The sequence below is a fragment of the Motacilla alba genome, chromosome Z (assembly GCF_015832195.1).
Source record: "Motacilla alba alba isolate MOTALB_02 chromosome Z, Motacilla_alba_V1.0_pri, whole genome shotgun sequence".
NCBI classification, from domain to species: domain Eukaryota; kingdom Metazoa; phylum Chordata; class Aves; order Passeriformes; family Motacillidae; genus Motacilla; species Motacilla alba.
The window spans coordinates 8,547,147-8,831,441 of record NC_052046.1 but is presented as its reverse complement, the minus strand read 5'-3'; the positions used below and the strand labels follow the sequence as shown (position 1 = coordinate 8,831,441).

At 51.9% G+C, this 284,295-nt stretch overlaps 3 protein-coding genes across 15 annotated transcripts; 1 reads left to right on the top strand and 2 right to left on the bottom strand.

Annotated features, from left to right (window-relative positions):
* Positions 1-5,305: 5,305 nt before the first annotated feature.
* LOC119696186 (C-C motif chemokine 19-like) lies at positions 5,306-8,480 on the top strand. Its single transcript, XM_038125872.1, has 4 exons — positions 5,306-5,463; positions 6,543-6,666; positions 7,021-7,117; positions 7,618-8,480. Exons 1-4 carry the CDS (start codon positions 5,406-5,408, stop codon positions 7,636-7,638), a joined length of 300 nt encoding a protein of 99 aa, XP_037981800.1. The 5' UTR covers positions 5,306-5,405; the 3' UTR covers positions 7,639-8,480.
* A 17,344-nt stretch (positions 8,481-25,824) lies between these two features.
* On the bottom strand, positions 25,825-52,832 carry IL11RA (interleukin 11 receptor subunit alpha). 4 transcript variants are annotated; one of them, XM_038125164.1, is made up of 13 exons: positions 52,677-52,832; positions 34,804-34,903; positions 34,398-34,458; positions 34,123-34,289; positions 33,845-33,959; positions 32,971-33,003; positions 32,396-32,559; positions 32,093-32,256; positions 31,848-31,989; positions 31,325-31,420; positions 31,044-31,143; positions 30,330-30,409; positions 25,825-30,217 (listed from the first exon to the last, which is right to left on the bottom strand). In XM_038125164.1, exons 2-13 carry the CDS (start codon positions 34,901-34,903, stop codon positions 30,198-30,200), a joined length of 1,242 nt encoding a protein of 413 aa, XP_037981092.1. In that variant the 5' UTR covers positions 52,677-52,832; the 3' UTR covers positions 25,825-30,197. The 4 variants fall into 4 exon arrangements, with proteins under 4 accessions (XP_037981092.1, XP_037981091.1, XP_037981093.1 ...); XM_038125163.1 differs by lacking the exon at positions 52,677-52,832 and adding an exon at positions 44,898-46,218; XM_038125165.1 differs by lacking the exon at positions 52,677-52,832 and adding an exon at positions 43,200-43,219.
* Positions 52,833-76,455: 23,623 nt separating this feature from the next.
* Positions 76,456-277,040, bottom strand: CNTFR (ciliary neurotrophic factor receptor). 10 transcript variants are annotated; one of them, XM_038124679.1, is made up of 12 exons: positions 276,773-277,038; positions 274,457-274,629; positions 225,204-225,247; positions 223,624-223,735; positions 158,788-158,869; positions 132,501-132,731; positions 99,036-99,153; positions 98,057-98,223; positions 90,877-91,040; positions 80,250-80,430; positions 78,584-78,728; positions 76,456-77,696 (listed from the first exon to the last, which is right to left on the bottom strand). In XM_038124679.1, coding segments are annotated over exons 5-12 (1,089 nt in total). In that variant the 5' UTR covers positions 223,624-223,735; positions 225,204-225,247; positions 274,457-274,629; positions 276,773-277,038; the 3' UTR covers positions 76,456-77,695. The 10 variants fall into 10 exon arrangements, with proteins under 10 accessions (XP_037980607.1, XP_037980605.1, XP_037980606.1 ...); XM_038124677.1 differs by having other exon boundaries at positions 223,631-223,735; positions 276,773-277,037; XM_038124678.1 differs by lacking the exon at positions 225,204-225,247 and having other exon boundaries at positions 223,631-223,735; positions 276,773-277,037.
* Between the last annotated feature and the right edge of the window lie 7,255 nt (positions 277,041-284,295).

Sequence of the window (284,295 nt, the reverse complement as noted above, 5' to 3'; positions counted from 1 at the left end):
GCCCTGGTGTCTCTGTGGCTGTGGAAGAAAACACCACACAGGAGGGCTTTTTCCCTTTATATGCGAGGAAGGCAGGAGGCTAAAACAGGTTAAAAAGATATGCCCGTGGTGGTGTTCTAATTTGCCCTAAAACTTACAAAAAAAACCCAGGGTCTAGAAGCACACGAGAGCTTGTCCCTTGCTCAGGAAGGCACACGTGAGCATGGGCACAGATGCACAGATGTAAGCCCACGTGTGCCTGTGCCTGCACACACACAGGTGTTAGCACTCTCCTTCCAGATTTATTGCTGAGTGCTGCTTTCCAGGAAGACAAGGTGGCAGGGTTACTGGGAGCCTCTCGAGGCAGGTGTGAAACAGGTGGTCACAGTGCTGCTACAGTGAGATGGCACCAGGGAAACACCTCCAAGGAAATTCCCTGTGAGAAGTAATGAGCTGTGACCTGCAGCTCTCAGCAGGCACCAAAATTCCTTCTTCACAAAGGCACTGAATCCATGGACCCCAGCTGGGACAAGAGATGTGAAGATGAAGGTCTAAGGTGGAGAAGCAGCAAAGCAGCAGAAAGGAATTCACACAGCTGTACCCCTGGGCAGGGCAAGCCTGATGCTATGTGCAATTATAAGGCAGTGTTGATGGAATAAGTGCTGGGGTAGTAGGTGGGCAGGGGATTTATAAAAGCCCATCTAGACATAGAATCAGCCTGCAGGGAAGGAAGCAAAGCTGAGCATAGAGTTGGGATAGCTCAGCCGCTCTGGAACAGAAAGGCTTCAGTGGCAGCGGGGAGCAGCCGGGCGAGACAGAAACAAATACAGCCAAGAAAGTCTTGAGCCCTGGCCAAATGATTAGCTCAAGTCATTAGCTGGTGCAGACGATGCTCCAGGGCTGTGCCAGCAGTGGAATGCTCTGGGCTGTGGTGCCAGGTAGAGTTCCAGCAAGGCTCACCTGGACATAGGCACATCAGCTCCATCCCTCCATGCCAGGTCCTTGCCCAGCTGCAGGAGTGGGCAGTGCTGCAGCAGCCTCGTGGGGGCCAAGGGCAGCTTTTGGGGCTGCACGGGTGTTAGAGGGGCTTTGGGTTCCAAGCAAAGCTTCGAGGTGTTTTTTGGGGTTCTCTCCATCAACAGTGCTCTCCTGAGGTCTGCTATGGTCTTGAGAGCAGAGAGGATATGGGAAAGTGGCTGGTGGCCAACAGGGGCTCTCACCCTTCTTGACCCAAGGTATTTCCCAGTCCTGGCCATCCCCTGGCATTCATGCTGTCCTAGAGGGCATAGCCCAGAGCTTCCTTTCAACCCTTTTGTTGGCTACATGTAACTCCCGAGTGTCCTCCTTCCCCTACCTCCTATTTTGCCGTCTGAAGACCCTTGGCTTTGGCGTGTCTCATGCTGTTATTCCTCCTTCCCTTTCCCCAGAACCCAAGGTCCCTCTGCTTGTGTTCCACCCTTGTCTCCCCATTGCAGCCCTGCTCCTCGGCTGTGAAAAAGCATCTGCTGTACTCTGAGGACATCCTGTGTTGCGGCCAACGTGAGCCCTGCCCCAGCGCTGCAACAAACCAAGAACTTCACAGTCTCCCCTGCCCGTTGTCAAAGAGCCAACAGAGCAGTGAGGCAGCCCCCAAGGGTTTGTTCTGTTCCATTTTCTTGTACATCTGTCCACAAGTGCATGGGATGTGCAGCCTCACTGGGCATCCTTCTCGGCCAAGCCATGCAGGGTGTGTCAAGGAAATTGCTGACTGGCTGCTTTTCATACAGGTCTTTGAGCTGTCCCCAGCCATCCCCTCTGAAATCCCTTTTCAGGGTGGTGTTGCAGAGAGGACAGGCAGAATGATGGCAGGGAGTCAGGGCTGGGGGTATTCCACCTGGCCACTGCCATCTTGGTGCTATTTTCAGGAAGCATCTGGCTGGGAAACTGCAGCCCAAAGGTGATGCTGAGGGACACGCGTGTTGCAGGGATTCTGGGAGATGGCTGCTTACCTAGGAGTGTAGAGCAAGACACAGCTGAAGGTTATTTTGGATCTGCTGCTCATCATTCATGGTGACCTCAACATCAGTGACACTGAAGACAATGAGTATTAGAGACAGAGCAGGAATTGGAACCTTTTGAGTCCTTTTGGACCAGATCCTCAGTTTCATCTTTGCTACTTTTGGGCAAAGCTGTGACTTGCTGTTTTCCCCCCCTTATCTCCATTTAAATCAGATTGGCTGTGTTCACTCAGCTAGAGGAGATCCAGCAGGCCATCAGCCCCATAGCTGCTGTGGCCTCAGTCCTTGTGCTGCACCAGGAGTGGGAATGTTCTGGGAGCTGTGTGGATCTGCCACGAGCTGGGTGTTGCAAGCGGAATTGAAGCAGCTGCAGTGCTTTCCCAGTATTTCCCAATGAAATGAATGCAGCCAGCCCAGATCCCACCCCCAGAGACTGGCTGTGGCTGGAATTTGCTGAAATTCCCCCTTTGCCCTTTCCAGCTCCGTAGCTCAGAGGTGGAAGGCAGGCCACCACCCGACAGCCTGGGGAGTAGCTGTCCTGGCAGCTCCCGTGGCTGTCAGGTCTCCAGGAAGGCAGCAGCATGGTCAGTGCTCCCTGAGGAAAGCCCAGGGGTGAGGGTGATACCCACATGGTCCGTTTACATTTCAGTGGGTTGGATTTCCCACAGGGATCATTAGTCCCTTCCGATTTCCACTTAAATTAACAACTGCATTATCGAGGTTTCTGGAGGAGTGAGTGCTCATGGATGTTTCATGCTGTATCCTGTGGTGTCCTTAGGGCTGGAGCTCCAGTGCTCCCTAAATGCTCAGGAAGAGGCTTAAATGAGTCAGTGTGAACAATGCTCTTTCCTCATCCCCACCAAATCCCCTGCCTGTTTGTGCCTCTGGGGACCTTGGACCCTGAAGATCCCTGTCTCCCCCATCTGCACTGCCTCTTCTGGCCCCCGAGGCTCCATCCTGTGAGGGGGATGCACTTCAGAGATGACCACACTTTTCTTAGAAATCTTACTGACCCCAGTAAGAGGGGGGAAACACACCACATTCCCCTTTCACAATGCAAATGGAAAGCCCCTTTCCTCACTCTGGTGTTCTTCCTGGGGAGCAGAGGCGTGTGAAGCTGCTGTGCTTTGACCCACTGGGCTCCCTGACAACTGTCATGAGGAAGAGCAACCTCCCTTTCCTGTCCATGCTGTTGGCAGGGGCTGCAGGCAGCTCAAGGGGTGGGGGTCCCCTGCAGCCACAGGTGGCTAAGAGGTTTAGTCCCAGATGGGTATATTCCCAACTCAGCTTGCTCCTTTTGGTGTAGAGCCAGTTGGGAGGTGGCAGGAGGTGGGAGAACTTTGTGCCAGAGAAGTGGTGGCTGGGGACATCCCTGCTTGCCATGGGGTGAAGGACCCAGCAGTGCCTGGAGGGGAGTCCCACAGCACAGGAGCCCCGGCGCCCCTTGCCAGCCCTCGCTTGTGCTCCAAGATCTGTCAAACACACTGAACATGCAACGAGGTAAGGATTTGTTGCTGGGCAGTCCCCCTAGCATCCCCCACTCCCCCAGTGGGACCCACTCTTTGCAGAGGGCTCCACACGGTCAGACCAACCCCCAGCGAGGAGCTGGCCCTGGGCTGGGAGCAGTTCTGGCCACCAGCTACCAGGGGCTGTCATCCTTCCTGCTGTGACACCTCTCTGGCAGTGTCCTGAGGAGATTAAGTAGAGCCAGGTTGCAGAACCAGCCTACATCCCCAAACCTGCGGGGAGCCCGAGGCTGATGACGCTAATCCTCCACCACCTAAACTCAACTTCTGCTGGCTTGGGAGTGTCAGCTGGTGCTGACTGAAGTTAAGCTGGCACATCCTGTTTGTGCTTCTCCTCCTGCCCACCAGCCACCGCCTGATTGCTGGGGCACAGGAACAGCCAGAGGCAATGCTTTCCTGATGGAGGGGGATCACCCCACATATGAGGCTGGTGACAGTGCCAGTGCCAGTGCAGGGATGCAGCACCCTGTCTGGTGGCATGGCTGGAGTCTCCTCTTGCTTCTTAGCATGGAGTGGGGAAGGGACAGAGCCTCTCCTGCTGTTGAGAGGAGAATGAGGGACTCACTGAGGTGCCCAGGTCCCAGCTGTGTGCCTTGTGCCCAGGTGGAAGGGGGTCGGTACACTGCCCCCCACTTAGGTGCGCGGGCAGTCCAAAGCTGGAGCAAGGGTAAAAGTGCAGGCATAGAGACTCTGCTGCAGGGTTTGTTTGCCCCTGCTGCAAAATATTTTTCCTTTTGTCAGTGGGAATTTATCTAGGTACATCTGATGCCTTTACTTTTGTCCTGCCCCGGGTCCCTCAGAGAAGACTGACTCTGGCATCTCCAACTCCTGCAAGGCAGATGCTGACAGCAACGAGTCTTCCGTCGTTCTTTCCCTGGGCTGCACAACCCTGGTGATCTCTGCTTCCCACAAGGGACTGAAGCAGCCTGGTTTAAGGGACATCACTGCAGGTGGCACTGGCACTGGCACGGTGGTGAGTCACCATACCAAGGAGAAACAACCCCCGTCCCTGTGCTCCTGTGAAGACTCAAAGCGGGAGCGCTGGTCCTCGCTCTCGGCAGTGCCCACGCAATGGGTGAGATGCTGGCACCCTGTGCTGTGCACACAGCCTCTGTGGGGGATTTCTGCTCCTGCATGGAGAAAACCTGCTTACAGGAAGCTCTGTAGCTGCCTTTGGCCAAGTTGCCATTTTCTGGGACACCTGGAAATCAGGCTGTCTTTTGGCCTGTGAGATCTTGGTCCTGGAGTGGAGGGTGCTGACTGGGCTCTCCTCTCTCTGCCAGCTTTGGATGTGCCCCCACAGGCATGAGGGAGGGGAGGGGGGGGAAAAGCCAGGGCTTCAACAACCAGCCAGGGAGACTCTAGGAGGGAGACAGACATTACCTCAGTACCAACATATACCCCAAAAATGGGGTTGAGGCAAGTTCTACCCCCCATAGCATCGGAGGGTTGAGACTACGTGATATTTATTGTGAATGTCCCAGAGATGTCCCAGAGAAGAGACTGGGAAATGTGTGGGGTGAGAGCCCCCCAAGTGCTATCCCAGGGCCCTGGGGTGCTTTCACAAGGTAAAGGGACCGTGGAGCTGCCTGATCCTGAACAGCAACACCTATGGCCTGAGTGCTGGCAGAGAGGGCAAGGGAGTGTTTGCCTATGGGACCACAGAACAGCTGGCTGCAGGGAAAGCATCTGCTGGGATATTCGGGAACTGCTCAAAGATTAAAATCCAGCTTGTTGTAATTCTTTTTACAGCCTCTGAAAGAAAGTGAAAGCCATGGGCTGGAAGGATATATAAGCAGTGGGGAGCAGCAGCCGCAGGGCACAGAGAAGCTGTGCAGAGCTCACCTCTCCTGCCTGGAGCTCCATTGCCTCCAGCCCATCCTCTGCCAGACTTAGCAGCAAAATGCAGCAGCTGCAGCTTCTCTGCTTCAGTCTCCTGTTGCTGGGACATACCCTGGATGGTAAGATGGGACCTCCCAGGCTGCCTTTCCTGGGGAAATTAGAGGATTCTGCTTCTTCTGTCTTTTGCATTTCCAGCAGACTTTTAGAGGGACACATGGCTGCCGCTTCCTCACAGCCCTCCTGCGTCCTCTTCTTGTAAGCTGTCCACTGGGACTTTGTCCTGCCCAAAGTCCAGACAGGAGCCTGCAGGGCTCTGGGGCAGGGAAGGAGTGTTTGGGAAAGCGCCATGGAGCAATCCTGCCTCCCAGTGCCCTAGCCCAGCTTGTATACATTGGGCTGGGATTGTCTTGGTCCCATTCTCCCCAGCACACCACCAAGGTGACATTCCTGTCCCCCTGGTGTAGGGCAGCCTGGAGGCAAGTGGCAGGGCTGGGAGCCAGAGGGAGGGTGTCTGTTAGGGCAGGGCTGATGTTTGAGGGGCTGTTGGTGTTGGATGTGGCATTTGCAGAGGCCACAGCTGTCTGGGTGGGTGACATCAGAACCTCTACATGTGGTGGGGAGCTGGAGGGTCCAGACACCTTGTGGTGTTGCACCACACCTTGCTGCTGAGGGTGCAGACATCCGTGGGTGCTGCCAGCCTTGTCAGGTGTTAGCAGTGAACACAGGATTTGCTGGGAGGGTGACTCGGGGTCTCCTTCCCTGCAGAGAAGCACAGACAGCTATGTCCTTCAGCTGTCACAGGAATGATCCGTGTGGGGTGGGCTGGTGGTGGGGTAGCTGCCAAACCTGTGATTGCTTCAGTAAATAAAACTGAAGTCATCCCCAACCCTGGGAAATGAGTGTCTGTATTGCATCACCCTGAAGGAGGGGAAATAAGGACCCCTGTGTCCTGCCTTGCTAGCTGGGGTGCAGGAGGGTTGCCTTCTGCCTGTTTGCTCCTCCTGTCTCCTTTGCTTTCTATCAGAAGGAGGCAAAGGGCTCTTAGCCCTGGGGTGTGAGCACAATAAAGCTGGCGTCTGTGTGCCCAGGCAGGACAGTGTGTGACAGCATTCCTGCAGGCACCGTCCTGCCACAGCCCTCCGGGGAGGCTGAGAGAGGTGCAGCTGGCCTCAGCCTGCGCGGTGTGTTCTTCCTCCAGTGCACAGCAGCAACAATGTCCTCGACTGCTGCCTGAGGACGAGCGAGGCACCCATCCCGTGGTGGATCGTGCAGGATTACCGGCTCCAGCTGGTGCAGGATGGCTGTGACATCCCTGCTGCCGTGTAAGAGCCCAAGTGCTGATGGCTGACGGACGAGGCCTCGTGATGGCCAAGGGATGGACCTTGCATGGAGGATGGGGGGAAAGTAGAGCAGGATGGCAGAGGGATGTTGAGCAGGATTTGAGGGCGAAGGAATAGGGAGAGCTGCAGAAGAGATCCTGGAGATCCAGAAGCTCAGTGAGAGGGGGAGCAGCTGAGAGGGGAGAGCATGGGACAAAAGCTAGGGAAGAAAGTCATCTACAGGCAGAGATGGGGGAGGGCAGTGAGGTGGGGAGTGGGTGAGAGCTTGAGCTGCTCTTGGGCATCTGTGGAGTGCTGGTCACTAAATCTTGTTTTTTTCCCTCATGGGCCTGGCAGATTCATCACCACAAAAGGCAAGCGCCTCTGTGCCCCCCTCCATTCCCCATGGGTGATTCGTCTCCAAGAGAGGCTGGATGCCAGCCCTGCCAAGAGGGTAAGAACCATCCCTGTTCTCAGCCAGGCAAGAGATCAGCCCAGGGGGTGGGTTTATCCACTGCCAGACAGGCTTTTCCTATCGTGACTGACCTGCTGGGAAGAGCAGGGCCATGCTCTACTGAGCCATGGATAATTTGTCTTGGTCTCCATCCCTCCTGCCTCCAACTGGGACTAGTCTGCCTCCTCGGTAGTCCCTCTTCCACCCCAAATAAATGCAGTCCTGGGATTTTTGTCTACCCAGTGTCACTCTTGTCTGAGCCTGGTGTGTGCCATGGCAAATAGCACCGGGAACAAAATCCCTTCTCACTCCTGCCTCGTAAGCTTGGAGTCTGCTGCTTGTGCATCTTCATGGAGAGGGCTTATGATGAGCCTGGTGGGTGCTTTACAAGCCCTGACAGGTCCATCACTACCATGGCTTGTCCAGCAGAGGAAGGGACTCTGGGGAAGCTCACACCCCAAGGAGTACACTAGTATCAGTTGGGTTTTTCATTTCCCCAGGGCAAACCACAGGGCAAGTAGGTCCTGAAGAGGCCATGGCTGGTCCCAGCTGCTGGAGGGGACCATCTCCCAGCTGTGAATCTGATGCTAATGGAGCCAACCTGCTTCCACCTCCAACCTCAGGGCTGACCCTCCCTGAGACTCATGCCAGTGTGTGGGACTGGGCAGAGCCCTGTCTACTCTGTCCTTTTCCCTCTGCCTCCAGTGTGACCCAGCAGCCTGTGTCAGACTGAGCCAGGAGCTGCTGGACTCTACCTTTGCAGCCTGGAAGCTGTTTGATGGATTGATCTGTGAGGTGAGCTGGGGACTCTCAGACTTCCCATCAACACAGCAGTTGTGACCTCCAGCTGTAGTCTGTTTCCTTTGGTTTCCATTGTCAGCCCCAGCCTAGAGTCCTTCTGCATCCCTGGGAAGCGCTGCCAGCATAGAACAGTGTGTGGCTGGAGGGGAGTGATGGAGATGTTCCACAATGGCCGTACATTGTACTCATCCTTGCCAAGCACAACCCAGATGCCCTCAGAAAATGTGTAGCTGATGTGGCTCCTCTCTCACTCCTGAATTCCCTGCACTGTTTTCCTCCTGCCCTTCCTTGCAAGGGTAGAAATAGAGCCACTAATGGGGAGCAGGCAGAGATGTGGCTCTTAGCCCCTGTTCTCCTCAGGGACATTGCACCCTTTCTCAGACCCTCAGCCTGACACCACTAACCAGCCCTGCCCCATGCCCACGCCTGGAGGTCATGCTGCTCTCAGGTTATTTGCTGCTAGATCTGTTCATTGCAACAATTCCATGTGTATGCCTCTTCTTTACTCTCTCTCTTTTTTTTATTGTGCTGTGATTTTGTTAAATAAAAAGAAAAGCCAGCAGGTAGTTGTTGTGCCTCATGTTTGAGCCTGAAAGCCAGCGTGGAGTGTGTGGTGAGCAGGCAGCACTGCCTACTGTGCTGCAGTGGCAAGGGGGATGTGATGGGGTGTGGGGAGAAGGAAGGGGGGTTTATAGGGATGAGGGACACAGCAGCTGGGCTGCAGGTCTCTGCTGGGAGTCTCTCAGCTCCATGGAAAACAGGTGTCCTGCTCTGCACTGCCCAGCCAGGCTACGGATGTGCAGGGATGGGGTAGGAGGGAGCGTGCCAGTGTTGCACCATCCAGACCCAAACGCTTCAGTCCTGCCTGTGCAAGTGCTGGGTTGGAGCTCCCCAACTCTCAGTTTCCACAGCAGCAGAGAACATAGAAGAAGGGGAACGGGAAGTTTGTCCTTGCAGTAAAGGGAAACTGAGGCACAGTTGATTACTCTGGCAGGTCTGTACTTGCTGGCGGCTGGGGTGCAGGCGAGTGGAAGGATAAGCTTTTGGGGCAATGGAGGCTGCTGAAGACACCTTCTCCTGGGCACATCCATGGATAAGGCTCAGGTGCCAGCTCCCCAGCTCCTGCCACTCATCAACAGTAAGCTGAGAGTCTGTGGCCCTTTTCCTCCTGAGCCACAGGTCTCCTGTGCACTCTGAGTAAGGTCTTGCTGGTTTAAAGTGTCCTTTTGTCCCCTTTTGTCCAGGCCATGTGATGTCTGAACAAAGCTGTCCTGTCCAGCTGAAGCCTTTGTGTGTCCAACAGGCAGGCACCATGCCCTCCTCGCAAGCACTGCTGTGTGACTGCCTGCATCATTCAATTAGTCAGGTTTGGTGCTAGTCAGCATGCCTGGGCACAGGCTGGGAATGAAATGGCCCAGGACTATTCCTGAAGGCAAGGAGAACAGCCCTCAGGGGATGGCATGCACAGTGCTGCAGTGGCTGGGCTGCTCAAGCCAGGGAGTGCCGAGGTACCTGATGGCTTTGAGCTGACACCTCTTGAATCCAAGCTCAATCCTGTCCTTTCTTCTCCCCTGGTCATCCATCTCACTCAGCTGGTGGCTCGTTTCTCTTTCAGGTGTTCTCCCCTCTGGGGTCCTCCTCCCTGGTATGTGCACACACAATGCCTCGGGCTCAGATGTCTCTGAGTGTGACTCTCACAGAGCACCAGCTCTGTCCCAGACCATTAACTACAGTGACAGCCCCAGCAATTCAATCCTGGGCAGAAGAAGGAAGAGCAGGAAGGCTGGTATGGGAAGAGGGGCCAAGATAAACAGTGTGAGTGGGAAATGAGGATAACTGGTGCTGGCTTGGACAGAAGCCTTCCTGCTGCTCGCTCAGTGACCTGTGAGGGGGCCGTGGCTGGGGAGGGGGAAGATGCTTGGCATGGATCTGCTCTGAGGCTGAGCTGCTGCAGCTGGAGCAGGTCCCCGTGAAAGGCAGGGACTGCCAGAGGGGCTTAGCCTGGGGTGGATTAGATTCATCCTTGGCTGCAGGCTACCAGGACAAGGAGAAGAGTGTCCTGGACCAGAGAAAATGAGGGAGAAGGGGCTTACACTGATCTCTTGGATGTTGGAAGCAGGTTAATCCATTTCCACAACAGTTTCAGGGATATCTTAGCCAACTAGCCTGTAAGAGCACAGTTGCAAAGCCTGGGGTTCTCATCTCTCCTGGGAGCAGTAAATGTGTTCTCCTCAGAGCAATGCAGCTGCACACCACAGACTCCTGCTAGGTCCTTGCCTGCCATGGTTCTTGAGTAGATGGTGATCCACATCCCAGCTCTGGCTGCAGGCTGCTCTTACTCCCCCCCACCACTCTCAAGGGAGGACAAGAAGAGAAACTCTCCTGGACCAGGTAATGAGTTCCTGGCTCCTGTCCCTCCTCCAGCCCTGCAGCAGCCTCTCCATCCACGTCAGAGCCCATCTCCTCTTGGAAATCTGTCAAAAACCAGACTGGTTCAGTGCTTAGTAAACTAGGGAGTGAGTTTCTCTGATTCAAAATGTCAATGATCTCTTTAGAAGGAAGCAGCCACTTTCCTTAGGGAAAGTAGCTAGTCACTGCTGTGTCAAAAACCTTGGTTCACAGCCCAAAGCTAGTTTCAGTAAAAAAGTCCTCCTGCTTTTCTCTCCCCAGACATGTTTTCCTCGCTCTTTTCCTAACCTCACTGCATCCTCGGGGGTGGGTGCTGCAGGACCAGAATCCATTGCAGTACGATGCAGACATACCCTCAGCAGCTCAGGAGTCACATGCAGGGATCTCTTTGCCTCTGGAGCACTGGCTGAATCCCCTGTAGCCCTTTATTCAAGCCTGGGGACCTGCATTTCACACATTGTGGAGCAACAAGGTGCTATAACTGCAAAGCTTTTACAAGGAGCTGACAAAACAGCCACTCTCTTGGCAACTGTGCACAAGGCAGGAGAGAAGGGACAAGGCTGCATCTATGCAAGCAAACTGAGCAGGCATTGGGTGCTCCCTGGCTGCCAGCACTCACAGCTGGGATCATGAGAGCACTCGTGTGTCTGCCTGGCATGGTGAAAGCAGTCTTGGATGCTGCCCAGGCTGAGTTCAAGGGGCACCAGACACAGCAGGCACTATCTGCTGCAGTCTCAAGGTCTGACCTGGCACAGACATACCCAGCTGGGAGGTGGGATTGAAGGTTCCATGGCAGAAAACACCCATTTGCTTCTCTGCAAGCAGGGCACCTAGGGAAATGCTATGTTGGTCTCCCTTGGTGCCATAATACCCTTTCCAGGAAGCATATTTACTGGAACTGGCTTTGTCCCATGCCTCCAAAGAGACAGTGTACAGGGGCTTTTCCTGTCACCAGCATTCCCCACGTGCTGCACGTGCTGCTCCTGGAGTGACTGGGGAGGGTCCAACTGCATCCTCCCCACATGGACCTGCAGGCAAGGTGAGCGGCACCACGGGGGTTAAAGCTGTTCCACCTCTCCCGACCTTCACACAGCTCCTTCACCTCACTCCACGGTGCACAAGAGTCAACAGGAGGTGTGGACATGCCCTGGGCACATTTGCCAGTGCAGGGGCCACTTGTTCCCCATTCTGTTGGTTTCCACGCCATGGTGCTAAGGCAAGGGGCTGCTCTTCCTTGGCACAAGTGCCAGATCTAGCTGGCAGGGGCTCAGGGACCTGTCTGGGTTTATATAAGGAGATGGGTCATGTGGATGGCTGGGAAGGGTGGGAAGCCAGATGAGGAAAAGCCCCTTTAGTCTTGTCCCATTGTACTGTTTGCTCTTGCCTAAACAACATGTGTGGATGATGGAGAGGATCCAGAACTGGCATCTCTTATCCTCAGGCCACTGCTTGCTCCCCCCTCATTTCCAGCATGTCACCACTACTGCTGCTTGTCTGGACACTTTCTGCTGAGATTTGTCCTGTGGGAAGATGCCAGCAGTCTTAGCCAGGCTGCATGGTTCCAAAAAGGAGCTGGTGCCATTCCTGCCATGCTCCTCCTGCAGCTGAACTCTCCCTGGTGGCATTGCCCAGCCTGCCCTCCGTGGTCTGATCCCCAGGACTGGCACATGAGACCAGGGTGTTCTCCCTGCCCTGAGCTCCTGGAGTCAAACTGAGTCCAGAAGCTGTCTTATATGGAGAATCTTGTGCCTGGACAGGACTTAGCTTTGTGTTTCTAGAAGTAGCAGAAACTGCAGCTCATTGCAGTGGGGGCTGAGCCATGAGCCAGGCACAGCTCTGCCCAGGTCCCCGGGCTCCCTTTGGGAAGGGAGGGGGGACCCTTCCTCTCTGCCCTCAGATGCACCCATCTTCTCTCTATTTACTGAAGCACTAAAAACTGGACATCAGGACAAAACCAGGAGGGCAAGTGAAGAGAAGACTCAACCTGCTGAGAGAATTCTCTGGAAAGTACCCGTTACCCATCCCTCCTGAACGAGAAGTAGGCAGTGACAGGAGGCTTAGTGCCATTTCCGTGGGCCTGCCCACCTCTCCCTCCTGTTTTCCTGCTTAGCTGTGCCTCTAGGTAAGGCTTTTTTTCTGCTCTCCACGCTGTGTACCCAGCCACAGAAGGCCGGTGGAAACCTATGTTTCCTTCTTACCTCAATTGCTCTGCAACCACAGCAGAATGGCCGCGATACAGGGCAAAAAGAACTGAGACTGAGGGGAGGGGTCACCACCAGCTCAGATTGCCGGGATGGGGCTTGGAAGGGGCTAGCAAAGATCTGGTTAGTTCTGCTTGGGATGAGAGGGACAGCCACGGGGAAAGCAAAGATGAGAAGATTTTGGACATTCTCATGGATTTGTGACACTGGTGTGCAGTCTGAGACTGGCTGGGATGCATTATACCCACAAGCAACAGAAATCTTTCCTTGTCCACGGTGAAAAGGGAAAGCCAGAAGATTGCTAATAGTAAGGCACACCCAGGGGCTCTTCCTACAATCTTCCTTTAGATCTAACAAGTACAAACCTCCAATCTTGGTGTCTCACTGTCTGCTTGGCCCCGTACTGCCCAGTTTCTGCCCAGTTTCCTTGGATCCTTCTGCCCTAGGTGTGTTTTACTGGCATTGTGACTATTCTGTGCCTGTCCAGCTATGCTGTGTCAATGCAGATTTGTAAGGTGTGGTGTTTCACAAGCTTCCTGGCTTGGGAGGTTCACCTGCTGCAGCCTTCAGTTGTTTCTTGCTCCAAACATACCTCATTCTTCCCCACTTTCCCACAAGAAGCAACATTTTCTTTCTTGCAGATGTTATGGCTGGGAAAGCCCCTTCTCTGCTGAGATGTGCACTGCAAGCCCACAACTCTGTTTACATGGACACTCCTTAATCCTGTTTAAATTTTCAAGCTGTGACTTTCTGCTCTCTGTGGGAGGGACAATGCTCCAGAAATGTGAGCTGCTGAGGTGATCTTTGGTAAATAAATCAAGCGCTTTCATTGAAAATACCTGCAATATATAGTTTTGCCACCTTTTTATTTAGCTGACACAGCTTTTGGAAAGGCACCAGTGTGTGTGTTTATGGTGATGGGTGACAGCCACTGCTCTGCAAAGAACAAAAGCAGAAGTGTCCTGGATATGCTACAGCTACAGACTCAGCCTCTTCTCACAGTGCTTGGTTTCATTTCCCAGCCACTGCATTGTCCTCTGACCCTGACAAGGACAGCTACCCCAGGGAATTCCCAGTGTCAGAGCCAGCAGGGCTGCGGGTTTCACTGCCTGCCTGGGGTGAAAGAAGGGGTGATATCTGCTCTGTGGAACACGGCTGTTTCTGAAGGCTGTGTCTGCACTGTGCAATGGCTCTTTGCTGAGCCTGAGGGATTCAGATGGCTTCAGGAGGGCAGCAGGTCCTGGAGCTGCTGTCACTCAGCTCAGCACTTCTCACTTCAGGTAGGCAGGCTCTGTCCTGTTTGAACTTTGCCCCCATCCCACGACAGACACTTGGAGCAGCAGATATTTTGCAGCTTGACAGAGGATGGTATGAGGGATGCTCTCTCTACCTTGATCTGGATTCCAGCTAAACTACTCACTAGCCCTGCCGCCAGAAAATCCAACACAGGTGGTTTGTTGCAAAAAATAGCATCTCCTGGCATGCCTGTGTGCACTAGAGCTGGTGTTTGAAACTGAATTACTGCAGACTGAAGCAAAAAAATCACCACAAAGAGCTGTTTGTGAGTCAGCCTCACACCAAGAGGTGCTCAGGTCTCCAGCCCAACTTGGCAGCTGGTGCAGTGCTAATAGGAGAAGTGGGGGTTGTGTTGGGATGAGGAAAAAGGGGCACATGTCCTGCAGCTTTTGCATCCAGCTGCTGTCCCCTTCCCTTTCAGCAGGGGTGGCTGCTTGATTTATCTCTGAGATTTCTTTAGTGAGGATTTTGGACATCACTCATGAGTGGTCCTGTAGGGCATGACTTATAAAAATCAGTCTCACTGGGAGACGTGGTCCCAGATGGGACAGCTGGACTCTGGAAAGGTGTGCACCCACTTGGGAGGGTTGTGGAGGACAGTGGTGAGTTTGATCAGAGGTGTGAATGACATGGCCTCAAACAACAGGCTGAAGGAACTTGATTTAATCTTGCTTCCAGGAATGGATGACACGGTTTCCAAGTGCACAAAGGGACATAGTGAAGAGAAAGTGAAAAGAAGCACTAAGTTCAATTCTGATAAGTCAAGAAACCACAGGGGTCACACTTCGGGGGAAATTCCATTGAGCAGGAAGAGGCAGATGAAGAAATGCTTCATGTCCACTGTTGGAAACTTTCACAGTGAGACCAGAGCTTGTCAGAAAACTGGAAGCAGTGCTGGCTCTGGCTCAGCACAGAAGGGGTTAGACGACCCCAGGCAGTCCTTCCCAATCCTTTTCCCCCACCCTGTTAAACTGTCCATGTTAAACTGTCCTACCAGGTTCCTCGTGGGTGAGGTGGACTTCCTCAGCCTCATGCTATACTTCTGAGGGCTATGTGAAATCCTTCACTTCCCATGACCTTGGGAATCTCTCTAAAAGGTGGAGAGGGGAGGATGGAGTTACACTCTGAAGCCCCCATTTACTTGCTGGGTGCTTGATGTGAGGCTGCCTGTGGTCACAGGAAACCCTTGCTCCTGAATGCAAATCCAGGATCTGACCTAGAGCCCAAATGATGAAGGTGCCTTGGGAGCATGGGGAGAGCTTGCCACGCCAGAGTGAAAGAAACAGATCTTGTGTGTCTTCCATTAGAAGTGCCTTTGAAGTGGAGCAGGCTGTGCAGTGCTCACAGCAGAGTGTGAACCATCAGCAGTGAAAACCAGCATTCTTGTTGTCACCATCTGGGACACATGCTAGGGTGCTCCTGATGAGGGCCTTGGCAGGCTTGGCTCTGTTTCACCAGCATAATTTGAGTTTGGGCTTGAGGAAAAAAAAAGAAAGCAACCCAAAGAGATAACAGAAAAGAGCTCTTCAGGGCGAACGTGAAGCCAACGAGTTTAGCATCAAACGCCTTTTGAAAGCAGCTGTGCAGCCTCGCTCAGGGATAAATAAAGGCTGGTTTGAAGCTGGAGAGCTAGCTGGCAGAACACGCTGTTCCCATCTTGCCAAACACTTCCCAGACCACCTGTCCTCGCAGGGCTGGGTTGCCTGCAGAGCTCTCATGCTGCTACATGCTCCGGTGGAGTGGATGGGTGTATCCCAGCCAGCATCCTGATGCTCAGCCCAGGCTTGGAGCAAGGGCACAGCTCAGGCTCATCTCGAGGGGGAAGCCCTTGCAGGGTCCTTTATCTCTCTGGAGAGCTCAGAGAGATGGAGACCATTCCACCTCATGGTATATCCTCACCCTTGCGGCGTTCCCAGGATTTGGAGTGGGAGGCAGCTGTGAGAGTTTGGCTGGCAGGAGATGTGCGCTGCCTGGCCCCCAGGGTAGTGCCAAGCAAAGGCCATGGTTTTGGGCTGGTGCAAGGTCTGAAGCATTGGAGTCGAGGGAGCTCTAATCCAAGCAGGCCCTCAAGTGTCTGTGCTCAGTGCTCTAGCAGAATAAGGAAGGACTCAAGCAAAAAAACATCTGGAACAAGATCAGAAGCCAGACACTCTCCTAAACAAAGGACATGCATGGCCTTGGAGGAGAAAACAGACATGTAAATAGAGATGGAGGGGGCCAACAGAAGGTTGGATTTCTCTGGATCTCATTTGTCTTCCTTGTGCTGCAGCTGTCTAAAGTAAATGCTGGGGGGCTGTGGTGTGCTGGAACATGCTGGGGCCATTCATCATGGGCTATGTTGGCAGCTGGGACAAGTCCATGATGAGCAGAACTTTCCAGCTTTCCAGAGGGCTCTGCCTCACTTGCACTACTAGTTTTGAAGCTGCAGTCTTTCTTGTGCTGCAGGCAGACAAAGGTAGGGAGGGAACAACTTCTTTCAACAGGGCATTCACCCCAGTGAATGTGACCCTGAGGTGCTTTTTCACAAGGACTCTGGCTGGTCTTCAGGAGGGTCATTGCCCTGTCTGTTTCTAGAACCCCTTCAGTGTACTCTGGGAAGGAATTCCTCCTGGTCCAGATCTTGCCCCTCACTGACTGTGTCTGGTTGTACTTGCACAAAAGCCTTCTGGGTCAGTACTTTTCAGTCTGAACAGCCTCGATCTGCTCAGCATTTCTCCTTCTCTTTCAGCTCTCCTGTTCTGGACAGTGTGCGTCAATGTGGAGGGCAGATAGTTCTGCAGGGATTTGATACGGAGCTGCTACAATGGGCTTTCTTTGACAGTCAGGAGATGGAGTCTCGGCACAGCTCTGCTGTGAAGAGAAACTGCAGATCATGCCATGCTTGCCTGGGCCATCAGGGACAGCACAGGCAAAGAGCAGAACATAAGAATTCCAATGTGAGACTTTTTCTCAGCTGTTTGCAAAGGTTGCTGGAGAAGGCCACAGTTGCTTTGATTTTGAGAGCCTCCCTGCAGAGCAAAAGGGCTGTACTACTCCAGAACAGCATAATCCTTCCCAGTTTTCCTGTGGGATACCCCTGTCCAAGGATTTCCAGGCAGGGGTTTATCAGGAACAGGAAAAAGCCATCAAAGAAAGTCAAGCTAAAGTCTTCTGGGACAGAACTGCTGAGAGCGCACAGGGGTAGCTGGGGAAGTTTCTGAAGCGTGTAAGATGTACTAGGCTGGTATTCCTAAAGGGGCACAGCAGCAAGGAATGGGAAGTCCCTGGCTGACTCTTCTGTGCCTGATAAGGCAGACTGGCTCCATGCCCTGCTAAGGAAGGACTTGCTTGTGCATCCTTTCTTACTGGAAACAGAGGGGAGAGTCATCAAGAAAACAGTCAGAAGGACGGGAAAAGAAAATGTGTCCCACTACAAGCACAGCCATCGTGTTAGCCAAACTCCTAAACTGTGGGAAAGGAGCTATCAGAAACTAGGCAGCATTGAAAGCTACCGAGCCCCTGAGCTCCTCTCCCTTCTCATAAAGCTACCCCTGCAGCATTAGAAGTGCACTGATCCCCTGGAATCCTTAAAGGTCTTTAAAACCTCATTCTTCTTCAGGGAGGCTGACCCAGGACCCCCAGTCAGATTTGGTTAGAAACATCCTCTGCAGAGCCTGCTGCAGCACTGCCAGGGTCCTGAACCCAAAGGCTCCTGTTCCATGTGCGTCCCTGAAATGCTCAGGTCAAAGTTTAAAAACAACAGCAGTGCTCTTTTCACACTCTCTCGATAATCTATTGAACTCTCGGCACAGGGTGCTGGTGGGGCACAGCCAGGGGCTGGACAAGTGCACCACAGGTGGGTGCATGTGGTTCCCATACAAGCTCCACCTGGGGAAGCTCCTGCACTGGGGACTCCTGGGTGCTAGCAGGGAAGGATAACTCTGGATTTCTCTCTGTCTGCTGATTTCTCTTATGTGCCTAGTAGTGGTCTCAGCTACCACTGAGACAGAAGAGACAGGGAAGAAGAGAAGAGAGAGACAGAGAGAGAGCGCCTCTGTCCTGACCCAGCACTGCTGCTCTTGGATTGTTTCCTTCACCCTTTGCGCTGTGACATTTCACGTGATGCCTTTCACATCCTTCTGTTCTTGTAAGAGGTACATACTGCCACTCCCCTGAATGATCAAAGAGGCTCATTAAACTGTTCTCACCTTCCTTGTTGGTGTCCTCTGATAAGTCCCACAGGGTACTGGGGCAGCTGCTCTTTACAAGCAGAAAGGGGTGAGGTGCTTGCTGAGGCACCCCTCACTCTACAGAGGGCTGGGATGAGGGTACCAGCAGAGGTTCTTCCCTGTCCTTCATCCCCAAGAGATCTTTACCTACCCAGCATTTCTCACATCCTGAGGAAGTGGCTGCAGACAGAGGAGCTGTGAGTGCCGCCCAGGATGGAGCGTGCGGGTCCTTTGACCTCCTGTGCTACAGGAACAAGAGCTCTCCTGGCTCTCTGCCTTTCTCTAGCAAAGCTTAAACCAATGTCCCTGACACCCTGAAAAATTCTGGCCAGCAGAAAAATGCAGCCACGCACTGGGAAGAAGGAAGGCACCACCAGGTCTCTTCTTGTCTTTTTTCAGGCAGGCCAAGTCCAAGGCTAGCTGTCACACGGAGCCATCCCAGGCTGTGGGTGTGTGTCAGCACATCCTGGAGACCCACAGAAACTGTCAGCAGGGATAAAAAAGCTGGAGAGGACTTTGCCTGAGGGCATCGAGGGGTGGTGCAGGGCTCAGGACAATGATGCACGAGGTTGGGCTGGTTTTATGTGAACTCACAAATGGTACTGATGGGTCCTTCCAGTTCCTTGCAGTGAAGCACCCTGGACCACATCTGTGCTGACTATTGACTGAAAAATGCTGATGGGTCACTCCAACATAGTTCAAGTATTTTGTGGTTTGGTTCCTGTTTGTGGATTTCATTCAGTTTGTTTGTTGGTTGTTTTGGTTTCTTTTATTGAAAAGGAGAGTGATTTCTGTGGACAGGGGTGCTTGATGGAAGCATGACAGGACTCAGAGATGGGCACAAAGGAAGAGGATGCTCTGACAGATGCCTGCCCTTCCTGTAAATTTCTTGCAGCTACTGTTGCTGCATCCCAAACACCATTTCTGAAGGGACAAGAGGGTTTGTGGTCATGCTGAAGGAAAATGACCCTTGTCACCAGCATGGCCCAGGGTGGAGGAGCAGCCCCAGCAGACGAGATTGCTCCCTGCCTATGTCAGAGAGCTTATCAGACAGACATAGCTGCAGCTCTGAGCCCAGGAGCACCTGGGTTTCGGGAGAATGAAACTGCTGAGCTCTGCTCTTCAGTGACAACAGGCTCATCCTTTAACTTTAGCCCTGCCATGGTCTCTGTGTGTCACTCACTGTCCTCCTCCTTCCCTGTGTACAGGAGAGGCAGACAACTCTTCTATTCATTGTATACCTGGTCTGTTTGGATAACACTGTGTGGGCTTTAGGGTCTAGTGCAGGTCTGAGTCTCTGGAGAGCACCTGTAAAAGAACACCGGAACAAGAGTTCCTTGACAGAGGCACACGTGGCTGGCACATCCAGCACTTGAGTGCTGGTGCTCCTTTTGGTGTGCAGGAACTGAAGCCACAGTGCTGACTGCTGGCATGGGCCATGGGAAATGCTTCATCATTCTCTTCACCGCCCTACTGTCCCGATATCACAGGAAAACACTTACAGTCCTCCAGGCCAGGAGAGCCCTGCTTTGGTCATGCAATGCTTGTCTGTGCCAGGGGTCTGTGATGTGCTGGGATGGGTCCCCACAAGCCTTGCCCCCAATAGCTCCCCTCTCACACAAACACAGAGCAAGGAGAAGGCATCTGCCAAACTCCCACCAGCACCAGCAGCAGCTGCAGGCAGGCAGTGGGAGCTGGGTACAGGGCACAGTCACATATGCCCATGGCTTATGGTAAAAGAGCTTGCAGAGGACAGAGTGAGCATGGGAAGAAGCCAAAATCTCCATCCTGGTGGGTCTCTGCTACTCTTTTTCAAGGTTCCCATGCTGGTACATATAAGCCAGCATCAGCTCAGAGCTGACATCACATCAGAGCCCTAGGCACATTCCATCCTGCCTGGGTTTATCCATCCTGGTGCTCTCCTGGTGTACTTGGATGGTGTCACAAGGCTGTGCGTGGCCCCCAGCACCGTGTGAGGACTCTGAAAGCCACCTGGTTTGCAGCCAGGGATGGGGTAAAGCTAGCCTGCTCAGCCTGCCCCAGGTGCATGCCAGTGAATACTTCCCAGCTAATCAGGGATGTTTTCTAGAGAGCTCTGAGCTGTGCACAGCTAATGTCTCACACCAGTGTCATTTACCTCTGCAGTGAAATAAGCTGCTGATTATACAGCAGTAGATTAAAGGGCTTTCCGTATCTTTATTGGGTACAAGATACAAAAACTTAGCCTGGAAACTGTCTTCAAAGAAAAAAGAAGTGAAGGTAAATCTAAATTATAAAGGGAGGACTTGGCTCCTTTCCCCCTTTTTACAGTCTGCTCAGGTTTGCAGATTACACAGCCCTGTGTACATTTCAGTAAATACTCACAGTGCTACAATGAAGGTTCATTTCCTTGCAGAGACATTTGCAAGCTCCACACCTTGGTCTTATCCTCTATCTTTTTGCACTCCCAATGGTAATTTGTCTTTTGCTGCTGATGGATTGTGTGGCTTGGAGAGGTACTTTGTCTCCTGGCCTGAGCCATGAGTAGAGGAGCAGTGGGGAGTTGTGTTGTCTCCTTGCCGTTCTTGGCAAAGATGAGGAGCACAGGAGAGATATGAGACAACAGCAGCCCAGATCCCAGACCAAGAGGCTGGGCTTCCCTTGGTGTGACAGGAGCAAGACCCCACAGCTGGGTGGGCAGCACCCCCTTCTCACATCTCGTGAGGTTTCAGCTGCTGCCCATCCCCCTGACAACTAGTCTCCTTGTCTTTTTGGGCCTTTTCTTACTTTCTGGATCCAAGACGTGCTTTGAGGAAGGGCATCAGAATTACTGTACCAGGGAATCACAGTACCAGTCACCATGGGCTGTGCTGGAGCCTGTGCAAAGGGAACCTGTGCTTCCCTTTGCAGCTGATGTTCCAATGAAGGTGGTAGATCCTTTTTGTTTTTTATCTTTGAAGTAACTGCCTTCCTGAAGAAATGAAAGCATGACCTTTCAGGCATCAGTATACTTCCTCTGGGCTCCAGATCCCAGTTCTAACACTTTTATAGGTTTCCAGCCCTGCAGAGCAAGGAGCACTGCAGAGGTGAAGCAGGTCTTTACATTGCCTGTCAGGTATTCACCAGGGATCCTCAGGCCACAGCTTAGGAACTGCTGCTTTTAAAGGATTGTGGTGCAAAAAGGAAGAGAAAGAGGCTATTTTCTGCAGAACTGGGCCCTGGAGCAGAGCCAAGCTCTTATGCTGATGTAATAAGAATAAGCAAACAGCAAAAATCCCGCAGGAAGGGAAGGCCACTAACCCGCTGCAGGATCTGAGACACCAACAGCTTTGACTTCTTCCTCTTTCCTCCAATTGAGGCTTTGGTTTCTGCTGGGCTCCCCTCCTGCTGGGCAGCAGCAGGCTGCCTCCCAGCAATGGTGGCACACAAATTGTACTGTGCTTCCTTCCATCTGCCCTTCCAGTGGGCCCCTGAACTCAGCAGTTCTCTTTAGCCAGGCTACAGGCAGGAGCCTGACCTTCTTGACTGCCCCAGTGCTCCTGAAGACAGAGCAGTGCCACTGCAGGGCATCAGGGCAGCACAGGTGACAGCAACTGAAGCAAATGCCCCCTTGTCTGGAACACTCTGAGCATCATTTCCACAGGTTTTGGCCCAGGTCAGCTAGCCTGACCCCAAAGGCAGGCAACGCTCCCAACCATAAAGGTCTTGGCAGAGCTGATTTCTCAGTGCAAATGTAGCTGGAGCGTCCTTGCTCCTCTCTGTGAGGCCTGGGTGTTGGTTTCTGCATGATGATTCTGCTGGGCCTCTCGGTGTGCTGTGGTGGCTTATTGCCTTTGCCCTGCCACATGGGTCTGGAGGGGCTCATCCCCCAGCTCTGCACACAGCAAAAGCATTTCTCCAGCTCCTTCAGCTTCCTTGCCTGCTCATGCCTCTCATCCATCACTTGCTGGGGCATCTGAACAAGCACAAAGGGGATGTCCAGCCCCACAGTCCCCTGCAGCTTCTTTGAGTCTGCCACCAGTGCCCCATATCATGCCAAACCCCCGGGAAAGGCCACTGGCACTGGGAGAGAGGTGCAGATCCTTACCTAAAGTAGCTCAGTGCAGCTCTACCAGACTTTCTGAAGCATTGCCAGCTCCATGCTTGGAGGATTTTCTCACCAGGCAGCAGGAGCTGAGGGACGTGGATGGTGTCACCCTGCTGCAGATGGGAGAGAACATGGCCCCCAGTTTGCTTCAGCCCCTGGCTTGCTGGTTATCTTGAGACCACTCCTGACAGGGCCCAGCCTCCAGGGATGTGAGACAGGCTGGGGGGTGGGAGGGTGGCTGCAGCCCATGGCAGCCTGTCACCAATTAGAGATACCATGCAAAGGCAGGAAGCATTTGTTTGGTGGAAGCCACCCCCAGAACCCGGAGCCTACAGGGGAGGGACAGAACCACTCCCAGGACCTGGACTGGAAAGCTGGAATCAGGCACATATCAAGGCCAAGATATGACAGCCCCAGACATGGGGACTTGTCCATTCCTTGGTGTCCTCAGGTGAAGAGGTCAAACCCTCCTGGATTGGCAAATCTCAGCTTCAGGAGTGAAGCAGCCACATCTGTGCTTAACTTCTGCTCTGCTGCCTGAAGTTGAGGCTGTGAGTTTTACCAAGGGATGGGGAAGCCTCAAGCCACAGGGGTGCTGCCCCAGTGCCCACACCATCCATGTTGTCACTGCTGTCCCTGCTGTCCCCAGCCATTAGCATACACCAACACAAGGGTTGGCAGCGAGCCCAGCTGCAAAGAGCCAGAAGGGCTTTCTACCTGCTTGGCTCATCATGATCCTTCCCTGGCTTGCTGCCCTGAGCCACACGCTGCAGACTGGCTACCTACAGCTCCCTCAGTTCCTATTCCCCAGATACATTATTCCTTTCATTTTCCAGAGCTTTCTCTGTGACTATAAATAGCCTTGTGAGGGAGTTGCCAGCCCTCGTGGAAGAAGGGGCAATGATCTCTTGCTGAAGGAAGTGGCCAGGATACCTGAAGGATCCTTCTAAGCCAAGTGTAAATGATACCAAACAATGTGCCCAGGAGGAAACTGAGGCAGGGAGGGCAGAGGAAGCTGTGAGGAGCAGAGCTCCAGAGTGCTTTGTGGAGGGAATACAGCTGCTGCCATTACTTAATTAATGCTTGGTGAGGGGCTGCCACTGTTGGGGATCCATGGTCCTCCTGTCTGAGCACGGCTGAGCCACAGGCTTGCCACAAAACCAGGCCACAGGCTTGCCACAAAACCAGGCAGCATGCTGTGAATGGCCAAGAGTCCTGTTGGGGGTCTACAAGGAATGTTTTAAGTGAGATGATTTACTACTTCTCATTTGCCATCACACTGGAGATGGCTGCTGTCCCCTCCAGCCAACTAGAAGTCTGCATTCCAGAAACAAAGTCTTTTTCTGAAAAAACTGTCCTTGTCACAGAGGTGAAGGTACCCACAGGGTGGGCTGGGGGTCTGCAGGAAGATCTGCATCCAGCATCTTTACACGTGGCTGGTGTTAGGAGCTGCTGATCCTGCAGTGGCAGGGGTTTTACCCTTCCACAAAACCTCTCCTCCACACAGGACAGAGACAGCTGAGATGACACACTTTTCTCTTGACATTCCCTAATTGGCTTGATTTGTCCATATTAAACATTTACCATCCACAGTTAGCTCCTTCATTAGCTATGACACATCATGTTTAACCACACAGCAATATTGCATCAATGCCACGGCCAGCAGCAAACACTCAGGAAACTTCTGCACAAGAATAATACAGAGACCATGAAAAAATCTGGGTCTGAATTAAAACTTGAACAAGCCTGGAAGTACTTCTGAACTGGTAGAAGACCTCAGACAAAAGTGCACATCTCCATGCACAGCCTTCATCCCTGCCTCCTTTATTTACACACAGCATAATGGCTTGCCTGTGGACCTGGGCACTTGCAGAGAGGAATGAACACTCATTTGGTAAGCAAACCACAGTGCAATTAATTCCCAGAAAAGCTTCTGGGCTTCACTCTCTGGCTGTGGAAGTTCAAGGTGCTATCCAGGGTTAACCAGATGCTTCTCCCGCACACCCAGGGTGCTCAGTCCCACCAGCATAGGGCAAGGGGTGGGTCTTCCAGGACCTGGGAGAAACCAGGCAGATGGGAAAGGAAAACCATTTCAGAAATAACAGAAGAAGCAAGATGAGGAGCATGCTGGGGTCCCTGCCACCCCCAGCCCCACGCTGAAGAAGCCTCAGGCCTGTCACCCCCAGGGCTTTTCCCTGAGCGTTTTCTCAGCCTCCTCTCAGAGGGATGGACACAATTTCTCCGAGGGCTGTTTTTTGAAGGCAATGTTTGCCATCTAGTGGGAAAACAGAGTCTGTGTATCTCCCCGGCAGAAGGACGCGGCTTGTGGTTATTTTGGCAGTAGTTGGGAGCCACACGCCCCCTTGCCCATAGCTGGGCTACGGCTCCCAGCTGGGAGTTCCGGGGAGGAGGGAAATTGGAATAGGTGGTGCTGGCTCAGCTTCCTCCAGGCGGCTCGCCAGGCTCTTTGCCGCCAGCCATAGATGCCTGCCTGAGTGTAGATCCCTAGCCCAAGCCCTTGGAGAGGACCCTGGCTGAGCTGCTGCCCAGTGTAAGTGGGGAGCTGAAAGAAGTGCTCTGCAGTAGGGGAAAAAGCACCGTGTTCTGGATAAATGGTGCCTTTCAGATCAGCAAACCCCTGGGGATTGGTGCCTTCCAGATTGGCATCCTCCCAGGCATCTGTCTTCCAGGTTAGGATCCTCCTGGGGATGAGTGCCCTTCAGGCTGGCAGCTCCAGCACTCCACTGGCAATCAGCACCTTCCAAGTGAGCATCCTCTCTGGCATCAGTGCCTTCCAGGTCAGCTTATTTCTAGGGATCAGTACTTTCCAGGTTAGCTTCCCCCTGGGAATCAGTGCCTTTAAGACCTGAAGATCATCCTGGGGATCAGCCATTATCCCAGGAGGGGATCTCAGACACATCAGACACTTCTGGCACCTTAGGACCTCCAGATCCATCAGCGCAGAGGTGACTATGCTGGTGCCAGTGCCTGGAATTCATGTGGAGCTCAGCTGCTCCCACATCTGGTGGATCTCCCAGTGGAGAACAAAGGCTCGGAGTTGCTTGAATGTGATGTGACCCTGCAAAGAACACACAAGACTCCCAGAGGCACATTTAACTGGGGTCCATTGTATTCCAGATGCAGACAAAGGCACAGCAGTACAGAGCTCTGTCTGCCCAGTGCCTGCTCCATGGAGTCCTGGAAACATGGGGAGCACAGGAGTGCCCCAGCTGGTTCAGAAGTTTCTGCAGAGGTCAGGGCCATGCTGTCCATAACCTGTACTTGTTTATTCTGCCCATGCTGACAAAGCAGCTGATGTGGCAGTGAAGGAAGGGAAAGAAAAGGTGCAGCTGGTGGGAGGAGAGCAGGATAGAGAGGCTGCCCAGGGAAGCTCCCGAAGCATGTCCTGCTCTGTTTTAGTACCTGCAGCTGGAGGAGAAGATGGAGTTCCTACCATGGGGTAGGGAGGAGATCATCTCCTCTGAGCAAGTAACATGGCAGTCCTGAGGAGGTGTAGTCCTCAGAAATGTGCGCATGGGGGGCACACAGCACGTGTCCCCTAGTGACACCACACTCCAGGGCAGGAACACAAAACACTGGGAACTTTTGCTTGGACAGCAGGACTGTTTCCAGAGCTGGAAAGAAAAAAAAAAAAAAAAAAAGAAAAAAAAGAAAAAAAAAAGAAAAAAAAAAAAGAAAAAAAAAAAAAAAAAAAGAGAGCGAGAGAGAAAAAGGGAAAAAAAAAGCTACCAGGAAAATTGTGGGCTGCTGCTGTTGCTTCTTGGAGCCAGGAGCAGCCATTTCCCAGGAGCATCACAAGCAGCAGTGCTGCTTGGGCAGAGCTATGCTGCTGGCTATTACTGGCATTTCCCATCTGTGAAACACCAAAAGCTTCCTGGAGGCAGGGAAGGGGCCAGCCCCAGCAAGCAAAAAAGAAACAACCCATTTCTGGAGGGAGAAGCTGACAATGCAGCAGTAAGAGAAGGCTCAGGTCTCTCCCTTCTCCACATCTGGCCTGGCAGGTGAAAGAAGAGCAAGGAATGTTCAGGCCTGTGGCAGCTAGAAAGGGAGGCAGATGAAGAAGAGAGAGTATGGAGGGGTTGCAGGGGTCTCTAATGGGTTCAGTCTTGTATCTCTAGCAAGTTCCAAGGCAGAGGTATCCACATGGAGGTGAGATGAAAGCCATGGTCAGGTGAACTCTCAACACTACATTTTTAAAGCATTCATGTTTGGATTCACTGTGTCTGCGGGCATAGTCTCTGCTGATCCTACTCTCTCAGTGTCTGGGCAGTGTGAGATGGAAGTGGTTCCTGAGGGGGATGCAATCCCTGTGGAGATGGCTCACGTTCTCCCCAGTACTCTCAGGACCTGAACTGGTGACAGTTCAGGCTCTGTCTCCTCATGCCAGCTGTGGTGCCATTTATATGAGGACTGCGTGCATAGGTCACACCCAAGACTTGCTCCCAAACACAATCCTTGCTCTCTGCCCATGGGCCTTCCATCCCTCTTCACAAGTCAGCCTCTGCAGAGTGAGCATCTTTGATGCTTGGCATGGTAACTGAATGTCCAAATACCTATCCATACATTAATCTATAAATTCATCTGTCCCTTCTTCCCTCTGACAACTGATCCACCCATCCATATATACATCTGCATGTCTCCTTCCCTCAATCCATGCATCCTCCTTCCCTCCCTGCTGAACCACTGACTGTGTATGTACCCTTTGCTCTCTGCATCATCTCAGGACATATAGATGGATGTATGTTTCATGGCTATTCTGCTGAAGCTGCTTTTCCTTCTTTCCTTGGCTCAGGGTTTGGCACAGAAGGAAGCAGAAGCAGCCATGAGAGGTAAGTTGAGACTATTTTGCTTCACAGTCCTGTGCAATTCGCCTCCTCCCCTGCAAAATACGGGCTGATCCTGGCAGCGAGGGAGGGAGAGGAGGAGGCTAATCCTGAGGGCTAGCTCAGAAATTTGGCAGGGTTGGTGGCAGTCAAACAGCCCAGGCAGCGCTGCACAACCACCCACAACCAGTGAGTGCCCTGCTGCAAAATCTTTTGCCAAAGCTATGGATTTCCCAAACAAGCCCCTGCCTGAGACGATCTGGTCAGCCTGTGCTGGATGGAGACAGTGGATATGGATGTCTCTGTGTCTCAGTGCTGGGGACCCTCCCTGGTGTGTAGCATTGGCTGATGGGAATTTTTCAAACCAAGTATATCCCCGGCCATGTTCTCCTGCACTTTTTTCCTGCTGGGCTTGGGCTGGTCCCTGTTCCATGCCAGGAAGCTGGACCCATCCCTACCTCATGTGGATGCAGTCCATGAGCTGCTTTGGCCTGACACATTCTCAGCATCTCCAGGCCTGGCTTGTACCAGCTCCCCTGGTGATCTTGGCACTGCATCCACCCTGGGGTGGGTGGGATATGGCAGCAAAGGCAAGTTTGGATGTGCCTCTGCCTACTTGGGGCAGGGTGCGTCCAGGCAGGGCTCCAGCCTGCAGCAGGAAGCCTCCTGCTCACTCAGCAGCTGTGCGAGCCACCAGAGAGCCCAAGCCTGGAGGAAGTGCCCTGGCCCCGCAGTGGGACAGGGAGGTGCTGGCGCTGGGACTGGTCTCATGGTCCCTTCCTGTTTTTCTTCTCCACGGCTTGAAGACAAAGTTGATTTTGGCATCTGGATCCCTCTCCTTTATTCCAGATTGCTGCTCACCCCAGCCCTCCCCTTGCATCTTCTCAGTCCGCTGGAAAGCCCTGTTTGCCCACGTCCAGCACCAGTGCATCTTCCCCTTTGGCAACGGGGAGGGCAGCACCCAGCACCAAGCATCTTTATTCCCCAAAGCACAGAATTTGCCCTTCCTTTGGGTCCCCAAGGCTTGTGTGTCACATTTACAGGCTGCTGGGGCAGGGAACTGAGCCATGGGGCATCCCAGCAGGAAGCTGCAGTGCAGGCAGGCAGGACTCCCTGGTGGCATGCAGACCCCCTGCCTGCTCTTGGTATCTCCAGCTGCCAAATGGATGGCAGGTCATGACTCCTTACATCAGAGAGCAAAGGGGTCACCCTCCAGGGCCATGGGCAGCAGGATGCAGCGATGAGGACCAGACATGCCTCTCCTGCCCTCAAGCTGCCCTGGTCACCAGAACTGGGTGTCCCTACTGCCTGGCCAAGCAAGCACCAGCTAAGGAAGGGGACACAAGGCTTGGCACACAGGGACAACAGATCTATGGGTTCCCCAGACAGCAGCAACAAACTTCTATTTGGAGCATGCATGGACTTTCTGGATTTAAAAGCAGGCAGAATACAGGGGCCAGAGCTGCTGTCTCCCATTTTCTGGCTGCTGTGCTGCTACATCTCAAGCAGGCATCAGTCTCTAAACCAGAACCAGATGCTGGGAACTTACTAAATTGTTTGCCATCACTGGAGCCACAGCTATGGGATGCACATCACCTGTGTTCTACAGCATCTCTGGACAACCACTGCCTTGATCCCTTCCATAGCGGCAGAGGAGTGAGATCTGGTGGTGGTAAGAGGAAGTTTCCAATGGTGAAGGCTGCCCATGCCATGCTGGGGACTGAGAAGAGACAAGGGTGACCATGACATGACAAGGGTGACTGTGTGACACAGCAGAATGTGTGTTGGCTGGGTTGGGTGCTGGGGACCAGAGCACAGCGGATGATGGCACTGTGATATAGCTGGAACTGTCAAGCTATGGGATGCACCTGGGAGAGGTGATGTGGCTGCTGAGCCTGGAAGTCCAGGCAAGATCTGGCTCCTTACACCTCCCCAGCTTGGTGACCTGCCTTACCTGCCCTATGGAGAGCTCTGCTCTGGTCCAGGGGTAGTGCCAGGCCAGCAGCACACTGCAGATAGAGAGCTAACCCCCATCTCTCTCACTCAGCGTGTCTGTGCTCATGAGGGACAGTGAGGGGCTGCAACCCCACAAAGCCAAGCACGGAGAGCCCTCATGACCCCACAACCAGGGCACCCAGTGAGAGCAGCAGGGAGCCTGTGGGCACACAACACATTGCAAAAGGCACAGCCTGCCCCAGCTCCCTCCAGCCCTGTCCACACAAGGACCCTTTGTGGTTGTCCCGTCCAGGCTCCCTGTGCATCGTGGGTTCACAGGCAGCCCCAGGACCCAGGTGCGTCCCCACCCTGCACTGGCTCTGCTCCCCGTGCTCCACGCGTTGCCGCTGTCTGAATTTCCACCCAGCTCCATCTGGATCTCGTTGGGCTGCTGGCACTGAGCACTGGGGTCTGGAGGTGCCAACACATGGAAGCCATTAGAGGGGCCGGGTCGAGGTGCAGCAAGGGGGCCACATGCAGAGCAAAGGGGGCTGTGCAGAGGGTCCTGTCTCCGCTGTCATGCTGGTGAGGGCAGGGGAGATGTGCCACACAGCTGTCTGTCTGCATCCTCTTCTGGCACTTAGCCTCGGGTCTCTCTCAGCCCCTGCATGCACCTGGGGAGAGGGCTGAACAGTTTGGGAGGCAGCCCTGCTGCCTGTGCACCTCCTGCAAGGACCATTCCCAAGCTCACCTCGCCCTTGGCCCAGCATCATCTGCAAAGGGGTTTTGCCTGGACAGTGCCAATGATAGCATTGGCATATCCCCTTTATTGGCATCTCTGCTCCGTCCAGCCACAGCATGGGGGATTGGGGCAGAGGGAAGGGGCAGGGGGTGTTTTCTTCTGCCTGCTGGCAGCTGGTGGGGGGTGACAGGCAGGGATCAGCACTCCTTGGTCTGGCACTGATGCCCGGCACCCCCGGGAGCCTACACCCATGGTCCCCCTCAACACTAGGCAGTGAAGTGGGGCTGGCTCAGAGTCTTATCCCCATTGGTTTAGCAGCGCTCAGAGGCAGAGCTGGCCTGTCACCCTGAGCCTGAAGTGACTCCAGCTGGCTCCGGGTGGGCTCAGGCAGTCCAACGCTCCTGAGAGCAGAGCCTCTTTCCTTAGGATCCATCCTGCAACCCCAGGGTGTTGGGGGCTCCAGCAATTCCACAGCTGTGGGGTGACCCAGGAGGCGTGGGGTCCTTGGGGGCCAGCAGTGGCATCAAGTCCCACGCGTGGGCAAGCGGGTGCAGGGAGCAGGGATCGGCCAGGGCTCACTACAGGATCTGAGCTTCTGCTGAGAGAGAGGACAGGGGGTCAAGGGGGACACTGGAGACACTGACCTGCCCCATGCTCCGCGTTCCCTGCCCGACATTCCCCCCCATTCCCCACTCTGCACCCTGACTCACTTGGTAGTGCCTTCAAGTGGGTGGCAGCAACCAAAAAGCTGGGTTTGGTCTTGTCCTTGCCATGTTTCCTCACCCGGAGCCTGGGGATGAGAGCAATGGCGGCTGAAGATGCCAAGCAGCCTCCCTGGGCATCAGGATTGCCCAGATTCCCAGTGATCCTGCTGTGTTTCCATCCAGCTGTGCCCAGCTCAGCTTAACCTCTCCAGTGGGTCAGCTCCAGGGCTACAGCAGGAACTAGTCAGCAGACAGAACAGGATTGGGATGGGAACAGGGACTGACAGCAGAGCCAGAGCATGGCAGGGAGATCCCATGGTGGCGGGATGAGAGGGGACCTGGGGACAGGATTACCAGGGAGCAAAGGATGTCTGTGCTGACTCTGGAGTGTGAGACTCTCCAGCAGGAGCCTTTGGGATGACATTAGAAGGAGCATCATCTTGAGGGGATTCAGAGAAAGGTCTCTTGGGACCTTTAAGGGGATTCAGAGAAAGGTTATTAGAAAGAGCCCAGGCAGGCTGGGAAGTAATGAGTGTGTTGGGAAGAGGCACTGGTGTGGCACAGGGGCAAGGGGAGCATAAACCACCCTACAGGGCATCAAGTGTGTTTTGGCAGGGACCCCGCAGTAGGGCTGGGGGATCACAGGGCACTCCATGCTGAGGGTTCAGGATGGGATGGGGAAGCAGTCATACAGCCCCTCCTTCTCCAAAGCCAGCCTACCAGATGAGGATGGTGATGACAAGAACAGCAGCCAGGATGAAGAAGGCAAAGATCCCAAGGGACACCAGGACGGCCATCTTTTCCAAGGGGTCACTGCGATCTGGGACAGAGAGACTGTCACAACTGAGGGATGTCACAGTCCCCAGCACCTGGGGGACCCTATAGCAAGTTCCTGGACACTCCAACATCCCAGCCACACATGGGCTTGGGGCAGCAGACCCTTCCCATTGCTCTCAGCAACACACATGGCCCTCCTGCCCACCAGCCCTAGCTCTACTCACTGATGGGCTCAGGGTTGGGAGCCTGGGAGGGCTCCTCAGCCAGGCTCTCCAGTCTGGCATCTGTAGTGGTTTCTTCACTTGCTGTGGAGACCAGGTCTGGAAGGACAGAAGGGATGGAAACACTCACCAAAAGCATATGCAGCACCCCAGGGACCCACAGAGAGGAGTGTGGAAGGGTGTTTTGTGCCCCAGAGGTCCCACGAGCCCAAGGTTGCCATTGAGGTGCTAATGGTGCTTTGGAAGCCCCTCTCTGTCCCAAGTCAGTGGGGGTCAATCCCCAAATGGCATCAGCACAGCTGCAGACTGACATGGGCTGGGAGATTTGAGGAGTTTTGTCCTCCTGCAGCTCTGCCTCCCAACCCTAAGTGGCCCTGGAGTTGAGACTCACTCCAGTTGATATTTGGGGGAATGAGTGCCATGGGGAAGGGACTGAAGAGGGGAAGTTCAGAGTTCTGGAGGGACTTTGGGGAGGGATGGCACAATGTGGTAGGTTGATGGGGGCTGCAGCCTGTCCCTCTCTCACCTCTGACTGGTGTTGCCCGGGCCTCAGCACTCCACTCGCTCCAATTGCCCGCATCCAGGAAATCCTTGGCACTGACTTGGACCACGTGCTCCAGCCCGGCGAAGGCATCCGTGATAACCTCAGACAGATTCACCGTCTCCACCTGTGCCAGGCAGAGGAGAGCTGTGGGGCAGGCAGGGGCACCTCTGCCAGGCCCCATGCACACCCTGCTACTGTGCTGGCTCTGCCTTTCCTTGCACACCTACCACGGACCAGGAACGGTGGATGACGGGTCGGTACTGGAGGCGAAACCTTAGCTGGAAGTGGGGTTCCTTTGGCCAGGAGGAGGGGTACTTCCAGCTCACATGGAGTCGCCGCGGGGCCAGGGGGATGGGCTTCACCACCAAGCCCTCTGGAGGGTCTGGCTTAACTGTGTGGGAAAGGACAGGAAGCCCCTGTCACCCTGCAGTGCCGTGCACAGGGGTGCAGGGTTCCCTGCTGTCACCCACAGGTAACTGCCCAGGGATGGACAAACAGTGGGACAGACAGATGGATGGCTGGGGACTCACTGATGGCCTGCATGGTGACATCAAGAAGGCGGTAGCTGAAGCCCAGGGGGTTCACCTCGGTGATGTTCAGGCGGTAGGAGCTCCAGAACTCTGACCTGTGGACGGTGCAGGTGCCGGGGCGGGACGGATCCTGCAGGCACAGCCCCACGTGCCCATTCTTGTTCCTGCAGACAGGGAGGCAGGCTGGTGACACGTCCTACCCAGCCACCATGCAGAGTTTCCAAATGCTGCCAAGGAGGTGCCATGGAACACCCTCATGCCAAGACCCTGGTGCAGGAGGCAGCCCCTCAGGCTCAGCTGCACTCACCCTTCCAGAATCTGGCATATCCCTCTAAGCATGACAGAAGGGACCTTTATCCCAGCTCCACACTCTGCCTGGGAAGGTCCCTCCCTGAGGCAAACCCTTCTCCCTGAGGCAAACCCTTCTCCCAGACTCCAAGAGTAGCTGGGAAGTAGCTGGCTCCCAGATGGGGACCCCCAGCTTTGCTTTAGGGTCCCTGCTTAAAACAGCAGCAGAGTCTTTGGGATGGGGGCTAGTCCCTAGGGAGCAGGAGCAGGGTGGGAGACAGTCCTACCTCCGCTTTTCTTCGCCTGTCAGGGACTTCTTCCTGCCATGGAGACAGATGGAAAAGCAGATGATTAGGTTGAGGGGGCAGCACAAAGTGAACCCCACCATGACCCAGAGGAGGGACAGGAGTCCACACTGCAAAGCAGCCCCACATTCCCACGCTGACATACACATGTGACAGCATGGGGGAAAGAGCCAGAACCATGTCCAGCTCTTCTAGTGAACAGCCTGGCAACAGGAGCTGGCAATCTCAGGGAAAAGAAATGGGACACCCTTCCCTGCCTGGGATTTCATCACACAGAAGCAAAGACACTGATAGAAGCAGCTCCCCAGAGCCTGGCTTCACCCTCCCACTAAAGCCTGCCAAATCCCATGCTTGCACTCCCCCTCCCTGTGGAGCCCTGATGCTGCACTCAGCCCCCTCCGCACCAAGCCCTCGGCTCCTGCAGCTTTCAGCAGGGCTGTGCTTTATGAGCTCCATTGGACTTCAAAGCCTCCTGTTAATTTGGCTTGCAGGGATAATTAGAAGCAGCAATGCTGTCAGGGCTCCTTTCATCCCAAAGCATGCCGCAGAGTGGAGGCTTGCAGATGACCTGTTTCTCTGTTATTGCCCCTCTGGTGCTGGCAGAGCTGTCAGCAGGGAGGGAGCCTGCCTGTGCCAGCCCCCCAGTGCCACTGAGACCCCCACGGAGAGCAAGCAAATCCTTGGTGCTCTGCTCACCCAAAACAGGACCTGCTCTGGGGTGCAGCATGGTCCTTGGGGCAGGAGGTGAACCCAGGGCATGTGTGGGATAGCCAGATGGATCTGGTGGTTATCCTTGGCTGTGACCCAGAGCTCACACCACAACAAGCCTATTCCATGCCCTGAGGGGATACTTCACCTGTATGTGGTGATGTATTTGGTGGGAAGGAAGGTCTCCACACTGGAGGTCCAGGAGCAAGAGAAATTCTCATAGTCAGATGCTCGGCAGGACACAAAGGGAACTCCAGGCAGATCTGGGGTCCGGGGGAAACAGCAGTCAGCGAGGAGTCCCCCATCCCGCAACCCACCCAGCACACAGGGATGCCTGTGTTGACACCAAGCCCCCTTTTGGCAAGCCCCTGGCTGGGCTGCGGGCACCACACACCCCCTAGAAGAGCCCACAGGCATGCTACTCACGCCCCAGACGCAGGGACACAGTGTGCAGGAGGCTGCCATCCTCGCTGTGGCAGCTGTACGTTCCCACTACGGCCAGGCTGGCGCTCGGCAGCACCAGGGATCCCTGCTGGATGGCTGAGCCCTCTGGCAGCGCCGTGGCACCTGCTCGCCTCCATCGCACCGGTGAGCTGAGGAGGAGAAACCAGGCAGGCTGCGTGAGAGGACAGGGATGCCTAGGCCCACCCTGTAAACCATCCCACTGGATAGATCCCTTGATGTGCACAGAAAAGACTTACCTGGCATGGACACCAGGGCATGACAGGGTCACGTCTGTCCCCAGCTGTCCATACTGCACGCCTGGAGGGACACACATCCCCAGATGGGTGTTAGCATTCGACAGCAGCCCACGGCAGGCCTGGGGGTGCAGGTGGGGAGCCCCTGGGGCTGTATCCCACAATGGGCACTGGCTATGGGCTCTGGCTTCATGCAGGTACCACCAGAGGGTACCAGTAAGGACTTGTCCCAGTCAGGGCTGGGCGATGAGCAGAAACACAGGCTGGCCATCACTGTAGGATGTAGGGCTGTGTTTCACGTAGCCCTGGTAGGTTTGTTCCTGTCTGGGGGAAATGGGGTCCCCTCAAGGTCCTCATGCCTGGGACATGGGGAGGGGTGCTGTACAGGGGCGCTTGGTGGGGATCTCACCTTCCTCTCCCCAGTCTTCAGGGATAGCAAAGGACGCTGATGCCAGGGCTGCTGCGAGGAACATCATCACCCTGCCCAGGCCTGGGATGGAACTGTGCATCTGGAGGAGGCAGACAAGAGGAGGAGAGTGTTATTCCCTGCAATGGGGCAGCTGATACAGTCCACAGCCCACAGTATTCCTGCAGGGCCTTGGATCCTGCATCTCCCTCTCATCTCATGCCATCCTGCTGGGGACAGAACAGGGACTGAATCTCAGGACCCCAGCTGGGACATCTGGCAGTGTCTGTGCCAGAGTCACAGCTGGTTCCTGGCTGCTGAGCAGTCCCCATGCCTGGAGCAGGAATGCAGGGGGCAAACACTGACCAGGAGCTTAGGGCTGTGTGGGTTGCGGGGATTAAGGGTTCTTTGCCATTGCAATCCTGGGCTGGGAGCCTTGGCTGGCTCCCAACCCCAGGGTGGTCCAGAGACCTGTGCATGTGCAGCTGGGGTGGGAAGGGACCAAGGAGAAATTCTGGCCTGCATTTACATGGAGGTGACAGCAATCAGATTTAAACAGGCTCACACAGCCAGGGAGAGCAGGGCTGTGATAGCTCAGATTGTAGCAAGTCTCACATCACTGCCCATGCCTGCACCCACTGTGAGGCTGGTCCGGGTAAGTCTCCATTTGTGGGAGAATGGGGCTGAAACCCCTTCCTCACACTCAGTGATCACCAGTGAGAGGGGCAGGGGATGCAGAGTCAGGGATGTGCGCCCTTTCTATCCCAACCTACACCACTGTGGGCTCATTAGCCAGTGCCATCCTGGTCAACATAGCCAGTGTTGCCCTGTCCTGCCCTACCACCATCCGCCTGTCCATCACAGCCAGCAGTGCTCTATGATATCCTCCCCATCCAGCATTCTTTCTGTGCCAGCCAGCAATACCCTAAAGCATCCAGACCCACCTGCAGAGTCCTGCACCAGCAGGACATTTCAGCCAGTGTCACCCTGTCCATCCCAGCCCCATCTGTCTGTGCCAGCAAGCATCACCCCAGGGCATCTGTCCTGGCCAGCATCACACTGTCCCTACCAGGAGTGCCACACAATCTCTGTCAGTCAGAAATGAATGATTTCTCCCTAGAAGTCTCCCCTCACAACTGGACAGTCCTGTTTATTTACACCCACACTGTTGGGCTCTGCTCCCTACTGCAGGCGGGGTCTGAGGGCACATAAGGCAGTGAGCTCCCTGCCAGCCCCAAGAGCAGGCATAAATCTGTAGGCATAAATATGTGTCCCCCTGGGTTGAACAGCTGAGAGAGTGGAGGGAGGGATGCTCCAGCCCAGCAAAGGCACCCCAGAGCAGCAGCCAGTTCCCCTCCTGTGGCCGACTGCCCATGGCCACGGACCAAACCGCCTGGCGAAGGAAGCAAGAGCTACAAGGCAATCTGCTGCAGGGGGGAAGGCGTGCGGCACCCCACATCAACCCCTCTCTGAGCATGCCAAGCAGCCTCAAACACAATCCCCAAATGTAAATAATTTCATGAGACTGTCATAAGCTTTTCCTACCAAACCACCCTAGAAATGTTCCCAAGAAATATCAGTCAAAAAGTCTCTGCCAAAACTATGCTGGTAAGTAACTGGGAACATTTGGCCTGAAAGTAAAATATTTTGGTGGTGGAAAAAAAAAAAAAAAAAAAAAAAAAAAAGAAGAAGAAGACGAAAATGAGTGTATTTTTTCTTAAAAGCAGCAACCAAAAATAACTCCAAAAACCACGTGGGTTAGAGTGAAGGAATAGGAAGAAATAGTTCTGGGGGGAGGAGGAAGGGGAGTGGGTGTATGTGTGTGTGTCAGGAAGAAGGGAGAGTGTGTTAACATACAGAGAGAAAAACAGCTTTAAAATAAAATAATTTTTTATCTTGACACCCTGGTTTTTCATTCAAACACTGCAGAGGGTATCCAGCCTGTCTCCATAATGACCCTAGTGCTAAAGTCTGGTTAGGGACCACTAACCTAGACCCCCAACCCTAGTGGTCCCCAACTGCAACCCGAAACCTAACCCTAAGACTGCTCCTCCTGATGGCCAGTCCTCATCTTCCACCCTTCATCACCCTTTGTCCCAGGGTCCTCCCAGAGCTTCCCATCCTCACCCCAGCCCCCCAAGAGCTCCCCTGCCTCAGAGGGGCACCCCCTGCCAGCGCAGCGTGAGAAGGCAGCACCGAGCCCCTCCAGACACGCTGACTCAGTAAATGACCCACATGAGCACTGCCAAAAACTATCCCTGGGGACACAGAATCACTGCAGAGAGAAGGAGCAAGCCCTTTCTTGCCTGCCCAAAGCCAAAAACAAAAGGGGAAAGAGCCACAGAGCCAGAGAAGACCCAGAGCCCTCGTCTACCCCAGGTGCAGAAGCAGGGCAGGGGGCCAGGTGCTACAAGACAGCCTGGCCAGAAAGGATCCCCTTATTTTCTGCTACCAAACTCCCTGGCCAAGAGAAAAAAAACAGGCGTGTAAATGAACACAAGCGTGTGAGTGGCCAGGCCTACTTTCCTTGGTGGCTCCACACGCCCAGAGATGGGTACACAGGCAGAGAAAACATCCCTTGATGCTTGCACTAGCAGTGACACATTCTGGGGACACAGAGTCCCGGCACAGTAGTCCTGGAGCCAAGCCGGGACAGAGGGAACAATCAGAGCTTTTCTTCCTCCCTTCATGCTAATCCTGGCCAGAGAGACGCCTCCCGCCAGCCCGGGGCTGGGTGACATCGCGCTGCCACAGCCAGGGCAGAGGGACCCTGCTCAGCCTGGGGAGTGGTTTGGTCCTGGTGAGAAGGGCATCAGTGCTGGACCCTGCTCCCTCAGCACGGGATGCATTTGTCACTGGCATGGCCAGGGTGACCAGGCAGCCTCTGGCACCCGTGGGTGTGAGCCAGAAATGTAAAGTTTCACTCGTCATACCTCCCTGATCCTGCTGTTTTGCTGGGCACCATTTGAGCTCATGCAAGAGTTTTTGGGCAGTGGTGGGGAGAAATCCTGACATAAGCCCCTTCCTGCATGTAAACTGAAGTGCTGTAAGCCAAAACTTCCCTCAAAATCATGGCCATGTGCATCGGCACTAATGCCCACGTCTGGTGTGACAGTTCCCTCAGCATAGCTGATCTGTGCCATGCCCTGCCGTGGCCTGGCAAAGCCCAGCACAGATTCCTGGGGGAAGCCAACTTTCCATTGTGTTCAGGGCTTTGAAAGACATTGGGTTTTGTTTTCTTAGGTTTTTGTTGTTGGTTTTCTTTCCTCTTTTTTTTTTTTTTTTTTTTTTTTTTTTTTTTTTGCTTCATTTGAAGTTGCTCTTCAAAGCAAATGGGCTGCACACAGAGCTGGGGTGATGAGGACAGGGACAGAAGTAGATGACACTGTGCCTCAAGGCTGCAGATGGCAGTGTGAAGACTTGGGATGCTCCCCACTGAGCACAGAAAGCTGGGGTGCCTCTCAACCTCTTCCTAGGGTGGTCAAGGGCAGCATTGCTGCAGCAGAGATATGGGAAATAACCCAAGAGCACCTGGCAGCTCTGCCTACCGTGTGCCAGGCCTTGATGGGAGTCATCCACCTGCAAAAAGCAATAGGCAGAGGCCCAAAGCTCTAATGCCCCAGAGATGGCACCACTCTGAGCATCCCCTGAGCTGGGGAAGCATCCCTGGCCCTGTACTACAAACTCTTCTGTCTGCCAGTGATTGCTGTAGGAAGAATGTCCTGTGCTGAAATGCAGAGCACCACAGGAATTCCCCTCTCCTTGTTTCCCTGTGGGGATTGTGCCTCTGGAGCTGTGCCTTGCTAATCCCTCTGCACCTGACAGGCCTGCAGAAGCACCATGCCTCGCTCTGAGGAGCCGTGGCACGGTCTGAGCTCCCTGTGGCTGCTGATCTGCCCAGGGCTCTGGAATCACCCCATCCCTGCAGCACTGCCAACTTCCACCTTCACTGCATGAACGTGTGCCTGTGAGGGGAGCATCAACCCCACTGCCGGATGGTTCCCTGCAACAGCCACCCCTTCCCCCAGATGCTGCTGGCACCCTCCCTGGGTGCCCAGAGAAAGCCCAGCAGTGGGTGCTGGAGGGAAGCAAGTCCCCCACCCCTACCAGGGCCACCAGGGCCATGCACAGTCTCCAGGACTAGCAGCAGCACCTGAGGCAATACCTTGCCCACCCTGGGCACTGCGGGGGCAATGCTCTGAGCACTGTCCACCATCCCTCACCCCACTGCCTTGGGGGCCTCAAAAAGGACTGTTTTCCTCTGCACCACTTTGTGGGGTGCATGGGCCCCCATGCCTGCTGCGTGTGGGGGGGGTATCATGGATGCTGGGCTGCTCCAGAACACACACATGCATAGCTACAGCCAGTGCAATCCCAGCACACTGGAATTACCCCAGTTAAACCAGTAAAACCAGTTGGAGCCTTTCTCTGTGAGGCCAGTGCAGTCCCATAAGAACCGTGCACAGTCTGAACATAGGACTAAACCCAGTACAGCACTGATGCAGGGCTTAACTCAGGGCAATATTGGATTATACCCCACAGCACAGAAGGAGAATTAAATTCCACCCAGCCCGGGAGGACAATTAAATCCAGTGCAGTCTAAATGTGTGGTTAAACTCAGCCCAGCCCAGGAGTGGGGCTAAACCCAGCTCAGCAAAAATGTGAGGCTGGACCTAGCACAGGTCAAACATGTGGTTATGCCATGCTAATGTGGGGTTAAATTCAGCACAGCTCAGGAGTGGAGTTGACACACAGCTTAGCTCAAAGTCAGGGTTGACCTCAGCACAGCCCAGTCAGGGCATTACACAGTGCAAATGGGGGGGCTAAACCAAATGGAACCCTGGCATAAGGTTAACCCCAGCTCAGCCCAAACACAGGGATAACTCTGTCATCATCCAGGGAACCAGTTATCTCCACAGCCAGATACAATGCACATCTCCATCCAAACTAGACCAACCCCCTGGTGATACCCAGCTGACCCCAGCCCCAGTGGTGTCCAAAGCCAAGGCCAAACCCCTCCATAACCCAAGGGTCACCTCTGTCCTCTGTGGAGCCAGCAGCTGCCAGCAGTTCCTGGTGCCTGGGGCTGGGGGGCCCCTACACAACTCAGCATGCCAGCAGCACCATGGAGGTCAGGCTCTGCTCCTACCCCAGCCGGGAAACTCTCACCCCAACGCCCTGATTTCCGCTCTGCTCTGCTCCATCCTGCAGGAAGAAGTCTCTGGCTCCCGGCTGTAACTGGAGGCATCGGCAAGGGCCAAAACAGCGAGGGCTCTGTTAGCAGCCAGCAGTCCTGACACTGTGCCAGCTGGCAGCACTTGCATTCCAAGGGGGGAGAGAAGGGGCGCCCCCCTCTCCATCCCCATCCCCACACTCCTCTCTCCAAAGCCACGTGCCAGAGACATTCCTAAAAATAATCTCCCGGCTGTAAAGACACCTACCAGCGCTGTAGCTGCAGTGCTGGTGGGTTTCTTTACAGCTTGGAGATTATTTTTAGGGTGGAGGCATGGAAGTTAGTGGGAGGGGGTGCTGCATCCCCACTGTCCTTGGCACATCGTTACAGGACAGGGATGGGCACAGTGCTGGATCTGGGGACAGGGGTGGGACCTGCCAGCAGAGAGCTGGGCCACCCTGTGATTACAGCAGGGTGGGAAAGGCTTTTCCTGTCCCAGGAACATTTTGGGATTTGGGACATTTTTCTGCTCCTGGGCTCAGCCCAGGCTGGCAGAGAATTAAGAGAGCACACAGCTCCCAGAACGGCAGAGCAGCCGGGCACCAGCCTGCAGCCTGCTCCCCCAGGACCATCTGCACCTCCCAGAACAAAGTTCCCCCAGAAGCTGGCCCTGGACCTGATACAAGAGCGCATGCATCCACAAATGCAGGGGACAGACATACATGTACATACCTGTGAATACTCCAGGCACACCCAGCTCCCTCTGATGCTCCTCACGAACTCCAGCCTGGGGCTGGGAACTCTGATCAGGAGCAGGGCCCCACAGCATCCCCCATAGGCAATGCTCCCCCTTCCCTCCCCCTGCTCCAAAGCTGGCCAGAGCCCAAGAGCCATCAGGCTCAGCTCCATCCCTGAGGCACGAAGGCGCATGGGTCAGCCAAAACGCAGCAGGGCCAAAATAAACAGCTCACCTTACACAAATGCTCCCCCAGCTAGCAATTTGCTGTCGCTCCTTTTGCAAAACAAAATCCCTTTTGGGCAAGAGAAGGATTTCAGGAGTCATTAAGGACCACCTGGGCAGCCATATAAAGCCATCAGCAAGGGGTGGCCCTAATAAAGCCACCAGCAAAGGGTGTCCCATTAACCTCCTGCACACCACCAGCAGTGTCCCTGTGGGAGAGGGGCAGGGGGATGGAAATTGCAGACCCCCAACAATGTGTGATGTGGGGATAATGGTGCCAGTCTCCTTCACCTGGTGGGATAACCATGACCTGTCTTCTCCAAGCTTGGAGTCAACCCTACCTGCTTTCATAGAATCATTGAATAATTAAGGTTGGAAAAGACCTCTAAGGTCATCAAATTTGCCACGTGGAGGAGGCTCAGGGGTGGCAGCTGGTTGTGAGGGCACATGGCAGGAACAGACGCTGGGAAAACACCTCACTGGGGGCAGTATCCATGCCCCACACCACACTTCTTCCCAAGCCAATCAGATGGCAGTGCCCAAGCCAAAATGAGATGGAAACGTGGCAAAAAGTGGAAAGAAGGGGAAAACATGGGGGCTGCTGTGCAGGGCCAGGGGATGGGGGCTGAGCCTTGCCTAAGTTGAGAAGGTTGGAAAAACACCGTCCAGCTCGTTTTTCGCTAGGGGAAAAAAACCCAGCCAAGTCCTGAAAGATTAAGTGTGATTGTATCCAAGAGGGGGAAAGCAGGGCCATGCAGGGAGTGTGATGACACATCTCCTTCCCCAGTGCTGGAGAGAAGCCCCAGCCCCACTCGGGGCCAGCTCTGTTTACAGGCTCCTATTGTCTCTCTTTTTTCATTTGGATTCCCCCCCTCCAATGTTACAGCTCAGAGTAAACAAAAGCAAGCAGCCTCTCACTCCAAACATTTCAGCCATCCCAAACTTTCTCTGGAGGGGGGCTGCCCGTGGAATTTTCCTCATCCAAAAGAATTTCGAAATGTTCCCGTTGCAGCCTGCTCTGACTGGAGGCCAGGACAGCTCTAAAATTCTTCACTAAATGCTTGAGCTGCCCTGTGCACTACCACAGCTCCGGCTGTGCCCCAAAGCTCCCCCCATGCACAGAGAGATCCCCTGGCCTGGCCAGAGGGGAAGAGAGACACATTCCAGCCTGCGTAATTCCCCACAGCTCACCCCATCCACCCGAAGTGGGACAGCAGGCCTCGGTGAGGCTGGATCCTACCTTTCTATTTTTAGCTGCCACTTTGGGTCTTATTGCTCCAAGTCAGCAGCGCTGGTGCAAAGTACTTGGGTGCACTGGGGGGTGTGTGTGGCAAGGCACGCCAAGAAAACACAGTACTACCCTTGGCAGGCAGCATCTCCCTAGCACCAGGCAGAGAGGAGAGGGTGCAGCGGGTTCCAGAGCTCCTCCCAGGAGCGGTCAGTGGCACCTCGAGCACCTGGAGCGCTTTCTGCAAGGGTGATGCCTCTTCGGTGCTGCTGGGTGACCCAGGGCAGGTGGAGAAGGAAGGGATGGCATGCTGATACATCCCTGAGGATGGAGTGGGGGCACTGTGCCCCACACACCCCTGTTAGAGGCTGTGCGGAAGGCAGGAAAAAATGTACTCCAGGATCAGACAAGTGCTGGGTGTCACCTAAATGTGCTGCCTCTCCTTGGCACACATCGTGCTGCCAGGGTATGCACCCTGGTCCTACAGGAGGTGAACCAGAGACCCCCTCATAGCTCTCTTGGCTATGGCTAAGTACAGATATGAGGTGAAGCCCATGAGACCGTGGCACAAGGGTGCCAGTATTGCTCTGCCCGCTGGTAATGGGGGCACTGGAGGTCAATCCTGAAACAACTGGACGGGGAAGAGCCCAGCTAAAAAGCCCCAAAAAAGCCAGCAGTTGCAGGAAGAAGTACCAAAATCTCAGTCCAGTGTGGATTTGGATGTCAATGCAAGCCATTGGAGTGGCCTGGCATGCTGATGTCCCTTGTCTGCTGTCCAGAACAGCCCCTGAATGGGTTTCACCGGGTAGGTGGTCCTGTAGCCCGAAACACAACCCAACATGCTGGGGAACCCCCACATCCTCCCTCCCTGGGCACATGCAGATTTTGGGGACTGCAGCCCCCTGATGAACATGCTGTTCTTCACCCCAGGAGGGCAAAACATTTCTGGTACGTGCTTCATCTCCCACCCACAGCATCCCACCCTGGTGGGCGTAGAGCCCTGTACCGCTACAGCAGCACTGGCAGGGGAGAGATACCTCAGCTCCACGCCGGGCTGGAATCTTGCTGTGGGACAGGGCTCTGCCGGGTGCCCCCGCTGCCTCTGCACCATCTCCCTGCGCTGCCTCGTTGGGTTCTCCTCCTCCACGGAGGCTGCTCAGTGGTTTGGCGTGGGAGCGGTCCTACCCCCCCAACCCCAGCAGCCCCCTCCCCTATAAAGGGGCCAGGCAGTGGCTGTGCGGGGAGCAGAGCCCCCGACACAGCAGATGGGGTCTGTAAAGTGAGGCTCCCCCAGGTGTGTTTGCCTTGGCCGGGGCTCAAGGCCGTCCAATTAGAGCTATAGAAAACATATCTTACAAAAAAACGAGGGGGGAAAAATAATCCTCTCCCCTGTGCTGGGGCCCAGGGTTTGGCCAGGGTTTCTCAGCAGGCCAAGCGCAGGCGATGCAGGCTCTGCTGGCAGCAGCCCGGGGAGGGCGGGATGTTTGTGGATATTAAAATGCAGTCGTAAAGTAGAAGAAAAGGGCAGCCTTGTTTCAGAACGAGTCTCCAAGGCTTTCCCCTCTCCCGTCATGCTCGGCACCTGGCCGGCAGCACGAGCAGCTCTCCCTTCCCACAGCCCCCACAGCCACCCCCAGCTCACCCAAGGGATGAGGTGCTGTCAGTGAGACCCCATCCCTCATGGACCAAAACTCATTGTCTCCACGAGGGAGCAGATTTGGGAGGGTCCCCCTCTACAGCGACCCATATTGGGTTAACATTACAGCTGTGCTTCTGTAAAACTCACCCCTGCACATCCCTTCCTTGTCACCCCCACACCTCCCTGCTTTCCCTTGTCCACTGCCCTGCCTGCATGGAGCCAAGGCTGCCAGGCTCCAGCTGCTTGGCAGCAGCCACATGGCAGCACCACTGGTACTCCACTGGTTGGCCTCCCCCTGCCTGTCTGCTGGAAGTAAAATAAGCTGGATGGTCTCTTGGTCAAGACTTCACAGGCACCCAACACCCTGTGCCCATGCAAAATAAGGGGGACATGGCAGGGCCCTATGGGATCCCATTCCCATTCCCAGGGACCACATAAACCTCTGGAGAAGCCCTCTCCTTGGGATATCTCCCTGAATCCACCCCTGAAGCAGGACGCTGCCTCTCCACAGCATCGCCTCTCTCTCCATGCTGCCATGTCCAGCTCTGGAAAGTCACAGCAGGAGGCTGGGAAGCAGTTGCAGGCATCAGCTCAGCGAGGGTGGCTCCATCCCAGCCCACCTGCTCAGCTGGAGATGCCCAGCGCACATCTGGCTTCACCACTGCCTTCTGATCCCCTTCCCAGTTTAGTAAGGAGGGGACTTTGTGCTGCAAGCCTGGAAGGCCGCCCTCCCCCATCCATCCCCGCCCCCATCCCTCTCCCTCTGCCCGTGCAGGCTCTCCAAGCCCCCGTCCCCCTGCCTCACGGGGAACCGAGGGACATCGCATCCCCAGCCACGGCCCAAATGACTAAGGCCCCGGCAAGCGAACCGGGTGCCGCCGGGGCGAGCAGGGCCTGTCCCTTGGCCGCGCTCCCTCCCCGCAGTGGTGAAATCACGTCTGGAGAAAGCCCGGGGAGTGAGGCGCCGGGGGCCCCCCCGCTGCTTCCCAGCGAGGATGCTCGCTCCCCGCCTGCTGGCCGGCCGCCCCCGCTCTGCAAACCCCACATCCCAGCAAAGGGGTGCTCCAGGCAGGCAGCCTGCAGCAGAGCCTCATACCTCATCTCCTCCTCCTCGCTCCGGACCCCATAGCAGCATCCCAGCTGTGGAAGCGGCTGTGAGAAGTGGAAACGCAGCAGCGAGCCCCAGATGCTCGTAAAAGTGCTCCCGGGGAGTGGGCAGGAACCTTTAATCCCCCTGTAACTCCAGTAAACCCGCCAGAGGCTGGGGGGCAAGCGGGGCTGGAGGGGTTGGCGGGGGTACCCCCCTCGCTGACACACCACCCCCTCCGCGGCAGAGCAAGCTGGCTCATGGAAGGCGCTGGTGGCTCGGGCTGCCTGGAACCAGCCCTGGGCAGCAGCAGAGGGGACAGCGGGGGACGGGCCACCAGCACTCGGCCTCGACCTGTCACGCGGCACGTGCCGGCTGCCACGGGGGTGACTAATGCGGCTCTGGAAGCGCCTCCGCCGGCACGGGAGCGTGGCTCCGGGTTAGGGTTTAATTATCCGCCCTCCTCCGCAGCCCATGCTCTCCGCTCCCTGAACCGCCACAGGGACCCCGGGAATGTCGTCCATCCCCCCCTGGCCGGGGCTGCTGGCATGGAGCGAGCAGGGCTGCGGCGGGGAGCGGGCTGGGAGCACGCCGAGGCTGCAGCTGGGGGCTATAAAAAGCACGGCTGTGGTATGCAGCGAGGCACTGCGAGGGGAATAAAATAAAAATCAGGTGGTGGACGAGTCGGGTGCTTGCTTCTGCACCAGGTCTGGCGACGGTGCTGCTCTCCATCACCCCTTCCCTACTCCCTGCCCGGCTGACTCCCGGTGAGGCTGGGGCAGAGCGGAGAGCCGGGATTTGGCAAAAGATGGAAGACGCAGGGTTGGGTTGGCGGGAGCGGAGGGGGTCAAGGCTGGGGAAACAATCGCTGGCTCTCGTACATGGGCTTCTGCCCGGGATGGAAGCATTGCAGCCCCCCCTGGTCCAGCACAGAGACGCCTGATCCGGGCACTCAGTCTTCTGGCAGCTCTCACCAGAGGATTAACCGTGCGCTGATGGATGGCCTGAGCTGCCTTTGCCAGGAGGAAGCCCCCCCATCCCCCAGCACCTGGATCCTCGTGGGGACCTCATCCAGAGGAGACAGTAATGCCACAAGCTGGGTACAGAGAGGGCTACCCTCAGGCCGGCAGCAGCTCCCTGCCCAGGGACGTGCCGTGTTTGCACAAGTCTGAGCAGGGGAAGGTCAGATTAATTTTAAACCTGAATAAACAAGGAGAGAAGGCAATGCCAGAGCTCGCCCTTCTCAGTAGGGATGCCCAGCAGCAGAGCACAGCACCCGCAGCACAGCTCTGCCCTGCCCAGGGGTTCACATCCCCCTGAGAGAGCTGGAACAGACCCACAAGCAGGGGCCTCCCTTTTCCACAAGGAGCTCCCAGCTGAGTCAGTGTTGGCAGCAGGGAGAGCAGCTCCTGCTTGATTCTGCAAGATTCCTCTGGTCTCCATAGGAAAGCATCCACCCTGGGACCACCATCCCACTGGGAACAGCACCAGGGCTCGCCTGTTCCCTGGCCACAATGCACAATGTGGTCTTGGGAATGAACAAGAAGGAGAAAAGAAAATAGTAAAATTGTTTGTAGGTCAAGAGGAAAATGAAAAAAAAGAAGTTTGTGTTTTTCATGCCAAAAGGAAAATGAAAACCAAAACATTTTGTTCTAAATGATAGGCCTTGTTTAGTTTTCAGTGGTTTTACTTTTTAAAAAAGGTTTGAGTTAAATCGAGCTAAATTTGTCTTCCAAACATTACCTTGGGGCAGGGAATAAAATAAATTGGAAAAAAAAAAAAGAATAAATCAAAACATCTCATTTGGAAAATGTCAAGAGCAAAACGCGACGGCTTTTCCAGCCTGGGAGAACCGCAGCCGGGCGCTGAACCCAGCCTCAGTTCAAAACTTGTGATGGCCCCCCCCCAGAGCAACTTTTTTCCCGGAAAATAAAGCAACTACTGTGCCAATTGATGGCTGGCATGGCTTGTGCCCTGGTGCCTGGCTCCCATCAGGGATGCCCCCACTGCCCATGCTGGTCCCCAGGACCTGCTGGAGCATGGAGAAGCCCTGTTACAATCAGCAGCCATGCGCATGAGCTGAATCTGAGCTGAGCTGCTCTCCAAAACTCCTCTTTAAATGTCTTTTCTATTAGGTCAGCATTCCTGCGTCGCCCAGGGAAGGTGGTTACGGCCGGCAGCCCGGCACACAGGCTCCTCGGTGCTTGCTGCTGGCTCTCCGACAGCAAGCAGCCTGCCCACGCTATTAAATTACTGAGAAAAATGGATCGTTTCACCAAAAATTAGGTGCAGGAACCTCTCACACAGTGGCAAGGCGAGCTGGTAATTGGAAATTCATAGAGCTGGCCGCAAATGCTGCCTCTGGCTCTGCTCCACCCTCTTCTGGTTGTGGTGAGGGATGGTAGAGAGGCATTTGTGCCATCCCTGAAATGCTGCTGCTGATGGAGATGCAGCAGCCACGTCGCCAGCAGCAATGTGAGGTCCCCCAAATATCCTTGGGGGGGTTAAATGCTGCTGCACCATCCCTCTGCCCTTCAGAGGTAGGGAAAATAGGTGAAAAAAGCTCTCAGAGACCTTTCCAGGCACTGGAGGAAGAAAGTTCTCCATGCACGGCTCACCATCAAGCACCCTACTGGAGACATGTCTCATGGGGGCATAGTTTGGGGATGCAGCAGGACGTGCTGCCCCAGCACCATCCTATTCTTAGAGCAGCACCTCAGGGCTGCTTCCCTACAGACCTTGCCTTGCTCAAGTCCTTAATCTCTTCATCATCCATCCCAGGCACAGTGTAAGCACCACTGCTGCTCCATCTGAGCTTGGGCATCTCACCATCCTCCCAGACCACTCCGAGCCCAAGCCTCAGTGCCTTGAGAGCTCACAGCTCTCCGAGGCATCTCCAGGGCAAACCAGGCAACTTCAGAAGCTGCCAGAGAACCCAGTGCATATCTGCAAAAAGCTGGGAAGGAGGAATGTGGATGTGAAGCAGATCAAGAGCTGTGTCAACAAGATACTCTGAGACACCAGTCCCTCACACTGACTGCTCCCTGTGCCAGCACAGGAAATGGAGGCACTCATCTTCCTTGCTATGTACACAGTTTTTTGGATGCTGGGGTGCAAGGACTGTGGGCACAGTCCCAGCTGGAGAGGGGAAATGGAGCTAGGCACAGGATCAGGGAGGGCAGAGAAAACGGATGCCTCTCCTGGCACAGCCATGCTGCAGCCATGAAGCAGCAAAACTCAAAGCCAGGATGGGGTGGAGCAGCCTCAAGGGGGCCATGAAAGAGCCCAGCGGGAGCCTTGCAGGAGCTAAAAAAATCAAAAGCAGCCGAAGCACTGAGGAACCCCCGGGGTTGCGTGTTGGCCCTTGCAAGACAAGGATGGAGCAATAGCTCGTTGGGTCCACCAGCTCCTCCTAAGCCTTGAGGCCTCAGGCAAAACTCATGGAAAGCAAAGACTCCTGCAGACCTCCCCAGCAGCCGGGGGCTGGCCCTGGCCCTGTAAGGAAGTCTGGAGAGGCGCCAGCTGGCCTGGGCACCCTGCGTGACAGCGGCTTGTGAAAAACCACGCCGTGCCACTGGGCCGGACCGTCCCTGGAGACCTTTGCAGGGCTGTTGCAGCACAGCTGTTGTGAGCTCTGTCGCAACACTGGCACGGCAGTGAGCTGGACCACAACGAAGACCCTTCATGACAACCCTTTCTGGTTTTCCCTATATATTTTTGCAGGAATATAAGGGCTGAACTGCACCTTTCATGGCATTGCTGAATTCAAAAGGCACTGATGCCCATGTCAACCTTTATCAAAAAGGGACTGGTGATATGCCTTTGGGACTATTGGTCTGGCTAGGATGAAAGCCTTCTGTCCCAAAGGAAGGGGATGGTGAAAGCACAGGAAGGCGCAGGAAGGAAACAGCTGGACAGGCACAGCCACGCCAGCCCGAGGGCTCCAGGGATGCTGTGCCAGTCCTACTGCCTCCCACGTGCTCTTCTGTGAGGATATCCACACCCCTTAGGTGCCAGCAGGATGGCAGGCAGCGGCCCCGAGCCCTGTCCCGAGCTCCCCAAGGTGGGACGATACTTAGCTACAGCTCAGTTGAGCTGAGCACAACACTCCTCAAAGTCAATGGGTCAGAAGGCTCTCCCCAAACAGCTGCAGAGATGATGGTCCACCAAAGCTGGAAGCTTCTTCCTTCCCTTCTTCCCCTCAGTGTATCATCAGTACTGGCTTCTCAACAAGGGTTGGCATGCCTTGTTTTCACTTTGGGAGGTGAAATAAACCAGAAGATGCCCAAATGATTTTCTTTCCACCATAAGGATTTCATTAGATGGTGGAGCCCTGAACTTTCCCACCTCTCCCTATACGGCAATCTCTGCGGGTCCATAACAATTTTCATTAGGCAGTTTCTATTTTGGCTGTCTCCACACTGAGAGGAATGGACCAGAGCTGAGCAGCCTCTGGGGAGCCCCAGGCTGATTTCCAAAGTGCTTTCAGCATCCTCCATCATCACCTGCATGGGACAGCCCCATGTCCAACCATGTCAGATCTCCTGAGGTCCCTCCAGCCTCCTTGTCCTCTCCAAAAGCATCTTTAGGAAACATGTATGAGCAGGTGGGCGTGATCTTCCCCTGCTCAGACTCTTCCAAAATTCCTCAAAAGCCTTTTCAGCAATGACCAATGCCTGTTGCAGCAAGTCCAAGCTGTGCTGATCAGATGTGACCATTGTGACCTCAGTGAGCAGTCCTGGTAATACAGAGGCTAACCAGGTCTTGACAGATTTCTTGTCCCTCTTTTCCTGGATGCCCCCAGCTCAAACACCAGAGTAGGAGGAGCATTTTTTTGCCATGTCCCAGACTTGTACCACTAGAGAGAAAAAACTGTGCATTCCAGCCCAGCCATCCACCTGTACTGGAGAGCTTGGCAGATGCTTCAGGGCTGCAGGTGCTGTGACCTTTCAAAAGAGCCCAAAGCTCACCCCATCCCACTGCCATGCCAGGGTGACTCAGAGACCTGGGAAGCAGTCAAACTTGAGAGATAATTCCTAATTACACACTGATCCCTGCAAACCTGTTACTAATCTCCAGAGGAATTTTCCTTTTTCCACGGAAATGGTCCATGGAAATCTGGCTGTTGGCGAAGACTCAACCACTACTGCAAGGCATCTGTGCCCTTCCCTACTTTCATAACCTGGATGAGAGAAGAAAACCATCACTGGGAGGTGCAGAGAGATTCGCTGGTAGAAACTCAGGTCATAAGGTCATGGCATCCCTGGCCAGAGAGATTTGGTGATTTTCACACATGCGATGCTGTGGTAACCACAGGAACACTTAGAAAAACCAAAAACTCTCTAAACATCCCAGCAAGCCAACTCAGACATCCCAGGGCTAATCCCTTATGCTGGCATTGTATCAGCATCCCAAATGCTGCTGAAGATCCCGTGTGTTGCCTATAGGGAAGACCTCTCATACCATCCAAGCTCTGCCCTTGGCTATATCTTGGGCAGGGGCAGAGCCACCCTCTTTCATGCCTAAACAAGAGGAGGGGAAAAAAGCTGTGAGAGATGCTGAAATTTTCCAAAGGGAGAAAAGCAGACACACAAGCCGGCACCTGCCCCTCCCATGGGAAGCATCTCGCAAGGGGTTTTCCTCCACAGCCAAACCCGCGGGAGAAGAAGAGGCAAGAATCCTTTGGCTTGCTTCACCTAGCGAGGAAGCTATAAATATAGCAGGGTAAACATCGGAGAGGGAGAAGAGGTCTTGAACTAAAAGCACAATGTTGGCACAAACCCACAGGGGAATAAGCTCTCCAGGAACGCATTCGGCAGGAAACCAGAGGGAGGCTGAGGCCTGTGTGAGCAGGAAGAGCCTGGAGTTGCCTTTGAACAAGAGCAGAGTGGAAATAAAGGGTTTAAACCGAGTGCTCAGCTAGTTCATGGCAGGTGAGGATGCCATGTACTGTTGCCATCCGTGAGGGTTTCCTCACTCAGAATGGCCCAGGTGAGCTGCGTGAGAAGGGCAGGAGATGCAGGACACCTTCATGTGTGGGCTGCAGCTGTGGGCCACCTCTCTGCCCACCCAGCATGATAGCTTCTGATAAGCCCAGCAGCTGCAAAGGGGAACTGCTGCTGCTGCTGCTGCCACGATGAAAACGCCGGGGAGACTCACTGCGCCGTGAGTCATTCATTCATCCTTCACAAACAGGGCCTGCACTTGGCCAAGCATCCTCCTCCCCCCGCCGCTGGGACAGCTTGCTGGGACAGGGAAAAAGTGGCTTATTAGATATAATCAAGTCAAGTTTTCCTCTCCCTGTGAGGTTCCTCTTCCTGGAATAGGAAGCACAAGACCAGAGCTGCTTTTCTTCCACCTTCCTGCAGGCTCTGCCATTAGCTGCACCCTCCAGGGAGCCCTCCCCACCACCCTACTGAACCCCACATACCCTGTTCACCCACTGCTGGTGACATCCAGCCCTGAGCACAACCCTGCTGTCACCAGTTTGATCCTGTCCCCCACCTCCAGCCCCACTTTGGCTGCCAAGATAGGTTGGCAGCTCTCTGGAGAGCACATATTGCCCCCTTTGTTTCTGCTCAAAAAGTGCCACGTTGGTGGGACAGAGGGTGTATAGGTGATGAGAGGGCATTGTGGCCATATCTCTTCCCTGTCCCTACCACAGGAGGTCCTCCACCAGCTCCCTGCTCCCTGTGAAGATCCTTTCCCTGTGCCAGGCTGGATGATGCGCACCTCCTGTCCCTGCACACGCTGTAACCTCGCTGCGACCTGCCCTCCTGTGAACAGGTAGAGTGCAAACACACCACCTCCTCCTGCAAACACAGCAGCCAGACATGGGGCAGTCACATCCTGGCACACGAGGCGCTTGGGCAGCCCCAGAAGTCTCAGCTCTGGCTATGCCACCAATGCCAGCCAGCCCAACACCATTTTGTGTGCATGACAACACATCTGTGAGCTGCTGCAGCGCTGGGCTTCTTCCCATCCATGGGGACCAGGCACAAGGTACCCTCAGGCCTCATCACAGTGGGGTCACAGTTGCTGACAGTGATGTCCAAGTCTAGCTCAGTGCCGTGGATACCTCTGACAGCCTTCACCAGCCCAGAGGCAGAGCTTGGAGGGGACCTTGTGGGTGACACAGCCAGACAGTGAGGGTGGTGGTGGGCACAGCCTAGGGCTGGCCACTCACCGGGGCTGGCACGGGACAGGGAAGCTGGGATTGACACAGCATCCCGGGGCAAGGAGGGACAAGGCAGGCAGAGCCCTGCCAGTGCTCGCACATGGGAAAGCGCCTCTCTCAGCGCCTCTCCTAATTGGGAGCAGCTTTTCCCTGGACCCCCCAGGAGAAGAGGGGGCCCGGCCGGGGGACGCTTTGCCCGGCATTCCAGTCCTTCTCCAGAAAACTCCCTTCAGGGACAGTAGGGGTGTCCAAATCGGGAATGGTAGGGGGTGGTCTGTGGAGGCTGGGGAAGGGGCTCGAACATCCCAGTCCAGGAACATCAATCCCCCGAGCATCTCCGGGCAAGGCGGAGGCGCGGAGGGCGGAGAAGGGGGAGCAGCACTGGGAACTCACAAGCAGCCGGGAGGGATCTGGAGGGCAAGTGCCGGGCAGCTGCTTTGCGAGGGGACACAGACACACAGACATCCACACACACCCGCACAACTTTCTCCACCCGGGCAGCAAACAGCTCCGGGAGCTGCCTGACCGCAGCCGCGCGTCCCTCACCGCGAAGTCGGGGCGGCGGCGACTCGTTCCCCTCGCGGGCTGGGGACCGGGGCACTGTTCCCTACCTTCCTGCGTGGCGCCGCGGCTATGTGTCCATGGCGCTAGCGGAGCGGGAGCCGGGCCGGCAGCGGGAGCGGGAGCGGGGCGCCCGCACCGGGCTGGCTGGGGCCGGTAGCGCAGGCGGTGCGAAGCCGCCGGGGCTGCCGCCGCCGCTCCATTGGAGCAGGGCTCTGCCAATCTGCCGCCACCACCCCGGGACGCTTCCTGCCTGTGAGCCGCCCCCCGGGACCGGGAGGGATCCGAACCCGCCGCCCGCCGCTCGCCCGGGGTTCGCGGTCCCCCCCGGGGCTCCCCGTCCGGCCGGAGCGCTGGGATGGGGATCCCACCGTGAGCACCGATGCGCGCTGCCGTCCGGAGCGCGGGTGTCCCCCCGAAGCTGAGGAACCCCCCCGAGAGTGCACAACCCTCCCCGGTGATCTCGGGGGTCAGCATTCACCAACCGTGCCTGCCCCCATCCTTGCATCCTGGAGGAGTGGAGGCAGGCAGATCCTGACTGTGACTCAGTTTCCCTTGCCCCTGGGCTGGCCATTTCTTTGGGGTTTATTATTGTGGTGGTTTATTTGATGGGGAGCGTGCAGGGTGAAATCTGGCCGCGGGGTTTGTGTCCCTCAGTTGAAGAAAAGGCTCATTCCTCCTCGCAGCTTGTGGTGTGTGTTTGCAACCCCCTCCCACATCCACCACCCACACTGCTTTCCCTTGGAAATGGGTTTGGTTTGCTATTTTATCGGAGTGAAAATTCTTAAGAGGAAAAAGATTTGTTGGAAAAGTGCAACAGGAAACCAACTGGTGAAGACCCATTGGGAACTTTCCTCTCCTGTGGCACCGGAGGCCAGGTCTCGTTTGGAGTTTCCCTATGTGATGCTATCAAGGCTGGTGCTGCTGGAGCCTTGGGATGGACCCAGTGCTTCCCTTCCCACATTGTCTCTGACTGTGCAGAGATAATGGCCACATATTCCAGGTGTGTGCAGCACCCATGCAACACTTCCCCTGCAAAAACAGAAGGCTTTCTAGGCTGGCAGAAGTGAGCAGGGTCACAGGGTCCTTCTGCAACCCTACAGTGACAAACTGATCTTTGCTGTATCCAGACACATTCCTGAGCCCCTGAGCCCCTGAACCTAGAGTAACAAAAGACCACCTGCTGTTGACCAATCCTATCTGTTCAACACCACAAAAACACGTCCATGAGCTATCCCACCTCCTGTGTATCCATATGATAATAAACTAGTGTTTTCCTTCATATCATCTCAACCCCACCATATCAGACTTTGGGAGAGGTGGAGGTTGTGTCTGGGGAGAGCAGTTCCTGTCCTGGCTCCTGGCTGCACTGTGAGTGTTGAGCTCAGCCATGGCTGAGGCTTGGTGCCCACATCACCTGAGGAACAGCCCAATGTGGCACATCTGCTTGCGGCTGAGGCTGCTGCCTGGCCAGCCACACATGGCCAGACCCATCCCACCTGCACTACAAGAGCTGGGGATGTGCCAAGGCTGGAGATGTCCCTCCTTGAGTCAGCTCATGTGGCCTTTCAGGTGCTTTGCAGGTGGGGTCTGCTTCCACCAGCCTGCTCACATCTTCCCTCAGCTAGTGGCTCGTGTGGATTTTGGGAACCTGGGGATGTAGGAGGGGCTGCTCCTAGGCAGAGAGAGGTTTCCTCCATCCAGCTCCGAACTTTCCCCTTCCCACCTCCCGATATTGCTCTGCTCTCTGCAGCCTGCGTGAGCTGAAGGACACTGAGCATCTTCCAGGATCGGTCAGCTCCTCTGGAAGGAGCAGAGTTGGATGGGCTGCAGCACACACTTGGCCCTGGGTCCTCCCCTGGAAGCAGACCCGGAGCTTTCCTCAATGCCTCGTGGTGCTCGCAGTGCACCGGGAGCTGGGCTGCTTGGCGCCACTGCTGGCTGGGAGCCACACGCGGCTTCCTCTGCCTCTGCAGCGCTGGAGAGCTGAGCCGAGCCCAGGATCTGGGGAAACCCCCAGCTCTGCAGGGCCTGGGCCACCCTTGGGGGTGGGAATCTGAGTGCAGAACCTGATTCGGAGGGGTGGCTGTGCAGGGGGTTGGAGCTGGCACTGTCAGTGGTGTGCGGGGAGAAGGGATGTAGCAAGGATCTGGACTGTTGCTGGGCCACCAGCTCTGAGCAGAGCTAGAGAGCTGCAATGTTGGGTGAAGAAGGAGGAGGTTTGACAGTGATGTGGGGTCTGCTGGATGAGCAGGGCACTTGATGGGGCTGCATGCACCTGGGGGTCTTGGGGCAGCTCTGACATTGCAGCTCTTCCTCTGCTCCACCCTCAGGCTCAGATGAGGATCATGAGCTCCACACACCTCCCCGCTCCTCCTTCCTGCTATGGCAAAAGGACATGTTCAGGCTGTCTGCAGCATCCTGTCCTACAGCTGATCTCCCCTCTCAGCAGCCCAAAAGGACTGAATTTAGGGACCATAGGGTCTCTTTCCCTTTCCTCTTAAGCAGAGAGGAAGCTGACAGCTCTTGTCCAGGCAGATTAAGGCTTGGACATGTGAGCAGACATCTGGGGGTTGAATTACACTACCACAAACCCACACAGAACAAGCTGAACTGGACCATCAGAGCTGTGTGCTGCCTTCCTCCCTCCCTGTCCGCAGCTTTGTGTGACTTGCTGCTGCTGTGTGCTCAAGATGTCCTGAGATCTTCTGCCAGAAGGAAGCGGTCACGTCCATGAGGTGGGCTCCCATGTGCTAGGCTAGGTGAAGAGATTGAGAGGTTTGGGATCATGAGCTTGAGACCTGGAGCTGGGCCAGACTTGAAGTGAGATGTGTCATGCTGATGTGCAGGTGCCCTGTCATGATGATGTGCTGAGGGATGGGGATGCTGGTCCTCAGCCCTGCTGGCTGAGTTAGCACTGGCTGGATTCCTGCCTGTGTGATGTGAAGGGAGCAGATGCATGGATGGAAGGGGACTGTGGGGACTGGAGGTGAGTGCATCTGAAATCTGTGCTGTCCTCTCATGGTTTCTGTGCAGAGGGGACTGCCACAGGGTGTGTCTTCTCATGAGCAGGCCTGGCTGATGGTGTGAAGCCTCTCCCAGTACCCATTTCAGAGCTGCCTGTCTGAGGACACTCTACAACCCTGCAGCCTGGGCAAGGATGGGGCACACACACGCCCTGGAAGCCAACCCCAGTGACTGTCCTTGACATCCCAGAGACACAAGTGATCATTCCAGAGGTGCAGGTGCCTGCTGGATGGGGGCATCTTGGGGCAATGGGCTGTGCCCTTCAGCACCAGCCTATTTGCCTGGTGTGGAACTTGCCTCCTGCTCAGCGGCTTTGCTCTGGCTGGCTTGGCATGTGTCCAGGCTCTGGCTGACGTGCTGTGGGCATGGCCCCGTCTGAAGTGCAGGCTTGTTGTGTGTTTACCCTGGCCAGCCTGAGGTGTACAGGAAACCAGAGAGCTCTGCTCCCTGGCTGTCACTTTATTTATTATGGTCACAGCTTGGGCTGCCCACATTGTGAAATGAAGGTAGCAAAAACCCCAAGCGCTGCAGCACAGTTCCTGCCCTGCCAGCCCTGCTCTGCTCTGATTCACACTGCTATCCTGGAGCTGGGAGCAATTCTGTCCTGCAGCAAGCGGCAGGATGCTCAGTGCTGTGCAAAGATCATCCTCTTCGAGAACAGGGTGGCTTTCCCAGATGTGTCCAGCCACACTGTGCCAGGAGAAATTGCTGGTGGATGCCCAAACCAATGCCACATCACAATCATTACCGGTGCTAACACCTGGATGTCCCAGTCCGGCTACACCTTCTCTGGCTCTTCACTTCTGCTCTGCAAAACAATAGTGAGCATTGCCCTAGGTCTGCGCTGCTGCTGCTCCAGGGATTTTCATCCATCTCACCTTGAAAGGAGGTGTGGGGAACACTGCCCAGCCACCACTGCAGTGTGTGGAGCCTGGGCTCACTCTTTGGACCCCAGTTTTTTGTTGCCTGTGGCCATCAGCTTCACACAGCCTGTTCCATCCCTGCTGCCATGGCAGGTCCTCACCCTAGAGAGGACACCATGGTGGTGACTATAGCTGCTTTAAGGGTGGAGTTTAACTTTTGGAGGCTGCTGAGGACTGGGAATACCTCAATGTGGGGCTGGGGACAGATGCCTGTCTGGGGACTTGAGCCACCCCAGCTTCTCCCACCACTGTGCACTGCAAGCAGCTGGGAGGCACCACGTGAAGCACTGCATGCTGAGAGAATGGGCAAGCTCGCAGCTGAGGAGTGAAGCAGAGAAAGGTGACTTATACCTCTCATGGCTGTTTACAGGGACTGCCCTCCTGCCAGGGCCTGACTGGCAGCAGCAAGGGCTGGGCTGGCGTTTTGGGAGTGCAGTCCAAAACCACCAGTCAGCAACCTGGGAACATGAAACAAAACCTCCCAGCCTTCAGAGGGCTCCTGGTCCCCACAGGGTCACATGGCTTGCTGGATTGCATTGCTATTAAAGGGAGAAAGTGCTAGTGAGCTGATAAACAGGGGAAAGTGAGCCAGCTCCTGAAACCATGGACAACTTGGCAGTCCTTCTCCCAGAACAGACAGCTGGGTGCTGGAGCCTGCTAAACAAGGCTCAACATTTGGTCTGAAATCATCGACATAGTGTTTTGAGTCACAGAGAGTTAAATCTATGAAGGGGGAGAGACATTTGCCATTTAAGGAGGATTTTAAGAGCTTGATATTAGCTTTGTTGTGTTTAGGCATCTTAAATTTCTGTGTTTTTTACCAAAATAAAGTCGAGGCAGACATTCACTGAAAGACCATGGCAATATTTGAGTATGACTTTATGAAGGCATTAAATTTATAGGGTGAGATAGCAAGCAAAACCCAACTAACCAACCCAAAGAACATGAGAATTTATTTACAAAGCAAAACCGGGAATGCTCTGGAGGGTGGATTTCTCTCCTGGCTGCGGGCAGCATCTCCCTGGTGCCAGCCCTCAGCATCTGGATGCTGCCCATGGAGCCACCTCCTGGGCACTACACAAGGAGAACCTGCCCATGGGCAAGCTAGGCTGCTTCCCACAGCCATTAGTGACTGTGTGCAGGCTATCTTTTGGTTGTTCAGACCCAGGGGTATACCAGTCATGCTCCTGCTCCTCAGTCTCATGGCAGAATAACTCTTCTCTCCAGCAAATCCCAGCGGAGCTGAGATGCTGCTGATCCTGCTGATGCAGCTGTTCCTGGTACCTGCTGACATCTGTGAATCTGGGCAGGATGGGGTCTCTCCTCAAGAACCTGTCCCTGGAGGCTGCTCCTGGTTTGTGGCTCACATGGGATGGGAAAGGTCTTGATGTTTCCTACAAAAAGTCCCATTGCTCCTGCCCTCCACAAGCCCAGATCCACTCCTTTGGAATGGAGTGATGCTGTAGCATGGAACAGAGTTGGGAAACAGGGATAAGATGGGGAGACTGAGAGCCCGGTGGTGAAAACCCTCTGCCCTGTAGGGTCCCCGGCTCCACCACCACGTCGTGGTTTTGCTGAAGGCGGAGGCTTACCTCGGGGACGGGCCGGGGGCTGGTGTGTGCACATCCACGGCGTGCACAGCTAGGGCAGGGCGACTGCGGGGGGAGAGGGAGCAGTCCCCGGCGAGGCCCGAATGCGGGCATTCTTCCCGGCCGCGCTGCTCGGGCTGCGGCTGCCCTCTCCCGGCTGCCGAACAGGGCTGAGCTTCACTTTCTGGGCAGCATCCGCCTCCGCTGGGCTCCCGGACTGCTGCAGACCTGCGGCTCGCAAATCCTCTTTACCCGCCCCACAGGACCATCAGCACCCAACAATTCCCACCCATCCACCTGGAGCTTCCCTGGGCGTTGTGTGACCTCACTTTTACTGCTGAGAAAGTCACGCCAGGGGCGAGGACAGCATCAGGCTTCAAATGGCCAAATGCTGCTCCTTACACTTGATGACAAAGGGTGCTGGGATACCTAGTGGCAGGGATCTCATAGAATCACAGAATGGTTTGGGGTGAAAGGGACTTTAAAGATTATCTTATCGCCACACACCCCGGCCCTGGGCAAGGTCACCTTTCACTAGGCCAGGGGCTCAAAGCTCATCCAACCTGGCCTTGAAAACTTCCAAGGGCAGGAAATCCACAACTTCACTGGGCAACCTGTGCCAGTGCCTCACCACCCTCATAGTAAAAAGATTTCTTTCTAACATCTAATATAAATCTCTCTTTTGGTTTAAAATCATTCTCCCTTACCCTATTACTACTTGCCTTTGTGAAAATTCCCTCTTTTTATAAGCCAAGCTCCCTTTAGGAAATGATGGCTTGTTCTGCAAAAGGTGTATCTCCCCTCCATGCTCCAGGTCTCCTGGTTCCCTGGAGCTCAGGGGCCCAGTACTGCTCAGGGGTGCAGTGGAACCCTGAAACAGTCAGAGCTTTGGGGACATATGTTGGGAGTTTTAAATTCTGAGCAAAAAAACCTCCAAAAAACCTCTGAAAAGCCAAAGTTTTGGAAGTGAAAAATCAGGAAAAATACGGTGGAAAGGGAAACTGTGCTGTGTGGACTGTGTCAGGTGTAATTATTGTCCTAGACACAGCAGAAACATGCTGGGGGTCAGGGACAGGTAGGCAGCACAGAGGATGTCTTTCAGACAGACATTTCCTGAGAGGGGCCAAGCCACACCCCACCCTTAATCAGGATTTTGAATTTTGCTGGTATATCCTCCAAGAAGTTCCTTCAGACAACAGCTTTCCAATCTTGAAAAAGGGAAAAGTATCCACTTTGAGCATTTTGTTTCAAGCTGCTGTTGCTGCTCCATGTGGCTCCAAGCAGAGTGGGACACCTGGGAGAGAAGGAGCATAACAGCTGAGGATAACAGCATAACCTCTGCTGCTATGTGAGAAGATGAGGGTCTTGAGGCACCAGGAAAATAGAGGAGTTTAATATTTAACAGCAAGCATCCCTTGGGTAAGGATAGGTCTAAATGGAGAACAGACCACCCATCCAAGAAAGGGAGCAACAGCCACCCTGCACCAGGGGGAGATGCTGTGGGCTGGGGAGTCATGTGAGACACCAGGAAAATCTGATGTTCCCCTGTGTGTCACTGGGTTCACACCTGCTGCCCATGAGAAATGACACCTGTGGACCAGAGGGTGCCACTTGCAGTGGCAGGAGCAGCATGGCAGGGCTGCACATGGGGAGGAGGGGAGCAGCAGGGCAGATCAAGAAGTCTGTGACCAGAAAGGAGGGGTTTATGTGCTATGTCAAAAGCCACGGTCTCAAGTAAGTTCCTGAAATATAGGTCATTGCTGGATGCTGGTCTGGGCTTCTTTCTTGGAATCAGGATGAGAGGGTGATGTGGGAGAGGGGGAAGCATCTCTCCTTTGGGCATGTGTCTGTCCCTCACTGAGGGACTGCGTGAGCCGCCCCAGGCCAGAGCACCTGCTGCAGCTGCCAGGGAGTGTCAGCGAGGCGGGGGTCCCTGCAGACATCTCACAGCAGAGTGGCATTGTTAGTAAATCCGTGTCTGCTCCGGGTATCCTAGAGGCTCGGGGGCAGCTGGGCAGCGCAACCTGGGTCTGTGGGTGCATTTGCTCGATTTGGAGGATCCTTGCGGCGCTCCCAGAACAGCCGTGCGAGGGCAGCACAGACCGCCGAGAGCAGGAGCAGGAACGGGAGCAGGAGCAGCAGCAGCAGCAGCAGCAGCAGGAGCAGACCAGAGCACACCTGCTTGCCAACAATTCTCTGCACAGGTCCTCCAGGACCTTGCCCCGTGCTCCCTCTCCCCAGCAGGCCAGGTCTTGCTCAGATTGAGTGGAGCTGCTGCAATTCCTGCTGCTGGCTCAGGAAATGTTTTATCTCCTTTCTCCATAGTGGGTGAGATGCTGTCACCATCCTGGCTGGGTGCACATTGCTTCAGGTGTATGTCATCTGCCTCAGGCAATGTGAATCCTAGGGAATTCACTAGGGAAATGAGGTTGAAAATAGGAAAAGGCCTGAGAAAACAAAGTCAGCTTTTTGGAATCTGCATGGGGAGCCCTGACCACTCAGAATTTTCCCTGTGCACCAAGAGGCCACATCTCTGCACAACACTGGGGAGAGGGACAGAAAGGTTTTGCCAGTTTCATGCTGGCAAAAACCTTGTGGGTTCTGGAAGGGTTGATCTGCTCAGCCAGTGCTGCCTCAGAGCCCTGTGGAGGGAGGAGAGGATGCCCACAATGACAGAAGCCTCTCCAGTGTGACAGCAAACCAACTTTGCTCCTATAAGGAATGGGGAAAGAGGCTGGGGCTGGGGAGGGTGACAGCACAGAAGATGTGTGGGTTGTGAGCTGCAGAGGGAGCAGCAGGTTTTTGGCACCAGCAGCAGTCAGGAGGATGAGAAGGTAAAAGTTTGTTCAGGATATGGCTAATAACCTGCCAGGTATTCCTTGTTCAGACACCATTCATCAGAGACAGGAAAGCACAGGGGGTTTTCCGATGTTTCCGAGTTCCAGGTGGTGTCTGGGTGACTTTTCTCCCAGGAAAATGTCCCTGGTGGACACCAGAACTGGACTAACTGTATTTCTGGAAGGACGACTGTGTGAGGATACCTCTCAGGGCCATCCCCTGGTCGGCTCAGACTCATCAGATCCCAACAGTTTGTGATGGGACAGACTCTGCTCTCTGCATTTGCCAAAGAACACCAAACAGTGGCACTAAATTTGGGCAGGGATACCTTTATCCCTGATTCAGTTACTAGGAAACTTTTGATAAATACCTATTATTCTTACTATAACAGCAGGCAACAGCACGAGGGGGTTGTCAAGAGCCTGGATAAGTTGTGGATGCTCCATCCTTGTAAGTGTTCAAGGCCAGGTGGGACAGGGCTTTGAGTAGCCGGCTCTAGTAGAAGATGTCCCTGCCCATGGTAGTGGGATTGAAACAAGGTGATCTTTAAGGTCCCTTCCAACCCAAACCCCTCAGTTATTCCATGATCCTTGTGCCAAGTACAGAGAAGGCTGTTCCATTTTTGATGGAGCCAGCATACCAGGAGATCATCTACCCATCAGCTGCAGCTAACCTTGGTACCTGCTTGGGTTATGAAGTTGTGTAGAATTGCAGCAGCTCCTCTCTGGATTTGACCTTCTTTCCTTTATGGTTTCTGGAAATGTTCCCTCTCTTCAGAAAAAGTGCTCTTGGGAATATGAAGTCTGGGTCTGCGTGAATCTAAGAATATCTGCAAAGCAAATATCAGCCTGGCGTGTGGATGGCAAATCAGCGTCCTCCCTGCTGTGATGTGCCATGGCCATTGCACAGCAACTCCTGCCCCAGCTGTTGGGCTCAGGGACAGGGCATCTCTCAGAGCTGCCAGCTACAGAAAACATCTGGGCTTCTAGAAAACCAGGTCTGGTGCTACACATAGCCTTTGGATGGGGAAGCTGGCTCAGCTATGAGTCCATGTTTCCAATGGGGTCTGCAAAGGGCTGCTCTGGGGTCCTGTGTCTCGATCCCTTTCTCTACTCCTTGACTTTTTTCATCCCCCTACTCCACTGAAGCATGAAGTACTGCTCTATCCTGCAAACCCCTCTCCCGAGGGAGTGCAAGACAGTGGAGAAACAGACATTTGCTACTGCTCCTGTTCTTAAGCAACAGCTTTGTCCATGCTAAAAGCTCCAAGGTGATCTACATGCAAGTGGTTGATCACACCGATTACCCCATTAAAGACAGAGCCACCACTCTTGTCTCAGGAAATTCGCTGCCTGGCATAGCTGGATAATGCTGCACATTCCTAGAGTTTGCCAGACACTATTCAGAGGACCTAAATGTGTGGCAAACAGCTCCTGCTGGGCAGGTACTGTCAAAATTCTGGCTGAGTGTCTGAGATTGGGGAATCCATGGCTTCCCCTCATTTCCCCTTCCAGGTGATTTGCAGAGCATGATGACACCCAGGATAGTTTATTCTCAGCCATCTGATGCTTTCTTTCTTGAACATACTCCCATGCTGAGGGAGTGTTCAGCAGAACATACTTCTGCAAGAAAGTCCCCTGAGACTGCAAGAGTCCATGGGATTTATCTCTGCAACTTATAAAAGTTTTACTACAAATCTTCTGGCCCAAGCGAGCCAAGAGCTTGCTCCATAAATTACTACCAAGCTAGGGATTAGGAGCACTAAAACAGACGTACTTCGCAGCTAAAAATAAGGCACGGCACAAGCTTGAAGATTTGTTCTGCCTGGAAGTTTTATTGCACCCAAACTGTATGAGATAATGTGCAAGAAAGAGCCGCTTAGCGGATCCATCTGCTTTTGGACACATTCGCCTGCTCAATAGCTCTGGAACGAGGCAATGAATCCGTGGAAGAAAGTGGAGTTAGACGGTGTTACCCAGTGCAGTAAAACTTTCTCCAGACAAAGAGAAAGACTACCCTGTCCCCTGCCAGCTCTGCTCTGGGGATGCTCTGAGGACCCTGAGCTTAGGTGGTATTTGGGGTTGCTGACAAAGGAGTGAACCCCGCCAGTGCTGGTGCCAGGTGTTGCTCTTGCTGGGCTCATTTAGCCCATGGATGGAAACAGGCTTTGAGGAAGTATTCTCCCTTCTGCTAAGGCTTGGCCATGTCTCCAGAAGCGCCCAGGTTCTCCAGGCTGGGTAACTGAGTGTAGCCCTGTCAGCCTCCAGCCTGCAGGCACACAAAAAATACAGTGCAAAAGTTGTAATGCATGTAAAATTTGTAACGTAGTGCAAAAATTGTAATGTCTGCAAAGTTTTTCACAGAATCCCAGAATGGCAGATGTCTTCAGGGATCTCCAGAGCTAAACTTTGTTTAAGCAGGGCCCAACCAGCTAGAGCTGGTTGGCAAGAACCACATCCAGGAGACCTTAGAATATGTCCAAAGATGGTAATCCACAGTCTCCTTGGTCAATCTGCTCCTGTGGCTGGTCACTTGGACAATAAAAGAATGTGTCCTATGTCCTGGCTTGTGCCCCTTGCTTCTTGTCCTATCATTAGATGAGTCTCTCCCATCTTTTCATCACAGGAGAGATGATCCAATCCCTTCATCATCTTGTGGCCTTTTGTTGGGCTCTACATTACGTCTACATCTCCCTTTTATTGGGATTCCAGAACTGGATACAGGGCTCCACTGTTTCCTCACCACTGCTGTGTACAGCACAGGGACCTTCTCCGTTGACCTGCTGCCAGCACTTTCTGTAATCCACCCCAGAATAAGTCTTTTTCAGCAAGAGCACACCACTGGCTAAAATTGAGCTCGATGCCCACCAGGATCTCCAGATCCTTCCATCTGAGTGGCCCCCAGTGTCCATCAGTGCATGGGGTTGTTGCTTCCCAGGGGTAGGACCTTGCACTTCTCCCTGCTGAACATCATATAGTTCCTGTTGGCCCCTATCCTCAGCCTGTCAAGGCCTTTTAGGATGGCAGCATGGTCCTCTGGCATTCCTGCCACTCCTGCATCAGGACCAGAGTGGGGTGAATTCCTCTTGCACATTCCCAGTCTGGGCCAAGGACACCTGTAAGGAGCGGAATGGAGTGTTGTGGAACAGCCACCATGCAGGAGGGGTGAGGCTGGTTGGACCCCATGTGTGTAGGGTGTGGGTGGGCATGAACAGTGGATCCCTCAGAGATGGACCCATGCTGGCTGGTTGCCCTCTGAAGATCTGTATTCTTGTCAGAGAACCTCTGGTGGCATTGACACTTCTGGGAGCAAAGTCCCCACTTTAATCAGCCTCTCTGGGGTCCCCATGACAGAGGCAAGCTCCACGGTGTATGCCTTTGACCAGAGGGCCCTGTTCTCAATGGAGAAGCAGAGAAGAGAGTGACTTAGGGACTGCCTATGTGTATGTCCCTGGCTCCTTTGCCACCTGTGTCTTACTTCACATCCCTTCAATGTCACGGGGCCCGAGCTTTTCCAGCAACAAATCAGAGGGGAAAGCAAACATGTGGCTGAGACCTCAATCCTGTAGTGAGGGGCAGGCCAGGTTTTTTAATATCTGAGGCCATGATTGCAGCAGCTTTTGAGAAGCCCTGAACATGCCCTGACAGGAGTTACCTGTCTCAGGATGAGTTTGGGATGTGAACCTGGGCACAGAGGAAGGCAAACACTGAAGCAGCCAGGGGGTGAAGCAGCCATGTGACTTTAATTGAGCTGGGAATCACAGCTGCTCTGTTAACCTGTCCCTTGTGTGGGACAGAGACAGCCCTGTCCTGTCACCCTGGTGAATGTGACAAGTATGCTAGCAGCTTTGCTGGAACCACAGCTCAGGAAATGTGGCACTGTTGGACGTCAGCTGGGGCACTGCTGCCCCTCAGTGTGAAGGAGCCCAAGCACTGATGTGTGGTGGTTCCTTTTGTCACATCAACAGGACTCAAACATGCACCTGATGCACAGCCCCATGTGCTTCCTCGTCATACATCTGCATGCCTCGTGCCAAAGGGCAGAGGAGTAGGATGTGCCACCCTACTCTTCAAAGTGTCTGTGTCCATGTGCAGGGGTGGAGAGAGGCAGAAAAGGCTTTTCTGGGAGAAATGTAGCAATAAATGACACCACAAGCCACCTCGCCTCAAGAAAGCTGCCAAGCATCCTGTCAGCTCCTGGAGGCTGTGAGCTCCTCCTGCGTGAAAACCCAGTGAGCAGCAAAAGGAAGGCAGGTCTCCTGCTCTCCTACTACTGACCCACAGACTGCCACTGTAGCCCCAGTCCCACAGCAGCACTCAACCAGCTGCACAGACCCCCATATTGGCTACAGCATTTGCTGGTGCTCTGGGGATCTGCAGCGTCAGGTGTGCCCAGGTGTTCTTCAGGGCCACCGCCAAAGGACCAGCCCTGGGAACACACCCCGCACTGAGACCAAGCTGTGGTGCACGTTGAAGCCATCTGTTTCCATCCTGCAGCTGCTGTCCTTCCCATTGCAATTTACTCGGCGTCCTATAATTTATTCATCCCAGGATGCAGCTTGTACATCTGCAGTATCATTACTAGAGACGCCATTAGCTTTAAAATTTTATAAACCTCGGTGCAGGTGATAAGTTGAAAAGTTAAAGAGGGTAATTGCGGCAGGAAAACAGGGGTATTTGCTCAGTGTTCATCCCACACCAGAGATGCAGGCTCTGGGGGGGCTTTGGAGGCAGCTCAGCCGACTGGTGTGAACGAGTGAACTGCTGCCAACTCCCAGTCAGCTCACCCAGATGTGAGCCCATTCCTGCTGGATCCATGGACTGGGCAAGGGACCTACAGGCATGTTTCCACATGTTTCTCCCTCCTGCTTTCTTGGCTGCACAATTTCTTTGGGTAAATGATGAGAGGGGCTGCACAACCAGATGTTTACATCTGGAAGTGTTGCTCACGTTTCTGTGAGGTACTTGACAAGGGACTGGCAAGGGTTAGGGCAATCCTGAATCATCTGCTTGCTGTTTGTTGGTCTGGATGCTTCAGGACTCTCCAGGGAGCTGGGACAATCTCCACATGTAGATACTCACCAGTCTGAGCATGCTGGAGTCTCCCAAGCTGCATGTCCTGCCTGCAGTCCTCTCCTGCCTCTCTGCTTCCTGACCAGGTTCATGTGCCCTCATTCAGGAGTATGGCAATTAAGTCATGCTGGGCAATTTTCCTAGAAAGTTTCCATGGCTGGGCTGCAAGCATGCACCAAAGGTTTGGCAGGGAAGCAGGCATGGGAGCCTTCCCTGGAGCCCTGCACCCTTTGCAATGAATTAAGAGCATCCTGATCACTTCTGGCAGCTAGAGGTCTCTGACAGCTGAGCTAGGGGGATAAATTCCCTCTCCCCAAGGCCAAGGGAGATATGTGTACAAGGATGATTTACAGGTTGCTCGCAGGAACTAATGAGCTGGAAAGCTGCAGGGAGAAGCAGGGGTCAGTGCCAAGCAGGGTGGGGCATGGAGGAATCTGAAGGGGGGTGGGATTCCAGCTACCCAGTGAGGGGTAGCTGAGACCAGGGATGGAGTGGAGGAGACAAGGTCCCAAAGATGTCCTGCAGTCTGCAGACACCTTTCTCTCTCCGTGTTACAGGTGAGAACATCCCAAATCCCCCCTCTCACCCTAGTGTACCTGCAGCTCTGCTCAGTCTCCTGCAGCCTGAGGACTTGGACACTGCTGTCTGTCCCCAGGGTATGGCCAAGGCACAGGCAGCTGTGAGTGCTGGAGACAGGCTGCTCATGGGTCTTGCTGGCATGATTCTATCCCATCTTGTACATGTTTTCATGCTGGCTAATGAAAACAGCCTGTAGCTGGGTAATTTGCCTTCCACCTGTCCTTTCTGTGAACCTCATCAGTCCCTCATACACAGCATCACTCTGTGTCCTGTGGGTCACTGTCCTGCAGGGTGAGTTAATCACACACTGTGGAACTGCATTATCCAAGCCCTAAGCCCTCACCTGAGCTTTGCCAGCAGTTGGTGGCAGTCCTGGCTCAAGATTCAAGAGGCATTTCCCCCTCCATTCTGCAGGCATCTTGTGGCTCTTTCTGTAGTTATGTTTCCCAGGATGCTCCAGCACCTAGTGTGAAAGGATACAGGATCTGAATGTTCAGCCGAAGGGAATTCACAAACCCTTGAGCAACAGGAGGGGAATGAAACATGGGGAATTCTGGAAGACACATCAACCCAGCTGAGATTGACCTTTTCCCAGCTTGTCCTGCTCTCCTGACATAGCCAGAATGCCCTTTTCTACTCCAAATGACACTCACACACGCATTAATTTTGCTGGGGCCCATTCCTCTTCACTGTGCCTTTCTGTCTCTGGTTTACTGTGGGAAATTAGCTTGAGATAGGACTGAGAAGCCTAAAATGGCTTTAAGTAGGACGACAAGCTCATTCTGCTGCCTGCCTTAGGTAGCCATGATCTGCTGGGGTGATTTTGCCCCAAGGGAGAGTTCCCATTTGCATTTTGGGGCAACGTGCCATGGTCTGTAAGCATCATCATTCCCACATTCGCAGACCCTTCACTGTTGATGCCAAAACAGCTCAGCCTTTCTGCCAGGTCTTACTCTGCTACATCCTTCACAGAAAGGACCTTTTCCTGGTTTTCCCCACAAAGTCCTGGCTCCCTAGGAATAGAGAGTGAGCTCCTAGCAAGGTCTGGTCATCCTCTGCAGAGTGTAGTTCTCTTAAGAACTTTACAACCCTCAGCAGCCTGGATGGCCCTGGATTCGACTCCATGCACCCTAGGAAGTTATGACAGAAATACAGCCCTTCATAGCAATTTCTTCTGGAGTGTGAAGACCAAGGAAGACCACACTCAATAGCCATTTTTGGCAGCCAAAGCTGGCTCCTTGCTCTTCTGCTTCATTGGCTTCCTTCTTCCCATGCTGCTCAACTTCCATCCACTCGTACACCAGGATGAAGTCTTCTCTAACTGTTCCTGACTTCAGCATGCTGCCAGGTAAACAATGTGGAAATTAGTGGAGACAAGTAAATAATTTGTAAACAATCATTTATTCATTACTTTCCCCTCCTTTCCCTGTGCAAGCAGATTGCAAGGTGCCTCAGAAGCACTTGCAGTTTGGAGTGAGTTCTCTTGTAAGGCATTTCCCACTCCCCATGAATAACTTATGAACAGATCAGAGTGAATATTAAGGGCTTGAAAATCCAGAGACTTGGGCTGCTGAGCTGAGTGAGTACCACTTGAGCTCCTCCAATAGACAAGATATCTCACAAAACAGCACTAAGTGGATTCACTGTGCTGTAATTAAAGGGTGTGCGCATCTTTTAGTCAATGGGCTGCCTGTCAGGTAGGGTAAGGTAGCCACGAAGCCGGGGATGGCATGCCTGAGAGATGTAGTCTGTGATTGGGATACCAAGCCTTAGCATTTACTCTTGGGGTTATTCATATTCTACGGTGTTTCTACTGAGCTGTGAATGGGTTCATGCAAGAGGTTCTACTGGGTTCATGCAAGAGGTTCACAGAAAAAAATTCTGAATAGCCTCACATGTCTATAAATTACCCAAGCATTGGTAGAAGGCACACACAGAGGGCTTAAGCCCCAAACTGACAGAGAGCATAAGGATGTGCTGAGTTCAAAGAGTCTAAAGTTAAGCTTGTGCTTGGCTTCAGTCAGGTGCTCTATGATGGAAATTTATCCACCTTTGAGCTCAGTCACCTGCTTTGTGTTATTTTTTTTTATTTTTTTGAAAGGTGATTATAATTCACTCAGGGGAAGGTTCCCAACCCCCTGCCTGGCTCCGAAGGCAAGGATTCAGATCAGTGCTACATGAAATGGGGGGGGTGGGCTAAGAGCTGAAATCCCTTTTGCTCTTGCAGAGATTGCTGTCAGCCCTGCCATGAAGTACCCCACGTCCCAGGCCCGGCAGGGTGGTGCTTGTAGAACTGAGCACTATGTTGATGCCAGGTACCTTTTCCAGTGCAGGCCTCAAGCATCTCCCAGTGTTGCAGGGAGGTCAGGAGCCCCCATGGCTGGGGGTATCACCAGTATCCTCTCTTGAGGCCTTTGGCACAGCATATATTATGCCACCATGGCTGAGACACCAGGCCTAACAGAGACCTAACTGGTGATGTCCTGTTGCTTTCATTACCGTAGCTAGGAAGTTCTGGATAGGATTTAAGCCAGGGGTGAATGTGAGGCACTAAGCTATGGATTCACGTTCCAAACACCCAGGGTACCCAGGGGATGCTGTGGGTACCCCCACAATGCCATGAGTCTCCTCTGGACATCCTGCAGCACATCTACTGGCATGGTGCAAGTCTTCCTGCCCCCCTGACCTTCGCCATGCGGGCAGCCCTGCCAAGAGCACCTGCAGAGCAATGCAGTGGGCTCCGGAGCAGGCAAGGGGACCATTCCCAGCGCTGGGATGGACCCAAAGCAGCACACAGCTTGAGGCCGGCCCCAGCTCCCCCTTGCTGGATCCCCCATGCATCTGTAGTCCTTTCCGCTCCCCGGCAGCCTCATGCACCTGCACTCCTAGCGGAGTGGGATTTATCCTGCCCCAGGCGCTCGGTGCAAGGGGTCAGCCCTCATAAACCTCTCCAGCACAGGAGCCCAGGCCAGCTGCCTTGCTTGCACCCACAGGGAGAGCCTCTGCACCTTGGGAGAGCTTTTCTATCTGTCGTTCCCCAGGCCAGCACCCACCCAGCTGGGTCCAGGGCATGGCATGGTGGCACAGGGTGAGGATGGGGCCGTGTGCTCCCGGCCCCCAGCTCCCCTCCCCGCACCAAGCACTTTGGGTAACCCCCGGTACGTGGGAGGCGGCATGAAGTCATTCTGGTCCTCCAACAAACCTCTCCAGCTGTCTGGAGCCATTGCAGATTGTGGGACGTGTCTGGTGACTGACGAGGCCTCAAATCCACGTTTGTGAGAGATGATATCTAGAGTTTTAATTTTTTTATGAGCGAGGGGTCAGGGGGAGGCAGGGACTCCAAGGGCAGCTCAGAGGGGAGGCGGCAGTGCGTGCATGTGCGTGTGTGAAACACGTTTCATCCCACAGACCCCCAGCTGCAGGAGTCCTGCACAGATAAAACCAGCATCCCGTCACCTCCGAGCGGCAGGGAACAGCTGGGGAGGAGGTTGGACAATGGCAGCTAACAGGGATGTGTCAGCAGGGCTCAGTGTCAGCTCTTGGATCACACCCTCTGCTCAGTCCCTCCTGCATGTCACCAAAGTCCTCTCTGGGCCTTGCCCATGGGGTTACTCCAGCCTTGGGCCCTTCCTCAGTAGATGACCTCCTGGGAAGCTTTTTGGAGCTGGTCTCCTCCTTCCCCACTGGTGAGACCCCTTGATGGAGTGCCTCCATGTGGCTGCTCCACCATCCAGAGTCTGGTGAGAGGCTGTGGCCACTTTCAAACCCTACTTATGCGACTGGAGAAGCTGCTGTCCTGCCCTGCAGTCTCATGGGCAGCATTTGGTACTTGCTGTTGTTTTCCGTGGGAAAACCCTGTCTGCAAACTGCTCTGCCCTGCTTTAATCCCAGCTAACCCACATCAAACCTCACCACACCATTGAGGAGTAGGTCAGACTCACCAATGCTTTCCAGCTTCCAGGCCAGAAAATTGCCTGGTTTTTTGTCAGGCAAGAGTGAGGCAAAAAGTGAGCCCAGGTGAAGCCATGATGCCTGCTCCCATGTGCACCCTCTAGGATGGGATCCTGCTGGGAAAGGACCTGGAGAAACCTTTTGGCCAGGAAATCTTAGAAGAAGGCACTCGCCTGCTGCACAACCAGGGTCATTGTTTGAACCTGTTCCCACAGCTACCTCAGGTGACTTCCAAAGGCAGGGATCTGGCAGCCATTGGCCATCAATGTCCCATGGCCAAGGCTGCAAGGTGGCCACCAAAGTCACACACTGCCATCCATGACTGCAGGGTGGTGCTTGGCTCTTTCGGTGGAAAGGTCCTGTCCCCACTTCCCACAGACAATGGGGATGGAGGAACCTCTCCTCGAACTGGCCAGAGTGCCTGCATGCAGTGACTCTCACCCGGAAAGGAGGAGGGGGGCCGAGGCCTCTTTGTAACCCAATCTCGTCTGCATGGGCCCCTTTGTTGTTATTACATTTATTTATTGATCCCCCTTGGGAAAACCTTAGCGGTGCTGGACTTGCTGGGGCTTTATTAATGGGGATAGGGAGAGAGGGGAGGGAAGGGGGGGCCGAACAGAGCACTCGGACCATCTGTTCCCACCAAAGGGATGGAGCAACAATAGCCATGTTTATAAAACTTCTCTGCGAGTCATTGTGTTTGCGAAAGGAGAGCTTCCACATCAAAGGCCATTTCCGCTCCCACTGCACAGGGGCCCCTCCATCTTCCAGCATTTTGCAAGGATCGCCCTGTCCTGGTGCCTTCTCCTCCCAGTCCTGGACACATGGTGAGGTGATAGTGGCATCTCCCACAGAGGGACCACCATGACTGGGGACACCCCTGCCAAAGCGAGTGTTCATCACCTGCCCGTATCTGCTGTTCCAGGGGGACTTTCCAAAGAGGGGTTTCTCCTGGAAGTAATAAAGCTATCACCAGGCATTGGATAGTGTTTGCCAAGCACTGGTGTTGGGAGCAACTACATGTCCAGTACTGGAGACCTGTCTCCTTTCTGGTTTTTTTTCTGGTTTCTGGATGGTTTCTTTCAATTCACTGAAACAGCAGTGTTCACAAAGTTGCTTTGGTTTTCCTCAAATTTCATATGTGGGAAAAAAATAAAGGAAAAAAAAAACAAAAAAAAGGAAAGGAGTGGGGTTTGGCTACGTCAAAGCTGGCTGATGGGGTCCTTCATAATGAAACAACTGTGTTTGGCTTTGCTTGAGGCTTGTATTAGATTATCTGTTACAATCAGACATGAAATAAAGACTATTAAACCGCTATGAAATATTTTGACTGAACCAGTATGTTGTTTTTTTCTTCCCAAACTGATCTTTATGGACAAGATGAGGGTTTAGTTCTGGCTCAGATCAAAGCCAAATGCCTTCCTGAGGACTTGGAGTTGTCAGCCATATCCTGACCACGACCCAATCCTGCAGTTGGGGACAGGCTGCTCAGGGGTGAATTTGCAGGCTGGAGGTTTGGGACATATCCAGGCTGTCACACATCCACAGCATGACCCTGAATGATGGCATGTCACCTCCTGGGACTGTATCTCCTTCCCCATTTGTTGGTGCTTTATGGTTCCAAGGGGTAATTCACATGCGAACTGGTGACTCTGCTCGGGGTTTGTGACCACTGGGTGTGAGAAACAGAGAAACTCCCTAGGGATGCAGAATTATCTCAGTCCAACTTTGGATAAAACTGAGACCTCTGGAAGATGCTGCCAGCCTGCAGCTCAGCACTTTGGGGAAGGCTTCTCTCTGCACCATGTGTTTGTGCAGGGACTGATTTCCAGCTGGCAGGACAGGCATCCTGACAGCAGGCTGGTGGCTGGGCAGGGTTCAGGCTGTCTGACACCTTTCAGCCATCCCTTCCATCCTGGAAGGGGGAAACCTTCCCAGAGACTGTATGACGCCTTCTCAGGAAGCAGTCCAAGTCCCTGTTGGCTGTGTCCCCTTGGCCAGGCTGCAGGAGGAGACCTGAGCATGGTCCCTGATTGCTTTTGGCAGGGTGCAGGGAGCATGCTGCTCTCTCCCAGCACTTAGCAGCTTCCCTGGGAACCACGCAGGAAAGGAGGAGAGGAGCCCAGACTTGTGGGAGACACTTTTCATTTCATGCCTAAGCCACTACTCCGCTGCTCAGCCACATGGCTCCATTAAGTCCCTTTCTGGCTGTCTTCTTTCCATCAATCACTCCGTCTCCGCGAGCAGCCCAGACACCGGATCTGGGTTATAAATAAGACAATCAATCAGCGATGCTATTAGATAAACAGAGTGGCAGAAGCCAAATTAATGCTTGGCTTTTTCTTGAAAGGGAGGAAAAAAAGAGTCAATTGCTTATTAGAGGACCCTGGTGTGGTCTGGTCTCCACGCTGCAGCTGAGCCGGGTGGGCTGTGCTTGGCCGCCGTGTCTGCGTGTAGGGAGGTTTGGGATGCTGTGAGCACATAATCTACGTGGGTCACCCTGGCCAGATCAGGGAGGGGGCTGGGGTAGACTGGAGGTGAGCAGGGAGGTTGTAGCACTGGGCCAGTGATGGGAGATGGGAAAACAGTGTTGGGAGCTGCACATCTGGGCAGTGAGGAGGTTTTAGGGTGGGTCTGGTGGGTAGGGAGGGCATGAGGCTGCAGGCAGAAGTGTATGGGGACCAGGGACACAGTGCCAGGACAGACATTGAGCCAGTCAGGATGGACACAAGGAAGAAAAGCATCACTGCTTCGAGGCTTTTCAAACAACAGGCAGTTTCTTCTGGAAGTGAGTCAAGTCCTTGTCTGGAGCCACCAATGAATAAAATGGCGCAAGACTGTCATTTTTGGTTTGCTGTGATGATCTGTCACCTTTTGTTGCTACAAACCTCTGCCCTACAGCATTGTGAGGGTGCCCAAGGCTGTTTTTACTCCAAGGTCTGCACCTGCAGCTCCATCTGCTTCTCTGTGTGGTGGTGGCTGATTAACTCAAAGCTCCTGGGCTCATTCCTGCTCCAAAGATGTCAGAGAAGAGGCTTTCCTCATGGTGGGATCATGTTGCCTGAGCTACCGCTCCTGCCACTGGGGAAGAAAGCCCTGGGAGGAAGGCAGTAATCTGCCAGAGGCATCCAGGGTACAGGAGACATAAGCTCTGTACAGGAGACATCAGCTTTTTCTGAATTAATATCCTGTGCATTGGGCTGGGCTCTTGTATTTGCTGGACTTGACACTACTGCAAGCTGAGGATTGGGAGAGTCTGGGCTTCTTCAAGTCAAGCTGACTCTGTTTACAATCTCATCCCTCACAGATGCTGCTCTTCATGCTTTCATCCCAGGTACTGCCTTTCCACCAGCTTCTGCTGCTTTCACCTCACCTGGTGCTTCTCCCATTTGTTGTGATGGAGGAGGGTACCTGCTCCTAGAGGACCAGATCTACCACTGTGCAAATAAGCAGCAGCTCTCCTCTGCCAACTGGCTCAAAAGATCCCACCTGGAATTTCCACCTAGCCCAGCAAGTCCTCAGCTTGGGTCTGGCAGTGCTGCTATGGGTGTACAGCTGAGCCTGCTTTCGTTCCCCATTCTCACCTGTGACTGTGCCAGACTGAAGCTCAGCCAGAGCTGAAACACACAACAACAGCACCCACTGCTCCTCCTTCCTCCACCACAGCATGTCACCCCATCGCAGGCTGCACAACACATTCCTGTCAGCCTAATTTGGGATAAATAAACTGGTTGTCATCCCCTGGGAGATCCAGGCTCTGGATGGGAGGCTGGTGTGGGAGCAGGAAGATTTTCTGACTACTGGGTCAGGTAGAATGAGGTCTCTGCTAGCACCCGCTTAAGGGAAGGACGCAGGAGGTGTAGTCATTCAGTCCCATTCCACTGTTCAACCCCTCGCTCAAGCATGGGGAGTTGCTGCTTCCTCTGAGGCTTCAAGTCCAGGAAATAGTTCCTGCTTTCCAGTCACACTTCTGATCCTTCTTGCAGAGCTTGGGGAGCTCCGTGCAAGGCTGCTCTCACATCAGCAACAGCCCAAAACAACACCTAAGGTGGGATTTACTGCCACATATGTGCTGGGAAGATGCAGGGACCCATTGCACCCGGGTGATGTATTGGATTTCAGGTTATGTGATGCACAGGTTTCTCTGAGCATTGTAATTCCCTCTTTCTTCCTGTATGGATTTATACTGCTAAGTGGATGGATTTTCTGCTTGGCAGGGATGCTCCCCTGGGACCTTCCCCAGTTTGAAACATCTCTGCACATCTGCACATAATATTCCTGGGGCACTTAATGAGTGGGCTTTTACGACACCCCTTGCTTTATAGACTGCTGCTTAACGTGGCCAGGAACCACGGAAGGGCTGACAAACAGCATCCCAGAGCTGGCAGAAAGCCGAGTACCAACTCCAGGTGCTGGATGATGCCTGGGGCTCTGTGTGAAAGCCACTGCTCTCAGATGGCTTCTCACACAGCTGCCCTGAGCAGTGGAAGCACCACTCCCTTGGTCCCTGAAACAGCTTGAGAGGGACAGGTTTCTTCTGCTTAATAACCTGAGAGAGCATGCCTCTGGACCAGCTATGGAAATCCTAGGAGGAGATGAAGGCGATCTATCTGTCTGGGGTGATTCCCCCTAGCAAGGGCTGGGCCTGACATTTTCATCTCTGCTAAGAGCTGTCCCTTCCCCCTGCCCCAAAGAGCCATCTGCTATGGTAGATTACCCCAGCTTTTAGCACTGTGAATCCATAATTAGTGCATAATTAATTACCAGATGTTTTTAACACTAATGAAACATTAATAAATGACGGAGGCATGTTGTCTGGTAATGGAACATTAACCAGTGAACCAAGTCAGCGCTGCCGCCAGCATGGCCAAGCCAGAGACAGGTCTGCATCTGACTGAGCTCTTCCCTAAATAAAGCTCCAACATTGTTCAAATCACAGCAAGTGCCTGGTGGGAGCAAGTGACCAGCTTGGTGCTGCCTTCAGGCTTTGCAGAGCTAAGGCTGTGGCTCCTTCACCTCTGTCCTTCCTTCCTTCATTCCTTCCTTTCACCCACTCACCCATTCATCCACCCCATTCATGTGTGCATCCATCCAGCTAGCCAGCCACACACACATCTCCCTGCTGCAGAGACTAAGTTGGGGTACCAGAGAGGTAATTTTATAAAAAGTGGAGCTATTCCCCCTGGGCATTGCTTGATGGCACCCCTGCTCCAGGTGGTGCTCCCAAGCAAGGCACATGGGGAAAGGACAGACTCAAACAATGTAGTTTGCGGCATCCATTGCCCCCACACTGGGTCCCTGACAGCCCTGCCCTGACTGAAGTTCATTTCGGAGCATCTGGGCCAGTGACATTTTCCTAACATGAAATTATTAATCAGACATGGGAAGTGCATTAGTTGTGACTACATGCCACCTCCAGCCTCCAGGCTGCAGTGGGGCGCAGGCAGGTCTCCATCCTGCTGTCTGCCCAAGAGATGTCAGGGTGCAGCCAGAGTTTGGGGACACATGGGACTCTCCAGGGCCCGTGAATGGGGAGATGTGGCACTTCCCCGTCACAGCAGAGGTGTCATATGGTGTGCTGACAACCATCTCCTTTCCTTCACCAGGAGTCTCCAGGCTGGGCATCCCCCTTGCACCTTCTCAGGATGTCCTGAAGGCCAGCTTTTGGGTCTCCCACCCCTCTGGGAGGATGGTGCTATGGTCTCAACCACCAGAGCAGGCTCCAGGTGTGTGTGTGTCCTCTCAATGCTGTTCCCATGTCTTCCCCAACTCAGCCAGCATCATGCATGGAAGAAGGCAGCCAAAACCTCCCTCTCTAGATGGAAGGGAAATGACACCCAGAGCCGCCAGTCATCATGAAATGAACATTTAATGAAGACAGTCTCTCCTGGTGTGTGTGTGTCTGTGTGTGTGTGTGTGTGTGCGTGTGTGCGTTGTCTCTGTGAGCTTAGTTTTATCCCCTCTATTACTTTTTTTTTTGATTATTTTTCTTTTTTTATATATATACATCTATAAAAAATTCAAATACAGCATGTCAACAGTGGGAATACTAGGACGTATGGTATTAAATACTGCGCTTGGGTCCAGGCAGGGCCAAAAGGAGGTGTCTTTACAAAACAGGACTTCGGGCAGGATGGGGAGGAGAGCAGAGCAGGCATGGGGACAGCCGGGGACAGCCAGGGACAGCAGGGGACAGCGGGGCACAGGTCTGCAGGGCTCCAGCTCTAAAGGCAACAGCAGAGCTATTCTGCTTTTGTTGGAGAATGAGACAAAGACATCAATGGGGGCGATTCCCTGTATCCAACATGGTTAAAAGTTTGGGGGTGACGCTGGGTCGGGGTCGGGGGTGGCGAAGGCTCCTGCAGGGTGCCGTGGAGGGGGAGGTGGAGGGACAGCTCTCCCAGGTGCTCGGCAAGGGGCAAGCGGGTTTTATCGGTGTTTCACTTCCTTTTTTTTTTTTTTTTTTTTTATTCCATTAAAACCCCGCCAGCTCCCTGCTCCCCATCGCACTTGAGAAAGCCACCAGCTCCCGCCTCCACCACCCCCTCGGAGGGGACCAAGACCCAAACCCGCCGCCCCGATCCGTGCACCCCTCCAGCTTCGCCAGGTGGTCGAGAGCTCAGGGGAGCGAGTCCAGTCCTTGAGGGGACCCCCTTTTGCCATAAGGGGGTACACAGCTTGGAGCATCATTCCCCTCACCACCCCCCCGTTTTCATATCCCCTTTTCTCGGTGCGCGGCCGCGGGGGCGGCGGGCACGTCTTTGGCGTGGGGGGGTTTAGCTGTATGAGCGGGACCCGCGGCTGCGGCGCGGGGCCCGGGCTCGCTCCCCTCGGCTGAGCAAAGGGGCACGGAGATGGGTCTCCTCACTCCGGGCCGGGAGAGGATTTTGCGGCTCTCCAGGGGACGGCAGCAGCTCTGTCCTCCTCTCCGAAGTGGCGGCGAGAAGCGTGATACGTCCTCAATGTGTGCAAAATCGAAGAGCTGAGAGACTCCACCCGGGAGCGGGGCGGCGGGGCGGGGGCGGTGGCGGCGGTGGGCGGTGGGGAGGCGTCTGCGCTGGGCTGCGGTGGATGGACAGACAGATGGAGATCTGCAAGCGGGGAGCAGAAGGGTCACGGTGTCGCTCCAAACTCAGCTCTGCTCAGTCACCGGTGGGACACACCCAGCAGAATTTCCTTTATTCCCCTCTTTTCTGGCCTGTATCCGCAAGGGAAATTCACTCAGGCACCCAAATTTCCACCTCCTCCTCCCAGGGCTGGGCCCTGCCCACCCTCCCCTGGGTGCATGCCACCACCCCTCCTGGTGTCACACATGCGATGACACTGTCAGAGGGGAGCGAAGAATCCCGTGCCCACAAGGATCTTATTTTTGGGCACCAAAGGAGGGGTGGCTTATCCTTTATCTCCCAAAAGTGACTCATGTGGCTATTTCCAGGATCCATCCCTGTCCTTGGGCAATATGGGGACAGTGAAAGGGCATTTGGGTGTGACACCCATGAGGCAGCAGCCCTGGTCTGTAGATGAGAGGGGTATTTTGTGGCTCTCTAGGCTGCCAGCTCCATCCTAAGCCAAATTAGGGACATTTTTGAGATGCAATCTGAATTTTTTGATTGCAGACAAAGGCCTTAGATTTCCATGGGGTTTCTTTGCCTCTTAAAAATGTCAGCAGAGAGAATGGGAGAGGGCTGCTGAGAACAAGACATCAAAGACCGACTACTTTGCCAGCTTTGCTTGAAAAGCCATTTTTGAGACCTCCAGCCGAATATCCATCTGGAAAAGCAGTCAGACTTGGTGCATTTACAAAACTGCAAGAAAACCCCCCAAAAATAACCATTGACTGGTTCTCAATGCCCTTCACCCACAGTCTGGCCAGAGCACCCCCTTCCCAACCACATAGAGCCCTGAGGATCCCCATATCCCTGCCCCACCCCAGCACGCACCTCCTGCTTCTTATGCCTCAGATTTGGGAGATACTCACTAAATAAAGAGGACACTATAGGCAGCCACGACCAGTCCAGCTGTCCAACACACTGCCATGGCCCCGCTGCCCACCACAGCCCCCTTGTCACAGATCTTGGTTGTGGGTGGTGCCATGAAAGAGGAGGTGCTAGCGCTTGTTGTCTCTGCAAGAAAGGAGAGTGGGTGGTGAGGGGGGCTGGGATGCCCTGGGATCCATCCCATAGGAGCAGCCCTGCTCTCCTGCTGGTATGGATTGGACCCGGCCCCAAATTGCCCTTTTCAGTGCTATACCACACTCGGACTGAGGGTAGAGGGCTGGGATGATTCAAGGGATGGAGTGATCCATGAGACTTTCCTGGCTGTGGCTTTTCCTGACAGTGGACCTACTGCTTGGAGATGTTTCTGCCATCGTGCAGAGCTGGGCATCCTTCTCATCCCCATCCTGACCAGCTGAGCCTCTCTATGCACCAGGTCTGTGGGAACTTTAGCTAGGAAGTCACAATGAGCCATTAGTGCTCAGCTGAGAGCATCCCTCACCCACAGCATGACAGACACAGCAGGCTGCATCTGCTGGGCTGGCTCACAAGGTTTGTCCTGCTTTGTTCTGAACCAGATGGATTGTCTATGCCTGCAGAGGGCTGCAGGATTGCAGGGAGTGCTTGGATGAGCAGCCAGACAGGGGCAGCTTTGGCCACATCCAGATGGCCCCAGCATGTCCCTGGCCAGACTGTCTGGGCTGATTTCTGGAGACCACAGAGTCTGTCTCAGCAACTTTCAGACTCCCTTGAGGCATCACTGTGGGGCACAGCATTGGAGTTGGGGTGTCCCACATCAGCCCTGCCTGGCTGCACCAGGCACACAGGGATGTGTGTGTGAGGGTCTCACATGTGCCTGCACAGGGAGTGGGCAGGTGACACCGGGAGGGGCATTTGCATTTAGCACAACGCAAGTGGGAACAGAAGCAAAACCAAAATGCTGACAGTAATGCTGCTGCAAAGTGCTCCTGCACTCCTTGTGGGGGTTTATCCACCTGGGAATGGTGGGGAGGGCTGCAAATCCCTGCTGCTGCCTGAATATCCAGGTGCTCTACCAGGTGCTGTTTTGAAAAGGGGAGTTTCTTTGCACAGGAGTCAAGGAAATCAGTGCAGGGTCTGCTCCATCCTTTCTGGGAAATGGAGGGCTGATAACACCCATTTGGACACAGTCCCAGCTCTTTCCTAGAAACAGAGATTTGGTGTTAACTTAGTGGCTTTTATTTTGAATTCGCATCCCTTTGAGCCATTGTGAGAGGTCAGAGGTGTGGAGGGGGTAGGACCAGAGAGGGGAGGGAGGGCTGGAGGGGGACAGCACTCCAGGGAACAGCAACCGCAGCCACAACAACAACAACCACAACAACAGCAACAATAATACAATGGCCAGCCTCATTGTCCTGCCCCAAGTATCCTGGTGGGAAGGATGCTGGACCCAGGTGAGCTGAGTCAGCATCCTTCAGGCCGTGGTTGCACCTGCTGACAGGGCCACAGGTGGGGGCAAAGTGCAGGGTGAAGGGCTGCAGCTCCACGAGTTTTTTGGGGCTATCCTTGGCCGTGGGCAAAACTTGCATGGAGCCAAAGAGGAGATCCCACAGCCTGGAGTCCTGGCTTCCTTCTGAATGAAGCCTGCTTGTACTGGGAGGAGGCTCTTACCTGTGATCTGGGCCTCCGTAGTGAGATGCTTGGGCTCCTCTGTCCAGGGGGTGGCATGAACAGCCACACTCCAGTCACTCCACGTGCCGATGTCGTTGTCTTTGGCTGCCACCTGGATGATGTATTCCTTGCCAGCGTAAGCGTCAGTGATGGTGTGCGATGTCCCATCCGACAGCTCGACCTGAGGGCAGCAGTGGGGAGAGAAGGGTAGTCAGAGGGGTCCCTGGGAGGTGTAAGGCAATCAGTATATATTTAGCTCGGCTAAAAGATGATAACAGGGCTTTTGCAGCACTTTTGTAAATACTGAGGCGTTGTGGGCAGAGGCACAAGCCCAGGACAGGGAGGGAAGTGGAGGGAGATGCTCCAGCTGCAACTCCACTAAAGGTCTAAAGACCTGGTTCCACTCCCAAACTCGCGGCGTCAGAGTGGAGCAGCTTCCTCTAGAGGTCACCAGAAACTAGCGGATGTGTGTGCGGGTTCCCTCGGACATGTCAGGGCAGCTGGGAGTTGGATATTGCAGGCAGTGGCTGGGATGTGCAACGCACTTTCAGGGCACCACTGCCAGTGCTGGGAGGCTTCCCCACCAGCAACACCTCGGGCCAGCCTGCTCCCGTGCCTGCTGGCATCCCGTTGTTTTGGCATGCATCCCTCAGCTGGGCCCTTGGACAAGTGTCAACCTTGTTGATGTCCCTGATGTCCTTCCTAGAAACCATTCCCTCTGTCCCATTGTCACTGTTTCCTGAGCCGTAGAAGACCCTGCTGTCCTTTGTGCTGCAAAGTGCAATGGTTTAACCCCATTTAACCTTCCAAGGGATCTCTGATCCATTTGGAGCTTGGCTCCAGGACAGAGGGATGCAGGTGCTCAGCAGAAATGCACCCCGATGGCACCGATCCCGGTGAGCAAACACATGTGGCTGACAGAGGGGGAGGGCTCAGCATCCAAGTGACCAGGGCAGGAGTATCTGGAGAGGCTAAGTGGGATATTGCCCTCCAGCCCATCATGAGTACCCCCTGTGCTTCTGTGCATGGTTTGGGGGCACACAGGGCATCTCCTACCCAGACACACTTCTAATAAAGATGCTGCAGGATGAGGGGTGGTGCAGGACTGACACAGCCCATCTGTGAGCACCAGGACCCAGCCAGGGGCTCGAGCAGGGCAAGCATCACATCATGGGTGGGGACAGCTTCATGGTGTTACATGTGTGGGGTCCTTCACATCTCCCCAGCCAGCCAGGAGGAGGTCAGGCACAGAATCACACTGTCCTGGGGAGCACCAACAGCTCAATGGCAGGAGGAAGATCCAAACTTTTGCCTGGTCAGGAAGGGAGGAGCGGAAGAAGGGAGGAAGGAGGGAAGGAAGGGCTGCACCATTGGGGTGCCCAAGAGGTACCTGGGTCAGTGCACCTGTGGGATGAGGCAGTGTGGCTGTACACACACAAGGGATTTGTGCACACCAGATGGGCAGTGCCATCACCCCACCGCTTGCAGGAGTACCTTAAAAGGAAGAACCAGCCCTTTTCCAGTCCCTTCTGTGCAGCACATGCAACAGCCCAACACAGATGCAATCCCTTTGGCATGAACGCTGCAGCCCCCTCCAGGCTTTTACTGTCACTCTGGGGGATTCCGAACAGGAGGAGGGGCATTTCTGCTTTCTTGCTCCAAGTGAAAGCCTTTCTTTTCCTATTCCCACTTCCAGCCTTCTGCCCAGAACATCAGAGCTCTTGGGTTCTACACTCCCAGCTGCTCCTTCCATCTGACCTGACCGCCACATCTGGAGCACATCTGCATGCAGGCCGGAGCTCCCCCACAGCCACTGGGAGCCCAGGCACCTCAGGGTGGGTAGGCAGGAGACCCACCAGGTTGTGAAACATCTGGTTTGCTAGGCAGGGAACCTCCCTGCAGTGTAGTGGCACAATGAGGCTCTCTGTGCCACCCAGACCTTGGGAGATCTTTGGTGGCACCCACCAGTGCGGATGGCAATGCCGAGGGAATCAAGTTAAATTAGTTCCTAATGATAATTAAATGAAATGAAACCTCACAGGGTGAGCTGCCAACACCCTGCTGACTTGACATGCTCTGTGCTGGGGTATGGCTTGGAATTGGAGAATGAGGACAGGGCTCTGAAAGATGCTGGGCTTATCCAGGTGGTTTATTACTCTGTCCAAGACTTCCAGCATGCTCTGAACCCCTGGCTCCTCCCTGGGACCTGCACCAAGCAGGCTGCACGCAGGCCAGCCCTACTAAGGTCCTAATGACCTGCCCAGGCTGCTTTCCCATCAGGAGCATTTTCCCCATCCCAAGATCCCTCCCAGCTTTCCCTTGGGAGCAATTCCTGCCTCTTCCCACCCACAACCAACCAGCAGCTGAGTGTTTGTAGGTGAGGCGTCACAGGCACAATGGGGTTAAATCTGTGCCTTGCCTGGGCAGGGGGAGTGTACCCCCAGGACCCAGACCTTCTTTGGAGGACCTGGGAGGATGTTGCCTGAAGCTCTGCTTTACACAGCAGTTAAAAAGAGAAAGCATGGATGGTATCATCCATCTCTCCCCACACAAACAGCCTCTGGATGCAGAACTTCTGAGCTGGGCAGCCGGATGGCCACATTTGCTGGATACATCCAGCATTTGTCATGGTGGGGAGAAAGCCACTGGGGGGGTGCCCATGACCCAACAGAAAAGTGTCACCACAAATGGGAAAGCACTCCAAGACTGGGTCTAACTGGAGCATGACAGGGAGAGACAGAACTGGGGGAAGACACACTGAGGAGGCTGTGGGGGTACGGGTGGACGCACAGCATCAAAGGCAGAGGGAGAAATTCCTTAATCCATGTCCTCACCACACAGAGACAAAAGTTGGAGGAAGGCTGTGCATGGTAATATTTTTGGCCAGGGGGTGGAGGTTTGTGTGTCGCTGCTTGCCTTTGTGCACCTGCCAAAAGTCACTCTGACTGGCTGTGAAGTGCTGCCCAGATTAATGAGGGATCAGTAGCCAGTGCAATGCAGAGCTATTAGCATTGCAAAAAAAAAAAAAAAAAAAAAAAAAAAGGAAAAAAAGAAATAAAAATAGAGAGAGAGGAGAGAGAAATTAAAACAAGTCCTTGAACGCAAGTAATTCAGATGAAGTAACTCAGCTTGCTGAGGACAGTGTGGGCTAGGATCCCATTCCCTGCCATGGTCACATACCCCCACATTCCTGCTTGGAAAGATTATAGAGCTGCTGAGTGCCCACCCACGTCCCAAGAGCCAGGACGAGCACATGGGCCAGTGACACATTGATGGGATGGAGACAGACTCTTAGGGAAGGCTGAGGGGAGGACTGCCTGCCACTTGGCTTTCCCCCTGTCCATGCTGGTCTCCCCTGCACCAGCTGGAGGCCTGGGGACATCCACAGCAGCCATACACACTCCCAACATGTCCCTGCCTGCAGACTGCTGTCCCTGTCTCACACAGGGACAGCACAGCAGGAGTTCTGGAAGACATTATCCCCTCTAAGCTCCCTTCATCCTGCTCCCATGGCCTCCAGCTCACCCTGCCAGGGTCCCCTGGCAGTAAAAAAGGGCACTGTGCTTTGTTCCCACCCAGGCTCTGCTCCTGGTCCAGGGTGACCAGGTAGCAATTACTGGTGAACAGGGTGATGCATGGGCACGTCTGAAGCCCAGACGGCCTTTGGAAAGGGATGGGGAAGCGAGGCATGGAAGAAAACCCCACCCTCCTCTGCCCTGACAGGTGGGCTGGGGGCTGGTGTGTGTTGAAAGGAGGTGCAGGGGGAGAAGGGGGGATCAGATGCCTCCTTCTCTGCATCCCACATGAAAATGTGTTTGCTGGCCCCCCTGTGGTGGCAGTGGCTCTGTTTTCCATTCCTTGACAGCTCCTGCTTTCCAGCGCAGCTCCTAGAGTGGGAAGGGAGTGCTCCACTGGCAGTAGGTGGATGAGGACTGGCACCCCTCTGTCCCAAGGCAGGGATGCACTGTCTCTGTGTGTGTGACACCTGTCCCAGGTGCTGTATCAAGCCTAGATGAGTCTCCCTTCCCCAGAATAAAAGGAGCATCCTCCCTGGCTATTGTTAGGTGAAGCTGGTGTGCTCACACAGCCTTTGCTACCCACAGCACTTGTGGGAAGAAACCCTTCTAAAAGCACAACCTGGAACAGCCAAACATCTGGTATCCTTGCAGCCTCCTCCCCTGGATACTGCTCGAGTTTTACTGGATGATGGAGGAAATTGGAACTGGGATAGGGATGGGAAACCCAGTGAGCTCTGTTTCACAGCCAGAGCCAGATCCTGCCACTGGGCTGCAATGAGCTTTGCAAGGACTCAGCTACACAAACAGCTGCTGTTTCAGGTGCCTTCAGTCTCTGCAAGTGCCGGGGGATCCCAGCAAGACTTCCACCTGTCCTCGGGAACAAGATAAACCAAAAGTAGGAGTAATCCCCAAGCAAATTGCCCTGCCACTGGGAAGTTCAGGAGGGTCACTGCAAATGGCCAGTGCAGCTCGAGAAAAGATGTCACCATGTGGGAAAGAAATGTTTTGCTTTCTCCCTTTGAAAGCCATGCCTGGAGAGCAAATATGTCTGGCAGTGGTTACTAACAAAGGTACCCCCAGATACCTCCTCCTTCTGCAGAGCCGCAAGAATCAGTCAGCATAACCCCAGACAAAACTTCCTACCAGGACTCTGGGATAATTGAAGATTGGGAAAAATGAATGACCCCCTCTTATTCTCTGCCAGCCATGTAATGGAAGAGCCACTTCAGCAGGGTCTGAGCTGTGCTCTTTGCTGTCACCCCCTCCTCAAAAGGCTGTGTGGTGCTGCATGGAGCCCAGCCCTGCCGTGGGTTTGGAAGGATGAGCTGTCACAAGGCTCCTCTGCAGCCTGGGCTGTGCCACATCAGATGCAGCTGAACAGATCCCTTCTGGCTCAAAATAAAGACCATCTTTGAAAGTGGGGGCTGTTACAGGAAAACAAGTTAACAGGAAACTTTCTCCAGATGTGCTGGCCCCCTCCTGCCAAGTGACAACTGTCGGAAGTCACTTTTACTTGTGGCTCTAGGGAAGATGGGATCAGGGATGCTGAGGGCACTCAGCAACAACTCTAACCCAGCTGGCACTGGCACATGCTGCCTGCAGATGCCTTCACCAAGCTGATGCAGTGGGCTGGGGCTGAAAGCAGCTTGTGCATGGGCATGGCAGAGCACAGACACTTGCCTGGTGTGGTCTGCACACACAGAGGGAAAGTTAGGCTTGCCAGTACCTTCCTACTTGCTTGTAGCTGTGTGAGCCTGCAGGTGAGGACATAAACGTGTGCGTGCTCTGCCACACTGTGGGACCTTTACAGCTGCCAGACGCTCGGTACTTTTAGGTCACTAGCAGATCCCAAAGGGGCTGAGAGCACCCAGGCAATGCCAGCCAAGGGTCATGAACCTGCTCTGTCCCAGAAAAGGTGATTTCTGGGCATTTCTCACCCCCACCCTCCTCTGAGAAAATCTCTGCTCCAGGCCTGCCTGCCCCATGCTGAGCTGCGAGTGACACTATTACAGCCTAAATATTTTGCTCCCACCTATTAATTCTTTGGATTTCCACCCCCCCCCCCCCCCCTTCTTTTTTAATCACTGACTTTGCAGCCAGGAGGGGAAGGGAGAGAAATGCCGCAATAAAAGCTACCAGGCGTGAAGTTGTAACCCAGCTTACTCAGGGTGACCTCCCTGCCAAGATTGCCTTGCAGAGAGGGGGAGTGCAGGCAAAGCAGCAGAGGCACAGGGGGATGCAAATGGGCACAAAGAGGCATTCCCACTGCAAAGTGACATTGCCACCGTGCCGGCGGGGACACTGCTGTGGCAGGCAGTGGCACTAATTGCCTTCCTACCCAGCTTGCTCCATCCCTCTCCTTGCCCATCACAGAGAGGATATATGCATTAGCTCACAATTCCAGGCTATTTCAGGCTGCTCCAAGGCAGGAACTTCCAGAGACAGCATGTAAGATTCACCTCTCTGATGAAAGAATGTCGCTTTGCCCTGGGACACAAGCCTGAGCCCATCCTGGCAGCCACTTCCAACATGGACAAGGGAGGTCAGTCCAGGGGACAATGCCATCCTTGCACCAACAAACCGAACACTAAGTATTTGGCACTACCCACAAACTTTTCATTCCTGTCCCCAAAAGCCCATCATTTAACCGCATCAGAGCAGGCACAGATGTCTGCATGGGGCTTTTGTTTTGGTTGTTTTTGCCCCAGCTCCTAAAATCCTGTGATGGTGGGAGCACTTCTGCTTGCACTTCCAGAGAGGGAAGTGCAAGCTTCCTTTGCAAATGGAGCCTTTGCAAATGCTCACGAACATGGCCCTAATGCTTCCAACGCAGAAGAGGAAGGAGAGAACTCAACCACATTATTAGCTTTAAATATCTCATGACCTTTTACTGCAAATCTCAAGATCTGAGGTGCAGCCCGCCTCACGGTTCGTTAACATTTCATGTTGTCAGCGCGGCCAATGGGTTCAATTAGACTTCAGGACGGCATCTGCAAATTTCTGGCAACCCACAGTAGGAAATCCTCCCTCAGTCTGGCCACCAGCTCTGACGCTGCATAAGAAATACCTTCTTGAGCCTTGCCACATTCCTGGGATGTGCATCGAGCTGGCAAGCGCTCAGCACACGTGATCTCCCTCCAAAAACTGTGAAAAGGGGGGATGCAGCTCCAGAAAATGCCATGAGAAGGGAGCAAATTGGGTGCAAGACCTGCCCATGGCTCCCCAGAGATGCTCAGGATGGTGCCTGACCACCCGCCTGCGTGTAGGGGTGAGCGTGCAGATGTGCTCGCAGGGAGATCGCATGTGCGAGTGCCGCAATCGCTGCTGCTGCGAGTTAACTGAAGGAGCCTGTAAAACCAGAAACAGGCTATTAGCAATCCATTAGGAAAGGGTATCCAGTTCCAGCCTAGGTAAGCCATTAGAGGAACATCTGAGAGCATTAGGAGAGCTCGCTTGGGGCCAGGATGGGGCTATAAAACAGAAGAGGAAACCACGCTAATCTGGCTTGAATTACAAACTTAAAAGCGGGAGAAAAATAAAGGATACCCTAAACATTTAATGTTTTATATTTAGGAGACAGAAGGGGAGATTTTGCCAAAAGGAGAGAATAAAAAACCTGTTTAGGCTACAAATATCCATCTCTCTTCTGGCAGCAGAGAAACCACTAGCCCCTCTTCCAGAAAGGGAGGAGTGTGATTTTAAAATTGCCTGAGTTTCAGAGTGAGCTCAGTGCTGGTGCGGTGGAGGAGAGTCTTTGGCCACATGATGTGACATGATGTGGCAACATGGCTGCATCCCCAACAACTACGAAATGCTTGTGCCCAGGTTCAAGGGAGCTGCTGTGAGGTGGCATGATCCAGCACGTGCATGCCCATGTGAAAACTCATCATCATCCCTCCACGATAGTAATTCCCAGAGCAAACTGCAACATGAGAGCTGCTAAGTGGTCTGGGTGGAAAGGTGCTGCTGAGCAGGGGAAAGGGACTGCAAATGGCACGCTGGGGCTCAAACTCAATTTGCAAAGCACTGGGCAGGTGACAAGGCTGTTCTCTCCACCGCTGGGTCAGCCCCAGAGATTGCTTCAAGGTGTGGGATGCTTGGGCCAGGCATCACCAGACTTTCTCTGGAGCAGGGGAAACTGCATTTCTGGCCAGCTCACACAGTGGCAGCCTCGATAAGAACCTCGGCTCCCGCCACGGATGGCTTCATCTTCTGGTGCCAAGCCCTGGCATTATTAAAATCCTGAAAGGAAGAGCCTGGAAGAAAGCAGACGCTGATTGAATCAGGCCCTATGGTATTCGACAGCTCGACATCCATCTGATCCTATTAGTGCTCATTCGGTCCTGCCTGCCGAGGTGCTGTGCATAAATCAGACCCTGAAAAGATAACGGGAGGTGGAGAGGTGAAAGAGGAGCTGCTTCTTCTGCCAAGAAACACCACGTGTAAGCAGGGCCTGCATGGATATTCTGTCTCTGGGCAGCTTTGGATGCTCCTTTGTGGGTTTTCTCCTGCAGGGATGCTGGGCTTCCCACAGGGCTGCAAGTACCTGCTTAAAACCCACGGCTGGTGCAGAGGTGGGTTGCCATGAGGAGGCAGGGACAGGGCTCAGCCTGTGGACCTTGGGCAGACAGGGACGTGTCAGAACATGAGGCTACCCAAATCCTCCTGACTGCTGGCAGGGCCTTCTCCTTTCCCTACTGAGCTCCAAGCTGCCCCACTGTCAGCATGCAGGTTGTGTGGGCATAAAAAGCAAGCACTTCTGTGTGCCAGCTGCCAGTGGGGACAGCAAGAGCCAAGATGGGGGGCATCTTGTGGCAAGAGTTCTGCACCTCCATGAGAATTAAGACACCCCAAGCATGGCACATCTGACCACCTCATCCTTTCTCAGGGCACTTATCCCTTTGAGCTGAGACCACCACGGCAGGACAAGAGGGACAGATGAGCTAGACCTGGACCTATCAAACCGTGTCCTTCCCTTTTCTATCTTGATTTGGGGGAATGGGGACACCCTCCAAAATAACGAGAAGTCAAACAAAGAGTGCAGGGAGGCTTGGGCATGCTCCCAGCATGATGACATTGGTGGGGTTGATTTTAGGTACAAACACCTGCATCTGCTGGGTGCTCAGCTGGGCTAAGCAGGTTGAATGTACCAGTGGGGTCTGGGGTCAGAGCAGCTCCAGCTGCTGCAGCACTGCCTTTCTCTGGTGTTTGGGAAATGATTGAATTAGGCTTTGCAAATAATTCATCTGATGAATAGTGGCAGTTTTCCTCAAATCATCCACAAATCAGATTTTTCATTAACCAGCCAGCAGGGTAGGGAGTCGGAAAACAAGGCTGGCACCTCACTCACCAAATACTTGCACTTCCTCACTGAGCAAATTATTCCCCAAACACTCTTCTCCATCAGTCAGTGATGAGGAACATGTCTTTTGCAAGGGGATATTGATTAAAAGCTGTACCCAGGACTGCTGCACCTTCCTGGTGCTGGAAATGCTGGGAAATTAAACCCTTCCCAGCCATCCTTGTACCCACCAAGAGAGCTGAACCTTGAGGTCTCTCTGCACCTCATGGCATTTTTACGTAGAAGAAGTTAAATTTTTACTGCCCAAGAACTGCCTTTACCAACTAGGATGGCCCTGCCACCAGTGTCACCAACACCTCCAAGTATTTCCCACTGTCACTGGTGGAGAGGCCACAGCATCCCCTCAGGGCTCTGCCAGAGGGGACCGGCATGGCTTGACTCTGCGATTATAGTACCCCACACCCAGTGATGAAGGGATCAGCCACTCTGAGGGTGTTGAGGTAGGAGGTAGCTCAGTGGCTACCCCACCATTTTTGGGTGCAAGCCAGGGTATTTGGCTGGATCAGGCTGTGGCAGGGTAAAACCATCAGCTTTTCCCTCAACAGTTGCACACCTTCAGAAAAAAAACAAACCCAGTGTTGTGTTTGGCAGTTCCCACTAAATCTTTCCCTTTTTACACAGCTTCTGCAGTTTGAGCATTCCTTCCCCAGATGAAAAAAATATACCTACAGAAAACTAATACCCAAACTCCACCTGTGCTTTCCAACCCCTCTGGATGCTCCACAGATGCTTTCCCACTACTAGGAAAGAAGCAAAAGGCAAAGAGGCAAGCAGGAAAACTCTCTTTTTTTCAGAGCCATTGGCAAATACTGCAATTTGAAACACAACCTGTGGTGCTGCCTCATCAAAAAGCCCAAGCAAATGCAAAAAGTCACCAAGATACCTCACAGAGCCACAAGCAAAGACTCTCATCCACTCTTCCAACATTTCTCTCCCCAGGAAGTGCTGGCTGGAAGAAAATCCCACTTGTCTCTTTGATGCAGGTGCCCAGGGACACAGTTTGCCTCTTATTTCACTTTTGTTTTTTTTAGCAAAGTCCTTTATCAAGCAAAACACCTAACTGGCTTTCAACTGGCCCAACTTGGGCACAGAAGGGATGCTGGATGAGCTATGCCAGAGCAGCAGCACCTCCTCTCCAGCCACACAATGCTTTCCTACCCAACCTGAGCATAAAAGTAGCACACAGGTTTAAAAAAAAAAAAACAAAAAAAAAAAGTTTGTTATCTTCCTGCAGTAACAAATGAAATCTGTCCTCCAGGCTACCAAGGATTTCACTGACTATTTTTTTTAAAGAAATAAGATATAAAAGTAAGAAATACGATAACATCTTGGCAATTGCTTGGTGACTGTGCTCTGAGTTATGGTGAGCGGTATTTTATCTCCAGTTCAAAATCTAAATGTGGCAGAGGCACATTTAAATGTGGTGACATTTATACTTTAAATGCCTTTTACATCTCGTTGGCAAGTTTTATATAGAACATATGTATGGAAAGTAGATAGGGGCCATGGATGAAAATGTGGAGCAGGGAGAGGCTGCAGATCCATTTGTAGGCAGAGTGTGAGCTACAAAAAAGGTGGAGAGGAAGAGAAAAGCAATGAAAAAGAGAAGGAGAGGAACAGGCTCCAGGTTGCCTGGGCAGTAAATATGCATACTTTTTGTCTCTGAACACTTTTTTATAATGCAGCTCGTACCCAGTTGCCAGCTCACCCCTCTCCCTCACATCCCAGGCAGTACAGTGTCACTCACATGTTGCCACTGGTCCAGGATGAGAGGCCGATACCGCAGGAAGAACTTCAGTGGGAAAGACTCAGGGTCAGGCCACGATGAGGGGTTTTGCCATGATACCTCCAGTCTTCGAGGGTTATTGGGCACAGGTTTGGCCACCACGCTCTCTGGAGGATCTGGCTTTACTGTAAGAGAAGAAAAGAGAGGGATTGGCAAAGCTTTGCAAGTGGCATACTTCCTTTATACCCCTTGGCAAAGCTGTTTGGGCTTTGCACCATGTGCTTTCCAAGAGGAGCAGCCAACATGCATCCTTTCCCCAAACTAATTAGATGCAAATCACCTTTTGTTGTCCAGGTCAGTTGTATGGCTGCCCTGGCTCAAAATACCACCATTAAGCAGGTGACAGCACTGCAGACACATGGAAACAACTGGGCCAGGGCAGAGAGCGTCCCTCCTACACAGGGCTAATTGGATCAGGATGAGGAGCCCACCAAGCCAAAATCTTGCACTTTCCTCTCAGCTGCGATTTCTGTGAGTCTGGCACACATTCAAGCCCACTTGCCTCACAATAATGTGGCAGAGTTTGGTCCTTGGGCTCAGGGCTGGGGATTTGAGGATTCAAAGCACTGGCACATCATATTTACTAAAGGGGAAGGATTGCCCTGGTCACCTTCCACCCCAGCTCTCTCTTTCTCATTGCCCTGCTCTGCTTTTGGGATATGGGAATATTTTCTTGCTACCTGCCATGTATTTCAGGTGAATATTAATTGGCTGTGAGCTATGTAACGTGCTTTGATGTTGCAGCTACTTCCAGAGTGCCGGAAGCTCATCACAGACAGGCTGTGATGAATGTCACTGCCTGTTGCAGAGCAGTCCTTGCTCCCTGCCAAGGGTTTGATCAAATCCTGACAGCTCAAACTCCCAATTGCAACAGCAAAGCTAAAAAAATTTGTGTACGCCCATGCTTATCCTTTAATCATGGTCAGGAAGGAGCTGGACACATGGAGCTAGGCACACAGCTGTGCCAGAGGTGGATGAGGGCTCTCTGTGCACTCCAAAAATAGCAATGCACATGAGTCTTCCTGTCCTGGGAAGGTACTTAACCCCTTTCCAAGTCCACATGCAGGCAAGTGGATCCCTTCTGACCTGAAAATTTCTGGATTGAACAATGATCCCCAGGCTCTGACCGCCTTGAGCAGAAGCCTGTCAAGATGTCAGCATCAAACTCCCCTCCCCAGGATGGGGGGGGGGTGATGGTGGGGCTGTGGGGAGGCCCCACCATTCCCCTGGCAGAGCTCCTGCCCTGCAGTCAGAGTTCTTCTCCATGCTGACTCCAGGGTCCACCTGTGTGGGTGGGAAGTGATGCCCTCACAGGGGCTTTGCTTACCCTGAGAGAGGAAGGAGGTGGTGGTGAGTGAGCTGCTCCCTCATCACTCAAGCCCGCCTACAGCCCTGCCAATGTGTGAAGGGCACCTTTCCCTCACTCAAATGGGATCAGGTGCTGATGCGTGGCCAGTCTGGGGCAAGTGCTGTCACATGTGAGCTGCTTGCTGCCACCCCTGCTCCTGAATGATGGTGGCATTGCAGCAATTGTCCCTGCACTGCCACCGCTTGCTCCTCTCTGGAGAAACCAGCCTGTGAAGCTTTGAGAACACACTTTTCTTGTCTGTAGGTGAGGCAGAGAGGGTGCTGAAGTGAAGCCACAGCTCAGCTACCTTAGTGGGTGGGACCTGTTTCCCCTGAGACATGACCCACCACTACCTTTGTCTCCCCAGCCTCCTCTTGCTCAGCACACCTGCACACACCCTGCTGCAGTCCTTTATCACCATCATCTTCACCACCACCCTGGCTTTCACCACCTTCCCTCTGTCACAGCGGGTGCCAGCAGGGCTGGACAGCTTCCTCCTTCCCGATGTCATTTCAGCTCAGAGGATGGTCACCTGTGAGCCTGACCACAGAGCCTAGTGCCACCTCCCAACTCCCACAGACTCCTCTCTGTGGCAGGATGGGGTGCAGTTTTCCATTTACAGCTTTATCCTCAGCAGCAGGAACGCTTCGCTGGGGCGTTCTGATGAGCTACTCCAGATGGCTCTGCAATTCCTCCGCTCACTTCGAATCCCAGGGCTGGGGCTGGACATCAGCTTCCATCGACATGGACTTGGAGTCCAAACACATACGGAAAAGTATAAATCCAGCGTTGGCTCAGCAGGATGGGTTTGCAAAACAAAAGTCTGTTTGGCTGAATGAATGCAGATGACTGTGAACTGCAGCTCTGCAGCGAGGAAGGGAAGGAAAGTGCTGGGCTAGGGATGGATGCTATGGATACTCCCTGGGGTGATGCAGGGGGCCTGGCCTTGGATTTTAGTATGCCAGCCTGAAGGCACGATTAAATTCAGTTGGGCATGGCAAATGTGCTTGGGCAGCAATGAGAGATACTACTGTGACTGTTAAAGGAAGTCAGAAAAAAAAAGTGCCCTGAGGCTGAGTTGGGAGTCACCTGCCCATTTTGCAGGGATGTGACTGCTAGCCCCTCTCCTGTGAGTTAGACACTGTTGCTGGTGCACAGAGGAAGGCTGCTCTGGCTTCAAGTTCATATTCCCAGCTGCTACGAGCCTTCAAACAGCACGGCAGGTTACCAGGAAAACCAAAAGTCCCTCGTACCTCCTCATGTGTCCCTCCATCCACAGGATTCCTGCCCAGGCTAGAGAGCATAGCAGGGCCAATCCTTCCAAAGCCACAAAGCCAAAACCATTCCTGCCACGTCCTTGCAAGGCAGCGGGGACACAACAGCCAGGAGAGGGGACCATACCTCTGGCAGTCAGTCCAGAGAGGACAAACCTATGTCTCTTAGGACGGACCTCATCCTGCTGTGCTCATCACGGGAAACACCTGGACTGGTCCCACAGGGGCCAGCTGAGGAGTGAGGGGAGACAGTCTGTGTCCAGCTTTCTGATTTCTATATGACCTTGAAGGAGTCCTTTATACCCCGCAGACAGGGACGAGTGCACCTCCTTCCCCAGCCTTTGTCTGCCTCCATTCAGCCTGCACATGGTGAGGCAGGGGCTGTCTGGCTGTACATCAGCCAGCATAATAGAGCCCTGTCCTCACTGAGGGCCTGCAGGCAGTAACGTAATAAAAGCAGTAATAGTAATAATAATAATGGATGATGGGCATTAGGCTGAGTACTGGTTAAGCGGCTATAAAACCAGATGTAATATTATCCTGCAGAGCTAAGGGAGCATCATCAGACATTCCTGGGAAGGGGACTTGGCCAGGAGGCTACTCACAGCTCTTCCCGCTTGGTTTTTGGCTGCTGTGTCTAAGAGAGGGCTTGAAGTGCAAGAGGAGCATCAGGGAGCAGCTTCTCCTTAAGGCGCTGCACGCTCAACTGCAAGTCTTCAGCTATCCATCGCCCCTGGCTGTTGTTAGACATGTCTCAAAATGAATCTGGTGGTTCAGAAAGGCAGCTGAGACCCTGTGGCATGCAGCGGCCCGTCGCCCATCCCATCTCTCCAACAAGCACTAAAATGGATCCCTTGCGGCCATTAAATATCCCCTGGCATTTTCCATGAGCAGAGGGATATTAAACTCCATGTCTTAGCCAAATGTCAGTCTAGGTAATTTAATTCTGCCTTCCTAAGTAGTATGAATTGAACTGACCTTCTGCTTAGGCAACTGTATACCTGTGTTCAAAGACTCTGAATTTCATACAGGCATGGGCATCATGCAGCCTCTCTGAGATGCTCTGCATCTTCATCACTCCAGAGCTGGAGCTGGAAGGATCAGATGACCTTCTCAAGGTCACACAAGGCATGGGCAGCACATTTGATGAAGGTATCCACAGCTGCAAGGCCCCATCCAAGGCTGCCTTCCTCCTTTTAATGCTGTGCATCTTCTCATATTTTCCCTCAGGATCGGTATGAGGAGAAAGGTGCTGTGGCAGGATGATGCTGTTGCTGCATGGTGGTGCTGTCCTGGCTTTCCTGGGAAATGCAAAAAACAGCTCTTGGGCTGAAACACAAGTGAGGAAGGTGTGGTTGTATCCTAGTCGGCCAAAAATGTCCCCATGCTGTTCCAGCCATCATGAAAGAGGTGGCAGCTCCTTACACACCACCTCACTCCTCCCTGGCATCTTCCTCTGCCTCCAGGTCCTCTTCCCTACAGTCCCTTTTCCTTCTCTCTGAGGCTGAAGCCTGATGTCCATAGGGTTCTGCAGGACCTCCGCACACTCACCTTTATTAATATCAATACTTTTGCAGAAGATGTAATTATGAAAACAATTTGCATGAGCACGATGAGGAAGAAGGCAGTCCGCATCTCCTACCAATAGGAGATGGGGGCCAGAGGGCCGGAAAAGCTTTTCCAGTCATCATTGAAAATGACAATGCAGAGTGACCCTTTGCAGCTGGCTGCTAATAACCAGCACGGCACAACCGCCAGCAAGGCATGGGCTCCGGACAGCAAAAGAAAGTACCAGTCATTTTCCACTCAATTAGAGACCATCTTCCGAGTGGCTGGGGGAGGGATTTTCTTCTGGCGACTTCAGGGATGGAGAAAGGAGTGAAGAAGCAAAACCGAAGGAGGTCACTCATTCCCAGGGGATTTTTGTGCTTGCCCAGGCTGCATGGGTGGTCTGACCTAGCAGAGGGTCTTCTCCCAGCTCAGATGGTGCTGGGAGGGAGAGCTGCCTGCCCTGCAATGCTCTCTCCTTGGCTTCGGGTTGCTCTGTCCCCAGCAAGGCATGAGATGGGGGCAACGTGGCTGCCCTTCAACCTCCATGCAGAAGGTATGATGTTCTTCTCTAGGCTAAGGGGAAAACACAAGGCAGGCTCTGACAACCAGAGCCCAGGGATTTCTGGAGAAGCATCACACAGGTCCTGGCTGACACTGTCTCTTCATTTTAGCAGGATGTGTGCAGATGCTGCAATGTTCCCACTCAGCATTTTCTCAATGAGCCAAAGCAGCAGCTTTGCCCTGAGCCGTAGGTTTTCCACCCTCCATCTAGCAAAGGGAAACCCAGAAAAATCTCCCAGATGAGAGCTCATCGGGCCAGCTGAGATCTCCAGAGAACCTACTGGATGCTAGATCCACACCTCCAGCACTCCTCACGCTGGGACACAGTCCTGGATTGCAGCTGCAGAAAGGAAAGCTGGAAGAGACACTGAAGCTTTGGCAAGGACTGCAGGCAATGTGGGGCAAAACTGCCTAGCAAAACACAGCAATGCAGTGCACTTGTTTTAACACCAGGATGGCATGAGGAGAAGTGGCTGCTGGTGCATGGCACCCATACCAAATCCTGAGGAGGAGAATTTCACAGTCGTACAGAATATGGAGATTTTAAGGCCACTGGATACTGAAGTGGTTATGGGAATGGGCTGGTGCAGGACACGGCCTCTCCTATTGGCATCAGCCCATCACACCTTCCCCACGTGCCATCCTGGAGCCAGGTGATGCCAGGTGGTGTGACCTCTCAGTGCTCTGCTGAGATGTGTCCAGGCACCCTGCACCCTTCCAGGCACTTGTGCAAGAGGCAGCAGTAGTACACCCATGCTAAGGGCTGGCCCGGGGCAGTGCTGGCCTCTGCTCACCACTCCTCTGACCTGGACCGAGTTCAGACTGCTGGGCTGGATCCAGCTTTGTGCTGGTGTTGGGATGCCCGAGGCTTGCAGCTGGGTGTGCTTCCCCAGGGGAGTTGCCCTTGTGTGCTGGATGGAGGAGCAGATGTTTCAGAAGCTAGGCAGGGCATGGGCGGGATACAGATGTTAGAAGAGGGTGCCCTGAACTCCTGCAGGAGGGAATGCAAGGAACTTGGAAAATGTTGCTTAATTGCTGTCCTGGGCCATGCAGGCTGGAGGTTACCTTCATGTTTAAGGAGTGTATCTTCCACAAACACAACAATTTCCATTTAAAGGCACCCAAGTGACTGAAATTCCTCCACTTCCCTTCTAAGCTCTCTCCCTTGTTATCGGCATTCCCAATGCACTGATGAACACAAGCTTCAGGTATGGACCATGGCTGCAGACACATAGCAGGACACATAGCAGTTCCCACTCCAAAGTTATTTTCCTGCTCTGTTCAGAGCTGGTGCCTTGTTTGATATTTTCCAGGATTTGGGGTAAAAGGGAAAATCTGGTAAGGCAGTGGAGCTCCTCTTCTTGCACTCCAGCACTTCCAACTTTCCCATGCTGTGATGTGTAGCACATCACAGGCAAAAACCAACCACTGGCTGCACTTTAATTATTCACTTATTTGCTTTTCAGGTTCAGTAATTGCCACACGCAACCAGAAAATTGTTTTCTAGCGTATTCCTGACCTCCATTCTCTCCTATTTTTCCTGTTCTTTGAGGATGTCACAGCACCAGCTGTAATCTGGCTTTGGATGGTGGCAAAAGTTCCCTGCTTTGCCGTGTTTGGCACTGGATTGCTCAGTTCATGCCCACCCTTCGCAGTCAGGGGAGTATCTCTGCCCCGGGTTTGGACATGGTTGGGAAGCATCCCTATGGCACAGCCTGAGACATGGACACTCCAGTCCACAGGGCCTGCTGCTCCCTGTCCCACACTGCACAGCATCTGCTGTCCTGGTGGGACAACGAACAGGTGCAAAAGAAGGAATAGGTTTTCTAGGAGAATATGAGGTAAGGGTTGGGGAGACTTTACTATAGGAGAGTTTTGTCCTGACTAAGGGTGGAGACAAGATAATGGGACATTTTAATTCTCTTCCAATCCTAATTCCCATGACTCTGCTTCCAGCATAAACACCAAGCCTCTCCTTTAAGGATACTCTGAGGGGTAAGAATGGCAACACCATTTGGATCTCACAATTTTCACAGCTCTCTGCCCTAATACGTGGCAGCTTTTTCCCCAGCATCCCAAACAGGGAAAAACTCGGCAACCATGGGCGATCTGGACCACGGGGAGTGGGATCACACTTGACACCAGGCCACTGATGTGACCAGCACAGAGGCTGCCTGTGGGCACCCTGCCTGGCTCCCCCAGGATGCTCAGGTGTCAGCAGAGCCCTGGGAAGGGGAGGGGAACAGGGAAGATGCCAGAGTGGCTCAGACCTCATCTCCATGGATACACAGAATCTCCACCTGGAGAGCCAGTCCCTTCCCTGCCCCATCTTCCCAAGGGATGACAATGCAGAGCAAGCCAGCCCCAACACCGCCCTGGAGAGGCCAGTTGCTGCTGTGGAAGTTACCTATGGCGAACTCGTCAAAGGTGAGCGTGGTGAAGTTTTTGCCCAGAGCATTCGTGACTGTCAGAGTCACCTTGTACTTCACTGTCGAGAAGAGCTGGAGGTATCTGATGTGACACCTGTTTTTGGGAACGGCATCCTTCTCACACACCATGTCTTTTGTGCCGTGTCTGGAAAGCAGAGGTGAGAAGAGCTGTTACCCGTGGATGCCCCCAAGCTGCTGGAGGAAGAGGACAGACTGAGCAGCTCTGCATCCCCACTAAGACAATGGTCCCCATGCACCAGCTCTTGCTGCAGCCAAAGGGCTGCTTTCCTCCTGCCAGGGAATTGTGTGGGCTCCTGTGTACGAGGTTTTCTCCCAAGCCTACACAGAGGCCTCAGTGAACATCCTCGTGCTGGCCCCAAGGAAAGAATGGGACCCTGCTGGGGTTGGGTTTGGGCCTGGCCCTCCTATGGGAGGAACAAGGTCTCCTGATGGTGACACAAACCTCAGAAGATAATACATGGCATCAGCCCGTATCAGGGCTGTGCCAGAACTCTGGCTCAGGGTAAGGAATGATGCCACGCCATGGCCAGTTCTAGGTGAGAGACACTGCTGCTGCCCAACAACAACCAGCTTACACCAGAAACGAGCACGGATGTGCCAAATGTGCCAAAACCCAGTGGGCACAACATCTGGTACAGACAAGTGGTGCAGCGACGATGGTCTTGGGAAGCACGGAAAGGGGACCTGGGGGATAGGGACCTTCCTGGTCCCTTCTAAGGAAATTGAAACTTTCTTGGCACAAAGTCCTGGTCCCAAACATCCAGTTTGTATGTCCCCAGGAAAGCCTTCCCCACGCCCATTTTTGGGACGCTGATGCCATATGCTCAGCACAGGTCAGACCCACTGCCCCAAGACTTCATGGCAGTACCTGAGACCTGCTCCAGGCTGCGGGGACTGAAACTCACCCTGTTGCGCCGTTTCTTCCCAGACACTTACATGACAGAGATGTTGAAGGAGTTGGGGATGTAGGTAGGAGTGGGCAGGTGCCAGCTGCAGTAGAAACCCTTCGGGTAGTTGTTGGACCGACACATCAGCACTGGCTCCTTCGGGGGGGCTGCCAGGAAAAGAGAAAGGGTAATTACCTGCTGAGGTGGGGTTATCACCAAGTTCTGAGCAAAGGGATGACCCACCACTCCCAGCTGCTGCCAGACACAGAGGAGAGAGTTTGCAAGGGGAGCCTGGCCTGTGTTTTTCAGATGCTGGAAGGATCTGGGGAGTCTTTGTCCCATGTCTTCTGCTGAGGTCCTCCAAGACACCTTGCTTTGGGCTGTGCAAAGCTCACCTTCTCCTTGGGTAGCTCATTGCTTCTAATGAGGGATGAAGTGATAGAGATGGTTTGCAGGTACCGGGGGAAATTGTCTTCAAGGCTGTGACAGAGATGTTGCTGATGAGGAGGAGGTGCTGCTCTCTTGACCCCATTAATCTACACAGCTCACAGCTTTCTCTGGCACATCCCTGGGGAGTGATAAATTTATTGAGGGATGATCCTCCAAATGATCAGAGGTCACCAAAGGGAGGAAGAAGGACCACGGGCAAGATAAGGAGGAACAATGAGTAACCAGTGGAGAAAATCCAGCTCTGCAAGAGGACTGACAGTGTCAACACTTTTGGCATGGGGAAGAGCATCCCTGACTCTGCTGCACTGCCTCCAAAGAGACACAGAGGCAACAGGAGACAGGACGAGAGCATCCACTGGGAGCAGCCTTCCTCCGGCCTCATCAGCTGATCCCAGAGGTTGGAGGCACAAGAGGATTTTAAACCCACTGAAGTGTTCACACTGTACATGGCTTTCCTGGATGCATGTGCAGTGCACTCTGCTTTCTGCAGGAGCACAGCAAGGGCTGCAGGAAAACTGCAAAATGCTGAGGGAAGGTGTATGCGGAGAATGAGATTCGATACCTTTTGGCTGATAAATTTTGCTCTTGTTGGTAAAAACATTACCTGATCTGACACCAAAGTCAACTCTTCTTGGTCCCCAGGCACTTGCACTGATTGTTAAGAACAGCACCCTGGCACAGTGCCTGGCCATAAAATACACTCCCTGGGCTGGACATGCACCAGGATTCCCCTTGGAAAGGCTGTCTGATCCTGAGGTGTTCCCTCTTTCCCTTCCTTCATTAGCCCTCATCCCCATCCATCCACTGTGAATATCCCAGGACACGCTCTCCTCTCCAAGCAGGTGGTTTGAAATGCAGCCCCAGCAGCCCCAGAGCCTCTGCAGCCCCACAGCCCGGGTGTCACTGGCATGACACACGCGGGGGCACAGCTTTCTCGGGAATGAGCTCCAGCTGTGACTGGAGTCTACAGAGGAGAAACTGAGGCACAGGCTTTGCGCACCCCCGGCGCCCCTGGCGCAGGGCTTAGAGGGCGCAAGCAGTTGATAAGGGAGCCAAGGGCAGCAGAGCCAGGGAGCAGGGAGCAAGGAGGGGAGGGAGAGGGAACGGAGGGGGCCGGCGGGAGGGAAGGCTGTGCCGCAGCGCTCCGTGTTCCTCCTAATGGCCATTTCAGCCTTCAGCCGACAGACGAAGGCCAGAGCCTGGTTAATGAGCCTCCGGGTTAAATTATTCAAGCAGACCCTCCACATCAAGACACAATGGCTAATCGCAAAGCCAGAGACAAGGGCCTGATCCCTGCCACAGCCCCATCCTCTTATCCTCTTCCTCCTCCCCGCAGGATCCTTAACCCCTTCCCTGCCTGCCCTGGGTGTGGCGGGAGCACGGGCAGCATTGCTGTTTCCGGGGTGCAGTGGAGGGGGGGGGGGGGGGGGGGGGGGGGCGGGTCGGGATGTGTCCCGGAGGGGCTGAAGGGGTGCAAGGGGTTTGGGGACAGCCTCTGGGCGCCGGGTGACCGCGTGGTGGCACTGTGGGCTAACAGCACCTGCCCGGCGCCCGGCAAACCGCGATGGGGCTGGCGATGTTGCGTGGGGATGCTGGGGACACTGGGGATGCCACCGTGGGCGACTCGCACGCTTGCCGCTTGTGCTCAGCGGTTCCGCCCGTAACCGGGAGTCGCAGGGGAGCCGGGCTGAAGCAGGCGGGGCTTTTTCGAGCATTCCTGGAGTCCTGCAGGGTCCAGCTCTACCAACACGGCCCAAGACGCTGCACTGCTATGCGCCACAATTAGTCCATCTCAGGATAATTTATCTCTGCTGTCTCCAGTATTACGCCGGATCTGGCTCTTCGTGATCTGTGCTAATTCCTCCGCTGAGGAGGCGGGGGCGGGCTCACTCCTCCAGGGTCGTTTTGCTGGGAGGAGGAGGGAGGGCTGCGCATCCTGTATCCCGCTTCGATCCCCAGTCTGCAGCAGCCTTTGAAGATGCCCCATTTCCATAGCATTGAATGCCGTGAAAATCCTGCCCTCTGCTTCAAGGCTGGTCCCCAATAGCAGTCCCAACCTTTTGTGTCCAGCGTGCTCCACCTCTTACCCTCTGGTGTCTTTAAGCAAGTCAGAGGTGGAAGGAGAGACTGGGGAAGGGAGACAAAATGATCCTCACATCCCTGCCCTCCTGATGCAGAGTTCAAGGACAGATGCAGCCGAAGGGAAGCTGCTGTATGAAGCCTGTCTCAGCCCAACCTTTGCCCTCTTTTTCTGGACAGACACAAGCTGTCTCACACAGACATTCATGCAACCTCCATCTCTGCAGAGAGCCATCAGTCCCCGAGCCACAGGCGTCCCAGGAGGGATTTGTCAGGCAGATCCCCCACTTTCCACCTTGACAGGCAGAAGGTTGATGGCAGAGTGAGGGGCCTGCACAGTGTGTCACAGGGGGCTGTGACCATGACACCACATGGGTGACCGTGGTCACCACTGCCAGGCACCACAAAGGACAGGGCTGCAAGCCCCTTCTCAGCTGCCCTGCTGCATCAGGAGGGCTCTCTTTGCTCACCCAGCCATGCTGTCTTCTCCAAGCTGGTGGCAGGTTCCTCATCTCCCTATGGGAGACGGTAGCCTGCAACCTTGTTCCTCTCCCCTCCTCTCCCAGGAAAGGCGCTCACTGGCACAGCTCATGCTGCCCATCAAAGGCTCTTAAAGACGGCAAATAAAATTGCAGGCTCCAATCGATCCAGCGCGCTGTAATGCTGTCTTTGGAGGTGGGCCAGCCCATCAGGCCAACAGAGAGAGCAAGAAAGGCAGTGGAGGAAAACAAAGCCATCAAGGGAGCAGAATTAAAGGCTTTTTCTGCCCTGAGGTTTTAGGCAGTGCTGCTCCGTATGGGGTGTCCTGCTCCAACCTTCTCCATCCTCCCTCAGATGACATCCAGCTCTCAGCACCTGCCCCACACCACAAACAGCCCGAATAACAGGTTGAGCATTCCTCCCTGGGCTCCTGCACACAGCCTCTCTAATTCTGGCAAATATTTACATGCATGTTGCTTCATGGAGCTGCTGAACTCTGTAAAAGCAGAGCTCTTTCCTTTTGCCACAAACAGCGCCTGCCCTCTCTAATCTGTCTATTAACCTCTTGCATGGCAGGGAGCCACTTCTCCCATGTGCTCTGCTGATGTCCTCTCTGAAAACCCAGCATGTTTAATGCCTGGCTGTGGCAGCTTCCCAGAGGCTTGGGTTGCAACCAGCCTCACTGCAAAAGCTCTGGGTGAGGTGAAGAAAGGCTCAGAGCTGAGCTCAGAGCTGAGCACATCCCATCTGGGCACATGGCTCGCAAACTATGAGATGCTCCAGCAAAATCTGGGTCTGCCACAGCAGTGACAGCTGGTGCCAGGGTCACTGTCTCTGCAGATTCCTGAAAAGACCAGTGCAGGGATAGAGTTGGCTTTCCTACCACACAGTGTCCCATGCCTTGCATCCATTTAACTCTGTCTCTCCAGCTTTTTGGAAGTAGCCGTCACTTGACCAGCTTCAGCACTTCTGCTCAGCTGGGGACAGCACTACGAGTAGTCCTGGAGTTTGAAACAGCTCTGGATGCAGCACCACAAAAACAGATTTTTGTTTCCCTCCTCATCTCTAAAGCCCAGTTGTCCTTGTACCCTCAGTCCCACTGTGTAGGGGAAAAGTGTGACCAATCCATTTTAGAAACCACTAAAAATGATCTACAAGAGCTTTTCCTAACGCTGCTAGGTCATGAGATAATGGACATTAAAATCATGACACTTTTATATATAGAAAAGTTATTTTAGGTCACTTTTAGAGGTTTCTGAAATGGATCAGTTATAATTTTCCTCTCCTGCTGAGGGCTGAATGTACTAAAGATGCCTTGCTCCACAGGTGGAGGGATACAAAAAATAGCACCAATAAAAGTTTTAAGAGGCCTCTCAAACACTTCTGTAGGAGGTATTTTTTCTGGTGCACTCGGGGCACATTCAGGCACTGGGCTGATGGGGGATAATGAGCCCATAGTGTGCTTTTGGGGTCACCTGCATAACTCATCATCTCGGTCTTGGGCCAGCAAAAACTCCAGGGTCCATGACAGCAGCATGTGCTTGAGCTAGAGGTACAGCTGTGACACAGCCTGCCTGCACATGGGCAGGATCCCCGTGCTGCCCCACACGGGGGGACAGCCCCACAACCAGCGCTGTTCTGCTGCCAAACTCCTGCTGTTCACACCCCAAATGCCCACGGCAGGACCAGATCATCACCCAGTGACTTTTCTCACACCACTGGTGGTGGGTATGTACCAATACAGAAAAAAAGCCACCCAACTGACCAAAAGCAAAGCTGCAGAGGCTTGTTCAGCACAACAGGAATCCACCTGGGCACGAGATGCCAGCACTGAGCACGTGGGCACAAGAGCAGCAGACCTTGCTATTCCACACACGCATCTACACAGATGCTTTTATTATGCACATGCTGGCTGCCAGCACGATGTATTATTTATCTAACACCGCTTTTCTAAAAGCCTGTTTGTGTACAGGAGGCTGGTAGGAAACAACAAAGAAAACAATGGTGAATAAATCATATTTCTTCTGCCAGGTGTACCAGGGGAGCATCTGTCTGCCATGTGCCACCTGTGCTGGAGTGCAGCACGGCTACGCTGGGGATGTCCCTTCCATGGACCCAAATGTTTGGGGACAACTGTGTTTTGTTGCTGGAGAAAGGGAGGGAGGTGAAGCTTTGAATTGGCTCTGTTTCCCCTTGACCATCTGTTCTTGGGTAAGTGTGAGGATGAGAAGGGGTGCGGAGGACAGCAGGTGATGCTCCCTATGTTCTGGGAACATCATGCTCATAACCACCACTTCTTCAAGAAGGATAAAGCAGGTGGTTTTAATTTGTTCGTTTTGTGTGGTTTGATTTTTTTTTTTAGTTAATGCAGCAAAATTCATCTGAGAGAGAATTAGAGAATCCAGGGGTGCAGTGGCACAGGATGAGATGGATTTGTTTCTCACTGGCCTCCTGGGTGACCTGGGCATGTGATGGAGACAGGGTTTATGTCTCTCCCTTTTGGTCTAAGCCACCCCAAGCTTAAGAAATGGACATTTTCAGGGGGACATTCCTTTCCCTTGAAATTAGACACTGAAGATACATCCCTCTGGAGTGTGAGGCATCCCAGCTGATCATCAGAGCTGCCTACATTCAGCCAGCATCTAGCCCAGCCCTCAGACTCAACACTGCAGCACCTCCCTGGTAGCTCCCAAAATGCAGGTGTCCCTGGACACCTGCAGCTGCAGCCAAAGACCCCCGACCCTGCTGCCACCTAAGAGCCATCTCCCAGCCTCAAGGAGCAAGAATTTATTCCCCAAGAAGGTGCTGGAGAAAAAGGTGGACTCAGCAACAGATAAATTTCTAAAAGGCCCTGTTTTACACTGATTGGGGCTCATAAACCAAGCTATGGATTTTCTCATTTCCCTTGCAGAAAATTCAGTGAGCACGGCAAGAGGCAATGCTGTAAATTTTTGGGCAAGGCATTACAAGAAAAGGAGAAGAGAAGAGAGAAGAGAAGAGAAGAGAAGAGAAGAGAAGAGAAGAGAAGAGAAGAGAAGAGAAGAGAAGAGAAGAGAAGAGAAGAGAAGAGAAGAGAAGAGAAGAGAAGAGGAGAAGAGAAGCATCCCACTTTGAGCCAAAGTGGCTCCCAGTGTGATCACAGGCTCGCTGAGTTTGCTCCATCCTGCAGTGCATGAGGCCATGCTGTTTCCAGCACAGCAGAGCTGCTCTTCAAACCGGACCATTCTCCAGCCTCCAGAAAATTATCAAGGAAACCTCACAGCATTGAGCTGTGAGAGGAAAGAGCAAGAGCAGAGGGGCTCTGGCAACCCTAACACAGGGTGGGCTGGTTGTCTGGAATGGCAGCCTTTGCTGGAGGTGCTCCTCAAGGTGCAGGATGCTACGGTAAGGTGATTTAGGCAGGAGAAGCCATCTGGCATCCCAAACCCATGACAGAGACTCTTGTTCCCATTCTCTCCGGCAGCTCTGGTGCTTGGCAGAATTGCTGTTCTAGGGAAATGCCCATCCTGCTGAGCACACCAGCACTCCAAACCCAGCCGTGCTCCTGAAGGTGACTTTATTCCCATGGGGCAGCATTCCAGGCTGGGTGCCTTAGGGAGTGATGCACAGCAGGACACATCCACCCTTCACTTGGGACCACACCACAGCAGGAAATCCCTTCTGATCCCCCAGTCCTCCACCAGAAACCGAAGAGCAGCTTTGCTCTGAAACAATATTAAATATTGAACAAATGAACGCAAACCTGTTATCTGGGATAATTGTGAGTAAATAAAACATTTAACCAAACCAAATGCAGCTGTTTCCACTTGGAGCCGGCACAACAGCAGGGAAGCCAGCTCAGCTACTCTGCATCCTCGTTACGGCAGCTGATTATTGTTTTGTGTATAACAGTAGCACCGCCAGTCCTGGAGCGGGGCCGGGGCCGCGGTGCTCCGTGTGGTACCCCAGGGATGGGTACACCGGCACGGTGGGATGCGGCAGCACAGCGGCGCGCCGGGCACGGGAAGTTCTCTGCTGCGCTGGGGTTTGCTCATCAGCCCAGGGAGTTCACGGCGAGGCCGGCTTTCCTCCCCCAACACCTCTGCGAGGGGATTTGCATGTAACATAAACCATTTCAGAGCCAGGTCACTGGTTCGCACATAGCCCCGGGCAGTAATGACCAAACCTCGTTACCGGCTGCTCTGGGATGGACTGTGCCGGGCCCCCGTCCAGCTCCTAGAGACCTGGAGAGCGGTCTGGGGTGTGCAGCAAACAAGGGAAAAGTGCTGGCAAAAGGGGCCTTAGGAGGCTCCGGGGATGGAGAACATATCCTTGCCTACAGCTCAGGGCTGGAGCATTCCAGGATGCCAGTCTGCCATGCCCAGACAGCGGGAAGGGTGAGCAGGGGGCTGATGTGCTCTCAGTTTCCGCACATTCTCAGGGCTTTCCACGGCTGGGATTTGGAGAGGAGAGTTTCATGTCCCTGCAGCTCCCACCACCCAAATGCTCGGCCTGCCTCTTCTAAAATGGCTGGGAAAGATGAAGGGCATGAATAACATGGGATTTTCCAAATTAATTTCTCCTTCCAGGGGACTGTTCTCCTCGTTGTGGTGCTGGATGCACTGTGCCAAGGCAATGCAGGCACAAGATGCTTCCTTGCAACACAGGGGTTCCCCAGCAACTGCTCCGCACCCCAAGGAGGTGGTGGTCAGTGCACCTGGGAGCACATCACAGCCCTTGTCTCCAGGGAGAAGTAGCTGCCTTCCTTGGTTCTCCTCGATAAAGGGCTTGACCAGAGCAGCCTGCAGACCCCCGACAATCTCCTTTGGGAGCTCATCTAGAAAAGCCATAGAGAGGAAACATCCCTATATGCTGAGAGGGAGAGCTGTGCCTTTTTTGGTTGTGCAAGGGGAATGCAGGGTGATCCCAAGGGTTCTTCAGGTATTGAGCACCCCGAGGGTCCCCTGCCTCCATGCCTGCACTGCGTGCAGCAGAGAACTCAGCACCCCCTCCTCGCTCTTTTCCCAGCTCCAGGCAGAAATTCACTGCACATCCTACACCATGTAATGCCCCTGCCCCCTCCACCACCTTATTTAACGGCTGCAAGAAAGCAATCCATCCTCTCTCCAGATGGAGAAGACAGGGAAAATACCAGGTGTGATCAGACACAACTGGGACCATCAACAGCCATGTATCCTCGGCAAAGCTGTCCCACGTGAACTCCTGGAAGTTGTATATTTATCCAGGAGGAGCCTCTGGAGGGAAGCTATAAGTACTTTGTCATGCACTGAGCAACAAGCTAGCCACGAATATTACCAGCTATCTCCCACTGGGGGAGTGTGGGTTGCCTTTAACAGGCAGCAGCTCTCCAAAAATGCCTCCTCTCTCTTCATCTCTCTTGACATGCAGTCTGGATATGGCCCCTTCTCTGCTCTCCTCTTCCCCAGTGAGGGAGATACCTGCTGGCAGAGAGGCCTCTCATCCCATGGGAAATGGAGAGGAAGAAGTAAGAGGTTTCTGACTCTCTCGGCAGCAGAGGAGAATATTTTTGGCCTTCTCCTGTCTGGGCAGGAGGAGCTGATGGGAGTGGTTAGTAAGCAGACATACCCCCTACCCTCTTTCTCCTCACACTAGCACTGGCTTTTGCATGTGAAGTTCCTTTCCTTCAGCACTTATTGAAAACCACCCTCTCCTTTCACCCACATGTTCTGCTAGGAATATGCCGCAGTCTGCTCTTCCATCCCCTCACAAGACAGTCCCCACGGTGCCCTTGAGCCTGTACTGACTGCTCTCTTTGGATTCAGTCAGGACAGGGGGCTTAAAAGTGGGCATCTGTATCACACGGTGCACCTGATGTGTGCACAGGCAGAGGAGCCATTTGCTCATCCTGTGTTTGGCCATCCTGATTTCATTTGGGTATGCTCACACAGACTCAGCCTCCCCCGGTCAGCGACTCCCATCCTTGGGGCTGCCCTTCTGCTACACATGCTCTCCTGGTGAGATGCTGCTCTGCTCCTGGGGCTGATCTGCAGCCTGTGCCTGTCCCTCAGCTGCCAGGACCATGCTCTGAGTGTGGGAGAGCCCTGTCCCTGTAATGCTGGTGGCTTTGCCCAGCTTCATCTCATTGTTGCAGTCCTGCTGGGAAACCACCTGCAGGCTCGCAAAAACAGCTGGGCTGGAGCCAAAGAAGTTGCTGGAGGTGGGTGTAGAGAACTGACACAGGACCAGAAGGAGCCCCTCCTCATGCTGTTCCCACCCGGGATACGTGAGAGTTCTCCCAGCAGCAGTCAGCCTCCTTTGGTACACCCAGAGAAGCCACCTGACTCATCCCACCTGTGCTTCTGCATGATACCCTCTGGAAAAATCACAGCACAGGGCCATGGTGGGGATGCAGCTGAGATGGACACCACAGGGGGTGGCTCTGGTTTGTGGTGCTATTCTGGCTGATCAGGGATGATGACAGCCTAATAATGACAGGCATTTGGGAAGATGCCTGATTTATCATAGGAAACGAGGTCTCCACACCAGTCCTTAGCTGCTCACTCTCCAGCTTTGAGAAAACACCAGACATGTCACTAACAGCAGGAGTGCTCCCAGTTCAAGCTGCAATTTCCCCTGTGCTGTTGGTAGCTTGGGGTGGAGGCAGGAAGAGCATCAGTCTCTGTAGCTCACCGAAAATGTGTCCTTCAAGCAGATGTAAAAAAAAAAAAAAGGTGTGTGACATTTCTGGAGGTGTTGGGCTGCAATACCAGCTCAGCTAACAGCACTGCTCAATACCCCTGCTCTCTTTACTAATGTCTGTTTTTTTATCCTCAGGCCTGAATCAGACCCTGGCCTCATTCTTTTCTTAAGGCAATGAGGTCCTTGGGATGATGTAAGTCACACAGCTCCGGACTTCACTGCATTTGGAAGTAATAGCTGTGTCCTTAACTCAGCTGGCTTCAAGGGAGGTCCCATTATCCAGCCCATCTGTAAAGAAATTGAGCTAAAAAAAGGCCCTTTGCTTTATGAACATGACGCTCATCTTCCTCAAATCCTGGCTCGATGCTTAAATCCCCCCAAGCAGCAGCGGGCAAGCCCCAGGGGATGTTTGTGGCATGTGCGGCCAGGGCAGCTCCAGCTTGGGGAGCCCCTTCCCACCCACGTGCTAGAGCCTAGCATTTGCAAAACAAAACGTGAGGCACAAACCAATTCACTTCCTCACAGAGACTGTTTCCACCTGCTCTAATCACCACCTTTGCAAGGTTGTTTTCATTTCGCTCCCTCCCTACTCTCCCCAGCTCCACTCCGCAGCAAGCACCTCACTAAATTCCCCTAATCTCCCCTTTAGGTCATACGATATCTTTTAATTCTTTAATCAATTTTCCTCCGGACTCCCTGTAATTTATCGATGGTCTTTTAACAATGAAACCCCAGAAGCAAACACACCTTCCCTGGGAGCATCAGCACCGGATCAGTGGCAGTAGCAGCATCCTTGCCAAGTCTGCCCCGACAGCAATAATCTGGATGCTCAGCACAGCCTCTCCCGCCTCGTGGAGGACAGCAGCCTGCCACGCATCCTCTGATTTGCTTACAACAAAGAAGAAATAAAAAGCACTTAAAGCACTTATTGTCATGTAAAAATATTGCTATCAGTGTTTGAATTATTTCCTCAGGAATGGTGGGAACCCCCAGCACAGACCTCCTGCAGGTTGGGCAACCTTCCTGCACGCTCCAAGCACCACAGCAGGGAAGGAGCTGTGACCCAGAGCACCACAAACATTTTTTGGGCAGGATGAGGGGGCCAGGATGCTGGGATGAGCACCATGCACAGGCGGTTGGGGCACTGCTGCTTTTTTAGGGAACACACCACACTGTTCATGCAGCAGCACTGCCAAGCACAGTGGGAGACCTGGGGCAGAAGAGAGAGGAAGGCACTGTGCCCAGATACCCCACTGATGGTCTGGGAGAGATTTCTGGCTATGTTGTGGTCTCTGCAAGGGGCTCAGCAATGGATCAAGTAGTTTGGCAGGGAAGCCTAGGGCTGCTCTTTCTTCTCCTCTCTTTCTCACCCCCTCCAAGGTCAAACAGTCCTGGACTCTCAATAAACTGTTGCAGGGGCTCCAGGGGATTTTAGGAGGCATTTGCTAGGATTTCAGCAAACCTGAAGCATGACTTCACAGGGATGGAGGGGAAATACCCTAGAGCTTTGGAGAGAAATGTTATTAGAGTCACTGAAGGATTTTGCTGTGCTCTCTGAAGCGTTGCACAGAAAATTACAGGTGAAGAGCAAGCCCCGTGGTCTGGACCTTGCCAGCAGCACAAGGATGCTGTGGTGTCTGGGCTCACATGAGCCCTACTTCCCTATCATGAATCTGTAGCACACTGAAAATGCCTCCTGCAACAGGGACACTCCTCTTGATGCACACAGATAGCTCACAATCCTTCTGAGATGAGGTGAGCAGCTGGGACAGGTCAGAGAGCCAGGGCCTGGCTGCAGATGAGACCTGCAAGGGTGTGCTGGCAAAAACCAGACAGGGCAGAGCAGTTTACCCAATAGTTTGTCATCCTCTACTGGAGCAGAGAAAACAGCTCTGACTGGGTTAATGCCGATGCAGCTAGGTCTGTCCCATGGTGTATGAGCCACCAGCAGCATGGGAAGGAAGGCAACACGCCTGGAATAAGTGGGGAAATGCTGTGGTGCTGCCAAAGTTTTTTGCCCTTTCCAGTGGTGACATGAGGTTGAACCTGACCAGGATCCAGTATGGGAAGACTTGGGGTTTGCCTGCCAGAGGCAGATGCTGGAGGCATAACACTGGTACCTGTCCCATGCCCAGAAGGTTGATCAGAGGCATTTCTGGAGGGCAGATCCCACAGCAGCACCCATGGCTTTCTGGCAGAGCAGCTCAAACCATGGCCCAGCACAGTAAAACTCAAATGACTTTTGAGGTCCTAAATCACACATGCATCTCAGTGGCTTTCTATCCTGCTTTCTGCACTAATATGGGATGGAAAGGCAAGAACTGGGCCAGGACCCACCGGGCAGATGCACTGTCTTTGTTTCACCCCCATGCTGATGCTTTACTTGGACACTTGAGGAAGTTTGTGGCTCAAAAGCAGCTGTCGCTATGAGCCAAAATGGGTTGCAAATGTATTGGCATGTGTTGTGTCATCTGCAGTGTTTAATAGGATCCATTTTCCAGGGAAGGGGAAAAAGAAGAAGAGGAAGGGAATGCTTAAATCAGCAAAACAAACATTCACCGCCCCTTCCGTAGCACTACACCCAAGGCAATAGATTATTTATGGAAGTTTGGTCTGGAGCAATAACCTGCAAGGGCTTCTCACAACAATGCAGCTGGATTCAGATGTCAAATCAAAATCCTTAGCACTTAATACCTTCAAAGTCTGTACACAGAATGGATGCGTTGCTGGTCCCAGTGGAGTTATTGTGGGATTTGTCTCTCATTTCACCACCAGCCCCGTTAACATACTAATTCCTGCTGCCCTAGAACTGGGCAGTGGACCTCCCTTCCTGGTGACACCTACACCATGCCTAGGCTCTGAGACGCTGCAGGAGTTGCCTGCCCACGTGGGAATTGCTGCAAGGCTTGGGAAAAGTGGTAGATGGGAGAAAAGCATGCTGTGCCACCTTACAGTCACCTTACAGGGAAACGGAGGCACAGAGCAGTCAAAGGAAGGCTTCTGAGGATGGAGAGGCTGACAGAGGGTGCCTGTTAAATCCCTCAGCCCCGAGTGCAGTTCCCTGCTGAACCCCAGGTGCCCAGTCACCTCTGCAGGCATTTGAGCACTGCTGAGCTCAGCACCCATGGGTGGCTGAGCTGCCGAAGCCTCTGTCTCTTGCCTGGCCCCAGGCAAGGCTGGGAGATCCCTCCTCGCCTGCCTGGCTTCCCTGCAGCCCAAGCAGATGTTCTGGGTCCTGTGTCCCGGGACAGATCCCGGCTTGATTTATTACTGGACGTGACTTCTGGAGTTTGTCAAAGGCACCCGCTCCCCCTCCCCTGACTTTTCCCACACCCTTCCCATTTTGTTTTACGTTCACTTTGTGGTCTCCCCACCATAGCTTGCAATAAACAGAAACTCATTTCCAGTATAAACAACTGCACACTCTGCCCCAGCGAGCCGTACGACCCTGCCTTTCCCGCTCCCCACCTCTGTCTGCTTTTGGGTTCTGGGAAAACAGACTCTTTCTTCTGATTTTTTTCATGCCCCCTCACAAGTCTCCTGGCCCTTTGCTTTTTTTTTTTTTTTTTTTTTTTTTTTTTTCCCTTCTTTCTGAGATTTATAATGTGCCAGCCAGAGCTGGAGTGGTCTATCCCACTCCACATCACGTACATGCTATTAAAAGTAAAGCTGCCAATAGATCTCAGTAAGGAAAACCACCTGAGCTCTGCCTGAGCTGAGGGTTTACAAGATGGGGATGTTGGCCCTGACATGGCCAAAAGCCTTTCAAGATGTGGGATGTCTCTCAGGGCAGAATTTAGAAGACTTGAATCAGAGAGTGAAGACATGCAGGGCAGATCTTGTCCTCTCCAAGGCCTGAGTCAGGAGAGATGCCAGCCTGATGGGAGCCAAGCCTGGTGAGAAACTTCACAGGAATGCCATGGAGAGCTGGATAGTCACCTCTCTGCGGTGCTGGGCTGATGCTCTCAGTTGCCTTTATCTATCTTTAACCACCTGGAAAGGAACTGGTTGGGTCAAGCTGTCTTGACCCTTTCTGTGCCTGATGGGGACAGACAGACACTCAGGGACAGCAAATCGAATCTTTCCTTTTTATGGAGTACACACCTGTCTGCAGCATTTTCACAGAATCACGGAATATGCTGAGTTGGAAAGGTCCCACAGGGATCATCAAATCCTGCTCTTAGTTCTGCACAGGATAGCACCAGGAATTCCACCATGTGCCTGAGAGCATTGCCCAAACTCTTCTTGAGCTCTGTTAGGCTTGGTGCTTGCTCCCCACTTCCCTGGAGAACCTGTTCCAGTGCCCAGCCACCCTCTGGGTGAAGAACCTTTTCCTATTGTCCAACCTAAATCTCTCCTGACACAACTTGAAGCCATTCCCTCATGTCCTGTCACTGGGCACCACAGAGAAGAGATCAGTGCCTGATAAAAATCCATAAAAAGTGGTAAATGTTTTTGACACCTGGAAGAGCTTGCCAAAGGCTCAAGAGGATTCCCTGCCATTGGAAATCTTCAAATCAGGGCTGAATGCTTACCTCACAGCTTTGCTGCCCTTCAAAGAGGAACCTACTCAGGGCGGTATCCTGCCCTGCAGGGGCCACACAGCAGGGCAGGCAGCAGCCTTGGACCCCCATGTCTTCCCCACATCCCACATCACAGGGATGCTGCAGGGGGTGCACATATCTGCCTTTTCCCATGGCACAAGGATTTTGGGGTCAATCATCTTGTAGTGCTTGAGGAACAAAGCTGCTTGCTTGGCCAAAGCGCTCTGGTTGCAATTTTACTCTCTATTACCCCTCTTTTACTCTCTACTGCCATTTTCCTAGGACAAGCTAGCCCAGGACCACCAGTGGGCAGGAGTTTGTCTTTTAATTCCAGGCAAGGAGCTGGTCAAAGCAGCCAGTGGTTTAACTTTTGCTGGGAGATTAAGAAAAATGAGGAAATGAGGTGGGTTAGTGAAAATCTGAACCCAAGTGGTTTAGCTGGAGAGAATCCCAGCATTGTAAGCTGGCCTCCAAGAGTGCTGGAAATATCCTTACCTCTGTTGCAGATGCTGACATTGCGCTCATACTACACTGGCTTGGACTCACTGACAGTAAGGCTTGTGCAGCCCCAGACAGCTGGATTTTGATTGTGCTCCTTTAGTTTTGCCCCATGTGGTGTTTTCCATGTAGAAATAAGCTCCATGAGGGATTGTACAGAGTGCAAGGGTGCTGCTGAGAGGGCTGCAGCACTGCACTGGGTCTTCACATCTACAAGAAAGTTGTGTTGATTTGGAAAAAAGCCCCACACATGTAATTTACAGGGACATTAAACCTGAGTGCCTGTCTCAGCGCAGAGTCTGAGTGCAAAGCAGACACTGTGGTACCACAGAAAGCAATGGGGAGCTCCCAGCCGCAGCTCCTGGCCCCTGACCACTCCCAGCAGACATTCCAGTGCAGGTGAGTGAGTTTGCTCATTTTGCCTTGTCCTCAGAGAGAAGCTGATAGTGATCAGGTGTGTGATGCTCCCAGTGGGCAGGATCAGGGCTGGATCCAGGCTGGGTGGGTGTCTCCATTCACTGACTCCAATGCATGAATGTGCTGGACTGATCCTTACACACTCTGTTCAATGCCAGAACCAGGCTGTGAGCTGGCCTGAGGGAATTGAGTCCTCCAAGAAGAAGGGGACTGCTCCAGGTGGTTTTAATCCCCTTGGGTGGGAAGTCATGAGAGATCTGGTAATGCAGATCCACCTTGTGCTGTCTGTGCAGCAGGTCCAGCAGATGGTCTGCCTGTATTTGATGGCAAAGCTGAAGGGCATGGGAGGTTTCCCCTGCAAAACTCCCAATTCTCATGGAAGCATGCTGATCAGATGGAGCCACACTAGAAACTCCACATACAAAAATCCCCAGAGTGGAGCAACCCTGCTGTTACGTGCTGAGACCTTCTCTGTCTTGACAGCTTGGCTGCTATCTCGCATCACATCTCTGTTTGCTGACAGCACATCATGACACGGCTCCATATCGTGGTGGGGACAGCTGGTGTTGCAGGTGGCTGTACCCACGGCAGGAGAGTTACAGCCAGCTACAAGGAACTGCACGGGCCCGCCGGATTCCCTAACAACAAATCCATACCGATGGATTAGCTGTCTGTGGAGACAGTTGGTAGCATTTTATCACCCCTTCACGCCCCATTGATAAAAGCACTCCTGGTATGAAGGGTGGCCAAGAAACTGCTCTGCTCCTCTCCTCTCCCATGGTCGAGCCGCTGAAGCTGTCCCCAGCCGACCCGAGACCCTTAGCCTTTGTGCTGTCCACCCAAACCGAGCATCCCCAGTGCAGTTAATCACTGCAAGCGTCGGGGCAGGAGACAGCTGAGGCCCCTGAACCCCAGCACAGTTCGCTGACCCTGAGGAGGAATGCAGCTGACTCACACCACGGGAATCTGACCTCCACGGGGGCTGTGCGACTGGCTGAGATCATGGATATCCATGTCCTGGCACTGCGGCTCCCAGCAGAACTGCAAACAGTGTGGTGTGCCCTCGTGGGTCATGGTGGGTCCAGCCTCTCACCTCACTACAGTGATGTTCTTTAGGCCTCCCAGTGTGTGCTGCACACCTGGCACAGTGCCGGCTTCCCTGTCTCTGTCCCTGCTCAGGAGCATGGGCAGCAGTCCTGGCTCTCTCCAGCATGATATTTCCAGCTAGGAAATGCTCTGAGTGTGGCAGCACTGGAGCTCTGCCGCCTCTGATTCTCCTCCAAGTGACCCACAGGGTACTGTTAGAGCTGCTGTTACGGTGATTTTTATTTAAATCAATATCTTCCGTGTTGTCCCTCAAGCGCTCACTACTAATAACCTCTCATCCTCTCAGCATGCCTTCAGTGGCCGTCAGCTTTGCTTTGCTCTACACAGAGCTATGAGCCCTCAACACTTCTCTGCAACTCCACCTCTGCCCACGCCTCCTGGGAGTGAGGCTGCTGCCACCCCGGGTGCAATTCAACCCCAGCAGCAGCCACAAATACCTACGGGACTCCCAGCTGGTATTTAAGTTTCCAGTCATTGTGATGGGAGGAGAAAGCCCTGAAAAATCTCATTTCTCCAAAGGCTTTTTTTTGAGTGCCAGCCCCCTGTGGGATCTGATAAGGCAAATCCCAAATTGTTTGAATAGCAGGTTTCAGGTCCAGCATGCGGCTTTTGAATCCCAACATTTATCATTACTATTCCTGGAGAGACCAGGGGTTTCTCTGCCTGCAGTTTCTGAGTGCAGAGCATGGAAGAAGCCTGGGTCACTTGGTCATCTATATCAGCAAAAAGAGGGAGGAGAATGCCCCCGGGAATGACACAATCCTGCTAACCACACAAGGCACAAAGAAACACCCTGATTTACCAGCATCTCCAAATTACAATAACAAATCTTTACCTATTTCATTGAGCACATATAGGTGCTTATCTACCAGAGCTGGAAATCTTGGTGAATCTTCCCCAGGTGCCAGTGTGGCTCAGCCTAACAACCACAGTGTGACAGTCCTGGGGCTGGGGACCTGCCAGGGTGTGGCATAGTCCTGAGGTGAGCAGACATGGATCCCCCATGTGCACATGCTGCAAAGCCAATCCTCACTGCCAAGCACTGGGACGCTGCAGCCCCTAATGGGAAAGGCCTCTCAGAATAAAGCACCAGCCACCATCTCACGTCCTCTGTATTCCCTGGCCACCCTTCCCCAGATCCCTCCCCGACAGCTTCCCCCAGGCTGCAAAAGCCAAAACCAACTGCGGCAAAAAGTGAGGCATAAACCCGTCATTGTGATGGCAGATCAGCATATTATGGATTTCCCATGTCAAAATAATGGATGAAAATTCGTGCTGCCACCCTGGCTCCAGAAGGGCACTGCTCCTCCTGCCCATGGTTTATGTTTGATGAAACTGAGTTAGTAGCGTTTTTATCTGTCAATTAGGAACCATGAAACAGTTATTAAATAGAGTCAGAGCCCTCCTTGCTGCTCTCCTGGGCAGTGCAGGAGACACATAACAGCCTGTAATGAAGCATTAAGCAGCAGCAGTTTTGTTTCTGATAGGATTGGAAATGATAAGCCAGCGAGGCATGGCCGGATAGGGGGAGCAGGTCCCTGGCTCAGAGGACGCATAGCAGCAGCTGCTGTGGGGAGGTTCAAGACTAAAATTTCTGCCCCCTGCCCCAAATAAAGTCTCTGCAGGACTGCCATCATGCCGCATCTGCTTGATGGGGGAAAAGCAAGGGCATGAATTTAATTATCTGCTTTTCCTGGTGCAGCCCTGGATGATTTCCATGGAGGCATGAGGGCCTTCAGCTGTGAACAGCAATGATATCCCAGCCCCAAGGAGAAAAAGAGCTGGTTTAAACAAGTTTTAAGAGATAGGGACAGGGCTGTTTATAGAAGGGAGATAACACAGGCACAATCCACTTCTGGAGGTCATCAGAGTCCAGGGAATGCTGTCACTGCCTTCTTTCTGCAGATGTGGATGCCCTAATCAGGCAAAGTTAGGATGTCTACTTGATCTCAAGGACTCTATGTCCAAGATTTGGTGCACAGCAAAGGCAAATTCTCGGCATAGTGATGGTAGTCCTGCACAGAGAGAGGCACCCAGGGATGGGAAGCATGGAAGAGGTTCACAGTTCCAGTGTCAATGGATGCATTTACTTGTGTCCTTCCAACCCTCATGTCTCAGGGTTTGGTAAGCCCTTGCTCTGCACCCACACCAGTCCCAGGCGGCTCAGAAGAGCATTTGCTCACCCACCCATAGCCATGGACCCACCGCCTCCCCAGCAGGGACCACCCAAATGGGTACAAAGCAAACTGTCCTACCAGCACCTTGCCCAGGGGACCACCACAGATCTGGCTATGCCAAAGGCTTTCAGACATTGTGGCTGCTTTGCAGCCTCTTAGTTCACAACAGAAACAGGACAACAGCAGGGGGGTATTTTGCTTCTGGTGATTTGAAATTAAAGGTTGAGTTTTCAGGGCTTTTCCTTTTGGATCTCCCTCTGATTTAATTAAAAACCTCATCAAACCAAAATAAAATGAGCAAAATCTTGAACACAAAGTGCTTAACTCTATAACAATATACAACAAAAACTTTCATCTGGGTCTGACTTCCAGGGCATTTTTCCAAATTTGCCAGTGACTCGCAAATCCCATTAATTTCTTCTTTCTGGGAAAACTGCATAGGAATCTGAAGATTAGCATCTCCCAGTGCAATGAGGGCTCCTGCTAACTCCTCTTCTAGTTGCCACCCTACAGAGAGCAGGAGGGATGTACACTGCGGTGTTAGGCTGGCTCACTACAAACCTACACCATCCAACCCTCTCTTCCCGGGGACTTTTCAGACTTTCAGTGTTTGCAAGACACTAAGGGGCTCCTGGACATGTTGCACCATCACACCACTCTGTCCTGAGTCCTGCCATCACAGTATTCACAAGGCACAGTCTTCAGTGCCTGGCCTCCAGGCTAAGCCCTGTCCTTCCCTTCCAGCCTTGAAGAGTGAGAGGGACACCCCACCTAAGCAGACATCTGAGCTCTCCCTGCATGGAAAAATGTAGCTACAGTAACAAATTGCTCAGAGCTGCAAGGCAGTGATGGACAGGTTTCAGCAAAGCAGATGGGAAGGCTGCTGGTGGATAGGATGGTTTGAGAGGAGTGTGGAGGGCACAGTGATGGGCATGCTTCCCTAGGGAAAGAGCCTCCTCACACTCATCCCTTGTTCTGCTGCATGCCCATGCCATGGGCATGTTGTACCAGCATGAGGCTCTCCAAACTTCACAACAGACACAGACTTGCTGGGCATTTACTGCTGCCAAGCCATCTCCAACACCGTCACCTTACCAGGATAAAGGAGATGCCCAAAATATGGCTGAAGCATTTGTGTTGCCTCTACAACCTGTCTGCAGAATAAAAGTGGGGAAAAAATTTGAAGTGGCAGGAGAAGCAACAGCTGCTGTAAAAGTGAAGGAACCCAGGAGACAGGAAAGGCACAGACCTGTGTCTGCACACACCAGGCCCTCTGAACTGCAAGCTGCTTCCTTGAGACAATGCTACCTTGGCCCCTCACCATCTGTTGGGAGGGATTGGTGCCCAGAGCACGATTTCCATCTCTGTGCCATAGTGGGATGCTCATTGCTGCAGGCAGCACGAGAGCCCGATATCACCCAGCCAGGCTGAACTTCATCCCAGCTCCTGCTGGGAGAGGTGTGCAAGCCCCTGGAGTGGTCCAGTACCACTGGAGCTGTCACAGCTGGGCTGGGCTGCAGAAAGGAAGGTGCAGCAGGGACAAGAGAAATGGGAATCCCTGCCTGTTCTGATACTAGATGGTGAGAGGTTTTCAGCTCACTTTCCACCTTTACTGTGCCTGCAAGGTGGCCAGGATGGAAGATGACTGTGGGCTGCTGAACAGGGGCACATCTGTATCCACATCTGTATCCACCTGTATCCACCCCCATCAGGACAGGGGGTAAGGAGCAACCCAAGTGGTTCTCCCTACACTATCCCAAAGAGGATGCAAAATTAGGACCAAAGGCAGCCCAGGGTCCGTACAAAACACGTATCACCCTCACCTGCCTGGGAACCTTGGACTTTGCAGCACTGCAGGAGTAGGGTGCTTCCCTCACTGCACCTCTTCAGAACAGAAACCCCAGGTGCTCCTCAGGGATCAGTATTTGCTTTTGGAAAGCAGCCAAGTGGCTAAACCAGGCTGGAGCCTACTGCTGGTGCTACAGACCTGATCAGCCAAGAGACAGACCCAGAGCAGTGACAGGGGCAGGAACACCTGCAGGGGCTTTTTTGTAGCAGTGGTGAAAGGGCTCTGAAATGCCTCTATCCTAGAGTGAGCATCCTTCAGTTGGGAAGAGGGGCTGCAGCTTGACCTGCTGTCCCTGCCTGCTTTGCACCCAGAAGGGATTCCGGGACTGAAGTGAGAAAAGGTGGGCAACCCTTCCTCCTGCACCTCCCTGGCTTCCCTGAAATTTGCCCTAAAACAAACTCTCTGGGATTAGCACCAGCCATATCCTGGTGAGAACAATATTAAGGGATTATGAGATTAGAAATACCATTTATGCTAGAGGAATAACTCTAATTCTTATCTGATTGTCTACAGATGTCAGCAATCAAAACACCTCTTTCATGCAAAGCAGGGAGCACTGTTGGGGTGCAAGGTGAACACCACTTGGCCCCCTCCTAGCACAAGCCAGCTCCTCCTGCTGATACTTGCCCCAGATTGTGTTTGCCAGCAGCTGCTGGCATGTTACTTGCTTTGTGGGGAAACGCTGCTCAGCAGGAGCCCTGTGCTGGGACTGCACCCCCTCCTCTTGTGTCTCTGCTGGGCTGCCCTCCCAGGATAAGCTCAGCTGTGCCTGCTGCTTGCAGGGTGCTGGTGGAGAGCCCGGGGGAATGACTGCTGCTTTGCCCACAGGCAACACCACCCTGAAACTTCAACCACAGCCCTTTAGATACTCTGGGCCACCAGTTCCTCTGGCAGTGGGTGGTGGTCCCATGAGCAATGCCAGCACTGTGACCTGCAGTGTGCACTGATGCAAGGCTTTTCCTGCTGCTGGAGGGGTCAGACAACTTCAAAAAGAGACAAACTAACCAGGTCTGACCCCAAACGTGTGTGCTGCCCCACTGTACTCTCAGGGTCTGCCTTACACCCAGCTGGAGGGGCTGGGATTGTTGGGGCTGGAGCATCACTAGCTTTGTGGCACTACTGCTCCTGGGCTGGCCAAGCACTTTGTGCCAGCTCGCCTGGGGAGGCAGCTCGTAATGGGGTGGCCTGGGAGGCTCTGCCCAGCCATTAAGGAAGGTAAGTGGTTCTGGGTGCGCTATGCCAAGCCCCTGTCTGCACGCTGGAGGCAGAGTTCGTGCTGTTTGATGGCACATTATCTCCATTCGGCTCCTCATCAAAAGCTCTCTGTCAATTCCTCCCTCGAAGGAGGGCTGTGAGAGCTTTCTGTCCTTCATGCTAATGCTTACATGAGTATCTCCATCCTATCTCTCTTCTTCCTTCCCTTTCTCAGACCCGAGCCATCTTGTCCCATTTTGTCCCATTTTCTTTTCCTGCCTTGCCCTGTGCCTTGCAGACACCCCAGCACTGAGGTGACATTTGTCTCCTCCCAGCCAAGAGCAGGGTGCACAAAAAGCAAGACATCATGGAACTGGGATGGAGCAGGATGAGGAGTATCCTAAGCGGGGACAAGCAGCATCCTCTGAACACCCCACATCCTCCTGTTCTGCAGGTTTTTCCTCGCAGCCCTTATCTGCACCATGAAACACCTGAGCCACACTATCTGACGAAAGAAACAGCAACCGCGAAGCTAAATCTGCAAGACAGGGATATGCACCTCCCTTAAGTCACTGACTTGAAGGCCATGGGAGAAAATTAGTTCATCTCACCTGACCTCCTGGGTTGCACAGGCCATTACATCCCTCCATTACCCCTTGATTGAGCCCAATAACTCGTGTTTGACAGAACCATCTTTCAGCAAGGCAGCCAGCCTTGCTCTGCAGATAACAAGCAACAGAGGAGCCGACACGGCTTTTGGCAGTTTGTTCCAATGCTTAATCATTTTTTCTATTAAAAATATGAGCCTCATTTCTAATTCAAATGTGGTTGTGGCTCAGCTTCCAGTTATTGGCTCTAGTTATGCCTTTCCTTGCTGGGTTAGTACCCAGTATCTTCTCTGCTTGGAGGTAATTACCAAAAGGAGTCAAGGCATCTTTCCAGCTTCCCTTGAAGTCACTGAACAGACTATTTTAAGTCTTTCTCCTTTTGGCAGTTCCCCCTGCTCCCTTCACGTCCTTCTTTACTCCTGTTTTCCCAGGGTCCTTCTCAAGTCACTTAGATAACATCACGGGAACTAAGCAAGGATCTAATATTGTCTTTGTTTGTACATATGCAGCAGTTGGCAGAGCTGGCTCAGTCTTGGATCCAAGAGTCCCCTTTCTGGCCAGCCTGTCATAACACAAACTCACTGTGTGGGGCACCTCCATCCTGGCATCCTCCTGCAGGAGCTGTCTTCTGTGCTCCCTGCTGTATTGCTTTTTTTTTTTTTTTTTTTGTCATAATTAAGCCCTGGAGGTATATAGCAGCACACACCTCATACTCCTGGGCAACCGTTCTGCTCATTCCAAGTGGGAATCACCCCGGAGTTTTGCTGAGAGACAGGGAAATGGGAGAAGGAAATGCTGCAAAATGATACCTGCAATGACTGTGTCCCACAGCAGCTTTGTGAGCTTTTTAATGCCCATGAAAAAGCCCACTGCTCTTTTCCACTTCTGGACAAAACCCCCATGGGCCGACACAGCAGTCCCCACACCACCATGGCAAAAATCACATCCATGAACACTGCTTTGGCAGCTAAAAAAGTGAGTGGTGCTTCCCCTCCTGAGACTTTGAAGGCTATGGGAGCATAGCTGGTGTGGCTGTGCTGCTCCAGCAAAGCAGACGGAGTTGGCAAAGGGCCGTGTATCACTACTGACACTTGCAGCAAGGAACAGCCTGGTGCTTTTGCACAGAGCAACCCAGCAGCATAATCACACCTGCTTTGCATCACTGTGAACAGCAGGGGTGCCCACAGTACCAGCTCCTCCCTCCATGCTCTTTGCTCCAGGAACTCAGGGGCTTCTGATTTTGGACCTGATCTGGCCACTTAAGTGCAATGCTTCAGGTCAGCTGGAGATAGGGGAATTCACCTCTCCTCAGAATTCACGACTCTGTGAGCAGAAGAAGCAGAAACAAACCCACATGCTGGCCAGGAAAGGGAGGAGGAATGGGAGGAAGGGCTGGGTGATGAAGGCTGTGGCAGAAAGGGGAGGTTGTCCATTACACGTCCCGGCTGGCTGCCTGGTAGCTGTCCCACTTCATGGTGTGATGCAGAAACATGCAGATCTGTGTGATCAGAGGTCCCTGGGGTGGGCTGCAGTGGGTGGGAGTGCTGGCATTGGGGGTGTCCAAAATAACACACCCCATTTGGGAAGCCTTGGAGGGTGAGGAGGGCACAGGATCATCACACAGGTTTTTAAGCCCAATTCTGTGGCTTCTGAAAATTCCTCCCCAGTCTGTGTCTTAACTTCCCCTTCTGTCTTTTCATTTAGACTGACATCCCTGTTTACCACCAAGCTGGGGGAGGAATGAGAGGTGGCACAGCCTGCCCTGTGTCCCCAGTGCAGGGGACTGGAGTCCATGTCCCTGGGTTTCTATAAGGGCAAGAGAGAAAGAGGAGGAAGAGGCTGGTGAGGCCAAAGAGCCTTTTCAGAGGGCAGCTACACCTGGCTGGCAGCTCAGGGAAGTCAGGCACAGAAGGAAGGGGAAGCAGCTTGAGTCCATATGGAGAGAGCAGGGATGAACTCTGCACTGGAGGGCTTAGCAACTATTTCCCCAAAAATGTGCATGGCACCCCATCAACTGCAAAGATATCAAAAGATGGCAAGTTCTAGCTCATCCACCATACAAAAAATATACTTCACAGATCCCTGGCTCCAGCCTGCTCAATGCAGGCACTGGCTCAGACCAACACAGGTCACACAGCATCCAGAAAGCAGCCAAAAGGCAGAGAGCTGCTTGCAACCCTCTGCTTTCTTCCCTAACCAAGAGAACACGATGCATCCATGACATGTGACAAGCCATTCCATGCAAGGCTGCTCCTCGTGGAATGTGCAGAGTTGGGGTGTGCCCAGTACAAAGCTACTCACTCTGTTCAGCTGTGGTGAGGAAAAACATCCAGGGTTGGGAATGCTCAAGACAAGACAGCCTAACACGAGCAAAAATGCAGCAGCAAGGTCTGAGCTACTGCTCCAAACCTCCTCATGGTTTCCTGGCATGGACCCCTTGAATGATCTCCTGTTTTCCAGAGGTGAACCTCCAGAGGATCCACGTTCTCATCCTACACATCCAAACTCAGCCACACACGACATTGAGTTTCCCTGTGAACCTGACTCTGGTCCACTCATGGTTTCGTGATCCCTCTGTCCTCCACATCTGCCACCTGGGGCAAACTGCAGCGCTGGAGAGTCACTGCTGGTCCCTGCTGGCACAAGGTTCTGTGCACGCACTGCTGAGCTCTGCCTTTCTGGTCCCCAGAGAGAGACCAGATTTCCCCGCGCTGCTTGGCACATCAGATAGCCATTGCTCACTTGCTTTTGGCAAACACCCCTCTCCCTTCCCAGCATCATCAGCAGCCAGGCTGCCCAGGCTGGTACCTGTGAGCTGGTGGAGAGAGGGGCCTGACACAGCCTGACAGCACCTGTGCTCAGCAGGCTCTGTATGGCTCCTGCCAGTGCGGAGAAGACCATCCTGAGGAGAAAACAAGCAGCCGTCACCCTAGGGATGGTATCATAAACCATTTTAATAAGGCATGTTGCTCCCCCTCCCCACCATCCTAACTCATGCGAACGCTGCCTTGTTCAGTTGGCAGCAAACGATAAAGACCCCCAGGGAGCACAGGAGGGGGAGAAAAGGGACATCTGTTTAGAGCATTTCTACTGCATGGCTCTCCCAGGCTATTTCTATCTCTTCTTGTCAAAATTTATCAACTGCGTAATTGTTTAAACAGCATTAAAGTGCTTGCAGCAAGAGCAACTGGAAATTGTCCTGCAGTTGCCTCTGGTACTGATGCTGACAGCTCAGGAAGGGACTGGGGAGGAAAGGGATCCATTGGGCATGGGAACCCTCTGACTCCTTTTCCGGGGGGGAGACACCACCCTGTCCTGCTAACAGGAGGAAAATAATCTCACTTTATCCTGGTGCCCTTCCCTGCTGTCCAGGCCCAAAGCTTTTCTCCTTCTCCTCCGCTCCCTGTCCTGACCTGCTGTTAGCACACATTTAGTCTGCTAAATTATTTACAGCAGATGCAGTGGCTCGGGAAACCACAGCTAATGACAACGTCTTTCACGCTGATGTACCCTGGGCCTTGCCCTGACCCTGCTGAGCCCTTGGCTGGCACCTCACTGCATGCTGGGCCCCACTGTTGTTCCCAGCCACTGCCAGAAGTTTCAGAGAGAGCTTTGCATACTGGTAAAAGATGAGAATTTGCTGCTGCTTGCCATCTCCTCTCCTTCAGACAGGAGGGATGTGGACACTGAGGACCTTCACTGTGGGGTGTTCTCATTCCTGGTGACACTGCCTGGCCTGGGTACCTGCAAACATGGGCACATGTGGGCAGTGACATGCAAGAGTTGTACCCTGTGCTGGTGACATTGCTGGGGTTTCTTCTTTCAGCATCTTCTGGGAAGCAAACAGTGATCTTATTTAAGTACCACAGCCCTTTGAAGCTATGGTGGAGAAAGGAAAGCAGCATTCACACGTGGAGCACTGACTCCTTTACTCCTTGTCCCATAGCTGCAGTGACAGGAGGTGGCTGTATCCCGGCCTCTTCCTCCCCTCCCAGGACCCTGGAAGCTGGGGACACATCGCTGGTGGGCGGCAGGAAGCTCACACCAAATATTTTGACAAGGAGCACTTAGGAGCAGCTCAGATAAAATCCTTCCTGGAGCAGAGGCCAGTGCAAACAGAGAACCAGTGTGTGTCTCCCCCAGTTGCCACAGCAGTCACGGTCCCCACCCATGGCCACCATCCCCCAGTCAAGGAGGAGGGTTTGTCTTCCCAGCCCTTGGCATACCTAATTCCTGGCACTGCAGAGCAAGGGTTGTGGGAAGCTGTTTGGACTGGACTTGGGATTCTTTAATTACAGAGCTGTTTTTGTCATGTTGGGCAGCATAAACAAATCTCAGGAGAGCAGAAGGAGGCTGTGCTGCCATCCACGCAGGACATAGGATGTTGGTACTGCATGCAGCATTTGGTATTTGTGCTAGACACAGATGGGGACGATTTTCCAGGATGTTGCCCCAAAATCCTTTTTCTTTTTCTCCTCCAGCCCAGCAGCTGGAGTCAGGCTCCCTCTCGGTCCTATCCCATGACCTATTCCCAGCCCAACTGGAGGAGAGGAAGCACAGGGAACCTCTGGGCTCATTTCACATGGAGTTCCAAAGCTCAGGATCCCACATTTACTGAGAGGGTTCTTGCATCTTAAGCAGCCTCTCTCTGATAGACGGTGCATCCCTGCTCTGGCTTGTCGCTGGCAACCCTGGAACTCTGCCCTTCTCAGTGCCCTCGTGCCACATGATGCTCCTGCCATGACTCCACCATGAGCTCTCCACAGCACCCAGCACCTCAAGAGCTCATTGCTGTGGCCACATCCCTTCAGGTACTAGTGGAGACAAGATTTGGGAATGGGATACTGCCTGCATTGGCCACCTCCTGGGCATGCTCCTCACATAAACAGCATCGGCAAGGCCAGGGCAGAGCTGCTGGTGCTGTTGTCCCAAGCTGTTGTCCCAAGTGGCTACTCATAAATGCCCCGTGAAGCTCCACTGGCCCCAGCACGGCGTGCTCCTTGCTGTCCCCAACTCCCCCGTGGAAAGAGGGGAGCCGTAAGGATGGGAGAGGGGATATTTTTATTGTTTCTGACACCGGCTGCCCCAGATTATCATGTTTTACAGAGCGAGCCAAGGAAGCATCACTCTGCTATGCTGCAGCTGGGCTGGCTGCCCAGCCCAGCGAGGGGAAGGAGGAGAGGAGCAGCGGGGCGCGGGTGCGAGTGAACGAGTGTGTGCACGCGTGGGCCACGGGGCACGGCTCCGCTCGGCTCTTCCCGCTGTGGCATGCAGCCTGCAGCCCACTGAACGGGGCGGAAAGGTCGCCTGCTGCCTGCAAACGTGTTTGTTTTTCTAGTCCGGCTCCTAATTAGATTAGGACTAATTGCATCTGGGAGCGTGGTGGGGTTTTTGGGTGGGTTTTTCTTGGCTTTCTCCTTAAAGAGCCAGGATAGTAATTTGCATACTGTTACCCAGTACGCCTTTTAAGCTCTCAGCGGGGCCAAGACCCAAAATCTGGTCGCAGGCAGCAGCACAGTTCATCCACTGAATTTTCCCAGCCATGCACGAACAGCACAATGTGGGAAGGCAGCGACTGGAGAGCCCCATGTCTTGTGAAATAAAGCCAAATTTCAAAGAACAATGCATACCTGCAAGCTTGTTGCTGCTCCCTTTCTGTGGCTCTCAGGAATCATGGGTGGAGGGGTGATGCTTGGCTGTGAATCACCCAGGACCACTGCACCTACCCAGCCCCCAGTGCTACAGGCACATGGGGAGAAAAAACCCTCCACAGTAATGAACCCAACAGCTCTGGTGCATCTCCTTATTCTGGAATATCAACTGTAATTTAAATTTATTAGCTCCACCCTTGCCGAAGGTTTGGTCCATGCTGATGCAGTCCTGCCCTCAGGCACTGTCTGGTCACAGCCTCGGGGTTGCCCTGTTGTGGGACTATCCCCAAGGGGCAGGAGCATGTTGGGAGGGAGAGAGGGATGAATCGAAGGGGTGGGTGCTGCTCCCTGCCAGCTGGCCCTGGTGCCAGGGAATGGTTGTGGTCATGTTTAACTTGTTGCTCCTGAAATAGCCAAAGTTTACATCCCCATAGGAAAGGATTGGAAGAGTTCAGAGGGGAAAAAGATCCATCAAAAGGGCTTTTTAAAAATAACAATAATAAAAAAAAGCTCTGCATCACAGATCGCTGGACACAAGCAAGGAACTATCTGCACACACTGACCCCAAGCCTGTGCTTCTCTAGCAGCATCCAGGCAGGAGCACCAGCCTGGTCACCAAACTTCTGTTCTCCCAAGCTGGCATGTCATCAGTACCCTCCTGCAGTTTTTTTTTCTGCCCAACCAAGCCACGGAAACAGGCAGGGACATGCCAGGCCCTGGGACTGCCTTCCTCCACTGTTTAGCCAGTGCCCATCATGGGATGCTCATGCCTGCCCTGGTGGAGTCAGAGGCACATGTCTTACGTGGAGAGGTCACTACCTTCTTGTTTTGCTTCTTTATTTTGGATAGGTGAAACAGAAAAAATGTTTCAAAAATAACAACAAAAATAGATAAAATAGATGCAAACTTGCAGCACAACCCTCTGGTTGCAGCTGGAGCCCAGCTGGGAGGAAAAAGACTTCTAAGGCAGAGAAAAGGGAGGTTCTGATTATTTATTAGTGGCCGATGTTTGATTGCTTGCTAATCAGTCCAGAGAACACTCAGGCTCTCCTGGCCTCCCCGCTCACATGTGGTTCCTGTTGCTTTGCCCCTTTCTCCCTCCCTCTCTCTGGTTTTGCTTTGTTTGTTTTTCTGTTAATTTGGTTGTTTTTTCCATGTCATTTTCCGTCAAACCGCATGTTTTTTCCTCTTTCTCTCGCCAGCCACTGCAGTGACAGACATGGAGGAAGCAGGCCAGCCTGGGACTGCTTGTACTCTGCCAGTCCCTTTCCTATATCCATGGCCTGGGAGGCAGCAATGCCCATGGGACAGCACTGGGGCTGGCATCAGGCTACAAGACCCCAGGCCACCACTGCAACATGGAAGACAACTCTACTGCCTGCATCCCCATCTGTGCCCCTGCTGCTGGAGGGAATTCTGCTGTATTTCCTCTCCCATGCTTGTACTCCATCCCACCAGGCAGCAGCCTTTTTGGGCAGCAGGCCAAATGATGGTCAGATGCATGTTCACCAGGGCATGAGCATCCCCAATGCAGGACAGAAGGGCAAAAGGGAGGAGGTGCTGGGTCGGGATGGAGATAAGCAGGTTAGAAAGGGATGGAGGGATGGGAGCAGAAGGAGGGTGCCTGCCCTGCCTGCCTCCCTCCCGCCCTCCCTTCTTTGCACACAAGGCCTCCCCGCTCTCATGTGCAGTCTCCGGCTTCTGGCAGCCTTTCCGACGTGCGTTTCCACTCCTCTCTGGCCCATTAGCAGTATTTTTATAACATTCTGTAACGCACAGCGCCGTGTGCCAAACCTCAAGAGTGCATTATTTCCCAACGTCTTTGTTATATCCACCCCCGGGCCCTCCGGCTGCGCATTTCCAAATGCAGAGCTGTGGCTTGTGGGAGCAGCCAGGAGCCCGGCACCACACTCCTGTTACCCAGAGCCTTGTGCTCCCTCCTGCCCTGCTCCTGGTGCTCGGCCCTGGGCTAAGGACAGGGATGCCTGATGTGTAAAAAGACCCAGACCCATCTCCTGCTTCTGGTGACACGTGGACATCTGCTGCTGTCAGGCTGCAGGGCAGGTGATCACTGAAGATAAACACCTGGTTGTTCTCCTGTGCTCCACTTCATGCTCAGCTGCCTGAAGAAAGGGGCAGACCAACAAGTCACTGCTCAAAGCCCCCTGGAAGAGGTTTCCCCTGGAGAAGTGCCAGCTTCCCCCAGGCCAATTTGTGCTGAGGAGGATGCATGCCTTGTAGGTTGCTGACCTGGGACCTTTAGCAGTAGACAAGCCCGGGGATCCTTCCTCGCCATCCCTGAATGCACACTGTCCCACTACATGTGCACCAGTGTTCCCATTTCTGCAGTGAGTGAGACAGCCCAGCTACACCCAGCCTCTGCAGGGTGCTGCTGGGCTCCCAGCCACATCCCCCATGATGTGCACTGGGGCATCAAACCCATCTAAGGGATCAGATGAGCTATCTGTGCCTTCCTTCCCCCCTGCTGAAGCACATTGATAAAACACCTCCACACATTTGTGCCTGCACCATTAATGTAGCATGCTGGTCCCTTCAGCACGAAATCCCCACCCCAGATGTCCTCTTGTCCCTCCTCAGCCACTGGCATATCCAAACAAAGCCCCTGGTCCCTGTGGGCCAGAGTCATTACAGATAACACCGCACAGAGTGGCCCAAACACAGTCCAACCATGGTGCCAAAGTTTCCCCATCCCTTCCAGGAGCTCCCCTTTTCAGCACAATCTGATCCCCTGTAGCTATTTCCTAAGCTGTGTTCCAATTCTCATACTAATCCACATTTTCTCTGGTTTAACTCATAATTTCCCATGTGGCACCATAGCAAATACTTCACTGAAGTCAAGACAGATTACACTGACCACATTTCTGGGCTTAGAAAACCGGTTCCCTTATCAAAGAGAGCTATCAGGTTAGTCTGCTGTGATATATCCCTGGCAAACCCCCCTTGTATTTTTTTCCCATTTTCCATTTGTCTCCACGTCTTTAATTGCTCCCTCTCCCAAGTGCACCATGCAGTCCCACTGTGCTGTGGGGTCAGGCTGTCTGACAAGGACTTTTCCTTCGCTCTGGCTCAGGAGACACGTTGCACTGGCTACCACCACTGGCCTCTCAGCTGCTAATGAGCCTTGCTAATGAGCAGATGTCCTCACATGGGGATGAGGTGCTCCCCAAGCCTTTAGTGCATTGTGGTCTTTGAAGGTGCCTCCACAACAGAGGGAAACCTCCAGGTTTTATGCTCCCTCCTCTCCCTTAGCCTGTGCTGCCCTTGCTCTCAGCATCGCTGCTCAGACGCGGTGGGGTTCATTGGGGATCGGGCTCTGCCGAGCTTACGTTTAATCTCCCCTGAAACCTGTCTGCAGAACCAACTCTGCTCTTCTCTCCTCGTTTGCTCCGTATTTATATGGCTAACCCCCCTTTTCATTTCCTCTGCAAGGTCTCGCTCAGCTTGACTCCTGGCAGGTCTCCCTTTATCCCTGTGCTCGCTGACCCCCACGACAGAGCTTGCTTTGCTAATTGACACCCTTTCCTGGTCCTCAGCCCTTCTCTGCTCCTTCTACACATCCTTCCTGTGGTGTTGTATGCTCAGGAGCACCCCTGCCTTGCCTGGGGAGCACATTCCAGGTACCATCATTTATTTAATGAGATCCCCAGCACTTCTCCTCGTGCAGCCCCAGCCCCTCACTCTCGCTGCAATCATCCTTCTTGTTGCCCCAGCAAAAGAGAAAAATGCAGGCACAGGCCTGTTTTCATTTAATTTCCCACACAATTGAAATGAAATGAGTCCAGGATCCCTCAAATCCCCGGTCTGGGCTCCCAATGCACTCAGCTGCTGCAGCAATGCTACCACAGGGCCATGCTGCAAACCTCCCACAAGTCACCCATCTCCACCTACATGCCCAAGCCCATCTCCATTCCCTGCCGGGATGCTCCCAAATCGACTCCTCTGCATGAATCCTCACACCTCCAGGGAATCAATCATTTCCAGCAGAGCCAGCACACTTAGGGTGGGGTGGGGGAAGCAGGGGCTGGGGGTGCAGTGCTACGAGGAGAAACCTCATGGAGAGTGTTAAATTAAAATCCAGACAGTTAAATTAATTACCGCTAAAAGCGTCTCACCTGATTAGTTCCTTGCACAGTTAATTGTGTTAACAACGCCAGACACTTGTTTATTTATTTGTCACCCTCTCTCCAGGGGCTGGTGGCCCCGGCAGTGTCCAACTGGGCTTCTCAGCTGCCCAGTGCTCAGGGGGCTGTGACTCTCCAGCAAATGGGAACACACAGTAATAGGGAACAGCAGGATTTGGGCTCTAACGCTGAGCAATTCCCACGGGTCCCTGAGCGGATTGACAGGGATTACTATTAGCGAGGTGCTTAGCAGATGGAGGAGCCATTGCAAAATCACAGCGATGCCACAGCTGCAGAGGAGGTGGTTGGAGGCTGCGGATGTCTCTCCACTCCCCTTGTTTCCTGCAGGCCTGGGCTGCAGCCCTCTGTGCACTGGCACAGCCTGGGACCTCTCCCCAGATGGGATCTGGTGAGCACATGCCCAAGCAGAGGAACTGCACAGCCTCCTTGTGCTGCTGCCTGCACTGGACCCAGCGCCTGCCTTTTCTGGCTCTGAACTAGCTGTGAACACCTCCTGACCATAATGCAGCTAAAAAGCCCCTGACTCATTTGTTAGGCAGTGTCAGTGGCCTTTTTGTCTGCCATGCTCCCAACCCCCACACCAGCTCACTGGTGTGAACCTTGCCCTGTGCTGTCTGCTTCCCCTTATCTGCTTTTCACATTGCCTTCCAGCTCCTTCCAGCATCCCTTCTCCTTGGCCCAGACACCAGGATCCATCCCACATGACCTTAAATGAGTTGGAGACTGTAGAGGATCTCCAAGATTTGAATCTCTAGGTGCAGTGAACCCCTCGTGCTTTGTTTTCAGGGCTTGCACAGACCCTCCTGTGACCCTCTGTCCCTGGAGCGTGGCCTAGGATGGGAACACCACCCTGGCTCTGATGCCAGGTGCAGAAAGTGAGATAAGGAGTAGAGAAAGACTCTGCTGTGTCTTCCAAACCTGGGAACATACAGCCACCTACATGACACATCCCTGGATGGCAAGGGCTCCCAGCTGGTGCATCACAGTTACCATCCCACAGCCAGCTATGCTGGCTGGTGCTCCCAGACACCCACGGCTGCCAGTTGTGCACGCCGTGCTGCAAAACACACAGTTGCTATCAGCTGTGCAAACACAGCAGCCCTCAAAACACACAGCTGCTGTCAGCTCTCAGCATCATGTGAAATACAGCACAACTCCTATCTCCCCTGCTGACGACTGGGAATCAGCGCATCCCATGCCGGAGATAGGCAAAATGCTGGGGAATGGGCAGCTGTCCCCCAGCACACCTGTGCACCCAGGATCCAGCAACATCTTTTGGCTGCTCCTCTGAAACTGTAATCCCAGCCTGGGCTTCTCCTTGCTGCCTGCAATCCTGTCTGACAGCTCTTTCCACCTACAGAGATGGTTGTTGTGTCACAGGGCTAGAGGAAGAAGCTACATCCCTTCTCAAATTATTTCTGAGGCATCACTTAACCCACTAGCTTTGATCCAAAGCTTGGGCAGAGTGGCTGATTCCAGCTGGGATTAGTATGCCATAAGGACCTCACACAGCAGCGTGCAGCAGACAACCCTATGTATGGAAAGTAGAGGGGCTGGCATGGCAGGAGGGGGGGCTGTGGGGACTCAGTATGGGAGCAGAGACTGTCCCCCTCAATGTGACATGCCGGGGTACTCACTTCCCACCCTCAGGTTGGTCTGGTACTTGAGGTGCCAGGAGGAGCCCTCGTAGCAGGAGTACTGGCCGCTCTGCGACAGGTCAACATTCTTGAGGATCAGGTAGGAGCCATTCAGGTGGGACTCGTCGATGTCGGTGCCATTGGCTGTCCAGGTCACGGCTGCGTCCCAGTCCATGGAGCCGCACTTCATGGTCACGTCTGCACCTACCCGCTCGTACTGGATGTGGCTGTCTGTGGGAAGGAAAAGGGGGAAAAACAGGTGAGCTCAGAGCCCCTCAGCACAGTTGCCTTGGAAATAAGATCTTACCTTCCCATCTGGGAAGTAAAAAGAAGGACTGGGGTGTGGACTAACACTTTGCTGGCGGGCAGGGAAGCCCAAGTTCTGCTACTGTCCCCAGCCAAGATTTATTTTAGACTAGAGTGGACCAGCTGACAAATACCAGAGGATCATGGACCACCTCCACCCACAGGATGGCTTCCTCTCAGCTTTGCTATGGTGAACATAGGTCAGGGCTGCATGTATGGCTCACCAGCCGAACACCCCACAGCACGGCCAGACACACAAGACATTGCCAGTCATGTGTCCAGGTGACTTCTTGCAGGACACAAACCAAACACATGTATCAGAAGCTCCCAGCAGAGAGATGACACAGCCCCAGGACTTGTCCCCAGCAAACTCCACGTATTTACTAGTGCAGATGGGAAGCACGTAATTCTCCTTGCAATTCCCTATCCAGTAAACCAGGCAGGAGGATTGCAACCTAACTGTGCTGTGCTGTGCTGTGGAAAGGCACAGCTGCTTCGTGCATGCAGCGCTGTTTGTCTCCTGTCTGAGTTTTCTTTTCTTTCCACAATAACGTGATGCTTGCTGAGCTGTTTCATGTAGCAGCTCACGAGTGGGGCAACACAGCTCATTGGGCACCAGCTGCCTAATTGAATTTTCTCAGGTTTCTGGACAGGAGCTGGAGCTGACATTCATTAATGATCCTTAGCAACTGAATATTTCCTGTGTTGCTACACTTGGCTGTGCTGAGCTGTATGTGGCAAGGATAAAACCACGTGACAGCATGTGCGTGACACGGGGTGAAGCAGGATGGGAGGATGAATGGGGATGAGGTTCCTTCAAGGCTTCATCAAGCCTTTGTGCACAGACAAGGGTGGTTCACTTCTCAAAATTCTCCTGGGCTTCAAAACCACATTTGACAAGGTGCCTTCTAAGGAAACTAAGCAGCCCTGACACATGGGGAAAGTCCTTGCAAGGATTTATAGCAGCTAAAGTCACGAGAGCAAAGGTGAAAACAAGCTGTCAAATGTAGCAGTAGAAGATGTCACTGCTGAAACCTGACAGAGATCCGAGCTGGATCAGATCTGCCCAATGGCCTCGTAACTCACAGGTAAAAGGGGTCAGGGCAGAGAGAAGACAGAGTGCTGCTGAGGCTGTCAGGGCAGCCAAAGCCCAGCTGGGTTCCAAAGTGCTGCAGAAGGACATCATGCTACAGGCCACCAGGCAGTAACCCTCTGTTGATTAATGCACAGTGGAATGCATGCAGCCTTCCTTCCCCTACACATTCATGGTTTCAAATGTGCCCCAGCCTCCATGGAAGCCCACCGTGGAGTCACCACACTCCTGCCCCTGAACACATCAGCTCAGTGGTGACCAAGAACTCAAGCCCAAAATGGAAAGTGCTGTAACTCAAAAGCCATGAACAAACCTGTCCCCATGCTGTTATGAGCACAGCATCCCTGGAAGCAGGGCAAAGGAAGGAAACAAAAACAGCTAAGGCTTGAAACAGATTCCATGTAAAGATGGTTTAGTAGACTCTAACCCTTCATCCATAAAAGGGGACAACCAAGCAAAGATGTGACAGACACCTTAGCAATGACGAGTGACATGAAGAGGACAAATAGAGAAGGACTGCTTGCTCTTTCTCCTAATAAAATAAGGGAGAGCAAGACAAGCAATAGAAAGTGGTCTCTTTTTTTGCATGAATTGTGATTAAATTACAGAGATCTATATCCATCAGATGCTGTTGATGTCAACATTGGAGGGGGGAACAGCAAGTAAATGAATTTATAGCAGAAGATGACCTAAAACACTGAGCTGCCCAGTGAGCCTTGGAGATTGCAAGCAGCCGACAGTGGAGACAGATGGGATAAGCACCTCCAAGGCTTCTCCTCTTTTTTTCCCCTCTCCAGACATCAACTCCTGGGTCCCACTGGTAGGTGGGACCACATGGATATGATCCGGCATTCCTTGTGCCTAAGCCCACATCCTGATCCCATCTGCAAAGCTGGCTCTGGAGGTGTGTCTGGCAGGTCTCAGCCATCCTGCAGACTGTCTGTCAGGACACCTGCTTCTGACAGGAACAGAGCACCTTTGGGGATGTTATCCCTGCAGGGAAAGGCGGTGCTAAGGACAAGGAAAAACTGGTTTGTTGTGAGTAAGTTGCTGGTGTGATGCCCCAGGACCATTTCTGACACAAGCCAAGGATGAAGACCTTTGGGAAGCTGTGCTGACCAGAAAAGTGTATTTAAAGGGTCTTAAAAAAGCTGAGAGAATGTACTGACAGGCAGAAAGAGGGGAGAACATCTAAGATGAAGCATCTGTGTGAGGAGGGGTAACTGGAACAGGACCAGATACACAGACAGATAGACAGAAGTAGAAGAAGACAGTGGATGGAAGAATGAATGTAACCACAGACAGAGGGACAGCAGGCTGGATGGGCACAGATGGAATGGAGGAAAGGAGGCATGGAAGGACAGTGAATGTGAGTGGTGTTGGGTGGACGGCTGGCTACTTGAATGGCTCTGGATGTGGATGGATGGTTGGATGATGAATGGAAGGACAGACAGATGAGTAGGCACATGTGTGGATAGACAATTACAGATATCAGAGTTTCAGTAAGAATTCAAGCAACTTACTCGAGTTCTCTAATTTCTTCTATTGCATAAGGTAAAGAGGTTTTGTCTTCCTGTTTCCTGTTGGCTCACACGACCATTGACTGTTCTGTCCTTACACTTGGAATTCTGCCCATCAGAGGCACTGGAGCTCTGACACTCACCATTGCACCACCCACCAGCCTTGCATGGAGAAAGGCCCAGTGCAGTGATGGATCCACAGACCTGCCAACCTTGCCTGGCTCCTGCCTGCCTGGTGCCTATTTCCAGAGAAGGACTGAGATAGAAGGAAAGCTCTGGGATGCTCAGCTCTGCCTGTCAGGACTGTGGCTGAGAGCTTGTCCATAGCTAGTGGCTGAAGGACTAAGATGGGAAGGAAAAAAGTCACCTTGAGTTATTTCCTCAAACAGTACAAACACACTGGCATTCATCCAGAAGGGCTGAGGGAGCCATTCCTGGAAGACAGGTCTTTGAAAGCAATGCTCCCTTCCAAGGCAATGATTTAAGGTTCCTGATGAAGGAGAAGCCCAAAGCACAGCTTCAGAGGAGGCATTTCGTCCAGCAGGGTTTGCTGTGGATCTTACTGGAGCAGAGACAAGTCCTCATGTCCTCCCTTGTCCCATGACAGGTGTGAGAGTCCCACCCAACCACAGCGACATCAGATATATGGCATTTCCTTTGGGAAGGGGCACCATGGGGACTGCTCCCCTGGAATGCTGGAGAAGCCTGTCTTCCTACAGCTCTGCTGTTGGATGGGGATGAGCAGGTGTGACCAGAGCTCTACTGGGACCCTCCACTTCCTGCAGACTAGGAATGCAGCCAGAGCTCCACAGCTCCCTGGAACAGGGAGGGAAGGCAGGTTTGTCCACACTCCTGGTCACTGTGTCACTCACTGGTAACCCATGGGATCAATGCCCACAATGGTGCCTGTCCTGCAGGGCCAGCCCTTTTGGATGGGTATCAGCTGGTGACAGGAGTGTCCTGGTAGATGATTCGAGCTGGACATGGAAGACATCACTGGGACAGGTACCCACAGAGAGGGAGGATTCTCATCCATGGAATTTGTCAGGGCTCTGCTGACAAAGCCATGGCTCATCTGGTCTTCTGCTGAAGAGAGAACTCTTCCAAGTGGGACACTGGACTAGACACTTCCAAAGATTCCTGCCCAGCAACACGGATGAGATCATTGGCTAGAACTGACACTTCAAGATGCTGCCCTGCCCTGTGCCTACACCACTCTGCTTCTCCAAAGCATGCTGGCTTTGGGTCAAGTGACATCACAAGGCTGTGATGTCATCATAGAGGGGCTGCACACCAAGCAGCAACAAGCCTCTCAGCATCCAAGCCCACTAAGGGACACATCCTCTGCCAGGCACAGCATGAAGTCCCACATCTAGAAAGGAGCCATGATGATGCATAATGGGAGAAATGACAGCTTTACTCACATCTTGGCAAAATTGCAGTGGAGGGAAGATGGGAATAAACATACAGAGCTTCTAGTGGTGGGATAAACATATACATTCTAGTAATGAACCTGGGGCAGCTTGGTGAAATGAGCTGTGAGCTGCTTTGCTGCACTAGCAATGATGAGTGGCAGCTTGATAGGTGACGCAACTGCAACAGGGACCAACAGGACAGCAGACAGCAATCCAGCAGAGAGATGTGGAGGGAAATTGAGACAAAGCAGCTGAGACATGGGGCCCATGGAAATACATTCTATGCTTCCCAAACCCATTCAGCTGGAAATCAAATAGAAACCTCATCTTTATTTTCCTTCTTCATGAAATCTTGACCTACATCGAAACTGGAAGTGCAACAGCACAAGGAAATCCTGCAAAAAGGTGAGCACTGCCCTGGCATGCACTGTGCTAAGAAGAAGCAGAACTCCTCTTGGGACCGTCCATCTCCACTCCTCTGCCTTTTCTCCAGCTGAGGCTCCCACCCAGCCAGCATGGGCAGCTGCTAGGCATGGCAGGAATGCTGCTGGGCACTGGCACGTGTGGAGCCACAGAGGTAGCACTGGGGGTCTGTGCCCAGATGCCTGAGGGGTCACTGGAACAGCGAGTAGAGGAAGTGGAGGACAGTTTGCATTCCTGGCACCACAGCTCACAGCCCTTTAATGGGGGTCTTTCAGCCAAGGCCTGTGGCAAGACAACATCCAGCAGACACACACAGGGCCAAAACCACCCTCACTGTCACAGTGATTTGCAGGCAGACGGGGATAAATATTCCCTCTGAGCGCTCTGCTGAAATGCAATGCAGGGTTGTGTCTTGTGTAAGCAGAGAATGAGTAAAAGAAAGGCATTGCTGCTCTTCTGGGGAGAGGGAAGAGCACTCTGCAGGTTCCACAAGCCTCTGGCTCTGCCCTTCTTTTGCAGATGGTGAAACCAGCACAGTGAGAAAGGCCAGGTCCCCACTTTCTCTGACAGGACATGGAGCACTTCTGCAGTGGGACAGAGCACTACATACATGTCCTTCAACAGAGGTCTTCACCCCACTGGCCTTCATATGTCCCTCCCAAAGCAGAGAAACAAGCCTCAAATAATTGTCTCAGCAGCTAGTTAGCTATCTGTGTACAGAATAAATTACACATGTAATATTTACACAGTGGCAGGGCAATGCCAAGAGCTTTCCAAGCATATAAACCAGAAGGGTCTTTCATTCCTCAGCTTCCCATGATAAATGAGATGAATCAGCCAACGGAGGAGATGAGCACGGAGCCCCAGAGGATGCAGAGGGCAAGGGGACAGAGAAGTGGCCTGACCAGCCTCTGGGGGAGGATGTTCCTGGCCTTCTCCAGCCATGGGACAGGGTAGTGGCACAATCCTATGGTCTCTCCCTTGCTTCAGGACCCATGTCCAGTGGCCTGAGCAGCACCAACTGTGTCCAAGGAATGCCAGTGTCTCCACTCCCCTGTGCAGTGTCTCCACTCCCCTGAAGTCTGCCCTTCTTGAGATGAAGCAGGCCCTGGCCATGGAGAGGGTTTCCTGACATCGAAGCACACCACACTCTTGATCTCACATCTATTCCCTGTGATGCCACTTGGTCTTTGCAGAGCTTTTCTTGCCAGCAGAAGTCTTCTTTCAAGGAGAAGAAATTTCATGCTTAAGGAGGCACTTCTTCCACAAGTGATTTAAAACTGGATATATCTTTGTAAGGAAACAAGCATAATTAAGTATCATCGATGTAGCCAAAGATACGGACTGCTCCAAGTTAATTTTGTCCATTAATGAAGAGTTGCAGAAAGCAGAGACCGCATTTGTTTGCTCTACTTTGGTAAATCCCTGGTGTCAGCAGCTTTGCTCTTGACAAGAAAAAATAATTAGAAAGAAACTTTAATTAAGAGATAACAGATGGGTGCTAAAGGACTTGTACTCAATCACACCACAACAGCCTGGAAGCAGACCTTGGTTTGCTTCAGGAGTGTTGCGAAGGAGGGACTTGACCTCTCTGACATGCATGGCTCAGGGCAGGATCCAGGGCAGGAAAACCTCTTCCCTCAGCCTGGATGTGACCACAAAACATCTTCCTGTGGGCATTGGCAAAGCCCTTGTGCTCCTGCAGAAATTCTGCTTCAGCTCTGCACCAGCCCCCCTTTTTGCCTCCCTCTGAAGCTGCACCCCAAACCCAGCTGGGGAAGTCCATCTGGGGGTGACAAGAGCCTTCTTGGCCCTTCTAGCTGCTCAGCTGCACAAGGCTGGTGCCTCTCCTGTGAGCCTTAATGCAACACCTTCTGAGGATGAAGGGACACTTTTACCATCAAATGTTCTATTGTCACAAATGATAATCCAACCCACGGGCTCCCTCCTGGACTTGATGTTCCAGCAGTGGGAAGGTGTGATGCCTGCCCTGCTATGAGCTTGACATGCCACTGGCCAGGCTGAGCTCCACATGACAGGAGCAGACAGGATGGCAGCACCATCAGGATGGCGTCACTTGCATCAGTCGTGTACAGGGGCCAGCAAAGCTGTGCAGTGGCAGAGAATCAGCACCCTCCTGGGGAGAAAACACAGTGCTAAACCCAGCAGGAAACCATAGGACAGAGACCCACAGCTGGAAGCAGAAGACACACAGTCTCACAGCAGAAGGGAGGGCCAAGTCCTTGCTGCAGCACTGGCTCAGCCCATGGGATGCAGGAGCTCCCCACATCTTTTGGGCCGCCAGCCAATGGGGAGCCCTGGCTGGCAGAGACTGTAGGAGGATGGGGAATGCTGCCTTAGCAGATAAGTAACTTAAGTGTCATTTTTCTGCTTGTATCATATCATCAGACTGGCTGAATCAACAGCTTTGGTCTGGTCTGAGTGAGATCTCACCAGGGCAGAGGGTGTTTTCCCTGTGCCTAATTATGTCTGTGCCTTGTCCTGGTACTGCTGCCTTTTCATCACACACACGATGGGACAGAGCTTCTCTAGCAGCTCTCTAGACCTGCCAAATCACATCAGCCCAGAGCTCCACACTGCAAGTGCTCCTGGCTGCAAGCCAGAAGGGCTCTGTGTCAGAGGCAGCCTTGTTTTCCTGCACACCATCAAGCCCAGCTCTCGCTGGGAGTAGTAGGAGCTGTACAGCTGTAAAGCGATGTGGTGCCCCAAGCATAACTTAACCCTGGTCACAGGGGTCAAGCAAAACTGAGAACAGCAACCAAATCCATCCTGCCTCTCAAAGAGAGTCTCCTCAGCCACGCATGGGCAGGAGACCCCAAAGAAGCTGTCCTTTCCAATGGCTTCAGGGTAGGAGTGAGCTCTGCCTGAGGGTGCTAAGGCTGGTGCGTGCCCATCTGCAATGGTCAATACCTCTAGCCTGGATCACGTCGGGTTGACACAGCTGGGACCAGGAGCAGATGCTGCTACTTCTGCTTTTCTGCCTCAGCAGCTCTACAGCAGAGAGGTCTGGATTCTTTTGGACTGGTGATCTTGGCTTTTTAGGTTTTTCCCACAGGAGGCTGTGTTCACGCATCCCAGGAGGGGACCTGATTTCATGTGTTGATCTATTTCCCAGAAGGTCTTGGTAAGACCATGACTTGGATGTCTGTCTCAGCTCTTCTGGTCCCCGGGACTCCGAGTGCTCTCCTTGCTGCAGCTGGCTGAGCTGTGACACTGTTTGCATCCTAAAGCAAGGCTGGATGGGACCTTGCCCACTTGGCTTCCTTGCGGAGTCAGCTTGAGATGACTCATCTTGAGGAAGTGCAGTTGCTTGGCAAAGCAGCAATTCCTCCAGTTCCCTGTACTTCATCAGGCTGCCACAGCATGTGGGGTGGTACGGAGGGAAAGGTGTTGGAACACCAGAGGGAATGGCACTAAGGGGAACCAGCACACAGCAGGAAAATCCCACCAATATCCTCCAAGCTGGGCTCACTTGAGCCTTCAACCTTCACTGCCAAATGACCATGGGTGAATTAGAGGCTTGTTTTTTGGACCTGCTTTTTCATGCAGACAGGACAAATAACTCTAAGCCACAGAAGAGTGCTTAGACCAGGCTTTTCAATGCCTTTTAGGAAGAAATCAATACAATTCAGAATTAGGTGCCCAAATCAGAGTCGTAAACACAAGAAGAGCTCATTGTGGTCCAACAACAGCGTGAAGTTGCCTGTATTTACTGAGGTTTGGGGAAGGGGAGGTGGGGACAGAGCTGGATAGAGACATCAGGGTGCCTCACTCCCCACTGACCTCCACCTGCCTTTCCAGACCGGTGCACAGTGCTCACTTCCCCATCCCTGTTTGCCAATGCCCACACGCCCGCTCTCAAACAGCAGCCTAGTTCCACTCAAATACTCCAGGGGCAACTTCTATTTGTTCACATAACAACCCAGCTCCCGCCTCACCCCACTCAGGGCTGCGGATTAGCATCAGGCACTGTGCAATGTTTTTTTATTAGCACAGAATTATGGAAGTCAGAGGCGTAAAAGACCTGTTGGGTCCCACTCAGTCCATCCTCCTTCTGCCAAGACAGTATTGGTCCCTGCAGCATATTTACTATTTCTCCAGTCTAATTTTACATACTGTACAATCTGTGCAGTGCCAAGTTACGATCCCTGTGTGAGAAGCAGAGCTCTCAATTTCCAGGCTCTTGGGTGTGTAAAATCACAACCGCGATGCTAAATTAACTTTTTTTCCCCTTGCATTTAATCATTTAATAGCTCTAAAATTCAGCCCCTCAGGCTCTTTCTGTCTGTCTGTTGGCTTGGGTTCTGCCTGCTGTAGGCCAGTGGCTTTCCCTTACAGATGTAATGCTCACGCCCCTGGGTGGATCGGCAGCAGCTGGGCTTGAAGCTGGGGTGACTACAACTTAACACATGAACTTCTGTGCCTGAGGATGGAAAAACTCCTCTGCTTTTTTAATCACAGGTACTGGGGCTTCATCCTCCTCCTTACAGGGAGCCCCACAAGGAGGAGGCACAGAGTGCATTGCACACAGGGACAGGACTCAAAAGCATCACCGAAGCTGGACTGAGAAATCAAAACGGGGGTGCAGCCTGTAGCACCAAGACACGGGGGACAGGGCACTCCCTGGGGCTCTCAACAAAAGCACCACTACTTTTCTCTCTACCTGTACATGCACTGAAGGTTACACCGCAGGGCTTGTTTCTTCCCAAAAGAGGGATTTCTTCCCCCTACACCAAAGATTTTCTTTGTGCATGTGGCTACAGAATAGCAGAGAAACTGAGCTGCTGCTAGGGCAGCACAGTGAAGAGGGTGAGAAGAATAGACACTGACAAAATGGGAACCATTTCCCTAAGTCTGAGGGTTTTTTTGACCCAGTCACCATCACTCCTCCAACTAACACCTGCATATCTGGAGTCTGGCGCTGATTTCAAAACAGTATTAAAAATAAGGCACTCATCTTCTCTCCCCTGTATTATGAACTAAGACAAGGCTCGGGATTTGCATGGGTAATAACAAGATACTACATTCACATTTGATGCCTTTCACTCTGAAGGCTCCTCAAGCAAAGCAAAGCCAAGCCTGGAAAGGATCACCTGCACGTGCTGAGCTGCGTCACAGCCGGCAGAGCTGCAGCCCACTCATCACACAGAGCATCTGCAGGGGGGAAAGATGGGCACATATCAGAACCATGGCATGCTGGAAAGAGTATTACTTACACCAGAGACACAAAATGAATTGCTGAGTATAGCCAATGGAGCTCTACAGACCACACAATAGGATACCAGTACAGAGCTCCTGGATCTTGAGCAGAGCTTGGGGACAGGCTTCAGCTTGGGGCTGAATGAGGCTGGGACTCTGATTAAGGGCTGGAAAGTGTATGTGACCAATGGAGGTCATGACTGCAGGATTGTAGTCCCCAAATGGTTTCTGAGCTCCTCATGGGGGTAACATTATTCAGGAGCCCCATAAATCCACAGGCTATGTGAGTATTTACAAATTACTCTGCAGCCAGAGAGCTATCGAAGGTGGCAGTGTCTTTTGGATTTGTCTCTGAGCAGGCAGGAGAGACAGGGTTTTCTGCACACTACATGGAAGATCCCAGAAGCAAGAAGTAGATCCATGAGAGAGCAGGGGACTGAAAGTGCTCAATGCTTTGGGGCAGACAGAGCCTTTGCATGCCTTCTTGGGCAGATCACAGAACCATGGAATGTGTTGGAAGGGACCTCTGAAGATCATTAGTTCAACAGATGTGCACATATCACAGAATCATAGATTGGATACATCCTGTTCATCTATCTGCAAAGCACAATGCAGAAGCTCAGAGGAGATCACACCACCTCAGAACAGAGAAACTTAAGACGAGGCCAGTGAGCCAGGAGCTTTCAGCAGGGTTGGTCCCATTCTCAGAAGCATCACAGAGTGCTTTCAGAGGAGGGAGCATGCAACTCCTTGAGGACTTGTTAACTGAGCCAGTTCCAGCCTGGTCCTGCTCCCTTGTTGGTACTCTAAGCACCAATATCCAGGACCCTTTCCAAAACCTGTGAAAAAGATGCTCTTCATTAAGCAGCTGAGCATTTCCAAAGCAACTCCCACTGGCTGGCTGGCAGCCTTGTCATGCAGAACCCTTATGGCTTCATCATGCTGCAATTTCTATTTGATATTTGAGGTCTCTCTGCTTCTAGAAATACATTCTCCTTCTCCTCCTCCCTCTCCTCCTCCTTGACACAGCCTTTTCCTGCCTGTCTATCCACTGCTGTTCCCTTTCCATACCACTCTTGTTGCCATCCACCTGACTAAAGCAAAGAGCAGGACTGCTTTTGGGAGCCCAGTCTGCCTCTCAGAGCATTTCCTAGCCTCCAATTACTGATCCTGCCATGTCAGAGAGTCTTCAGTTGGGTGCAGGTTTTTTATTGCCTTTGTTGGGGATAATGAGCAAATGTTAGTTCAGGAGCAGACATTCATTCTTGAACCAATTGCACATTATTTCCTAAATTTCAGTGTTTAAAAGCTGTAAGTGTTTTATTGCAAAACAACAGCTAAAAGGCCAGTTATGTTTCGTTGACTGAAATACAAGTAAGTGTGCCCTGTTCTCTGGAGAGCTCTTGGGTTTGAAGCAGAAGATTTAAGGGAGGCATGTCTTCTGGAAGTAAGACTATTCAGAAGCTCGCCATGCCCAGAGCTCCAGTCATCTGAAGGCAGTACTGAATTACAACTATTATTAGCACAAGAGATACTTAAAATCTGGAATTTCTGTAAAACGTTTTGAATTCAGGTTCTGAAGCATTTAAAGGACTTGAGAAAATATCTTTGGCTCCAAGTCAGCAAAGCACTTAGGCAAGGCCTTAACTTTGAGCATGTGTTTAAGTACCTTGCTGACTTGGGGCTTTTAACCCCGGCGAAAAGAAATCAAAGAGGAAAGAAAAGCCAAGGAAAAAAATTCTGGTGTACATAGAAATCTCCAGACAAGCCAAAATAATAGAGGAATCTCCTCTGGAAAGTAAGAAAACAAAAAATAATAGTGACTTGTTTTAAAATTAAACACTAGAGGAAGCTTCCTGGAGGAGGGCAGAGAAAGACTCCCAGAACAAATGGAGTATCTCAATGTAGCCTAACGCCAACTTCACTCTCCTGCTTCTTCAGCATTCAGAAATTATTTATTGCTGAAAAAAAATCCCAAACCAAACCCAAAACCTGCTTCCTCCTCCCATTTCCAGACGAAGTGCAATGGGAGAGAGAAAAATCTTGGCTTCGGCAGTGAAAAAAACATCTCTGAAATGAGTCGGCTGTGAGAGACTGTCTCCATCAGGAAGAGGATAAGGGATGAGGGACTGAAGGGTAGTAATGAGGAGAAGGAAATTGCCCAGAGGCAGAAGCCTGCAAACAACCACGAGCACTGCCTGGGAGGGGGAATACCAGAAAGTCCTTAAGGAGAGAAAATCAGTGCAAATCTATGCACACATGCATGGAAAGCAGCTACAAGCAGCAAGCCGTGCTTCCCCCACCTCCACCTTGAGATTATGGAGAGAAAAACTGGAGCACAGCAATAAGAGCATCCTCTGCAGCCCACCCAGGACGAGCGGCTGCAGACGGCGACAGGAGAGCGGCCATGGGAGCGGGAACGGGCGAGAGGAGATTCCCCCTGCTGCTCCAGGATCCGGAGCTTGCAGACCCCCACAGCTCTGGCATGGCCACGGCAGCCTCAGGGTGCCATGAAGTTGAAAATGCTGCTCTGCCTCCACCAGGGTGAAAGCCCAAATTTACAAATATTCTCTGTTAAAGAGGAAAAAACCCACCAAAACAGCCCAGTTCCCTCCTTCAGAAGGAAACCCTAGGTTTTCATGTGTTTTAGGGGTTTTTTTTCCAAATTTCTATACTGAGTTGTACAAAAGGCTTTGCATTTGGTTTTTTAAGGGGAAGGGGGTGCCAATTAAAACTGAAGAACGTAACCATTTCTGAAAAATACCAAAAAGACAAACTGCAGACAAAAGACAAACTTTCTTTCCCCTACGCTTCATCTCTTTTTTATCTCCCCTGACAGAGAAATATGATTTTGTAAAATATTTGGATGTTCATGGGACTTAAAGTCCAACAGAAAACTGCTCTCCTGAGGATTCTCCCCTTCAGTTTTGCCCAGGACAGACTGGCAGCCAGCGCTTTGCTCCCTGATGGAGATGCCCCTCATGGGAAGCACAGGATTCCAGCACAGGGGATGGAGGCAGCTCTTCTTCAGCACTCACACCATCACAGTGCCTGCAGCCCCCCATGGATAGCCACCCTGTCATCCACTGGTTCGCGCTGGCACCCAGCAAGACGCAGCTCCTACCACAAAGATCTGACAACCGAGTGAGACAAATGAGGAGAGCATGGTTCTCCCTGTCTTACACATGGAGAAGAAGTCCCCAAAGCAGATAAAATGACTGGCCCAAGAGAGCTGTTTTCATCAGAGCTAGGCTCTGGTTTTCCTCCTTCCCTGCGATCCTACAACACCTGGTACATTGACACTAGGGTTCAGTAGGGCTCTCCTGACCCTGCTGAAACACAAAACTACAAAGCACTGAATTAACTTCAGCTGATGCCTTTTTATCCGCCTGGGACCCCTGTATGGCCCTTGGGATGCCAGCACTGGGGCACTGCAGGGATGGTTTGTGGGGCTGTGAAACAGCTGCTGCTCTGCACACCAGCGACTCCCTGTGAGGTACCAAAGCAAAAAGCTTTCCATAAATACTGGTTACGCTAAAAAACTCCTCAGGGCTCAGCAAGTTAAGAAAAATGGTGCAAACTCACTAGAGGAAGGAAAACACAATTAAATCACCCAACAGCCCGTACCCACTAATCCCTTCTGCTACCAGGCTTGACTTGAAGGTCTCTGCCTGCTGACATGCACTTCTCACCCCTCATCCAGCCCTGGCACTGCTTTTCCAGAATCCTGGCAAGGTGTCTGTGCACACATGTTATGTGGGAAAGAAGGCCCCCACGGCCCCAGCTCGCAGCACACAGTCACAGCCCAGCACGCTGTGGGGCTATGGGCTGTGCAGGGGCACGCCTGGGAGCTGCTGCCCCATGCCACAGCACGAATCAAAGGCACTGAACGTTTTCAGGAGGGTTCAGTATTCACCAGGCTGGGAAACACATCTGCAACATCAGGTAACAGCATTAAAGGAGCTGTGAGTGCTCATGGCGGCTCTCACTGTGAGGTTCTTCATTCTGGAGCTGTGATTTAGGGCAGGATGAAGAATGTGGAGGGATTAAATCTGTCTGCCTAAATCCTGAAGTATTCCTTCTGGGTTTGCATCCCAAAGTCCTTCTCATAGATCAATAGAAGGATGCTCAGGCCCACCTCTCTGGAGCTGCCAAGAATAAAATTGCAAAAATATGGGGAAAGAAATGCATCATGGATACAAAAGCCCATGGACTCAGAGAGCTCAGTGGAACAGACTTGCCCAGATTGCAGAGTGAGTGGGCTCCCTGGACAGTGGGCTCCCTGTCCACTGGGTATCTTGCACAGATGGGGCAGGCCCTTCCACTTTAAAGTCACTGACCCAACCCTGCTACCTGCTCCAAATTTCCTGTGAGGTAAGGCACATCCCACTTCTTAAACAGCACTTCTTAGCAGCCCAGGGGCGAACTGACCCTGCTGCCATGCAAAAGACATGAACAGAACCTTTGATAAGGCTGAGTCAAGTTAAGGCAATGTCAATCACCAGAAAAAAACCAATCAATCAATCAAATAACTAAATAAATATTTTTAAATAAAAAAACAAGAAATTTTAAAAACCCCAACCCTGCACAGACATACAGACAGATGTTTCCTCTAAAATGACAGCTTCCAAAGTCCTGTGTTGCTACTATTCCCCCCGGGATTTTCTGTCCACCGTGCTGACAATGCAGCAGCTAGGTAACTTTTGAAGAGCACCAACCAGCAGCGTGGAAATAGCTGCAGTGATTATATTGCAACACTTCACTGCTTCCCTGAGCTGCAGCTCCCTCCTCCAGTGTTGGAAGTACAATCAATGCTAATTAATTAAGGGCCAGAGCCTGCCAACCATGGTCACACAAACTTCAGTGCTGCTTCCTGAATATTCAGGTCTCACACTCCATAAAAGCAAGGATCAGCCTCCAGCAACTTGGGTTGAAAACAACAGGAGCTCTCTTTGCAAACCAGGAGGGATGGACAGGCATGTCTGTGTCAGAGGTGAGAGCTGGAGGAGTCATCTGAGCTGGGGCAGACCTCGGTGAGCTGCAGCTGCAAATCAGCAGTGGGGCATCCTGCAGGCATCCCTAAAGGCTCTCTGCCAACAGCAACCACGGAGCTGGCACAGCTTTTACACCCAGCCAAGGCTAAGAGGAGAGTGCTTGTGTGGGGCCAGAGAAAGAGCACAAGCACCCTCCAAAACCAAGGAGGAGCAAAGTCCTTTGCCTTAGTGCCCAAAGAGATGTGGAGAGACAAAGGCAAGGGCTGGGTGTTAATGGACAGAGATGGGGAGGCTCCTTGAGAGCAAAGGAGACAGGGCAGAGTCCCAGGAGAGTGAATTGACTTCACTGAAGCACCAGTGGGAACAGTACTGGAGCTCACTAGGAGGTGAGCCTGTGGCTGTGGTTCCTAACCCTGCCAAAAGGGCTTCAGTGATGCTCTAAGAGCGAGGAGGCACCAGGGGGGAATCCCAGCTCCTGATCTGCCCCTACACTATGCCCCACTGAGGGACCCTCACACAAAGGAAAAATGCAATACCCTGTGCTTTCCATCACAAAGGTAAAATCACTTTTCAAGTCTGCTGAGGACAGGAACTTGTACCATGAAAATGAGTACCTGAAAATGATCCTGCCTTGCTGCATCCTATGGAATGCTACATGCCCTCCCAACCACATGAGCTCCTGAAGGGCTCAACAGCCTCCTCCCACTCCTCAGCAACATCACTGGATTTTCATCACTTTGCACCCGGCCTCTCCAGTTGTCCTGGCAGCTGGCACAGGTTGTGGCAGGTCTCCAGTCATGGAGGCTTCCCATGGGAAATCACAGGAGAGGACTAGACAGGCAGACACTGGCTTCTGGATTTAATGCATTCTCACTCCCATGTGCCTCAGTTTCTCCCTTGCACAGCATTCAGTCAGCTGGAGCTACCACAATGCAGACAACCCACAAACTCAGTGGAGTCCAACCTGCCAGAGCTCGTGGTTTGGCTGGAGTCAGAGGCTCTCTGTGACTCATTCTCAAGTTCATGGCTATGGATGGAGAATGCCATTGAGACCACTCCAGGCTCAATTTATACTCCCTCTGGGAGTGGATTTGTGCATAAACCATGCAGATGATGAGCAGAGCTCAACCACCTGGTTGGAGAAGATCCTCACTTGGATGGATGAATGGATGGGGGGCTAATGAGTACAAGCTCCCAGCAGTGGACCCCTGTGTGTACACCCCAGTTTTCAGCTGGTGATGCTGTTGTGAGCTTGCCTACATGCCACTCACATGCAAGGATGAGACCCTGATCCCCCTCTGGAGCTCTCTTACATCTGTGAGTGATGCTCATCAACTTCCTTGGTTTTATTCCAGTTTGGATCCTGGAGGCAGCAGGTGTAGGGCCCCTGCAGGAGGCAGAGACCAGCTGAACATGGAGCGGACTTTTCTCCAGAGAACAGAAGTGCCCTTTGGAGGAGCAGGGCATCCATTCCCCACCATCCCTCTGTGAGCAGAGCTGGTATTTGGCAGCACACCCAAGGTCTGGACATCAGAAATGCATGCACTCGTGGGCACACCTCATAACACCTCAGCAGGAATCAAGCAAGATGGGCCACATGCTGCAGCCCTGCTTGTGCATCCCAGTTAACCCCTCAGTGTGATGGTGCCAGCTCTCCTCTGCCTACAAATCACAGAGGTCTTTGCTGGCAGAAATCCTGCAGGTTCCTGGCCCTGCAGGTCAATGTTTTCCAGCATCAGCTCTGCAGATCTCTGGCTGTTTTGCAAAGCTCCAGAATGGATAACTAAGAAGAGCCTGGCTACTGGCAAATTACTTAAATCTGCTAACACAGGTCTGCTCTGGGGGGGAAATGCTGCAGGCTTTGCAAACCAAAAAAGCTAGGAAGGTCAAGTGTATGGAACCTGGGATGAAAGACACTACCTTTCTGTCAACTGTGTGCACCCTGAAGTGAGGTTTTGCCCCATCCATAGGGAATTTTGAACTGAAAAATGGATGTCTTGCCAGGGACACTCCCTGCACACAGATACATGCAGGTGTGTATGGAGAATATTCTAGCGCCTTCCTCTTGTCTCTTAAGTAGAGGCAAAGGCTGTTTTATCCCCATGCTGTGAATCACACCCACAAATCCCTTTCCCCAACACCAGCCTCCCCAGTATTGCTCTAATCAAGGAAAGGCAGTGCAATGAGGCTCCAGACTGCTCGGCTTCAATTAGCACCTGCTAACAGCTGAGCCTGCATAGCAGTCTTTTCCAGCAAATTGTACGCCAAGAGATCAATGGTTCATACAGGACTAATACAGCTGTAACCCCTCCTGCCTCCATCACTGTCAATTGCCTTGTGGTTTCACTTCACTTCTCCACCTGATGGGCCTTCCTGGAGCAGCCATTACAAGGTGACACACATCGCTTTTCCCCTCTGTAACGAGCCTGCCACCACCCCTCTTCAATCCTTCTCCTCTTTCTCCTTTTAATATGCCACAATTATATTGGCTTCTCTGCATGGATCCACCCCATTTAGTGCTGCCCAAGACCACTTATCCTGAAAGATGCTCTTTTCATCCACAGCACAGACTGCACATCTTGCAAGTTGTTCTGTATACTTTTTACACTCCAGCATCTCCTGGCCTGATTAGGAATCTGGTATTTCCCTTTCCACAGAAGCACAGTGTCTGCTCACAGAGATTAACCCCACCAAGGGCTTCGATAACAGAGGTTTGTGGACGTTGTGTCCCAGCATCTGCACTCCTGAATATGCTTCATGTTATCTTTGCTCTGTTCCCACTCCAGAATATCCTGAGGAAGTAGACATGATGATGTTTGTACTCAATATCTTGCTGTGCCTGCATTCCCATTATCCAGGGCTTTGCTTGTTCCCAGATGTGTCACAGGTGGGCTGAAGATAGCAGCAAGTGATTCCATGCCCAACACTAGAGGTGGATGTGCAGGACCCAAATGTCTCAGCCTTTCCTGACTTTTTGGTCCTGGGTTCTGCCACACACAGCTACTGTGACATGTGCTGGGGAGGATCGCTAGCACCCACTGCTGAGGTTGTGGGCTCCTACAAGTGGTGCCCAGAGCTGCCCACAGGGCTGCCACATTTTGCTCTTTGAGCCTGGCTGGAAATCGGCTTTGCAGTCTCAGAGCATCCAGGACTTCAGACACTGGAAACTCTTCAAATGGGATAAATAATAGTGTTACATTCAGTCCAAGTTCTGTTGGATATGTCGGCTGGTGGGAGCAGGCTGCTCTGGAAATATGAGATATCTGGTTCACCGGGATGACCACATGTGACTTCTGAGATGAGACCTTCCCAAGCTTTCGGAGGCTAGTTGAAGCCAAATCCCTGAAGGTTTCCAGTCCACCTGTCACAGTTTTATGCAATCTTCCATTTCTGCAAGCCTTTGAGAATGTAAGGGAAGGATGAGGACTGCTTCCTCCCCCACCAAAAGGAGCTCAGTGCTAGGACAGGACACAGATCTTCTTCAGCAGTCAGTGCTGACATGAAGAACAAGGTCCATGGCTATTCCCTCTATGCTGGGCTAAATCTCAGTTTGCTAAGGGCTGAAAATCTGTGCAAATGATATTTTGGCTTCTGTCAGCCTCTGGGGGCTCCCAGCTGCTGTGGCAACGTGTCCATTTACCACTATGTGTCAGCAGAGGAAGCCATGCTCCTGCTCCATACAGCAGGACGATGCCATGCCAAGAAGGAAATCCAAACCTTTCCTCACAGCTTCTCCCCAACAAGCAGGCCTTGCTCAGCACTGGGTTTCAACAAGGATTTATTGGCAAAGACTCTATGGCTTGTGTAGGTGATCCACAAATTTAGTTCTGCCCCCTCTGCACAGCTACAGCCTGGCAGGTCCTGCTCCCACCCCAGGGGTTGTGGCAGCATTGCCCTGTGTTAGCAGTAATCCTCCACTTGAAGCTTTTCTAGATGTCTGGGGGGACTACAAATCCCATTCCTCTTCTTCCGCTGCCTGTTGATGTGTAATGAAGCCTAAGAGACTACTGAGACATGTTTTTCCTTAACATTGGCAGAACTAATGAGTCCTGGCAGACTGTGATCCTCCTGGCAGTTTCTTCTTCTCACCACAGACATGAACTATTTTCACAGGTTTTGTGGGATCACAGGCTGGTATAAAGCCTGATAGATCCACCCTCTAAAGCTGTGTTTTCTTTTTTTATTTTCTGTCTTTGATTCTTTTACAGATTTGTGATCTGCTTCAATACACAGGACCTATTTTTGGGAAGGGTTCCCATTTTTTTGCTAGCATCTCAGATATTGCCAGCTAGGTTTCTTTCCAAGCTCTTGGATGGCTCACGTGGGACAGATCTCCACTTTACTCCAGAACTTCATCAGCTCCATTTCAAACAACTACTTCCATTTCCAGAGAGTGGCAAATTCAGTTCCATTGACTCCAGGCAGAACTGTACATGGAAAGCAGGCAGCTTCTCTGCAATGTCCACAAACTGTGGTGACTTGCAAAAAGTAAGAATTCAAAGCCCTGAGCCATCAAGCTGTGTTTCCTCTCACCTAACTGCCAGTCCCTCTATTCCTGTCCCTCCCTTCTCTCCCCACTTGCGCTTCAAAAACATCTCACCTCCTGCATCCCACAGCACTTAGCACAACGGGATATCAATCTTATTGCTGACCTGTGGCTATTTTTCACTCACAGGTGAGAGCTGCGAGCTCTCCAATCCTGGTCTGACAGGCACGAGCCATGCTCCAGGCACGAGCAGTGTGTCCCAGCAGGACAGGCCACGCTGTGCCGTGCGCCAGCGACTTTCTGCCGCGCAAAATTAACAGACAGTGTGTGGAAATGAACCCTCTTGATTTCCCAGCTCCAAGGAGGGAGGAGCAAGCCTGGGATGTGCTCCCGACAGGGCTATCCTGCATTGCTGGCTGGACCCCTGTGGGATGCTCAGCTCTGGAACCTGTGGAGTGATGAGGCAGTGGGCAAGAAAGCACAGGCACTAAAAATAGGCTGTTTGTGGTAGGGGCTGACCACATTTATTAGCAAGCCTGGGCTCTGGCTGACCACAAGGTCAGCTGCCTAGAGCTTGGCCGTAATTCACTCTGTGTCTGGGCAGGAAATCTACTTGAGCTCAGGGGGATGTCCAGTAATAGAAAAAGTTGTTCCAGGACCTTGGGCTATTTTTTCTGTTTTCTTTTATTTTGCAGGCAGAGAACCTTTCGGGAGATGCATCTTGTGCTGGAAAAAAAGAAAAATAAAGCCAGGTGCTCATGAACAGAGAGAGGGGTAGAAATGGAAAGGGGAGGATACAGATGTTTGTGCCTGTTTTGGGTCTGGGGATCATCTTCTTAGACAGGCTCACCTTCACCAGGGAAGATCAGAGCAACAGAGGGGACTCCAGAACTTGATGGGCTCTTAAGCACCCTAAGAGTGTGCAGCAGAGCCCCATAGGCTGCAGCGGGGGTGTCCCTGCAGGTGGGGTTGCTGTCTCTTCTGCTCCCCTGCAGCTGTGGGTTGGCAGGGAAGATGGGGAGGCAGTGTGAAAACCATCACAGTAGTGAATGCTCAAGGGTGGAGATGATGGACCTTCCTTGGAAAGGCATCAGAGGGCAACCTGAATTACAGCCAGGTTGCACCTCTGGCCAGAACGGGATGGGCCAGCAGATTGTCCCCCAGCAGATGCAGTAATCCCAGTAGGAAAATGCTGGTTTCCAGTGGATGGTCATGAGCCTGGGCTAGCTTAGCTGTGAGCAGCAATGAGCAAGAGGAAGCAAAGAGCAGATGCCTGCCCTTGAACGGCAGCCTTCAGAATGATTGAAGCAGGCTCTGCTGAATGGGGCTGCAGTTTGGAGCGAGGCTGGTATTTTCAGCCAGCTGGATAATGAGAGCATCCAGAGTTATAACAGGAAGGATTAAAAAATGTAATTGCTAATGGGGAATTAATTGTTAATGGGGAATCATCATTGCAGGAGGGTGTTCCCAGTGTGGTCCCGCAGGGATATGTTCTTGGCCAATTGCTAATCACTTGTCTTATCAATTATCTTGAAGGCAACATAAAACTGTTGCTGGCAAAGTTTGCCAGTGACACAAGGGCTGATGTATATAATGGAAACGATGAGTCCATCACACACAGAGTCCAGAGAAGTTAATATATGAGCCTTCCCTCGGCATGAGCATGTGTTTTATGCAGCCAAACACAAGTCCATTCATCTCCAGTGGAGGAATGTAGGTCAGACTCGCAGAATGTAGGACGGTGTCCTGGGGAGGACAACACTGATAAGGCCTTATCAGGAGCCACTTGGAGATAAAGTGCCAGTGCTGAGAGCAAAACTTGGCCAGAGGCAGAAGGAGGTGTCACAGGAGGTAGGAAGGTGCTACACAATGAGAAGACAGAGCTTTTTCCTGAACTGGCCCCAACCTGGACCTTGAGGAAGGCACCGATTCCAGCCTCCCAGCCAGCCACTCTGCACACACTGTCAGTCCCTTTGACCTCGCCTTCCCCAGCAACTGCCTGTGCCCTGGCAATTACAAAAATTCCAGATCACTCTGTTGCACACGCAACTCACCCTGGGGAATGGGTGCAAAAACAAACAACACATGACAGATGTTTGTCACGTTGCTTAATGCATGACTGAAGGACACTGTCATAGTGCTGACAGGAGAGGAGAGGAGAGGAGAGGAGAGGAGAGGAGAGGAGAGGAGAGGAGAGGAGAGGAGAGGAGAGGAGAGGAGAGGAGAGGAGAGGAGATACTTCAAATATACTTATGAATGTATATTTGTAGATAGCACTCCTGCAGAGCCATCTCAGGCTGGATGGACAAGACCACCCAATCACACCTCTTGAATCCAGTCACCTCAGCTCAACTGCATTTGCACAACAACCAAAACCTACACAGATGTCTACAAACAAAACACACAGCCCGGTGTGAATGTACAAACCATCTCCTACACAGCAAATCCAGATCCACTAAATTCAAAGTGTGTATTTTCAGCATGCCAGGCAGATGGCACTCCCTGGCATGGGCTGACTTACGTGGAGGAAGCGGAGTCCACAAAGAGCTGGTCACACCCCTGTCAGCCAAAAAATGCAACACAGACAAGGCTGGGCAATTCTAGAAGGGGAAAGAGGTTTTCCTATCTGCAGCTGGTTTCTCTTTGAAAAGCCAGTTTGCCTGGCTTTGCTGTGCATTTTGAAGGCTATTCACTGGTCCAGGCTTTGTCATTGCAGCAGCATTTCTAACAAGGTATGTGCAAACTGGAGCCCCCGGGAGGCTTTGCAGCAGAACCGACTGCAAAAGATTAGTCAGGGCTTAAGAGAGCAAGAAAAAAGGGAGAGTAATGAAACAAAATCTCTCTTTTCCTCGGCTGAGGAATGATGGGGGCTAATTGCTTGTTGCTGGTGAGGAAGAGAGGAGATGGGAGCTTCTTCACCCATCAATAAATTAACCCCAGCATGTGGCATCTGAAGCGCATTCATTTCCAGAGCCTTTTATCTCTTTGTCTCCTCTCCTGGGTGAAAACATAATTATTGTTTAAACATGAGTTAATTCAGCAAGGTGAGGATCAATAAAGCAGAATTACTCCTCTTTTAAAAGCAAAGAAATCTCAATCTGGGACAGATGTGGACATAACTCTGGCAGAGCTGATGGATGAGGAAGACACCTTGGTCACAGCAGAGTTCCCTCTTTGCAGGACTGCCTTAGGCATTGGGTTTAATAAGAACAGGTAAGTCCAGCAACAGGCAGCCACAGCATTCAGTACAAAAAGCTGAAATCACCCATGCATGTACATTTTGTAGCCTGACATGTGGTTAAGCATCTCCAGCACTTACACAGTTCCCACATAAGAGCTTGGGTTAAACCCCAAAGCTTGTGCTGTGACCTCTCCCAGACCTTTGAAGGAACCCAGACCCTGCTAGGGAGGAGATCTCTCCACTGCAGGGACCCTCACCAGCTCTACTGTCACAGAGTGGAGGCCTTGGACAACCAAAGGTGTGAGTGTCACAGCAGACAGCAATTGCATCGATGCTCTGCTCAGCTTTCCCCATCACCTTCCTTCATTCTGAAATAAATTGGCAGCAACCACTGCCTGGAGAACAAAACACAGGAAGGAAAACTGAGCTATCCAAAATAATGGGAAGTTGATTAGGGGGCTAGAATACCTCTTCTATGAGGAAAGGCTGAAATACTTGGTATTTTTTAGCCTGGAGAAGAGAAGGCTCTGGGATGACTGTCCAGTACATACAGGGGCTACAAGAGACCCGAGGAGGGACTTCTCACAAGGACATGCAGTGACAGGACAAGGGATATGGCTTTAAACTGAAAGAGAGTAAGTTTAGATTAGACATCAGGAAGAAATCCTTCACTGTGAAGATGGTGAGGCACCGGTGAAGACTGCCCATAGAAGCTGTGGATGTCCCACCCCTGGAAGTGTTCACGGCCAGACTGGATGGGGCTTTATGCAAACTGGTCTAGTGAAGGTGTTGCTGTCCATGGCTGCAGGATTAGAGCTTGATGATCTTTAAGGTCCCTTCCAACCTAAACCATCCTGTGATTCTTTATCACACAAGGCACAAGGCTCTCCCCTTCTCTCCCAGGTCTTCAGCCTGTTCTGCCTGCTGTGTGCTCTCCCACTCCTCCTGCAGCTCCTGTCCATCCCTTCATGCCAGATGGATCTGCGCAGATGGGGACAGCCCTGTGGCTGTCCCGGAAAATGCCCATCTCTGCAGGCAGGTTGGCCCAATCTGGCAGCCCCATCCAAAGCTGCTTATTTATGCACTGGGATGACAGTCCTGCACACCCTCTTCCATTGCCCCTCTGCCTCTCCCTGCAGCAGGACACCCCAAACCCACTGCTAAAGCCAGAACATCATGCCAGCCTCCGATCACTCCCCTGGAGCTGCCCTGCTGGATGTCTCTGTGATGCACGTGAAACCTGAGCAGCCTGCCAGGAATGCAAAGCAAGGGAGCTCTGTCACCCCAAAGGTCACAGAAACCCCAAATCCACTGACCTCTGAGCCCCTTCACTCCCTTCCCCCAACACTGGGGATCATCCCAGGCTTCTGCATCCCAGACAGATACTCTGCCAGCTCCAAGGAGAAGGACTAAAGGTGAGCAGCAGAGGGGTTAACATATGAACAGCCTCACCTTCACCAAGCCTGATGCTGCTTTTATTAATTCATGTGGCACTTTGCAGGACGCTCCAGTAATCACCGTGGTGCATATGAGAGCCACGAGAGGGTGGCCAGGCTCCCTCCGCCCGTGCTCATGCTCTCTTAACAGCTTGTCACATCCTCCTCACTCAAGTATTCAGTGCTAATGCATCTCTTAGAGTGCTTCATGAGCTATTAAAGTCGAACGTGCCTCAAGTGCATGATAAATGGACTCTATGCCAGCATCTCCCCACCACTCCACCGGGTCCCTGCCACCAGTGGGATTAATCCATTCTCCCACCCCATTCCTGCTGTGCAGTTCCAGCCCGAGTGCCCAGCTGCTGGGGGATGAGCTCTGGGCTTGGCTGGTGAGGAGAGGCTGCAGCAGGGCAGGGGGTGAGCTCTGGCTGGGGGGCACAGGGCACAAGCTTTGGGTCTCTGCTGTTGACCTGCCTGTGTGCAGCCTCTCCGAGCCGGGCACAGTGGGGTGGGAGGGAGATCTGCTGCTCCAAAACTCCTGCCCAGAGCATACCTCAGCATTTCAGAGAGTTGCCCAGGAAGGACATGCAGTGCCTCTGGGGGACAGATTGAGGACAGTCCTGAAGGTGTCCTCTTATGTCATATGTAATTTTCTGACGTTATACTCTTTTTTTGTCCCCAAGTGAAGCTGCTACAGGTGGGAAGTGCCCTGCCACACTTCTCACACTCCATTCAGGCAGTTGTTGATGCACACAGGCCTCAGCAGCTTCAGTTTTGAGCTGGTGCCCCAGAAACCTCCCTCCCAGACACAGGCAGGCAAGGGAAACAGGAGGGACATGAGGACATGGGAGGCTATGCTGCAAATCCCTGAATTCTGCTGTATCACAGAGCAGAAGGTGACAGTCACTGCAGCTCTGCACCAGCTGTCAGTGGCAAAATGTGTGGTCCTGCTCACTGGTGAGCAGCAGCATTTGTTCTTCTCTAGACAACACAATTCAAGTGTGTGCAACCCTGAAGTACCTGGCACTTCTGTGTTTTGTGCACCTCCCGGTGCAGCAGGTCTGGGTTACAGTTCAAAGCATCCAAAGCTCTGGCTGTCCTATTGCCAGGTCCTTTAAAGCTCCCCAGATAATGATCCTGCAAGCACAGCAGGAGCGAGCAGCTTTGCGTCTCTGCAGGAAGCATCACACCACCACCACATACAGCTCAGCACCCAAATGCTTTGAGCAGGCACCCAGGGAAGGGATTGGGGACCTTCCTGTAACACCAGCCAGCAAGATCCTTCTGTGTCCAGAGGGTGGCTGTCCCAGTGCAATGAGGATGTGCTGCCAAACCCTGGCTGCTTTGTGTCCAACCTGGAAGCTTGTGGCAATGTAAACCCACCCAGCTGGATTTAAGGCAGCTCAGTGGGCACTGTGGCTGGATTCCTCAATTTCACAGAGCCCAAGGATGCATAGATGTCTTTACTGGAGTTAATGAGCAAAATTCCCCTCTAAGATCTTCTAAAAGCTACTACAGACAGGCTGCCAGGAAAAGCAGGGAATTCTGGAGGTTCCCCTTTTTTTCCTATTTTTCAGAGCTGGAATCCACACCAGGACCCAACCATCCCTCATAATCTTCCTGCTCCTGCCTAGACCCAGCATCATGTGGGGCTCCTCCAGCTCCCAATGCCACCAGTGACTCTAAAGTGTAATCCCTCTAAAGCTACCACTAAAATAAGCCCTGAATCCTCTGCCAACCTGGAGAGATGTGAGCTAGTGGTAGGCACAGATGTGTGGTGGCAGTGGGGACTAAGACACCCCAAGGAAGTGAGAGCAGGATGAAGCATCATTCATCACTGTCATGGGTCCAGGCATCATGGAGCTGTCAGGGGTGATCAGAGTTCGGAGCTGTCAGGCTGATGCTTCCTCCCAACTCCTCACCCCTTCATGGGCAGGCTGCATCCACAAAAGAGCAAAGGGGTCCAAAGCAGTAGGAACACAGAGAGCTGTGGGCAGGGCGAGGGGCATCAGCAGAGGGAGATGAAGGATGCCCAAACCCTACAGTGGTGGGCTGGAGGGGACATTTGTCATGGAGAGAAGTGATAACATGCACAGAAATAAAATCAGGCACACCTGGAGGGTGCACCCAGATTCCCCCAGGAGAGAGGGGCTGAAGGAGCAGCATTCCCATTTTTCAGGACCCCCAGGGCCTGGGAGTTGTGAAGGACTCACCCTGCTGGCTGTGCCTCTGGGCATACACCACCACCACTGCGGCGAGCACCACGCAGCAGGCTGACGGGACAGGGTTAGCCATCTGTGGAAGCAAACACAGGCAGGAGCAGTCAGGGTTTGCCCCCAGAGCTGAGAGCCCCCAGTGATGGGACTGCAAGGAGATGACTGTAAAACCAGCTGCATCAAAGCCAAGGGGAAGTTCACTGCAAAATGAGGCATTTTGCTGGGGCACGCTTCATCACTCAGTAGCCTGTGGCACTTTCCATGGGAGGTGCCTTGAGGTGATGACATGCCTTGCACAAAAGCTCTATCTTCCCCATCTCATTTTCAACATTTTCCTTATGAAAGCCAACCCCTGGTGGGGGTCTCCTTGGCAGATGCAGCATCATCCCAGAAGCCATCCCCACCTGCAAATGGGTTGCAGAGGGGTTTTGAGGAGATGGGAGCACACCCAGGTAGTTAACAGCAGCAGTTGATGCTGCAGGATGTGCAAGATGTTGATCTCAGCAGAGACCTCAGCCTCAGCCACCTGCCATCAGTATCTTGATGGGCCAGAGTTGTCCCCCACTTCTCTGGGCTGGGAGAGGGGCAGAGGCTACTCTGTCCTGGAGACCTGTGCCTTGTCCCAGGGGATGTGTGGTGCAGGGAGGTGTGGAGGGGGTGACAGATAAGAAAGCAGGTGATGAAGACATCCTGCCTGCACCAAAAAAGCCCCTCCAGGAGTGGACAAATGGCAGCAATAACTACAAGGATACCCTGCTCAGCCCTGACAGGCTGGAGATGCCCAAGCTCTCATTTTCTTGCTGCCAGGGCTGGTAGAGGAGACTAGAGCCAGGAGGGAGCTGCTGGGGACAGCAACGGGGAAGCCGGCCCACCCACCAGGAAGTAAATTGCACCATGCATGAAAAGCAAATTGCACCTTGAAAACCATTTAAGCCTCTCTAATCTCCAGTGCCGTATCGGTAACGTGCACAGGATTGCCTTTTAATCTAGAACATGAGTATGGGCTCATTAGCCAGATGGCATCCATTTAAACCTAAATAAAGGGGGAGCTCCATTGGCGAGAGAAAAAAAATCCAGCAAAACATATTCCATTACCCAACATGACTGTTGCAGGAGCCCAGATGGCCTTGGGTTCACAGCGAGCCTTTGCAGGGCTGGAGGGGAAGGCAAGAGCAGCTGGGTGGGACTGCACAAACAGATTTTGGGGTGCAGCTGGATCAGCCTGATCTCAAATGTCTCCTAGGGGCAGGGATGCTGGGGGAGACAGTGGGTCTGGAGAGGATGAGCCTGGAGATGGGCAGAGAAGGGATCCATATCCTTTAATACTAATCTTTCAGTGCTGCGTTTGGGCTCCAAGGGCTGGCAGCAAGAGCCATTCCCAGTGTACTGGTGCTGCAGAGCATGGACAGGCAAGGCCCAGACCCCGCTGCCAGCCCTCACAGGTCACCTTGAGCAAATCACTCTAGCCTTCCCCCTGCCTCAGTTTCCCTGTCTGTAAAACAGAGATAATGAAGGTGACCTTCCTTGGAAAGCTCTGGGCGAGGAGCGCTAAGTGCTAATTACAATCTCCTTATCACTCGCTCTTCTTCCCCCTGCTTCTCTCATGCCTGCTTTCCACTGCCTTTTCCATGTGTCCCCTCTGTGCCCGCAGCATGACTCCCTGACTGCCACCCTACCTCTGCTCCAGCTGCCATCACAGGTGGCACCTCAGGGAGTGGGTGACAGCTGGAACCTGAGGCAGGTGGCAATGCCACATCTTGGAGCACGGCTGGCATGTGGGACCCTGAGAAGCTGGGAAACCACCTGCAAGCCAGGAGCCAACCCTCCCTATTTACACTGAAATTTACTTTCCACTGAATCTTCCCTGTCTACAGTCCTGGGAGTTGATGGGCGGCACCAGGACTTGAAGCAGGCAAGGAACCAGGGGCCATAGCCTCCCTTCACCACAGTCCAGATATCTCTAGTGCAGCCACCCCATTTCTGGGGACAATGGCAATGACAGGAGGTGGGGCAGGACCCCCCTGGAACCAGCCTGCACTTTGGAAAGTGTGAGATGTCCTTGATGTAGCCTTCAGCTTGGCTCAGTGCAAATATCATCACCAGCATCATGCTCTACCTCCCAGTCCTGCCAGAGAACAAAGCCACCTGCTGCCCACCCCCTGCTGCTCCTCCCTCATCTCATCAGCTCTTAAAATAATTGCTGCTGCTCCTGCTCATGTGCCTAGGACAGCATAGAAACAGACAGAGTAATATAGCAGGGAATGCTTCCTGTCCCAAAGCACTGATAGTCTCAAGGGATACAGGTGGAGTAAGAGGGAGCACAGGGACCCAGATAAGATCCCTGAGGATTCTGTGGCATGGCCAGGACACAGGCAGAGGCTTACAGTGGTAGCACAGAGAATTCACCACTCGGCTGCTTTCACCCTGGAAAACCTCATTTCTTCTTAGAGATGAGCCCTGTGACTAGGCAGGAGCAGAGCTGTTTTAGGACAAAAATCTAGCCAGAAAACCAACTTCTTCTCACTTGAATTGCAATTTTCCATGCAGTATTTGCTTTGTTTGACTGTTTTGCCCAAAGCCATGTTGATTTTTTTTCCCCCAAGCACATAACAAGGCCTTCGCCATTTCTGCAGATGTTTCCAATGCAAATTTCCGTTGATGCATTTGCTTGCTTATCTGTTTCTCTAGTAAAAGCCAGCACCCTGACATTTGGGTGCACAGGCCAGTGAGCAGCAGCTCACCAGGTGTGCAGAGTCCTGAGCTATGTCCCCGTGCCAGCAGGGAGCAGTTTACAGGTGATGGAGGGGAACCACATTTATTACACAGCAAAGCCCGCAGTGTGAAACTCAGTCTTCTGTGCAAAAGGTAAATTTTCCCCAGTAATGAATAATTTCTTGGAGGTAGAGAGGAAAGAGGAGCCTGGGGAGGAAGAAAGGGGGAGAGGGAACATATGAAGTGGTGGACCAGCAGCTCTGGAGCCATCCTCCCTGTCCCCAGCTTCCTGTTTGGGGAGAGAGCAAAGGGTTCATCTTCCCCTGCCTTGTCCTCTATACCAAGGATAGTGAGGACATCAGTAATTGTCACTCTTAGCAGAAGGCAACTTAACACAGACATGAATAAGGTCCCCTCCAGCAGCTCTCAGTCTAAACCAAAGGTTTCCAGGCATGTGTTCCCTGAGCTGGATCGGGACTGAAGGGGTACAGCGATCTAATATTAGCTGTTGTGGTGTGATGGGATGAGGACAGTCCCAGGAGGGCACAGCAGGAGTGAAAAGGATTCCAGGCAAGGGATCCCAGCATACCCAAGCAAAAAGTAGGACACTGGTTAACAGTCCCAATGTCCTCTTTTGAGCAGGCAAAGGGATGGGTCCAGTATCCTCTTTTGAGTAGGCAAAGGGATGGGTCCCTTCCAGGTCTCCCTTAGTTTAATCTCCAAAGCTTTAGTGATGGAGTACCAACTAGCACCCGGAAACAGCAGCTCCAGGGCAGGGCTGGTGAGGGATGTGGGCTGCACCCAGTCTCCTACCACATCTCTCACCTGATACAGGCTGCTCTCAGCAATGATAAATAAATAAAACCTTCATTCTAGAAGTATGTGGCTACCTCAGAAGAAAAGTGGTAGTTTCAAAATGTACTGTTTCCGTGACAAAGTCTTCCATCAGGCAATTCACCACCAGGTGTTGTTACGAGGTCTGGCTCTGAAGTGGTGAATAGGGGGAAAGCAAACTCTGTTTAGTCGCTTCCTTCCCCTCCAGCTTTGCCCTGAGCCTTCCAAAAGAGCTTTGCAGTGCCTGTCCTGCAGGCAGGTGCTACGCTGTGACTGCACTGCCCAGAGTGACTGTCGATGCTGTGCTAGAACCTCTGCGGCAGGCACGGGCTGTGGGTGGACACCTGTGCTGCAGACCTGGGCTGGGGATGGACACCTGTGCTGCAGACACGGGCTGCAGCTGCTGCAGTTCACCTGTACTGCAGACAGCAGCAGCATGTGCTCAGGTACCACCTGTACAGCAGCTGCCGAGTGTAGGTGGTACCACACACCTGCACCACAGGGGCTGGCTGTAAGGTGGTACCCAACACCTGGAGTGCAGATGCTGACTGCAGGCACTGCAGCCCACCTGTCCTGCAGGCCAGGTCACAGTCTGCCTCTTCCTGAGGTGTGGCACTGTAATGCAGATGCCAGCTGTAGGCAGCACAGTGCCCCTGCACTCACAGCAGGCACCTCCTGGGCCCCAGCATTACTGAAGGAGAAACAACACCCTTACCAAATCCACTCTTGACTCCTCAGCCTAAACCAGAGATGCTCACAGAGCCTCTCCCAGCCCCGGACATCCAGGGTGCCTCCTGAGGTATGCCATCCCTCCCCAGGGTGCTGCTATGAGCAGTGAAGCACTGAAGTGGGCAGGACACCCTCCCACCTCCAATTCCCAGGGGTTGCACCACGTGTGGGCAGCACTGCTTGGGCACCCGACAGCACTGAGTGCTGTCTCCTCCTTTCAGATCACCCCTTGCAGCAAGGCGAGGGAAGGAGAGGAAAAAATAGTTGTCACTTAATATCAGACAGCTAACAGCCCTAAAGCCTTCTGGCCTTACAGTGCCCTGTCAGCACTAAACTCCTCTTTGCTGCCTAAGAGGAAGAGAGAAAAGAGGGACTTTATCACCTTCATATGTGCTATCAGAAAGCCTTATCTGCAGAGACAGAATCCCCACTGCTTGAAAAGCTTTCTTAAATCTAATTTAAACCCCCACTGTCAATAGAGCAATTAGCACTGCCCCATTGGACCATGAGTGCCACAGGGATGACGGGCCAGCTGAAATAAATTCACTCTTGGCTCTCATGGACTGTGACTTTCCTCCCTCCACCTCCTCCCTTTCTGGTAATGAAACAAACACCCCAAGGAGGAGGATACCCTGGAGGAAGGAGCACCCCACAGCAGAGCTCCTTCATCACTGTGCCATCCCAGTCAGCACGGCTGGACCCTTGGGTGGCAGCACCGACCCTCCTGCCCTCCTGGTCTAAGAGATGGGCAAATGGTGGAAGCATGGTCCTCACAAAACTTCCCAGCTGCTTTGGGTGAAGGTGTGCCCCTGAAGGCAGCTGTGGACTTGCGGAACTCTTGGTTCCAACATCCCTGCTGAAGGTTGCTCCATCTTCCCTGGATGCCACTGGCAAGGTGTGTTGGCGTGAAAAGCAAAGACCAAGGATGCTCCCCATATCCATGGGGCTAAAGAAAGCAGGTCTTTGGGAGGGAGTATCAGCCCAGATTAAATCAGAGCAACTTTTCAGAGGGTAATGCAGAGCTTAGGAGCTCCAGGGGTAGCTGGGATGATCTGGGGAGGAATAACCCATTAAAAGGCACAGGTTGTTTGAGAATCCCCCAGACTGGCAGGCTGGCTCCCAGGACAGGCAATTTCTTGCTTCTGTGGATGACGGTGACATGCTGCCACTGGGGCAGGGAGCTGTAGAGAGACCAGCAGAGTCCTGAGAGTCCCAGGAGTGAGGCTGTCACCCTGCAGCTCCAGGGGCTGGGGGACTCCTGCTCCAGGAGCAGGGTAGGGCTCTCACCTCACATCTTGCAGCTCTTCAAATTGGTGCCCAAAAGCATCAGGACAGTGCAGTCCACCCCTGGGACACACTGGGGTGCTACGATCCCTCCATGGCCCAAGGACAGGCAGGAGCACCATGTCAGAGAGCATGGGACAGGTACAATCAATGGGAACCTCTCCAGTGACCCTGCCCCTGGTGCCACATCCATTGTGGGGCAGTGCTGCTGCACAGGCAGCTGCCTGCTGGTGCCCATTCCCTGTTCCCGCTTGGAGCCTTCAAGAGGCATGTTTCTCACAGCCCATACCTGTCCTCAAACTCCCACCATGCCTACCAGTTTTTCCTCAAGTGGAGGGCAGCAGTCCAAGGCCAGCTGTCTGCTCCAGCAGTGATAAAAGCCAGCACAAGCAACAGCATACTAATAAGCATCACACATCTTCAACACCGGCACTGTGAGGAAGCACAGCAGGGCAGCAGGGGCTTGAATCCCCATGGCAGGGGAGCAACACTGTCCCAGGGCTATTCCTCAGAGACACCAGTGCCACCTGGGCAGGAAGCTCAGCCGAGCTGCCATACCCAAGCCCCACCCCACCACAGACCACAGCCCCACCCAGGCAGCCTTTGAGATACAGGAAAGCTCGGACCAACAATGGAAAATGAAATTTTCCCTCTCTTTTTACTAAGCTATCCTCTGCTCTGAGCATTTTCCTGGCTCCCTGCAGAGAGAGATTGCAGGAATCAATAGGATCTTTGCTTCTATTAAAGAACTGCCAGAACCAGCGCTTTTTATCTGGAGCCTCCATTCAAACGAGGTCCTGAGCAGTGTTTTTCCACAGATGGTGCCATGCCAGAGACAGACAGAAGGGATCAGACAGAGAGGGGAGAGAGACTGGAGATGGGAGATGCTGGTGGTTCAGGTGCTTCCCAGTGCTCCTCTCTGGAAGCTGGAGAAATCGCCTAAGATGGGCATATTTGAGAGCAGCTCCAACTCATTCTGATTCTCCAGGCTGTGGTACTATGGGATGGAGCTCTTGGTGTCTCACACTGACTTTCGGCACTTCGAGTCCCAGCCTCCACCCACAAAAGCAGTGAATTAATGATGCGGAACAAAACCAAAACATCGCCACAAAATCAAAACCAAACTCCTATACACTGAGCAAACCACCCCAAATACTTTAGGAAGGTCCTGCTGTCTCATTCCAGGTTCGGTTTGTGCTTTCCAGGCAAACGCTGGCAACATTTCTTATTTTTGTCTGCAGGGCTGCATCACCCTTCAGTCCCCCAAGGATTTTGCTCACAACCCTGTTTTCTGCCTTGAGGAGACTCTGCAGTGAGGCTGCTTTATGAAATACCTAACGTCCCTTCAGATCCAAAGCTCCAGGGCAGAGAAAAGCAGCCTAGTATTAAAATCTGGATAGTGGCATAGTCATGTGCCATCCTGAGAAAAACAAAGAGGAAAGGGAGGACAGACAGGGCTTGTCCAGACAGACTTCTCCTATCAGCTGGATGCCCATGACACATCAGACATGGCATAGAGGAGCATGCTGTTTCCTGTGGTCACTGCTAGGAGAGATTTTGGGGCATGTTTGGTCACAGCAGCTTCAGCATCCCTCTCAATAGCACCTGTAGACACAGCTTCCACAGAAACCCTGTTTTGCTAGAAACACAAAGACAGCATATCTTGCTAGCCCAGTATTGCTCCTCTGGAGGGCTGTTCTCTGCAGCACCCAGGCAAGGGGCTGGACACAGTGTGGGCACTGTCTTTGAGCTCGCTGGCACTGAGGTTATGTGAGGTGAAGAGCACAGCACTGCTGTGGAAACACAGGGGCAAGCAGGGCAAAACTGCCAGCTGCAACCCCAAACAGGCTGCTGGCACCCTGCAGGACCCCTTCCTCCAGCACTGGCAGGACCATGCTTGCTTGGCCGCAGTAAACCTCCTTGGGTGATGTCCCCAAGCCAGGGACAGCTACAGCTCATTCCTGAATCAACACAGGTATCCAAGGACTGAGGCCACAGAATTGCTGCTCAAACAGCAGGGCAGGTTTGCTTTTTGCCAACATGCTGAGAGAGGGCTGGAGGAGGATGAGAGGCTGAAGTTGTGTTGCAGGGGCTCAGGGACATGAGCAGATTGGACTGAGGAGCACTGGGAGAGATCTTGGCAGATGTGTTGTCCAAGGAGGGAGAAAGATATTGGCTTAGCAGTACTGGGAGAGTAACTGATGAAACACCCTGTTGTACAGAGCTTCTTGGGCATTTTAATTTTAGCTTGGCTTTTTGCTTGGGCTTTCTTTTTTCTTTTTTCTTTTTTTTTAAGCTGTTGGCACAGAGGAAGACACTCCAATGGCTCTGATGCTGCCTCCCCAGAGACGCCTCAGGATCATGGAATCATAAAATCAATCATTTAGGTTGAACAAAAACCTCATCAAGTCCAACTGTAAACCCAACACTGCCAAGTCCACCACTAAACCCTGTTCCTAAGTGCCATATTTACATGTCTTTTAAATACCTCCAGGGATGGTGACTGTGGCTTGTGTTTCTTTGCTTCATCTCTCCTCCATGCCTGCAATACAAGTTGGCAGGAGGATGGGGTAGGCAGGAGCCAGGCAGCATCCAAGACCCAGGGGGAGCAGCAAATGCTGTTGGAGGCAGACAGGGGCTCAGGATGCTGGGGACTGTGTGCTCCCCACTGGTCCCTGCTTGCTGTCCTTCCCTGTCCATGTTCCACAGGAGGTGCTGTGTCCCCACTGCCTCTAATGGGGTCACTGGCCCACAAGCTGCTGTGGGGACGCAGGCCACTGCAGGCAGACAAGACAGATGTGACAGTGAGGACATTTGTCCCCCACCTGCACACGGGCTGCCCCCTGTCTCTCTCCTCACTGCTCAAAACCTGGGCAGGGAAAAGAAGACAGGAGGGGAGCTCTGCCCATCCTGCAGACAGATGGGGTTTGCAGGTCATTGCTTCACCCAATTCCATCCAGTTCCAGAACCACTCTCACTCCATGTGGTTCCACAGGTGCCCAGCATCTCCTGTGCAGCCTTCTGGGATCTGTGTCCATACATCACAGCAGCACCCAGTTCTTGAAGTGGGTGACTGAAGGGGAAAACTGAGGCATGTGGATTCTCCATAATGCCCTGATGACAAGTGACAAAGGCAGCATTGCAGGGAGAAGCTAATCCCACCCATCGGTGAAAGCAGCCCATGTTGGCTCCAGTGATGCTGGAAGGAGGCTTTCTGCTGCCAGCAGCCTGTTCAGTAAGCACAGGGGTCTGCCCCAGAAGTGAGCCTAAGGCTGGCAGCGGGACTGGGGTGATGTGCCTGCCCTCTTCTGCTCGCAAACACCCTCCTGGGATAGCAGGGGGTAGAAAATGACCTCCTTTTGCTCTGACCCTGAAATGGCCCTATTCATGGGCCAAGACTCACCACATGACAGCAGCTGTCTTGGCACCACTGCTGCCTCAGTTTGCAGCAGGACCTCACTGGCCCCTGCTCCCTTGCCCCCTCTCAACTTAGCATTGGCTGGATGCAGCTGGTGGAAGGGGAAAAGCAGAGGCAGAAGCAGCATTGCTGAAATGGGCTGGGGGCACCTCAAACCCCCAGGCTGGCATTCCTCTCCTGGCCTCCAATTGCTGCCTCTCTGAGGGGCTCCGACTGCCAGAGCCTGGAGCCAGCAGAGCATGTGGGGTGACATCAAGGGGCTGCTGAGGACCCCTCTGAAAACCCCTGGGGACCCTCAATCTCCCTGGGATCCTGCCCCAGACCTCACAGCCAGTGTTTGATGAGGGCAAGCAGAGGATGAGGAGGGAGAAATGAAGTTGGCTGAAGGCAGCTGTGCTGAAATAAAAGTCAAGAAAGTAGCTCACCCAAAACTACAGGAAAGTTTAATTATCAAGGACAAAACACCATCTGTTTGTGCCGACTGTGACCCCCCGCTGCCCCTGGGCTTTAACAGCTCTTAAATTAACATGTTTGTTAGAGGTATTCCCTGCCTGACATCAGGGAAACATCTCCCGCGGGGCAGAGAGGAGGATGGAGTGATTGTCCACTAAGACCCGTGCTGGGATGGTTTAGTGTGCTCGGTGGCGATGGGGGAATCAAAACACATGAGGATTTTCACCAAGCATGGCTCTGGCAAGCCCAGCATCGCTGTGTGCTGGTGCTGGCAGGTGAGGTATGGTGTGAGACTCTATTTGCATCTCAGCCTCTTTCCAAAAAACAAAGTCAAGAAGATGTACTCTTGAAAGAAGATTTTGCCATGCAAAGCCAGCAGAATTAAATGAATACTCAATGAAAAAGAGGTTGGACTAAAATCCAATTTGCTTTCAGCCTTGAAAGGGAGGGAAGATGCATACACTGGTACCAAGCCCCAGAACTGATTTAGTGATGTCAAACTGCTCAGTTCTCCTCTTTATTTTCTTTTTTCCTTTTCCTTATGGATACAGCATTCAAGGTGGACATACCATCACCTTCCTACCTACCTACCTACCTACATTGAAAGGAGTCTGAAGGCAACCTGGCCATATAGGAGAAAAACAACTCAGCTAGGAGAAGTCCCACCTTAGAAGATCCCAGAAGCGTTTTTCTCTGTCCCCCGAGCTTTGCCCAGCGAGCTCCCAATCTCAAGCCATGTGGCTGTCACAAAGGAGGCTGGAGATGAGGGCAGCTGTTGCCACTATTCCTGCAGCAAGACATGTTTTCCACTCAAAGTGGTAAGCCCTCAAAGCCAAACACTAAATATGAATGCAGTGGCCTCTCTGATCTGCCATGAAGACTCACAGCCAAGGAGCACAGATCCAGGTCTTTGTTTATCCTAGGGCAATTCTAGGGGCTGTGAGTCTGGAGGTCGCCATGCTATCAGACTCCAGGTGTAAGCAGAAGAGTGCTTGATACTTCTCCTGCTTGGCCCCACACTCCCTGCACAATCACCCTGCCCCACCAGCCAGGCTCTCACTGGACTCTCTGGGCTCTCCTTTCCTTCCAGTTCACAGAACCAGTGCTGATCTCCCTTTTATGCCCCTGCTAGATCAGCCCCTCTAAAAATCTGCACCACATTCACATGCCTTAAAACTATCAGGACCTTTTGATCCTGTGCTCAAGACAAGCACCAGCATCAAGTCTCATCCTATGCATCTGCCTCTCCTCAGCAACCACCCCATCTGCTCCTCCCCTAAAATTGCACCATGGCTTTGCTCCTTCTCACCTTTGTGGGCAGCATAGGAAGGACAGCCCTTGCAATGCCAAATTTTACTTGGAAATCCCCTTGCCTGGCTGCACCACAGTGATCTCCCCCACCAGGAAGTTGGTGTGCTTCAAATCTCCTGCCAGGAGCCGGCACTCATTTCTCCCCTCTCTCGGGGGCCAGGCAGCAGGCAGGAACCAGGGTGCCACCCCTGCCTGGCAGGCTGCTTTCCACCAGGCGCAGCAGGGCAGATGTGAACCACGTGTGCCTTTTGTCTCAGGACCCTTCCTGCAAGCTCCAGCACCGAAGGAAGAGAAATCCATCAGCCAAGAGCAGCCATGGAGTCCCCAGTGGGCTCCAGCCCCCTCCCAATCTCTGGCTCCACTCCATCCACTGGGGCAAGACTCAGTTTAGGGGAGGGCTTGTTTTTTAATTAGCAAATATTCATCAGCATTTAAAAATAAAATAATAAAAGAAGTGTCAACCAGCTGGGGCCACGAAAGCTGGGGCGTTTTTGGCTCCTGACCAAGCACTTTGATAGAAAGGCTTTTTGGAAAATGCCGTAGAAAACATTTAATTTCTCCCAAGGCCTGCATATGGGGCTCATCACTTGCACATATTGCACAGGAATATTCATGTGTGCTGGCCTCCTGCTACAGGATGACGAGGGTTCTCCGGTGAAGTATGCAAAAAGGGGCTCCTTCCCTTCCCTTGTTGGTTTTTTTTTTGGTTGGTTTTTTTTTGTTTTTGTTTTTGTTTTTTTTTTTTGTTTTGTTTTGTTTTTTCTATTGGAAGAATATTTCACTTCAATCCCTGAATATTTGTCAATGGCAGAACAAGGGAAAAACTGAGCCAGGGTCAGGTCTGCTTGTACTCATCATCTCACTGAGCTCACCACAGGGAGAGCCACAGATGAGCAGCAAATGCGGGGAAACAGATTTCTGCCCCTGGTTTTGCTGCTTTCCGGTTGCTTGAGCCCATTCTGATGCTGCCTGGATGGAGAGCAGGAGCCTGGCTTCTACTTCCCTGGCACAGCAAAAGGTTTCAATTCACATCCCAGCTCTCCACTCCGGAGATGTGGAGCTGGCTCATCCTGGACTTGCCATTGGGCATATACGTTAGCTTCTATCCCTTCTGCAAAACTCAGGAAGACTGAAAATACTCACTGTCGCCACAGAGCAGAGCCTGACCCGGCAAGAGGATGGCTGCCATGGCTTGCTTGGTCCCTCACCTCCCCTCAGTGCTGCTGGCTTCCCCGCTATCACCTTCAGCTTCTGTCTCAGCAGCATTGGCTTTTCCGCAAGATGCCAATGAGCTCTTCTGGAAGGGGCCAAGATCACACTGAGCATCTTCTCACCCTCTCGCTGGGATGCTCAATTCCAGCAAATGCCCCCTTGCTCCCCTTGAGTCCCCCACTTTCAGTAGGCTCCTGCCTCTGCCTCATGCTCTGCAGCCTACCTGGACCCCAGCCTTCTTTAACCTTTCCTGAAGCATTTGTGCTCCCTTTCTCCAGCTCTGGCTGCACCCCTCATTCCTAACAATCTGCTCTCTACAGCTACAGCACCTCCCAGCACAGAGTGTACCAGCCATGCTGGAGCAATTCTGACTGGCCCCAAAAAAAAGCTTCTTCCTGGCAGAAAAAATTCAGAGCACTAATTAGGAGAAACCCTGGGCAAGGAGAGGGGATAGGAAAAGAAACCATCTGATCCCACAGTGTCTGTGGAAGCAAAGTCAAAGACAGCTCAGGAAAAGGGCACAGGTCCTGCTGAGGTTATAGAGGAGCCTCTGAGCAGAGCAGCACCTTTGTGCAGGGCTCAAACTGTGGTTCTTAGAGACACTTGTGAAAAGTATTAATTTTAAAAAATCTAGTGAATGTTCAAAAGAGGAATCATGCCTAAATAAGTGTGCACACTAGCATGCACACACACGCAGACTTTAATAATTTTAATATATTTTGGCAAGCTTTCCCAATGGGAAAGGGGAAATTTGATGCCAAGTGTATGCCTAGGCAGGGTCTGTAAGATTCACTATGGAAAAAAATTAAATGGAAAAAAAAAAGTCCTTAAACCACATATGGAGCACTGTGCCCAGTTTTGGGGCTCTGGTATAAGACTGGCAGTGCTGACCTTCAGCGAGTGCATGAAGGCTGTTTTCTCAGCCTGAGGACAGGTTGAGAAAACAGGGCTTGCATAGCCTGTAAAAGCGACGGTTTTGGAAGGATTGAACAGCAACCTGACAACACCTACTTAGAGATCACTAAGGTAATGGAGACAGGCTGTTTTCTCCTTGGTGGGAAGATGAGAGACAACAGGCATGAACTGCAAGAGCTGCAACAGGAGAGGTTCAGGCTTGCCATAAGGAACAGTGACTGTCTCATGACAGTCACCTGATGGAAGATGAACCCAGACAGGTTGTAGGACCTAAGCGTCAAGGTTTTCAAAACCCAAATTGGCAAAGTAAACTGGTCCACACTCAGTATTCACCCTGCCTGGGGCAGGATTCTGGACTAGAGCTTTCTCAGGCCATTTCTTAAGCTGGAAGGACAGGTGAGCATTCCACTGCCAAGAAAAATTAAATATGATGAAGTCCCCCAAAAATTTTGAGGGGGATGGACCTGCTCAGTGCTTGTTTCAAATACTGGAAAGCAAAATCTGTGTGAACACATCTGACAAGCTCTCTGCCTGGAGCAGGACATAGAGCACGGAGATGAACGGAGACCGTGGGACTGCAGTGTGTCAGGGCCAGGTCCTGTGCTCAGCTCAACCCCATTGATGAAGTGGAGACCAAGGAGATGGCTGTCTGTCCCTTTTCCAAACTTCCTTCTGGGGGCGACCGCCTCGCATGACACCAGGGAGTGATTAATGAGTGGCCAAGCCCGTCAGCACACAGCCTGCGTGCAGGGGCGCTTTGCATGTGTGCGCACCGCTCCCCGGGACTTGGCGGGGAGGGGAGCTGGGGAGAAGAGCGCTGACAAGCAGATGATTAATTGAAATGCAAGCGGGAGGAAAAGCCGTGTCCGCTAAAACCATCAGGCGTCGCGAGCATGGGAAAGGAACTCGGAGACGCCGTCTCCATCTCTGCTCCGCACGCATGGCGCCTCCCAGATCCAAGCTGCTTGCCAGTCCTTTTCCTGGCTTCTATTTTTGCAGGTGCAATTTCATATTTGAAAATAACCATGCTGCACACGCACATAGATATAGATATATATATATAGCGATATATATATATATATATATATATATATGTATTTTTTATTTTTCCTCACCATCCTCCCGGCTCATTGCACATGGAAACGGCAGCGATGGGAGAGCAAACCTCCCAGGCTGCAGTGCACGGCAGCAATTAGACATCCAAGTGCTCGTTACCCCACGCCTTGGGGTGGAGGTGCCCAAAGCCCAGGCTTTCCATGCCATCTCCACCTTCCAAGAGGCACAAGCTCAAAGACACACACATAAAGTAACCAGTTTGCACTAAAATAATAAGTAAAAAAAAAAAAAAAAAAAAAAAAAAAAGACCAAGTAAAGAATGAAATAAAAGAACCTGAAAGAAAGAGTCTGAAAGCTCAAGTTTGGCTCAACTCCGACCTGCTGCTCAGAGTCCATAAATTATATCCCAGTGTTGGAGCTGGTGTGATTGCACTATCGACAAAAAGGGCAAGAAAGCTTCTGTTTCTCATCTGATACAAGCAGGCTCAGCTTGGGTCACCAAATAAATAGAGTGGAGATATAATGTGGTGCATACTATTCCCCTGAACCATGGCTGGGAAAAGCACAGAGGAGGGAAGGGATGTCCGAGGAGGAAGTTTGAAGGGGCAGTGAAGGGATTCGGTTACGGCCAAGGTCAAGGACAGCCTGCCTCCAGCTCCTTCTCTGTGGAGAAAGACCAAAGAGAAGACCAAAGGGTCACTCTGGAGACTGGAGAAAGGAAAGAATCCTGAGCTTCAAAGTTTTGGGTTGAAAAATCAGGGATGTAAACTTGCTGATGACTTCTTGATATAACCATAGTGCAGATGACTTAACACCAGACCCTTGTCTGAGTGAGCACCGAGCAAGTGAGACTCTACCTAAAACATTACCTGAATATGGGCTGCTGGAGCATGGTTATTACCAGGTTTTGCTTGGCAAGGTGATCCCCAGCCAAGACAACGGCTCAAGAAATTAACTTTGTGAGTTCAGCATTTTGCTGCTCAGGTAACGAGCGGACCTGTAGGCGATTGCATTGTAGGACTACTCCACAAACTGCTTATACCATTGACATGGTTTAACAGACTGCTGTTTATGAGACAGAGCAGTATTTAAAAGACACATTTCTCTCAGAGCTGCACATAAAATTTGATAGCTAAATAACTGTAAATGCTACTGAAGTCTGACAACTCAAAGAGGAATCAAGGGTCTGTCATGCGGAGTATCCGCCAATACACCCGGCCCCACAGAGCCAGTGAGACTTCCAGTCTCATAAAACCTTTTTTATATTGGAAGTGAGAATTTGTGCAGTGCATATGAACTCTCTTTTATTGGGCTGGTGTGATGCTGAGAAAATGCAGTTAAAGTTGTACAAGTTCTCCTTGGAGCGCTATCGGGCGCCTATAAATCAAATGCTTTATCCTGGAATGGGTTTACTAAATAAACCTTCTTTAATTTGGGCTCGTGCTGAGCAGCAGGACCACAGCGGGTGGAGGTGCCTCCCTTTGTCAGTGCCCATTTGCACTGATGGAGCGGGGAAAGCCCTGAGTGAGAGGTCTCTCACTCTTCTCCCCACTCTTGGAGCCAACAAGAACATCCCAACCACACAGCATCCTCCAGAGCCTGGCACCATTCTCCTCTCCTCTCATGGGAGTTTAACCCTCCCAAAACACCTGTGACTCCCCACAATGCTCCCTGCTCAGAGTCCCAGCCCAGCTGCTGTCCTGAAGCCAGTCCAGATCTCCATACCTATGCAGCTGATTCAGAGAGCTCCTGGGAGCATCCTGGGTTGGAAGGACCACAGACCCACCTTCAGCACCCAGTGGAAATGGAGAATTTCTGAACCTTCACAAAGGCTTGTAGTGCTTTGGCTGGGGAGGAAGATTTGGGCCAGCTCCCTAATTCCCCAAAAGCTCCTACAGCTGCATTAATTATTTCATCTTGGTCTGGCTTCCTCATTAAGCTAACCTAGACGGCCCGTGGCTGAGTGACAGCGAGCCAGTCTGCAAGAGCCCAAGCCAGCAGTGCTGCAAACTATGGGCTTGATGTGATTTACGTGGACTAATATTACACATATCTCAAACATGCAATCTTCAGAGGATGTGAGGCTGCTGTCTGGGTGGAGGAAAGCCCACGCACAGCCAGCAGTGCAGCATCTGGATCAAGCCTGGGTATCAGCCTCTCACCCCACACTTACCCAGGAGGGTAAAGCCTGATGGTGGGAACAATTCCCTCATGGATGCCCTAAAGGCACAAGGAGTAGAAAGCCCCTGCACTGCTGCCAGTGGACTTGAGTGTGACACAAAACATCTGTGTCCAAGCAAAGGCCAGAGAGCACAGCTCCTCCGGCACTGGCTGCTGGATAGCCACTTCACCCCACTGATGTGGCTGGGAATTCAGCTAATTTTGGCATTGGGCTCCCGTTGGGATGTCTGGCTTTTGTGGGCTGTAAGAATGATGCTTCAGGGCATTAGGCAGATCCCCTTTTTCCAACACTGCCAAATCTGAGGCTTTTGTGTGAATCCACTGTATTCTGCCGTCTCTGCAAACAAGTGTATAGAAATACAAGACTTCAGCCCCTTAGAATCCTCCAGGGAAAATTCAAAGCAATGAAGAAATATGAGTTGTTTTTCCACGAACCTATTGAAAAAAATGAAAAAAAAAAAACCCACCCTGAAAAAAACCCACATTACCCAGTTTTGCCATCAGTACAGGTCTTTTTCCCACAGTCCAAGGAATCAACACATTTTAAAATCACTCCTTCTTATGGTATTGAATATCAGAAAAAGATTGCCTTTCATTCAGCAGCTGTTTTGGGACACCGAGAGAAAAGGCAAGCAGTCTAAACTTAGCAAAACATGAATAAAGATTTCAGTGCATTTAAAAACTAGTCACAGGGACAGGAACAGGGAAGGAGGGGGCTTCATGGGTGCATGAGGAGTGTTTCAGGGTTGCAGCATCCTTCTACAGCCCAAACCTCCCATGGTAGCATCTCAGCGGCATTCCACTCCTACTCCTACAGCTCCTTGGAAAAACTTAGGGACATGTCCTCATTTCCCCAGGAAAATCAGCAGTTACCTCCTGATTTCCAGACCTTCAGCCTTTCTGACACATAAATGCACTGGCATGTCTGTTCTGCCAGTGGGGAGTGGGCAGCTCCAAAAATAAACCAAGCAGCTTGGTGTACTGAGAGGAAACCCAAGAGAGGGAATAGCAATAGGGGATGGAGAATTTGCTGAAATAAGTTTGCCCTGAAGCACTGGAAGGAGACAAGCCTTGGTTTCCTACAGGCTTGTGCTATTTAATCACCCCACGCCCCCAGCAATAGCTCCAACCTCCTCCTGTGAATTCAGCGTTCCCTGTCTCATCCATAGGGATGGAAACAATACTTTAGAGTTTTCCTGAAATAAGGGCATGGGTCTGGGCACTCCTGTGGCTTTCTCTGTCTATCAAACCTGGGTGCTATCAGCCAGCTGGACAGCGAGCCTTCACTGGAGAAGGCTGAAAGTCCAGCAGTCACAAGAAGGAGACCTAAGGGAAGAGGGATGAGGAAGCCAGATTTGGCAGATATCAGCACTCAATTTGGATCATGCAGCACATCAGCCCTGGCTGGACCTGCCCAAAGATGCCCATGGACAAGGCATCAGAGCCAGGCACCATCCTAGCTGACCCCTGGTTCCCAGCTGGCCCCCACAGAGCCACAGAAAATTCTTTGTGCCACCAGGTAAGCAAAAAGCCATGACCGCCAGGCTTCTAACAAAGACAAACTGCCTCTCTCCTTCCTCCCAGATTGCAAGCAGATGTGTGCTTAAATTACCTGCTGCTGACTGCGACGCTTAGCGAAGCGCCGTGGTCTAGGAGCAGAATGAAGAAAAAATGTGTGAATTGAGGGAAGGGAGGATTAGCAAGAATTCAGCTGGCTCTGGAAGGGCAAAGTGTCGTCATTGCAGGAAACAAATGTCACTTCCATTGCAAAACAAGCATTCGTGGCACAAGGGAAACCCCGACATTGCTGGAGTCAGTGAAAAAATTAAGAAAGTTCGGGGAAAAGCTGCAGGGCTGCATCTGGGCTTCCCAAAGGGAATTGCTCCCTGCCCACAGAATGCTACAGGAACAGCCCTGCATGTATTACATGGTTGTGGCTTCCTCTTCCAAAGAAACTCTTGAGGCCTGTGTTCCCAGTTGTCTGAATACACCCTGGCTCCAGACTGCTTGACATGGATCCTGCTGGTGTTGGCCCCTGTGGTGGGCTGCAGGTCTTCATCCTGTTTCATGACTCTCCCCAGTGATGCCATGGAAATGCCCATGAAGCTCCTGTGCACAGGAGGGCAAAGACACCCGGGGCCCATCTTGGAGGGGGCAAAGGACAATGCTAGTAGAGAAAAGGCCTGGAGATGTACCCCTGTCCTGCTGGTCCTCTGTGATGCATAAGGAAAATGGGCTCTGCATAAGGAAAATAGCTCTGCCCCGACTCAGAGCCTGCTTGCGCTCGTATCGGTGACATCTATACCCTCATGGGATGCTCTCCAAAGCCTGCAGTTTCAGGGCACATCTTTGTACCAAAAGCAAGACTTCAAGCAATGCCTCCTCAGAGAACTGGGATGTGGGTAGAGGCCAGGAGAGCCCTGACCCAGTGCTTCTTCTGTGAGGGCAGCAGGTTCCTGCAAGGATCCACAGCCTTCAGAAGAGCATCCAAGGAGATGCCCCAGAAGCGTCCTGCACAGCAAGACAGTGCTCTGCAGACAGAGCCATAGAAATCGAGCCCAACCTGCTCCCCTTCCCCCTCGCTGCTCCTGGCTTGCTCTCTGCCGAGCCCTCGCGGGTCACACGTGGCGTCCCACTTCCCGGCACAGCTCCACCGGCTGGAGCAAAGAGCAGAGACAGACCCAAATTGCAGATTAGTGCGTTGGGTTCATGCACGGGAAACAAAAGATCGGAAATCTCTGAAGTGCACAGCTGGAATCCACACCTCGACCATGTTTTTGTGAGATATCACGTACATTTTTAAAAGCTATCTAGAGAGGGTTCTGCTTTAAAACAGCCTGGCGGCTGCTGCACTGACACCACCTCCTGTCACACTGACCAGAACCTTCAACTGTTCCCTGTCCCCCACAGGCCACGCTCATCTGTAGCCTTTAGCCTTAGGTTATGAAATTATTCAAAGAAAGGATTAAATGTCCTCCTCTGCATTCGCTCAACACCAGCTGTGGAGGGAGGGTGGGAAAGGAAGGACATGTGACCCAGAAAAATCACTGCGGGATACTACCTGCCAACACCCTGAAATGGTGGTCCCCAGAAACACTGGGTTTTCTCTCTCCATCATACGTATGGCCTCACAAGGTCCCTGCAAGCGGAATGCCCACGAGCAGCCATATGATATCCACATGGTACCATGAGGAACGTGGACAGAGAAAACGCTGATCTCTCTCTCTCTCTCTCTCTCTCTCTCTCTCACACACATACACACCCCAAATGTGGTTTCTCCTCCTTTCAAAGCTCCCACAACAGCAACCATATGGTGGGATGCTAAACCACGAGATCTTTGCCTTTCTCCATCTACCAGGCTTCCAGGCTGAAAGTGATTCAAGGTAAGATCAAATATCCTTGTAGGATGCTTAGGTTTTCTGTTCACTCTGTACCACTGATCTCCAACAAGTCCTCCAAAATGCTGCAGGAGTCTGAGCAAGGATTTAATTCCCCTTAGGGCTTTGTTTCTTCCTTGCTGCCTCTTCCCATCTCTCATATTGTCGGAGTTGCAAGCTGACCCCTCAGCTTAGCTCTTCAGGATGTTTGCTTCATTTTGATTCAGAACCTCTCATCTGTGAGCACTTTCTGCCTGCACCACCAGCCAGAAATGGCAGCCCTGCCTATGCTCACTCCTTTCCAGGCCTCCTCTGCCCCAAAGCATCCTCCATGATAATTCAAGCATTCCCTTCAGAAAAAACATGGTTTGCTCCATTCAAGCTGACTGACCTCAGTAAAACATAAGCTCCTCAATCCTCCCTGCCCCTTTGTTTGGTCACGGAGGACTAGCACAAGACACAGCATTTCCAATTAAAAGAAGTAGTTAGAAAGTCCAGCACTAAATTAAATTCTAACATGGTGACATGCCACAATCGGTCTCCCCAAGAAGGGAATGCCTTGGGACCCTCTCCAGTGATTGCTCTTTGGAGACTGTAGAGAAAGTGCAACGTGGTGATGCCAGGATTCAGCTCCAACAGTGCAGCCACAGGCTCACCCAACACAGGGAAGAGCCAAGCCAAGCAAAGCCAACCTGGGGCAGAAAAACTGTAAGTGAAACCCCCTTCCAGCGAGCACAGGGCCAAGGAGGAGATGCTGAAAGAATGTGAGTCATCGAAGGAAGGCGCCTGCTTTTTCCAGCACACGTGTGGAGTTACTCTCACCTGAAATCAGTTTTTGGACAGCTAGCGAGCACATGCTGTTTCAAGTCGAATTTGCCTCGGTTGCTGTCCCAGGCAGGGAGTTATCTCAGGGTTTATTAATGGGGAAATCCACTGCACTGACATGCCTGAAGCATTGGGGTGAGAGCAGCAAGGAAGGAGAATCAGCAACACCTGCTCTGCTTCTCCCTGGGGAAATGATCAAAAGAAGGGAAAGACCATCGCCCACAGCCAGGGATGCCCAGCACTCTCCGTACAGCTCCGAGCACAGGCTGCTGTCCCTCCCACACCTAGATGGGAAACCCATTAAACACTGCAAGCAACGAAGCCTCCGCTGCTCCTCCCTGGAGGCGTTTTCACGGTCAACTTGAGGAAATTGTTCCTGATATCCAGCCTAAATTTCCCTTTGTTGATTTTCAGTTGAGCAGCGGAAAGGTGGGAGCTTTAATGAGACAAGCGGGGCCACTGGAGGGGAAGGAGCCGTCAGTTTGAGCAAGGCAATGCACAGAGCTGTGGTTTAAGAGAAACAGCTATTGCAAAAAGCCCAGAATCCTACAAACTTGGGATGGAAAATGTCTATTAACTTTCCCAATGGACTAACATGAGATTGTTCCCCTATTTTCTAATGCTTCTCCCTGTCCAGCTATTTGATTGGGACCAGAGCTCCAAAAAAATATGAAGGGCTCATTCATTTAAATTTTTTTCAAAGGAATTGCTATATGTGGAATAAAACATTGGACTTTAGGCCAGATTTTCTTGTTTCATCCAATGGCAAGGCTTGTGCTGTTCTGCCTCCTCACACAACTTGTTCTGCCCTGCAAACCACCATCCCTCTCCATCCCAAATTTTGCTGGCATATGAGTCAGAGGACCTAATGTGCGCAGAAGAAAGTCACTACCGAATTGTGTTTGAAGAAAAGAGTGTTTTGGGGTGAGAAATGTAGCACAAAACTGCAGACAACTGCTTTCTGGGATATGCCTGCTGCTCAGCAAGGCACCTCATGCACTTCATAGGAACCCAGTACGATGTTCCACAGCAAACCAGCAGTGGGAGGACTTCACTGGATGTAAGCTCAGTGCCACCCCTCACTATTTTTTCCACCTCTAATTGAGGAAAAGGCTTTTCATCAGCCTGTAAGACACTGCAATGCTCACAGGAGCATGCCTGGGATGCACAGATGTGTGAGCAAAGGGTATGTAAAGGAGCAATCGTGCAGCCAAGTGTGTTTGGCATGACATCTGTTGCTTCAAGCAACTGGAACATCAGGACCTAAATATCTAGCCTGAGAGATGTGATTCAGCAAGCAAAGGAACAATGGTTGGGTCTAAGAGCACCAGGCCCCTCTGCCTTACACACCTAGAAAGCATGAGGACTGTACACTCGTGAATCCCAAAAACCAGCTGGCTGTTCTCTGAGGGAAATAAAGCTCCCAGGCTGTGATGCACCAGTGCAGCCAGACCCTTTCAGTGGGCAGGGGTTTACCCAACATAGCCACAGACCCCCACAGGACCATGGAAATAGAGGCATCACAAGAACAAGATCATGCAATGCTGAGCTAATGCACCCCAGAAGATGTTTGCCTCAATTGCACATTTTTTTCTTAGATGTCAGATGGCTGCATGGCAATAGAAAGATTCTTTCCCACCCTATTGTTATAGGCTTGTTAAGGCAAAGTGGCTGCATTGTCCCTGAAAACACCAGGCTCTCTTTTCCTGAGGACCTGCCACCTGCAAGGTTTCACCAGCGGAAAGGAGACCTTGGTGGAGCAAAGTGATGGGATTTAGATAGGCAGATGAGCCCTCCCACCCCGGCACCCACACTGGGCCAGAGCAGAGCACTGCCTTTCCACAATCAGCAAAAAGAGCAGAGGGGTGGCACTGTCATGTGCTCTGCCCCACAGTAACACCAGGTTTTGGAAGCTCATCAGGTAACACACTAAAACTGAGCAGGCAGCCCCAAGGTTTCCCTGCTGCAGCCCTCCCAATGCCCTTTAGTGTCAAAGCAATGCCCTTGCAGGATAAGGGGTCAGCACACTAGCTGTAAAAACTTCTATAAGAGAGATCTACACCAAAACATTATAGAAATCCTACCTCACCCTCTCTGGTTTTAGCAGCAGGACAAACCTGAGTGCAGGGCAATGAAATAGAGGTTTTTTCCTCCCCACGTACTTCCTAAGCATCAGTCAAGGGAGCATATTGCATGGAACATTGCAAGCGTGGTATATGGCAAGACACCAGCTACATTTTGTGTGTTGCAAAGCCACCTCCTCTGTGGCAGCTGAGATTTCAAAGCGTACACTCCAACCTTGGTAATACATTTCACATACTGAGTCACTGCTGACATGGGACATGAAAGGGCAAAAGGGCTGGGACTCCAAAGGTTTTAATGCATGGTTGGATTTGTTAAGAGCTGGGACAGCCCCAGCTGCCAGCCTGGCCATCCTGCCCTCTGCCACTCTTTAATACTGGCAAAAGGCAAAAATAATCTGAGGGGATGTAAACACTGGTACACCTTTCTAGACAAGAGGAGGATGAGGATTCAAAGGAGGATAAGACACACACTCTGCTCTGCGGGCAGCCCTAAGGGTGCTAAGTGGGTGATTCCCTATTTTTTATCAGCCACTTCCAATGGAGGATGGCTTGAAGAGGACAGCTCCTCTTTTTCCTCCTATAGAAAGAATTAGGACAGGTGCATGTGCTTTGCTTGGGAAGGCAAACATCCCAAAAATGAGGGGAGGGGAGAGAAAAGACTCAGCAGAGGCTTTTCACTGGAGGGGGCAAAGATAGATGGGCAGATGGATAAGAAAAGAGAGGAATCCTTCTCACATGACATCCTTCCCCATCTGGTCCCTTCAGGCTGACCCTCGGCCCGAAGGTAAACCCTCCCGAGACACTTTACCAGATACATAATTTGATTCCTCAACTCTCTCCATTCTCCCAGCAAGGGAATAGCAGTTTCCTATAGCCCTGATTTGCTAAATAAAACACTCCTTGATGGCTCCTCGCAATAACGTTTGCACAGAAAATTGACATTCTTCCTCCTCCCATCAGCCCTGACACTGTTTGTTTGTGAGTTAATAACTTGAACACTCAGCTGGGCTATTGATCCCTTCCCAGAACGATCATTCTTTAGTTCAAAATACACAAAAAAATAAAGGAATGAGATTGCAATGGCAAAATGAACTTGATGCTTGCATGTGGCCCCTTGGCACTGGCATTGCAGGGGGACTCAGGTCCCTCCCAGACAGTCATGATATCTTCTGCAGACAGAACCGTACAATACTGCATTTATTTCTCTCCATTGCCATGAAGAGATGTTGCAGTTTGCAGGTAGAAAGCGAGTTTTTATGAACCAAAATTTATCATTTAGCTTTAAGTATTCGTCCCCCAAAAGGGGCTTCACAGAAGGAGAGCTGGTGCAGGTAGGTGTCCATGCTAGAGATGTTCAGCAGCAGCTGTGTGTGGGTACCATCACCTCCTGTTACAGGAAAGGCAGCAAAAAAAAAAGCACTTCAGAGCTCCAGCGCCCCAGCTGAAGGAGAGAGGGTAGCAGCAGATCAGTGCTTCCATCCAGGGCATGGTGCTCTTTGGGCTTTTGATGTCTTACATAGGACCTGGCATTCCAAAGGCAGAGCAAAGCCCCAGGTTTCCTCCATTCCCTCCTGACAGCATTCCTTTGGAGTAGATCCCCCTCCACCACCCACTCTAAAAAACCTGATTAAAGGAAACATTAATGTCACTGCAATGCCCTCATCCTCCTTAACCACTCCTGTACCAGCAGGGCACTGCACCACCTCTCCCAGGGGAATCCTCCATCCCCAGTCGTGTTTTCTTTTGCAATCTGTTTGCATACCTCTGGCTAATTGTTCTTCAGACTGCTCTTTTCAGGGTAGGTTTTCATGGCAAACAATCAATTTTTCCCCAGTTGCATTTTTTTTTTCCTTCAAAGCCTTTGATGTCTGGGAAAATAACAGGCAACCTCAACACACGGCTGAGCATCAGGCGAGGGCTGGGAAGCACTAAGCGGAAATGCATTTAGTTGTCTGGGTCAAAAACCATTTCCTTTGTTAAATGATTATTATTGTTCCAAGAGGATTTCAGTGGGAATTGAGGGTGCTTAGATAGATGGATTCACAGGTTTGCTGAGCTTCTATAAGGGTCTCTATATCCTCCACCATAATTCTACATCATAACTTCCAACACCAATAACTCTTCTATGACTCCCAACAGATATTCCTGTGCCTTCCAAAGCAATAACTTCTCAATGAACTCCAGACCTGCCAAATCGACTGTTTTCCCCCTGTGGACGCCTGCTTTTTGGCCCTTCTCACCACCCCCCTGGGAATCTTGACCCATTTACCTCTCCTTCTGGTTCCAAGCCCAGCGCAAGGGGAGATGAGATCAGAAAGCGATCTGCTTCAGACATCAACAAATAGCTCTGGCACTAAAAGCTTTCAGTCATCTCCCATTTTCCTGACTGCTCTCAGCAGCCCAGGATCCAGGTCTGGGCCTGCCTGCACTTCTGAGCAAACCTCCCCTCGTCACATGCTGCCCTTTCTCACAATACTCATTTCTTCCAACTCCTACCTGAAAATTGCTACGAGCATTGCAGGTCTCCCCTGGAAAAATTACTTGGGTTACACTGAGGCTAAAGAATAAACACTCAAACAAAAAATAAATTGTGATGCATTTCTTGGGCCACCACACCTCCCAGTTCACTCTTAAGAACATGGTGCCAGGCACAGTGACACTGAGCCATCACCTCTCCACACACTTGATCTTAATGATGTGTTAATTAAGCTGAGGTTAGAGCTGCTTGTTACCTTATTATTTTTGTTCCTATCACAGCAATGCTCAGTGGTCTCAATCAGTAGTAGTCTTTTTTTCCCCCTCTCTCCTTTTAAGTAACAAATTCTTCCAAGATCCAGTAAAAATAAATGCACACAAGCAGGCTCTGCTCTTTTCCAGGGGATTTTGCTCTGCGAGGGAGGAAAGGCTTCAACAGTGTGCTTGAATCAAAAATGAACATATGCAAGAAGGGAGGAATGACATGCATCAAAAGTTGCCCTTTTTTTTTTTGTTGAAAAAGGATTTTTTTTAAACAAAGAAAAAGCCCAAAAGACTAATCTTACAACGCTAAGTGCTGTGAACAGTCAGTTCATGCTGCATGGTGAATATTGAGCAAGCTACAAAGCTGCCTAGAGGAGGACAGAGGAAGGATAAATGATTTGGATCCATTTTTGGGCTCTCCAGTTACTATTCCACTCACCAACCTGCAAATTGCTCCAGCTACTGGGACCAAACATGGTAGGTCTCCTCTTAGGTCATCCCACCCCACGAGCACACAGCAAGCAAGCAGTGCTTCTGTATAAATAACCAAGATTTAAAAGACAACACTAGATTTGCTGAAAAGCATGTTGAAAGAGCGTGCTCTGGTGCAGGTCCTCCCTATCCCAGGCTGCATTTGCGTGGGTGCAATGAGCTGCCAGCTCTCATCAGATCCATGATGAGCTGCCATAGGCACTTCACCTGGAGAGCAGGTATCAGTGGGGCAGGAGTTCTGCAAAATAGTCTGAGAGCAACTGGAGCCCAGGAGAGAGAGGCAGCTGGGGAATGCCACAGAGAAAATTTGGGCAGGTCTTCTTGACACCAGAAGGGATGCAGGTGCTCATCCTCAGGGGGTGGTGCTGCTGCCCTGGGAAACTGGAATAGCATTCCCCATTTCCACTCCCTCCCAGTCAGCGGGGAATGAGCCACATAAACCAAGAGTCACAGAACCATTAAGGTTGGAAAAGAAGACTTTTTATCTCGTTGAGTTCAACCATCAGGACCTCTCACATAGGAGCATCCAACGCTTCTAACACTGTGGGCACCTCTGACCCCTGTGGCTGCCAGCTTCACACAGGTATCCTCAGATGCTGGTGGAGGAGTCCCACTGTGAGGACAGGCTTGTGTCACAGCCCCCGGCTGCACTCCAGTGCCCTGTGAATGACCTGGCTTTTTAGAAGATGCCATCACACCCACACAAACCAATTACTAGGAAACAATTAAGCTGATGATGGACCTCAGGACCACCACAGAAAAATGTAAAAAGGAGCCACCTGTTCCTACAAAGCCAAATTTCTGCAAGGCACTTGCAACCCAACTTGATGGCAGTTGTCAAACAGGAGTCAGGAGTCCTCTTCCCTGGTTTTCAACCAAAATCAGCCTATGCCTGTTCTGGCTGCTTCTGAAAACAACTCATAAATGGAAATTAAGAATTTAAACCTCTAGAAACTGTTAGTGTTATCCCTGCCCTGTGCTGAAGCTATCACTTCCCTTTGCATTCAGTGCTCCTATCCTCAGTGGAAAGGAGCTGGTTCTGTCCCAAAATTTAACCCTTGACGTCAGAAAACTTCCAAAAGGGAAAAAGAAGCACCTCTTTTGGGGACAACCCATAGGACAAAGACTTTGGAGAGCCTCAGTGATGTTTTAATGGATAATGGAGGAGAAATGGCTCTGGGAACTGGGGTGAGAGAGGACTTTTCTGGGGAGCATGGTGTCTCCTAAAGCAGCAAGCCCCACTGGTGCTGGTGTTCCAAAGAGGTCTTGCAGCACAAAGCAATGCAGGCAGACACACAGCAACTTACTTGGAGGCTCTGGCATCCAGGCTTCGAGCAGGAAGGCGCTGCACAACTGCACTAATTATCTGCTGAACATCTGTCTCTCCCCTACTATCGCAGGGCCAAAGGAGTCCTCCTGCATAGCTGAGGATTAGCGCTGGAAAAGATTTTGTTGACTGTGTGATTTTGCATAGGAGGGGGAGAGAAAAAGATCCTCATATTCCTTGGAAGGGGTGGGTGCTTCAGGGAGAATCTCTTGGATGAAGGAGGGGAATTTGTAGTTGAAATCAGAGACCTTGCTGGAGCAAGAAGCAGGGGCTTGCCTTGATGTGGGCTTAGGGATTTAGTCCCTCGCTCCAAACTGGGGTGAGCAGGAGCTTTGTCCCTGTGGTCCCAGCACTGCAAGTAACTCCAGGGAATCTATTACAGCCCAGAGGGTTCTCTTGTCATGGCACCCAGCCTGCTCTGCTGGCAGCAGAAGTAAATCACCGAAGACCAATCTGTTAGTAGCTTTCCAGGGACTGCTTTGCTTCCCTGGGACAAATTCCCAAGTTCACCAGTGGCTCCAGAATTTAACAATAAAAGTAATAAGACTTTCAGTTGTGGTATGGTACCCAGGGGAGGCTGTGCATCTTTCTTGCTGTCTTGGCTGGGATGCAGTTCTCCCAAAATCCCTCTATATCCAGGGACAGAGACAGCAGCACAAAGGACCTTGGAGAGGCTCCTGGCATAAATCACTCCCTAATAAACTGAGGAGCCTCATTCCTGTAGATGCAAGGGAGGGGATCTGGAACAGCAGGAAATGGGACTGGGTGGTGGGAATACATCCCTAATCTTCCGTCTGTAACCCACCAACTTAGAGAGGAAAAACCTTCCCAACTTTGTATGACATCTACCATCCGTATTAATGAGGTTTGTAGAAATCTGTGTACAAAAAGCCTGACAAAAGCCTAAAAATCAAACTCACGGTGAAGAAGTAAAGCAAATTCCCTGCTGTTTAATTAGTACAAATGTCTTGTGAGCTGGGAACGTGGGGTTTTCTTGGGGTTTTTTTGGTTGTGTTTTTTTATTTTTTTCTTTCAAGACCATCAGGGGCCAGAAACTTGCACAATAACACAAACAAAACATCCCTTAAAATCAACTGGTGCTTTTGGCCAAGCAGAAACAGTTGGGATTTCCAAATATGGCCCATGGGAACAACAGCCCAGGCATTCTCGGGAAGCATCTTGGAGCCTAAACTGTCTCCCAAGAATAAAATCCTTCAGTCCAGCCTGACAAAAGAGCCATTGCATGACAGTTGCTATCGCAGAGGCACGTGAATTAAGCAATCAATCAAGCAAGCAGTGCCTAGGAAAAGAGCAGTGCACGAGGCACATCCCACCATCAGCAGAGCAGGGCAGCCCCGTGGCTGCCTCCCATCACTCGTGGGCTATTGCATCCCTTCTCCACCAACACCACGGCAAGTGGGGTTTCCCTTTGGTTGTGCCTTTCTAATCCAAGTCTGGGGAGCAGGACCCTTTCTTGGAGAGAATACAGGTATCCAGCATTTGTTCTGGACTTGGACGCTGTATAAATCAACGGTTATTCTGCAGGGACGTGACAGAGCAAAAAATCAGATGTAAAATTTGCCAGACGGCAAGAAATGAGCTAGAAATTGTTGCCGTCTCTCCTGGGTTAGGGAGGGAATCCTGTCTCAAAGGCTTGGGATTGCGTGTGTGCCACCAGCTTCACATAATGACATTCCCTGGGGCAAAAAGAGAAAGAAGGCTATTTAAAATCACCCATGACTTATTGCCTTCCATCTCTTTTAACTGGTTCAAAGGACACGGCCACTGCCCATGCATGGATTCAAACATCAGGATGTGATTTTTGGAGCTCAACTGTGCCATCCTGAGAGAAGGGGTGAGCACCCAGAGGCCCAGATGTATTTGCAAACAGATTGGGCAAATGGCTGCATGTTTGTAAGTGTATTTTAAAAATCAGATTCTGTTGGCAGGCAACTCTCAGACAGCAAGCGGGGCCAAATCCCATGAATAAATTGCTTGGAGCGAGTAGTTTGACGCGCCATTATTCATAACTAATGCAGCCCTAGTAAACAGAAAATGGAGGCCAAATCTGCCTGTATAGACACCAATGACCTCATCTGTTTTCATCCTACTTACTGAGTAAAATAGGAGCAGAAGAAAGTTACCACCATCCTCTAAAAGGGGAAATGGAGGTTTAGGAGGAACAATATTCCCAACAGCTCTGGCGCGCAGTGGGAATCTGGAGAGCAGGGACACAATTTTCAGAGTCAAAGCAGAAATCTGGTCCCACCAATGCAAAGACACAAATAATGCCAATGTAGTCCTTCTCCCATCTCTGACCAGCTCTTGCTCAAGATTATGAAGAGCACAGCTTTCCTGAGACAAGAGGAAAGCCACAACCAGTGGAGGGGGCACGGCACAGGGCACCCTCCCAAAAGTGGGAGCTCTTCTTCCACCTCCCAACCAGCATTTCAAAGCAGGTTATGTAGAGGTTTTCAGAGGTAGGCGAGCTACAATACAGTTTCCAACCTCTCCACAGTGAAGTTCTAAGCAAAACAAACAAAATGAACAGGGAAGTGAAAAGGGAGCCACAGGCTGCTCCTCCACCCAGCACAGCAATTGGAGGCTGCTCAATACAACCATCAAGCAGTTGGTTACAGCAAGCACAAGACACAACTCTCATGGTATTTTCTTTCTGCAGGAAACATCGGAAATCACTGCCAGGGCATACTGTATGAAAAAAACACCCATCCTGATTGCAGATGGGAAGGGACCTTCGTGGAGCGCAGGTCTGCTAATGCTGACACAGCCGCCAGAGCAGCAGCTGCTTCCAAGAAGCCGTGAGGCTACAAACCAGAGCACAGACGTGCTATTTCTGCCACATTTCCTATGTACTTTAGGAATTACATTTATTTCAATTTGGGCAACACGTAGGAAAATTGCGAACACGGCTGTGATCACTCTTCCCTTGTTTCCGTTCCTAAACAATGCAAATTTTAAAGGATTTTGCTTGCAAACTGCTTTCACCCTGAAGAGGCCAGCTCAGCACCTCCTGAATTTACCTAAGGGAAAACTAGAGCCATTGACCTGAAGACTGCCACATTCATCTTGAGCACAAAAGGAAATTCTTCTGTAAATGACAAAGAAAATGTATTATGCTGCTTACAAGTTACAGCCCATTAAAAAAATTGCCTTGATTTGAATCATTGACTTTTCAAAATAAATACTATTCTTTCATCAATAAGCTCAAAATACAAACTAACCACAAACCCTTTGGAAAAAAAAAAGAAACATAAAAATCATATCTTTACACATTAATAACATTTATTGATCTAACTGCAAGCATATGTCCACATCCATAATTTTACCATATCACACATCAATAATACTCTACACTTTTTTCATATTAAAACTTTGCTATTCCCATGAAACCAAAGTCCTAAGTATTCCCCTGAAAAGGCCCTTGCTATTTAAATGCACAATGGTTACATTTCAAGGTATTAACACTAAGAGCATATTTGGTTATGCAGACTGGCATTAGCCATTCATAAAATGAATGGGGGAGCAATGTGGGCATGTCATAAAATAGAAACACTTTTACTTGTAACAAAACCATGGGAGTTTTCTCCGTCTCCTTTTGTTGTCACCTTCTTCGTGTCTCACACCCTGAATTAATTAAGCAGCCAAAGCAGCTTGGACTGAGCTTGGCACTGCCGGTCTCTGTGCCTCGTGGTTTTGGATGAGGCTTAGCATGCTATAATCTGTTTATTAATGCTTTGGAGAGGGGCTGAGCAACGAGGAGGAAAAACTGGCAGATAATAGTACTATTTGGGCTAATCAAGAATACAATAGATAGGGGAGACCATCAAAGTGAGCGGCAGTGCCAGGCATTGAGGAAGTGTGGTGTGATGATAAATGCAATGCACGGCATGCTGAAAGGGAGATTTTGAACTAATCACATACATTGCTGTGGCCTAAATTAGCTGAAAAGAGGCAGTAAAGTGATGCCAGCCTTTGCTCTGTGGCCGCAGCTAAAATGACAAACAAAATGTTGGGTGATAAATAAAGGCCCAAGATCATATATGATGCTGTAAATCAACAAAACTCCCTGACCTGGAACATTCTGATTAATCCTGGATATCCTGCATAAAAAAAATCAGGGCTAAAGAGTATCTAGTCAGAGACAGGCAATAAAAGCAATGAGATGCAGAAAGAGAGTGGAGCCTGAGACTTTAATTTACAAAGGAGGTGGATAAACAGGAAGAGAAAGGAGGTGCAGAGAGCAAAAAAGGGGAGCTGACAAATGCTCCTTGAATATGGGAAGGGCAGGAGGGTCCTCAAACTAAAAAAGGAGACTTCAAGCTGCTGTGTTTATACAAGTAGCACCTGGTGCACAGCCAGGTCTGTGCTGCCACCAAGGATCCTGTAGACCCACAACCAGGGGGAGTTTAGAACGAAAATTAAGTGCTTTGATTTCTAAAAAGACTTATAGGTGTGTGGTGACACTGGGAGTGAGTGAAGGAAAAGTCATGCTGTGAAAAAGAAAAGCAAGGTCTAGAGAAATACCACCACAGCCAGCACGAGGCCTTATGGATGGATTATCCAGACAGGAAGATGGGGCCTGTTTCCCACAGTAAGTTGCTCCTGGCTGGACAGAGCCAAGGGTCAACCCAAGGCTTGCAGCAGGCAGGCTCTCCTGGGCACCTCTTTGGCATATTTAGGTATTCAATGAGTTGGGTTCTCTCTCTTCTCACGTCTCCCTTAGCCCTTGATGAGGAGCACCACTCTCGGCACATCACTGCAAATGCCATGTCCACACAGCTCTCCAGGGCAGCTGCTGCCCACAGAGGGGAAACTGAGGTAGAATCCCTGGCTTTCCCAACACCATTGGGATGCTCCTCAGCATTGCACTCCTCACATTCACCAGCTGCATCCTAAAACCACAGTTGCCCAGGGGCAGGTGGGCAGACACAAATCCTTGTGTGTCTCTCCATCTCTCCCTCCCTGTTTTCTGAGGTCTGGTGATTTCCCAGCTGATGAACACATTACCACCTCATTCGGCAACGCCTCAGAGGTGCTCACGTTTCAGGCCCCGGTGAGAAAAAGATGAAGTATGAAAATCCCTTTCCTTTCCAATCCAGTCCTCCCAGCACCGGCCAAGGAGCAAACACAAAACGCCTCGGAAAACACACAAAAAACACCGGATGTGAGAGGCTGTGCCGAAGTCGCACCATATGCAGGTGTCAGGGAAAAAGGTCTCCTGTCTCCCACGCCAGGCTGCTATCTCCATCCCGCAAAGCCTTCCCATGAGGGGTTAATAGCCAAGGATGATCCTTTCCCTCCGAGCTTGTCAGTGAACTGGACTAGGTGGAGAAAGGGGAGGATTCACCACGCCCACTGGCACCAGTAAGAATCTGGCGATGACACCTACTCTGGAAACCTTCAAATACATCCATGCTGACACAGAGAGCTGCACATATGAGCCCCCTGCCCAAATACCATCTCACCATTCCATTACAAGTGTGATTGGAGACAGTACATTCTCCTCTCCCTACCCTCGGAGCTGCAGCAAGGAAAGGGACAAAGGTCAGGGCAGGAGTTAAACACTAACCCCAAAGGCATCTCCTGGTGACATCCCTGTCAGCAAACAGCTGTATTTTTTTTTTTTTTTAACATGGCCTGCAGCATGTTAAAACCCAGGAGACAAAAGCAGGAGCTTGTCCCACTTCTGCAGCCAGTGGCTCCAGAGCCCATATTTTGGGGTATTCTTTAGGAGAAGTGAGACAAGCATCCTCATGGGTGGGGGAGAGAACACTGGTCATGTTCCAGTATAGGGGAGCATGCTGGACAACCTTCATCTTCATCTAAGCTCCTTGGGAAAAGGCACCAACTCAGCATCTCAGGTCAAGAGAGACTGATACTTCTCAGGAAAGGTCACAATCTCTTCCCTGAAAAGCTTTTTGGACAGGGAAGGGGGTTATAGCAATTGTGGCACTGTTCCTCCCTTCAACACTCTCACAAGCTCAAGCAGAGCAAAAAACTCCACAGCTCTGCTCCACACTGGTTTTTCACCCCATAAATAGAAACGAGCTGATCACACCAAATTCGTGCAGGATTTTGTGGAAAGCGCAAAAGAAAATGGGACAGAGGTTTGTTTAGTGGTGACAGCCCAGTCCTGCCTCTTTGACATTTGCTCCAAACCAGTGAACTGCACAACATTTGAACTTTTGTTTAGACAGATAGGCCTGTGTATTTAGAAATCCTTGAAACTCATCCATCTGCAAAGACAGCAACTCTCCATAATGCAAAAGCTTTAGCCGGGATGCTGAGCTCAGCAGATCTCTCTACAAATGATTCCTATTAAAGTAAAAAATTACAATGCAAGCGTCTATTTGACAATCCAAGCCTGACCAAAAAAGAAAAAAAAGGAATTAAAAAACATAATATGGCCATGCCAGTTATCTTTACAGACCACTGAGCAGCTAAGGGAACACCCTCTCTCCATTGCCTGCCTGGTACCCAAACTCTTTCAGAAGAATGCACCCTTCACTGCACCCAGGACCATCCTGATGCAGTCATTCTGATCAGGATCTGCTCAGCTCTTCACTCTAGAGATGGAAAACCCAACTTAATTGCCTGGCAGTCAGTTTGGATATCTATCCATCTTTTCCATCAGGATCATTTCTTCTGGCACTCAGCCTGAACCTCCCACACTGTGTTTTACCCCTGTAGTTTATTGCCCCAGGGACTCAAGGGCTGGTTTGTCTGTGAGATTTTTGCATCTCTGAAAGCTTACAGCTTTTTTGGGCTTTCTCTTCTCCAGACTGAATGCTTCCAAACCATGGCCTTGGGGATGTGGGACACGCATAGGTCTCTGACTGCTTTGCGCACCACCAGCACCAGCAGAACACTGAGAAACTCATCATGGGCGATGGGTGCAGCCACACACCAGCAGGGGTCCTGATCTCACCAGCAAGGACAATGAGGTACAGCTACCAGGGCCAAGGGAAAAACAAAAACCCATCCTAACTAAGAGCCTAAAGACCAACTGAGGTAGAGCGAACTGAAGAAGAGCCCTCCCTGTGGTTTCCCCAGGTGGGCCAGGAGTGTGGGATGTGCTGGGGAGACCTTGTTGTCACCATGTCCCTTCTCCCTCTCTGCACACCATGGCAGCAGCAGAGTGCTCAGCTGGTAGCTCCCTGCCCCCCACAAAGCCTAAACCAGCAGATTATCACGTTAACGCTTCAAATGTTTAATTTCCTGCTCCAATTACACTGGTTTTGCAGCGGGAGAGGCAGGAGGGGGGAACAAGTGAACACAAGCTGGGTGTTTTCAACTAAACCCCGAGCGACCCCAAGACCACCAGGCTTTCCCTTCATCCCCTCGGATGGGGGGTCAGTGCTCAGGCTGGCGAGGTGGCTGGATGTAGGCGTGGGAGCCACCTGAGCGTCGACCTCTCAGGCCAGCAGTGCAGTCGGTCTCCATCCCGCAGCTGAAATGAAAAGATCCTTTTGTTCGGCGATCTCCACAACACTGCAGAAACATTTGCTGCACCACAAGAAAAACAAGGCAGCTGGTGCTGGCAGAGCAAAACGGTACCCAGCTGCAGAGAGGGGCTGAGGGAGCATCAAGGAGAGAAAGTGAATAGAGTTGAAGGAGGGCTAAAAACAGTGGGAGTACGGAGGGGAGAGTATCCGAGTGCAGAGTAGCTATGGAGTGAAATGAGGAGGGATGAAAAGTAGAGAGGAAAACCGAGAGAGAGAGGGTAGGAGCCTGGAAAAGGGGGACAAATATTGGGGAGAAAGGGGGAAGAAGTGCAGAGAAAGTGAGGGTGTGGAGAAGGAAAGAGGGAGAGTGAAGAGGAAAGCACCGAGGAAACGGAAGGCTGTAGCAGCATGCAGGCTCCCGCGGAGCTGCGTCCGCCTGGACACTCCCCTTGCCACATCCACCGGGTTGCTCAATACTCCCCAGAGGAAAAGAGATCTGGAGGAAAAAAAATATCTCAACCCAGGTGTCTTGCAGGACAGCAAGTCGAGCTTGAGTGGCTTTCAAGAAACATTAAAAAAGTAAACTCATCCATGAGCACTCACTCAGCCTGAAAGTCTGAATGGCTGCTTACAGGGAAGAGTGGGGCTCTGGGACTCAAAATCTCACAAAAAACATCCTATTACCCCTGGTGGGAAGGCAGAGCCCATCACCCTCAGCTGGGCTGGGGCAGGCGATCTTTGTTGCCTGAAGAGCTGGGGATGCTTTCCGCTCGGAGCCCTTCCAAGGGGTCATCCATAGCTGCTGTTATTTATAGCTGGCTGTGTGCACACCCTGCACTGAGCTCACCCGAGCACACAGGGAAGGAGGTGAGAAAAAAGGACTGACCTTAGGGTCAAGGCCAGGAATAGCTGCCAGCAGCCAGAAATAGCTAGTGCCATATTCGGCCCTGGTTCTTCGAGAGCTGCTGGATCAGAACATGGTGTTTCCAAGATTTCAGCTCCAGGTCATGATAGGATTGATTTCTCCCTCGGACTCATGTTCCCCCAACAAGACCCCTCCATAGCTGCTCTCCAGCTCCAAAAATCTGTTGGGTGGATGGAGCAGGTGGGAAGGGGCAGGAAAGCAATCCAGCGGTGGGGAGGGGATGACTGACCTCTGGAAAATGTGCTGGAAAAGCAGGGGAGGCAGGTCGCAAGGAGGGACGGGTTTCAGCACCTGCTGCGGCAAAGCCTGACTCTGACCTGGGAAGGGGCGACGCAGGGGAGAGGATTCCAGAGGATTTTGGCAGCGTGCAGCAATCAGCACGCAGCTCGATGACTCCTTTGGGTGCCTGCGAGAATCTCAGCACATGAGATCAATGTGGATGGTGTGCAGGCACAAAGATTGTCACGTGCACGCCACCGTCCCCCCAGCCCGGAGCCTGCGAGCACAGAAACCCTACCTGCACCCCAGGCGTGCGGGGCATGGGCACCCTCCCCATCCCTCTGAGCACATGCATGGATGTACACACGTGTCCTTTTGAACAGGCAAACACAAATCCTGGTGCAGACCAACACATCCAGCCCATATGCAAAGGACTTTCCTGGCTGCCCTGGCGGGACCTGCCTGGATCCCAGCACACCCACATTGCTCAGTGCTTGGCTGTGCTCCGTGCTTGGAGCATCCTGCCCTTTCAGGGCAGGGAGCAAGGGTGGAACCCTTCTTGCTAGGATCTCTGCTGGTTATGGAGACAGAGAGAAACCGTGGGAGTGGGAAGGTCAAATCCTGCTCCTTCCAGCACTCAAAGCTCAGCCACTACTGATGGCAGAATTCAGTTATTAACCCTCCAGTACCAAATCCAGGGGCTAACACTCTGGTGGGTAAGTGGAAGATGAAGCCCGACAGGAGAGCATGGTGGGGCCTGTACTGAAGGCTGAAAGCCCTGGGTGAGCAGTGTCAGCTTGCTGGCTACATGGCCTTCAAAGGAAATTGTGCCTGCTGACACAAGGTCCTCACCCTGTTCTGCACTGAAGGGCTGAGACGCAGAAAGAACTGGCTCCTGGCTTCTTTTCTGCATGGTTTTGAGACACATTTTGGATGTGGAGGCAAAAGCAGGGCCCACCTGGTCCCGCTCCTCAGCTGGACTGCCGCAGCACAGCACAGCACTAAACCAGCTCTTGGTGCTTCTTCCCAAAAGCTCTGAAAGATACTTCAAGCACCATCAGATCACTGCACAACAGATATCCCCAATGTCAGACAGGGAGAATATACAACCCCTTGCTCCGTTAAGAGCCTCTCCTGCTTAAAGTTCTGATGTGCATGTTGTTCTTCCCAGTCCTTTGCTGCTTTTGTGTTCCAGCTGTGTGAACTGTGAGGAGTAGGGCAGGGCAAAGCCGGCCAGGTAGGGAGGCAGCCCAGGGAAGTCTCCCTGCCCAAGGGGATGTGTAGCATCAGACAGCTCTCACCAGGTGGCAGTAGGTTGTGCTCACACGGCTGGGGAGTGCAAGAAGAGCCGGGGAAAGCAGAGGGAAAATCAGAAAAATAAAGCATGCTCTAAGCAAAACGTTGAGTAGAAAACACACGGTGCTTGTCGAGACTTTCCTGCCTCCCGTGAAAATACACACAAATGCAGGGGTTTTTTTTGAGGGGTGGCTTGCACGGGGCTGGAAGACACAGCTCCTGCAGGTGTTACCCATCACCTCCAGATATCCCATACTCCTGTGGCACCTTCACACACAGGTGTGCAGTGCCCCACCAAATCCACATCCTACGAAGTGGCTCAAAGAGACAGGAGCTGCCAGGAGCACAGAGGAGGTCTGCAGCACGCACCAGCTGGGGGAATTCATCTGTCCAACCATGCCACACCAAAGCCCTGCAATCCAGTGGGTGCCACTCCTGCTCATGGCAGGGGGGGTGGAATTCAATGGTCTTTGAGGTCCCTTCAAGCCCACTGCATTCTGTGATTGTATGAGAGCCTTCAAACCCATCCAGGAGCAGCAGTATCCCCTTGAAGCTTCTCCTGCTTGCAACATGCTTCTAAGCCCGGACCACATCAGCCCAAAGTCCTGGAGAGAAACGTCTAGGCTCCAGAAGAGCCATGTCCTACTGGGACCAGGACAGGAGCAGGGGGGCTTGTGCATGCACATCTGGAGCAGAGCCAGTCCCTGGGAGCCCGTGGAGACCTCCCTGCTGCTCCAGCATGCAAAACTCAGCATCTGGTCCCAGGGTGAGTTGTTTTTTTTGGGTTTTGTTGTTTTTTTTTTTTTAGTTTAACAAACTACTCTCCAGCCTTGTAAGGCGAATCCCCACCGTGCCCAAATAAGCGGAGTATTTTTGGCTGCTCTCCCCACAGCCTTGGGATGGCCTTTGGGAAATGCATACCCTCCGGCCCTTCATGCCCTGGAAATTGAAGAGGCTGCCTCTTCTCCACGCCAGAAAAGGGATTACAGGACACGCTTAAGGGCTTGAATTCATAACCTTCAGCGTCCCCCGGAGCTGGGGACCCTCCTGCCTGAACCGCGGCAGCGGCACCACTAGCCGGCAGCACTGCCAGCATGTCCATCCCAGGCATCCAAAGGGCATGGACATTGTTTGGGTTTCAAACTGGGATAGAGCACGCCGACCTTCAGGGCTGCTCTCAATTAACAGCTTCTGAGGCTGCAAGGAGACAAATTACTATAATTTAACAAATAGACGTTATCTTAAAACGAGTGCCTTAACCAACACCTATTGATTCCTGCTCCCCTTCCAAAGAACTCACTGCAATTAAGTTGTCACATCTCTAATGCCCACGTAAAAATGAGTCAGCTCCAGTGTCTCCCAGAAAACCTTGTAGGTGCAGGATTACAAAACCCTGCTGCCGAATTTCCTTTTTACTCCTGAATTAGCCAGAGATGAAATTTATCTCGGTGGTAGACAGCAGAGCTTTTATCTGCATCCCTCTGGCTGCCATGCAGCTCACAGACAGCTCATGTTTTACCTTTCCTCTTGCAAACTGCCAAGGGTTTTGCCCTCCATAGGCAGGGCATTAGGGAAGGCAGAAACTCTGTTTCTGTGGGCTTGCAACCTCTGCACAGCCGCTCTTGGGCTGCTGGAGCAGCAGGGCAGGCTGCACAGACGGGGGCACTTGGTAGGACCCCATCACTCCTCAGGGATGGCACAGGGACGGTGCTCTGGGTTCTGCTGTCCTACTGCCAGTCCCTGTCCTGCTGGGAGTCCTGCTGGCCTGGGACACAGGCTGAGCAGCATTGCATTAGCATGCTGTGCCTCAGTTTCCCCACTGCCACAGACTGAGAGCTGGTGACACCTTTACCAAGCAGAGCAGCAGGCAGCAGCATGGGTCCCAAGAACATCAGTCCCGATTTGAAGCTCAGGGGGATTTCCTCCCTGATAGCAGGTGAGGGGAGTGTGAGAATTGCTTTTTTCTCCCTCAAATGGCCAATTAAACTGCTGTTTTAATACTTAGACTAGGATCACCACCAACGGAAACAACCGTGTTTCTCTTGCTCCACAGTAAAACAGCTCAGAGGTCTACATGGTCAGCCAAGGCTGGTCCCCCTGGACCCTCCCCGGGACCCCACGGAGCAGGCAAGATGCTTCAGAGAGATGGAGGCAAGGTGAAAATGCCCTGGCGGTTCAGTAGCATCTCATAGTAGGATTGAATCAGTTCCAGGACAGCCAACAATGCCTTCCAATCCTGAGGGTTCACATTTCCAGTGCCCCAGACTAGGTCAAGAGGAGGATTCCTACCCCGCTGCTGCTCTCCAAGAGATGGGGGGGAGCAGCGGAGGGGAAAAAACAGAGCAGAAAAACAGCAGCATGGGTAAAAAGCCAGAATGAGACTGTGATGCCAGAGATGAGGAAGGGATCTTAACAGAGACTGGTGAGCTAGACCTTAACTACACGCCACGCGCTCGGGCAGTGAGCCACCAGCTGCTGCTCATTTCACCGATGCAGCAGATAGATTTGATAATCACTGTCATGTAGTGGGGCTAATCTTCCCCTCTCCATCTCTGGACACTTACTTCACTGCAGGCAGGGTTGCAGCCAGCTCTGCAGAGAGCCCTGCACCTGTGTGCAGAGCCAGGGAGGTTTAGGGGTGCGGCTACAAGCACCCAGAGAGGCATGGCCCTCTTTGTGGGTCCCCAGTGGGAGCATGCCACCCCAAAACCTCCCTGCAGATGGGGACTCTGTCCCCTTTACTGGTGAAGCCAGTGGCATTTATTGATAGCACCCCTGTGAAGCAGGCGGGGACTGAACGAATGCATAAAAAAAGGGTCTGCAAAGCATCATAAAAGCAAGAGGAAAAGCCACGCTCATAAAACACCGAATGCCAGGAGTTAATAGGGGGCACTAGGGGTGTCATGGCTCTCTCCTCTGCCCTGGAAAGACCTCGAAGGAGCTCAGCATTGCTACTGTTTTGCCCATGGCTTGAAACTCAACTATTCCTTTCTCGTCCCTAAGAGGAGAAAGTGGCCCCCAGCAGCAGGGCTGAGTCCCCGCTGGGGCAGGCATGGATCAGAAAGCCCCCCCCCAGCCCCCAGCTCCCATCCTCTCTGGAACGTCAATCAAGCACCTGCCAGCGCAGCCAATTCACTTCCATTTGGAAAATTAAAGAAATAAAATGAATCGTTTGCTTAATTTGAAAGGGTGGCAGGAAGCAAAGATGCCTTGGGCCAGTGCCAGCGCGCAGAGCTCTGCTCATCCGCAGGGTTTTGCTGGGGCAAACATCAGCCTCTTACTTTCCTCTGTCTGCTGGGCCCAACAGCCCCTGCCAAGGGGGCTGCAGGGGCTCTCAGCCTGCTCCCACTAGTCCCTGTGCTCCAAAACTGGGAAGCAGCTGGCAAGCACAGCGGCGCTCACAGCAGGGATGTCCCCCAAGAACTACATCTGAGGGCCTCGGGAACAGCTGCCCTGGGAATTCTGTGCCACCACTGGCCGGGAGGGTGAAACCATTTCCTCAGGGGCACTTGAGGTTTGAGCTTTTTTTTTTTTTTAACCTCTGCTGGTCCCCTGTACAGCACAAGGCAGGAAAGAAGGAGCAAAGGTGGAGGTGAAAACAATAGGAAGGTACATTGCAAAAAACCTTCCAAAATGTCATCTCTCTGCATCCCTATGGGCTCTGCTCTGGAAATGCACAATCCTCCTGCTGCCTCAAACTTTCAAGATTTTGGGAACACGGCAGGAAATTCTCCCTGTCTCAGCTGCCCTCATCTCTGGGGCAAACTTCCACTCACCAGAGCTGGCCTCATCCTAATTCTGCAGCCTCACAGCCTGCAGGATTCACTCCTGTTCTGTCCCAGGAACAGAAGAAAGAGCCAGCAGGATAGGACCCCATTCTCCAGCTGACTCTCTGAGACCCCACTGAACCCTGAGCTGTGTCCTTCCGCCTCCCCAGTGTATCCTACTCACTTGAAAGACACAACCATCATCTCATTGCTTTTTCCCCTCCACCCCCCTGCTCTTCCCCCTCCTGCAACAAAGGCGAATCCCCAAATCCCAGCTCCTTCCTGCCAAAGACACGTGCACCTGCAGAGCAGCTGATGCCAACATCCAGAGCAGAGCCAAGCACAACAAATGGGCTAAAGAGCCCTCACTGCACAGAGACCAGCTTACAAAAACAACTGTATTTCACCCAAACTCTATTAAACTGTCCTGGGTTATTGCTTCGTTTCCTTTCCCACCAGTGAGGATCAAATGAGATTTCTGTGGCTACACAAGAGATGCTCTCACATGTCTACCTTCAGCTGCCCCTTCTGTGCTGTGCGCAGGGTGAAACTCACTGTGGGGTGGCACAGCTTTGCATGCAATTAATTTCCCTTCCAAGATGACTTACTTTCTCACACTGGGAAAAATACAGCCAGCAGCACATTCCCATGCACAGCAACCCAACGGGGCAGCCAAACCCACTGCAAGAGCCCAGAGAGTCCTGAGCACTGGGGTCTCCTTGCAAAGCCTGAAAAATGGGGTTACACAGGCTTCAGAGCGAAAAAGGACGGGTGTGATGGTGATAACCACGGGCACAGCCCTGACACTTCACCACCATGAGCTGCAACCCTGCTATTTGTGCAGCAATTAACAAGGTATTAATCACGGAACATGTCATAGCTCCCTTCCCCTTCCCTGTGAGCATCCCTCTAGTTTTACCTTCAGCCTTCTGGGTTTTCCTCTGGCAGACTTTGAAAGCCAGCTGCAAACTAGGCTCCTTGTTTACAAGTCAGAGGATTTAAGAGTCGTGTAGGAGATTCAGGCCATGGCTCCCATTAATTTCACCAAGTTTTACACATCTAAGCCTTAGCCATCAGTTCCTAACAGAAAAAGAGGCTTGCTTCGAGGTGAAAAATAGCAAAGGAAAATGAACTTTACTTCCAGAGGCTTTTTGAAATAGAAATATCTAAAATGCAAAAGTTCTTGCAGGTACTTGCCAGGCTTTGCAAATAGATAAGGGTGTCTGGAAACTAAAATCTCAAAAATTTCCACTGCCTGCCCTGTCCCACAGTATCTGCACACACACCCCCACACCAGCTCAGCCATCATCAGTGTCTGGAGAGGAAACGCAGAGAAAAAGTCCTAGAAGTTTAATGAACTGTCACAGCTTAACAAACTAATCCCTGCTTATGCTCACCTCATCCCAAATGAGAAGCTGGGGGGAAAAAAACGTACAACATGAGGCAGCTATCTCTTATCTGCTCCATTGCTCTGCAAGGGCAGAGGACTGAGCAGGGGCTCCTGGGTTATGGTAAGGCACTGCCTGCTCCTCCTCAGTGCACTCCCAGAACTGAGCAAATACCTCACAGTAATTTCCCATGAACAGTTTGTGTCTGCTTCCCAGAAAAACTTCAGCTGAAGGTAAGAAATATGCCTGGGAGCAGCATGGTTCATGATGCCCTCATGGAAAGATGGCTTTGAACTCAGACATGAGCGTGCATTGGCTGCAGAAAGTCCCAGTGCTGTTTGTTCGTGGCACCAGACTTGCCCTGTGCAGAGAGCAGGATGGCAGCTGAGCAAGCACAGGTGGAGGCAGAACCAACCAGGAGGAGGCATTTTCCTTCTGCTTCCCCTGAGCCCTGGAAAAATCTCCCAAAGGTTCTGGGGAGAGCACTGAGTCTCCAGAAGAAGCTAAAGCAGGAGCTATTGGCACATCGGCTGTCCTCCACGAAGCTGCAGTACCTTGATCACAGTGTGCTCATACCCACAGGGCTGGGTGCACCACCAGCAGCCAGAAACAGGGATGTGAGGCAAGTTCCTGCTGGGGGAGCTGCTCCTGAGAGATGTAAACACTTGCTGGCAGGAGGCACTGAGTAAATATCTCGCAGCACTGCAAACAACAGCAAGTAGCATTTTCCTGGTAAATCAGCACCCAGGCTTTCAATCAAAGCTCAGGGCTATTTTTCCTTTGGCCCTTTAATGAGCCGAAGAAAAAGGATCTATCAAAAGGATTTACCTCTCCCATCTCCCTTAAACATGCGTACACACACACAAATAGCTTCTTGTCCCCAAAATCATTCCCTTCTACATGAAGGGGGAGGGCCCATGGCTTCATGGCCATTCCTACAGCAGAAAGCGGAGAAGCTCATGACCTGAAATATCATCTACCTCTGATCAGCAGCTCTGATCTTCATAAAAACCAGTGGCTGCATCACACATCACACATCACACATCACACATCACACAGCATCACATCATCATCATGTGGGCACTGGTTCACAGATGCCTGTGGGACAGCTGGTACCAAACTGGAAATGACTGCAGTGACACCCTGGTGTAGGTTTAGCCAAGCAGAAAAGCCTGGGTGCAGATACCAAATGGTAGCTCTATATCCTGCTGAGAAGGTGAGATTTGTTTGGTTTGGGACTTTTTTTTTACTTCTAGGTAATACTTTCCTGACATGGCAAAGAAAACTCTGGTTCCATCTGATGATGGTTTACTTTAAAGTAGTGGAAATACCAGCTCTATTATTGTCATTCTGTCTCACAGGGGTGACTTTTGCCTTCCCTTTCTGTTCAAGTTTATAGGAATAGCTTAAAAACTTTCCACAAAAAATAAAGTGTACAGAACAGCACAAAAAGGAAGGAGCTGGGGAAGCTGGTGGTGATTCCCCTGGGGAGTGGCGAGGAGGTAGGGGGTTAGGTCACACAGCACAGATTTGCTTTTCACATCTTCTTCAAGAAGACATCAGTGGCTTTGTCTCAGCCCCCCATGGCTGCTAACACAACACCCTGAAGAAATTATTCTCTGCAGGAAAGCAAACAGGGTGAATCGGATCTGCTGCCAAACCCTTACATCTCACAGTGGGAGAGAGGGGAGACCAAGAGGAAATGAAAAACAAATCCCGGAGCCGGGGATGTGCCGAGGGGTGGCTTCGGCGTGGTTATCTTTGCCGGCAGGGTGGGCTCCGCGGGGGTCACCGCGGGAGAGGGGATTAAGCACTCGCATCCAGACACGCCTCTGTAAAGGCAGAGGAAAGGGGCAGGTACTCTGAAAACCAACAGGAGGGCAGGGCAGTTCTCACTGGGGTGGCTGGATCCCTGTGGGTTCACGGCTGCCCGAAGCACCTGGAGAAGTTTAGGTGCTGGTGGGCCCCCGGCAGCCAGGCTTCGCACAGGGGACACAACCCCTGCCCAGGGATGGTGCCTGCCTGCTCCGCTGCAGCCAGCCCAGGAGGAGAGAAAGGGGTGCACGCAGAGGAAGAAAAGGAAGGGGAAGAGGTGAGGTGGTAGCATTAAAATATAAATGAGATGATACAGCTCTGTAGATACTTTTAAAACTTCCCAGATGGAAAGCCACAAGTAACCAGGTCCCCACACACCATTAGCACATCACTCATTAACCACCCATTAATGAAAGGGCTGCAGACAGCACAGTTCCTTCTTCTATCGCTACAATGCTTTCCAGCCAATTCTCCTTCCAATTTCATTGCAAGAAATTCCCCCAAAAGCTAACACCTGAGAGCTGCACCTCCATTTCTCGTTTCCTTTCTTTCAGCCAAAGCTTTAAAGGCAACAAATATAAGCAGAAGCAGCTCTACAGCAAGTTTCTGTCTAGTCTTTTTTCCATGCAGGACTTGCTGCGCATCAGTGAAACCCCAGAACCCCTTTGGAAACTTGCATATAGCTTCTCTCTCTGGCTCTGCCCACAAACACACAATGAAACCTCACTTTTTTCTTTTCTTTTCTTTTCTTTTTTTTTTTTTTTTTTTTTATTACAGGAAAATTATTTGCAAACTGAGCCCTAGCCCCTAAGAACAGACTATTCTCCTGCCATTTGGAGAAGAGATTCAATGGGCCAGCAAACTCTGTGCAGACGTATTTGGGTTTCCCCATAACCTTTGTGGCTGACTGCCTCTTGTGCTGTGAATAATGCTCTTTGAGAATAATTCTGCATCAATGTTGCAGAATACTACTAGTATTCTACTACTAGTATGTATATCTTCCAAGACATGGGTATTTGTACTGCCCTTGTGTTGTTTCAGAGAAGCAACTTGTTTTCTGGATTCAGTAATAATTTCAGCAAAACCACAGGAACAAGAGATGCAGTTTTGGACTAAGATAGTATCTCATCACTCTGCTATTTATAAAACTTTTAAATACATGTACAAGCATAAAACCACCACCCCCTGCTTGCACACATACCACCTTATTTGATCAGACCTCATAAAAGACCAGATGCTATCTTGGAAAGTAACTTCCTCGGGAAAACAAACTGCCTGTAGTAAATCCCAGGGCCAGCACGGGCAGCTGCCCCAGCGTGCTGTCTGCGCGGGGCTCGCCACTTCGTGGAGTCTCGGGACAAACGGGGCAGGATTGGAGCTCTCTGCAAAGCAGGAAAAGAGCAGAGAGGAGCCACGAAAACCTCACAGCGCCGGCTAGCACGAAGATGGGCGTCATGCTGGGGTATCGGGGTGATGGAGGCAGCCGAGCAAAGGAAAAAACCCACACCCCACGGATGTCAGCAGGCTGTCAGCGTCCCGGAGGCACCGCCATAAAATCCGCACGCAGGGAAGGGCTTGGCCGGGCAAGCGGGAAGGCTGCTGAGAAACAAAACAACGCGCCGGGTGACAGCGGAGGCTCTGCGCAGGGAGGCTGTCAGCGCCCTGGGGTCGCACAGAACCTCCTGCTCCGACAGCCTGGCCGCCGGCGAGCCACGCCAAGCGGGGCGGCGGCAGCAGCGTGTGCTCTCCGAGGCGGCATTCCCACGGGCAGCTTCCCCCGGCGCTCCTGAGCAGCCCGGAGGGAGCTGGCTGCGCCGTCGGCCCGGCGAGGAGCAGCAGCGGGATGACGGAGGGCCAGCCCCGGCGCTCGGATGCTCGGGTGAGGCTCCCCCGGCTCGCCGACGGAAATGAAAGTGCGCGGAGCGAGGAGGGATGCCTGTCCCGGATATTCGGCGCGGGGGAGAATGTGGGGGTTTGCAGCGGGCACGGACACTCGCAGCTGTGCAAACAACCCTGCAGAGAAGGTGACTTACCTTGCCCCTCGACCGAGATCGCACACCGCCCGCTCGCAGGAAGCCTCTTCCCTTGCCCAAAGACAGGACAAGCAAAGCCGAGGGCTGTTTCCCAGCGGGAAGCTGCTGTCTCACAGGTCAGAAAGTTAAATGAGCTGGCTGGGGTTAGGACTGAGCACCGGTACCCACCACCAGCCTGACCCAGCCTAGCGCACAGCAGTTGCTCCTTGATTTTAATTTATCCCCACAATAGAGGTGAGTTCCCTTGCCGGCAGAAAAGCAGCAGCAGGGGCTGCAGGCGAGAGGTTTTGCTGCTTTTTGGGTCTCATGCCCCACTGCAGCATCTCCCCAGTGCCGCAAGCCCTGAAGGGATCCCGCATCCAGTTGGACGGGCAGGAGGAATGCAAGGCCCTGATCCAGGAAAGCACATACTGATCTGTCAGCGCCCGAGTATTCCTGACCCTTGTCTTCCAGAGGAAACTAACTTCAGATGGTGAGAAAGGGAGGAAGGGAGAGTGATCAGCATCAGCTCTGGGGAGAATTGGATACCCCAGCAGCACAGGCTGGTCAGAGGTCACATTGGAAAATGCCATTTTGGAACCTGAATGCAATCCTGAGTGTCAGCAGGTCCCAGCATGGTCTCTAAAAGACCATCACTGGTGCTGCAGTCAGTAGAGAAAGAGAGAAAAAAGAGAAAGAGAGAAAGAGAGAAAGAGAACGAGAAAGGTGCTGCCCCTGATTGGAGAGGTATGGGCCATGCTCCTGGCTCCACCACAGGTTCCCAGCCCTACCCTTCCCACCTTCAAATAGGGAAAAATACTACTTTTCTGCTGTTTTGCCTCACCAGACTACCTACTGTGGGTAATAGATGGCATCTGTAGGCCCTACAGTAAAAAAAAAAAAAAAAAAAAAAAAGGTGGAAGGGTTTTAAATTCCACATTTCCATGGATTTTTCAGAGATGGGGGTGAGAAGGGGGGGCGGGGGCAGCATAATCTCTAAATCTTTATTTCCTCAGGCTCCTTCAGCCTGTTTCCTCCCCAGCTTTTGTACTACTTCAACCCATTTTTATTTTTGGAAAAATAAACCAGAACAAATGGCAATAAATACAGGCAGGCTTAGAGGAAAACGGCTGGGATTGCTCTGGATCCTGGCAGAGATCTTCTGAACAATGCTGAAACCCCAGGGCCCATTTGTGCCCGGTGGCAGATGTGGCCCATGGTGAGAGATGTGGACCACAGAGGTCTCCATCAGAAGACTCTCCTGCCCTGGCCAGGGAGACATTTGCCCAGCCCCAGCCAGGAAGGAGCTCTCCCCAGGCTCCTGGGCTCGGTGTGACTTTTCCCCACATGCAGATATTGGATCCAAGTGGACAGAAGAGATGAAGAGCCACCAGGCTGTCAAGGAGCAGCCACAGCAAGGAGGTCATGGGGTATTGTGGCTTGACCCTGAGGATGGAGCCTGGTCTGGTGGCAGCAGAAATCACCAGCTGCAGCAGGCTGTGTGCACTGGGGGCTTCCCTCCCCGATATTCCTGGGAGAAAGAGGGATGCTCTGCAGCCCTCATGCAAGGCTGAATTCAGGCTTTTCAGGGTTAGGACCAGGGATGCTGCTCTATCACAAAGCATTAGCTTATCCAGAGCACATCAGCCCCTACAGGCAGACAAAATCCTACTGCTCTGAGGGTTCTCATTATCACATGAATCTACATCTATGATGTTTTCCGATGTCTCAGCTTTGAGAGCTCTCAAACCCTTGCAAATGGTAGCTAGCAATGGATGAGAATCTCAGGCAACTAATGCCTATTGATAAAATGTAATAAATATTCAAGCTAATCAGAAGGATAAAAATGAGAGAGCGAGGAGGACTCTGCAACACACTAGTTGCTGCTTGCCTGAGAACACCACCTTAAAATGATCCAGCACCAAGCCATCACAAACAACGCCAGCTACAATCACACCAGGTTTTCTTCTCAAAGCTCTTTTACAAGCTTTGAAGGCCCTTCAGTAAACAGCACACTGAGGTGTGTGCTATAGATAAAGGAAAGAAAAAACCCCAAAGCCCAAAAACACGCACCCTTTGCTCAGCTGCATGCCTGGACACAGGGAGACAGCTGACCTGTGAACCCAGCACCAAGCAGCACATGAGCTGATGGCCACCCCTTGCTGACCACCATAGCCTCAGCATGTCTTTACTTCACCTCACATCTGGGACAGTCTTTCCATTTGTCATCTCACCCTGGACTGTATGAAAGAAGTTGACAGGAAAAGAGAAATAAGTCACAGCCACTACCCCGAGCCCACTCTACTGGCCACAGCTCAAGTGACACCAAATACATGTATTCCCTGAGCAGGGCAAGATGAGTGAAAACAGCACAATGAGTAAGCCAGGTTACACAGAAGAGAAATGGGCATGAAAAAAGACCAACCAAAAAAAAGCCATATTTTCAGGATGGATTTCAGGAGACGGCTCTGACAATCAGTACTTTATTCCTGGAATAGGTTGTCCATGGAAGTTTTGGATGTTCCATCTCTGTAAGTGTTTCAAGGCCAGGCTGGATGGGGGCCTGAGCAATGTGATCTAGTGGAAGGTGTCCCTGCCCATGGCAGGGTTGAAAATCTTTAAGATCCTTTCCAACCAAAACCATTCTATGATTCCATGATTCCAAATTCAGGGACTGTCTATTACCAGTTCGGCTAATGTTAGCCCTGCCCTGGGGCCATATATCCTTCATCGCACAGGGAGGTGACATGCCACCTTGGTGCTGGCAGACTCACCTGAATTTATTTCCAGCAACAAAACCACCACCACTGGCAAAAAATCCCACAAGAAGCCCCTGTTGTAGCAGAACGGAGGGTTAAATTTGCGATTACAGAATTGGTAACACAGTTACCCAAGAGAAAAATAAACCAATTACCAAAAAAAAAAAAAAAAGCCAAAAACACAATTCCAGATTATATTTAACACTCAAATTCCTCCTTAATGGCTCCAGTGTCTCAGCCAGTTTGCAGGGGAGGAGTGGGGACTGGCAAATTAGCTCCCCCCAGGGCTGCTTCCCCCTGGGGAGCTTTCCCAATTTACATTCCCATTGTGTTCTTTAATTAGTACATTCCTACAGCTTTTCTGAGAGTCCCAACACTTCCAGGGCTGTGACAGTACTTATAAATAATAAATCGGAGGGAGTATTCACTGTACCCTGCTTCACTCCTCCCTGTGTCCCGGCCAGTGTCTGGCAGCTTTTGCAGGGACCACACACAGCCTGGAGCAGCCCACCACTGCCAGCCCCAGAGGCAGCCTTTGGTGGGGACATTAGTAACCTCCTTTCATCTTCCTACCTTGCACAACTTATCCGGAGTCCTGCTTCCTGCACAGGATTCTCCCGGACACGGCATTTGGATTTTGTGACATCCCCATCATGTGGTTCCAGTGCAGGTGAGAAGGGCTGGGAGGGAAGCTTGAGTGAAAACCCTGCAGCCCTTTGTCTGACCAGAATGATGCCCGGAGGCAGCACTGGACCAGCCAGACTTCATGATTCAGGTTCTATCTGGAGGCATCCCAAACCCACAGCATCAGCAAGTGCAAAGCACGCTGCTCCTCCACACGAGGACACAGGCAGTGCCCTCCAGCCCAAGATTTCTGGCACCCGAGGGACAACTTGTCCTTAGGGAAAATAAAAGGGGGGAAATGTATTTATTCTGCAGCACATCAGCCTTCCTGTGCCAGGAGCAGAGCCCAGGACTCCTCGCCACGCAGGAAAGCCTCCAGTGCCTTCAGCCTCACCAAGGTTTCACACAGATAATCCTGGAAACCAAATGGCACAAAAAGCGCTATGTAAAGGGAAGACAACGCAGCCAAGCCATGCATCAGAGCTGCAACCCAACCTTTTCCCAGGTCTCATTAGGGATGATTTATGAAGGCTGACACCATCGTTAACCTCTGACCATGTCCCCACTGCCTGCAGGGCATTTCACAGCCTGCCTGCGACTGTCCAGCAGCAATGTGGGGGATGAGTGAGATTTTATCTCCCCTGTCAATGCAATTAGGTGGCTTGAAGGAGACCCATTGGATCATCTTACCTGCAGCAACCCAGCCGCTCCATTCGTTCCAGGGAAGAGCCCTGCATGTACTTCGTGCTTGCACACACGTGCAGCACTGCTTGGCACAGGCATCAGGCACTAATAACCTGCCATTTGCAACCCCATCTGGTTCTGACATGTCCATTATTCAAAGGCATTTGGCAAAGACGTTGGGCAACTCATTTGCAGAGTCCGGGTCAGTTCAGAAGCTCATGAATTCCCAAACTATTTGCTGGCCGTACTGGTAGCCAAGCTGTGAATAGATTTTTGGCAGATTTGAAAGGAGCCAGTGTTTTCTGAAAACACCTGCCCTCAGAGGCTGCAAAAGCCCAAAGATTTTCCATTCCTATTTAAGATGCATATCCAGCCCTCTGTAAAGCTGTACTAAGATGAAAACCTGACTTGTCTGCCACTATAGAGAATTCCCTGTTTTTATCAATCTCATGGGAAATCAAGCGACATCAGAGTCCCTGAGCCAGGGATGCAAGTCTCACCTCACCTCACCCCGTGCACCCTAAGGGCTGGAAACCCAGCAGAGCAGAAGCATCCTGGGCTGGGACCATCCCCAGATCCTTAGTCCGGCCCCTCTCATTCCACAAATGATGCATTTGGCTGACTCTCCCTCAAGCCAAGCCCAAAACCCAGCGATGCCCGGGCAGCACAGGCAGTAGTAGCCTTGGGCACACCTGGTCCTACAGCTACTGCATCAGGGTAACACACCAGCTGGAGCACCAGGGTAGACCTGGGAAAAGCACACTTGGCACCTTTATTTCCAGCCAATTCATATCATGTTTTGCTCTCCCTCGACCCACCAGAGCTGCAGACCATTGGGGTTTGCTGCCTCTCATGGGCAAGGATGCAGCAAGTTTTCCCTCCTGCTCTGAGGCTGAGGCTCTGCTCTCCTCCCAGCTGCCTCACTGGTGCAAATCCTCTCTGCAGTCTGTTAAACCAGTGGGCAACCCTTCCACGCTGCAAACAGCAGCCCAGAAGGCTCCCGGACATCAGGCAGCATCGCACACCCGCTCGGAGAAGCAGGAGGCACAGGCAGGGGAATACGAGACGTGATTTGCTCGGAGACAGCTCTGTGCTTTTGGCAGGACTCGAGGGCATTTGTTTTGAAGCTGTGTTTACATGCCTTTGATCAGACGTGTTTAACTTTTCTGGTGCGTGACAGCAGCAAAACAAGTTTGAGACAAGGATAATGAAACACATTGTGCGCCCGTACATGTAAACGGCTACAGCCAGGCTGCGCACATCAGCAGCTCAAACTGGAGGTGGGGGCGGCGGGAGGTGGGTGCCAAGACAGGGACATGCATGATGATGATGCCAAACTAACAAGCTGAAGAAAAAAAAAAAAAAAAAAGCACTAACCCAGCAACAACAGCTCAATCCTCAATCTCAGCTCTCGGAATTGGCCAAGTGAAGTCTGCGCTGTGCAGAAGTTAAACTCCACCCGACATCGCAGGGAGCTTTTCCTGAGCAGATCAACTGCTCCCATCGTGGCTCAGGGTTTGCTCTCGGCTGCACCTCGGGGCACCTCAGCTAGGGAGCAGCCCATGCTTTCTCCAACCTCTGAGGTTCATCAGGAACTCTCAAAGTCAAGCACCATCTTTTAAGAAAAGCCAGCACACGATCAGAGAGCAAAATGGAAAGGCAGCTTCCAGAGATGCTCCTAAAATAGCTGCTCTCTGAAACACTACGGGCACACCTGGCACAATTAGCAAAAACGTATCTACATATGTATAGACCAATAATTGGATCATTGAACGCCCTGTCATAATTTCAAGCCTCCCAGCACCCTAAGGGAAGGCAGAGAGTACTGCCTCATCCTTTCAGCAGAGAGTGCATGGTCGTAAACTGGGAAATGTTTCCAGGCACAGCAACGTAAACAGCCCCACATTGAACTGCTAATGAAGACCCTGGCATGGGGCAAAGCCTCAGCACAGACAGAGGGCTACTCCTACAGAGAAGTTTGGCTGCAATAGTCCTATTTTAGAGGTTAAAAGAGACCTGGAGGAGTGTGGATGATCCAGCCCTCTGCTAAAGAGCAGATCCAAGCATCTTATCCCTAGTATGTTTAATTTAATAGTGCAAAATGCCAGCAGAGAGACTTTATAATACAGTCCCATGCTGACCATGCTTTGAGATGAGAGATGCCACCATCTCTTTGTGCTTAGCGCAGCAAATGAGTAGAGCACGTTGGCACAAGAGGTTTCCTAATGGCATGCCACCTCACTACACAACCTGTCAAGCCAACGCAGGCTTAAGCAGTGGATCTTAGTTGGCAATAGTGGGGGAAGTGAATACTCAGCTGTGATAAATATTTAACGTGCTTTTAGTCCTGAAGAAGTGTAGCACTGAGGCCATCATCCTGTAAGTGAAAACCAAGGCTGATTAATGGGGGAAGGTACTCCCATTTATGGGAGGTTAGGATCAATCCCAATTCTCAGCTATTTGTTGAATCTTTAATGCTCTTTTTCGATAGCAGAGTTCCTTGGCGAAGGGCAGCATCCTAATAAGGCTGCTTTAACAGTGGGGATGTTAAGGGGGTATAAATAAAAGACCCCTGCAAAAAATAAACAATGAGGTAAAAAAGGAAGGTTTCATGTGGTCACTGCTGTTGGGTGGCTTGGAAAAAGCACCTCTTTGGAGGCTGGATTTGCTTCTTTTTTCTGAAGTTTTCTCTGTCATCTCAGAACTGAGCCCAAGGTTAACCCTCAGGCCAAAGACAAGATTCCCCTCTGAGAAGGAGGGAACATCAGTGGCAGCCCAATAGTGAGTGTCTGAGCTTTGCACATCCTTCATTCCATGCTAGAAAGGTCTCCACCTTCTTCCACACCTCAGCCCTCTTCTCAGACCCATAGTTTCACCATCTCATGCTCTAATTCTTCCTCCTCTGAGCAAGGTACCCCCTTACCACCTTCCATCTCACCAGCCAAGAATTATCTCCTGCCTCCCCTGCTGATATCAGCATCAACCACTCCCCTCCTATGCTCTCAAACATTCCACTTATCCTTTCTCCAGAGTGAGTACCCAGGGTGAGCAGGCAGTTTGCATTTATGAGGCATTTGCCATCTCCCATCAAGAGGAGCATCCCTCTGTGTCTCTTTTGGGTCTTTCATCACATCACCTTCATGCACCCCCTCCTACTCCCATGCTTGCTTCCCCCAGAAAATCCCCTTCTGATTTTCTCACCATCCAGTAGGACCAGTCTTGCCTCCTGCAAGCAAAGCTCCCCCTGCACATCTCTGCTTGCTAGCCATCCCTCCCTTGCTGGCAAGCAGCACGGAAGCAAGACCACAGACATCAGCCTTGTAATGAAGATGAAGAGCCACACAACCTTGCCGGCCCTCTCCATCTGCCCTCACCTTTCCGGTTGCATTACGCCTTATGTTGTTTCTTGTCTGAAACTAAATATCAGCTGCTTCCTGGCTGTGCTGTTACTCTCACCCCAGCCTTGTGCCAGGGAGATTACGGCATGAAAGGGAGGGGATGAAAAGTGAAACAGGAAAGGGGACAGCAAGGGGCAGTGGGGGAGAGAGTGTATTTGTGGCAGGGGTGACCAAAGATGCCAGAGCCAAGTACAGGTTCCCAAGCGTGATGGGCACTGGTATATCCCTGATGAGCCACTTTGGCTCCATCAAGGCATCAGCTGGAACAGATCTGGTTGTCTGAGCTGAGAAAGGGTAGTGGCTTCTGCCCAGAGTGACAAGTGAGATAAGAAGACAGTGTCACTCCCAGGCAGAAGCTAAGAACCTCTGGCTCCTCAAGCCCTCCCTCCTCCTCCTCCATACTGCAAGGAGACCAACCTTTAAAATCCCTTCTGCCCCTCCAGCCCTGCATCTGCTGTGGTGGAACAAAAATGTGGTCCCTTCATAAATGAGACTGGCCCAAAAGCAGACAGCGTGGCCAGACAATTTTCCTCCAGGGCTTCAAGCACTGAAGAGTGAGGGAGAGGGCTGCACCCTCTCATGGCCATGCACACACATGCTACACACACAAGGGATGTGCACATTCCCTTCTGCTTCCACCACGAACCACTCCTCACTAACCATCCTCCAGGATCATTCAGCATCTCTCCCCACAGCTGCCTTCTCCACTGTAATTGCCTTTCCTCATCCACCATTGTAAACAGGGATTATGAAAAAAGATGAGAGATTAAGCCTCTGCTGCAGATTAACCTGCCATTGTCCTCAGTGACAACAGGTGCCAGACATCTGTCTGTGCCCTGTGAGGATCCTCAAACATGCTTCCCTGTGTTGCTGTAAGACTTTTAGGGAGATAGTATGAGACAGCCTCCTCCACCCAACCTTAGCAAGCTTTATCAAGCTTTCCTTGTGCTCCTAGCAAAAATACACAAGGAAGCAGAACTATTGCACTGTGTGTCCCTGCAAGGTGCCAGAGACAGAAGCTGGGATGCAACCTGCGGGCATTACAGGAAAAAATATCATCAGAGAACCAAGCCAGGCCCTCGGGTGGACAGTGTGGTACCTGATGCCCCCGTGGGACCCTGCACACCCTCCCTCTGCCAAGCAGCACAGATTAACTGCGTGGCAATGCCAACCGGAGGAAGGATGCTCTCATCCCAGGGAAGGCACAACCAAGCCCTAGTCTTCAGCCAAACTGCCCAGGTGCCCTGGCTTCTCGCCCTAAACCAGGATACCCTTTGGCTGAGCCACATGCTTGGGAAGATGATGCCTGTGCAAATGTTAGAGACAGGGCTGCTTTTGTTTACAGGCTGCTGGCAATGGCGCTGCGCACCCCACATCCTCCCCCGGCCAGGAGCGAGCTCCAAGAAAGGAAATTACACAAGCCAGAAGGTTTGATGGAATGAACCCATTGGGCGGCTTGAAGATAGCTATTAATGGAGAGCTTTCTCTAATTGCTTTTGTATAATCTGGGGCTGCTAGGCGGAACTGGGTAATAAATGAAATCCAATTACATTTTCTCTCAGTATTTATTTTATTAAGTAGAATTCATCAGCTGATGAAGGGCCCCTCGAGGTAATGGCTCATGACCTAGTGGAAGGCACTTTTTTTTATTATTATTATTTTCCCCACTTGGGGAAGCAGATAATTCCGTTTCCCAGTAAATGCAGACTGCCCCCCCTGCACTGTGGGAAGACAACAGGTCCCAGGGCAGCCCAGTGTCCTCCTGAGTGGGATCCCTGCTCTGACTGCTGGAGTCCCAATGAGCACAACAGGTGATTAAAGCCCAGCTTCAGCGTGTCAGCCGGAATGGAGATGGATTTACAGCGCACAGCACACAGAGGGCTGCAGCAGGGAACAGTCCCACTGGGAATGCAGCAAGAAGCCACGTCAGTCGACGTCTGCTCCCCAGGAGGCTGGACTCTGGTGCCAGCGCTGTTTTCCTAGCGTAAGTCTCCTATGCAGGGCTCACAGTGTGGGCTCAGTTTGGGCCCAGAACCACAACGGAGCAGGCTGGAAACGCTGTGAACGCCAGCAGCCCAGATCCATCACATCCAGCCCCACATTCCGGCACATCCATGGAGCCTTGTAAGCTCTGCAACACAGCACCTCAACCACTGCCTGCTGCTGGTTTAAACCCAGTTACTGCTGGTGTAGACACAGTTGCTGCCAGGAGGGCTGCCCATCAAGGTCACCAAAAGCACTGGTCCCACACAGAGATGCATAGCCAAGCCTTGTGCCACCATTAGCATGCTGGAATCAGCAGGCAAAGCATGTCAGGGATTTCTGGTGCTGGCAGCATTACAGGGCACTCCATCTACCAAGCAGGGTTTTCTGGAAGCTGTAGCACTGCAGGAGAACAGAACCCAGGCCCTGGCACAGTGCCTTTTCTGTGGTATGAGAGGCAGCAAAACCCAGTGTGGGTCAGGAGAGGTTGCTTCAAGTGTATCCTTACAAGCTCAAGCCAGCATCCATCCCTGTGGAGTAGGGATGGCATAAGACCCTTCCTCCTTCTCCCTTCACACCAAAAAAGCATCCCAAGGGCTGGGGTGTGCCAGTTAAGCATGGGTCTGGTGCAGCACTGTTGCCCTTTTGCTGGAGCCCACAGCAATGATTCCTCCAGCATGAGCAGGCAGGATTCCTCAGAGATCTTGCAATCAGCTGCTGGGCTTTTCACCATCCCTCTTCCTATCCAGTTATTGACTGACGTTCACCCCTGGCTCCCAAACCCAGCGCCGACAGCCACAGCTCGCCCGGCTTTCACTGCCATCTTGTCATACAAACAATTTATCACCCGCCAGTGAGTGCTGTTACAGGCGACAGACTCCAGTGTCCATTAATTAACAGGAAATACTGAGAGAGGCATACGCACATGCACAAATCTGTCTGAGAGGTTTCCTACAGCATCCACTGCGGATGCACCCACATGCTGCCACAGTAAGCACAGGCTCTGGGAGCCACAGCAGATGTAGCCAGCAGCAGCCAGGCTCAAAACAAAGAAAAAGCAACATTATGACAAAGAGAACCAGCTATGGAGGTGATTGAGCACCACGGTTTTACTCCTGAATAGTAAGAAGCTGCTCATCTTAAGGAAATCAAAATAAGGGTGGTGATCTGAGAACAGGGGAGCAAGCAAGCCACACCCCAGCTGCTGAGAGTTTGGGGGGCAGGTGGCACCACAGACACCTCTAAAGGGCTTGCCCAGTCTTTTGCAGCAGGAACAGCTAATGCTTTGCCTAGCCTTGCATTGAGGCTGAGGTGTTCTTGGCTGCTGTACCCCACTTCCAAACCTTCCAAGGCCCCATCAAGGCAGGATAAGCCCTGTCCCCCATCAGGGTAGCAAATCCAGCAGCCGTACACATCCCAGACCACAGCTCAGCAGCAGTGAATGAATGCCTGCCAGGGCCTGAGCCCTCATGCTGCTGGGCCAACTAAAAATAAATGAGGTGTGGGTTCACAGAGAGTCAGCGTCAGGTTTTAGAAGTGCTGTGTGTCACTGGTTTTGCTGCAGAAGCCAGGAACAGAGGATAAGGAAAAAGGGCTTCAGAGGGCAAGGAAAAAGTGTTTCAGAGGAATCTTCTGAAACTTGTCTGGCTTTTTGATTTGGGAAGAAAACCTAAAACCAGTTGGAAAGGAGATCTAAACATCATGTCAGAATCCAGCTCTTCATCTTTTTCGCAAGTGGGCTTTCACTTTCTTCTGTGAGGCTATTTGCCAAGCACAACACAGAAACACAAGCTATTTGCGTTGATCCAAAACTATTTTTCACCAAATAAGCCATTCATCTAAAATCTTTCTGCCCAGCTCTGCTGCAGGAGAAGCTATCTGCTCATGGCAGACCACGATTTATGCTTAAATGAGCATTTGTGACTAACAGACAGGCTAGATTCATAGTAAAATGCATCATCAATAAATCAGTCAATCACTTCTGCCCTCAGCTCAAGGCTGAAGTCTGGAGTAACTACTCAGCACTTTGTCAACCTTTACTCCAGCAAAGTCTGGGTAAGAGACCTCAGGATTTAGCCTATTGATTGCTTACTATTGTTTGTGATGCCCTGCATGCTTCAGACATGCTCCCTTCAAGCAAGATTAAATACCTGGCTTATGGCATTGGGATTCAATGGAAATTATCTTCAACAAGCATGGGAACAGACAAGTCAAATTGCCCTGTGCAATGGTCCATTGTAGTGCAGAGGTGCCCTGAATCCCCTCTGTGCTGCCAGCACGGAGGGAACATGTCAGTGCTGACTCTCCCTGGGGCTGGCATGGTGAGCCCCATGGCTGTAGCACATTTCTGCAAGTTAAATGCAATTTTGGCTGTGGCTCCAGAGCCTTTGAGGCTCTCAGCTCCGCCAGTAGTGTTTTGTTGCAAGAATAATAGAGTGACAGCTCCCCGGCAGCTTTGAGTAGCATCCCCAGCTCAAAGGCACCCTTAATACCTCTGCCAAACTCCAGCCTGTCAGTTTTTACATTTGTTTGAAGTTAAGCTGATCTAACTTGGGTGAGTGGATGCAGACAGAGTCGCTCAACCAAAGCCAAAGAATGTCTTGGACACTCCTCTGCCCAAGGGCTGCTACTTGTTTTCCACACACCATCAAGGATATTGAATGTATTAATACAGATGGAGATAAGTGACCCATCCTGCCCCCCAAAAAGGGCAAGACTGGGATATTTGCACAACCATAAAGAAAATACAGCACAGCAAAACACCTCTTAATAACCCTCTCAACATCATCACCTTCCAGGAACACCTACATCTCCCTGCAGACACCACCCTGAAGACAGGGAAAAAAAACCTTCAACAACTACAAACCTGCCATTTCTTCAGGAAAAAAAAAAAAGGAAAGAAAAAAAAAAGAAGAAAAAAAAAGAATAGAAGCAGCCTGCAGAAGGGAAGGACCTAGCAATTTAAGGACAGGGGGGAGAAAAAGGAAGTTAAAAACAAAGGATTTACTAAATCCCATCCCAGACCACCAGCTGCTCTCCCATCCCTATGTCATGCCCATGTACCAGAGATGGCATACTGATTCCCAGGTTTCCCCCATACATCCCACTGTAAGGCAAACTGATTTCTGATGCTTGTCCCGCCTTCTTTTATTTCTGCCAGACCTCCCCCTCTCCTCTGGGTACTTTTCCTGCTGCCATTTGTTCCTGTCCTTTACAGCTCTGCCTGCTGTCACTCGCATAACCTTGCCTGTTTGGTAATTTGTGGCAATAAAGTGTCACTGTGGGGAAAAAATACAGCGTCGCAGCAGCATATAAATCTCTGATCCATAAATTGTGCTGCTCCCCACCTGCACGCCCCTTCTTTTAGATATAAAGTGCAATGATTTGGGGCAAGAGAAAGAAAAAAGAGCCAGTAATATGTGATCTTACTGAAGGGCAGCACTGAGGTGTCCTCACTGGGGGCTATAATGAGTGCTGAGGGACTGGTTCATGCTGTAAATTGCCCTGGAGACATGGGCCCTAGTCCAGGCTTGCTGGAGCTATCCAGAGCTTAAAATGAGTAATCTTAAAGGGGGAAATAATAAATTAAACGTTGCCAAAGAGTGCAATCAGTGCTGCTGTCTGGTTCCTTTTTGAACAACCTCAGTGGTGCTGAGCACATAATGCTGGTGGTGCCATGGCCATGGAAGGGATCCAGGTGTGTGCAGCTGAGCCCCTTGCTCCTCTTCTCACTCAGATGTGGGATCCTGCCTGTCTCCATTACAGCTGAACAGCTCCTCCAGTAGATCCCCACCTCCAGCCACTCTCCCTGGGCATTAAGGGGGACTACAAGGAGGTAGGTCTGCACTTTTCCCTTTCATCTGGTGCTACAGATGCCCACTTTACACTACATATGCCCTCCACTAGGCTGACAACAGTTCCCCATGTCTCAGAGCCAGGATTCAGTGGGGTAGCTACCACCCCAGGCAAATGCATCTCATCTTTGTGGCCCTATGGTTTCCAGCTGTGCTGGGCAGAGTACCAGGCATCCACCACCAAGGCCTCCAGGAGCCATGAGACCCACGGCATCCATAACACCCTCTGAAATGGCTTTAGAGGACTCCAGCCCTTCTTGCTGATAGCTATTTCTTTGAATTGGAATACACAGCTTGCCTCCATCAGACGCCTCATCTACTGAGTTACCAGCTTGGTCACACTGTAGATCAGCATCCTGGGCCAGCTGTAAAATCTCACCTCCAGCACTACTGCAGCCACTCTCCCAAGCATGGCTCCTGCACCAGACCCAGTAGAATGTCCCACTCCTTCTCCCCTGGTTCTTGGCACTTTGGGGTGTCATCCACCATCCGTCACAGAGCAGCAGGAAGACTTGCATTGAAGCCTTCTCCTGAAACTGACGCCCTTCTTGACATCTACAGCTCACCTGAGCAGCTAAGCCAACACTGCTGTGAATATAAACAAGCAGGAGGCAAAGTGCATTCACTAGACAGATAGCTTGGGGAAGTATCATCACCCACTGAAAGCCCACATGTGGTTTTGTAACAAAGGTATTTGCTTCCTGTCTTGCCCACTCATCAGAGGAATATACAAGCAGAGCTGAGTGGCTCCCTGGAGACAGACTAAAACCAAACAGTGCTCAGAGGGCTCAGCAGGAGCTGTGCAGGAGAACACATCATGGACACCCCAGGGTAGAGAAATCTCCTTTCTCCCAGCCTTAGGAATGGCATGCAGCCAGGATCCATCATACACCTATCCTGCACCTGATCAAGATTAAATAAATGTTAATAAGTGTTAAATAAATGAATGAAGTCAGGTCTTGGTCCCCAAACCTGCCCATATGCAACTTCCTTCCTGGAGCCACAATTCACTGAGGCCTGAAAAAGAGCACTTGCTGTGAAATTCTCCAGCTCATTGCTGTGGTTTGGTGCAGGGCTTGGGTACAGAGCACCGACTCTGTGCCAGCATGGTCCTGCCAGCTGCCTGCCCAGGTAGCAAAGGGACCAGCAGCAGGCTGGTCTGTGGGAGCAGAGGCATAGCCAGCACATCACTCAGCACTTGAACCACATCAAGACATTGCCCATAGTTTTGGGAGCCCCAAGAGAAGTCCCAGTGTTAATTAACTGAAGGAAATTCAGCCAGGGCCATTGAAATATCCAGGGAAGCTGTTGAGGACACTGAGCCAGGCTCTTCCCAGCAACTCACAGCAAGAAGGTGACAGTGGGAATATCTGAAACAAAAGGTTCCCACTGGATGTTAGGAGATTTTCCCTCCTTAATCTAGGGTCAGAACCAAGGGAAAACCAGCACAGCACCTTTAACAACAACACTGAAGGCTAAGCAGAATGAAGCCTTTGCCCTTCCCCCATTGCCAAATTCATGACTATTAAGACAGAGCAACGTCTGGAAGGAAATTAAGGACAGCTCTGTCAAATGAGCACCAATACTCCTTCACACCAGGAGCAGAATCTGGATTAGCTAGCCCATTTCACGTCACCTTTTCACCGTCCTCTCAAAAATCAAACACTCATACACATGTATGTACATACACACTGCAAGATCTGAGACAACTTGGCCTGGGGAACCCCAAATATGCAGCTTGCATGACTGGTCCCAATTCAAATATCCTTCATAGCTTTTGATAAAGAAGGAAAACTCATAAGATACAACATGTCAGTGGCTACACCTTGGTGCTTGGGAGGTTAAGGGGGAACAGAAGGAAAAATCTTTGCTGGGAGGGTACACAGCTCAGAGGCAGATACCCCAGGAGATGGAGAATGCCCATGCTTAAGCCATGACCCCTCAGCTCAACAGCCTCACAGCTCTGATGTGACACCCTTGGCAGCTCTGCTCTGGAGCTCCAAGGGCTCTGTAGGTCTATGCAAATGCAAGAACAAGATGAGGGATTATTGACCTTATATTGGCCACCAACTCCAAGAAAAGATCTACTCAGTCACTTCATTCTTACTATCTAAACATCAGGTCTCTTCTTGAAAGCAGGCAAAAGACCACCTCGAAGGTGTACTGCTTGGGGCTGTGCCTGGGGGAGACACACCTCAGCCACCTTCAGATCCAAACACTGCCAAACACTCAAAAACTGCATAATCAAGTGACAGCAGCAGAGCTTTGGCAAGACATCTGTCCATCTATAAATAGAGCTTAACTGTGTGTCCTTATCACAGGGCTTTGATGTGTCTGGGGAGAATATTTTCTTCCCCTTCACCACCAAGTCCCAGGCAGCACAGATAATGGGCTTGGATCGATCCAGCTCAAGTATTGCTAAACTTCCTACCACTGTGGCAGCATGCCAGCCTCAAATAGGACAAGAGAACATGTGTCTGTTCAGAGCCAACCACAAGGAGCAGGCAGAAAATTGCTTTAGGCTTAAAAAAAAAAAATAAAAAAGGTGCTTTTTGCAGATTTGTAGATCAATCTACAATGTATTTTAGAGGTTTAAGAAAGTCAATATAAACAAGATATATCATAGCTGCACAAGAAGCTGAGAAGTTGTATTTCTATTTATGCTGCTACTGGCACTCCAGCTGCTGGCTCAATGTCCTGCTGCAGTCCTACACCACTACTTCTCCAGCAGCAAAGTTGAGGGAAGGGGCTCCTTCTGCTGCTGCAGTTCATCCCCTCATTGGTTTTGCCAGGACAACTCAGCCCTGGGGCTGGCTGGGGTCTGATATACCTGAAGTGTGTCACCACTGCACCTTGTGCCCTGCCTGCAGCAGGAGGGCAACAGGAGGACACAGGGACTAGTGGCAGTGGCCAGGTGACCTCCCACAAAGTGCAGCTTGTCTCCTTAGGCCTCTCTGTCTGCACAGGCTCAGCACAAAAACTGGCTCAGCTCTCTGGGGATTCTCTGGGCAGTGCTGAGACAATCCCTTGGCATTCATTTCTCAAGCTGGCGCTGCTGCAGAACTGCAGTGGCCTGACCTCTACAGACTCATCCCCAGGGACATGACAAGTTGGTTCCCTCCCACAGACACGTCTGCCACGTGCCCACCATTCCTCTTGAACCATCCTGGCACGAGTTGGGAGAGGCCTGGCACAGATGGCTCTGCCACCCCTCTGCCCCCTCAGCTCCACTGCAGGGCACTACAAAGCATATTCAGAATTTTTCTCTCTCTTTGTTATTATAGTGAGTCACACGCCATGCCTTATCAAAGCAGATCTAAATCATGTCTGTCTCTCCCCAGATCCAACATAATATGTCACCCATTAAACATGCAATTATGCTGCATTTACAAATCCATGAGAGGTTCTCATCCTCTCATGGGCAGGAGTGCTCACATCCCTGTGGTGGAGCCTGTCCTAATGAGCCACCAGGAAGTGGATCCCATTGGAACTGACCACACTGATTTCCGAGTCTCCATGAGGCACAAAACCCCATTTCCTGGCTTCCACCCTCTGCCTCAGAGGGTGAAGAATGACGTGTGCATCTGGATGGAAAAGAGTTGGCTGTACACCTTTGGTCAACAGGAAGAAGTCCCTGGGATGTGGGATGCCCAGCTCCAGACATCTTTCTGATCCAGAGCCCATCCAGGCATGGGAAAACAGGTCAGCCTGCAACAGAGGAAGCAGAAACCAGCTTCCTACCCTTCCTACACAGCTAAAACTTGTGCAAATGCCTGCCACGCATCCCACCAAATCCTTTGGGAGCAAACCTGGGGCAGGAAGCCAGTGATGCAGGGCAGGGATCAGCAGCTGACACCGAAGCTGGCAGGAGTACCAGCCTGCTGATGCTTCTCCAACCCCCTTCCCATCTCTCTGCCGGGCTCAAGCTCCTCTAGCAGCACATCATCCGGGCTGGGCTCTTACTCATCTGCTGCCATGCACAAGCAGGCGTCAGGGGACATATCTGTGCACAAATCCGAGGAAGAAACAAGCAGCATTAACTGGTAGCACGTGTGCATGGAGACCCCTCAAACTCTTTTTCCCCTTGCTCCCATCTGCTCTGCTCTGGGCCACTAAATCCAATTCAGCAGTGCTCAGAGCTTGTACCAAAGCTGCGACACATTTGTCAGATCCCTGACTAGACCCATGGCTAATTTTACAACGCTAATTTATCTCACCATATTATATCGCTTTCATTTCATCCCCCCAGGATCCCATTACTGCCAGTGTACCTTGTAGCCAGCATGTAACAGTAATTGGTATTATTAGCGACGTACCCTGCTCGAGCTGCTCTATTTGCAGAGCTGCAAGGAGTCCCGTGGGTGGGCTGATCTACCTCGAGGACAGGGAGGGAAGGAGTCCTTGTTCCATGCTGCTCCACGGATGCCACCAAGGAGCAACGCCAAGGGCAGGGTTTTGCTGCTGCAGAGCATCTCTGCACGCTCACACCCCAGCCCACTCCCCATTGTGGCTCCATCAGGTGTTGCCCACCCCTGGGGTCCTTAGCCTTGACCTTTTAACTCCAGGGCAAACAATCAAGCGTGCACACAGGGAGTGCTTCTGTCCTTGCTTGTGGCTCAAAGGATAAAGGACTCTGCTTATCCAGGGTTGAAGGGGCTGCAAAACCCTGGGAAGCATGATGCAGGGGTAGAGGGCAGGGAAGGGGCACTGGGAAAATTCATAATTCATGCTATTTTGGTCAACAATTTCTCCTCTTTGGTTTAAGTTATTGCTTTCTAGTATCAATATAATTAGAGCCATGCAGTTTTAGCTAAGTGAGAGGCTGAACTAGTCAAATGGTGACAATTCCCACTTAAGACGTCCTTGTCTGGCATTTAGAGACTTGTTAAATTTTAATTCATCATTTTCCTTTCTCAGGCACAGCACCAGCAAGCACCGGGCTTCCCCAGCACAGCTCTGCAGGGTCTGCATCCCCAGGTGGGGCAGCTCCATCTCCAGGCTCCTTTCCTGCTCCACCATGGCTCAAAGAACGTGATCCCAAACCCCTCCTCAAACAGCACTGTGTTACTACAGGCCCATACTGTGCACACATGTAACAGGCCTCAGAGGTGGGGCAGCCTCTAGCCCATGGCTGCTGCTGGTGGTGGTCTCCTAAGGGGATTCATTCCCTTCCAAGCAAAGCCCATGCACCTCATCCCTGAAGCTGCAGCCTGGCAGGGCAGGAAAGCAAAAGCAAATCACCCAGCAGACCTGAGAGCTTCAAGTTATGCTTGTGTGCAAGAGGTGGCACCTCACCTTCCACCACATAGCTGGGCTGGGTGACACTTACCTGCTCCAGAGTGGTTCAGCCGCAACGTGGGACCTCTGCGACTGTGGTTGGACTATGAACCTCTGAGCTGCCCAAAGGGCTTTCAAGTGGGAGAGCTCTCTTTGGGGAAGTTGTCCATGGGCAGACCATAACGTGGGATTTTCTAGGCTGTTCATCCATATTTGCCCCTCCACATCCTAAATAACCACTCTCAGCATCTGCCCTCTTTGCACAGCAGCTAAAAGGCTGCTCACACGCCAGAGCCAGGAGCAGCCTTTTGCCACACTTTAATAAACACCACCATCCTCACCAGAAGACACATGTCCTGCAATCCCACAAAGCACGCCAACTCAAGACAAGCTGGGTGAGCAAGATTTTTAACCCACCTCTTACCTCTCCACCAGTCCAGAGTCCTTGGAGCGTCCCCAACTTCTCATAAACGTCTGGGCGATCCTTCTGGCTGCTTGTCCAACCCTCACTGCTCAGATCTGGGATTTTCTTCAACAAAACAGAAGAGACAACCTGTCAGGTTACCAGGTGAAACTCTGCCATTGCTTCAGGTTCAGCAAACAACCAAGGAGGGGGGGCATCTGTTTCCCAGCCCTGACAGCTGGGGGTAACCGGTGCAAACACGAACCTAGTTAGAATGAGAGCCCTCCCACAAGAGCATCACAGCCCAGCCCCAAAGCACGTATTTGCTTAATTATTTCGATTCAGAGACATGAAATGGGAGAGGGGAAAAAAGACCCCTGCAGCGTGGGGCATCTCTGATCTTCTTTAAAGACAGACAGCAATGCTCCCCAGACAGAACAGTAAAGCCCCAGCACCAAGGCATTCGCCCATGAGGTCTTGTGCTGCCTGAGCCCTCATCCTGAAAACCCTCACAAACGTGTTAAACAGTGCAGGGAGAGGCCAGTCCGACTGAACCCAGGAGTGTGAAGAGTAAAACATGCCTGTATGGCTTTGCAGCACAGACACCAAGGACTGGAAACAGGAGGAGGACTTTTTGTGCTAGGTCTGACAGGATGCCTGGTGAGATGGAGTCAGAGGCACTGGTGTAACCAGTGGTGCCCTCCCTTACAGCAGGAAATAGGATTTTTGTGTTAGACAAACAAATTATCAGTTGAGATCTGTGCTCATTATCTAGCTCTTGTGGCTAAGGTTGTGTTGCTCCTCCTACTTCTTTTTAAATGCTTTGAAAAGGGAAAAAAAAAAAGTCTTATGGCTCTGCATTATTAAAAATGAAAAATAGGAGCCAAAACCCACTGGCAAGAGGAAAGTCTGGGACTCACTCCTGCAGAGATTCTTTCCCAAGGGTGACAGTGACTCCAAGCCTGGAACACCACAGGCTTTAATTAGCACCCAACCCTCAGCTGATGAGCTTAGCCAGAGTTCCTCCCAAGACCTTATGCAAAGCCTGTACAAGCCAATGGGAGGATGCTGCAGAAACCCAAGCTACAACCCCCCTGCCCTGTCTACCTCCTGCCTGCCTACAAAACCTAAATAAATAAATGACCACCCCCTGAAACTACACTGGGCGCCCGATTGCAAAACCCTCATTTGCAAAGTGCTTTAAAATAATTACAAAATTTTCCCAGAGTTTACAAGGAGAGAAGCTGACTGTTTGTCATGCCGGCAGCCACAGTGTGCCGCAATTTATCACACTTGTCAGGTGTCAGCCACCAAGAAATTTAACTCCAGCTGCCCCAAGCTCAGCACCCACAATGCCCCATCATTCAAAACCTGCTCTGCCAGGCACCCCAGAGCTGAGGAGTAACTGGCAAGGAGGGGAGAGGGCTGCTCCCCACCAAGCCTCCTCTCACTCTGCAATGCAAATATAACTCTTTGGTTATTTTTTGGAAGTATTTTTGGTTGGGGGTGTTGGGTTTTTTTCCCTACCCACAGATGAAGTGGAACAGGAAGGGAGACCAGGCTACAGCGAGAGATGAGGCTCATTTATCATTACCTGCCAGAGACCCTCCTTGGTTCTAATTCCAGCTTGGCAGGGACCTGGGAAGAGAGACTGAGCTTAGCAGGGAGTATCCTCAGGGAGATAGTGCATTATTGTGGGTACAAAGTGCAAAATCCCAGTGCCTTTTCTGAGAGACGTGTCTGGAACCTGTGGAAGGGACTGACATTCTCTGTCACCTCTGTGCCCTGTGCTGAGCCTGATGAGCCAGCCCTGCCACAGGTCCAGCAGCCCAGCTTTCCACATGGAAATCAAAGCATGAGTTGCTTTTGGAGGGGCTTCAAATTGAGGTCAAACTGGATTTTGGGGGAACTCAGCATGTCCAAAATGGGTCACCAGCTGAAGGACCTGACTTGGGGCATGAGTTACTGCTGAGCCACAGGGAAGATCTGTGAGCTGTGCTTCCCCATAATAATGGGACAGCCTTGATCACAGCTCAGGTTGGCTCACATAAGGAGCAAATATCATCAGCCACAGAGCAGGGACAAATTCTGGGTCAGGTCCCTGCAGGAGGGCTTGCATCAGTGCTGAGCTCACCCTGCATCACCAGGACTTGAGGTCTCAGCATTGCCATGGTCATGGCACATCATCAATGTGACACCTGTTTATAGCCCACCTGTATGGTCTGCCCCACAGAAATTCTCCTGCTTTGGCCATTTCTGTACCAACAAGTTGACTTAAGAGAAACCTGCCTGAAAAAGCACTAACTTTTTAAACAGGTCCTGCAAAATGCTGGAGGAAGCCCAGCACTCATGGCATGCTGCATGTCCCACATGATGCATCCGCATGGCACAGCAAGGGCTAATGGATAACTGAACCACATGCTTAATGGAAAAAAAAATATAAAAATCCAAACACACATCATTTGCCAAAAATCCTTCTCTCCAGCACAAGCTGAGGCTATGCTGATCAGGGATCCACGAATTTTACTTGCACCAACAGAAGGGGCCCAACATTTCCCAGCAGCGAGGCGTCCCTGCATGAGCTGGGGGCACAGGTTTTGCAGAGCAGCAGCTGCTGCTGCGGGGAGCTCCCCGCACATGCTGTGGGTGACACACCCACACAGCCACGATTCAGAGCCTCGCCACTTGGCACGGGCAAGGCGGATTTTTGTGGCATCAGCAACAAGCAGAACCCTGATGCCTGGCTCAAAACCTTTCCCAAAACTGTCAGGCCCAGTCTCACAGCACAAAGATATTGGAATTTCTTCAGCACAACTGCAAGAATTTTTCTGCTTTTTTTTTTTAAATTTTATTTTTAACTGTGGATAAACTAATGCCTCCCCCCCCCCTCGCCCCCCCCCCACCCCAACCCTGTTCTGAGAGCAGCTTAAAACTCTCTTTGCTAAAATTTTCCAAAAAAATTCAGCCGGAGGCAGAGACATGTGAAGTTTCAGTCCAAATGGTTAAAGGCTGGCGTAGTTTCAAGCAACTGAAGACAGGGGCTTATAATCAGAAGTGTCAGGCAGCCTTAATTATATTATTTCCTGAAGGAAATAGTTTTCCCTGCTGAAGTCCAGGAGTTATTAAAAAAAAGTTGACCTCACTGGAACCAATCAAGATGGAGACAAGAAGCCTGTGATGGATTCTTAAGGCAGGCGTGTTCATGCATCTGTATTTTCAGGGGTCCAGGATTTTAGGACAGGTATTCCCAGACAAGCCTGGCTTTGCAACAGCTGAGAACCAGGACCCAGGATGCAGAGCCCCCTCCCATCCATCCTCATGGGTGCCCTGGGCAGGGGCACGTGGGAGCCCCATGCATGCAGGGAGGGTGCTTGCCTGTACCCAGATCGATTGCCTCGCCAAGGCAAGCGAGGAAAAACAGCCGGATGCTTTGTAGCTGTCAGGAGCACACAGGCTTTTTGTTCGTGTCTTCCTCTGTGCCCATAAATAAAAGTGACAGCAACTTTATTTAGGACTTCTTCCAGTTAAGAGGGGATGGAAGAAAAGTGAAAAATTAAATCGTAGCTCAGCAGAGGCAGAGGGGGAAGGTCCTGGAGGCACAGGTCAGGTTGTGCCACTGCTGCAGCAGCCTGGGGTGGTGGCAGCCCTCACTCTCCAAAATCAGTACCTCCTCATCCCCATCAGTGCACCTCTCTCACCTGCCCTTCCAGGCACAGAAATCCCAATCCCAATCCCACACTGCCGCCTCTGCCTTCTGCTGCCCATCCACTCCCCAGTGCAAGCTGAGAGGTTCAAGCATCTGGAGTGAGTGGAGGTTCAAGCATCTGGAATAACTATGTCTCCTTACATCCTAGAAAAGACTGAAACAACCCCCAAATAATCAGGAGGAGAAAGTCACCTCTTCCCTGCTCGTATGCAGAGGTTGTGCTTGTAGCACCACCAGCAGCCCTAAAAGGCAGCTCAGCCCTGTGCAGCTCACCAGCACGGCTGAGCAGGGAGTGCAGCATCTCCACTAGCATCCACTACCACGGAAAGTCCTGTCTGTTTGGCAATAATCTCCAAAGAGTATTTTGCAACTGAGGAAAGACCTCCTTTCTACAAAAAGCATGAGAAGAGACTCAGAGAGCAGGAGAGGAGGGAAGGCTGCTCTGCAAGAGGGCTAAGCACCCTGCAGACCCAGCCCTGGCAATGCTCCCTCATGAGGAAGCACAGCCAGGGTTTGAGCATCCCAGTCTGGTCTCCCCCAGCTCCCTGCACCATCTCCCAGCAGCACAGCACCTCGTGTCTCACAACAGTATTGCGACACACTGATAACACAAGCTTTGTTTCAGCCTTCATCCTGCTCGCACCACTGCTGAGCCAGAGCTGTGCCACAAGCCAAAATCCAGTTCCACAGGGACTGTATGATTGTGCCACTTCCCAGGTGCTTAGGGCTTGACTGCAGCTCGTCTGGAGTTGTGTCCTGCACTTGCACACAAACACAAAAGCTCAGGGCAGGTGTGTAGGAAAAGAACCCCCTCCCTCCCATCCCAGGGATGAGCCCACCCCGTGCAGAAAGGTTTAGGGTGGAAGTTGTGTGCAGGTCCCGTGGGACAGAGGCTGCCAGTGACCTCATGGGTTTCTTCCACTGCTGCCCTCTCCGCTGCCATGAGTCAGAGATTAATGACAGGCCATTTGTCAGCACCGGTGGCATCATTGCCAATCTCATTTCTGAGCAGACATCTGACCTTGCTTGCCTCCCCGAGACCCATGTTACCGCATGGCTCCAGCAGCCTCCTGACAGCTCCCAGGGGAAGCAACACAAGGCAAGGAACTGGGCTGTGACAGCTTGATCCTGAGTCAGGATGCACAGACAAACAGCTCAGGATAAGCAGTGAGTGTTTGCCTGCTTGCCCCACTGCCCTACCCCCCTCCCAGCTGGCACCCAAGAAAGGGCCTCTCTTACCAAGCACTGGGCTAGGTTATGGAGAAAGGAGATCTGTGTCCAAAGATGAGGACACAGGCAAAGCAAGCCTTGCCTGAAACTCTGGAAGGAAGAGGAAAGAGGGTGTGGGAGACATATGATCTTTTCCCCAAGCCTGCAGTATCTGTGTTCCTGCCCACACTACCCAGCCAGCTGAAGGGATGCGTGTGCAGTTCCAGCTGTGGCAACCAGACTTTCTGCACAGTCAGCCATGACCCAGACTGAATCTTAACCCAGATCTCACTCAGTGAGAAGACCAGGCAAAATCCAGACACGGATTCATCCTGCATTCCTGAGCAGGACTTGTACCCATGTCCTGGGGTGTAGATGACCTATGCCACAGGGTCCAGCACTCCTCTGCTCCAAACAGGCCGTGTTGTCACTACGTGACAGTCCCACTATGTGACTGTCACTTGGTCACCACACACAGTTCTGGTCCTCGCAGAGTGGGAATAGAGGCACGGGGGAAGGGGAACAAAGCATCTTCTGCATCATGGTATTCCAAGAACACCAAGGCTTTTCAGTCTGGGAATAAGGAGGAGACAGGGCTTACTTAGCTACAGGACCTTGGGCTAGGCACACTGTATTGGCCAAACCATAATGTCCACACTGCTCTCTATTAAACAACAGAAAACAAATTATTTCCAGAGGAGCAGAGAGTATTCGAGAACAGGTCTTCTGACAAGTGCTGGTCCTGATGCAAGCTTTGCCTCCCCGTAACCCTCAGCCTTAGACAGCCAGATGCATCCCCACCAGGAGGGATGAGACAACCACCAGCACAGCTCTTCTTCTGTGCCAAGTCAAGCCAGCCCCAGCTCTCATGCTTCTCAGAAGGAGAACAAATTAAAATGATGTGGGACTGGGAAAAGACTCACTAGGTTAAGATGAAGAAATCAGTGCCATTAAACGTCATTAGAATAATATGCCCAGAAAGCTTCATAAAAGGAGATACCATATGATTGAATGCTCTCCAGACCCTCATTTTGCACAGACCCAAAACATCAGCCCAGAGCCTCTTTTAACAGCCAACTCTCACAACAATCAGGTTTTAGGTTTTGTTTTGTGATGTGTTGGTTTTTTTTTCCTGAGGAGCTTTTGGGTCTGCAATTGAAACTACAATTCCTTTAGTTCCTGGAGGGGGGAGAAAATAAAAATCATTTTTCATTAAGCTGAAGCAAATGGCATTTTTGCTTGTCAAAAATATTTGACACAACTCTGACAGACTCGACCAGACATATAAATAAAAGATTTAAATCCTTCTGCTTCAGAGCTTAAGAAAAACCTGCTGTCAGTCCAGTGCTAGTACAAACTCTGTCCTACAGGTCACACTCCCTGGGGGTTGCCAGCACCATCCTGGCACTGATGCTGGGATAGAGGGCAGGTACCAGCCACACCAGCCTTTTCATGCAGGTAAAACCCCACCAGCCCGTGTTATCCCTCTGCTCTCTTGGAGGCAGGATCAGCCTCCCCTGGCTCAAGCAGCACACAGCCGGCTCCAGCAGCAGGGAGGTGAGCAGCATCGATCCCTTCCCTCTCCTGCCACCATCTGTATCTGATAGCAGCATCGACCGAGCAGCACTGGATGCTGTATTTCCTCGGCCACCTGGGCTGTGCACCAGCCGCCTTCCCCATCCGTCGTGTCAGCAAGGCAGCCACAGACGCCGTGACAAGACACAGAGCAGTGTCGGAGCCCATTTCTAAATCCTTCTATCCTATTCAAGCCAGAGAGGCTTATGTGTATGGATTTATACTGTTTGCCCCAATATTTAGCTACTGAGCTGACTAATCTGTGTGCAAGAAAAACCACGGTGGCTCAGAGGCTGAGCAATCTACATCATTCATCATTTAGATTAGCTATTGTCTTAATCCTCTTTAAACTACTGTATAATACATAAGGGAATGGATGTCCTATATGCTCAGGATATGCAGAAAAAACCCAGGCTGAAGCTCAGAAACTTGGAGAGAAGTGAGAATGACAAATCCTACCAAGCCACAGAAGGAAAAGGAAACTTGTTGAAACCCCTGACAGATGGTTTAACTTCTTCTTGCTCTCTCCACCCCACCAGCCTTTAATTATTTCCTAGCCAGCTTCCCAATTACTTCCCAGGCAGCTTCCTAAACCTCTTCTGTCCTCTCCCTTCAGACAACCCCATGATGAGCTGTGGGCCCCAACCTGCAGCAGCCCATGCCATGTGGACTTGCTGCTGCCCCAAGGATTTGCAGGCCTGTGCCCCAGGAGCTGGGACATCCCACTCCAGCCTCAGCGGTGGCTGTGCTGCTCTCAGAAAGACAGTGGCTCTGCCCAGCCCAGTGCCACACTTTGGGCCATGCCTGGCAAACAGGCAGGCTCAGGTCAAGGATTAAAGCCTTGCTTGGCTATCCAGGGTCATGCCACACATTGCTGCAGTGCCCGACAGGAGGATGAACAAAACCAGGTTTCTTTATGGCAACAGCGAAGAGTTCAGGGGTAGAGGGAGGGACAGCAACAAGGCAGTGGCAAACAAGGCTCTAGTTCACTGCCTGCCGGAGCTGAGGGAACTAATAAACAGACAGATGAGCTAAATTGTCTTCTGAACCTCTGTATCAGTATTCACATTACAGAGCCTGCTTCCAGCAATTCCAGCGTATTAATAATAAATGCTACATAATTACAGCAGACTTGCTTTGTCCTCTCTTTCTGTTTACTGTCAATGTCTCTTTAACCCTTTGCAGTCCACAGCTGGCTCTCCACTGGCACCAGACCCTCCACAAATGGCACAGGCCTGGCATCACTGATGGGTGTCTCTCCCAGCTCACTCCTGGGTTGGTCGGGGTGCAAGGGGAGGTGAAGGAAAGCTCAAGTGCTGATACCACTCAGTAGGGATCACCTTTTTCCTGTCAAAGCCCTGACAATCTTGCTGCAGGGCATGAAAAAGGTGTATTTGAGGCCTCAGGAGCACCCCCAGGCTGGGATGAGCTGGGGACTGTGCAAACAGCATCTCCAACACACAGAGGTGTAACAAGTCACCAAGAGCCTCTTAACAGCAAAGAGGGTTTATGGCCTCTCCTGGTTTTAATCCCATCCAGACTTGCTGCTGGATCTGCCTTCCCCACACACGTTTTTGGGGTATCTGTACCCCAGCCCATCGGGACCCTTACTGCTGCACCCATGGTCCTTGGGCTGTCAGTGATGACAACCAGGGATGCAAACACACACTGCTGGGAGCTGGAAGTGGGCTCTGGAGCAATCCCTGAAGGATGTATTCCTGGGGACACACAGGAGATGACCCACACAGGTGCCAAGTCTGGCACCCAGGCAGGGAAGAGCAAAGGTTTTGGATAATCAAGTTTCAAACCAAACACCTCCTGTGTTTGAACCGTGGCCACATTCCCCATCCTCAGCAGCACCACAGCCCCACACAGCTGCTCTTCCCAAGTCTCCTTCCTCACAGACAAGCTGTGCCAGAATGCCTGCCCTGTCTCATCATTTCATGAGCTGATCCATATGAGAGTTAAAGACCCTCTGGCACTTTCCCCCCCGAATTTTCGAAGTATTTAATCCAATGTAGCTGCAAACTGAACTCTGGAGCCCACTTTAGTTCCCACAGGACTCTTGCTGAGTATTTCTTCCTCAGTTGGAAGCAAAAAGCCCCAAAAACTCTGAAGAAAGGCCCACATTAACAGTGCAATAGCAGTTTTTATCTGAGCACAGGTTTAATTTGCACCTTTCAGGCTAGCTGTCTCTTTTCCAGCCTTGCAGGGAGGCTGCCATGGCTCCTAACACAGCTTCAATAAGAGAACAAATACCTCAAATGGGATTTCTGCAAGAAAGCAGCATGCAAAACAAAGTATGCCTGCCTTCCAGTGCAAATTAACTCAGCTTCTGACCCGACTGCAGACCTTTCCAGACAGGAGACCCACTGGACAGCAAATGAATGCCAAACAACTCAGATGCAAATCTCTCCCTGCACAGAGAGCCTCAAATGCTAAGGGAACACTTGGCTCAAACAGCTGGGCACTGAAAAGCCTTGGAATGGAAAAACACAAACAACTTAAACCCAGTTACATCACTCACACAGGGAAGGCTAGGCTGGAGTGACATAAGAACATCTACCCCTCAGACACCATGTCTCCCACTCCACCTGGGACATGCAGAGCATCTCCCTGTGCTGACATCCTGCCATCATTTTCCAGTGGTTCCCATAGCTGCACACATCCTCTTTGCATTTTCTGTGCCATCTCTCCTCTGCCAGGTGAAGCGCAGAAGATTTTTTTTTCTCCCCGTAGTACACACACACTTTTTCTGGTTTCTCACAGTGAAAGAGCAACTGATCATTCGGGAATAATCACTAAACAAAAAGAAAGACAGCATTTCTGTCCTAAAATGAGTACAGGCTCCAAGAAAAGTGGGAGGGACAGATGGGAACAAGACACAAAGGCAGGAGTCCTCTGTACCACTTCCATGGAGCATGCACGCCAGAGAAGGATGGAGCAGAATGGGGATTGGGAAGAAATGGGATCTGCATTGTTACATCCAGCTCTTCCTTGTAGGACAGTACCAGGAAGACTACTTGGAGAGCAGCATACTACACAGTTAAAGCCAGCAGATCTCCCCAGGGTACAAGGAAGGGCAAGTTCATTCTGCTGGGAGGCCCTGGGTTGATTGTATCTCTGCTGTCTCTTCACTCACTGCCACTTTTCGCAAGCAGCTCCAATTTCTACATGGCAGGAACCTGCGCAGAGGGCACTCAGCAGGCTGGAGTCCCCTCACACCGCCACAGGATGGTACAGCCAGCAAAGCAACAATCCATATGGACAGGGAGGGAAACCCACAAAGACCTGCAAGGAAGGTGACATATGTCAGCCCCAGAAAGGAAGATCCCGAGCTGGCCTGGGGCACATGCAACCTGTGCTGCTGGAGGAGCTCCCCCTCGCAGGGGGAAGTGATGGAGTGCTGCCATGAGTGCTGCCACGAGTGCTGCCAGCCCCTCACAGCACCCGCCAGACACACGGACAGCCCCCAGCACTGCTGAGGAGGCTATCACAGAAGGAGTGCAAGGGTGGAAGTGCCCGGACTGATCCCTGATCCATTATCAACATTTACCCCAGGATTATCAGCCAGCACTCACAGATGCCAATACAGAAAAGCATTAGCATTCTGAGGTCCCAGACTCATCTCCAGGACAGCCTGCATCCCAATGCTGTGCCAGGGCTGTTTTCCCACTTTCTAACAAGACCCACATCCAAACCCACCCCCCAAATCTCAGGATGCCCCTCGGCAGCTGATGACAGCACGTTGCAGGCTGGGTGACCCTCCTGTATCAGCCCCCTCCAAAAGCCATTTAGAAAAGAGACAAGTTATTAATTACAAATTAAGCTGCTAATTGATACTAAGCTCTGTTAGCTCTAGGGGAAACAGAGGCAGAGCTGTGCCCCTCACCCACGGTTCACTGACTACAAGTGCAATATGAGGGGCCTGAGCTCCCCAAGAGAGCTGCTGAGGGCACAGTCACACCACTTGCAGCTTGAGCTGCATGCCTCAGCCCAGAGATCTCTCAGCGCTGCACTCCCTGCATCCCTCACCTGCCTCCAAGCACTCCAAGACCACCAAAGGTTTGAACACCCTCTCCCATCTGACAGTCAGACCCCCGACCACACCCACAAGCACCAGTGATTGCCTCCATCAGACTTTTTCTATAACACAGCACTCAGGAGTGACAGCCCCAGGGCTCGCCCCAAATAAAAATTTCCTCTCTTGGAAGGGATGAGCAATTTTCCTGTCACCACAGCCCAGCAGCAATTCAAGGTCTGTTCAAAAAGCCCCAGGTTTTTCTGGTCCTGTGTGGGCTCTTGCATCTTGCAGGGAATAAGGAGATGAAACCATGCAAGAAACAGCCCCTGCCGGGCAGGAAGGATCACACCATCTGAAATCCTAGATCTTATGAAATCCCTCCTGCCAAAAGTTCCTCAGCTCTGCCTTCTGAAAAGCTAAAAACACAGTGCAGAATTACCTCTCCTCTCTTGATAGGTAACAGGTAATAAGTAATAAAACAATAATATTAGTAAATAATGAATAAGAGGCAGTAAAGTTCTGAAGTATTTCACCCCTTTGCCCCAGCTTTGGAGCACATGGGAAGTTCTTCTCTTGCAAGAGAAGCTCAGCACTTGCCCACTTTGGACAGACCTGCCTCGCCCAGGGGTTCTGCTGGAGCAGGACCAGTTCTGCTGGGCTTGGCAATCAAGTAGCTGATGCCAAGGGTTCCATCCATCCACTCTCGCACTGCCCTTCTCCTCTGGCAGCTCAATTAAGCCTAACGAATTACATCCAGCACAAGTCATGAGCAAACACAGGAAGACTTGGCGGCCGCAGTGCTGTGCAAGCAGAAGGTGAATAAATAAAATTGACTCAAGTTGATAGAAGATGCCAATTCAGTGGTAGAGAAGCTGTAGTGAAGCATCTGTTTGGGTGACTTTGGCCCAAAAGGGGACAAAACAAAAATGACACAAAAAGCAAGTTCTACCTTTAAATGGGAAAAACTGCAGAGAAGTTTTATACTATTTCAACATTTAAGTTTTAGACTTAAAAAAAAAAAAAGTAAAAGAAGAAGAAGAAGAAGAGTATTTGTAGTTACCAGATTAGTTACCAGAATGGATTTAGGATCAGAGCTATAGAGTATTGCAGCCTGACTCAGATCCCAGCTCATGCCCTGCAAGGGGCACGGGACCAGCCATCTCAGGTACAGAGGCTCTGCAGGTCAGGGCTGAGCATCTCAAAGATGGGACTTTTCCCCATCTCCTATTTCTATTGCAGTGTTTGACACGGAGACAAGATAATTCTCAATGCCTGACTGGCTGACTCCAAACTGGGCTTGGTGCTTACAAAAACCATTCCATCTCCTGCCTCTCCCTACCCGTCAAGGAGCTTGAGATTGTCATGATGCCCCTCAACATCCTGCTTCACTTTCTCTTCCCAGGCTGCACAGACCCACTGCTCCCAGCATCTCCAACGTCATTCTTCTCCACAAATCCTCTGAGTTCCCCTGCCCAAAACCACCCCAAGGAGTTTTGAACATCTCATTCCCCCAGGAGATGATGGTGGGGAAATCTACAAACCAAGACAAACCGCACAGCTTCCTAACTGATAAGAAACCCCTCCCAAACCTAGTTGTATCCAGTTGTAAACAACTGCTACAGTTTTCCCTTCAAAAAACAAAGAGCCCTGCTCCGTGGTGGCACAAACAGTTGCCATTTCAAGACAGTTTCCCTCCTCCCCTCCCCTTCCCTTCCTCGTTCAAATTGAAGTCAATTACAGGAAGGTTAATGGGGCAGAGAGGATGCCAGTTGGCTGGGTAATGATGTCAAAGCACCTGGCATTGCCTGGGCAACAGCTAGGCAGCGGGGATGCAAATGAAGGCACAGGATTGCACTTGGTCCCTCAAAACGAGCTGATGCAATTGAGCGTATCAGCGTTAATGAACATGGAAATAACGAGAGAGCACCCAGAGAAACAAGACACTGATGGGGGGTGGGGGCTGTGCCCACAGCAGGGAGATATGGTGACTGGCACCATGTTCTGGCTGTCAAGGGGAGCAGCTTCCACAGTGCTGACATTCTCCCAAGGCTTCACCCAGATGTGATTTCCATGGGTTAACACTCCAGCTTTGCACACCCAAGACCAAATCATGTTGATCTGCTGAAAGCTCCCCTCGTGTGGCTCCTGGCTCCTCTCCAGACAGTCTGTGACAGGAAGGGCAAAAGGGGAGATGGTGTGCATCAAGAGGCCACATCTCAGAACGACCTGATAAACATGGGGCAAGGCAGCCAAGACCCCGGGGCAAGAGGTACACAGGAGCAGAGGGGTTTGAGGGCATTTCAGTGCAAAGAGCAGTGACCTGCTCAGTGGGAAGGCTGTTCCAGCAGTGCAGACCAGATTCTCCAAATCTTGCAGTCCCCACATCATCTGTAACTGATATTTTGAAGTTTTCAGGCAGAGGAACAGGAGCCTTTATATGGGATGTTGTCTGCCAGTACAGCACTTGGCACAGTGTGCTTCCATGGACCAGGACTACAGAGCAGCACATCAGAGTACTGCAAAGCCTCAGACACCAGCGGAAAGCCCTTTCCAGCTTTGTTCCACCATCCAACCGCTGGATCTTCTCCTTGGTGCACAAGCTCCATCAGATCCTACTCAGCACATTTACTGCTTGCAAAGCCTTCACTCCAGCACTGTTCAGTGCTTTTCTATCCCGGGCCTTTAACACCACTGCACGCCACCGCTCTCCCTCCTTCCTGACACCACCTGAGACACCAGCACAGCTCCGGTGAAGCAGCTGCCTTTGGTCCTCATGCAGAGTTCATCCATCCCTCCAAATCCCAGCGCCGCAGGTGCTGGTGCCCCTCTCGTGCTCAGCCTCTTCACACTCCACCCCCGGAATACCGAAATACACTCCAGGGCAGCAACAGCTCCACCAGCAGCCAGAGTGAGGTCCCACAGGGGCTCTGCTGCCCCAGGAACGGCCGTGTTAGAGGGACAGGGAAAGGCTGACAGCATTTCTCACACCAGTGACTAGCAGAGCTTGCACAGTTGAGACGCAGCTGTGCAAATGAGACCCCAGCAACCACCCCCAGCCCCAGTGATTCCCCACAGGCGTGAAGAGCAGTATCAGGGACACAAAGAAGCCGACGCCACAGGGAAGCACTTGGGTCACGCATCCATTTACAAGGTCATCGCCCTGTGCCTCTTTAAAGTACTTCACTTTCGCCAGAGGCAAGTCAAGGTGACTCGGACAGACCGTGCTGCCTCTGCCCCCGTTCCCACCGATGCTCCCTGCTATCCCTGGAGAGCCCCGGGGAACCCAGGGCATCCTTCTCTGCCCTCTGGAAACGGCCCAGCAAAGCAGCAACCCCGGCCATAAATAACACTGGCAGTGGGTAAAAGCAGAGCGGCCGTGGGCTCTGCAGGGACCGGAGCATCCCTGGCTCATCCATACGCAGGCTCTGTGGGACCCAGCACCTGCCTCAAGCAAACACCTTCCAAACACCCTCCCTGCCCACCACAGCGGGACCGGGCATGTCTGGGCTCACAGCAGCGCCAGCCCAGTGCCAGGTCTCTCCTTGAGACCCCACATGTTGCTTTTAAATGTCAGCAGTAAAACCAGCTAGAGAGTGGGAATTAAATGGAGGAGGGGGAGGAAGGGAAAAAAAAAAAAAAAAAAAAAAAAAAAAAAAGAGGAGAGAAAGACGAAAGGGAGAAGAGACAGCTCTGCTAATGAGTCAGCCAGAAGTCTCGGAATCCACTTGAAACACGTAGGGCTTAATTTAACTTAATGGTTTTGTCAAACATTGGCACTCTGTTAAAAGCACAGGAGAGCTGGTAATCCAAATGCCAGTGGCTCTGCCTTTGCTAGTCACAAGAAAGCTGCTGTTCCAGTCCCCAGATAGATCCATCTGGTTTCATGCAGGCAGCAAGCATGGCCCTGGCTAATGCAGTCACTCATGAGGGTAGTTCTGTATTTACTTAGCACCAGCAGCAGCTCTGACTTTGCCCAGAACACAAAAAATAAACACAGCCACTGCATTTCTGAGCTTGTACATGTCTTGAGGCAGCTCCAGGCTTCTCCTGAAAACACGGCCCTGTCAGGGGAAGAGAGATTTGCAACTTACCCTCAGGAAGACAAAATGAAATCTCTGACCTATGCGGACTTTGGAAAGAAGTTGGGAGAAAAAAAGAATAGCAAACCCTTTGCTCACAAGCAGGCAGAGAAACACATGAACTGAGCTGAAAAAGCAGCTGGTTCCCCACCCAGCCCTGCTCTCCCTCCTCTTTGCAGCAGCCATGGGTCAAGGGCCCCCAGCAAACCCAATGAGATGAAATGGGGCTCAACCCTAGGGCAGCACTAGCTCTGCTGTTGTCAAACCCCCTTCTAGAGAAAAAAGCAGAAATTTCAACCTGTCATTTAAGATGTTCTTCTGCAGACTGAGCCCATCTTTACACAGAGTAAGGACAAGCAGAGAGTGTTTAACACTCCTTGCCTGCCCTGATGCCCTATTCAGGCAGTAGGTTGGGGATTTGAGACATCTCATTTTGGTTTTATCCCACCTCTATGGGCACCAGCAGATGAATTTCAACACCAGGCACTGTGTGATTCAAGCCACTGAGCCATGGGCACACCAGGGACGGCCACCAGGGCACTCTCCTCTTTGCAACGACAACAGCCCAGTAAGGTCAAGCTTACCTGTGGAGTCTTGGGAGGAGGCTAAACCATCACTTTTAACCTTGCAACCGTCTCTAGGACATCAGTCACTGATCTGTCCTCTGCATCCACATCCTCCCATTCAGCAGCAGCCAGCACAAACTGGTGAGACCAGAGATGCTGCTGAGCTCTGCCCACCTCCCCAGCGCCATATGCTCCCAACAGCAGATCCCAGAATCCTTCCCTTCCCTAGAGAAGTCTCCACTTCCCAGCATATTCCTCAACCCTTGCTCAGAGCACCCCCTCTGCCATGTATCCCAAGGCAGAGGGTGGTTCAAAGGGCCAGCCCTAAAGGAAGCAGTGCTGCCAACCCCCAGAGCAGAGGACCACAGAGAGAAACAAAGCCCTAAACTCCAGGGCCATGGGCACATTCCCTGCTCCACTCAGTGCAGGTGGGGAAAGGACTCCAGGAAAACTCAGGGGAGGGCAGTGGAGGCTTTTGAGCCCCTGCATCCCTTTAAACCTCCGCCTCCATCCCAGGACCTGGATTCCTGTTTGATTTAAGACACAAATGGGATCGAGTTTAAAGGTCTCAGCCTGGCCCTTGACTCCTTGGTGGGAGTCTTTCCACATCACAAAACCACCAGACAATTCAGCCTGATTGACAGCCTTTCAGGCAGAGGGGCCCGGAGCTGAGGGAGGGGAGGGGGCTGTGGGTCAGGGCTAAGGGGGGGCAGCCAGAGCAGTGCATGGGGCTGGGAGAGCAGGGGATGGCTGTGCAGTGGGGACAATGTTCAAGATTTGTGCTTCCACAGGAGAGAGGTTTTGGGAAAAGGCTGAGAGGCTAGAGTATCCTTGAGGAGCTATTAAGTTCCACTTAGCATGGGCAAAATCCGAATTGCAGATAGCACACGCCAGGGAAAAATAGAGTTTTGGTACAGTGCACTCTTTCCTGAGGTAAGGGCATGGCAGCATACAGCAGAGAAAGCAGGAAGCTGAGGGCAAGGCAGAACGGGGACCCCAGGCTCACAGAGAAGAGAGGAGTCAGTGACAGGCAAGAGCCAGGAGACATCAGGGATGGAAAAACAAGTGAGTAAAGCCAGAATTCAGTGACCCTGGGCTCAGCCACTGGGACTGCAGCAAAGGCTGAGATGGCAGCACAAAAGCACACACAGACGTGGACATGTGCCATATTCTGCCTTGGGCCCTATCCCTGCTCTCCAGCTCCAGCAAAACCCAGCCCAGTGAAGAGCCTTGACCAACTTTTCCCTGCAGCAACAGGCAGGACCCCAGAACAACCAGTTGCAAAGATGAAGTGCTTCCTCACCTGCTCCACCCTTCTACTCCTCACACTCCAGCTCAGGAGAGGTGGGCACAATGGTCAGCTCCCTCCAACACGACTCTTCCCCCTGTTCCAGGGCTGATGCCGGCAACCTTCATGGGTCTGCAGAGCCCCATCTTCCACGGGATGTGGTCAGGCCCTTCCAAGCCCATTCACCTTGCTAATTCTGGGAGAAGGTTCCCTTGTATTCTCACCTAGCAGTCTGGGTCAAACCCATGTTTGCCAGCTCTTCTCAAGAGGACACTTCTGCAATAGGATGAGAGTCATCACTTGGGGAGACCAGGCAAGGGAATGCAAGAGGACCACAGATACTTGTCATGCTATCTTATTTATCCCCCTTTTACACACAGGAAACCCTTTCTCCTACCTTTTTTTTTTTCTCCCTCCTCTAAATAAAAGAGAAAAATTTTAAGCTGGTGCTCTAAAGCACAGCAACCGACAGCCCATCTCCATGGCTTGCCAAGAGAGCAATTCATCCTCTGCCTCTATTCTGCAGTAGGTAAAGCCCCCCCTCTCGCTTTTGTTCATCTCCCCGCTCTTTTGTCTGGCCCTGAAAGCGTTGATCACTCCTGCATGAGGAATGTGAAACTGATGTGATGTGATAGGAACAATGCTCCAGCCCCGGTCCTTGCAGCCACATCAAAGTCCCCATTTGCATGGCTTCCCCTTGCCTGCCTGTCCCCCTCTGCCCCCGGCCGTGCTCTGGCTGCTTCAGCGCCTTCATTGTCCTCCCAGCTTCCAGAAGCAGCCTTGGCCTCCTGCTAAAAGGCACTCGATGGGCTCCCCATGCCTGCCCTGGAGATGGGATCCATGCTGCATGGGCAGCGTCTGGCTGCCAGGAGACGTGACAATCGCAGGTGGCACTGCTGACTAGGATGCACCAACACGCTCTCTCTGTTCATCCTGCTGCTGTCTGGTTCTCCAGCTTCCATTCCCCAAAGGATGCTTCTCCCCAGAGCACTGCCATGCTCTGGGGGAGCCTAAAAGGATGGAGAAGTAAGGAAGACAAATCCAGAGGTGTGGGGCAGTGGGGCCCAGCCCTGCTAGAGGAGAGTAGGGAAGTGCCTTAGCATAAAGATTATGACATTTCTAAGCCAGCGAAAGGCACAGAGGTAGTTCACACTGAAAATGCTCTGCCCTTGCAGTATCTGGGGGAGGTAGGACCCTGCCTGTACTTCTGGTGTAGTGGGAGAGACCAGGATGCAGACAGTCAGTGAGGACACAGCCTGACAGCTGGACACCACCACACCTATAAGCACTTCCAGCCCCTGCAACACCCTCCAGCAATGGCAGTGGCACAGGGCTCCGGGGGTGCTGCAAAAGCCACTGGAGCAGCTGCATAACCACAGCTCTGGGTCCAGGCAGCTCCTGCCAGGCTGCTGAACCCAGGAATGCTGTCACCGGGTAAAAATCCTCCTGCTACTTTGCAATGGGCAGCTACAACCCAATGCTAAGCAATGCCCTTCCCGAAGCACACTTCACAAGGAGCCCAGCTTGCCAGACTTCATCAGGTCAAAGGCTTTAACCCAGCAAAGGAGGCTGGTGAGAGAAAACAAACCCTCCAGCAAGACAGAGAGCCTGTCCCACAGCAGCCGTGGCTCTGTAGCAAGCAACTAGAAAGTGATCACCCTACACCTCCCCAAGTCTGCCTCGAAGTCCAGTGGGAGCTCCAGGCAAGCAAGTTCCCTTTCCCTTCAAAGGGCATCCAGGTGCCTGCAGACACACAGGGAGATGCAGGCAGCACCCTGGCAGGGAAGGGGAAATCCAGGCAGTGGCCGTGCCAGCTGTGGAGCAAGGGAGAGGCTGACATGGAACAGGTCCAGAGGAAAGCAGTAGTGGGGCCGCGTGGAGCCTTGTGCTGGAAACAGCAGGGACACTGATGTCTCTGCAAAACTGAGGGCTGCTGGTATCCCTCACAAGCTGAAGGACTTAATTTTTGCCAAAATAAACTTAGCTTATCCTTGCCGTCAGGGCCCATGTAAGATTGATTGCCCATCCCTCTCATCCTGGAGTATCTGGCTTGCATTCAGCCTTGACACCAGCCATGATGCTGAACTGGTCTGTGCCACTAACCAACACACAGAGATGGCCAGCATCTGCCTGCTGAACAGCAGAGGCTTCCAGACCCAGCCATTTCCAACACAGAAGGCAAGATCCAGGTGAATCTGTGAATCTGCAGTCAAGGCTTTGAGCCCAAGCACATCTCCACCTTGCACCTTCCACAGGTCAGTGATGAAGAGGGACTCCAGATGTTTTGGCTTCAAATGCACAGAAAACATAAATAAAATGTCCAAGAGCCATACACGGATCATCAGCCCCGAGATCCAAAAGCACTCATGGGTTACACGTAGGGTGTAGTGCTCTAAGGTTAAACAGGCACTTCTTAAGCATTTCTCAGGCCACCTCTTCTCAAGCAGCCTCCCTCATCTTGAGATGCCCTACCTTTCTTCAGCTTTTACCTGATTTTTCTTATTTTTTATAAGCTTATAAATGGCAAGCTTTATAATTTGCTTATTATTTGCCGCCTATTCGAGTGCCTCTGCTCCTCATCTCTGGCTGGAGCTCATGAGCCTGCCAAGGGACACAGCACTGGCAACTATTCCTGATTTATACTGACGGAAAATATAACTTCCCTTTACTAAAGTAAATAGAGTCACTACCAAGAGGCAGAGCACAATATTTTTTTATTAATGAGCATATTTCTGCCTCAGTGCTCACCGGGGAGGCAAGAGAGTCAACATGGAAGGACTAAAACCCTCTTCCTAACACTATGGGTCACATTTGCTACACAAGGAGCCTGCTGTTGTGCATTATACCTGGCCAATGTCACTCCTGTTTAGGAAAGAAATCTCTGCTAGAGGAGTATCTTGGGGTATGATTAAGGAGGATATTTTATGCTGGCACTCAGACTTTTCCCTGCCAAGGTGGTTTACCTTAGGATACAAACAGCCAGAAAGGCTGTTTGGCTGTAGCTGTCCTCACACACTAAACAGAGCCCTCAGCAGTTTTGAGACTCCTTCACCAGACTGGGAGAAGCACAGCACACCCAACCATGCTGCCCTCCCCTCTGCTGGACTCCTGCCTGGTTATCCCCAGGGGATAAAGCTGAGAGTTGCCTGTGGTGGGCTGACCCAGGCTGGATGCCCATCAAAGCTAATCCATCACTCCCTTCCTCAGCTGAACAGGGAAGGTAGAAGATACAGCAAGAACTCCTCAGTCAAGATTAGGACAGGGAGAAATCAGTCACCAATTACAGTCATTGGAAATCCAGACTTAGCCTGGGGAAATTAATGTATTTTATTACCAACTGAATCAGAGTAAGGTAATGAGAAATTAAACCAAATCTTAAAACACTTTCCCCCCACCCCTTCCTTCTTCCTGGGCTCAACTTCACCCCCAATTTTCTCTACCTCCTCTCTCACAGAGGCTGAGTGGAATGGGGATTAGAGGATGTAGTCAGTTCATCACACGTTGTCTCTGCTGCTCCTTCCTCCTTAGGGGCTGGAATCCTCACACTCTTCCCGTGCTCCAGAGTGGGTTCCCTACCACAGGAGTCAGTCCTACACTAACGTCTCCAGCGTGGGTCTGTCTCACCAGCTGCAGTTCATTAACTACTCCAGCATAGGTCCCCTCCACAGGGTTCCAACTTGGGCTCCCCACAAGGTCTCAAGTCCTCCCAGCAAACCTCCTCCAGCGTGGGCTCCTCTCCATAAGCCACAGGTCCTGCCAAGAGCCTACTCCAGCACAGGGTCACAGCCTCTTTGGGCATCCACCTGCTATGGCGTGAGGTCTTCCACAGAAAGCACGTGGCTATCTGCCCCAGGAGGGACCTCCAAGGGCTGCAGGGGCACAGCTGCCTCACCCTGGTCTTCACCATGGGCTGTAGGGGAATCTCTGCCCTGACATCTGGAGCACCTCTTCTCTCCAGGCCTTTGCTCTCTGCAGTGCTGCCACTCCCACATACCCTCACTCCTCTTTTCTCTGGCTGCAACTGCAATTCTTTTCCCCATTTCTTAAATCTGTTATCCCAGAGTCTCTTCCACAGCTGCTGGTGGGCCCAGCCATGGCCAGTGGCAGGTCTGTCTCGGAGCCAGCTGTTTTTTGCTCTGTCAGACACAGGGGAAGCTTCTGGCAGCTCTTCTCACAGAAACCACCTCTGCAGCTCCCACCCCCACCACCAAAGCCTTGCACACAAACCCAATACATCCCCATGCCCCTGGCCCTGGAAGATTGTTTTTTGTAGCTGTAATGGTACAAACAAGCAATTTTGCTCAGAGCCTGCAGGGCTGCAGGAGGGGAGCCTTGTTCTCATGTTATGGCAGAGAGCTGCTGCAGAAGAGGCCACAGATAAGATGCTGTAGACCTCTCTATTGCCCCATCTCCCCAGCTCTCCAGCCCTCCACACAGCTGCAAGACAGGACAGAGGTCCCACTCAACAGAAGTGGGAATTCCTTGTGATCCTGCACCAGGAACAGGGAATAAGTGCTTTGTGCCAGTAAGGGATACAGTGATCCCCACAGTGTGCACACTGGGCATCACCCTCTAAAAGTGGGAAAATGCTGCAGAACCTCCTGCCCCATGAGCAAGGCTGGATATCACTCCTCCCCTGGGGCTCAGGGACCAGGAGACATCCGACCTTTTCCTATGCTCTACCCCACCAGTTCTCACAAGCTCCTGGCCACCTCCAGGAGGTGATGCTGACCCCATGGGATGCAGCAACTGGAGAAAGCCCCCTCAACTTACCTTACACCAGCATGGCAGCATGCTGGAGCTCAACACTCCTCATCCTTCCAGCCCATGGAGAGTCAAAATGCAGCGAGACAGTTCAACAGAGCCACCTGGCTCCCTGCATCCAATTGCCATTGGAGTCATACCACAGGTGAAGAGACCTTAAATGTAGCTGGACAGATGTTGTTTCAGGGCTTCCTAGTTCTCTGTCCTTAATTCATTCCTGGTTTCTGCAAGATGCAGTTAATTCTTGACCAGCCACCACACGTGCGTGTTTCTTTGCTTTCAATTCGCCCAGCAAAATCCATTTACCCTGCCTGTCTCATCCGGTTTCCATCAACCCTGCTGAATTCTCCTCCAGTGAAATAAGCAAGCTTACTGTAACACCCTCTTTTGTAAGAGCATGGTGAAAATGACAGTCTTTCTGGTACCTGACTATTTCCCTTCACAGGAGCTAAACATTGCTTGTTTTCAATTGTGAGCTGTTCTGACTTCTTAAAATGCATGAAAGTACCAAGAGAGTCAATTCAACCAGGAAAGAAGTTTCTAAAATAGAATATTTACTTACCTTGCTGTTTCCTGTGGAGAAGTTTAGGCTTAGAATTTACTAGCTAAGGCCGTGGGGGTCTGCAGGTGAACATGAGGGGGAAGCAATGCAATTCAACATCTGCCTTGTCCAGAGATAGCCATGGGGAGACAGAGATCAAATTGAGGTTTAAGATGCCTGGTTCCAAAGCTCCACTCCAGTGGGTGTGTGGGAGACAGCAGCAAAATCTCTCACAGCTTGCACAGCCTGGGGTTTTATTTTATTTTTGATGGCAGAGCCACAAGCCACCTTTGGATCTAGCAAAACACAATTCCAGTGCTCTCCAATGTGTTTTCCACCTTGAGGTGCCTCCTTATGGTTTCTCAGACTGAATTTGAGGCAAGAAAGAGAGAACAGAAAACCCAGACCTGTTCCTCCCATACTCCCTGCTCCTTCCTTATTACTTTCCTGGTGGCACACACCCATGACAAAGGAGCTACAAGACACCAAAATTATTGGCTCTGTGATAAATGCTGCCAAAGAAGCAGCATATGAGTCAGAGTGACCATTTGACCCAAAACCAGCCAGAGAATCAGGTCAAGCTGCTATTTGCAAGTACCTGGAGGACCCACAGTGTTAACTTCTGTGGAGCACCAGCAGCCTCAGAGCAGGGGAGAGTCCCCAGGGATGCACACCAAGAAAGGAGACCACCAGAGAGCTCTCCTCTCATTCCCACTCCTGCCTAAGCAGGGCAATTGTACATCTGGAGCCAGGCAGCTGACGGGAACCCAGCATGGTGCACACCAAACTATGCAGAAGGAAACCTGGCCCCTAGACTCCATTTGCAAAATGCTTGAAGTTTGATGCTTTCAGCACAGGAAACATCTAAACTCCTTACACTTTAGGATTTAATTTCCCTCCTGCAGTAGCCTGGAGTTTTCATTTCTCATCTTCTCTTGTTTTGGTTTCCTTACACTCTTTTCACATCCTTGCCTTTTCTTTTTCCTTTTTTTTTTTTTTTTTTTTGTCAGCTCCTCAAATTTCATTCTCTTTTCCAAGTTACACAAGATGAATTTAAGACTTCTGCCACTCCTCCCTGCTCATTAGGAGACATAAATTAAAAGCAGAATTAAAGAGATTACTTGCAATGCCACTTGAGACACCTTCAAGCCTCTTATTGCTTTACCGTGTACTGTGAATTGTGACCCACCAAGGGACTTTACATTCAGACCTTGCCAAATGTTTATCTACATCCTGTTAGATAGGTTGGGGGGAAAGAGCTCCCATCCTTCTCAGAAATAAAGTCAGATTAAGACTTTGCTGGAAGTTTTCCATTCCTGCATCAAGTTCTGTTGCAAAAAAAGTTACCACCTGCTAAGGTGTTATGACACTAAGTAGCAGATATGGCCCACTTGCAGGAAAACAAACAAACAAACAAACATGCAATGAATGTGGGTTTTGTTTGTTTGTTTCGTGGAGTTTGGGTAGGATGTTCCCAGACCTGTACTGGAAACAGCTACCACCTGCAGGGTCCTGGTCAGCCACAACCTCCCACAGAGACCACGGCTACAGGGATACAAGGAAAATCGCTGCCCACCAGCCTGCTGCCAGGACCAAGAGCATGCTGTTGATTTCTACACTTCCAGGTGACAAACAGCTGAGGATCTGAAGACTTTTATTGCTATGCTCAGCTGCACCTATCGCCTCCCCTCTGTGATCCTGTGTGTCAGGGAAGAGGCTGAGAGAGATGCCACTTGCTCCACGCTCATGGGTGTGCTGACATTTGCACCCAGCAGCTCAAGGACACAGTCTGAGTGCAATCACAGTTATTTCTGAAGTCTGATATGATGTTCACAGGTACAGCCTCTGCTGTTAAAAGCTCAGTTGGCACAAACCAAAGGGCACAGGGCTTACAGAGTCCTGCCTATCCCACAGCACCATCTGCACCCTGACATATAGATCCAGGCAAGATGCAAAACTGAGCTTGAGTGCCGCAGGGATGGAGGGCAGGGCACTCAACCACCGGCGGGAAAAGAGCAGCAGGAAGGACAGAGCATGTGTCAGGAGATATTCGACCACAGCTGGTCACCGGAAAGGGGCTGGGAGTGATGAGGACAGAGCACAAAGCCAACAGCTCAACAACTGTCAGCTCAGAGCGCCAAGGCACGGCGAGCGCACACGGGCCATCGCTGCTACATAAGGCACCACATGCCTTAATCTCTCCCCGGGGAGAGAACCTCGTCCAGCCCAGACTGTTTGTGTACTCAGCTAATTTTGTTGCCTGACTTTCCACCTACTTGCTCAGCGGAAAACTGATCCTCCCAAGTAATCATCACTATTCCGTCCCTACCCTTGGACCCGAGGCCGTGGCACAAGCAAAACCCTGCCACGCCGCATCAGCTGCACGCCCAGTGTCACAAGGGCAACTGGCTCTCCTTGCCGTGTCCCTTTGGCTGAAGCTCCCCTTCCAGGCTGAGCACCACCTATGCCAGCACAATCAAATATTGCAGTCCACTTGTTAACCTAAACGAGCCTCCTGTATCCTAAAATGCTGCTCCAAATCTCCTCTGCGGCTCCTACACACAAGTCAGGCTGTTCAAGCACAGTAATATAATTAAGGGAAAAAAATGCCCTGCATACACTGGGGAGTATCCTTAACAGCATGAGCTTAGTATTAGCTCTTGCTAGAGCACAGTGAGACTATTCCTGGCTACTGCCTCCAGTGCTGGTGTCCACACTTGAAAAAAAAAAGGAGGTTGTGGAAGTGGAACAGCTTCCAAAAATAATTAGGAGAATGAATTGGGAACTGGAAAACCTGCTGTGCAGACACAGGCTTGAGCGCTCGATTGGTTCAACTAAGCCAAGAGATGATCAGGAGAGGACTTAATCACCCCCTGCAAAAGTGCAGGGAGAAGATTTCTGCAGGCAGTGGAGCTTTCGTCCAGGGCTGCCCAGATTCCACACAGCAAAGGCAAAGGAGACAACTCAGCTGGTGGGTCACTTTAAGAGGGTGAACTAGTCTGGGGAGGCAAGCGTTGTCCCCAGGTCTCAGCTGCATCTGAAAGCCACCACACCCATTAGGGCCTGAGCTGCAACAGAGAAGGCCAGATGAGTACTGGAGATGCCCTGGTCCCCTTCCCTGGACCAGCCAAAAAGATGAATCAGGAGCCAACCTGCATCACAACACCAAGGGCATCTACTGACAGCCCACCCTGAGATGTCCCTCTGCACCTTCCTTTATCTCTTAATTTCACATGTAAGAGACTTGCCAGAGGAGAAGCCCGTGTTCTCAGAGCCAGGCCGATGGAAAAAGAGAAGGCAGATTATATTGCTTTCAAAATGCAAGTCAGCCATCCTGACTGGATCAAGGGGAAGATCACTTTGGATACAGCAGCCTCAAAAGGTCAGAACAGGCATTCAAAGAGTTTCACCATCACTCTGAAGTCTCACTGTTCTTCCATTCCTGCTTCCATATTGAAACCAATTTTGTCAGAGAAGCTCTGCAACTCTCAAACCCATCTGCCACACCAAAGCCTGGTCTTCACTTGTCCCTCCAGCTGCAGCTCACTTCACCTTTAAGGCAAGGCTGCCTGGGATGCCTCTTTGAGCTGAGTAATAAATGGCACAGATCTTTCACACTGGGGTTGTAATCCCATTTCAGAGGCGCTTCCTGGAGCTGAACTTGCACATGAGAGTGCAGAGACATTACACCACATCATGTGGGGACAGGACAATTCACTGGGAGCCCTTCTTGCCCCTCAGACTGGGGCGTCCTTTGCACTGTCAATACCCCTGGCACCAGACTACCTTCTTTTTTTAAAGCAAAGGGACACAGTTATTTACTTTCTATCATTAATTCCCCTAATGCCCTGAAGAGTATTTGTTGAGGTTAGCCAAGCATTTGAGATGCTTTAAAGTACCCTCAAGCTTTCCTTAATAGCTATTTCTGTATAGTCATGTTTTGTTCCCAATCTCCCACACATCTCTTTGGGCTTTTTTAGTCTTGCTAAAGACAGGTATAAAGAGATGGTAAGGATCTCAATCTTTTCTTCACTCTCAATTTGAGAGCGGAAAAGAAATTGGTGAGAAAACAATTCTATTTAATGGACTTATTGTCTCTCTTCTATTTTCTTCTCCCTGGCAGTACTGTGAAAAAGCCTTTCTCCTTCCTTCCATCACCAGCTGGAAAGGCTGAGATCATGCACCACAGACACTCTGACACCCTGACTTAAGAGATTCATCCCATTGTGAGCTCCAGAGCATCCACATTCCTCTCTGACATCTAGCAGCATCCTTGCAGATGAGTTTTTAATAGTTTGACTGTTCTTCCCAAGCCTGCAGAAATCCACATATGAGCACACTTCTTAATTTTATATCCCTCACTGCTGCATGTCTTCTCACAATTTTTTCCTTTCCTGGTTCTCTTCCTGATGCAATTCTCCAGGGCCACTTCACACCTCTGAGAGCCTCCCATATCAAAGTCCACTTTCTACTTCAGTTTCCCCAGGTACAGAATTATTAACCTAAAGATGCAACTGAGCAAGGTATTCCGGAGATAATAAAGCTTCCTACAACCTCACAGCAAGAATCCTGCCCCAGGCATTTTTTCTCCCACAAGAGTCCTTCACTGTTTCATCACAGCTTTCCCATCACCTTCTCCTGAAGGCAGCTAGAACCAACACAACCAACACAAGTTCTTTGGTCACCAGACTTCTGTGTGCTTGCAGTGCTGCCACTCAGCATCAGCAGGGTCAGTGCTGAGCCATCTTGTCCCCACTGTCCATTTCCAGTTGTGTCTCTGCAGCATTCCCAGAGCCTTCAGCTGGACAGCAGCTCCAACACCACTCACACAGCAAGAGGCCCTGCCTGGAAAGATTCAGACAGAGCCTGTGCAGATACAGCAGGAGTGGGGAAGGAAAAAAACCCAACCTAATACAAAACCAGGTCTGGAGAGAGGAAGGCAACTCGTTGCAGGGCAGCAAGCAGAGCATGCTGTGTGCTCCCTCTCCACTGCCCCAGGTGCTCATCTGCAACCTTCCTGCTGGAGGTTGGAGCACAACTGTGGCTTCCAGGCAGCAGGGCAAAGAAACCTCCCTGAGAAGGGAGGAGAGGCTAGAAGAACCAGCCAAAACAGCCTGTTTTGGTTTTGCATGTACTCTACCCACCATTCACCTTCAGGGAGACTTCCTGCCCTTGCCACAAGTAACAAGCACATATAATTGAAGGAAAACATCATTTCCCAGAGCACTTCTGATCTGTATTATCCATGCTCATTACAAGCTGTGAGGTGCATTCTGGTCTCCATCAGCTCCAAGCAAACAGGAAAGTGCAGCACAGGGATAAGGGGCAGAACTGCTGCTGGGAATGCATAAAAACCAAACCAAAACCACTTAGTAGCTCTTGAAGGACCTCCAAAGACACATGGGTTTGTGCTCAGGCCAGGATACCAACGCACTAGGGCATTTGCACAGTGCAAGTTGCTTCCTTGAGCTTATCCAGGAGAGTAAATTTAACTGGGCAGTCCTGGGGCATCAGACCCAGAGTTCAATCCTCATCTATTGACTTTTTGGGGTTTTGTCCCGCCCTGCTCTAGGTTGCCTCCTAACCTTGGCAACAGTACCTCACTGGTCAGTCTGACAAATGAGTCCTTGGAAAAAGGAAGAAGTTTTTCTTCCTTTTCAGTAATTTTCTTAAATCTGGGTGGGGGCTTGGGGTGTCTTTATTCTTTTTCTCTCCTTTTTTTGGTTTTTTTTTTTTTGTTTGTTTTTGTTTGTTTGTTTGTTGGTTTTTTTTTTTTTTTTGCCATTGCACATGGAGTTGGTTACTACTAAGCTTTTGCTGCTTCTACTCTGCTGCCACAGCTGGTTGGAGCCTCCCAGGGGGTGAGTGGACAGACACAGGGGATGCAGGCCACTTCACTGTCTCACCCCAGCATCTCCACAGCTCCTCCCCACTTGGACAATTTTCAAAGAGGTGTTCAGGGACCACATTTCACGAGCTCACTGCAGAAAGGCCCTATGCTCAGCAGCAAGGCATTAGTAGAAAAGCAGAAAAAAGGTAGAGAAGCAAGAAGACTTAAGGGGGAAAAAATTTGGTTTGACATTCGAGGTCCCTCTCTCCAGAAGAGCCATGAAGATCCAGAAGGGATGCTGAACTCAGCCCACATGCTAAAATCAGACTTTTTTTTTTTTTTTTAATAGCAATAGTCTCAGTCAAGGAAGCAGAAGAGGCCTGGCCAACCTGGACAGAAAGTAACTGCAGATGGAACCAGCCCCAGCAGCAGTGTTTTCCTCTCAGGGATGGTGGGAGACACAGATCTGGAAACATCACCCACCTCCGAGTCATCTCCTGCAGCTGCTGTGACTAATGTGGGGACAGATGGGGAAAGAGTGATGGGAAGCAGCAGTGACAGGCTGCAGCAACACACAACCTTCCTTTAAACAGCCTCTCTGTGTGGAGAGTCAGGGTCCTGCTTGATTCATATTCACCCCTACCCAAAAACCATCGCCCACTCACTCAAACCTCACCCCCCTCCTCTCTTCAGCTCTTCTTGTTCCTTTTCTTCCTTCCCTGCTCCCATCAGAGCCAGGAAACTCCCTGGTTCAGCACCTTCCCTTTGTGAATTATGTGATTTATACCATCTCCAGCCTGGTAAACTATAAGGTTTTGGAAAGGATCCAGGACTGCAGGAAGCATATCTGCCTTGGCAAAGACAAGAAACAGAGGAAGAAACTGGATGGGAACTAGATGGGCTCTTCCTTCACCTGATGCCCAACCTCTCTTTTCCAAGTCGTGTGATTTATCTCTCTCTGGACCATCTCTGCAGGAACCAGGTCCATTACAGAAATTAAAATGTGCTACTGCCAGCAGCTGGCAAGATCAAACCCTCAGCACGCCTGTCCCCTCCAAGCAGGGATGGCAGACACCACGGAGCTGGCAGCCAAGTGCATCAGAGAAGGTGCCAAGAGCAGCTCCTGCACTGCGACCCGGTGGGCCATCAGCTTTGGAGCCTGCTGGCCAGTGGCATGACTCAGAGGGCCAGGCAGCTGCCAGTCTGAAGCTGGATTCTGGCACAGCCAGGCTTCCAGGAGCAATGGGAGAGTAAACACAGACCTGCCACGCCATTGCTTGCAACGCACAGTGTAAGCACATCCAAGGTGTCAGAGAGACATCAGGATGCCTCAACACTGAGACCAAGTTTGGGGTGCAGGGAGAAGAAAATCCTTTCCATTCACCCCTCACCTTTCCTTCCTAGGGAAATGTTCCCAGTATGAAAATGCCTGAATCAAGGAAAGAATCACCTCCCAGGACAGATAACCATCACAAGAGGCAGGTGGCTGCAAGTACTGCTAGAATATGTGACCAACCAAGAGATTCTTCCCCAAAAGAAAGGCTGCAGCTTCACTCACACAAGAGGAGCCCTAGAAGAGGCAGTTTGGTGTCTCAGTGACTGCAAACACATCAAGGTCATTATCATTCCCTACAAAAATCTTTTTTGCTCATGTATTTCCAAATGATAACACGAGAGCATTCAATCTTGAAGACGTTTGTGCTCTGAGCTGGTGACAGCTCCGGAGAAAGCACAGGAATAAATGCCTGGGGAAGCGTATTAGAAGGGCTCAGAGCTGGCAAGGCAGGCACAAACTTCTCCTGAGCAAGATGAGCTCAGTCAGGCATTACTGACTGAAACAAGAAGAGAGAAAGGCAACCCACGCTGGGAAGAGACAAATTCCAGGTGCCCCTTCCCAGCCCCATGCAGCAGCACCTTGCTCCCCAGGACCAGCACTCCTCAACCCAAGACACTGAAGGCTTCACTGAGCAGCCCAAAAACTGCTGCAAAGGCAAAACCTCACAGCCATGCAGCAGCACTTGCACACACGAGCAGCTGTAGGAGAGGGAGAACAGGTTTGTGAGCAGAAAAATGTTGGAATATATCATAAAAACAGCCCATGGATTTTTGTAATAAGAGACAAGGTGGCTCTTAAAAGTCGGGGAATGCAGTCCTGAGGGCTCAGATCTTCATGGCCACAGCAAGACCACCAAAGAGAGAAGCCTTAAAACCAAGGTGCCTTAAAACTCCCACTGTTTCCTTGATGCAGAGAATGCAGAAGATGTGCACAGACCCTGGCCTTAACAGTAGGACAAGGTGCCCTTGTGCACTCAAGCACTAAAACTGGAGCTTGTTCCACCTGAGGTTCTGCTGGCCTAAGGTCTTGAACAACCCAAGGGCAGATAAGAAACCACCAGCTTTGGCAGGGTATCAGATAATTTTGTTTTTCAGTGAATTTCCTGCAAACAGATTTCTTGCTGGTACTTTCCATCACTTAAGACAAAAGAATGGAAGATACCATCTGGACAGTCAGAGCATACTGCCATGCCAACAATCAGCCTAATCCCTCTGATTAGAAGGGGATTTGGAAAAAAAAAACAAAAACAAAAACAAAAACAGGAAGGGAGATTTGCTTCCTTCCTTCCTCAGTATTTCAAACCAACCCACTTTGTGCTGTGCCACAAGGCAGCCTTTTACCAGGCTGTCCTCAGCCCAGCCAGACATGACAGGGCACTGAGCACTCTATCCAGGGCCAGAACACTAATTCTTAAGTGCTTCTGACCATGCCCTGTTAAAGGGATCACAGCAATCTACCCACACAACAGCAATATCCTCCTGCACATCACCTAGGAGAGCCTGGGGTGACACTACCCTCGGCTGGATCTGAGCCCTGACCTCCCAGTGCCCTTTGAAACCTTCTGCACTCTGCTCCCTGCATTGCCATGATGCTCTCACTCCCGGTGACAAGGAGCCTGCCAGGATTGCTGATCAGCTGCATGATCTGCTTAAGAGGGGAAGATCAAAGCACACCAACCAGCTCCTTTGCAGCTTGTGCCATTTCTGTCCTACGCCTCTCAGTTCTCAGGGAAGCACCGGGGTCAGGCAGGTGCAGGTAGCACTGGCTGGGCTTACCCATGCCTGTTCCCCAGGAGCTGGAAGATGTGTGGAGAAATGTGGCATCTTTGCAATCAAATTAAAATCCAAATCCCCAATTCAAATGTGGGAAACAGCAGAAGGGAAAGCAAAAGTACCCTTTGGCAGGTCCCTTTCTCCCAGGGAAGGTCACTTGGGCCAGCAGATGCAGGGAGGCGTCAGAGTGGGGCTCTCCATCAGCTGTTGACAGCACAGACACTTCATCTTCCGCCAGCAGGAACGTCTGGGCAGCCCTGCATAAGCTCCTCGGGTACTCTGGACCATCACCAAGTGACAGTTCATCCACATTCTCCCATCCTTGCCAGCCTTCTGACCATCTACTCCCTAAATAGCTTGGATCATTTCAAAGGGATGGTACAAGGAACAAGAGGTTAAAAAAAAATATTCTCCCTCCCTCACCTGCCTGTGCAGCATCTCGGTCTGAGGCTCTGGGTCAAACAGCCTCCTTCAGTTCAAGGCAGATGGAATCCTGTGATTTTTTAGTGACCATCTGTGACCCAGAGCTGCAGCGAGGAGAGAGTGGATGCAGACCTGCATCTTAAGTAGACTGGATTTTGTGTTACACTTACACAGCACAGGCAGCAGAGAGATCCCCCAAAGGCTTCACAGCCAGATGTAACAGCAATGTGCAAGGCTTAATGCCATGCAGGGAACACCTCTCCACTGGCTGCCCAGCCCCTGCCCCACTGTGGGGAGCTGGAGCCAGCAGGTCCTTTGCTTTTTCCGTAAGGAAAGAGCTACGGCCGCTCGAGTTTTGGTTACCCAAAAGAATGTAGGCACACTGCTACCGAGGAGACAATGCGCCACATCTGCAGGCTAGGTCCTGGTTAGGGTTATCCTAACCTGAAAGCATGGAACCAGCCTGCCATGATCTAGACAAGGAGCAAGAGACTGTATTCAGCTGGGGATCAACACCAAAACACTCCCATCTGCCCCAGCTTCACTGCCAGTGAAGCACAGTGGCAGAGCTGGGAGCCCTCAGCATCTTTCCTGCTAGTGTTTCCCCTCTGGATAAAACGCAGTTCATCTCTGCTCTGCAAACATCCCTGCGCATCACTGCCCTGGCCAAGAGCTCTGTTCTGCAGCTCAAGGGCAAGCAGATGGTAGAAAGCCACACTTGCAGCGGGAGCAGAGCAGGAAGCCTTCGAATCAGGCTACAAATGCGATACAGCCACGGCTGCTCCAACTGGCAAGCCCTCTGCCGTGCCCAAGCGGAGTCATTGCCTCCCAGCACCTGAACGTGGCCTTCAATTTACACATGACGACAGTAATTAGCACCTCATCTCCAACGGACTAGGGCTGGATGATCAATTTAGCGATCGCAACCTTACTCCATCCCCAGCACAACTTTTTGCCATGACGGAGTCACTCATGATTCTCTTCTGCCTGATCACAAGGGGACTGCCAAAGGCTCACCGGAACCGGTGCTGCCCATTCACGGGTTCTGCTTCTGAATTTAAAGTTGTGTAGACAAATCTGCCAGGTACTTTTCAGGCCGAGATGTTGACATTTTATTTGCCCAGTCTGAGCACCCTCAGTTGCTTTATTGCAGAGGTTGAACAAAGCACCAAGAACAGAAAGGGACAGGGAAAAACTCAGTGAGGAGCAACTGGGATGTGCTTGATCTTAGAGCTGTCACACATCAGCGCTGAAGATGTACAACCAGATTACTGTCATACAGCATAAAACCTGTACCTGGAGATGCTTGACAAGTCATGTCTGGGCAGAAGAGGGATGCAGCATGAAGCTGGGGTGCACAGCATCACCAAGGCTCCTCACAGCACAGAGCCTTGCTGGAGGGCACCTTACAGCTGCAGGTACAGAAACACAGGCTTTGCAGTGGTGGAGGGTGAGGGACGAGTATCCCGCTCAACAGCAGCTGAGCTCCCACAGTAAGAGGGAGAAAAAGCCAGATCAGGCAGGTCGTCAGCTCTTCCCAAGGGTGGGTGGTGTGGTGATGCTGTGGGTCATCAGGACTTGCCTTCTTAGAATCCATGCACTTAGACAAACTCACAGCAGGGGTGGAAAAAAAAAATCTCTTTACTTCTGAGACTGTCAAAGGCTGCAGTTATAGTGCATGCTCACCCTGTTATGCCATTCCTTGCATGTTCAGTACTGTCCACTGCCAGGGACAGAACCCTGGGACATTTGGCTGCACTGACCAAGCCATTCTCAAGGAATAAGCCAGCCTAAAGCATGCAGCAGGAAAGCACTGAGGCAGATATTTTGATTCACATTTGCGAGGGCTTTTGACAGGAGAAAAAGAAAGAACATTTTAAGCATACCTTTCAGCCAGCATGCATCCCGGCCCATGAGACTTTTCCTAGGGCAAGGCACAAGAACAATCTCTTCGAAATCAAGGGCTCCTTTGTCACCCTGCTGCAAGCCATTTGACCTTCAGAGTCAGAAGGAAGCTCATATCACAAGCGGTTTGATGGGCCTGGGTTGGGAGCGAGCCCAGGCACTCGAGAAGGACCACAGCCCTGCTGCCAACCCCAGCATCTCAGCATGGAGATAAACAGACCCCGAGCCTGAGCACTCAGCCCTGGAAACACTTGTTTCGACTCAGCACATTTCCTCTGACAGCCAGACACAGAAGGTCACTCAGACCAGCTTTCCATGTACAAGACATATCCTTGCCAAGAAAGAAAAGTTCCAGGCTAGGCTGTGCCACAGGTGTCCAGAGAAGGTTTAAACCTTTGAAACAGGCTTCACTTCACCAACAGTATCTTCCCATTTCTTTTAAATGCATCAATCCCCTCTGCCCTCCCTGCTCTGAGGAGGGAGATTGCACACCCCTCTTCACTCATTCACTGCTCTCCCTGTAATTGCCCCTGCTCAAATATTTGTAGCTCTCTTCCCTGCATCTAACTGCAGAGGTATTTGTTAGGGAGCACAGGACTTCTGAATGATACATGGAGGCAGCTGATCCCACAAAGGGCAAGAGCCAGCAGAACTTCTGCCCTAAAATTCACCAAGTACCCTGGTGCAGCCTTTTGAGAACTGCTTGCTATAGGCAAGCTCTCCCCCACACCAGAAACCTCGACAGAGTTAGAGCTAACATGAGTTGCTATTGCTGTGACACGTCTGACCTGCAGCTGTGCTGCCAGGGACTGCTCTCTCCATGGACTGTGCTTCCTGTTCTGCACCAAGGTGCACACAGCACCTCCAAGCCACTGCCGAGCACAGCCAGCATCCAAAATGCTGTGTCTCCTCCCAACTTTCAGCTGCTGGGCCCTACCAGAGGATTGCAAGCCAGCTAAAACTCGAAATGTGTGTCTCAGGCATCACTGTATTTACCTACAGGAATTGCTTGCTGGTTCATGAACAACAGAAGAGACACTGAGTCCCAAGACAGGGTCATTCCCCATCACTAACCCAGCTACCCCAATTTCCACACCCCTCTACTGCCTTTTGCCCAGTGAAAGACAAAACACAAAAAACAAATCTGGGCTAACAGCAGCCCAGCCAATATTCTCCTTCAAACCTGCCCTGCAATGACTCAAACCATGGCAATAACAACTGTTTGTACAAGGAGACAGGAAGAATCTGAGCATCAGGCACCAGCCAGAAGGAAGTCATGGCTACGTGGGCACTGCAGAGAGCTGATCTTGGACGGTGCCTGGGTCAGCGTGAGCAAGGCACACGCTGGCTGGCACGCCAGCTTCTCCAGAAAAGGGAAATGTGTGACAGATGCATCATGTTTATGTAGCAGAACGGCTGCTGCTGCTCCCGCAGAGCCCTGTCAGTCTGTCTGCACACAGGCACACCTCAGGCCTGCGCGTGTGTCCTTCCCAGCCTACCCAGGCAGCGAGGTGTTACCATACACATTCAACTAATTCAATTACTAGGGAAAAAAAATAAAAATAAAGAATTAGGGCACACAGCCTGTGATTAAGAATTTCTTTCTCAACATGCTGGCAACATGCCTGCAATTACCGAGCCCTTGATTCTCTAAATTCCCCGGAGATCAACAGCACCTGATACCAGCATGTCCTCAGGTCTTTCATAACCCAGAAAGCTGCTCCCCCACCCTGCTGTTTCAACACTGGTGAGATTTTTCACACCTTGCAGCTCAGAAACACTTAAACCTCGGACATCCAGCCCGGCAGGTCACACCAGATTCGCTGGAGTAATTGGCAGCACAGGTGGGCTGCAGCTGACACAAGCCAGGGCAAAAGTACTCTCATTAAAAGCAGCAAAGCAAGACCACGCTCAGTGCGATGGGAGGGAAATTGCTTCCCTCGCCGACTCTGCCGAGCCAGCCACCAGGAGCACTGCAAAGGCAAGAGCTAGAACAGCCCTCCCGCTAATAAGATCCCCCCGAAATGCGAATGATGGCCAAAGTAGCTGCGTGAAGGCAGGGCAGGAGGCTGGGGAGAGCCAGATGGCTTTTCCCAGCCAATAACCCCAGGTGCCATGGGGTTAAATCAATGCGTGAAGCTATTAAAGGGGGTGGAAGTGTTTTAACACGGTTGAGTGAAATTCCTCACACTTTTAAGTCGACAAGGACCCCATTGGGGCTTAATGGGCTAGCACAACCCGTCCCATTACAGGTCGTTAACACGCACAGGAGCCTTGGGAAGAGGGGCAATTAGGGTTCCCCACTAACTCTGCAAGAAGGACTCCCTCCCCAGCTTTGAATCCCACCGATTGCCAAGAGGGATCCAGGAAGAGGCCATCCCCTCCTCTAGCATCTGCTCTTTCTCCACCTGGGAGGGGCACACACATCGGAAGCTTCCAGGAGGTTGAGCTTTCAGCAGGCTGAAGGGGCAGAAAACTGGTCCCCACAGCAGAGCAGAGTGCCAAAAGTTCCCAACACAACCTTCTCTCCTGGAGAACATTGCTCTGCCCCACTTCCCTGCCTCCTGACTCAAGGCTGAGGAGCCACGGTCCATCACACACCTAGCAGCAAGCACAAGGAGATAGCAACAAAGCATCTGGGCTGTAGAAGCAGTGGGCTGCTCCCCGGAGGTGACAGGGCAGTGCTGGGAGTACTGCAGCCCTCAGTTTGTGCCATATGGAGTACGGTGTTTCCAGCCTAGAAATAAAGTTAAGACCTCTCAGGAACTCAATAGATATACACTGGTTATTTTCCACTGTCAAGAAAACAGTAACTAAAGCTGAAATAAAAGGAAAAGCAAGAAACACTGAATTACTGCCTAAACTACCAGGTTATAACACCTTGCTGTGCTCTTCTCCAGACATCCCTGGGGAGGGCAAGCAGTTCTGTTGGTATGGTGGGGTGGGAACCACAAGGCTGCAAACCTGGAACTAAAAGTGGGACAGAAGTGGCCCCCAAATGTGGCTGCCAGCTTCTCCCACACAGCCAGCTCTGGGGAGGGTCTCAAATACTGATCAGCTGAATAGACTTTAAAAATTCAGAAACAAGAACAATCCAGAGCATCAATGCCTTGCTCAACCCAGAGCAGAGAACAAGCTGGGAAAGGCTCTGGGTGGCTGCAGGAAGCATTGTGGATGGAAGAACAAGACCACTCATGACGGAGAATGCCTGGAACAGTCCCCAAAAAAGTGAAGAAAAATCCTACAATGCAAAGTGAAGACAGTCTTGGACACAATCATTTGGCAAATAAGCATTTTAGTGTGATGGAACTGATATATTTTTTTTCTTACCTCCCATAAGAGAGTCGAAAGCTCCCGTGGAGACTATAATAAGAAACAAGCTCAAAGGGTCTGCTTCCCTCAAATACCTATTCCTTTGTGCTTCCAGCCCTGTCCACAATCTAAACATCCCCAGCACATGCAGCCCATCAGGGCTTTGGTCTCTCACAGCTGGTGTTTCCCTTCCTTGCCTGTCCCAAGAGTGGGGTAAGATCTTTGCAGTACAATTCAACACAGGCAGTGACGTGACTCTGGACTTTCATCAATCCAGCCAGGACTTAGTTCCAACTCTTTCCTTCCTCCTCTGTACTCAAACACCTAACAAATATTGAGAAGACCCCGCTCAGAGCCCTTTGGTGGCTGTGTGAAGTAGTTGCAGCAGTATAAGTCTGAGTTCTCCTCATGGAGACATAGCTGTCACTGCCAGTTCAGCCCAGGACAAGCCAATTTACCAGTTCAGTCTCCACAACAACTATATTCTCACCCTGACCATCATCTGCTCACCATGGTGCTTCCCTGCCTCAAGGACACCACCTGTAACACCACTCCACCCTTGGACTGCACCCAGCTCCTCCAGAATCCCACTTTTGCACATGCCTTCATTGCAGCCACCTTCCTCAGGCAAACAGACCCTGCCCAGACCTCTCCAACCTCCAGCTGCAGATACTCCCCTCTTTGCATCCTCCTCCAAGTCTCTTCCCAGCATCCCCTTTCCCCCAAAGTGCTGCTTACCAACAGTGGCATGGCTCCTGAAGATGCTTTGGAATTGCCCAATATTTAGCAACAAATCACTCTGTACTGTTCTCCCATCATCCTAGTAGGAGACCCAGAAACATCTACAGAAGAGTCACCCCAGCTTCAGGTCTCCTTTGATGCCTCAGAAAGCACCAAGCAACTGCTGTGAAGCCACTTGCAATGGCCTCTGCCCCACCTGCACCAGGGCTTGTCTGCACTAAAAGCAGAGTTTAGGGGAGCAGCCCAGCAGACATCCCTGCTTCTGGCTGGGGAAGGGCAGAAATACCTGCAAACCCCAGAGCAAAAACAAACGAACAAACAAATAAACAATACCAAGCAATTGATTTTCTTGCTGTCCCCATCTTGTACGAGGACAGACCCAACTGGAAAGGACCTCAATGACACACCTAGTCTATGCCTTATATCCCTGGAAGCCACCCCAACAGGCAGGGCTGGAACAGGCAGCATTTGGAGACATCCAAGCCCCTTCCAGAAATCCAGGAGAGGAACTGGAGCCCCTTGGAGAGAGGAGTGCTCGACCAGGCAGGAGCCACATCTTCCAGCAAACAATTTGATGTTGAGCTACTGGCACAGGTTGCTCAGAGAAGCTGTGGCTGCCCCATCCCTGGAAGTGTTCAAGGCCAGGCTAGATGGGGCTCTGAGATGGGGGATAGTGGAAGGAGATCCTGCCCATGGCATGGGGGTGGAATGAGATGATCTTTAATGTCCCTTCCAACCCAAACCATTCTATGATTCTGTGATTTTGCTCTGCAAAGACCAGGGTGAGCCCAGCCCGCAAAGGCTCCAGGTGGTCTCATAATGCTGTTTTCTGCCAGAACTGGAGCTTGAAGACATCACAAGTGATGCGGTGGTTTTCAGAGCAGCCAGGACTTGGTGAAGGGAAGGAGAAATCTTGACTCCATGTTTCAGAAGGCTGGTTTATTATATTGTGATATTTATTATATAAAAAAGACTACACTAAAACTATACTACAAAGAACAGAGAGAAAGATTCATCAGAAAGCAAGACAGGAATAGAAAGGAATGAATAATAAAATTCTGGGACTCCCAGAGAGTCCGAGAGCTGCTGCCCCCTTGATTGGTCAGCAAGTAGAAACATCCCACATCGACCAATCAAGAAAGCACCTGCTGCATTCCACAGTAGCAGATGACAAATTGTTTACACTTGAAGCTGAGGCCCTTCAGCTTCTTAGGAGAAGAAAATCCTAGCAAAGAGATTTTCATAAAATATCATAACTACACACAAGGGCATGGGCTTCCTCCCACCACCCCCAGGAGATGTTACCTGGTTTCTTATAATTGCAGATGTTCAACAGAGAGAGAAACTACAACAAGACAGTTGAAGGGACCAGGGGCACTGCTCTAACCCTGCTTTTGCCTTGCTCTCACAGAAAGCACTGCTGAACAAGCTCATGGCCAGGTTTGTTCCCCCTGCTGCCACCAACACGCTGCAGTGCTGCCCGAGGAGTGCAGACCACTTCCCTTCCTGATCCGCCATGCAACATTTGTTTTGCGTTCCAGGCACTGGCAGGTCTTATTTGTAAGATGATGAAGCAGTCTGAAACCTTCCACACACATGGCAATTAGATGCTCCAAACCCCGGGCTCAGCAGAGGGTCAAGTGTGCGGTGTGCCGTGCCCAGCCGCGTGCTCCCCGCGCCAGTCGGGCTCCTCGATGGGATGTCTGAGGAATCCTTGTTTTTGTGGCTCACAAGGAATTGGCTTAAAACAGTGAGGGGGGCTGGAAATAAAAGTTTAGGGTTTGTTTTTTTGTTTTAAACAGAGAGGCCAGACGTACAACAGTCTCACAACTTCAAGCTGTTTTGATCCAGCCAGCCCTGTCTCTGCTGAGTTCTGTCAGGAGACAGGCACAAAGCACCAATTAAACACGAGTTATGCTTTTTCTGTCAAGCAAAAAAGAAATTGGGAGGGGGGGCGGTAGAAGATGATGGGAAGGGGGGAGAAGAAATCCAGCCCTGGAGTAATTTTGCTTTCAAAGCAAGCTGTCAAGGCAGCCCCCTCTCCTCCCATCTCCCGCGGAGGAAGAGCAAGGGAGCACCCGCGCGCCTGCTGTGGACGTGTGGCATCAGTCATCAGACCACAGCATCAGTCACTTGGCATATCAGGCCGAGCCATGCCCTCGCTTTCCCCCGGGCATCTGTCAAAGCCCGTGACAGGGAGCCAGAGCAGCAGATTTTTAGTGAAGATGGGCTGAGCACAAGCACCACCAGCTCTGATGACAAGAATCCCCACTTATGAGCAATTAGACTGGGAACAAAACAAAACAAAAGCAGCAAGGACTCAGGGCACTAACAAGCTCATGTGACCACAACATCAGCTCCGTTTTTCCATGGTAGAGGCATGCAGAGCCAGCCCAAGCAGGCAAACCCTGCTTCCTCTGCCATACAGGTTACCATGTTTGAAGGCTCCCTGCAGCTCTCTTGGCTCGCAGCTGAGCTCAGGACAGAGAGCTGAGAGCTTCCCACACTTCCCACACAAGGCTACCTGCTTTGGCAGCATACTGCCAAGGAGCCACAGCACTAGCACGGACACAGCAAGCCCTCCATCACCTTGGGCTAGTCCCATCACCTTTGAATCTACCTTGAGCATTTGCAAGCCATTCCTAGGTCTCATCCAGCAAGCACCAGTCCTGCAGCTGAACAGATTAAGATTACAAAGGTGCCTCTGGGCTTTATTGTTGTATGAGAAGGATAAATAGCAAGCACAGCCCCTTCTAGGGTGAAAAAGGGCAGGCATTTTGGCACGGCACAAGCACCAGCCCCAGCTTCAATAACCTATCAGTTTCTTTAGCAAAGCACCCTTTGCAGAACCCACTGGTACTGATAACGGCATCAGCTTCACTCCCACCTCTTCTTTCCTGGGCTTTCTAAAAGCCTCAGCTAATTACAGCAGCAAAGTCACCCACGGGAGATAATGCACACCCTCATTTCAACAGGGTGGCACTCGTGCTGGGCTGACTGCTCCCAGGGAGGGGATATCCTCTGCCTGCTTAGCAGGACCCAGTCTTCTGGGCTGGATCCATCAGGCAGGCAGCCCAGAGGAGGAGGGGAGAGCATTTCTACTCTGGTTTAGCTCTGCTTGGGCTGGCTGCACACATTCCCAGCTCGCTTGCAAGTGCCCTGCTCATTAGCATGGGGTCACTCAGCTGCAGCAGGGCCCAAGTACCACTTGGCTATTGCAACACCACTCACGTCCACTGCTGTGGAAGTGTTGAATTTCTTTTAAGAGCCCTGAAGATCTTGGTTTGAATTTAAGGGAGGAAAAAAAAAATCTCACAAAGAATTGCAGGATCTCTGTAAACATACCAGAGGAAAAAAGAAAGTGAATCTTTGAGCCTCTTGACCTTGACAATGTCCTTATAATTACAAGACTATTTATTTTCAGTTAAACCCCAACTATTGAACAGACAGTGTCGAGTTGGTTTTTTCCTGAGCAGGTGATTATCCTGCCTGACTAATCTAATGAAAATTATCAGGAGGCTACTGACCTCCTGCTACACACACTAAATAATGCACAAAGCTTCAGGATCAGACAGGCAAATCATAACCCTGCCTTATCTTAATCACTTTCTATACAGCTCCAGGCCTGTTCCACTCCTGGTTGGCTGTGTTAGCCAAATGCTATCTCAGTGGAAACCACAGCAGAGCAAGCCCTGAGAACTGCACAGCAAAAAAGTTACCTCCTTAAGATTTATTTTTGTAAAAGCCAAGAGCTGCAGAGGCAGATATATTTAGTGTTTAAGCTGCTGTCTGATTCCTGAGCTTATAGCATGAGGCGGTGGTCCCCTGGTACCTGGCTTTGGGAAAAGCAGTATTTTCCTGCTTCTTTGAGGCGGGGTACAAGGAAGGTAAGGTCTAAAAAAAAAAAAAAAAAGGGCTCATTGTTCCAGATATGTAAAGCAACCTTTCCACTCCATCCTCTTGGAACCTTGTGTCAGTCTCCCCCTGCAAACAGGACTGCCCGTGGCTTCTGAAAATGCCACAGCATGGCACGAGGACTAGGGCAAAGCAAGAGGAGCCAGCAATGGGGATGCTCTGTCCCCAGCTCAGGGCCTGAGGATCTACAGCAAACCTGTCCCACTCTTTGCAGCATCACTCTCCTTCAGGAGAGACAAGTGCAGCAGCTGGAAGAGATAAAAGACTACAAATATAAATTAAGGAGCATAGAACTAAAGAAAGAGACATTAAAAAGGAAGTTATCACATACTCCCCACACAGAGTCAGCTTGAACAGCACCCACAGCTAGACAAACTAAATGCATTGGGGTGACTTCAAGCCTAAAATAAGTTTCCACTTGGGAATCTACAGAGAATGGTGGAAAAACACTGCTAAAGGACAAACTGACTAATTTTACGTGCCCTGCTTCCCTACATGGAACCCCAGATACAACAGCAGAGAGAAGACACCCCTCTTACCCAACCAGCCTGACCTTGCTGCCTCATCCTCAGCACCCATCCTCTGTGGTTCTCCAGACCTCCTGCTACAGGAACTCCCAGATCCCCTCCCATCACTGCTGCAGCCAGGAGCTTCACCTTGCAGCCTCACAAACTGCTGACAGCCTCAGCAGCCTGCTCCTGCCCTGCAAGGCTCTTCCCATCCACAAAACACCCGGGTGATCCTCCCACCCCAGGAGTCTTGAGAGACACTTTTCTCCAGCTGGGGAGGTGCTAAGCACGATGTGGGTGGACAGGATTCCTCTTATTTTAAATGGCCTTTTCTTCCCATCTTATGACCCCTCAGAAGAAGAAGGGCAGCTTCTTCTGACGTGAGCTGAAAAAAAGCCCGGGGTGGTTTTAGGCATAACAGATGAGGGAGCAAGAGAAAGCATAGAAAGACAGGCAGGAAATAGCACAAGCTTCAGCTTTGTGAAAATACCAGCTAACACACGCAAGGAAAATGATCCATAGCAGAGATATTCAAAGGGAAGCAAAAATCTGGGAAAAATTAATGTTCACAGCAGCAATTGTTGGGGGGACAGTGATCAGGCAGGACTTGCAAACTGAGCAGTACTGAGACAGAGGTTCTACCCAGGGCAGATCCCAAATCTGCAGATGGAAGGGTTCAGCACTACTGCTCTGTGGGCACGGCCATGCCCAAAGGTGTCTCCAGAGAGATGATCCTCAGTCCCATGGAGCCTGGTCATGTCATCTGGACACGGGATGGCTAAAAGGGTTAACTGTCCAGGACACAGCAAAAGGAAAGATCCTGTGCTTTTAGTCTCACTTTTAGAGAGCTGCCTGTTGCTGAGGCATCTGAACCCCTTCTAAAAAGGAGTTAGAACAATAAATAAATTCCTTCATCTCCTAGTCTGGGTAACAAGAGCAACCTCTGGCTTTTCTGGTCACTGAAGCCAATGCTGTAAGTGCTTGTGTCACACAGCCTCGCTCCATCCACATAGCCTGACTCTGCCCTGAAAAGCCAAGGTGCAGGTCAGTTTGTGTCTCAGCTGTCTAGTAGCTGCTTGTTATCCCTCACAGGCACAGCCGGGCTTGCCAGAGGGCCACTGTCTGGGTTAAACTGGCAGCACCCCACTGAGTTATGTGGAACCCTCTTGAACCACCATCCTTGCTGAAAGATGCTGCTCAGGGACAGCTGAGACAGCTCCCAACAGGCACTGTGCAGGGTCTGGTGAATGGAGGTGAAGTGGAAGGTGAGAGGCTGGCAAAATCCAGAGAACTACAGCTGCCTCAGGATTGACTTTGTCACTGTGCCTGCTCAGGGAGGAGCCTTGCACAGGAGGAAGGGATGGAGTTGAAACCACATTGCACAAAGCCCTCAAAAATGCTCCAAGGACTAAAGCTGGAGCTGGCTGCTGATGCTGGGACCAAGGGATGGCTCTGGCTCCAGCTCCAGCATCTGCAGCCACTCCTGGCTGCCTATTCCAGAGCAGGGTAAGCACCATCCTCTCCTCATGCCAGGAATCAGGCACTGAGCCTTCCCGCTCACACAGTGGCAGGAGGTTGTGACTGCCTGGGAGGGACTGCCACACACCAGAGCTTGCAAATGCATGTTCTGGGGAGGTTTCTCCACTCCCCAAGCTGACTTCCACCTGGAGACACGTCTGTGCTTGTCCCCAAGGCAGACAGCAGCAACAGAGGCATCCTCTGGTGCCGCTCCCCACCAGCAGAGCACGGCAAAGTGTTGGAGTGACAGCCTCCAGGGACAAGGGAACAATTTCCTCACTACACACAAAAGGACAGTGCTCGCCTTCCTTGCTGAAACCCAGTGGGTGAGAGGCTCTCGTGCCACTCGTCCTGGCTGTCTCAAGACAGACACCCAGCCTGCTGGGACTCTGCTGAGAGCCCACCAGCTCACAGCACATGTGCCTGCCTCTGAGACCTAGGTCAGGCTTAGGGAGGAGGAAGGGTTTGCCTGCAAGCCTCTACCACTGCCCTCTCCACCCCTAAACATCTTTTTCAGTGCAAACCTGGCTCTGCTGTTCTTGAACAGCTGCTGCTAACTGAGCCTAGAATGGCCTGATCAACAGGGAGAAGAAGGAAGCTAAAATATGTTTCTTTTCTCCTGTCCACCAGCAAAGCTGTTGCTCCAGCCCCCACATGTTGATGCCAGTGGTGGGAGGCAGGAGGAACCCAGCTGGACTCCTCCAAGGCAGGGATGCAGCAGAGCGAGCTGTTGCTGGGCCAGCACTGAGGAGAAGAGAATCTTTAGCTTGACAACTCAGCAAATTTGATCTGAAACCAGCAAGAGAGAAAGAAAGTAAAGCCTTTAAATGTCATCTTAGCTTTGACTGCCAGAAGCACAGACAGACAGACAGATAGACAGATAAGCACAGTGCTGCACAAAGAGCCGGATGCCCTACTTTGATCTACTCAAGTGTTTACTAATGTGTCCCACAGCTGGCAGGAGCTGTTAGCAACTCAAGAAATCTGGTTTTCTGCCACCAGCTCTGCTCTGGGACCTCAAGGAAATCCCAAAGCCACTCCAGGTTTCAGCTTCCCCTCTTTGAAGGCAATGATGCTTGCCTCCAACCCCTAGTGGTGGCGAAATTAAAGGCTGACCCTGGTAATGTAGCACAGCAAACAGCCTTGGGGAACCCCCCAAGCCTAAACGCAGATGTGCAGTGAATTAAACCTCTAGTTTGGGTCCTACACCCAAAGACAAGCCAGATCAATTCCTTGGGAGAGGCAAAGTCAAATTCATCACCACAAATCCTTTGCCATTGGCTCTTTTGTAAGTCATGCCATCATCTCCTTCGTTCCTCTGGAAGGAACTGGGGAGATACCAGGTCCATTTGTGCAGAAATGGCTCTCCCCTGTCCCTGCTTAAGAAAAAACACCACCACTTCTGGCCTGACCAGAGGTACAGATTTACCAAAACTAGAAGCAGAAATGCTGCATGTCCCTGGAGTCGAGGTCCCACCATGGCTGTTGGGGAAGTTCCTCTTCATCCTCACTTTGCAGTTGAACAAGCCAGGGTGAAGCTGGAACTGCTGATCCAGATCAAAGAGGGCTGGGGGAGAGCAGATGTGTCTGTACAGCAAAAAGCAGTTTGCAGAGTAGGGATGATCGATGATCCACATTCCAGTCCTCCTCCCACCTAAACAAGCCCCAAAAACATGGTGTGCCTCAGCATTGCTGGAAGATGACAACACACACAAAACTGGAGCCCAGCGGGCAAATGTGCCAATGGGAATGACTGATGGTAGCTTGTTGGACTTCTGAAGGATGGATACCTTCACTGAGAGTCGTCAGGTGCATGCCTGGAATGTTCTCAGCACTCAGGTTTCAATGAGCTCAAACTGCACCTTCTGGCAAAACAACTCCAACTGCAGATACAAGGGAGGAGTCTCCAAAATGGTCAGGAAGTTGGGACATTACAAAAATGCCCCATCAAAAGGGCAAGGGGTTTCTGCCAGGTGGCAGAGCACGTCTGAGGCACGGCCAAAAATACCGTCCAAAAATACTGACATCTGTCCCTCCTGCACAGATGTCAGCATTAGCTGGTGCTCTGTGCCCCGTCATAGCACTTACTTTCATGCACAAAATAAAAACTAGACTCGCCAGCACACCCAATGGGCCTGTCAAACTAATCACGTTAGGAGAACTGGAAACACACCAGCAGCAAGAGCTGGCCCCTGCTCCAGAGCCCTTGCAGAAATCACGCGTCCAGGAGATGGAAAAGCCTCTGTCGTTCCCGTAACCAGGTCAATAAAAGCACAGACAACTCCATCCAGAGAGAGACTTTTTTTACGAATCACAAGAAAGAGCAGCTTCAGCTCCCCCAGCTGCAAATAGGTGGGCAGGCACAAAGAGGCAGCTCGGAAACGTGTCTGTGCAACACGTGTGGGCAATCGGCCGCCCCGCACATGGCCAGGATATGGGGCAAGAGGAAACCGCTCTGAACCGAGCCGGGAGAAGGAGCGGCGGCAGCTCGGTGTGACTTCTCCCACCCCCACCAGCTGGGCTCCCAAATCCAACAGCCTCCCACCCATATGTGTGTCTGGCATGCTGGGGAGAGACAACAGGCTAGACAAGGATTTCAAAGCAGAGAGGTCCCAGGCAGCTTTGAACAGCCTTGGAATCATGGAGTGACAGTAACCTCCCACTCTGGGGGGAGTAAAAATACCCAAAATGAACTTCAGCCTGGCTCCTCAAGAACAAAGCATTCCCGTCCCCAAACCCACAGTTATCTGTGGGTGCACTTTACTATAACACTGTTATTTCTAGAGCTCTTCGTCAAGCGAGAAGCCCAGAGGACTGGACAGAGCTTTTTTGATCAAATTTCAGAGCACCAGCAGCCTTTTGTTGTCTTTCCTTCCTTTTAACATATTTATTTTTCAAGCCCTCAGTTCAGTGGCACAGAGGAGGGTAAATCACACATTGGTGGTGAAGTCTAGCACAGCTGCCTCCCCTTTGCATCTGAGAACCACACTTGAACCACAAGAAAGGATGTGTCCTCATTATCACCAGCATTTTTAGGCCCTAGACAAAAGGACTGTGGTGCAGAGTGTACCTAGAGCAAAAGCAGAGATAAGGTTGTTTTATTAGACACGACACTGTTTGAATTCACCACCAAATCTCATGCCCGGCACTGAGGTATCCAACCCAGGCTGCTTCCCCAGGCAGGAGGGCAGCAGTGCAGGTCCCTCCTGTGCTGATCAGCTTGTGACAGCACAGCACAGGGAGAAGCTCCCCATCCATCACCAATAACACAGCATCCCTAGAATCCAGTGTGGCCCCTGCAGCACTGGGACACCACGGCATCAGCCCAGGGAGAGCTGCCTGGGTCAGCCCTGTGTGGCATGGTCCTCCAAGTTACTAGACCCAGTCCACAAGTTATTGGCACATGTGCTCCAGAGTCTGGGAATGCCACCAGAGACCAGGAGCAGTAGGAAAATACCAGGCTGCAAGTCTGTGAACAAAATGAGTTCACTGGCTTAACACCCACATAATTAAAAGCAGGCGCATCCCCCGGTAACTGTTAGCACGGGAGTGTGCCTGGTTGTGTGTTTGCATTTGGGGGGCTGCAAGCCCACCTACAGAAGCAAAGAGAGTCCCTTTGCAGAGCCAGGCTCCTCATAGCACTGATGAAGCACATAGGGAACATCCTTGCCCCAGGATCCATTTCATTTCCCATTGAAACAGGAGTAACAGTAGCTCCTTCTTGCCAAGGAGGTCTAAGCTACCCACTGCTCTCTCCTGGCAATTCAGAGGGCTCTGACAGCCACGGGGACCTCAGCCCTGAGAGAGAAGAGAATTCTTTTGCTCACTGCTGCTGAGAATGGCAATGGGCCCTGCTCTCAACACTCATCCACCAGCCAACTCCCTGGCTTCAGGTGGCTCCTACTGGCTCTTGGCACCACTGCTGGGAATGGGCAACTCCCACTCTCCTTGCCTCACAGGGCTGACTGAACAATGGTTTTGATAGATGAACAACAGGCAGTGAGAGCAGCCCCAGAGGGAGCCACCCCCAGCCCCCACCCTCAAAAAGGAAACATCCACCCACTCCCCAGGTGTGGTCCAGCAGAGGTCTGGGCTGCAAGCCCCTTCCAATATCAGGGAAAAGCCTTCCCAGGAGCCTTTCCCTCTTACCCAGCACTTCTTGTACTGCTTCCTGCACCGGTTCCCCCTCACAGGGTGTGCTGCATAGTATTTAAATACAACCAGGTCTGGGCAAGCCAGATTTCAGTTGATCCCATGTCCCCTCTGTCAGGCAATGCTAAGAAAGGGGTCACAATTCCTCCCCCAGCTGTTAGTACAGCATCACTTAATGCAAATCCTCACAGCCCTCCTCCTCCAGCCTCCCCCCAGGCAGAGAGCAGCAGAAAGTGACCCCCCTCAGGGAAAAGAGAGGAGACTTCCCACATACTGGGCACCAGTATTAATTCTTCCAACTGCTGCAGGCTTTCCTTTCATTCTGGGACTTTATGAACATCAGTCTATGTTGGCAGCAGCCCCGGAGGGTATCGCAAGTCACCTGAAAGGAAAAGAGCCTCTTCAAGCATCTGGGCTGCCTCTGAGCCCGAGGGCGGCAGCTCTGGCCGTGCACGGCCTCACTGACCAGACAGCTCACAGCCGCGGCACTGGATCAGCCATGCCTCAAGAGGGCTTTGATAACATCTTTAGGGTGTCATGGCTAATTAGAGCCCTGACTACACCCTCTAATTAGGTAACACTTTCAGACAAATCACCCTGTCCTCTTCAAACCACTTCACACCTCCAGACACATCCCTAATTGACTCGAAAGTTGACTCGGCACTTCTTCCCGGACCTCCTTCCAATTCACAAGGCATTTCAAAATAAATAAACCCCTGCTCCTCAGTCCTGTCTCAGAGCCCAGCTGGGGAATTGCCCTCACATCCGCACAGGCACGCACCTGCACGACCCGGCACAAAACCTCCATCACAGGCACAAAGCAAACGTTCTGACGCAGCGGCAGCACCGTCCTCCTCTGATCTCTCCTTTCTACCCGTCCTAGTGCTACTTCCAACAACAGCCAGCAAAGCTTTTTCTCGGAGTACAGGAGTGTTTGCGATGCATCAGTGTCCTACTAAAAATATTGCCCGGGGGCTCGCGAGAGAAGCACGGCTCCAGCAAAGGAGCCTGGTATCTGGCAACAGAAGGCGTTAGAAAAAACCCTAACCATTGAGAAATTAATATGCCAGAATGATATCAAGTGCCAACATTTCAATCCAGAAGCCTGACTTCTGTTTTCATTACCTAATGAATAAACTGAAACGATCGAAATGTTTTCAGTTTCCCAACAGCACAAAATTTGAAGTAGATAGGCAAAACCCCCCACCACCATCATAAATGCAAACATGCTGAACAAAAACTATCAAAATTCATAGAAGATAAATATTGAGCCCTTAAAAGCCTGCTATGAGAACAATGTCTCTTTATTTGCTTTCTGTGAGGTTTGTTATAACAAGAGAGAAAGACTCCAGTATACAGTGCTTTAATATATATACACACGCATTCACAGCTGGAATAATAGATTTTAAGGACTCAGGACAATATTACAGCTGGATGTATGCAGAAATGCATAAACATACATTCAAAAACATGTTCTTTGCACCCCACCCAGATATGTAGATGGACACATATATAATACACACACACACACACACACACACACACACACACACACACACTCCCCATGTTTCAGATCGATCAGAACCATTCATTAAATCAGACTCTCTAAAGTTTCTGCTGCTTTGGGAAAACATGACCCTGAGGAGACATCATGCATGAATTTAACAACCAGCAGAAAATGAAACCATAACACGCTGCATCTTGAAAGCCAGCCCTGAATCTAACTTAATCCCTGCTCTGGACAACCCCTCTAGAGAGGCATTAAAACCATGCTAAGGTGTTTTCCTGGATTTCCCAGATTCCCCGGAGATTCCCTGGCACTCCGGCTGCATCCACCTCCTTGCTTCGGAGATGTTTCCGGCTGACCGCATCCATCCCTACTCCTGCTGCTTCCACGGCCAGTGACGGACAGAGCCAGCGGAGCAGCCTCCAGAGAGCTGTGTCCTGCCCTGGCAGCAGGATGAGTTACCCAGACAGCTCGTGGGGTTCAACACTCGTAATCCTACAAAACGTGCGGGGCTTGAAGGGTCAAGAGCAGCTTTGCATCCTCCCTCTCCATCCCCAACAAAGGAATTCCAGCAGATCTCGTGCCCCCTAGTGTCATCCTGGCGAACGGACCGACACCGGGCACCGCCAGGCACCGGGTACCACCTGGCCCAGGCAGCAGCCTTGCTTGTCCCACCGTGCAGAAGCCACCGTGTCCTGCTGCACCTGGAGCACAGCGAAACGCTATTCCCAACAGTCCATGCAAGAGACAGTGTGAGCTCGCTGTCCCTCCCCAGCGCTCCGGGGCAGCCACAGCCCACCAGGTGTCCCCGTGCCCAGCACGGCGCCACCTCTGCTCTGCTCTGCTCTGGAGGAGCCCCGGCAGGATCGGCCCCTCCAGCAGAGATAGCCCAAACGGTGTCCCTGGAGGAGGGCCAAGAGGAGGAGGCAGAGAGCATCTGCAGTGGACACTGTCCAGAATACAACTCCTCCTAAAAATAGACAGATCCTGGAAGGGCACGGCCCTTCCAGGGAATGGGAATGCTCAGTCCAAGGAGCTCAGGGTTTGGCATGATAAAGCTTCAAAGTGCACGAATGCAAGGCACTTTGTTACTCTGTTTCTTCCCCATGAGAGCACCTGTGGCATCAGGCTCTGGCTACAAGCACGAGAAGCAATGAACAAAATCAGCCTAGAGCCCAGCATCCCCGGGTGCCAGCCTGCTCTGACCAAAGATCCAGCATCTCCTCGGAAAATGCCCATGCCAGCTGCAAGCCTAACGAGTGCAACCACACCCCACACACAGTGCACCTAAACAAGAGCCGTGTGCTGGAAAGGTACACAGGAAATGTGCATGCACGTGCCTCAGTTTCCCCACCTGCCCACCTTACCCTCTCTTATTTTCCTCATCCCTCCTTTTCAGCTATTAGTTCTTGTGGGAAGAGGCACCTCAGGAATACACCTAGACCACTGCCCCCTTCCAGCATCTGCTACCAGCATGCAACCAAACCTCAGTAACCCATCACCAAAATTTGGAGGAATTCTCCCCAGGGCACTGACCTGAGTATGCTGCTTTCTTCTGCAACACCGAGCAGGGACTATAGCTTAGAATAATGGGGAAGTAACTCAGTTCAGTGCTGACAAAGCATCACAAGCCCCAGCGGGGTGGGAGGGGAGGAGGTGTCCTTCCCTCACGCTGCCATGCCTGGTATACATCATGTTTAGGGCCAGGCATACGTCAGCGACACAAAATGGACAAATTGGAGGGATTTCAGAAAAATGAGCGACAAAAATTATCAGGAGGCAGAAGAGATGGATTTACAAGGGGAGATTAAAAAAGCTGCGATCAGCCTAGCTGGGCTGAGCAAGTACTGACTGCAAGAAGCAGTTGGATGATAATCTGTAAATGGGATGAAAACAATATGGGAAGGAGCAATTTAGCATCTTTATCAGTACTGGGATGAAATGAGGGGGAACTCAGGGCTGAGTAGGCAGGGAAAAAAAACCCAAATGAACCCAAAAACTCCTTTCTTAGTTATGCATGACTGCCTCCATCAAAACACTCGAAGTCCCCAAAACTCTCTCTGCCTCGGACAAGGACCCTTGGGAGCAGCTGAGCATGCACACACACACAGAGACACACACAGAGACACACACAGAGAAACACACACACAGAGCCCTTTCCCACCCCTGACTCACACTCAGGAAAGCAGAAGGGCCACCACGATAGCCGGAGAGGATGGAGGCTTCACGCTTGCAGGGAAGCAGTGGAGAGCGAAGGCTAGAGCTGGCGGTAGCGATGGGAAGGTCCCCGCAGAAGGACACTTTTGCACTCCCGGGTCTTCACAGGGGAAAGGTGCTGAGATGGCTTCCTGCAAAGTGGCAGGAGTGAGCTCAGCTGCGAGCACTCAGATATTTACACACAAACAGCACATTACTCAGCAACTCTCATTTGTCAGGCATAATGGCAGCGGCAGCAATAATAAACGACAGAGCTGAGAGACAGGCTCCCCAGGCGCGCACCCAGCCCCAGACTGAGCTGGAGCAGGATGCATGTCTCCAGCTTGCAGGGAATTAAATGAGAGTGGCCAGGAGCTGGGGCTTGCACCCACAAAACTCCTGCTGCCGGCTTCAGAGAGTCAGTCACGTCTCCAAAAGCTAAGCCTTGGCTGCACAGTTATTTAAATGTGTGTGCATCACAAGCTTTGTGGCTCTGAGAGGTATCAGGGCTTTTCCCAAGTCCAGAAACTGCTGAGCACTTTTCAGGGGAAAGAGGATGCAGAGTCCTGGCACAATGGGGTCCTCTTAGGGTAAATCAGACCAAAGATAATGTACAATCATTAGATCATGGCTTGGCTTGCTCTGACAAGAGGCTCTGATAAACTTATCTTGAGGAGCTGTCGCAAGGAAGACTGCCAGGCACGAGGCTTTCATTTCTAAAGCTCAGCCTGTCTTGGGAAAGTCCTCCTGGTGCAGTGAGCCCCAGAGAGTTCTGGTCCCAGGACCTGGTCTCAGCACGCTGCCTGGCCAGACATGAGCATCCCTTGCACATCTCCAGACATCACAGCAAAGCTCTAACTCCTCACGGAGGGGCCAGGCAGGGATCCGGGAGCAAGAACGGCTGCTCCCACATATTTGCACATTTTGCAGAAAGCAGCCAATGTCAGAGCCTCAGTGCCTGAACACACAGCCAGTGGTACTGGCAGCGGCATGTGCAGGTCCCGTCCCTCACCCAAGTACACAACGTGGTGTGCTGAGAGTGGGCACAGTCAGTGAAATCCACTAAATCCAAGGAGATGTCAGCAAGCTCCTGAGCAAAAAGCAACTCAAGGACCTCCTCAACCATCCCACAAATTAAAACACAAAGAGATGGGGGAAAGAAATTGAAGAGCTTTGCAGGCAATCCCCTTTCTGTAACCTGTGCTCTGAACAGACCCCGCACATGTGTCCATAAGCTTGGGGTGGGGAACGTAAGAGATTAAAGAAGTGCCGATCATTATACCAAAAAAAGTTTAGTGGGTAAAGAAACAACTGCCAGAGGAGCCAGGGAAACTGGAGCATGCAAACCTGGTTCTGTCCTCAGTGAAGACACCACAAATTGGCTCACGAGCTGACTGGAGTCACAACTCGTTTTCAGGATTGCAGTGGGGGAAGTCACCAAGATGTGGAAATGTCAGGGAGTTTTGAGCAGCATAGGGATCGGTGTGTATTATGCAATTCTGGAAAGCAGCCCTTCTACTCACGCTCGGGATGAACTGTCTGCCTAGCCCAGGGAGAGCAGTCCCCCAGAAGCACCATGCAGACACTTTTCTTATAAAATCACGCTTCAGGGAAAAAAAAATTAAAATAAAATAAAATAAAATAAAACCTGCACTGCCACAGCAGAGAAGAAGGTAGGTTGCGCTTTTGGAGAGACGGAGAAGAAGCTTGCTCTCCCGCCCAGGAAATCCACGGGCTCCGGTTTACAAAGAGCCGCCCCGCAGTCCCTGCCGCTCCAGCCCCGTGCACCGCCGCAGGGAGAACTCATCCCTCCCAGCCCTCAACCTGGTGCCGGCCGCGATGCCCTCCCGGCCGGGCAGGACACGGAGGTCCCGCCGGGCAGGGGACGAGGGTCCCACCGCCGCGCCCCGATGCGGACCCGCTGTCCCGGAGGGTGCGGGGACGCTCCGGCCCCTTGCCCCTCATCTCTCCCCGCCGGGAACACGCGCACGGCGGGGCAGGAAAGTAAGCTGCCCAAATTGGTTCCTCACGGGGGGGTGGACGCGCGGCCCACGTCGGGGCGCGGATACACGCGGGCGCTGGAAAGGTGCGCGGCTGCGGGGCGGGAGGCAACGCAAGACCGGGAGCGAATGCGAGGGAAGAAAACGTTCTCCCCCCGCCTTCCTTTCCGCCTCCCTCGGCGGCGGGCCCCGCGGCTCGCCTCCGCTGACCCCCGTGCCCGCATGCCGCCTCCCCCGTCCCGTGGGTGGGGGTACATCCCGTGCCGCCCTCCGGCCCCGGCCGCCCCGTACTCACGGCGCCTTCCTTGCCGCCGCTCCCGGCGCTACCCCATGCAACCACCGGCTGCTTCTGCACCGGCTCGGGGGCTATAAGCTCTTTTAAACTCCAGCACATAACCCATGTGACCGCAGAAGCCACTGGTAAGGAGCGCCGGGGAGCCAGCGATGAGCTCAGCCCGCACCCCCCGGCACAGCGCCGGGGACGCGCTCCCGGCCCCGCCGCGCCGCGCGCACCCGCCCGCAAACACACACGCACACACAGCACACACACAGAGGCTCACAAACACAAACACACCACGCACACCCGCACACGCACCCCCCGCAGCCACACGCTGGTCCACGCCCCTGCGGACACGCCGCCGCCGCCGCCTCCGCCCTCCCCACGGATGCTGAGCCGGAGGGAGGCACCGCACACACGCGCGCCCCACCGACCCCCGTGCAAATGCACACTCGTGGAAGCACCGTGGGGACGGCGCCCCGCACACACACACACACACACACACACAAACACACACACACCTCACCAGCAGCAGTCCCTGCAAGTCCCCCCACCTCCCCAGAGTGGAAGCAGCAGGGTCGTGGTCACCTCAGGCGTGCCCTGTGCATGCACACACACACACACACACACACGGTCCTGCACAATGCACCCTCCACATGCACTGTCCTTTCCCTCCACGACGAGATGCAGACCCAAGAGAAGGAGCCGTGTTTCCATCTCTGTGCGCATCCTCGCACACATCCCACTCGCGAGTGCCACGCTCCCTGGCACCAACACCCTCCTGGAGTGCCCAGCGATGCCCACAGGAAGATGCGCACTGTCATGAAAGCCTCTCACCCCTCTCACACGCACTCGCACAACCAAACACCCTCCACACGTGTGGGCTGTGCTCCTCTCGCTGCAGCCACCCCTGCACCCACCTGCCCCACTCCAACAAAACCTGCTGGTGGGCGCTGAACAAGGCCACCCTGCCCATCCACCACAACCCCAGGCTGTGGGGTCCCCTGTAGCGTGTAGGAACTCTGCATTTCCCATCACTGTTGAGGACAGAGAGCTGTCACACGTGCGGGTGGGGGCTGCAGGGCAAAAAGGACAGATGTCCCCCTGTGCTGTGCTCAGCTCCTCCTGATGAGGGGGAAGCCCCAAGGGCGTCGATGCAGCTGGTCCAGGTTGCCCACTCCAGCCATGGCACAACAGGATTGGGAGTGCCAGGCTGAAATGTGCCAAGCAGGGATGGGAGCCGGGTGTGAGGATTTGGTGTGCAAAAGGCTGGGACAGGCAGGCCTGGCCGGGCAGGTGCAGGCGTGTGCTGCTGGGGCACGCCAGCAACACGTGTGAGAAGGCAGAGCTGGCAGGCAGAGGGCTCCGCTGAGAGCTGAGTTATGGAAAATGACTCTTTCCAAGGAATTGCTAAAATTAAAGCAGCAGTGAGGCCAAGCAAGCAGGAGCCAATGGGGAGGGTGAGCAAGGACAGCCAAGCGGCCTCAGGGCAAGGAAGGGCAGGGTGGGCAGGAGGCCGAGGGGAAGGCACCCTTGCAGGGCATCCACCCCTGCCTCCTGCCAACTGCCCAGGCAATGGCAAACACCTCGTAGGTAGGATTTGGGGACAGGCTGACTGGCACCCTGGTGACACTGGCTGGGGGATGCCACGGAGCAGGAGGCCTGGGGGAAATAGCCTTTCCCAGCCACATCCCCCACTTGGCTGCCAGTGTGCAGAAAAATACCTCTGTTTTCCCAGCCTGGAAAAGACAAATGCCCATGAAGAAACAGCCTGCTCCCTGCCAGGGGCTGGCTGCCAGCAAGGGACAGGGAGCAGTGCCCACCGGGGATTTTGGGGAGCCCTGCAGAGCCCTGAATCTCATTATGCACATCCTCTGCCCTTATCTCCAGCCTAGTGACTGTGGCAGAGGTGCTGCTCCCTGGACATCAGCATTCAGGTCGGCAGTAAGGGCTGTTCCAGCTTCCAGATATCTGAGCGTTCCCAGCTCAAATCCCCGTGACTCAGGAAACAACACATGCGAGAAAACTCTGCAGAGAGACTTGGGAGAAATACTCCCATTGGCAGGTTCCCACTTTTCCTGGCATCCCAGGACTCCTCCTGGTCTGAAGAAAACAACAGTAGTAAGAAAACAACGGAGCTTTCTTCCTGATCTTCCTGTTAAAGAAAAACCCAAAAACCTAATCTTTGGGCAAGCCTATAAAAGTAGTTCTCTTTTGTTTTAACTAGGTAAGTGTTGATCAAATCAAAGCTACCACCTCTCTTTGCAGTTGTGGAGACAATGTCACACAGGCAGAGGAAGAGGGCTGGGTGGGAGCCAGGCTTTTTCTAGTTTTTCACGGATGCTGCTAAAAGACACTATTAATTGGATGGAAATAATGATGTTTTGTCTCAGATGAAAGTGCACAATAAATTCTTATTGTTAGTAGTTTTATCCATGAGGAATATCCAGCATGTTTGGACTCTGGGGGAATCTGTGATAGCAGGTCCCAGGGAAAAAAAAAAAAAAAAAAAAAAAGAGAGAGAGACAGGGGAAAAAAGAAAACCAACAGGAGGGAAAACTAAAAGTCAAAAGCAGACATCTCCAAGGCTTTTCAACAGGGTGCAGCAGAGCTGGGGAGTGACCCTGCTGCCCAGAAAGTCAAGATTGGACTGAAGTGGTCACAAAATGGAAGAAAAGGAAAAAAAATGCCAACTCCTCATTCTCCCCCTCCACCCCTCCCTGCTGTCAGCCAGGATCAGAGCTGAAAAAGAAGGAGTCAAAGCTCTGTGAGAAGCAGCAGCTCTCTGATGCCATTGGGAAGTGTGTCAGGAGAGCAGGTGGTTTTGTGGGGACAGGAATGGAAAGATACCGGAGCTTTAATAGGTCCAGGAAGGGAGCTGAACCTGGGGAAATGATTCTCCATTAGCTTATGAGCCAGCATCGGTCCATCACCCTGGGCTGCTTTCCCCATCCATAGCACCCCAGAGGGAGCCACTCAGAGAAAGCAAGGGGCTCATCACAAGCCTGCTCACTGATATCCAGCCAGGACACTTGTCACTAAAAATGCCACTCTACCGCATTGCACGCCACCGCCAGCCTCCAGCAGCAGGGGTACCCCAAGCAGGAGAGCAGATGCTTCACAGCTGCATGGCAAGAAACACAGGACAGCTGAGCCATGGTCAGATCCTGAACTGGCCAGGGTGAGGCTGGTCCTGGCCAGTTGTAAATCTCTTGGACACCTGAGGCCAAAGCTCAGGGGACAGCATTGGCCTGGTTTAGCCCAAAGCTGCGCATATACGAGGTGAGAGTCTGAGCCAGTGTCTTTCCAAACCATTTATTTGATGCTCTGTGGCAAACATCTGACTAAATTACTCACAGATTATTCAAACATCGGGAGAGCTGATTAAATGATTACTGGTGAATCATTTGTTCAAAGGAAAATGCCCAAATTCCTACACTGAACTACTGGCAGGCAACAGCAGATGAGTTTCAGCCCTGCAAAATCCCTGAGCTCACATCAGCCCCTGAGTCTGCACTCCTTGCTCACAGCTTCCCCAAAATATCCGCCCTCTGCCCGACCCCTTGCCACTGGCAGGAGCAAGGTGAATAGGAGACGTGGGGAACCATTCCTTGAATTCCTGCTGGACTTCAGGCGAACAACAACACAGCAGGCTGAGCTAGGAGCCTTGTCTCTTGCCTTTGCACAAAAGAGATTCTCTGGAGGGGGAAAAACCCCACAACAATGGTGAGGAAACGTACAAGAAAACTGCAAAGAAAGCAGCTGACCTTGCATGCCGCAGGCCAGAAAAAAGTACAAATGTTCTTGCAAAGAAGCAGGAAAAGATGGAAGCTATGGAGCCGACAAGCTTTTTACCAGCCCAATTTAAACATCTTCTCAGCAAATGCTCCCCACGAGGAACAAGAGGGGAAAGCAAGATCATGAAAAGATTGCAGGCAAAGGAATTCTGCTGGTACTCCTGGACTGATTAAAATTCCTCAGGACTCATAGCAGGAGAGAATATTTTATGTAAAACTTCACCTTGTCTTTATTACATTTGCCAAAACTTCTTCCTGTGTAGATAGTGGGAGGTGCATGTGACAGACAAAGATGGAGATAATAAGCACAAGACCTGGCTGTGGCTTTCCAGATCATTACCCATTTGCCTGGGGAGAGTCCTGGTGATGGTGGTGAGCATCTGCATGCATACAACAATGTGTGGGTAAGGAGAGGCTGTGGGGACCTCCAGAGCTTGGACAGAGTGTGATGCAGCCATGTGTGCACACAAAGATTTGTGCAGGAGAAAATCCTGTCCTTGGATGTAGCCCTACTCATGGGCATCAAGTGGCACAGAGATGAGTGATGAGCACGATTTGGGATGCAGAATGATACAGAGAGAACCAGGTCTTGCCAGTCAGCTGAAAGAAGTGAGTGAAATTTCCATGCGCAACAAGGACGTCAAGTTTGGTGCATGCTGTTACCAAACCCACTCCTGGAAAAACAGAGATTGGGATATGGAGAGACCCCTCACTACTGCTGCTGCTGCCACTGCCCGGTAAGATATCGATGACAAAGTATCACCTGACACCTGTTATAAATAACGCCTGTCCCATCACCCACTCACCACATGACCCCTGGCTGCCAGCTCCTCACTCGCAAGGGGCTCAGCGTGGAATGAAAGCCATATTTATAATACATTTTTGCACATGTCTTTCTGAGTGAGGAACAAGAGGATAGGGGTCTGGAAAAGGTTTCCTCTAGCACTTTCTTTCCTGTGGTGCCAGAAGAGCAACCCCATGAAATCTCAGGCAAGAACTGAGACATTAAAGCGATCATGTTTTGCACCACTTTGCACTGAATTACAGGATTAGTGTTGCAATGCTCCTGGAATGGGGAAATCAGCACCATAATCCTGTGTGTTTGCCAGGTCGGTTGTTTTTTCCCCATGGATCAGGACATCTTACAGGGGCTCACTACTGCCAGTGTCGGGGGCCCTGGAGGTGTCCAGAGGGAATGTGGATGGCATCAGGCATACCCAGGTCAGTGCTGCTCTCTGGAGCCTTCTGCCTCCAGCCCCTTCTGTAGCAGAACTGCACCCAAACTGCCCCAGGCTCTGCATGGCAGAAACGCTCTCACAGCCCAGGAGAAAGCAAGGATGTCCTGATGGCTGTGGCTTTTGCCTGGATTGAGAGCCCCTGCCACATAACCCCACCACTCGCCAGCCACGTGTGAGCCCTTCCCGAGCCGTGGCCGGTGCCAGCAGGACTGGTTCATCCCCACGATCCGACTGTGGATTAGCACCTCGAGGCAAGCCAGCATCTGCTGCAGCATGGTTCCTTGCTCTGGTTGCGGGACTGGCTTCTATCACAAATCATCTTCTTCACATAAGAAAGCAGAAGCCAGGGATTAGAGCGGTTTGATGTTTTTAGCATGAAAAGGTTGGGTTTGAAAGAAAAAAGTGAAAGAGCTGCTTTTTGAATGTCTTTTGGTGAGGAATTTTAAAACCCCCGCCCCCATGACTTTCAAAAGGGTTGGGGGTTTTTGGTGGGGCTTTTTTTGATTGGATTTATTTTTGGTTTTTGGGGGGGTTTTTGATGGGGAAAGATTAATTTTGTTTCACTTTTTCTCTTTATTGCCTTTAGCTGAAAAGCACGATTTCCCCAGAAACCCACATTTGGGATAAATACAATATCGCAGTTAAAAAAATTCTGGGAAATGTCAGGAGAAATCAAAGGTGACTCAGTTTCAAACCCTGCAAGTCAGAAACACCTGGGAAACATCAGTGCCGGGTGTGTGGAGCAGGGGATGAAGAGAAGAGAGAGCTCCCATCTCTAACAGCAGATCCCATGAGCTGCCTTTGGAGGAGACAGCTGCAGTGGGAAGTCACCACCCCAAATACGATGCCTGTGAAGAGATGCCACTACCACCACCACCATTCCTGTGCCCTCCACTTTTTGGCTCTCAGTGAATATGAACCTTTCAAAGATGCATTTTTTTTTATAAGGATTTGCTGGTTTCTCTTCCTTAACCTTGAGGATAAATTCCTACAAGTCCAGAATCTCAACCAAGCAAGTGAAACCCTCTTGGGCTAAGCCCCATCCTCACCCCACAGCTCCTTGGTGCCTCTGTGTGGGGTAGACCTATACCATGAGATGGATGGCTCCTGTGGCACTGACAAAGTCAGAATGGACACTGCTGTGCACCATACAGTCCTTTCATAAAAATAGAAAAATACCCCCTCTTCTTCCCGCTCCTGCACCCTCTGCCATCTTCCTTTTTGTCTCTTCTCCATTAGCTCTATTCCAGCCATCCCTTCCTTCACCTTCACCACTGCCAAGCCCAAAAGGGGGCAATTGTCTACTTTTTTCTCACAGACCTGTCACAATCACAGGGTGTCCAGCCCACCTGCCTGTTTACCCCATGTTGAAACGTTCCACTTGTGACCCTTCAACATTGATCTTCTTTCAGATTTATTTGGCTCCTTCTTTAAACTGAGCAAACCATTTCTCTGTAAAAACACCAGAATAGGGCATTATGTCAAAATGTATAATTGCTTTTTTTCATCTCCTCAGAGCAGGTAGGGCACCTACGTGTTCCTGTTCTCAAAACTTCAGATTTGAGAATTTCCAACTAAAAAATATCTCCCCTCATCCCATCCACCCCTTCCTTTCCCCCTCACCCCTGCAAAAAGGGACAAACCAACCAAACAAAGGGGGGGGGGAAAACCACCAAAAACCCTATACCCAACTGTCAGTAAAAAGCAAAACAAAACAAACCTTAGACAGCCTCAGTGTGGAACCTTTTATCTAAGCCCAAACAGATGTGTTTTCACAAGGGAATTGGGGGTCCTCTTACTGAGTTTTTGCATTATATCCCATTTTGGGAACACCTTGCTGCCTGGGACAATGCACCACTGCAGAGCACAAACACCCATCCTGGGAGTATCCAACAACTGTTTGCCAAGAAGACCTAACAGTCCAAATATTCTCCCTGAAACGCAAAACTATCCTGACCAAAACTGCTCAGCTGTGACTTCCTGAAAGGTGTTGAAAAATCTGGCAGGGTGAGGAAAAGCCCATGAAATTTCCTTAGGAAATTGGGCCAGCATTGCAAAAGGCTGCCGAAATTTCTCAGTCTCGTCCAGGTGGAGATTCAAGCTCTCATGAGAAACAAGAAAATCTGCATCTCCCTTGATACCGTGATGTGAAACAGCGAGTTAGCAAAACTTCAGGTGCTGTAAATTCTGATTTTCTGACAGCCACTTTAGCAAAGCTTCCCACCTAGAGACAGAGAAATTAATTATGCTTGCACAGCTTCTTTGTTTGAACTGAAAAAAAAAGCTCCCAGGGAAGTTTTGGGTGATTATGGATCCAGAGGAGGCTGCAGTTGAAATATTCATGCTCCGGAGGGTTCCAGGCAGAGTCTGAGACTGCAAACCCCATGTTTGGAAAGGGGTGTCTTCATCTCCTAAGGACAGGGCACAGACTTTTTCTGCCTCCATCCCTCTTTGCCTGGATGCTGACGGGGATGTGGCAGCTACTCCCAACCATCCCTTGTTCACC

What these genes read in the sequence shown, in the direction of transcription:
- LOC119696186 (XM_038125872.1), top strand. Translation starts at nt 5,406, where the DNA reads ATGCAGCAGCTGCAGCTTCTCTGCTTCAGTCTCCTGTTGCTGGGACAT. An exon ending in TGTGACATCCCTGCTGCCGT is followed by an intron (nt 6,667 to 7,020) that starts GTAAGAGCCCAA and finishes TGGGCCTGGCAG; the next exon opens with ATTCATCACCACAAAAGGCA. An exon ending in ATGCCAGCCCTGCCAAGAGG is followed by an intron (nt 7,118 to 7,617) that starts GTAAGAACCATC and finishes TCATTTCCCCAG; the next exon opens with GGCAAACCACAGGGCAAGTA.
- IL11RA (XM_038125163.1), bottom strand. Translation starts at nt 44,936, where the DNA reads ATGCTGCTATGGGGTCCGGAGCGAGGAGGAGGAGATGAG. An exon ending in TCCCAACCCTGAGCCCATCA is followed by an intron (nt 31,144 to 31,324) that starts GTGAGTAGAGCT and finishes TCTCTGTCCCAG; the next exon opens with ATCGCAGTGACCCCTTGGAA. An exon ending in GTCATCACCATCCTCATCTG is followed by an intron (nt 30,410 to 31,043) that starts GTAGGCTGGCTT and finishes TCTCATCCCCAG; the next exon opens with GCTCCGGGTGAGGAAACATG.
- CNTFR (XM_038124674.1), bottom strand. Translation starts at nt 263,456, where the DNA reads ATGCCTGCCCTTTTTCACCCTAGAAGGGGCTGTGCTTGCTATTTATCC. An exon ending in CCAGAGGCACAGCCAGCAGG is followed by an intron (nt 132,732 to 158,787) that starts GTGAGTCCTTCA and finishes TCCTTCCCACAG; the next exon opens with ACAGCCACATCCAGTACGAG. An exon ending in TCCTTCAACATCTCTGTCAT is followed by an intron (nt 98,224 to 99,035) that starts GTAAGTGTCTGG and finishes TCTGCTTTCCAG; the next exon opens with ACACGGCACAAAAGACATGG.